This window comes from Eriocheir sinensis, unplaced genomic scaffold, assembly GCF_024679095.1.
Source record: "Eriocheir sinensis breed Jianghai 21 unplaced genomic scaffold, ASM2467909v1 Scaffold25, whole genome shotgun sequence".
NCBI classification, from domain to species: domain Eukaryota; kingdom Metazoa; phylum Arthropoda; class Malacostraca; order Decapoda; family Varunidae; genus Eriocheir; species Eriocheir sinensis.
Window position 1 is genome coordinate 489,066 of NW_026111554.1, and position 283,962 is coordinate 773,027.

A 283,962-nucleotide genomic window follows, 5' to 3' on the forward strand; every position below is an offset into this window, starting at 1 on the left:
ATTCGCAGAAAATGGATCTGAAAATATACAATTTTTGATTTCCCAACCTTGAAACCCACTCATTTTTCGAGAATTTCAAAGACCTTATTTAACAAATGCTTTAGCCCTGCCAATGTGCTTTCCAATATGATGCATAACATTTCCCTACTCCCAGTAGTGTCGTCGCTAGAGCTCGAAACGTAAACCCTTTTGAGAGCGATTTTGACGAACTCCAGACACTTTGCCGTTTTTGTCTAGTGTGACCTTGCTATTGCCTCTAGAAGGCTGCACTTTGGAATGTCGCCCCTCTTGGCAATGTAGTGTGACCAGCTCGAAGGATTTTGTGATACCTCGCCTCCAAGTTTGTCGTCGAGCCGTCACCAAATAGCCCGTTTTTCTGCCGTGATTTGGACACGTCCTAGTTTTTTGCTTATACCTTTTATTTATTTATTTAGTGCTTTCCAATGTTTTTTTCTGATTATTAATCTGTATTAATAGAGCTTTCATTTGCCACCAAGCACGCCTTCCCAGCTTCAGTAGTTTTCGCTCGAGCTTGACCAGAAGTCGCGACGAGCATTCGATGAATCAGACTCATTTCACTCGTCGAGACCAAATATATATATATATATATATATATATATATATATATATATATATATATATATATATATATATATATATATATATATATATATATACACACACACATACATACATATATACATACATATTTGGTATCAAAAGAAAGCAAATTAAATGTATTATTCATAAATGGGAAGAAATAGGGTTGAATACTAAATAAAATAAAATAAATAACATGTATAATAAGGCGCTTAATATAGGTTGATTTATATAGTGAAATGATTATATAAAAATAGTAACTTTTTATATAGATATCTTAAAATGATTTCAGTACAAGATAGTCAACATATTGAAGTGTTCATATATGAATAATTATGCAGATACATTAATTTTTGTGGCGTCAGGAAGGTTTTTCGTCTCGGCGCGTGAAATGAGACATTCGGCGAATGTTCGTCGCGACTTCTGGTCACGTTTCGAGCTCTAGCGACGAAACTATTGGGGGTAGGAAAATGTTATGCATCATATTGGAAAGCACATTGGTAGGGCTAAAATATTTGGTAAATAAGTTTTTTGAAATTCTCAAAAAATTAGTGAGTTTCAAGGTTGGGAACTCAAAAATGTTTTTTTTCAGAGCCGTTTTTTGCGAATTTATTCGTTTTGTTACCCTTTTGAGTAGGTTTTGGAGCCCGGTCGCTTATTTATAACTATAGCCCTATCATTTTGCCGTCGATTGATACCCAAAACATTTCTGTAGCCCCAGAAATAAGGGAGTTATGGCGATTCGCACCAAAGCGGTTGATTTTCCAAAATTCGCGTGTTAATGACAAGGCTGGGGCAAGTTTCCGGTCCATAGTGTAGGGTTCACTGGCTGGAGACTTGACCCTGCCTGAGGGGGAAGGCGGCCGCTGAGTTTCAATGATCTGTGTCTGCATCCTAGCTTTGAGTGGCGCCACATCCCCCGCTACAACCCAAGCACCTCTTCTCCCCGCAGCTTGGGGGCCGCCCTCCAAGGCTGCGGTGCCTCGGCCTCGGCCAGTCCCAGCCCTCCTCTTTGCCTCTCCGTTCTTGCCGGCATCTGGCCAGTAGCTGTCCCACGCTGCTTCTTGTCTGCTGCGTCCCTCACCAGGGCCTGCCTTGTGTTCAGAGCTTTAGTGACCTCAGCCACAGCCTTTTCCTGCCTTTCCCTCGGGTGTTCTAGAAGCTCCTGGAGGTTGGCAGTTTATGCTAACAGAAATTTGCCTTTCCAACCCTGTTGCTTTTCCTCAGTTTTGTTGGTTTTCCTTCTGTCTCTTTTTACTTCCTTTATTTACATTTGTGTGTGTGTGTGTGTGTGTGTGTGTGTGTGTGTGTGTGTGTGTGTGTGTATTTACCTAGTTGTAGTTTTCCAGGGCCTGGGCTTACGCTCGTGTGGTCCCGTCTCCATATCTGTATCTGTCCAGTTTTTCCTCAAAGTTTTGTTCCAAAGCTCTATGTTTCTTTGCGGGAAGCTATATTTCTTTATGTCTCTCAAGCATCTTCCTTTCCTCAATTTTTTACTGTGTCCTCGTGTGTTGCTGGTGTTTCTTCCTTCTCGTAGTAGTAACTCCTCATTGTCTACTTCTTCCATTTTGTCCCATAATTTGTATTAGGTCTCCCCTTTCTCTTCTTTGTTCCAGTGTTGGCAGGTCCATTTCCTTTAAGCTTTCTTCATATGACACTCCTCCGAACATGTTGTTCATCCCTCCAGCTCTGGAACCATTTTCGTTGCCAGCCTTTGTATTCTTTCTAGTTTTTTGGACGTGTTTCTTCTTATGGGGAGAGCACACAGTTTCCGCATATTCCAGTTTTGGTGTAATCATAGTGGTTATTATCTTTTTCATCATATCCTTATCCATGTAGTGGAATGCTAATCCTATATTTCTTACCATTCTATACGTATCACCGAATATCCTATTAACATGACTCTCAGACTGTTGATTATCTTGCATTGTCACTCCCAAATCTCTCTCTTCTTGAACTTTCAATATTTCTCCATCTCCCATTCTATATGTCCATTTTGGTCTCCCTTCACTCTTTCCATTACATGACATTTCTTCACATTGAACTCCATCTCCCATTTCAAACTCCAGTCCTAAATCTTATTTAGGTCCTCTTGCAGAATTTCACAGTCTTTACTGTTTCTTATATGTCTCATCAAGTTCGCATCGTCTGCAAACAGGCTCATGTAACTGCTTACTTTCTCCGGCATATCATTAATATGTACTAGGAAAAGTATTGGTGCCAATACCGATCCTTGAGGCACTCCACTATCTACAATTCTCCATTCCGATTTCATGTCCTTTACCACTGTTCTCATCTCTCTTCCCCTTAAGTAACTTTCCAGACAGTTTTGCATTTTCCCTTTCAATCCTCCTTTATTTTCCAGCTTCCATAGTAGTCTTGTAAGTGGAACTTTGTCAAAAGCCTTCTTCAGGTCCAGATACACGCAATCCATCCCTCTCCTGTGTTATGTCTGTGTGTGTGTGTTTGTGTGTGTGTGTGTGTGTGTGTGTGTGTGTGTGTCATACCTGTTGCGCGCACGTGTGTGTGTGTGTGTGTGTGTGTGTGTGTGTGTGTGTGTGTGTTTTACAACAAAGGAGGCAGCTCAAGGGCACACAAAAAAAGAAAACAATAATAAAAAAAAAGCCCGCTGCTCGCTGCTCCTAAAAAAGAAACAAAAGAGGTGGCCGAAAGGAAGATCAAATACGGGAGGAGAGGTGTCCTGATACCCTCCTCTTGAAAGAGTTCAAATCGTAGGCAGGAGGAAATACAGATGAAGGAAGATTGTTCCAGAGTTTACCAGCGTGAGGGATGAAAGAGTGAAGATGCTGGTTAACTCTTGCATAAGGGGTTTGGACAGTATAGGGATGAGCATGAGTAGAAAGTCGAGTGCAGCGGGGCCGCGGGAGGGGGGGAGGCATGCAGTTAGCAAGTTCAGAAGAGCAGTCAGCGTGGAAATATCGATAGAAGATAGAGAGGCAACATTGCGGCGGAATTTAAGAGGTAGAAGACTATCAGTATGAGGAGGAGAGCTGATGAAACGAAGAGCCTTAGCCTCCACTTTGTCCAGAAGAGCTGTGTGAGTGGAGCCCCCCCACACATGAGATGCATACTCCATACGAGGGCGGACAAGGCCCCTGTATATGGACAGCAACTGTGCAGGTGAGAAGAACTTGCGGAGACGGTACAGAACGCCCAGCCTCGAGGAAGCTGATTTAGTAAGAGATGAGATATGAAGTTTCCAGTTGAGATTTTGAGTTAAGGATAGACCGAGGATGTTTAGTGTTGAGGAAGGTGATAGCTGGGTGTTGTCAAAGAATAGGGATAGTTGTTTGGAAGATTGTGTCGAGTGGATGGGTGGAGAAACTGTGTTTTGAGGCGTTGAAGGACACCAGGTTCTTCTTGCCCCAATCGGAAATCATAGTAAGGTCTGAGGCTCAGCGTTCTGCAGTATCCAGCCTTGAGGCGGTAAGTTCGTGAAGGTGGGTCTTCTATTAAAAGAAGTTGAGTAATGCAGAGTGAAATCATCGGCGTAGGAATGGATAGGACAGTTCGTTTTGGAAGAAGATCATCAATGAACAACAGAAAAGAGTGGGAGATAGGACAGAACCCTGTGGGACACCACTGTTAATAGATTTAGGGAAGAACAGTGACCGTCTACCACGGAAGAAATATAATGTTAAGAAAGGAAACTGGAGATACAGGTCCAGAGAGAAGTATAGAAAACGTAGGAGGGTAGTATAGAAAGCAAAGATTTGTGAAAGAACCTATCAAAAGCTGTTGATATTTACAGCGCAATAGCAAAGTTTCACCGAAACGGCTAAGAGAGGATGACCAAGAGTCAGTTTAGAGAACAAGAAGATCGCCAGTAGAACGCCCATTGCGGAACCCATACTGGCGATCAGATAGAAAATCAGAAGTGAAAAGGTGCTTTTGAATTTTCCGGTTCAGGATTGATTCAAAAGCTTTTGATAGACAAGAAAGTAAAGCTATAGGACGGTAGTTTGAGGGATTGGAACGATCACCCTTCTTAGGCACAGGCTGTACGAAGGCGTACATCCAGAAGGAAGGAAAAGTAGATGTGATAGGCAGAGACGAAAGAGTTTGACCAGGCAGGGTGTCAGCACGGAAGCACAGTTTTTAAGGACAATAGGAGGCACTCCATCAGGTCCATAAGCCTTCTGAGGATTGAGGCCAGAGAGGGCGTAGAAAACATCATTTTGAAGAATCTTTATAACAGGCATAAAGGAGTCAGAGGGGTGATGAGTAGGAGGAATATGCCCAGAATCGTCCAGAGTGGAGTTTTTAGAAAAAGTTTGAGAGAAGAGTTCAGCCTTAGAGATAGATGAGACGGCAGTGTAGCCGTCAGAACTGATGAGTGGAGGGAAAGATGAAGAAGTGAAGTTGGAGGAGATGTTTTGGCTAGATGCCAGAAGTCACAGGAAGAGTTAGAAAGCAAGGTTTTGACATTTTCTATTAATGAAAGAATTTTTGGTTAGTCGGAGATTAGATTTGGCACGATTTCGGGCAGAAATGTAAAGTTCATAATTAGCATTAGTTTGAAGGCTCTGGTACCTTTTGTGAGCTACCTCTCTATCATTGACAGCACGAGAACAAGCGTGATTAAACCAAGGCTTTTTAGCGTGAGGAGTAGAAAGAACGAGAATGTATGCCTCCATTCCAGAGACAATCACCTCTGTGATGCCCTGAGCACACACAGAGGGGTCTCTATCCTGGAAGCAATAATCATTCCACGGGAAATCGGAAAAGTACATCCTCAGGTCGTCCCACCGAGCTGAAGCAAAATGCCAGAAGCATCGCCTCTTCGGTGGGTCCAGAGGGTGTACAGGAGCGATAGGACAGGATGCAGAAATAAGATTGTGATCGGAGGAGCCCAACGGAGAGAACAGTTTGACAGAATAAGCAGAAGGGTTTGAGGTAAGGAAGAGGTCTAGAATGTTGGGCCGATCTCCAAGACGGTCGGGAATGCGTGTAGGGTGCTGGACCAACTGCTCTAGGTCGTTGAGGATAGCAAAGTTGTAGGCTTGTTCACCAGGATGGTCAGTGAAAGAGGATGAAAGCCAAAGCTGGTGGTGAACATTGAAATCTCCTAGGATGGAGGTTTCAGCGAAGGGAGAGTGGGTCAAGATGTGCTCCACTTTAGAATTCAAATAGTCAAAGAATTTTACATAGTTGGTAGAGTTAGGTGAGAGATAAACAGCACAGATGTATTTAGTAATAGAATGACAGTGAAGTCTTAGCCAGATGGTGGAAAATTCAGAAGAGTCAAGGTCGTGGGCACGAGAGCAAGTGATGTCGTTGCGCACGTAGGCGCAACATCCAGCTTTGGATTGAAATTTAGGATAGAGATAGTAGGAGGGAGCAGAGTAGAGGTTGCTGTCAGTAGCCTCAGAAACCTGTGTTTCGGTAAGGAAGAGAAGGTGAGGTTTAGAGGAGGAGAGATGATGTTCCACAGAATGAAAATTAGAGCGAAGACCGCGAATGTTGCAGAAATTGAGAAGAAAGAGGTTCGAGGAGTTATCAAGACACCTCTCGGGTCGGAAGCCAGAAGGAGTCCTCCTGGGGAATTTGTGGTCCCCCAGGCGGGGACTCGAGGCTTGGTGTAGGTGCGCCATTTGAAATTTTAATTTTGGGAAAAAGGTATATGTTATGTGAATGTAGTGTGGTGTGGATAAAGGAGGATCTGTCTTTAGAGAGCATGCTGAACTACTCTCCGGTGTTGGTGAGACAATAGGAAACTCACCAGGAGTGGATTGCGCCCGTTCGGTAGGTGTCTTCCTACCTACTCCAGTGTGTGTGTAATCAACTGTTGTGTGTGTGTGTGTGTGTATTTACCTAGTTGTGACATACGGGAATAGAGCTACGCTGGCGCTGTCCTGTCTCCATATCCGCTCTTGTCCAACTTTTCCTTAAAATCATGAGTGTTTCTTGCACAAACCACCTCCTCCTCCAGTCCATTCCACAGCTTCTGTTTGGGAAGCTAAACTTTTTCACATCTCGCCTACACGTGGTCGCCCTCAACTTATTTCCATGTCCTCTCGTTTCTCTCTCGCTCCACACACACACACAGGTCCTCTCTGTCCAGATTCTCCACCCCGCTCGCCACCCTGTACACCGCTATCAGGTCTCCTCTCTCTCTTCTTCTCTCCAGGATTGTGAGCCCCATGCTAGTGAGTCTCTCCTCATAAGTCCGATCCCTAAGCTCCGGTACCATCTTAGTTGCCACTCTCTGCACTCTTTCCAGCTTCCTTATGTTCTTCTTTTCGTGAGGAGACCAGACCACTGCTGCATACTCCAACCTTGGCCTTATCATTGTAACTATTATTTTCTTCATCATCTCCTCGTCCAAATACACAAATGCCGTCCTTATGTTCCTCAGCAAATTCATAGTTTGTCCCGTTATCCTGTGTGTGTGTGTGTGTGTGTGTGTGTGTGTGTGTGTGTGTGTGTGTGTGTGTGTGTGTGTGTATCATCACCTGTTATGTGTGTGTGTGTGTGTGTGTGTGTGTGTGTGTGTGTGTGTGTGTGTGTGTATCATCACCTGTTGTGTGTGTGTGTGTGTGTGTGTGTGTGTGTGTGTGTGTGTGTGTGTATCAGCACCTGTTGTGTGTGTGTGTGTGTGTGTGTGTGTGTGTGTGTGTGTGTGTGTGTGTGTGTATCATCACCTGTTGTGTGTGTGTGTGTGTGTGTGTGTATCATCACCTGTTGTGTGTGTGTGTGTGTGTGTGTGTGTGTGTGTGTGTGTGTGTGTGTGTATCATCACCAGTTGGGTGTGTGAGTGTGGGTGTGGGTGTGTGTGTGTGTGTGTGTGTATCTATATATCTATATATATATATATATATATATTTATATCTATCTATATTTATATCTATATAGAGATTAAAGATTCGTTTTAGGTCCGTGCCAGTATCTCATTACCTACCTCATGAAACATCAGTATCTCTTCATATATAATCTTTTCTAAAACCTTCAACAGTCATGGAAACGCTTTGAAAATCCAATTCAAGGACTTTTTTTTTACTCTTGAAAATAGTGGAGAATGTTTACGGAAGCCTCCTCTGGCGACGGCGCAGCCGGTGTTGCGAGAAATACCTCCTTGCTGAAATAAGTCACGTATACATGTGGGGGGGTCCAGGGGGGGCCATGCCCCCCCTGGTTAGAAGGGGGGGTCGAGGGGGGCGCAGCCACCCCGTTAGTAGGTCGTAAAGTTCCGTTGGAGTAGTTTAAATATGCTTCCCGACCCTAAACCCACTGCGAGCTATTTTACGGCTGCGGCGGCTGCAGCATCGTCGCGCGTGTGTGTGTGTGTGTGTGTGTGTGTCACCACCTGTTGTGTCTGTGTACAGGTCAGCCAGGTCGTGCCGCCCTCCCCCCCCTGCACGGTGTTCCTGGACCTGTCCTGGCCGGGCCGTGCGCCGCGCCGGGTCCACATCCGTCTGAGCCCCGACACCCAGCGGGGCCGCCAGTTCCTGATGCTATGCACGGGGCAGCGCGGCCCCTCCTACCGCGGCACCAGGCTGTACGATGTGTGGTGGAAGGGGGAGCCGGGAGAGTATGTGTTTGGCGGGGACTACGAGAGTAATGATGGTGAGGGGGAATGTGTGCTGCTGCCTGGCCTTGAGGAGGGTGTGAAGGGGAGGCCATGGCGGGCAGGGGATGTGTGGGGGAGGGGGAGGCAGGGTATGTTTACCATCACCACCAGGGACGAGGAGGATGATGTGTGGCCTTGTTGTTGTGTCTTCGGTGAGGTGTTGGAGGGACTGCACGTGGTGGCCGAGGCAGCCCAACACAGCGACATTAAGGAGGTGACTGTGGTGGACTGTGGCGTGGTGCTGTAAGGGTATACTGGCCTGCACCACCACCACCACCACCACCACAACAACATTAAGGAGGTGACTGTGGTGGACTGTGGCGTGGTGCTGTAAGGGTATACTGGCCTGCACCACCACCACCACCACCACAACAACATTAAGGAGGTGACTGTGGTGGACTGTGGCGTGGTGCTGTAAGGGTATACTGGCCTGCACCACCACCACCACCACCACAACAACATTAAGGAGGTGACTGTGGTGGACTGTGGCGTGGTGCTGTAAGGGTATACTGGCCTGCACCACCACCACCACCACCACCACCACAACATTAAGGAGGTGACTGTGGTGGACTGTGGCGTGGTGCTGTAAGGGTATACTGGCCTGCACCACCACCACCACCACCACCACAACATTAAGGAGGTGACTGTGGTGGACTGTGGCGTTTTGCTGTAAGGGTATACAGGCCTGCACCACCACCACCACCTCCACAACATTATAGAGGAAATTGTGGTGGACTGTGTGTGGTGTTGAGGGTACTGGCCTGCACCACCACCACCACCACCACAACATTATAGAGGAAATTGTGGTGGACTGTGTGGTGTTGAGGGTACTGGCCTGCACCACCACCACAACATTATAGAGGAAATTGTGGTGGACTGTGTGTGGTGTTGAGGGTACTGGCCTGCACCACCACCACCACCACCACAACATTATAGAGGAAATTGTGGTGGACTGTGTGGTGTTGAGGGTACTGGCCTGCACCACCACCACCACCACCACCACAACATTATAGAGGAAATTGTGGTGGACTGTGTGTGGTGTTGAGGGTACTGGCCTGCACCACCACCACCACCACCACAACATTATAGAGGAGATTGTGGTTGTTTTCTTAATGTATTGTTGTTGTTTTTTATTTCCTGTAACCTCAAGTTCAGTATAATGTGTTGGTCAGTTTCTTGTACTATTGAGCATGATGTTTTGTACACTACAGTAATCCCTCCTTATACACGGAGGTCAGGTTTCAAATTAGACCGTGCATTAAGAAAAATCGTGTATAACTACATTAGACACTGGGAAAGGGCACAAAATTAATGTTTACCCTCTTTTACTCAAATTACTTAGTGTTCTTTGCTGTGAATTTCCTTTTCTAACACTTAATTTTGAACGAGAACATTCATTGTCCGTCATCCAAGGCTTCATTAAACCAGTGTTTCTCTACACACAAAGGAAACAGTGTCCGCGCTGGACCTGTTTGCTGCTTCGTGCTGTTAAGTGTGTGTGACCTTCACGGATGGAAAAAAATATCATTTATGCAATAAAAGGAATTGAAACTGGACTTTTAGAATTGATTTTTCCTTTTCCTTTTCCATATTCTTAATTACTACGAGAAAACAGTATTGGGGCAGGAAGGAGAAAAACTTAGCCATGCGCAAATAATAGTCTATATTTGACTCGACGTCAAGCAACCCTGTTACACAGTCATGCATGTCATTGTTAGAGGTATATTAAGCAGTAAATGGAGAAAATGCAACCTACAGGTCAATTACTGAGAGGGGTTGGCTACATGTTTTTAGGGAGAGAAATAGTTGTGGAGTGGTGGAGATGACCAGAGATGAAAAAAAGCCTTACAAGAGTGGAATAAATAATACAAGATAAGAGAGAGAGAGAGAGAGAGAGAGAGAGAGAGAGAGAGAGAGAGAGAGAGAGAGAGAGAGAGAGTACGTACTTACCATAATTTGGCACACACTCGCCTGGTAAGGTTAGATTAATTCTTGCGGGCCGCGGTGTTGTGGGCCCGGGCGTGGGAGGGATAGCGTACGACTCAATAATTTGGAACACACTCGCCTGGTAAGGTTAGATTAGTTCTACCCGTGGCTGTATATTTTAGTGAAGTTTAGCTTAAAGTTACTTCTACAGTTGTCGTAATCGTCAACATTTGGCACCCAAGCCTATTTTTGGCAATTAGGTCGGGGTCTCAAACATCGTCTCCCAAAACACCGTCCTTGTCCGACGCTTCGTTAAAATGTTATATTCGAAAAGCTGTGCGTCATGGCCCCTGGGACGCATAGTAGTGTCAGGAAGTAATTTCGGCCAGCACTGTGCACCGTGTTCCCGCCGCGTGATAACACTGAAGATAAGCTGATATATGGATGATGTTGGGAAATGGGTGAATTGTAAGCAACTGAAGCTGAATGGGATGAAACTGAATGCTTGATATTGTGGGGAAGAACAAGGATCTCAGGAGGCTGGATATTTCCACTCCTCGGATAAAAGATGTGAGTGTGAAAAAGTCAGTCCAAGATTTAGCCGTGATACTTGACTGCACTCCAAGAACACTCCAAGAACAGATCAATCCTGCACACACACAGAGCAATGATATAATATTCCCTCACCGCCAATATTACAGGAATGCAAAAATACAAATATGAAGTACCAAGAATATAAATACCTCAGGCTACTTTCATATACAAAATAATATAAGATTATATCCTTCTGTCTTAGTAATACTACACTAAAAATATATATATCTATATCATTTTGAGTTAATATATGTCACTTTACATACTCTAAATACTATTGACTTAATAGCACACTAAATATAGCTAAATGTATAGAATGTATATAGATATGTAATGAGATGATGCGATAACACATATACTGGCCGGCATTTCCTCGCCCATTACCACACCCCCCAAACAGTGAGAACAAACAAACTAACACACAAACGCACGTTTATAACATAATAGAAAAACTGTGAAAAAATCCAATCCTAAGGCATAGCTGTGATACGCATAGTTTCCATGTCATCATTAGGTCTTCAGCCTTTTTATAAATACAACTACTCTTTTATTAAATAACCTAGCTAGGTGCACACTCGCCTATACCAATTATTGGTGTTGTTTCTGACGCAACTATTTTGAGTGTATTGAAGTTCTATTTCTGTCCTTAACAGAGAAGGAAGAATAGTTGACATATATATGGAAGACTTCGGCTACACTCGTCGCTCCACACCAGGCCATAGAGTTTTTTGATAGCTAATAAATACTTTTAAAGTTAGTTAAGTTACTCTGTTGCCTTTGAAGGTGATAAATAAGTAATGGTTGTTAATGTGGATGTAAATACTGTTAGGCCCGCCGCCCTTCCTCCAGATGAGATCCCGTATAAGTTGTATAAAAATGGAGGTGCGGCTGTGATTGAGAGGATGACTGAGTTATTCAACCAGGTATGGGAAGAAGAGAGAGTGCCAAGTAAATGGAATGAATGTAGAGTGACTCTGATCCACAAGGGCGGGCATAATAGTAAGCAGGAATTAAAGAACTATAGGCCAATCTCTCTGGTAAACTCAATAGGAAAAATCTTTAGTGCTGTGTTGAATGAAAGGTTGTGTAAATGGATTGAGAGTGCCAGGGTGCTGGGTGAGGAGCAGAACGGGTTCCGAGTGGACAGGCGAGCGGAAGATAATATGTTTGTTGTAAATGAGCTGATTGAAAGGAAAAAGAGAGAGGGAGGAAGCTGTACTTAGGCTTCCTAGATAGAGAAAGCTTATGACAGGGTGAATAGAGATGTGTTATGCAGAGTGCTTGAAAAAGTTGGGCTGAGTGATAAGATTGTTAACATAATTAGAAGTATGTATGTAGGTACAAGAGCGAAGTATAGACTAGGTGATCTAGAGACAGGTTGGGTGAAGAGTGAAAGAGGAGTGAGACAAGGCTGTATATTATCACCAACATTATTTAGTCTTTTCACAGAGGAGTTAGCAGTCAGAATGAGGAGAACAAATGCAGGAGTGACAATTGGAGAGGATAAAGTATGTGTGTTGCTGTATGCGGATGATGTGGTGGTTATGAGTGAGTCTGCTGAAGAACTACAGAGTCTCCTAGATGTGGTAGGGGGTTATGGAAGGGATTTTGGGGTTAGGTTCAGCAGTGAGAAGAGCAAAGTAATGATAGTAAATAGGTCAGAGGATGAGAGAGAAACAACTTGGAGACTGGAAGGGGATGAGTTGGAACAGACGGAAGAATACAAGTATCTAGGGGTGTGGATGGAGGTAAATGGATGCGGCAGGGCCAAGAATGTAAAGATAAGTATGACAAACCAGTGGGTAGGCCGTTTAGGGAGTGCAGCCACAACCTGTAAAAATAAAAACAAACAAACAGTATCCATTACAAATCTTCCAATTCCCTATTTCTTTCACACCACATCTTTTCCAGAAAACTCTTCATGGCTTCTATAATTCTATCATTTGCTTCAGCACTCAGTCCTGGAGCAGCAGCATCATCCATTCCGTTCTTGCAATCCTCCCATTCACATCCCAGCCCATCTCACTCAGTGCCACCCTCATCATCTCCGTCCTTTCTCTCCGGTACCTCCCACACACCAGTATCGCATGCACGACAGTTTCATCCACACCCCTGTCACACATCTGACACACTTTGCTGCGGGACTCAGACCACCTGTAATTTCTTGCATTCACATTCATACACTGCGCTCGAGCTTGGAAGAGAAGATCACCACCCAGGCTTCCACCATACCAGCTGACACACTGCGGGGCTTCCTTTTCCTTGTACCACTCCAAAGTAGTCTTTCGCTCCATCGCATGCTTCCACCTCCTCAGACCGTCACCTTTCACTGCACTGTCTATCTCTCTCTTCCACTTTCTCACATCCCATTCTAGACCCTCACTATTCCTGTCAGTCACCTTCCATTCAAAGAAACGCCTCCCTTCCTCTCTGCTCACCCACCTGACTCGCATACCACTGTCACCAACCATTCTCATGCAGTTCTTAATCCATTTGCTCTCATGCACACTCCACAAGTAAACCTTCCGTGCCAGTCTCGCGTCATCCATTCGTTCCAATCTGACTTTGTATGTAATGGTAGCCTTCCTAAATCTTTCCCTAAAGGTACTCCACCCCATATCACCCCTCAAAGCTTCCACCGCTGCATACCTTGGTGCATTCAAAGCTAACCTACCGATCCTATTTTGGCCTACTTCCAATTTATCCATTTCCAACTCACTCCATGTAATCACCTCCATCCCATACATCACACTCGGCACTGCTACACTCTTCCACACCTCTCTCAGCACATCATACTTACATGCTCTCATTCTTGCCGCACTTCCCAGATGGTCCACCCATTGATTGACTAGGCTAATCTTCTCATTCTTTGTCCTTTCACATCCGCTCGGACTCATCCATACACCCAGGTACTTGTATGCATCTGTTTGCCCTAGCTCTGTGTCTCCTAGCCTCCAGGTCCTATTTATCTCATCTTCTGCCCCATTGACAACCATTATCTGACTTTTCTCACTACTATATTTTACTCCAAAATCTCTCCCATACTCATTCACCACATCTAATAGTTCCTGCAGTTCCTCCGCTGACTCACTCATGACTACCACATCATCTGCATACAGAAGCACACTTACCCTGTCTTCTCCCACTTTACTCCTGCATTCTTTCTCCTCATCCTGGCTGCCAACTCCTCAGTGTACAGACTGAAGAGAGTTGGAGACAGGATGCAGCCTTGCCTAACACGTACCTCTTTCACTCCTCACCCACTCTGTCTCTAATGCTCCTAGCCTATACCTGGCTCTCGTATCCACATACATACTCCTAATGATTCGCACTATCTTATCACTCAAACCTACTTTCTCCAGTACCTTGCACATCACCTCCCTGTTTACTCTATCATACGCTTTCTCAATATCAAGAAACCCAAGATACAACGGACTTCCATTCCTCCTTTTCCTCTCTATCATCTCATTTACCACATGCATATTGTCCTCTGCCCTCCTGTCTGTGCGAAAACTATTCTGCTCCTCACCCAGCACTCTCTCTCTTTCAATCCACTTACACAGCCTTTCATTCAACACAGCACAGAAAATCCTTCCCACCGTATTCGCCAGGGCTATCGGCCTATAATTCTTCAGCTCTTTCTTACTCCTATGTCCTCCCTTGTGTATCAGAGTCACTCTGCATTCGTTCCATTCGAGGCACTCTCTCATTCTCCCATACACTGTTGAACAGCTCAGTCATCCTGTCTATCACCACCTCACCTCCATTCTTATACTGTTGAAGTTAGTGAAGAAGTTATTTAAGTTTCCCATGAAAGTACAGTTTCTTTAATTGCTCCTCCACATATTTTTATAAATCCAGAAGTTTAAGCTGAAATTACTGAATCCATTATTTTCCTTTATTATAATTAATTTCATTTAGTTTCTGTAAATCAAGTTTTGTATTCTTAGTTGAACTGAGATAGGTATATATTTGCCTTTCTCGGGTTTTGTCTGTACAAGTTCCTGTCGTTGAAAATAAGCACGATTCAGCACGATTCAAACGCTGACGCTGACGGCGGCATGGCGGTTTGAAAACGTAAGCAATCACAACGGAGAAAAAACTAGAATTTAACGAAAACGACAGCACACAGTGGAGTGAAAGGAGAAGAAGTAAGTCACAAACATTCAGGGAGCAGGAGGAGGACGCGAGAAGCGGATAATAACGCCGGTAACAGTCACGAGGAGCACGAGACCATGCCGGAAAGACCTGGCAGCAGAGGGGAAGGGGCTAAGAAGAAGAAATGCTGCCAATGTGATTTCACAGGGAAGCTCAATCATGAAGGTATGTGCAAGCTGTGAGGAGGAGGCGAGGAGGAAGAAGGAGGTGTGCTGCATGTGAGAAAGTAAAAGAAGGAGACAAAGGCCTACAGTGTGATGGGTGTGAGAGCTGGGCCCATATTACATGTGAGGAGGTGAAAATGGAGTTATATGAAGGGCTTGAAAAATCTAAAGAGGAGCTATGGTTCTGTAGAAAATGCAAACCAGTGGTGAAAAGAAGTATAAATAAGGTGGGCCTACTTGAAGAGGAACTAGTGAGGAAAAAGAAAGAAATGGAACTGCAGACACAAGAATTGGAGGACATGAAGGAGTGGTTAAGAGCTTTAGAGGTAGAAAATAGAAGCATGGCAGAGCAGCTGAGAAACCTTGGGGGAGGAGGCGTGACCCAGGGACCTCGGGCACCTGAGATGCTGAAGATGCCAGATGTGGACAACAGAAAGGAGGCAACAGCGCAGCAGAAGAGGGAAACCAAGGTGGACTCTGGAGTGATGGGGGCTGCCGCTGTGGAGAAAGACTGTGTCGTGGAGAGTCAGTGTGAAGTGGTAGAGTCAAGTGTAGAGACAGAGGGTAAGGCTAGCAATGAAATTAATGCTAGCAAAGGGGAAAAAATGGGGGTAGAAGAAGCCAAAGGTGAAAAAAATAAAAGTGATCAGAAAGAAAAAGACTGAACAAGACCACACATACAACAAAGAAGAAGAAAAGAAACATCAGGAGAAGGACAAGCAGCCACGGAAGGACCAGATAACAGAAAAGCCACCAAGCAAACCAGTCGGAGGAGGAGGAATGGAAAGCAACAAAGAACATCAACCCCCAGCGATGATTGAAACCCAGCTGGAGGAGAGGCAACGAAAAAAAGGAGGACGAGACAACACAGGATGCTGTAACATGGACAGGGGTGGGGACCCAAGCATGGACGAAGGTGAAGCATTGGGAGCAGTTAAAGATGAAGAAATCTGGTAAGCTAGTGAAAAAACTTTGGTTGTTTGGAGACAGTGTACTGCAGGGAATTGGGAGGGAAATACATTTCCTGTCGGACGGTTACTACAAACTTATGGACAGAACCGAAAGAGGAGCCAGCATGGAGGCAATACGCACAACAGTGAGAGACCACCTGGAAGAGATTGGGCAGGAGGACTTAGTGGTGGTGGAAGGAGGGGGAAACAAACTGGAGGAAGTGGGCGAGTGGAGAACTCTAAGAATGATAAGAGAAGTGGTAGAAATGCTAAAAGAGAAAGTTATAAACAAGCCATTGATCATCGGCCTGACAAAGAGGTGGGGAAAGGAGAGAACAAGATACGAAGAACAGAGATAGTGGATAAACAAGAAACTGATAGAGAAACAAGAGGACTGGAGCTGTGATGGCCTACAACTGTGGGAGGGAATGCCTTGGGGAGAAGTGTGGGGAAGGGGCGGCATTCACTTCTCCTACCTGGGAAAAAGGTGGATGAGGTGGAACATTGTGGAATGGGCCCAGCAGAGGGAAGGAATAAGAGGAAAAGTGAGATAGGAGAAGGCGCAGAAAGGATAGATGCTATTGGCCTTCATTAATACAAGGGGTTGGAACGAAGGAAAATGGAGAACTGTATTGAAGGAAGGAGAGGAGTATGATGTCGTTGGAGTAAGAGAGACAGGTTGGCACAATAGCATCAAATGGGAAGAAGGAGGATGGACATGCATAGGAAAAGGAAGGAAGGTTGGAGAAAAGAAAGGTGGTGGCGCGGGAGTAATAATGAAGGAGAAAGAAGGCAGGAGTATGTCAGAAGTGCAGTTATGCAAAGAAATGGAAAACAGGCTGACCCATAGAAAAAGAGACATTATCACGGTAAAAATCAAGGATGTGAAAGAAGTGTGGTGGATCACAGTGGTGTATATGGGAGTGGAGGGACAAGAAAACTATGAAGAAATCAAGAAACTATTTGATCTAATGACAGAAATCGGCATGGAAATAGGCAAGGAGAAGTGGGTGATTATGGGAGATCTGAACGGACACATTGGGCTCAATAATGAGAGAACTAACATAAATGGGATGACGATCCTGGATTTTGCAGAAAATAGAAAATTAAGAATTAAAAACTGGGAACTGGAAAACACTATTACATGGAGAGACAGAGGTGCAGAGTCAGCCATAGATTACATTTTAGTGAATGAAGAAGTGATGAAAAAGAAGTGCTTGATCTGGAAAAATGAAGAAACTGACATCTCAGACCATGTGCTGATAGGGGTAACCTGTGGTGAAGGGAAGAGAGAAAGGGGAGAAAAAAAGACCCGATGGAGAGAAAAGTGGAATTTATCAGAAGCTGACTGGGAGACATATAGCAGGAGACTGGATGAACAAATGCAGGGATGCAGAGAGAAAGGGGAGGCAACAATAACCCAGTGGGAACAAAGAATAAAAAGAACAATACTAAAAGAAGCAAAGAAAAATGTTGGAAACAAAAGATTCAAAGAAGGGAAGACAAGGCTAAAAGGATGGTGGGACAAAGAGGTGGAAGAAGCTTGGAGCACCAGGAAAAAAGAGAACAGGAAGCAGAGAGACCTGAGCAAAATGATGACGAAGCATGGGGAACAGTACAGACAAAAATGGCAAGAGGCGTGGGACACCTATAAGAAGGAGAAAAAGAAAACACAGATACTGATGAGTAAGAAGATAGCAATATGGGAGGAGGAGCAGGCTCAGAAACTAAACGAGATGCCTCCAAGAGAAAGAGAGAAAGAGGGATGGAAAAGACTGCGGAGGAACCTGAGAGGTAGAGAAACGAGCCAGGATGTGAAGCTGAGGATAGAGGGAAAAGAAACCAGCAATGATGAAGAGATAAGAACGGCAATAGAGGGATACTGGAGGGGCATAGTGCAGACCAACACTGAGGAAGACCAAACGGGAGATCCAACAATATACAGTGACAAAAAAGAAATGGGAGGTGTTACAGTTGAACTGAAGGATGTGGAAAAAGCACTAAAAGGTATAAAGAATGGAAAAGCAGGCGGAGCGGATGGAGTGCTCGGTGAATTTATAAAATATGGAGGAGAAAGACTCAAACATATCCTGCATGAAATGTTCCAAATAATACTGGAGGAGGGTGAGATCCTAAAAGACTGGAAAAGAATCAGAGTAACACTGATTCACAAAGGAGGAGGGAAACCTAAGGAGGAAATAGAAAATTATAGGCCCATTTCAGTCATGAACATCATGGCAAAGATATTTGGAAAAATCTTGAATAAAAAGCTGAAAATGTGGGCAGAGGAATCCAAGGCGTGGGGAGAAGAACAAAGTGGATTCAGAGAAGGAAGAGGAGGGCTGGAAAATGTGTTGGTTCTTAAAGAAATAATAAACAGAAATAAGAAGCAAGGAAAAGAGCTGTACCTGATATTTATAGACATTGAAAAGGCATATGACACAGTGGACAGAAGCAAGCTAATGAAATTGTTAAAGCACATTGGAATAGATAGCAAAGTGGCAGAGGTGATAAAGGAGATGTACAATGAAAATATGGTAAAATTCACTTTGGGAGACACCACCACGGACTGGATGGAGAACAATGTTGGAGTGAGACAGGGATGTGTGATGTCACCAACATTGTTTAACTTTTATGTAGAAGAACTCCTTGTGAAAATAAGAAAATAAGAAAAAGGAGTAGGAGTAGGAGATAGAAAACTTGGGTGCTTAGCTTACGCAGATGACATTGTACTCATGGCAGAAAACAAGGCAGATATGGAGGAGCTACTGAGGATTACCAACGAGTATGGGAGGGAGTGGAAGATGAAATTCAGTGCCAGGAAATGTAAGGCCATAGAATTTAACAACAATGCCAATAGCCAGTGGGTCCTGGGAAACATCATAATAGAGGGAGTGGAGAAGTACACAAACTTGGGATTGGAAGTCAGCAAAGAAGGAGTAGGAGGAGAGAAACCAAGGAAAATAAATGAAGGAAAAGCCAGGAGGATGGTGGGCATGATCATGAACGTAGGCAGCAGGACTATTAATAAATACGAGGTAGGCAGGAGTATGTGGAAAGGGATAGCGGTGCCATACTGCCTGTACGGGTCAGAAATAACAGAGTACAGGGAAGGTGACCTGGCAAGATTAGAAAAGGTGCAGAACACCATGGGCAGATGGGGATTGGGTGCTCCTAGATGCACAGCAGTAGAGGCCTTAAGGGGAGAAATGGGATGGAGTACATTTAAGGAGAGAATTATAAAGGGCAAGATGGGATTTATGAAGAAAATCGAAGGACTAAGTGAAGAAAGATGGGTAAAAAAGGTAATAACAGAGGACAGAACAACATCCTCATGGAAAAAAGAAATAGCTAGATGGAAGAGGAGAGAAAATCTTGAAAATGAGTGGAACAGAATGAGGGTTAAGGACATCAAGAAATGCATTGCCACCAATGGCCTGGAAAAATGGCAAGCAGGAGCAGCAGAAAAGTCGACTTTAAAATGGTACAAGAGAAAACAAAAGCCTGAAAGAGAAAATTGGTACCGGGGAGACTGGGGGAGTAAGCTGCTGTTCAAGGCAAGGTCTGGAACTCTAGAAGTAAAGGGGAGAAGCAGAGACGAGCAGGACCAAAACTGTAGCTTGTGTATAGGGGAAAAGGAAACAATAGAGCACCTGATAGTGGCCTGTGACAGGTATGAAGAGGAGAGGCAAAGGTTATTGGCTTCAGTAGTGGAAATTATTGGGGAAGAGGAGTGGCATAGCAGATTGGAGGAGTAAGTACCGTGTTAGGACTATATGGCAGTAAGGAGGAAGCAGTGAAATTAATACCTCACACAAAAAAATTCTTGGCATGTGTTTGGAAAAAAAGATCTGAACAGTAAAAGTGGAGTGAAAAGTGTACTAGTGGAAAATAGCAAAGCACATAGGCAAATAAATCTGGAAAAGAAAAGGACAGAAAACCTAAGTTTCAGGATGAAGTGCTTAAGAAAGTGATGTATACTGAAAAGTGTGTAGAAGTGAAAAAGAAGAAAAGCGGAACGAAAGAAGGAGGACCTAAGAAGCGATACAAAGCGGCACAGGTCAAAAGAAGAAGAAGAAGAAGAAGAGCGAGACCAAGCCGCCACCAGCCCTTTCTCCGTTCTGTTAGAATGGGGGAAGGGAAGGAAGAGGCAACAAAGAAAAGGGCGGCTGCCCGAGGCTGGGTTACCAGACAGTCCACAGCCTTAAAGGACTTACTAGACAAACCCAGCATCAGTGAATTTGAGTTGAGAAGTGCCATAGAGACCTTTGACCGTAGATTAAGCACTTTAGATGAGAGACAGGCTGAACTTGAACTTCTAGTAGACGACGGTGACCTAGGTCAGTGCATAGATGAAGCAGACAGCTACAGACGTGCCAGTCAAGAGAATTGGCTACGTGCAAATGAGAAGTTACAAGAACTAATGAAGGCCAGTCAGATTGAATCAGGTTCTGTTGGGAGTACTTCTACAACTGGCAAGTCACCTGAAGTGAAGTTACCCAAACTTGAACTGCCAAAGTTTAAAGATGTTACAGAATGGCAGTCCTTCTGGGATCAGTTTAGCTCTCACATAGATGACACAGAGATTCCAGTTATAAGCAAGTTTACTTATCTGGTGTCTCTGTTAGAAGGAGAAGCTAAATCAGTAGTTCAAGGTCTCTCACATACTAGTGCTAATTACAGTATTGCTTGTGATCTACTGAAGGAGAGATATAACAGGCCTGAGAGAATTATATTTGCCCATGTACAGTCCCTTTTGAGTGGCCATGTCCCTGGGAAGGCCAAGGGCTCCTAGGCAAACTCGGCCCATCGCTGTCTCGGCCCATCGGCATCTCGGCCCATCGGCAACTCGGCCCATCGGCAACTCGGCCCGTTAGAATACAAACTCGGCCCATAAGATACCATCTCGGCCCATGTTGAAATTGCTATCATCGCTTTTTTCCATGATAAGAGCGTGGCAGAAACTGAATGAGCAGCGATACTAATATTTGTAAATATGAAACAAGTAAAAAAACAAGCAAAACGTAAAATACAACAACAAGATGGTATAAAAGCAGTCAAATAAAAAAATAAAAAAACTAATATGAATAGTTAAAAAGCAAAACTAAGTAAAAAGAAAAAGTTCTAAAATACATGCAATCAAAAGTTAAAAATTATGGATTAACTGCAATATGATGTGAGACAGCCCTTAGTAAGTTCTTGGCAGACCGCTGGCCATTACTGAATTCTTCCCAGAGGTTCACAAGCTGTCCATGTTGTTTCCGATACTTCTGTTTCTGGTACCTCAAAACTTTTCCATCCGACAAAAGCCTTACTTGAATGGAGACCAGCTTGGCTTCATCATGTAGAAGTTTTACTAACAGGTAAAAGTTTAGTTGGCCTTTCCTCGCCTTCAAATTTAGTCTGCAGTGCCAACCTTGAACATCGTTGTTTGTGCGTATACTTCGCTGAAATGCACACCAAGAAGTCGGAGGCCATATGCTTGAGGTAATCCACGTGGTCTTGACATAGTCTAGAGTTTTAGCAGCTGTGGCGATCCGTTGGCTTTCCTGTAAAATCGGATGAATAATTCTTCAATGTTCTCTGCTGGCACATATGGAAGAGAAAGTAGCTTTCTTAAGTACTTGTGCACATCTACGTCATTAGTATAAGGACTCTGAAGGCCAAGTTCTTGTATTTTCCTCCATACGGCCTGGCCCCAATGAAATACACATCCACGAATCTCAACCTCTGGGAAGATTTCAGGAATTGCGCGCCAAACGCTTGCCTCGAAATCAATTAAAATTTCCGTTAATTTAAAACTATCACCGAGGATTTCCTTTGTTTTAGCCAGAATTTTCTTATAGTCTCTCCTCCGTTTTCCAGACATTAAAGCAAATAAAAGAGGAACTTGTTTAAAATTTCCATCACGCTGCACAAATGCATGAATACTAAATAGCTGCGTGAAGGGCTGTCTCACAACTTTGAAAGTAGCGTCAGCATACCATCGTTTTGCCTTTGCAAGTAACTTCAGCTGATAATTAGTAGCAAAAATCAAATGGCGCCTTTCACCTACACGAACATCATATTGTAAAAGCTCTGATGGTATGTGATCCTCATTTAAATCAAAGTTCAGGTCAACTGGCTCGTCTGGTCTGTTTTTTTTTTTTTTTTTTTTTACAGCAAAGGAGACAGCTCAAGGGCACAAAAAAGTAAACATTAATAAAAAAAAAGCCCGCTACTCGCTGCTCCTAAAAAGAATCCAAAGAGGTGGCCGAAAGATAGGTCAGTTTCGGGAGGAGAGGTGTCCTGATACCCTCCTCTTGAAAGAGTTCAAGTCGTAGGCAAGAGGAAATACAGATGAAGGAAGATTGTTCCAGAGTTTACCAGCGTGAGGGATGAAAGAGTGAAGATGCTGGTTAACTCTTGCATAAGGGGTTTGGACAGTATAGGGATGAGCATGAGTAGAAAGTCGAGTGCAGCGGGGCTGCGGGAGGGGAGACATGCAGTTAGCAAGTTCAGAAGAGCAGTCAGCGTGGAAATATCGATAGAAGATAGAAAGAGAGGCAACATTGCGGCGGAATTTAAGAGGTAGAAGACTATCAGTATGAGGAGGAGAGCTGATGAGACGAAGAGCCTTTGCCTCCACTCTGTCCAGAAGAGCTGTGAGTGGAGCCCCCCCAAACATGAGATGCATACTCCATACGAGGGCGGACAAGGCCCCTGTATATGGACAGCAACTGTGCAGGGGAGAAGAACTGGCGGAGACGGTACAGAACGCCCAGCCTCGAGGAAGCTGATTTAGTAAGAGATGAGATATGAAGTTTCCAGTTGAGATTTTGAGTTAAGGATAGACCGAGGATGTTTCGTGTTGAGAGGAAGGTGATAGCTGGGTGTTGTCAAAGAATAGGGATAGTTGTTTGGAAGATTGTGTCGAGTGGATAGGTGGAGAAACTGAGTTTTGAGGCGTTGAAGGACACCAGGTTCTTCTTGCCCCAATCGGAAATAATAGTAAGGTCTGAGGCTAAGCGTTCTGCAGCCTCCAGCCTTGAGTCGTTAAGTTCCTGAAGGGTGGGTCTTCTATTAAAAGAAGTTGAATAATGCAGAGTGGAATCATCGGCGTAGGAATGGATAGGACAGTTCGTTTTGGAAAGAAGATCATCAATGAACAACAGAAAAGAGGGAGATAGGACAGAACCCTGTGGGACACCACTGTTAATAGATTTAGGGGAAGAACAGTGACCGTCTACCACGGCAGAAATAGAACGGTCAGAAAGGAAACTGGAGATAAAGGTACAGAGAGAAGGATAGAAACCGTAGGAGGGTAGTTTAGAAAGCAAAGATTTGTGCCAGACCCTATCAAAAGCTTTTGATATGTCCAGCGCAATAGCAAAAGTTTCACCGAAACGGCTAAGAGAGGATGACCAAGAGTCACGAGGGGAAGACGAGGTGGTGGACTGCTTTGGGAAACAGGTTAGATTTCGCCTGCACTTCGAGGAGGAAGGACTGGTCAGTCAATATGGAGAGTAACTGTTTGGTCTGCGGGAATACCGTGCGCCCTTTACAGGTAAAATGAAATCTAAGTGTATTCTTATAATGTGATAATGACATATTGGTACGTGGATGAAAAACTGTGTGTGCGTGTGTATGTGCATGTGTTTTCGGTTTCCTTGACGCACCAAGTTAATAGGAGCGGGAAGTGAAGTCAGAGGAACATTTTGGTCCACGTGTTCCCTTAGATTCTTAGAACCTCGTCTACTATGTCTGCTGCGGGGCGGAAGACATCTTCCATTGCCTTTCTCTTAACTATGGATGACACTTTTGTTGAGAGGGCAGGGCAGGCCTCGGGTGGATGGCAGTGGTCCATCTCTCCCCGAATATACTCATTATTATGTTCTTTTATTACCACTGGGCATGTTGTGTTTCTATTTCTTACAGAACAACGCCAATGTACACAAACGTTAGTTTTCCTTTTCACTGTGTATGAATACCCGAGACTATCTATAAGTTTATGTTGCCCTCTCTGTGTGGAAGAACAAATCTTTTCATATGTCACAATTTCACTGGGACTTTCTGTTTCAGAGTCCCCTGCTGCCACAGCACCATTGATAGGCGAGGAACATTCACCATTTTCTAGCACTGGGATTTCATTTGCTTGGGAGAAGCACAGGTGACACATCCAGTCAATTTCCCTCCCTTCTCTCACTGCTGCACGATATTCGTCCCTAGTTATTCCAGTTACACATTTGCGATGTTGCCACAAACTGCATCTATCGCATAACAACGCCTCCTGTAAAGAATATAAAAGTATCATTAATAAAGAGTCTTCAGGCTCTCTAAACACATGCACATACACACGCACACACAGTTTTTCATCCACGTACCAATATGTCATTATCACATTATAAGAATACACTTAGATTTCATTTTACCTGTAAAGGGCGCACGGTATTCCCGCAGACCAAACAGTTACTCTCCATATTGACTGACCAGTCCTTCCTCCTCGAAGTGCAGGCGAAATCTAACCTGTTTCCCAAAGCAGTCCACCACCTCGTCTTCCCCTCGTGAAACAACCTAATACCTCGCTTTTCAGTCCCGTCTTTCAATTGGTAAACTGCTGCTGCCTGGTAGTTGCATGAGAACTTACCAAACTGCTAACTGCTAACTACCGTCAACTGCCGTCAACTACTGTCACCTCCCTTTATTGATAACTAGAAATACATGTAAAAATCCCTACTTGTTAGACATCCACCAATATTTTAATGAAACTTATTGTTTCAGTACAAAATATTAATTTGCTGACTTTTAATGCTAAGTACTATAGAAATGTATTTAGGCCCAAAAATCACTACTTGTTATGCATTCAGCATTTTAATACAACTCATTTTCTTAGCTTGCTTACGAGGTCAGTTGTCATGGGAACGGTTTCGATACCTGAACGTTTCGCTCCTTAGTATGAATTTCGGTAGTTATATATTTTGTGTGCGTGTGTGTGAGGAAGGAGGGTGGGGTTGGAGGAAAGGAAAGAGGAGATAGCAGGGAGGGAGAAGGAAGGACTGGGAGGAGAGTCTGGGAGGAAGGAGGGAGGAGGATGGGATGGGAGATAAGGCGACAAGCGTGTGTGCAGTGTGTCTGGGTGTGGGTGGGTGTAATAATAATAGTAATACACACACAATAATATGTATGTAATAATAATAATAATAATGTATTATTATTATTATTATTATTATGTGTATTATTATGTGTGTGTGTGTGTGTGTGTGTGTGTGTGTGTGTATCTTTATCACTAAAAATTTTACATATCACTGCTAATTGCGATGGTAAGTGATTATTGGATTAAATTAGTTCACCCTTATGCAAAAAGTCTCTTAAAGACAATGGTGTATAGCTTGTACAGATGGTCCGAGTTGGTGGAGATAATGGTCCGACTTGGTCATATAAATGGGCCGAGTTGGCGTTTGAAATGGGCCGAGTTGGCCCGACACCGGGCCAGGGTGTGGACGGGCTACACTTGGGACAGGAAGGAGGGGAGGGCCAGGGTGTGGACGGGCTACACTTGGGACAGGAAGGAGCGGAGGGCCAGGGTGTGGACGGGCTACACTTGGGACAGGAAGGAACGGAGGGCCCTTGAGACAGGAAGGAGGGGAGGGCCAGGGTGTGGACGGGCTACACTTGGGACAGGAAGGAGCGGAGGGCCAGGGTGTGGACAGGCTACACTTGGGACAGGAAGGAACGGAGGGCCCTTGAGACAGGAAGGAGGGAGGGCCAGGGTGGGGACGGGCTACACTTGGGACAGGAAGGAGCGGAGGGCCAGGTTGTGGACGGGCTACACTTGGGACAGGAAGGAGGGGAGGGCCAGGGTGTGGACAGGCTACACTTGGGACAGGAAGGAGTGGAGGGCCAGGGTGTTGACGGGCTACACTTGGGACAGGAAGGAGGGGAGGGCCAGGGTGTGGACGGGCTTGACTTGGGACAGGAAGGAGCGGAGGGCCAGGGTGTGGACGGGCTACACTTGGGACAGGAAGGAGCGGAGGGCCAGGGTGTGGACAGGCTACACCTGGGACAGGAAGGAGGGAAGGCCAGGGTGTGGACGGGCTACACTTGGGACAGGAAGGAGGGGAGGGCCAGGGTGTGGACAGGCTACACTTGGGACAGGAAGGAGGGAGGGGCAGGGTGTGGACAGGCTACACTTGGGACAGGGAAGGAGGGAGGGCCAGGGTGTGGACGGGCTACACTTGGGACAGGAAGGAGCGGAGGGCCAGGGTGTGGACAGGCTACACTTGGGACAGGAAGGAGCGGATGGCCAGGGTGTGCACCGGCTACACTTGAGACAGGAAGGAGGGGAGGGCCAGGGTGTGGACGGGCTACACTTGGGACAGGAAGGAGCGGAGGGCCAGGTTGTGGACGGGCTACACTTGGGACAGGAAGGAGGGAGGGCCAGGGTGTGGACGGGCCACACCTGGGACAGGAAGGAGGGGAGGCCAGGGGTGTGGACAGGCTACACTTGGGACAGGAAGGAGGGAGGGCCAGGGTGTGGACAGGCTACACTTAGGACAGGAAGGAGGGAGGGCCAGGGTGTGGACGGGTACACTTGGGACAGGAAGGAGGGGAGGGCCAGGGTGTGGACGGGCTACACTTGGGACAGGAAGGAGGGAGGGCCAGGGTGTGGACAGGCTACACTTGGGACAGGAAGGAGGGAGGGCCAGGGTATGGACGGGCTACACTTGGGACAGGAGGAGGGGAGGCCAGGGTGTGGACAGGCTACACTTGGGACAGGAAGGAGGGAGGGCCAGGGTGTGGACGGGCTACACTTGGGACAGGAAGGAGGGGAGGGCCAGGGTGTGGACGGGCTACACTTGGGACAGGAAGGAGGGGAGGGCCAGGGTGTGGACGTGCTACACTTGGGACAGGAAGGAGCGGAGGGCCAGGTTGTGGACGGGCAACACTTGGGACAGGAAGGAGGGAGGGCCAGGGTGTGGACGGGCCACACTTAGGACAGGAAGGAGGGAGTGCCAGGTGTGGACAGGCTACACTTGGGACACGAAGGAGGGGAGGGCCAGGATGTGGACAGGCTACACTTGGGACAGGAAGGAGGGAGGGCCAGGGTGTGGACAGGCTACACTTGGGACAGGAAGGAGGGAGGCCAGGGTGTGGACAGGCCACTTGGGACAGGAAGGAGGGAGGGCCAGGGTGTGGACTGGCTTTACTTGGGACAGGAAGGAGGGGAGGGCCAGGTGTGGACAGGCTACACTTGGGACAGGAAGGAGGGGAGGGCCAGGGTGTGGATGGGCTGTACTTGGGACAGGAAGGAGCGGAGGGCCAGGGTGTGGACGGGCTGTACTTGGGACAGGAAGGAGGGGAGGGGCAGGGTGTGGATGGGCTGTACTTGGGACAGAAATGAGCGGAGGGCCAGGGTGTGGACGACAGGCTGTACTTGGGACAGGAAGGAGGGAGGGCCAGGGTGTGGATGGGCTGTACTTGGGACAGGAAGGAGCGAGAGGGCCAGGGGTGTGGATGGGCTGTACTTGGGACAGGAAGGAGTGGGCCAGGGTGTGGACGGGCTGTACTTGGGACAGGAATGAGAGGGAGGGGCAGGGGTGGATGGGCTACTTGGGACAGGAAGGAGCGGAGGCCAGGGTGTGGACAGGCCACGCGTGTGGGTTGCCACCCTTACCTCAGGAAAATACCAACATCTTACTCTCCAATACAGAACTAACTGTATTTTAAGTTATGGGTCTTGTCTTGTTGCAGTGTAGGTGATGTTCACTTTGGGCGACTTGGGAGTCCACCGCCCCAACACAGTGCCCTACTCCTAGGGCCGCTTTCACTTTATTTGTTTTGATCGTTACCAATGGCGGTGATCAACGCATAGTTTTCCACGTGAAACTGGCCTATGGGGTAGTGGTAGAGGAGGTGAGAGGTGTTGAGAGTGTGTGGTAAGGTGCGGGGCTGGGCTCACCCCGCAGCCGCCACTACCCCATAGGCCAGTTTTACGTGGAAATACTATAGCAGCAATCACCACCATTTGTAACGATAAAAACAAACAAAATGACTGTGAAAGCGGCCCCTAATGTGCCTCAGCTGGTCAGGGAGGGAGCTACTCTCTGCCCCCTTTGGAGTAGTCGCGTGTAGGACAGGGGGCTCATCAGGGATCCCCTGCAGAAACAGGTCAAATTTTCTCCTGAAGGTCTCCATGCTGCAGTTTGAGGTGTCCCTGATGTTCCTGGGCAGGCAGTTGAATAGTCTTGGTCCCTCGTTGGTAAAGCTGGCAGCATGTATGGACCTAAGACATTGACTGACTGTTTCAATGGATGTCCTGGGGCAGGTGCGGCCAAATTGGGGGGGTGTCTGGCGTGTTATTCCTCCTTCAGTTTGTGGTGATGGGTTAGGCACTTGCTTCTTCAGTGTTAATTATGTAGTACTATCTCTTCGTCTTTGGAGGGAGTAGAGTTGCAGAGTCTTGAGCCTGTCCCAGTAACTCAGATTTTTCATTGAGTTCAGCTTCCTTGTGAAGACCCTTTGTGTCTGTTTCAGTCGCTTGATATTGTACATTTTGTGTGGGGACCACAGATGGCACAGGTATTCCATTTTCGACAACACCAGGGACTTACAGAGCGGGAGGAGGTGTTCGGGTTCCCTCGTCTTGAAGGTGCAGAGTATCCATCCTGTCATCCTGCTGGCCGTCCTTGTGATGTCAATGTGCTCAGTGGGTGAAAAGTCATTACTAACTAGTACCCCCAGGTCTTGTACGGAGCTCTTCTCTGCAATTTCTTGACCTTTCACCTGGTACTGTGATCTTGAGGTGGCCATTTTCCCCATATCTTATTAATTCAAATTTATTTTTGTTCAAAGACATGTTGTTGTCCTAACCTAACCTAACCCAGCCCTAAAATTTCTGTTGCCTGCCATGACATTGCGTCGCCTTCTTTACACATACTTATTTTAAGACAACCCATAACAAATACATCATTTTTCTGTTGGTATCCAAGGCGGTGGCTGAGTGGTTAGCGTGCCGGTCCAATATTCACTGCGTCGTGGATGATTTGGGTTTGAATCCGCCGCTACCACCTGGGATTTTTCAGTCACCGCCGAGTGGCCCAAGACCACCCACATGCTGTCCTGAAGACCACCCATCAACGTGGACTCTAAAGGAACTGTCAAAGGGAAATCAAGAATGAGCTTCCGGGCGCAGCATGAGCCAAGAATAGACGGCGCCAGTATAAACACTTGCCTGCACCACGTCGGGCTTGGGCCAACCACCACTCTTCCTATGGCTATTTATTACCCACAAAAAATGGAAATGTGTACATTTCAGGATAAATAAAAGTACGATGAAAGAGAAGGTTTTTGCCTTAGGCCAGTATTTATATTATGACTACAGTACCCTCTCCAGTTTCGTGCTCGCTTCGTTCTGAAGGTGTAGCGCTAAACTCGAGGGTCGCGAAACTCAAGGTATTGAAAACACTGAAAAAGCGCTTATTTGTTCCGACCCGTGGATTTTTTTTTTTTTTTTTTTTTTTATGTGGCTTATGGCGCCGGTAAACTATCCATCTGAGCCTAATGGTCGGCCCCCAGCCTGTCATGGCGCAGGCAACTGTTTATAGTGGTGCCATTATAATTGGGTCATGCTGCCCCCCCCTTGTTATCTCAAAATACGTACCTTGGAAAATTGGCTGAGCTCTGAAAACACGCTTGTGATTCGCTGGGAGTCCAATGACGTCATCGCTGGCGCTTACCCAATCAGCGGGATCACTGCCTTATTAACCCGTAGGCCGTAGACCGTAGGGTTGTGCTATGCCACCACCGCCTACAATTAGCTCGAATTAGGCGTTTTATGGCGAGCCCTTTTTAGGGTCCACCGTACCACAGCCACGACTCGTGAAAGCCTAAAAAAGGGTCTGCCAACGTTCTCAGGAGTTAGAGGGCGCCAGGGGGTCCTCCTGGCACACAGTATGTCCTATGGCTTTGAAATTTTAGTATGTTGTTTGTTGGTGTAAGTGTATGACATTCTGTGAATTTTGTGAAATTTGGGTGAATGTGTAGAGGAGACTAAAACAAAGCATAAAATCTTATTTTTGTTTTACAGACTTTAGTTGAAAAAAATATACCATAGAAACTTTGTGTATAGATCTACATTTATCATTTTGTATTTTTTTTCATTTTTTGTTCTGGCTTAAAAAAATTGAAATTCATTTTCACTAATAATTTTCTCCACTAACTCTCCCGTTTTCTTTTTACATTTTAAAAAATGTACAAAATGAGAAAAATTGCCGTTTAGTTGTAGATTATATTGATACCTTACAAAAGACTGTCAGACGTTTTGTCGATTTTGTGAAATTTTTTGAAGTGTAAAAAACAAATTTTCAAGATTTTGGCTCCTTAAGATTTTTTTTTCCATTTCATGTGTCTTGCCATTTGTATTCATTTGATTGTCATCAAATGTTCACATATGATTGTTTATACCTTGTTCACTTACTGGGCCGCCAGTGTGCTGAGCAGATGTTTCACTTGTTGCATATTGGTTCATCTGTGGCCCGAATAGCCCTTTCTATAAACTTTTACAAACATGAGTATATAAACAATTTGTGGGTAAATTTGTATTTATTATGACTGCAGATGTGTTGCAATGGTACCAGGTAATAAGTTCAAAATGATAAGGTAATAAATATATAGCTATGTAAAGGCATCCAAAATACATTTAAAGTTTGGTGACATTTTGCTTCCAAATATAAGCATTTCATTATGTAACAGTAATCAACTGTAAAGGCAAATGCCCCTCATATCAAACAACGTAAAAAAAAAGAAGAAAAAAATCCTAATAAATGAAAATCTTGCTTTCATAACAGAAAAAATAATGCTCCAGATCACTACTTACTAGTACTTGGAATATTAGATTATCCCAATGTTTGATTTATTATAGTGTATTTTACTGAACTGTAGAGGGAAATACCACTCCGCAAATAATGTAAAAAAAAAAAATTCCTGATAAATTAAAATTTTGCTCATAACAGAGAAGAAAATAATGTTCCCCATCCTGCTCTTCATCTGTTTCTAACTCGTCACTTTCCTCGGAGAGCTCATCATCTGGGTCATCTGAACTGACAAAAAACCTGAATCATCTGAATCACCAGATGAAGTATCCGATCGCCCTCCTTAAAAGACGGTCGGGTTCATTTCTGTTGAAAAGGAAGGAAAAAAACATTATTAATAGTTTTTTTTATGTTCAGCTCATCAGAATGTAAGATATTGTATCGACACAAACTCGTATAATAATCATAAAAACTGCACCAAATAGCAGAACAAGACTATATCGTCAGTGCGTCGCGAACTGGTACATATATGCGCCAACCCATGCCTGGTACATTGGTGCACCAATACGTGGCAGAGGGAAAAAATATTAGTGGTCCGCGATTTGGTATATATTTGTACCGTGGATTTTTACACTATACTACAGGCTATCTCTCGCCCGAAAGCATTAGACTTTATAATGATGCCAGGCGACGAGTAAAAAGACTAGTAGGTCAGGCAAAGCGTAGATACGAAGAAAATATTGCAGCCAACTGACAACTGTAAAAATAATCCGAAATCTTTCTTCAGTTACATAAACAACAGAAAGGCGATCAAAAGTGGTATTGGACCTTTAACAAACAGCGACGGTGCACTAGTGACTGACAGCCAACACATTGCAAACCTATTAAACAATTACTTTTCCTCGGTGTTTAATACTAACAGTCTTCCTCTCGCTACCACCAACACCAGTACTATTGTAAATCTCGAGCATGCATTGCCTAATTTTGAAATAACAACCGATGAAGTCCTTAAAGCTCTCCATTCACTTAAAACAAATAAAAGTCCTGGACCTGACAAAGTATATCCAACTCTGCTGAAAGAAACAAAGAGCGAAATACTCTCCTCCCTCACAACCGTATTCAATATGTCCTTGCGACAAGGCATCGTCCCTTCAGATTGGAAAAAGGCTAACGTGACACCGATTTTCAAGAAAGGAGACAAAAAAGTACCAGGTAATTACAGGCCCATTAGTATAACTTCGGTTGTAGGTAAGCTACTTGAGGGCATAATTAGAGACAAAATTGTGAATTACCTTGAAAGCCACTCATTGATTGGGGACTCACAACATGGCTTCCGAAACAAAAGATCCTGCCTATCAAACCTATTAACCTTTTATAACGACCTCTTCACTGTTTATGACGTAACCAAATCACTGGACGTAGTCTATCTTGATTTCAGAAAGCGTTTGATAAAGTCCGCATCATAAATTACTTTACAAATTAAAGCAAATAGGTATTGACGGTCAAGTAAACCAATGGATCGCGAATTGGTTGAGCAACAGACAACAAAGAGTAGTGATCGACGGATTTAACTCAGAGTGGGCGCCTGTCACTAGTGGCGTCCTCAGGGCTCGGTCCTTGCCAGTGCTCTTCATTATTTACATCAACGAAGTGGATGTTGGACTCAATAACCGCATTAGTAAATTTGCAGACGACACAAAGATTGGCAACTCGGTTCTCACTGACGAAGACAGGCAAAGCCTCCAAGAGGATTTGCACAAAATTTCAGCTTGGTCGGATAGATGGGAGATGCCCTTTAACGTAGACAAGTGCCAGGTCCTTCAAGTTGGAACGAGGAATAAGAAGTTCGAATACGAAATGCGCGGCGTTAAACTCAAAAGCGTTCAATGCGTCAAAGACTTGGGGTCAAAATCGCGTCAAACCTCAAATTCTCACAGCAATGCATCGATGCAGCAAATAAAGCGAACAGAATGTTGGGCTTCATTAAAAGAAACTTTGTATTCAAGAATAAAGATGTAATACTCCCGCTCTACAACAGTTTAGTCAGACCCCACTTGGAATATGCGGTACAGTTTTGGTCTCCCCACCATGCAAAGGATATTGCTAAATTAGAAGGTGTTCAGCGTCGGGCAACGAAAATGATCCCTTCCTTGCGCAACAAATCCTACGAAGAAAGGCTTTCTACCCTTAACATGTTCTCTCTTGAGAAACGTCGCCTCCGAGGAAAACTGATCGAATGTTTTAAAATAATTAATGGTTTCACGAATGTAGACAGATCAACATTGTTTATGATCGATGACACTTTGCGCACGAGGAACAATGGCGTAAAACTCAGATGTAGACAAGTAAATTCAGACTGCACCAAATTTTTCTTCACCAACGTTGTAGTGCGAGAATGGAATAAGCTTCCACCGTCAGTGGTCCAGTGTAACACGATTGACTCCTTCAAAAATAAGCTCGACCGTCACTTCCTTGAACTTAATATCAACTAGAGTAGAAATGCAACGTTTTGGAGTCTTCTGATTAATGTAAAATCACTTAGGTTTAAGGACAGACCACCAAATCTGGACCATGGGGTCTGTGTGGTCTGATTTTCTATGTATGTAAATTATGTATATAATGATACATAACTCCTCTCTCTGCAAAAGTCCAACGGACACTGGCGTGGTGGGCGGGCGCCGTGAAAGTTCCGCGGAGCAAGCAAGAGCGCTGAGTTGCCAAACGCGATTAATGTGTTAACAGGCCTTAAAACTATCAAGCTTGCAGCTTTGGTCGCTGGATATTGTCCATTTACGTGTAGTTCTGTCTTAGTATTGTTACGAATATCGCTTCAGATTTATTTAGGTTAGTTCAAAAGACATATTTATCAATGAATATATTATTGCATTAGCTTATTATCAGTACACGCACTATTTGCCTGACCCGGTGACCTGTGGCTTGCCTTCGGTGCACCCACCGCCGCCCTGATCCCTCCCACCAACTTCAGTTTCCCCGTCCTAGGGCTCAATGCATTCAGGCTAAAAATTGGGCAAACAGAGTACTACTAGGTTTCATCTCAAGGACCGTGAGCAATAGGAGCGCTGAAGTCATCCTCAAACTTTACTTAGCATTAGTTAGACCTCATCTTGATTATGCAGTTCAGTTCTGGTCCCCCTATTATAGAATGGATATCAAGATGTTAGAATCTGTACAGAGGAGGATGACAAAGATGATTCAGGGGGTGAGAAACTTGCCTTATGAAGACAGGCTGAAGCAGTTAAATCTACACTCTCTAGAAAGGCGAAGGTTGCGAGGAGACTTGATCGAAGTTTATAAATGGATGAAGGGATTTAATAAAGGGGATGTCAATAAAATTTTGAGAGTGAAAGAGCCAGGTAGGACGCGTGGCAATGGTTTTAAGTTAGACAAATTCAGATTCAACAAAGACATAGGCAAGAATTGGTTCACCAATAGAGTGGTGGACAAATGGAACAGGCTTGGGAGCTATGTTGTGGGCGCCAATACCATAAATACATTCAAGAAGAGGTTAGATAAAGCCATGGATGGTGAGGTAAGGTGGGGTTGAGTGTACAGGAGCTGCCTTGTATAGGCCAACCGGCCTCTTGCAGACTCCTTACGTTCTTATGTTCTTATGTTCTTTTTTTTTCTTTTTTTTTTTTCAGCACATGACTTTGTGTCCCAATGTCCACCACTGGTGTTAGTGTTGAAGTGAGGCATCGAGACAGTTGCTGTGGTCAGTACTTGTTCCGTCCCTGCTGCCGCTGACTTCAGGACTCCGTGCATCCCTCACCTTGCCTGCTCAATTGGTCACTGAGTGTGGCTTTGAAGCAACCTCGCCGCCTTCTCCAGCATCTCTGAGGTTCCTCAAGGCCAGCCAACTCCTCACATCCAGAGTAGTGTTGCAGTGGAGGCTGCAAGGCGGGACAGCAGCTGGAGTGGCTGGGATCAGCAGGAGCAGACTGCTAATGGTGTGAGGTTCAGGAGTGATAAAAAACACCACCAACACAACCACCAACAACAACAACAACTGCTGGCCTCTTCATCCACAAAGGGGGAAGTTTGAATTTCAGATGTGTCAGAAGATCTGAGAATGAGAGCAAGTTTACTGACCAAAGCCAAGAGTGTGAGAAAAGACATGCAGGGAAGGATGACCTCAACAAATACACCCACACACTCTGGTGTAAGACCTCATAAAAGTCGGGAGTGTGGCAAAAGGTTTAGTAATAGGAGTAACCCCAAACATCACACCCTTACACACACTGGTGCAAGAAACCATGAGTGTGAAGTTTGTGGGAAATGTTTCAATCATAAGGGTCACCTCAACACACACACCCTTACACACACTGGTGCAAGAAATCATGAGTGTGAAGCTTGTGGGAAATGTTTCAGTCAGAAGGGTCACCTCAACACACACACCCTTACACACACTGGTGAAAGAAACCATGAGTGTGAAGTTTGTGGGAAATGTTTCAGTCAGAAGGGTCACCTCAACACACACACCCTTACACACACTGGTGAAAGAAATCATGAGTGTGAAGTTTGTGGAAAATGTTTCAATCATAAGGGTCACCTCAAATTACACACTCTTACACACACTGGTGAAAGAAATCATGAGTGTGAAGTTTGTGGGAAATGTTTCAATCATAAGGGTCACCTCAACACACACACCCTTACACACACTGGTGCAAGAAACCATGAGTGTGAAGTTTGTGAGAAATGTTTCAATCAGAAGGGTACCCTCAAATTACACACTCTTACACACACTGGTGAAAGAAATCATGAGTGTGAAGTTTGTGGAAAATGTTTCAGTCACAAGGGTACCCTCAAATTACACCTTGTTACACACACTGGTGAAAGAAATCATGAGTGTGAACTTTGTGGGAAATGTTTCAGTCTGAAGGGTACCCTCAAGAAACACACCCTTACACACACTGGTGCAAGAAATCATGAGTGTGAAGTTTGTGGGAAATGTTTCAGTCTGAAGGGTACCCTCAAATTACACACTCTTACACACACTGGTGCAAGAAATCATGAGTGTGAAGTTTGTGGAAAATGTTTCAGTCGGAAGGGTACCCTCAAGAAACACACCCTTACACACACTGGTGAAAGAAATCATGAGTGTGAAGTTTGTGGAAAATGTTTCAGTCGGAAGGGTACCCTCAAGAAACACACCCTTACACACACTGGTGAAAGAAATCATGAGTGTGAAGTTTGTGGGAAATGTTTCAGTCTGAAGGGTACCCTCAAGAAACACACCCTTACACACACTGGTGAAAGAAATCATGAGTGTGAAGTTTGTGGGAAATGTTTCAGTCTGAAGGGTACCCTCAAGAAACACACCCTTACACACACTGGCGAAAGAAATCATGAGTGTGAAGTTTGTGGGAAATGTTTCAGTCACAAGGGTACCCTCAAATTACACACTCTTACACACACTGGTGAAAGAAAGCATGAGTGTGAAGTTTGTGGGAAATGTTTCAGTCGGAAGAGTAGCCTCAAATTACACACTCTTACACACACTGGTGAAAGAAATCATGAGTGTGAAGTTTGTGGGAAATGTTTCAGTCACAAGGGTACCCTCAAATTACACACTCTTACACACACTGGTGAAAGAAATCATGAGTGTGAAGTTTGTGGAAAATGTTTCAGTCGGAAGGGTACCCTCAAATTACACACTCTTACACACACTGGTGAAAGAAAGCATGAGTGTGAAGTTTGTGGGAAATGTTTCAGTCACAAGGGTAACCTCAAATTACACACTCTTACACACACTGGTGAAAGAAAGCATGAGTGTGAAGTTTGTGGGAAATGTTTCATTCAGAAGGGTACCATCAAATTACACCTTGTTACACACACTGCTGCAAGAAGTCATGAGTGTGAAGTTTGTGGGAAAAGATTCAAACTGAAGAGGATATTGGACATGCACCTCTTCAGACACTCTGGTCATAAAGGGTTCAAGTGCGATGTTTGTGGGAAACGTTTCATGACTAAGGGTGAGATTGTCAGGCACATGAAGGTCCACTTCTCCTGAGGTGCTGTGCTGATTCAGTTCTGCTGTGTGTGTGAGTGCAAGTGTTTGTTGTGGTGGTGTTACAGGGCTGTGTGTAGCACAGAGAACAGAAAATATTCATCTGTTGGAACAAATGGTGACTGTGACGGCATGATCTGTTATTCACTTTCCACCCCAGGCTTCATGTGGTTGGTGGGTCCTGTGAAAGGTCTGATCTTTTTGGTGACTGTGCTGGGCTGGCTGTTGTGGCCTGGGCTTATTGGTCAAGTGTGTGTGTGTTAATAGTAATAATATAGTCTATTTGGTCTTACCAGCCGCTAAGCTAAAAATGTACACATTATAAACACATTTTAAAGAACAGTAGGTAGGGGTTCAGGGATCTAACACATCAGTGGGAGGTTGGAATGATAGTGGTGGGAGGGTTGAGTGCAGTGTGGTGGTGCCGGGAGGAGGACATCCTCTTCCAGATGGTGGCAAGGTGTTAGTCCCAAGGTGTGACATTCATGTAGGTGTGAAAGAGGGGTGACGATATGATTGAGCACATGCTACTTGAGTGATGTATGTATATAAGAGAGAAAAGGGGATTATGGTAACAGTTGTGACTGAATGGAATAGGATGTTGGAGAGGGATATAAAAAGGTTAAATGCATGCAATATTATTTCAGCTGAGGTCATTTTCAAAGCAGACAATTGTTGTCATTCAGTAGATCATGTCATTCTTAATCATCAGAAATCATTTTCAAGATTCAATTCAGACCTGTCACATTGCGTAGATCTTGTCATTCTTAGTCAGTTGAGGTCATCTTGAAGCCAACAATTCTTGTTTCATAGTTCAATTCTTGTCATTTTCCTCTTTTGTTCCTCAGATATATTTTTCAAATTAATATCATATTTATTTCCATTTATTTCATTTTGGGAGCAGGCATTAAGGCCAGGTTATGTTAGGTTACCTTATATTTAGTTTAATTAGGGCAGATCAGGTTAGGTTACATTTAATTTGATTAGGGTAGTTAGTTTTAATTGTGTTCAATGAATGTGTAATATGCTTCAGTTATATAATGTGTACTCGCCATTGCCAATGGAGCTTGGGAATAATAACACATGACTTAGTCATTCACTTTTTTTTATTGGATTAACCTGCAGTTTGAGTATTACAGCTTGATGTAGCACGTAACAGCTGATACAGCACAACAAATAAGTAATTACTGAGAAATCATCTATACAGGAAGGTAGTTGGTGTGGAAGAGAAATGGCTACTAACTCTGCCCTGTGCACAGGGGGTGATAAGTGGTGCCACAAAGAGATGCTCAGGGCTGAGAAATGTAAATCAAGTAGTGGTGCATTACAGGTGCCCAGTTTGTGAAAGACGGGACAGGAAACGGAGGAAATAGGTAACTGGAACTGTGTGGCAAAGCAGAAGGGAGGAAAGGACCTGCAGAAGCCACTGCCTCAACAGACTATTGGAAATGGTTTGACTATAGTAAGTCTGCTGGTCAACAGAAAAATATTCTTAATGTCGTGCCTGGCATGGGCACTCCTTAATAATGTTGGTTAATTATACCTCAAAGTAGAATTAATTGTTGATCACTTAAACCAGAGAGTAAAATTAGTGGGATTATCATCTGCCAAATAATATGGGTAGCGTGACTTTAACAATATTACTTAAGGTAAATATATTTGTTTAGAGATTCTGATGATGAACTAAGGGTCAAGGGACAGGATTCAGCCATACAAGACTAAATTGTCGCTCATAACACTTAGAACTTAGTCTAATTATAAACTAACATGTAAACACAAGAAACAAGTAGCACCAACACGAAGAAAACCTATTGTTATGCCGGACGTGTTACTTGGGTTCCGTGTCGCCGTCAGGAGACTCCGTGGGAGGGAGATATGGAAACACCTTGCACAGCTTCTGTAGTTTAATATTCTTCCTTAGTTGTACAATTCACTCTTGACTCTTCACTGACCACTAGCTTACTATGACTGGGACTAACTCCTCTCGCCCTCTTCTCCTATATATACCGAACAGTACAGTCTAGAACGTTACAGTATATATTAGATTATACAAGAACATGTAGCAAAAATATGTGCGAGTTGGCAACACTTCCCGCCTGGCGCCTGGCCGCGGGGCGCGGGCGGGGCCTTGCTCCCCGCCCCTCTACTCGCTCCTCCCGGAGCCTTCCGGAGTCCCATAGACCCCGGGGGAAGCTTCCAGCACAACACTATCAAGTGTTCCCACTAACATGTGGTAAAAAACCTGCTCACTCAGTCTAACATCACTCATCAACTTAATTAAGCCTTGACTACAACTACCAGTGTTTGCGCTCCACCGTGGTTACCCTGATAATGACACACACCATTTGTCCTTTACCCTCTTTCCTCCTCCCGCACACAACCCCCAGGGCATGCTGGCTTGGGTCCCGACAGCAGTCAGCCAGCCTACCATCAGACAGACTTACTTCGACACCTCTGTCTGGGGCGATACCTCGTATAGGAGTCCTTAAATATAATATTATAGCCTAGGTATATTGAACACTTCTATGTATGTGAGGCCAGTTATGCTATTCGAAGCAACAAGTTGAAGAGGATGACATGGAGCCAAGAGTGCAGAATGCTGAGATACATGGGCCATGTGAGATGGACAAGTAGGGTATCAAACTAGGTGATAAGAATGTGTGGTGTGGAGGTGGTGCCCCTCTTGAAGATCTGTTAGGCAGCGTGTTGGTAACCCTCCGCCACTTGTCAATGGTTGAAAACTCTCAACGTCTTGCAGTGGGAGTCAAGTCCTCTGGATCACCACGTTGTTTTGTTCTTATGCCTCCGACTGTAAGTTGTGCACATTTACATTTGAAAGTAATCTATTACTAACTGCAAGGTCTACATATATGCCTACCTGCTCTCAGGAAAAGAAGTTTCTAATAATTTCCTGCCTGACAACTTGACCAGGAATCTGTCTGTTGTTTCTCACAGGCTGAACTGGTACTTCTTCTGCAGCGATCCACTCAGTAGTTGTACAGGAGCATACAAGAAGTCGCAATCTTCATAGTCTTCTTGGGGTCATACTGCAAACTTCCTCCTGACTTATGTAGGCACCTGCACCTTGACTTGAGGATCCCAAAGGTCCGTTCGACAACGCATCTTGTCCTGCGAGGACTTGTTGTATCGTTCCTCCCCAGGTGTTGTCGGGCTTTTTTTTTTTTACAACAGAGGAGGCAGCTCAAGGGCACAAAAAAAGAAAACAATAATAAAAAAAGCCCGCTACTCGCTGCTCCCAAAAAAAAAAGAATTAAAAGAGGTGGCCGAAAGAAAGATCAATTTCGGGAGGAGAGGTGTCCTGATACCCTCCTCTTGAAAGAGTTCAAGTCGTAGGCAGGAGGAAATACAGATGAAGGAAGGTTGTTCCAGAGTTTACCAGCGTGAGGGATGACAGAGTGAAGATGCTGGTTAACTCTTGCATAAGGGGTTTGGACAGTGTAGGGATGAGCATGAACAGAAAGTCGTGTGCAGCGTGGCCGCGGGAGGGGGGGAGGCATGCAGTTAGCAAGTTCAGAAGAGCAGTCAGCGTGGAAATATCGATAGAAGATAGAAAGAGAGGCAACATCACGGCGGAGTTTAAGAGGTAGAAGGCTATCAGTAGGAGGAGGAGAGCTGATGAGACGAAGAGCCTTAGGAACAGAGAGAGGGATAGAATCCGAAAGAGGGCAAAATGGGTACTTCCAAAACTTTATTTGACAACAAAAATAACGTTACTGGAAACGCTGTGCCGAATGGCACACGGGGCACTCATACCAGAGAAGTGAGAAGGATCAGAGGACTGTGATAGCCTCTCCTCAACAGGGCACCCGACGCACTAATACATGCCCGTGAATGAGTTGAAAAATTCGGCCAAGGTTAACCACAGTGAGCGCGAGTTTCAAAAACCCCTTAATTTTTGTGCCAAACGGCAAACGGTTTCCATTCTAGGGTTAAGCAGTATAGGATATACGTTGTCAGGTCCGGGGCTTGTATTTGTTTTAAGGGACTGGAGAGCTTTAAGGACTTCATCGGTAGTTATTACAAAGTTAGGCAATGCCTGCTCAAGAGGAGGAAGAATCTTCCTCCAAGAGAGCGACCCGCTGAGGGCCACTCCATGTATTATTCCTCCAAGGATAAAACTAAGCGTAAGGAAAAGAAAATACAAGAAATAAAAGACCATAAATAAAATGCATAAAAAGACAACAACTTAGGGCATAAAAAGTCTCCAATTAGAAAGAAAAGAAGAAAAAATAGGGAAAATAGGCAAATCGGAAAATAGGAAAACCTGAATATAGTGTGAAGAGGAGAAAAAAGAAGCAGATCAGATCAAAAGAAGAAGAAAATACGGAAATAAAAGAAAAATGGGAAAAAATATGTACTAAATCAGAAGAGGAAAACAGGAAAATCTGAATCTAGGTGCACAAAAAAATAAAGAATCAAGAAGGACCTAAGAAGATGTGCAAAGAGGAGATTTGATTGATTGATAGTTTATTGTTGCAGATAAACAAGAGGAGAAGGGAAAAGAAGAAAACAGGGAAATAAAATAAAGAAATGGGAAAATAGGTCAATCGGAAAGGATAAAATAGGAAAGTCTGAATATAGGGAGACAGAAAAGTGAAACACTCAAGAAGGACCCAAGAAGCTATAAAGGAAGGAGAAGAAGAAGAGGAGGAGGAAGCAAACAAGTCCCCTGTGACATCAAGATCAAGGTCGAGGTCCGCCGCGTGCCCTGAAGTGCCTTGGCAGTGTTTCACGTGGAGGAGGAGGAGCCCCTCGGCGTGCAGGCCCCCAGGGTGAGTGTGCGGGTGGTGGAGGGCCAGGGTGTGGACGGGCTACACTTGGGACAGGAAGGAGGGGAGGGCCAGGGTGTGGACGGGCTACACTTGGGACAGGAAGAGGGGAGGGCCAGGGTGTGGACGGGCTACACTTGGGACAGGAAGGAGGGGAAGGCCAGGGTGTGGACGGGCTACACTTGGGACAGGAAGGAGGGGAAGGCCAGGGTGTGGACGGGCTACACTTGGGACAGGAAGGAGGGAGGGCCAGGGTGTGGACGGGCTACACTTGGGTCAGGACGGAGGGGAAGGCCAGGGTGTGGACGGGCTACACTTGGGACAGGAAGGAGGGGAAGGCCAGGGTGTGGACGGGCTACACTTGGGACAGGAAGGAGGGAAGGCCAGGGTGTGGACAGGCTACACTTGGGACAGGAAGGAGCGGAGGGCTAGGGTGTGGACAGGCTGTACTTGGGACAGGAAGGAGCGGAGGGCCAGGGTGTGGACAGGCTACACTTGGGACAGGAAGGAGGGAGGGCCAGGGTGTGGACGAGCTACACTTGGGACAGGAAGGTGGGGAGGGCCAGGGTGTGGACTGGCTACACTTGGGACAGGAAGGAGGGAGGGCCAGGGTGTGGACAGGCTACACTTGGGACAGGAAGGAGCGGGGGGCCAGGGTGTGGACCGGCTACACTTGGGACAGGAAGGAGCGGAGGGCCAGGGTGTGGAAGGGCTACACTTGGGACAGGAAGGAGGGGAGGGCCAGGGTGTGGAAGGGCTAAACTTGGGACAGGAAGGAGGGAGGGCCAGGGTGTGGACGGACTACACTTGGGACAGGAAGGAGGAGGAGGCCAGGGTGTGGACGGGCTACACTTGGGACAGGAAGGAGGGAGGGCCAGGGTGTGGACAGGCTACACTTGGGACAGGAAGGAGGGAGGGCCAGGGTGTGGACAGGCTACACTTGGGACAGGAAGGAGGGAGTGCCAGGGTGTGGACAGGCTACACTTGGGACAGGAAGGAGGGGAGGGCCAGGGTGTGGACGGGCTACACTTGGGACAGGAAGGAGTGGAGGGCCAGGGTGTGGATGGGCTACACTTAGGACAGGAAGGAGGGGAGGGCCAGGGTGTGGATGGGCTATACTTGGGACGGGAAGGAGGGGAGGGCCAGGGTGTGGACGGGCTACACTTGGGACAGGAAGGAGGGGAGGGCCAGGGTGTGGATGGGCTACACATGGGACAGGAAGGAGGGGAGGGCCAGGGTGTGGATGGGCTACACTTGGGACAGGAAGGAGTGGGGGGCCAGGGTGTGGACGGGCTACACTTGGGACATGAAGGAGGGTAGGGCCAGGGTGCGGATGGGCTACACTTGGGACAGGAAGGAGGGGAAGGCCAGGGTGTTGACGGGCTACACTTGGGACAGGAAGGAGGGGAAGGCCAGGGTGTGGACGGGCTACACTTGGGACAGGAAGGAGGGGAAGGCCTGGGTGTGGACGGGCTACACTTGGGACAGGAAGGAGCGGAGGGCTAGGGTGTGGACGGGCTGTACTTGGGACAGGAAGGAGCGGAGGGCCAGGGTGTGGACGAGCTACACTTGGGACAGGAAGGAGGGGAGGGCCAGGGTGTGGACGAGCTACACTTGGGACAGGAAGGTGGGGAGGGCCAGGGTGTGGACGGGCTACACTTGGGACAGGAAGGAGGGAGGGCCAGGGTGTGGACGGGCTACACTTGGGACAGGAAGGAGCGGAGGGCCAGGGTGTGGACGGGCTACACTTGGGACAGGAAGGAGCGGAGGGCCAGGGTGTGGACGGGCTACACTTGGGACAGGAAGGAGCGGAGGGCCAGGGTGTGGACGGGCTACACTTGGGACAGGAAGGAGGGGAGGTCCAGGGTGTGGACGGACTACACTTGGGACAGGAAGGAGGGAGGGCCTGGGTGTGGACGGGCTACACTTGGGACAGGAAGGAGGGGAGGGCCAGGGTGTGGACGGGCTTCACTTGGGACAGGAAGGAGGGGAGGGCCAGGGTGTGGACGTGCTACACTTGGGACAGGAAGGAGGGAGTGCCAGGGTGTGGACAGGCTACACTTGGGACAGGAAGGAGGGAGGGCCAGGTGTGGACAGGCAACACTTGGGACAGGAAGGAGTGGAGGGCCAGGGTGTGGAGGGCTACACTTAGGACAGGAAGGAGGGAGGGCCAGGGTGTGGACGGGCTACACTTGGGACAGGAAGGAGGGGAGGGCCAGGGTGTGGATGGGCTATACTTGGGACAGGAAGGAGGGGAGGGCCAGGGTGTGGACAGGCTACACTTGGGACAGGAAGGAGGGGAGGGCCAGGGTGTGGACAGGCTACACTTGGGACAGGAAGGAGGGAGGGCCAGGGTGTGGACAGGCTACACTTGGGACAGGAAGGAGGGGAGGGCCAGGGTGTGGACGGGCTACACTTAGGACAGGAAGGAGGGGAGGCCAGGGTGTGGACAGGCTACACTTGGGACAGGAAGGAGGGAGGGCCAGGGTGTGGACAGGCTACACTTGGGACAGGAAGGAGGGAGGGCCAGGGTGTGGATGGGCTACACTTGGGACAGGAAGGAGGGAGGGCCTGGGTGTGGATGGGCTATACTTGGGACAGGAATGAGGGAGGGCCAGGGTATGGACAGGCAACACTTGGGACAGGAAGGAGTGGAGGTCAGAGTGTGGATGGGCTACACTTGGGACAGGAAGGAGGGAGGGCCAGGGTGTGGATGGGCTATACTTGGGACAGGAAGGAGGGAGGGCCAGGGTGTGGACAGGCTACACTTGGGACAGGAAGGAGGGGAGGGCCAGGTTGTGGATGGGATACACATGGGACAGGAATGAGGGGAGGGCCAGGGTGTGGATGGGCTACACTTGTGACAGGAATTAGGGAGGGCCAGGGTGTGGACGGGCTACACTTGGGACAGGAAGGAGGGGAGGGCCAGGGTGTGGGCGGGCTACACTTGGGGGTATTATTCTAGTGTTTGCCCATACTCACCCCTCACAACCAAAATTGGCTAGATGGCCATTGAGACATCGGGGAATGCGGTGGTAAACGTGAAATGCTTTGCAAATGCATAGTTTTTGAGTTATGAGGGGTTGAAAAATACCCTAGATGTAGGGAAATTCCTTACAATTATTGAAATGTAGGGAAATTTCATACATTCCGGGTTTTTTTTACAACGTACGGAAACCACGCAAGGTAATTATTGAAAATCACTCCGCACCTCCATATTGTACTTAAGGGCATAGTATACATACGGACGATGTGTTTACATGGCGACGCCATTGCAATATGAGCAGCGTTGCCAACGATCCGGTTAGCAATGATACGCTATGTGAGACCAGGTCCACCACGCGTTGTTATTATTATTTTTTTGGTGCGAACACGCACATTTACCTAATACTATTTCTGATAATACGCTTGGTTAGCGATGGTACGCTTAGTTAGTCATTAGCCCACGCATGTGAGACCAGGTCCACCACGCGTGCTTATTTTTTTTTTAGAACACGCACCTTTACCTAATACTATTACCGATGGTACGCTTAGTTAGCCATTAGTCCACGCATGTGAGACTAGGTCCACCACGCGTGGTTATTTATTTTTTTTAGAACACGCATCTTTAAGAGTGGGGGGCCCTGGGGGGGGCACAGCCCCCCCCTTGGATAGCAGCGGGGTCGTTAGCAGGTCATAAAGTTCGGTTGGAGTAGTTTAAATATGATCCCCCACAAAAATACCCCGAGTTCACGCAGGTCCCCGAAGATCGTTAGGGGAAGGGGATTAATTCGACTTCTTTACTTTTAAGTACTTTTTTTTTTACTATGATATATGGAGGCGTATTATCGTATTCAGGAGGCGCGGAGTCAATATCCACAGTCACCTTGTATACTGGGAATACGAGCCCGTGAAGCAGATTCAAAATCCGGTCAGTAAGGATTCACGTGTTCGAACAGCTCGGGCAAGAGGTTCGAGAGCCTGCACTTCCTGCACAAGCCGCAGTAGTGTTAAAGGCGCGGTGTTGGATGGATCCCGGCTAGCCGGTGGTTTTACTTGTGTCAGTGATAAACAATGAAGATACACTGTGTTTGGTGCCACGGACTCTACTTGGAGGACAGAAACCTTGCGATGAGGTGACAACCTACTAGTGAGAGGGCATGAATGTGGTGGAGGTGGTTTATGTGAGCACAGATGGCCGCCAGTGCCACGCCAGATGGTGAGGTGAGCATCGTTTGGTGGGTTCACTACGCTTCTCTCCCAAAGCAAGCTTGGGGATCCACTGAGTGCGTGGTTTTCGTATGGGAAACACTAAATTCGTCACAAACGCTTATTTTAGTGGTGGTGGGAGGAAAAATTCCCTAAATTTAGGGAATTTCCCTAGATCTAGGGGTTTTTTTTATCCCCACCCCCCCCCCACTAATAAAAACGCGAATGCGACGGATTTCGTGTCCCCCACCCGAAACCCCGCATTCCCACCAGGTCCCCAGGCTTGTATGGGGGGGAGGGGGGAGTATGGGCAAACACTAGAATTTTACCCAGGAAGGAGGGGAGGGCCAGGGTGTGGACGGGCTACACTTGGGACAGGATGGAGGGGAGGGCCAGGGTGTGGACGGGCTACACTTGGGACAGGAAGGAGGCGAGGGGAGGGCCAGGGTGTGGACGGGCTGTACTTGGGACAGGAAGGCGCGTGGAGGGCCAGGGTGTGGACGGGCTGTAATTGGGACAGGAAGGAGGGGAGGGCCAGGGTGTGGACGGGCTGTAATTGGGACAGGAAGGAGCGGAAGGGCAGGGTGTGGATGGGTACACCTGGGACAGGAAGGAGGGGAGGGCCAGGGTGTGGACGGGTACACTTGGGACAGGAAGGAGGGTAGGGCCAGGGTGTGGACGGGCTGTAATTGGGACAGGAAGGAGGGGAGGGCCAGGGTGTGGGCGGGCTACACTTGGAACAGGAAGGAACGGAGGGCCAGGGTGTGGACGGGCTGTACTAGGGACAGGATGGAGGGGAGGGCCAGGGTGTGGACGGGTACACTTGGGACAGGAAGGAGCGGAGGGCCAGGGTGTGGACGGGCCACGTGTGTGTAGGGTTGCCACCCTGACCTTATTTGTTCCGACCCGTGGAGTTTTTTTAATTTTTTTATGTGGCTTATGGCGCCGGTAAACTATCCATCTGAGCCTAATGATCGGCCCCGAGCCTGTCATGGCGCAGGCAACTGTTTATAGTGTTGCCATTATAATTGGGTCATGCTGCCCCCCGGAGCTCACTTTTTTTCCTCCTTTACTCTCTTGTTATCTCAAAATACGTACCTTGGAAAAAGAAAGGAAACAGAAAGAGAGAATGGGTCATTTTAAAGCCACAGATGAATCCTTACGATTGGCTGAGCTCTGAAAACACGCTTGTGATTCGCTGGGAGTCCAATGACGTCATCGCCGGCGCTCACCCAATCAGCTGCCTCACTGCCTTATTAACCCGTAGGCTTCGGCTATGGGAAGGCCGAGAAGTGCCCGAGAAACGACAAAACTCTGCATTTTGAGACTAAAAAGAGCATGGAACGTACATCAGAGTACTCCTCTCATAACCATAAAACCGTTACAAATATTTACTTTTACTCAAACTCCATTCTTTTTGGGTGATGTTTGTTACAAAATAAACAGTCTCGTGATGCGTGGCATCTAGCCGAGAGTCGCTTGTTGTGTACTACAGAGAATTTGCCAAGTGATCACTGTATGGATAGCTAATTCAGTATGCCACGACCTTACAGCACCACCTATGACAAAAAAGCCCACCTCAAGATCACCCACCCACCACATTGACCTAGGGCATTCATGGTGAGTTGCGCTATGCCACCACCGCCTACAATTAGCTCGAATTAGGCGTTTCATGGCAGCCCTTTTTAGGGTCCACCGTACCACAGCCACGACTCGTGAAAGCCTAAAAAAGGGTCTGCCAACGTTCTTGGGTTAAGGAGGGCGCCCGGGGGGGGTCCCTTCTGGGCACACAGTACAAAGGAACACAAAGGAAGAACAAACAACAGCAGACCTGCTGGCCCTTACGAAGTTGTTTGTGACAAGCTACACTAACTATCTAATCAAAGGTGGAAGATGAAGGACAGCAAATGCGAAGGCTCCTCCCCACCCCCCATCCCTCCAGCCAAAGCTGTCAGGAAAGGAAAAAGAACCATGCTGCATAGAAAAACTGCATGGAATTTATGTAGGAAAGAAGAAAGAACTACCATTACTGCTACCACTAACCGGGCGATAAAAGTGGACAAGGACACCAGTATTCGAAAGAACTTAACGTTATTATGACAATGACTAATATCTTAGTTGCTGCTTGGATTCAAAACACTTGTCTAATCTATTCTTGAAGGCCGTAACTGTTGTACTATCAACGACATCACAAGGGTAGAGTTCCAAACATTAACAACTCGATTGAAGAAGAAGTGTTTAGCTTCGTGCGACGAATCTTTACCAATTATATTCAAATTGTGATTTCTTCTTGTTCTATTTGATCGATCAATTGTAAAGTAATCTTCCGCATTAATATCACTGAATCCTTTGAACATTTTAAACACTTCTATTAGATCGCCTCGCATTCTTCGTTTTGATAGGGTGAATAAATTTACTTCTTTAAGCCTTTGTTCATATGACAAATTTCTCAACCTAGGAATCATCTTTGTTACTCTTCGTTGGACCCGTTCCAACTTTTCTATGTCTTTTCTGTAGTAGGGAGACCAAAACTGTACACAGTACTCTAGACGGGGTCGAACCAACGAATTAAACAGTTTTAATATTACTTTTTCGGATTTATTATTAAAGACTCGTCCGATGAAGCCAACCAATTTGTTTGCAATTTTAACTACCTCTGAACAATGCTGACCGGGCTTTAAATCGCTTGATATAGTGATTCCAAGATCCTTTTCTTTACTTACTGCAGAAAGTTGTTGGCCATTCATTACGTACCGAACGCGATTGTTATTTTTTCCGATGTGCAACACTTTACATTTGTCAACGTTAAATTTCATTTGCCATTGATTGGCCCAACGTGCAAGTCGATCTAGATCTGATTGCAAAGCTTCTTCGTCGAGTGTCGCAGTTACTTTACTTGCAATTTTTGTGTCATCAGCAAATTTTGATACTTTGCAAGTGAGCCCATCATCGATATCATTAACATAAATTAAGAAGCGCATGGGGCCAAGCACTGATCCTTGAGGTACGCCGCTTTTGACATCGAGCCAGTTAGATGTAACACCGTTTAGAACTCTCTGTTTCCGCTCAGAGAGCCAGTCCGCAAGCCAATTGTGAATGTTACCCGAGATACCGTGCGCCAGTAGTTTGCTGAGCAATCGTTGGTGGGGGACCTTATCAAATGCCTTTTGAAAATCCAGATATATGATATCCAGTGATCTGCTTTCATCAAACACCTCAAAAATATAATGAAAACAATCAAGTAAGTTAGTCAAACACGAACGTTTACTGCGGAAGCCATGTTGCGAATTATTTATTATATTATTTTCTTTGAAGAATTTCACCATTTTGTCGCAAATGATAGTCTCCATTAACTTACAAACAATAGATGCCAGGCTAATTGGTCGATAGTTTCCTGGATGAGACCTGTCCCCCTTTTTGAAAATTGGTGTGACATTTGCAAGTTTCCAATCCGACGGAACTTTTCCAGCTGTTAAAGATTTATTGAATATGATGGAGAGCGGTTTACAAATTTGATGTTTGATTCCTTTTAAGACCCTAGGGGTAATTTTGTCTGGACCAGGCGCTTTGCTTACTTTAATCTTTTCAATTGTGCGTAAAATGTCACTTTCTACGATGAGCACGCCACTTAACATCTTTTCGGCCCTTCTAACCTCCGGTGGTTGAGGTGATAAACAATCTTCGTCAGTATGTCCTATGGCTTTGAAATTTTATTATGTTGTTAGTTGGTGTAAGTGTATGACATTCTGTGAATTTTGTGAAATTTGGGTGAACGTGTAGAGGAGACTCAAACAAAGCATAAAATCTTATTTTTGTTTCACAGAATTTAGCTGAAAAAAATATACCATAGAAACTTTGTGTATAGATCTACATTTATCATTTTGTAATTTTTTTCATTATTTGTTCTGGCTTGAAAAATTGAAATTCATTTTCACTAATAATTTTCTCCACTTTTTCTCCCGTTTTCTTTTTACATTTTTAAAAAATGTACAAAATGAGAAAAATTGCCGTTTAGTTGTAGATTATATTGATACCTTACAAAAGACTGTCAGACGTTTTGTCGATTTTGTGAAATTTTTTGAAGTGTAAAAAACAAATTTTCAAGATTTTGGCTCCTTAAGATTTTTTTTTCCATTTCATGTGTCTTGCCATTTGTATTCATTTGATTGTCATGAAATGTTCACATATGATTGTTTATACCTTGTTCACTTACTGGGCCGCCAGTGTGCTGAGCAGATGTTTCACTTGTTGCATATTGGTACATCTGTGGCCCGAATAGCCCTTTCTATAAACTTTTACAAACATGAGTATATAAACAATTTGTGGGTAAATTTGTATTTATTATGACTGCAGATGTGTTGCAATGGTACCAGGTAATAAGTTCAAAATGATAAGGTAATAAATATATAGCTATGTAAAGGCATCCAAAATACATTTAATGTTTGGTGACATTTTGCTTCCAAATAAAAGCATTTCATTATGTAACAGTAATCAACTGTAGAGGCAAATGCCCCTCATATCAAACAACGTAAAAAAAAAAAAAAAATCCTGGTAAATGAAAATCTTGCTTTCATAACAGAAAAAATAATGCTCCAGATCACTACTTACTAGTACTTGGAATATTAGATTATCCCAATGTTTGATTTATTATAGTGTATTTTACTGAACTGTAGAGGGAAATACCACTCCGCAAATAACGTAAAAAAAAATTCCTGATAAATCAAAATTTTGTTCATAACAGAGAAGAAAATAATGTTCCCCATCCTGCTCTTCATCTGTTTCTAACTCGTCACTTTCCTCGGAGAGCTCATCATCTGGGTCATCTGAACTGACAAAAAACCTGAATCATCTGAATCACCAGATGAAGTATCCGATCGCCCTCCTTAAAAGACGGTCGGGTTCATTTCTGTTGAAAAGGAGGGAAAAAAAACATTATTAATAGTTTTTTTATGTACAGCTCATCAGAATGTAAGATATTGTATCGACACTAACTCGTATAATAATTATAAAAACTACACCAAATAGCAGAACAAGACTATATCGTCAGTGCGTCGCGAACTGGTACATATATGCGCCAACCCATGCCTGGTACATTGGTGCACCAATACGCGGCAGAGGGAAAAAATATTAGTGGTCCGCGATTTGATATATATTTGTACCGTGGATTTTTACACTATACTACAGGCTATCCTCTCTTAATGATACATAACTCCTCTCTGCAAAAGTCCAACGGACACTGGCGTGGTGGGCGCTGTGAAAGTTCCATGGAGGCAAGAGCGCTGAGTTGCCAAACGCTATTGTAACAGTCCCAGGTTCGACCCTGGTCATAACAGGTTGAAAATAAAAAGGGAGGAAGAGGAAGAATAGTGACGCTATTATTCCTCAGCCTCACAGAGAGTGTACGGCTGGGTTCGATTCCTGCTGTTCTCTCTCTGTAAGCTGCCACCAGGAGGTTGTAATATGGCACAACCCCCAAAGCCTGTAAGCGAGGAACGGCAGTTCTATGAACCAGGTGGGACGGAACTAAACTAACTGGTTAGTCCCCAGACTCTCCCTGCCCTTGCAGGCCAGGTAACACTTGACCTTAACAACTGTCCCACCTGGTAGATAGTGTCCGTCACTCCCCAGCTTACTATGGGTTGTTCCTTGAGGTAGATGGTATCCTCAGTCCAAAGTTTGGTAGTGTGGGGTCGTGGTTACCTTCGGAGGTCGTGGTGGGGGAGATTGCGAGACTGCACCGTAGGCTAGGAAGGCTGTATGCATTAATACAGGACATAGGCAGAATACAATTTATTGGTTTGTTTCCCAAGTTCCCTTCCCCCTAACAATAATCCTCACTAGACGAGGGAAGTGTAGCATGTTTTGTTTATAACTGTGAAAACCTTTCTTCTTATCCCTAACATTCTTATGGATAAATGCTACACACGAGAGAGATGAACATATGTAGGTATATATCACAGGGCTACCGCCCGATTGGCTAGACAATCCGATATCAACTTCCTGCATCGGCGTGCACACACCAAAAAACACTCATAAAAAATAGGAAGAAAAGAGTTTAGTATGAGGGAAAGATCAGACTGTTACAGCTAACGGGGGGGGGGTGAGGTCACTGTTAGCCCCTCGTCCACACAGCGGGTGCCCCTTACCCATTTGACACAATTTCCTTGGCTGGTGGAGGCCTGAGAGCTACACAATATGCTGTCGTGCCTTGCCTACAGGGGGGGTTGTGGAGCCGTTTACTCCCATCACAAGCCTGCTGGTCTCCCGGGCGGCGGCAGGGACTGGAATGTCTCGCCCTTACCTTTGCTCAGTTCAGGCACTCATGACTGAGGGCATGACCCTTGTTAACCACTGGCGTCTGGGTCCATTCCCGACTCAATTGGGCGGCTTCAAGATGGCGGGCACTCGCCTTCCCTACCCCTGGACACCGGCCTTCAGCTGTCTCTCGCCACCTGCGCCGTGCGGGAAGATTAAGTCTAGAATGAATCACTAATGAACGTCGGCTAGGGCTATCTCTCACTCCCAGGCAGCCGTACGCTAGCGAGCTGTGAGCTTACCTCCGCCGTGCGGGAAGATTAAGTCTAGAATGGATCATGCCAGCCGGAGCGGTTGCCTCGCTACCTTTCCCTCTGACGTGGCCTTCCCCAGGTTCTTACACTTTTCCTTCTCGCCTTTCAGCTTGGTACATTAATCTATCCTTCCTCTGCCTTTCTGAGGTTGTCTTTTTGTGTGTTGATTCTAAACTTAATTTTCCCTTATTTTCTAAGACGTAACGTATAAATATATAAAAATATATGGTTAGAGTGGATTTATATCAGGGGTGCCAACTCAAGCTGTGGTTCGTATTTCTCGTTCTCTTCCCTTACCTACTTATAACATATTAACCGCTACGGGTATTGTTTTGGCTGAGGAGAAACTGGATCTGGTAAATAACCATGGCCAAGTACAAGGGGGTATTCCCAATTTTCCCAGCTGGCTTTTAACTGGCGTCCACGGTGTTGGTATGCTGGCGGGTATGTTACACTATTAATGTGTTAACAGGCCTTAAAACTATCAAGCTTGCAGCTTTGGTCGCTGGATATTGTCCATTTACGTGTAGTTCTGTCTTAGTATTGTTACAAATATCGCTTCAGATTTATTTAGGTTAGTTCAAAAGACATATTTATCAATGAATATATTATTGCATTAGTTTATTATCAGTACACGCACTATTTGCCTGACCCGGTGGCCTGTGGCTTGCCTTCGGTGCACCCACCACCGCCCTGATCCCTCCCACCAACTTCAGTTTCCTTACCAGTCTTTTTTTTTTTTTTAAGCACATGACTTTGTGTCCCAATGTCCACCACTGGTGTTAGTGTTGAAGTGAGGCATCGAGACAGTTGCTGTGGTCAGTACTTGTTCCGTCCCTGCTGCCGCTGACTTCAGGACTCCTTGGTGCATCCCTCGCCTTGCCTGCTCAATTGGTCACTGAGTGTGGCTTTGAAGCAACCTCGCCGCCTTCTCCAGCATCTCTGAGGTTCCTCAAGGCCAGCCAACTCCTCACATCCAGAGTAGTGTTGCAGTGGAGGCTGCAAGGCGGGACAGCAGCTGGAGTGGCTGGGATCAGCAGGAGCAGACTGCTACTGGTGTGAGGTTCAGGAGTGATAAAAAACACCACCAACACAACCACCACCAACGACAACAACTGCTGGCCTCTTCATCCACAAAGGGGGAAGTTTGAATTTCAGAAGTGTGAGAAGATCTGAGAATGAGAGCAAGTTTACTGACCAAAGCCAAGAGTGTGAGAAAAGACATGCAGGGAAGGATGACCTCAACAAATACACCCACACACTCTGGTGTAAGACCTCATGAAAGTCGGGAGTGTGGCAAAAGGTTTAGTAATAGGAGTAACCCCAAACACCACACCCTTACACACACTGGTGCAAGAAACCATGAGTGTGAAGTTTGTGGGAAATGTTTCAATCAGAAGGGTCACTTCAACACACACACCCTTACACACACCAGTGCAAGAAATCATGAGTGTGAAGTTTGTGGGAAATGTTTCAATCAGAAGGGTCACTTCAACACACACACCCTTACACACACTGGTGCAAGAAACCATGAGTGTGAAGTTTGTGGGAAATGTTTCAGTCTGAAGGGTAACCTCAAGAAACACACTCTTACACACACTGGTGAAAGAAATCATGAGTGTGAAGTTTGTGGGAAATGTTTCAGTCAGAAGGGTCACCTCAACACACACACCCTTACACACACTGGTGAAAGAAATCATGAGTGTGAAGTCTGCGGAAAATGTTTCACTGAGAAGGGTACCCTCAAGAAACACACTCTTACACACACTGGTGAAAGAAATTATAAGTGTGAAGTTTGTGGAAAATGTTTCAGTCAGAAGGGTAACCTCAAATTACACACTCTTACACACACTGGTGAAAGAAAGCATGAGTGTGAACTTTGTGGGAAATGTTTCAGTCAGAAGGGTACCCTCAAATTACACACTCTTACACACACTGATGCAAGAAGTCATGAGTGTGAAGTTTGTGGGAAATGTTTCAGTCGGAAGGATAACCTCAAAATACACCTTGTTACACACACTGATGCAAGAAATCATGAGTGTGAACTTTGTGGGAAATGTTTCAGTCAGAAGGGTAACCTCAAATTACACACTCTTACACACACTGGTGAAAGAAATCATGAGTGTGAAGTTTGTGGGAAATGTTTCAGTCAGAAGGGTACCCTCAAATTACACCTTGTTACACACACTGATGCAAGAAGTCATGAGTGTGAAGTTTGTGGGAAAAGGTTCAAACTGAAGAGTATATTGGACAGGCACATCTTCAGACACTCTGGTCATAAAGGGTTCAAGTGCGATGTTTGTGGGAAACGTTTCATGACTAAGTGTGATATTGTCAGGCACATGAAGGTCCACTTCTCCTGAGGTGCTGTGCTGATTCAGTTCTGCTGTGTGTGTGAGTGCAAGTGTTTGTTGTGGTGGTGTTACAGGGCTGTGTGTAGCACAGAGAACAGAAAATATTCATCTGTTGGAACAAATGGTGACTGTGACGGCATGATCTGTTATTCACTTTCCACCCCAGGCTTCATGTGGTTGGTGGGTCCTGTGAAAGGTCTGATCTTTTTGGTGACTGTGCTGGGCTGGCTGTTGTGGCCTGGGCTTATTGGTCAAGTGTGTGTGTGTTAATAGTAATAATATAGTGTATTTGGTCTTACCAGCCGCTAAGCTAAAAATGTACACATTATAAACACATTGTAAAGAACAGTAGGTAGGGGTTCAGGGATCTAACACATCAGTGGGAGGTTGGAATGATAGTGGTGGGAGGGTTGAGTGCAGTGTGGTGGTGCCGGGGAGGGGGAGGACATCCTCTTCCAGATGGTGGCAAGGTGTTAGTCCCAGGTCAGACGCTGATGGCGGGATTCAGGCAGAGCAGTGGGAGTTAACTCAGGCCACAGACTGAACACTTGTGCCATACCCTGGGCTGGTGGGACAAGAGAGGGGGGTGGCTGGGGGGACAAGGGCACAGCCTTGGCGGGGGTGGTGTACATTGTGCTCCACTCGAGTGACAAGGCTCCAACACAGCAGTCACCAAAGCAGAGCAGGCCTTTCCCGGCAGCAGGGTGGGCAGGATGACAGCACTGTAGGCAAACCACACCAAACTGGCAGTTGGGAGGGGTAACTGAGGTCTTATGGTGTTGTCACTTTCCTGTTTCCAACCTTGTGATGTCTCATCTCAACAAGCAAGTCAAATACCACGGCAGCCTTTTGGGGGGTGTGGGGTGGGGGGCACAACAGCAGTGGCACCACTTCCTTTGAGGGATGAGAGAAATAACGGAAACGGGAGAAAGGAATAAGGGTGAAGTTTGGTAATGCAAAGGCGAGTTATCAATTCTCCAGACACTCACGTCTTCTCATTCTGCCGTCCCCTACTTCTCTTGGGTGTTCTACCACCCTGCTCCCCCTCCCCCCCATCCCCTCTCTTCCCCCAATCAGAATTATAACAGGTTGCATTTACATGTGTCTTGTATGCCCTCAAATCTCAGTGTACCACTTGGGAATTTATGTAAAGATAAAAAAGCATTCCGAGAGATGAGTTTTATTATCATAAGAAAATAGCGTGTGTTCCTTAATTTCACTCTGGCAGCCAGTGAGTCCTCAATGTTGCAGGAAACATGTCACCGGGAACAAATGTAAAACACTCATTTTACGTGCACAGATTTGGCGGTACTGATATATCAATGTGAATATATGCAGCAACATACTGTAAATTTGAGTTAGCTACCTATCATTCCAATCCATGGCATTCATCACACAGCACACTGGAGTGCTTTGGACACAGGCCTACCGCAGTGAATGCAGTAAGTCCTGGGCCCGAATTTACAATTAATCTTAATCTTTAACTTAAGAGTTCCACTGAATCTCAAGTTTAACTTATAGCTGAGCTTAAATGAAAAAATAAGTTCAATTTCACTCAACAGCTGATCCAGTATGAAAATTTGTCCTGGCAAAAGATGTATTTTTTAAATTGCAGAATTTCAACACTTCAGTGATTGAATATGTAGTAATACTACTTTATCAATGTTATATGATGATATACTTCAGAAACATGGGCATAATAAGGTAGTATTTATAAAAGAAAGGTTACGTTTATCATCCGCGCAAGGTGATATTCTTTTTTTTTTCTCTTGAATGTAAACACGGACACGCGTTCCTGTTCGTCTTCCTCATTCCTGCATCACCCACCCTCTGACGAAGTAATCATGGAAAATATTGCCGCTTTCACTTCTCCCAAGAGGAAAAGGGGAGTGAATTGGAGAGACTGCCACACTCTACACATAGTAGAGGGAAGAGAGTCAACAGATACCGTCTGCAAGGGTAGCCACTGTCCCCTAATAGATGACATGAATCCGGTGGTATACGATGATCCTCAAACATGCGTTTGAGGCCACTCTCACGCCAAATACGAGCATCATGAGTGGACCCAGGCCAATTAGCTACAACATTAAGAATATTGTATTTGGCATCGAACACTAATTGTGTGTTTATGCTATAGAAATTCTTCCTGTTGACATAGTCTGCTTCATATTCCCTGGGGGCCAGTGTCCTGACATGCGTGCAATCTATTACACCAACAATGCCAGGGAAGTTTGCAATTTGCACAAATTCTTGTTGTTTCGGATTTCAGGGACGGTGCGAGGAAATCGAATGAATTGGACAAGTATGGCTGGTTGTGTAAGTGCCTTGAGGGTATCGGTGATCGCTTTGCTTACTGACGACTGTGATGGACCAAGATCATCACTGTTACACATCTGCATTTTCCCCGTTGCTAAGTAACGCAGTGTAATAATTACTTTCTTTTCGGGTGTCAATGCAAAACTCCTTGAAGTAGGGCTTTGCAGGGCCCCTCTCACCAAATCCGTTACGAACAGGACTCCTGCACGATCCAGTCTGTAGCGTTTCAATAGTTCTGCGTCACTCAAAGTATTCAGAACGTCTCTTCGCTTGAAAAGTCTTCTCTAGGCGCTGACGGGCTTGTTGACGTTCGGCCATCTTGGCGACTGAAGTTCGACTTAGGCTCCTTAAGACGGGTTTGGGCCCGCCAAAAATATCCCGTCAGCTAAGATCAACTTATTAGGGATAAGATGAAGAATAAAGTTAAACTCGCCCTAAAGTCATATTTATTTCCATTTATTTCATTTTGGGAGCAGGCATAAAGGCCAGGTTATGTTAGGTTACCTTATATTTAGTTTAATTAGGTCAGATGAGGTTAGGTTACATTTAATTTGATTAGGGTAGTTAGTTTTAATTGTGTTCAATGAATGTGTAATATGCTTCAGTTATATAATGTGTACTCGCCATTGCCAATGCAGTTTGAGTATTACAGCTTGATGTAGCACGTAACAGCTGATACAGCACAACAAATAAGTAATTACTGAGAAATCATCTATACAGGAAGGTAGTTGGTGTGGAAGAGAAATGGCTACTAACTCTGCCCTGTGCACAGGGGGTGATAAGTGGTGCCACAAAGAGATGCTCAGGGCTGAGAAATGTAAATCAAGTAGTGGTGCATTACAGGTGCCCAGTTTGTGAAAGACGGGACAGGAAACGGAGGAAATAGGTAACTGGAACTGTGTGGCAAAGCAGAAGGAGGAAAGGACCTGCAGAAGCCACTGCCTCAACAGACTATTGGAAATGGTTTGACTATAGTAAGTCTGCTGGTCAACAGAAAAATATTCTTAATGTCGTGCCTGGCATGGGCACTCCTTAATAATGTTGGTTAATTATACCTCAAAGTAGAATTAATTGTTGATCACTTAAACCAGAGAGTAAAATTAGTAGTTCATTTACCAAGTCTAATAAGGCACCGTTATCGCACACAGGATTATCATCTGCCAAATAATATGGGTAGCGTGACTTTAACAATATTACTTAAGGTAAATATATTTGTTTAGAGATTCTGATGATGAACTAAGGGTCAAGGGACAGGATTCAGCCATACAAGACTAAATTGTCGCTCATAACACTTAGAACTTAGTCTAATTATAAACTAACATGTAAACACAAGAAACAAGTAGCACCAACACACGAAGAAAACCTATTGTTATGCCGGACGTGTTACTTGGGTTCCGTGTCGCCGTCAGGAGACTCCGTGGGAGGGAGATATGGAAACACCTTGCACAGCTTCTGTAGTTTAATATTCTTCCTTAGTTGTACAATTCACTCTTGACTCTTCACTGACCACTAGCTTACTATGACTGGGACTAACTCCTCTCGCCCTCTTCTCCTGTATATACTGAACAGTACAGTCTAGAACGTTACAGTATATATTAGATTATACAAGAACATGTAGCAAAAATATGTGCGAGTTGGCAACACTTCCCGCCTGGCGCCTGGCCGCGGGGCGCGGGCGGGGCCTTGCTCCCCGCCCCTCTACTCGCTCCTCCCGGAGCCTTCCGGAGTCCCATAGACCCCGGGGGAAGCTTCCAGCACAACACTATCAAGTGTTCCCACTAACATGTGGTAAAAAACCTGCTCACTCAGTTTAACATCACTCATCAACTTAATTAAGCCTTGACTACAACTACCGAGTGTTTGCGCTCCACCGTGGTTACCCCTGATAATGACACACACACCATTTGTCCTTTACCCTCTTTCCTCCTCCCGCACACAACCCCCAGGGCATGCTGGCTTGGGTCCCGACAGCAGTCAGCCCAAGGCAAGTATAGAGAGGTATCGTCACTCTCATAGAACGTGAAGAACCAAATTTTGAAATGAGCTTTTTTATTAGGACCTCTCGGATGTTTTTAATGTTATAAACTACTACAATGAAATAAAATAAGATGTGGATTTTTTGTTACATATCCTATGAAGCAATTGTCGGTGAATAAAAAATATATATATAGAAATATTCGCGGCATCTCATCCTGGACGATGATTGGCTGGCATCTCGATAAGCTCCGCCCCTTCCTCGAGCCTAATTAAGCCCCGCCCCATTCTCGTTGTCTGCCCAAACCGACGGCTTCACACACCTCATTTCCACCCTGTTTCCTGACCCAAACATTATTTTTTGCGAAAACCTGAGACCACCATCATCTTCCTGAGAAAATTCTGCATCACACTAGCATAAAATTGTAACAATAATGTAAAATTACACATACGAAAATCAGAGTTAAGTGAAGTAGGGAATAAATATTTTCTTGCACTTATTTCCCTTCAACCCCTTAGTACTCAGCATAGCTGGGCACGATAACAGAAAACCTTATTCCCGATAACCGTTAACTGATAATGAAAAACCTTAACGGCGATAACCGATATTCGTTAACTAGAGACACAAATATAGGCGATAACCAATAACCGATACCCGATATAAATCCACAATTCCGATACTAGCTAGCGATAAGTCCGATAGATTGATTGATTGATTGATAGTTTATTGTTGCAGGTAAACAACAAGGGAGAAGGGAGGAACATGCCATCCCAACCCCCAGGCAGGACAGAGTGTGATTATACAACTATTAATACATGTGTAGGTAGCACCATGAAACTAAAAAGATACAATGGTAGGAAGGAAAGCACATCAAGGGAGGGGGCGGTACCTCCCCCTGGACAACAAAACAATAAAATGTGGGGACGGAGAACATTGCCCAAGCACTAGATGGGAATGAATACAGAGATAGAGTAAATACTATAGTCCTTAAAGTAAAATGGCGAAAACGATATTATATTGATATTTCAGATAGAACTCCATTGATCAATTCAAATTTTCTTTATCTGTATTTTAGGAAACTTACAAAACCTTAAAACCACACGTTGACACGTACATATGGACGTTAATACTAGAAATGCCTGAACCGGTGTTGTGTTATTTGGCGTCCCCACCGTCAAAAATTGTTTACAAACACTTGTCTCTCGTGAACGGTGCATGCTCAGACCAGCAAGCGTAGACCTGTACAGTCTCACAAAGCTTTTAAACCGTAAGTAAGAGTTGTTGGAAGGCTGAATCAGACATATAGTACAACTACCACCATCCTCGCTGTTTCTAGGACGACACTCTGTACGAGTTGTATTTATATGTACAGAGTGTAGGTACGTCGTTCTAGAAACAGCGAGGATGGTGGTACTGTATGTTTGATTCAGCTTTCCAGCAACTCTTAATGTGTTAAAAAGCATTGTGAGACTGTACAGGGCTACACTTAATGGTCTGAGCATGCGCAGTTCACGAGAGACCTGTGTTTGTACACAAAAGCGCCAGCTTTTGACGATGGGACACCAAATAACACAACACCGGGTGCCTTCAATACCATGACATGCTCACAAACGAATATGGAATATCAAATTTGAGGCAGTGAATAATCATTTTTGGGGCAAAGTTAAATGATTTTTCTCTATGATATATTGAATTTTGAGTAGCATAAAAAATAAAAACCTAGTGTTTTAATTTTCATGACCTAAGTATGAAATCTCATCACCGAAGATATTTCATACCGCGAAGTTTTTTCACACAACACCGGGCCACGCATGCGCAGTAAGGAGACAAAAAAGTTTTCCTGAGAGGCGGAAAAAAAGTAGCGATTATCGCTAGTTTGGTTACAAAAGTAACGAAGATACCGATATATATTTAAATAAGTAGCGGATGGTCGATAATCCGATTTTGTTATCAGCGATAAAGTATCGCGATAACTTATCGCGATAACGCCCAGCTATGGTACTCAGCTGGTTTTCGTCGCATCACTTTTATAAGCACAGATTCTAAATCTGCATGCTTTTCTGCTTCTGATGGTGTGTGGTATGTCCCGAGGTAAAAATATACAGAGGGTCAAAATCACCTCCGAACATAAGCCAAGCCGTGACGGAGTTCATTCGCTTCGGCATTTGTTTACCCAAGTCAGACTCGCCGCTCACCTCACTTGAGCGGCGAGTCTGACTTGAGTAAACAAATGCCGAGGCGAGAGAACACCTTCACGGTGTGGCTCATGTTCGGAGGTGATTTTGACCCTTTGTATATTTTTACCTCGGGACGTGCCCTACACCATCAGAAGCAGAAAAGCATGCAGATTTAGAATCTGTGCTTATAAAAGTGATGCGACGAAAACCAGCTGAGTACTAAGGAGTTGAAGGGAAATAAGTGCAAGACAATATTTATTCCCTACTTCATTTAACTCTGATTTTCGTATGTGTAATTTTACATTATTGTTACAATTTTATGCTAGTGTGATGTAGAATCTTCTCAGGAAGATGATGGTGGTCTCAGGTTTTCGTAAAAAATAATGTTGGGGTCAGGAAACAGGGTGGGAATGAGGTGTGTGAAGTCGTCGGTTTGGGCAGACAGCGAGGATGGGGCGTGGCACAGGGTGAAGGCTATAGGAGTTGCCAAAGAGTGATTTCCTCCCGCCTGTATGACGATACCTTCTCTATACTTGCCTTGAGTCAGCCAGCCTACCATCAGACAGACTTACTTCGACACCTCTGTCTGGGGCGATACCTCGTATAGGAGTCCTTAAATATAATATTATAGCCTTCGTATATTGAACACTTCTATGTATGTGAGGCCAGTTATGCTATTCGAAGCAACAAGTTGAAGAGGATGACATGGAGCCAAGAGTGCAGAATGCTGAGATACATGGGCCATGTGAGATGGACAAGTAGGGTATCAAACTAGGTGATAAGAATGTGTGGTGTGGAGGTGGTGCCCCTCTTGAAGATCTGTTAGGCAGCATGTTGGTAACCCTCTGCCACTTGTCAATGGTTGAAAACTCTTAACGTCTTGCAGTGGGAGTCAAGTCCTCTGGATCACCACGTTGTTTTGTTCTTATGCCTCCGACTGTAAGTTGTGCACATTTACATTTGAAAGTAATCTATTACTAACTGCAAGGTCTACATATATGCCTACCTATACTTAGGAAAAGAAGTTTCTAATAATTTCCTGCCTGACAACTTGACCAGGAATCTGTCTGTTGTTTCTCACAGGCTGAACTGGTACTTCTTCTGCAGCGATCCACTCAGTAGTTGTACAGGAGCATACAAGAAGTCGCAATCTTCATAGTCTTCTTGGGGTCATACTGCAAACTTCCTCCTGACTTATGTAGGCACCTGCACCTTGACTTGAGGATCCCAAAGGTCCGTTCGACAACGCATCTTGTCCTGCGAGGACTTGTTGTATCGTTCCTCCCCAGGTGTTGTCGGGCTTTTTTTTTTTTTACAACAGAGGAGGCAGCTCAAGGACACAAAAAAGAAAACAATAGTAAAAAAGCCCGCTACTCGCTGCTCCCAAAAAAGAATTAAAAGAGGTGGCCGAAAGAAAGATCAATTTCGGGAGGAGAGGTGTCCTGATACCCTCCTCTTGAAAGAGTTCAAGTCGTAGGCAGGAGGAAATACAGATGAAGGAAGGTTGTTCCAGAGTTTACCAGCGTGAGGGATGACAGAGTGAAGATGCTGGTTAACTCTTGCACAAGGGGTTTGGACAGTGTAGGGATGAGCATGAACAGAAAGTCGTGTGCAGCGTGGCCGCGGGAGGGGGGGAGGCATGCAGTTAGCAAGTTCAGAAGAGCAGTCAGCGTGGAAATATCGATAGAAGATAGAAAGAGAAGCAACATCGCGGCGGAATTTAAGAGGTAGAAGGCTATCAGTAGGAGGAGGAGAGCTGATGAGACGAAGAGCCTTAGGAACAGAGAGAGGGATAGAATCCGAAAGAGGGCAAAATGGGTACTTCCAAAACTTTATTTGACAACAAAAATAACGTTACTGGAAACGCTGTGCCGAATGGCACACGGGGCACTCATACCAGAGAAGTGAGAAGGAGCAGAGGACTGTGATACCCTCTCCTCAACAGGGCACCCGACGCACTAATACATGCCCGTGAATGAGTTGAAAAATTCGGCCAAGGTTAACCACAGTGAGCGCGAGTTTCAAAAACACCTTAATTTTTGTGCCAAACGGCAAACGGTTTCCATTCTAGGGTTAAGCAGTATAGGATATACGTTGTCAGGTCCGGGGCTTGTATTTGTTTTAAGGGACTGGAGAGCTTTAAGGACTTCATCGGTAGTTATTACAAAGTTAGGCAATGCCTGCTCAAGAGGAGGAAGAATCTTCCTCCAAGAGAGCGACCGCTGAGGGCCACTCCATGTATTATTCCTCCAAGGATAAAACTAAGCGTAAGGAAAAGAAAATACAAGAAATAAAAGACCATAAATAAAATGCATAAAAAGACAACAACTTAGGGCATAAAAAGTCTCCAATTAGAAAGAAAAGAAGAAAAATAGGAAAAATAGGCAAATCGGAAAATAGGACAACGTGAATGTAGTGTGAAGAAGAAAAGAAGCAGATCATCACAAAAGAAGAAGAAAATACGGAAATAAAAGAAAAATGGGAAAAAATATGTACTAAATCAGAAGAGGAAAACAGGAAAATCTGAATCTAGGTACACAGAAAAAATAAAGAATCAAGAAGGACCTAAGAAGATGTGCAAAGAGGAGATTTGATTGATTGATAGTTTATTGTTGCAGATAAACAAGAGGAGAAGGGAAAAGAAGAAAACAGGGAAATAAAATAAAGAAATGGGAAAATAGGTCAATCGGAAAGGATAAAATAGGAAAGTCTGAATATAGGGAGACAGAAAAGTGAAACACTCAAGAAGGACCCAAGAAGCTATAAAGGAAGGAGAAGAAGAAGAGGAGGAGGAAGCAAACAAGTCCCCTGTGACATCAAGATCAAGGTCGAGGTCCGCCGCGTGCCCTGAAGTGCCCTGGCAGTGTTTCTCGTGGAGGAGGAGGAGCCCCTCGGCGTGCAGGCCCCCAGGGTGAGTGTGCGGGTGGTGGAGGGCCAGGGTGTGGACGGGCTCTACTTGGGACAGGAAGGAGGGGAGGGCCAGGGTGTGGATGGGATGTACTTGGGACAGGAAGGAGGGGAGGGCCAGGGTGTGGACGGGCTGTACTTGGGACAGGAAGGACCCAGCAAACATGGTTATGCCGGGCCTGCACCTTGCCCATAGCTGGGCACGATAACAGAAAACGGTAAATTTGTAGCACTTCACCAGTCTCGCATTTCCGAACGAAACTAGTTTTTTTCGGTAGTTTTCGGCCTGTTTTGAATGAATATGCGTGTCATTTCTATCGCAAATCACGTGTTTTTTTTTTACCCCCCCCCTTCCAACCAAGAGACTAATGATTTGCGATAAAAAATTTAGAGCACATTCATTCAAAACAGACCGAAATCTACCAGAAAAAACTAGTTTCGTCCACACAGGTGCATTTAAACTAAACATAACCCTAACATAACCTAACCTAACCTAACCTAACCTAACCTAAAACTAACCTAACCTAACCTAACCTAACCTAACCTAACCTAAAACTAACCTAACCTAACCTAACCTAACCTAACCTAACCTAAAACTAACCTAACCTAACACTAACCTAACCTAACACTAACCTAACCTAAAACTAACCTAACCTAACAAACACAAGGCTGGGGCTGGGAGGCGGCGGTGGGTCGGCGGGCAGTAACCCATCAACCATCAGAGCGGTCGTGTGTCACGTCCTGGCCTTGACCGCCCTCCCTCCCTCCGTTATAAATGATTTCCGAGGGGTGTTTATGGGGATGAATTTACTCAGAATGCGGAGCTCTTTCTAATGGTCAGGGTAAGAAAAGCCATCTCTAGACTGGTGTACTCCTACAATAATACCCAGAAAACCTTATTACCGATAACTGATAATGAAAAACCTTAACGGCGATAACCAATATTCGTTAACTAGAGACACAAATATAGGCGATAACCGATAACCGATACCCGATATAAATCCACAATTCCGATACTAGCTAGCGATAAGTCCGATAGGCGAAAACGATACTATATTGATATTTCAGATAGAACAACATTGATGAATTCAAATTTTCATTATCTGTATTTTAGGAAACTTACAGAACCTTAAAACCACACGTTGACACGTACATATGGACGGTAGTACTAGAAATGCCTGAACCGGTGTTGTGTTATTTGGCGTCCCCACCGTCAAAAATTGTTTACAAACACTTGTCTCTCATCAACGGTGCATGCTCAGACCAGCAAGCGTAGACCTGTACAGTCTCACAAAGCTTTTAAACCGTAATAAAGAGTTGCTGGAAGGCTGAATCAGACATAAGGGGAGGCGGTGGCTGAGTCGTCAGAGTAACGGCTCCGTGTTCAGGAGGACGCGAGTTCAATCCCCGCCCGGTGCCACCAAGCTGGGATTTTTCAGCCGCTGCTGAGTGGCTTAAAACTACCCACATACTGTCCAGAAGACCACCTATCAACCTGGACTCTAGATTCTGGGATCAAAGATGAGCTCTGGGAGGGCAGCATGAGCCAATGCAAGATGGCGCCACTATAAACACTCGCCTGCGCCAGAACGGGCTGGGCCGACCATCAGAACCCACCGGAAAGAAGCCTTGGACCAACCATCAGGATCCACCGGGAAGAAGCCTACCGCTAATAGGCATAATGTAAAAAAAATATATATATATATATATATATATATATATATATATATATATATATATATATATATATATATATATATATATATATATATATATATATACCACTACCCGTCGCTGTTACTAGAACAGCACTCTGTACGAGTTGTATTTATATGTACAGAGTGTACGTCATTCTAGAAACAGCGAGGATGGTGGTACTGTATGTTTGATTCAGCTTTCCAGCAACTCTTAATGGGTTAAAAAAACATTGTGAGACTGTACAGGTCTAAACTTAATGGTCTGAGCATGCGCAGTTCACGAGATCTTGACCAGTGTTTGTAAACAAAAGCGCCAGCTTTTGACGATGGGACACCAAATAACACAACACCGGGTGCCTTCAATACCATGGCATGGTCACAAACAAATATGGAATATCAAATTTGAGGCAGTGAATAATCATTTTTGGGGCAAAGTTAAATGATTTTTCTCTATGATATATTGATTTTTGAGTAGCATAAAAAAATAACCTAGTGTTTTAATTTTCATGATCTAAGTATGAAACCTCATCACCGAAGATATTTCATACCCTGAAGTTTTTTCATACAACACCGGGCCACGCATGCGCAGTAGGGAGGAGACAACGTTTTTTTCTGAGAGGCGGAAAAAAAGTAGCGATTATCGCTAGTTTGGTTACAAAAGTAACGAAGATACCGATATATATTTAAATAAGTAGCGGATGGTCGATAATCCAATTTTGTTATCAGCGATAAAGTATCGCGATAACTTATCGCGATAACGCCCAGCTATGATCTTGCCAGTGCTGGCAAGTCATCATAAACCAAATCGGTTTTGAATCGGTAAGCCATCACGTAGTAATGGGCCCAACAGCGGGCCGTCTACTTGCCGATATATGTTTGCACCCCGGGCCTGAATCAGTTACGCTGCGGGCCAGAAACAGATCTATATTGCCATTCCGTAACCATACTGCAGCCAATACTGGGCCTATGCAGCCTTCTATTAATACCAATGCCGGGCCAATTCTGAGCCGGTTGCAGGCCAACATGGACCAACTGTTTCCATTACCACCCCGCTTTGCAGCTGTGATTTTCCTTTTGCCTTCTCAAAGCTTCATCTCATTGACTGTGTATGTCATCAGAAGAAGACCTTATGAAGTAACAGATGCTGTTCCTCCATAACGTTGTTTTCTAATGACATACACAGTCAATGACATGAAGCTTCAAGAAGGCAAAAGGAAAATCACACCTCCAAAGCGGGGTGGTATTGAGAACAGTTAAAATCACAATGAAATCCAGACAACAAATAACTGCAAACACAACACTGAAATGGGATTATCAAATCATATTATGCCAGTATTCTGGATTTTCAAGTGTTAGGGTTCTAACAGATGCTATAATTTGTCATCCATTTTCTTTGGATCATTTTAGATCTTTGATAATACAATAGTATCTTATTAAATAATGTGGCCAAAAAATGATTTATGTTGCATAGTAACTTTGACCACATTCAATAATGGTGGTTATATGACTGGACACATATTGCAAGCATCCATGAAAAATAAATGAATGCAAATTATAACATCCATGAACCCAAAGATTGTCAGACCTAAGGATCGACATGAAAAAATGCAACTCAAATACAAAAATGTAATTTTGCTGCTTCATATCAAGCACTCAACCTTTCAACTTTGCTTGACATGGTGCTGTTTGACCTTGATATGTCTTACACTGGCAAGATTTAAGATTGGCAAAGTGTGAGCTAATTTACTGCTAGAATGTGTCATATAAGTGCTATAAATAAGACGATAATCATTATATGATGCAAAATATATTCTTTCCATAAGAAATCAAAAGCAAATCACAGCATCATGGTGAGATACATCTCTCCCTCTATACCAGTGGTATTCATTGCGCGGCTCGCGAGCCGCTGGCGGCTCGCAATGACTCAATTCACGGCTCTCGAAAAATATATAAATTAATTAATAAAAAAAATACATAGAAAAATAATTTAATAATTTATCAAGAAAGATATATATTTTCATGAGGTGAGATGGAAGACAAAGTCACAGTAAGCGATAACATTCTAACATCCCTGCCCTAGTCGTACAGAAATCATACGTGTCTACTACGGGAAAACTGATCAGCGACACGTCTACGTAGTTCTAGGCCGCGCGAAATCATACGTGTCTAATACGGGAAACATCAGCGACACGTCTAGCTCTAGGCCGCGCAGTAGCTGCGGCTCTCTAAATCAATGTGTTTAACCAAAGTGGCTCTCTTGCAAAAATTAGTGAATAACACTGCTCTATACTATACAACAGACAAATCACAGCATCATGGTGTGATACATCTCTCCTTCTATACTATGAAACAGACAAATCACAGCATCATGGTGAGATACATCTCTCCCTCTATACTATACAACAGACAAATCACAGCATCATGGTGTGATACATCTCTCCCTCTATACTATGAAACAGACAAATCACAGCATCATGGTGAGATACATCTCTCCCTCTATACTATACAACAGACAAATCACAGCATCATGGTGAGATACATCTCTCCCTCTATACTATACAACAGACAAATCACAGCATCATGGTGAGATACATCTCTCCCTCTATACTATACAACAGACAAATCACAGCATCATGGTGAGATACATCTCTCCCTCTATACTATACAACAGACAAATCACAGCATCATGGTGAGATACATCTCTCCCCCTATACTATACAACAGACAAATCACAGCATCATGGTGAGATACATCTCTCCCTCTATACTATACAACAGACAAATCACAGCATCATGGTGAGATACATCTCTCCCTCTATACTATGAAACAGACAAATCACAGCATCATGGTGAGATACATCTCTCCCTCTACACACACACACACACACACACACACACACACACACACACACACAGGATATGGAGAAGATTGATAGAGAAGACCTAGTGACGAAGGACGTTAAGTGGTAGAAGAGGGCAGAGCAAGAAACTGAAAAAGACGACATTCAGAAAAGACAAAGAAACACACAGTTTTCCACATAGAAGTATAACAGCTTGAAATGAACTTCATGAGATTGTGTGTGCAAAAACAATACATGAATTTAAGACAAAGTTGGATAGAAAAAGAGACGGGATGACAGCATGAGGCTAAGTATGGCTCTTTTCCTTACAACTAGGTAAACACACACACAAACACACACATGGGAATCTCGCCCTAAATTCCGCATCCTTTTTATAGCGTAATTGATGCACTGTACTCCTGAAAAAAATATCTCCCTCAACTCATGCAGGAAAACATTATTTTTGATACTTTTCCTCAACTATTTCTTCATTTTGCCAAGAAAAATTGTCATTATCTGTGAAAAATTAATAAAACAGGAAACAGAATGAACCTAATGTCCTGTATCCTTTTCATAGCTCAAGGGACCATATTGGCTCTCTGTTGGTGACTCATAGACAAGTACTGTTTGGACTTAACTTGGATCCTCTTTTCTATTTCGGGAAAAAATAATACTGGCTGTCGTTTGGAGCCAAATGTCCAAACGTGGTACCTGCTGGTAGAAAAAAAATGTATTTACCCTTTGCTGGTAAGGTTTTAAGATTGCATCTGTGTGTGGTGTGTGTGACCACTGAGGGGCGAATGTGCCGGGGGCCGCAGTCTCCTGAGCGGCCCAAACAGACAAAATACTAGCTTGGAGGTTTTGTATTTTTTTGCCCAGGGCTTTATTTTGCTCTCCAGCAGCTTAAGAATGATTTAACTTGCTGTTAAACAATTGTTAGTAGCTATTTTGATATGGTATGGACCTAAGACATTGACTGACTGTTTCAATAGATGTCCTGGGGCAGGTGCGGCCAAATTGGGGGTGTGTCTGGCGTGTTATCCCTCCTTCAGTTTGTGGTGATGGGTTAGGCACTTGCTTCTTGAGTGTTAATTATGTAGTACTATCTCTTCGTCTTTGGAGGGAGTAGAGTTGCAGAGTCTTGAGCCTGTCCCAGTAACTCAGATTTTTGATTGAGTTCAGCTTCCTTGTGAAGACCCTTTGTGTCTGTTCCAGTCGCTTGATATTGTACATTTTGTGTGGGGACCACAGATGGCACAGGTATTCCATTTTCGACAACACCAGGGACTTACAGAGCGGGAGGAGGTGTTCGGGTTCCCTCGTCTTGAAGGTGCAGAGTATCCATCCTGTCATCCTGCTGGCCGTCCTTGTGATGTCAATGTGCTCAGTGGGTGAAAAGTCATTACTAACTAGTACCCCCAGGTCATGTACGGAGCTCTTCTCTGCAATTTCTTGACCTTTCACCTGGTACTGTGATCTTGAGGTGGCCATTTTCCCCATATCTTATTAATTCAAATTTATTTTTGTTCAAAGACATGTTGTTGTCCTAACCTAACCTAACCCAGCCCTAAAATTTCTGTGGCCTGCCATGACTGACAGCCGCTGCCCACTGCTGGTGGAGGAAGGGGGAGGGACATTGCGTCGCCTTCTTTACACATACGTATTTTAAGACAACCCATAACAAATACATCATTTTTCTGCTGGTATCCAAGGCGGTGGCTGAGTGGTTAGCGTGCCGGTCCAGTATTCACTGCGTCGTGGATGATTTGGGTTTGAATCCGCCGCTACCACCTGGGATTTTTCAGTCACCGCCGAGTGGCCCAAGACCACCCACATGCTGTCCTGAAGACCACCCATCAACGTGGACTCTAAAGGAACTGTCAAAGGGAAATCAAGAATGAGCTTCCGTGCGCAGCATGAGCCAAGAATAGACGGCGCCAGTATAAACACTTGCCTGCACCACGTCGGGCTTGGGCCAACCACCACTCTTCCTATGGCTATTTATTACCCACAAAAGATGGAAATGTGTACATTTCAGGATAAATAAAAGTACGATGAAAGACAAGGTTTTTGCCATAGGCCAGTATTTATGTTATGACTACAGTACCCTCTCGAGTTTCGTGCTCGCTCCGTTCCGAAGGTGTAGCGCTAAACTCGAGGGTCGCGAAACTCAAGGTATTGAAAACACTGAAAAAGCACTTATTTGTTCCGACCCGTGGAGGGTTTTTTTATTTTTTTTTTTTATTTTTTTATGTGGCTTATGGCGCCGGTAAACTATCCATCTGAGCCTAATGGTCGGCCCCGAGCCTGTCATGGCGCAGGCAACTGTTTATAGTGGTGCCATTATAATTGGGTCATGCTGCCCCCCGGAGCTCACTTTTTTTCCTCCTTTACTCTCTTGTTATCTCAAAATACGTACCTTGGAAAAAGAAAGGAAACAGAAAGAGAGAACGGGTCATTTTAAAGCCACAGATGAAGCCTTACGATTGGCTGAGCTCTGAAAACACGCTTGTGATTCGCTGGGAGTCCAATGACGTCATCGCCGGCGCTCACCCAATCAGCTGCCTCACTGCCTTATTAACCCGTAGGCCGTAGACCGTAGGGTTGCGCTATGCCACCACCGCCTACAATTAGCTCGAATTAGGGGTTTTATGGCGAGCCCTTTTTAGGGTCCACCGTACCACAGCCACGACTCTTGAAAGCCTAAAAAAGGGTCTGCCCACGTTCTCGGGTTAAGGAGGGCGCCCGGGGGGGCTCCTCCTGGGCACACAGTATATCCTATGGCTTTGAAATTTTAGTATGTTGTTTGTTGGTGTAAGTGTATGACATTCTGTGAAATTTGGGTGAATGTGTAGAGGAGACTCAAACAAAGCATAAAATCTTATTTTTGTTTAATAGACTTTAATTTGTAGTTAATTACTTTGAAAAAAAAATACCATAGAAACTTTGTGTATAGATCTACATTTCTCATTTTGTAATTTTTTTCATTTTTTGTTCTGGCTTAAAAAAATTGTAATTCATTTTCACTAATAATTTTCTCCACTTTTTCTCCCGTTTTCTTTTTACATTTTAAAAAAATGTACAAAATGAGAAAAATTGCCGTTTAGTTGTAGATTATATTGATACCTTACAAAAGACTGTCAGACGTTTTGTCGATTTTGTGAAATTTTTTGAAGTGTAAAAAACAAATTTTCAAGATTTTGTCTCCTTAAGATTTTTTTTTCCATTCCATGTGTCTTGCCATTTGTATTCATTTGATTGTCATGAAATGTTCACATATGATTGTTTATACCTTGTTCACTTACTGGGCCGCCAGTGTGCTGAGCAGATGTTTCACTTGTTGCATATTGGTACATCTGTGGCCCGAATAGCCCTTTCTATAAACTTTTACAAACATGAGTATATAAACAATTTGTGGGTAAATTTGTATTTATTATGACTGCAGATGTGTTGCAATGGTACCAGGTAATAAGTTCAAAATGATAAGGTAATAAAAATATAGCTATGTAAAGGCATCCAAAATACATTTAAAGTTTGGTGACATTTTGCTTCCAAATATAAGCATTTCATTATGTAACAGTAATCAACTGTAGAGGCAAATGCCCCTCATATTAAACAACGTAAAAAAAAAAAAATCCTAATAAATGAAAATTTTGCTTTCATAACAGAAAAAATAATGCTCCAGATCACTACTTACTAGTACTTGGAATATTAGATTATCCCAATGGATGATTTATTATAGTGTATTTTACTGAACTGTAGAGGGAAATACCACTCCGCAAATAACGTAAAAAAAAAAAATTCCTGATAAATTAAAATTTTGTTCATAACAGAGAAGAAAAAAATGTTCCCCATCCTGCTCTTCATCTGTTTCTAACTCGTCACTTTCCTCGGAGAGCTCATCATCTGGGTCATCTGAACTGACAAAAAACCTGAATCATCTGAATCACCAGGGCCCGGAGCCACAAAGGCTTAGTTCGTAGTTTTGGGCCCTTAGTGCGTAGTTTTGAGAACATCGAGATTCACAAAGCTAACTACCAACTAATCGATGACGTCACGGGTTAGCGCGCGGATCTACAAACGTTTACTGCGCTCTGTGTGACGTTAAATTTGTTGTTAAATAACTACTGCCTCGGAGCTGACGGTAACGCTAACAGTATTATCAGATTTACGTATAAATGCTTATTAGTCGCATTTTTCAACTTGAAATATAACTTTGCGAGTAGAGGAGGCCCATTTCTTTATAAAATGATGAGATATGCACCCTCTCATAATGATACATAACTCCTCTCTCTGCAAAAGTCCAACGGACTGGCGTGGTGGGCGCCGTGAAGGTTCCGCGGAGCAGGCAAGAGCGCTGAGTTGCCAAACGCGATTAATGTGTTAACAGGCCTTAAAACTATCAAGCTTGCAGCTTTGGTCGCTGGATATTGTCCATTTACGTGTAGTTCTGACTTAGTATTGTTACAAATATCGCTTCAGATTTATTTAGGTTAGTTCAAAAGACATATTTATCAATGAATATATTATTGCATTCGCTTATTATCAGTACATGCACTATTTGCCTGACCCGGTGGCCTGTGGCTTGCCTTCGGTGCACCCACCACCGCCCTGATCCCTCCCACCAACTTCAGTTTCCTTACCAGTCTTTTTTTTTTTCTTTTTTCAGCACATGACTTTGTGTCCCAATGTCCACCACTGGTGTTAGTGTTGAAGTGAGGCATCGAGACAGTTGCTGTGGTCAGTACTTGTTCCGTCCCTGCTGCCGCTGACTTCAGGACTCCTTGGTGCATCCCTCGCCTTGCCTGCTCAATTGGTCACTGAGTGTGGCTTTGAAGCAACCTCGCCGCCTTCTCCAGCATCTCTGAGGTTCCTCAAGGCCAGCCAACTCCTCACATCCAGAGTAGTGTTGCAGTGGAGGCTGCAAGGCGGGACAGCAGCTGGAGTGGCTGGGATCAGCAGGAGCAGACTGCTACTGGTGTGAGGTTCAGGAGTGATAAAAAACACCACCAACAACAACAACTGCTGGCCTCTTCATCCACAAAGGGGGAAGTTTGAATTTCAGAAGTGTGAGAAGATCTGAGAATGAGAGCAAGTTTACTGACCAAAGCCAAGAGTGTGAGAAAAGACATGCAGGGAAGGATGACCTCAACAAATACACCCACACACTCTGGTGTAAGACCTCATGAAAGTCGGGAGTGTGGCAAAAGGTTTAGTAATAGGAGTAACCCCAAACATCACACCCTTACACACACTGGTGCAAGAAACCATGAGTGTGAAGTTTGTGGGAAATGTTTCAATCAGAAGGGTCACTTCAACACACACACCCTTACACACACCAGTGCAAGAAATCATGAGTGTGAAGTTTGTGGGAAATGTTTCAATCATAAGGGTCACCTCAACACACACACCCTTACACACACTGGTGCAAGAAACCATGAGTGTGAAGTTTGTGGGAAATGTTTCAATCAGAAGGGTACCCTCAAATTACACACCCTTACACACACTGGTGAAAGAAATCATGAGTGTGAAGTTTGTGGAAAATGTTTCAGTCGGAAGGGTACCCTCAAATTACACCTTGTTACACATACTGGTGAAGGAAATCATGAGTGTGAAGTTTGTGGGAAATGTTTCAGTCTGAAGGGTATCCTCAAGAAACACACCCTTACACACACTGGTGAAAGAAATCATGAGTGTGAAGTCTGTGGGAAATGTTTCAGTCAGAAGGGTACCCTCAAATTACACACTCTTACACACACTGGTGAAAGAAATCATGAGTGTGAAGTTTGTGGGAAATGTTTCAGTCTGAAGGATACCCTCAAGAAACACACCCTTACACACACTGATGAAAGAAATCATGAGTGTGAAGTTTGTGGGAAATGTTTCAGTCTGAAGGGTACCCTCAAGAAACACACTCTTACACACACTGGTGAAAGAAATCATGAGTGTGAAGTTTGTGGGAAATGTTTCAGTCACAAGGGTACCCTCAAATTACACACTCTTACACACACTGGTGAAAGAAATCATGAGTGTGAAGTTTGTGGGAAATGTTTCAGTCTGAAGGGTAACCTCAAGAAACACACTCTTACACACACTGGTGAAAGAAATCATGAGTGTGAAGTTTGTGGGAAATGTTTCAGTCGGAAGGATAACCTCAAAATACACCTTGTTACACACACTGATGCAAGAAATCATGAGTGTGAAGTTTGTGGGAAATGTTTCAGTCAGAAGGGTACCCTCAAATTACACACTCTTACACACACTGGTGAAAGAAATCATGAGTGTGAAGTTTGTGGGAAATGTTTCAGTCAGAAGGGTACCCTCAAATTACACCTTGTTACACACACTGGTGAAAGAAATCATGAGTGTGAAGTTTGTGGGAAATGTTTCAGTCGGAAGGGTACCCTCAAATTACACCTTGTTACACACACTGATGCAAGAAGTCATGAGTGTGAAGTTTGTGGGAAAAGGTTCAAACTGAAGAGTATATTGGACAGGCACGTCTTCAGACACTCTGGTCATAAAGGGTTCAAGTGCGATGTTTGTGGGAAACGTTTCATGACTAAGTGTGATATTGTCAGGCACATGAAGGTCCACTTCTCCTGAGGTGCTGTGCTGATTCAGTTCTGCTGTGTGTGTGAGTGCAAGTGTTTGTTGTGGTGGTGTTACAGGGCTGTGTGTAGCACAGAGAACAGAAAATATTCATCTGTTGGAACAAATGGTGACTGTGACGGCATGATCTGTTATTCACTTTCCACCCCAGGCTTCATGTGGTTGGTGGGTCCTGTGAAAGGTCTGATCTTTTGGTGACTGTGCTGGGCTGGCTGTTGTGGCCTGGGCTTATTGGTCAAGTGTGTGTGTGTTAATAGTAATAATATAGTGTATTTGGTCTTACCAGCCGCTAAGCTAAAAATGTACACATTATAAACACATTGTAAAGAACAGTAGGTAGGGGTTCAGGGATCTAACACATCAGTGGGAGGTTGGAATGATAGTGGTGGGAGGGTTGAGTGCAGTGTGGTGGTGCCGGGGAGGGGGAGGACATCCTCTTCCAGATGGTGGCAAGGTGTTAGTCCCAAGGTGTGACATTCATGTAGGTGTGAAAGAGGGGTGACGATATGATTGAGCACATGCTACTTGAGTGATGTATGTATATAAGAGAGAAAAGGGGATTATGGTAACAGTTGTGACTGAATGGAATAGGATGTTGGAGAGGGATGTAAAAAGGTTAAATGCATGCAATATTATTTCAGCTGAGGTCATTTTCAAAGCAGACAATTGTTGTCATTCAGTAGATCATGTCATTCTTAATCATCAGAAATCATTTTCAAGACTCAATTCAGACCTGTCACATTGCGTAGATCTTGTCATTCTTAGTCAGTTGAGGTCATCTTGAAGCCAACAATTCTTGTTTCATAGTTCAATTCTTGTCATTTTCCCTCTTTTTGTTCCTCGGATATATTTTTCAAATTAATATCATTTATTTCCATTTATTTCATTTTGGGAGCAGGCATAAAGGCCAGGTTATGTTAGGTTACCTTATATTTAGTTTAATTAGGTCAGATCAGGTTAGGTTACGTTTAATTTGATTAGGGTAGTTAGTTTTAATTGTGTTCACTGAATGTGTAATATGCTTCAGTTATATAATGTGTACTCGCCATTGCCAATGGAGCTTGGGAATAATAACACATGACTTAGTCATTCACTTTTTTTATTGGATTAACCTGCAGTTTGAGTATTACAGCTTGATGTAGCACGTAACAGCTGATACAGCACAACAAATAAGTAATTACTGAGAAATCATCTATACAGGAAGGTAGTTGGTGTGGAAGAGAAATGGCTACTAACTCTGCCCTGTGCACAGGGGGTGATAAGTGGTGCCACAAAGAGATGCTCAGGGCTGAGAAATGTAAATCAAGTAGTGGTGCATTACAGGTGCCCAGTTTGTGAAAGACGGGACAGGAAACGGAGGAAATAGGTAACTGGAACTGTGTGGCAAAGCAGAAGGGAGGAAAGGACCTGCAGAAGCCACTGCCTCAACAGACTATTGGAAATGGTTTGACTATAGTAAGTCTGCTGGTCAACAGAAAAATATTCTTAATGTCGTGCCTGGCATGGGCACTCCTTAATAATGTTGGTTAATTATACCTCAAAGTAGAATTAATTGTTGATCACTTAAACCAGAGAGTAAAATTAGTAGTTCATTTACCAAGTCTAATAAGGCACCGTTATCGCACACAGGATTATCATCTGCCAAATAATATGGGTAGCGTGACTTTAACAATATTACTTAACCCTAGAACACTAACCTGGGTAGGATTTCCGCCCCGCTCAGTGCGGGTCAAATGGCCCGCTCCTTTCTTTATCATACCCACAATGCATGCATTGTTTTGGCAACCATTTGCTTTCCAGTCTGAGCTCTATGCTAATCGGTGGTGGGCGTGTGGTGGTAGTAAGTGACATTATTAGCGTTGTTCGTGATTTATGGGCTATGCTGGGTGGAAAAGCACCCATGGTTATAAATAGTGTTCCATATAGACTAAACACGTACATCACGTAATGAACATGTTTGTGTGTGTGTTGTACGAAATAACATAATGTGTTGTGCTCTATAGTGTTGTCGAGAGTTGAACCGTGTTGTTATGTTGTGATACTCGCGTTTCTCTATATGTGTATATTATTTTCACGATATTTCCTACGACAGGTATTGCTTTTCACGTGTAACGTGGACAGTTGCTGGTAATTCAGGAGCAGGGGAGCAGTGCTGGTGGTGAGGAGCTAGGTGGACACTCCTGGCACCGGTGCTAGCTTTCTCCAGGGTTGCAGGTAGGCCTAAAAGTGACGCCAGGCCTGCTCTATAGTGGTGTCGAGAGTTTTCATTGTTCCAGGTCAGACTGAGGAATGCATCTTGGTGGAATGCTGTGGGCAGGAATAACTGCAGCAACTCTCCAACTAATAGATATAAGTAGTCATTAAGCTGGAATTTTTATTTTTTATTTTTTTTTTGAATATTTTTTGAAGCAACATGAAATTTTGAGATTTATTTTTATACATTTTCTAGAATAAAAACTATGGCATATTTCTCTTTAAACTTTGTTTCACTGTCTTCCTAAATCCCTATTCTTAACACTACAAACCACCAAGTATTAAAAAAAAAGATAGAAATATTTTATTTTATTTTTTTCTTGACGGGGTTCTTTTTTACCCATGGTTAGGTTTACTGTGATAACTTAACAAGGTTAGTGTTCTAGGGTTAAGGTAAATATATTTGTTTAGAGATTCTGATGATGAACTAAGGGTCAAGGGACAGGATTCAGCCATACAAGACTAAATTGTCGCTCATAACACTTAGAACTTAGTCTAATTATAAACTAACATGTAAACACAAGAAACAAGTAGCACCAACACACGAAGAAAACCTATTGTTATGCCGGACGTGTTACTTGGGTTCCGTGTCGCCGTCAGGAGACTCCGTGGGAGGGAGATATGGAAACACCTTGCACAGCTTCTGTAGTTTAATATTCTTCCTTAGTTGTACAATTCACTCTTGACTCTTCACTGACCACTAGCTTACTATGACTGGGACTAACTCCTCTCGCCCTCTTCTCCTATATATACCGAACAGTACAGTCTAGAACGTTACAGTATATATTAGATTATACAAGAACATGTAGCAAAAATATGTGCGAGTTGGCAACACTTCCCGCCTGGCGCCTGGCCGCGGGGCGCGGGCGGGGCCTTGCTCCCCGCCCCTCTACTCGCTCCTCCCGGAGCCTTCCGGAGTCCCATAGACCCCGGGGGAAGCTTCCAGCACAACACTATCAAGTGTTCCCACTAACATGTGGTAAAAAACCTAACATCACTCATCAACTTAATTAAGCCTTGACTACAACTACCGAGTGTTTGCGCTCCACCGTGGTTACCCCTGATAATGACACACACACCATTTGTCCTTTACCCTCTTTCCTCCTCCCGCACACAACCCCCAGGGCATGCTGGCTTGGGTCCCGACAGCAGTCAGCCAGCCTACCATCAGACAGACTTACTTCGACACCTCTGTCTGGGGCGATACCTCGTATAGGAGTCCTTAAATATAATATTATAGCCTAGGTATATTGAACACTTCTATGTATGTGAGGCCAGTTATGCTATTCGAAGCAACAAGTTGAAGAGGATGACATGGAGCCAAGAGTGCAGAATGCTGAGATACATGGGCCATGTGAGATGGACAAGTAGGTTATCAAACTACTATACATTTCAGCGGCGGACAAACGCTGTTTTTCGCAAATATCTCCTAAACGAATCATTGGATCAGTATGATATTTCAACACACTGCCTTTAGCACCCGGACCTAATTTATGGCTAATATACCATGTTGCAATATGTGTTATGTTAGGAGCTTACTGAGTGATATTGCTAAATCCAGTCATCATATCTAAGGTGTTAAACAGAATCGGACAGAGTTAGCCCCTCCACCAACGCCCCGAACAACCCAAAGACCACTCCTTCCCTACTCCAATATATCCACTATCCTCTCCCTCTTCCCCCCTACTCACACCATCCCCCTCCCAGCCCAGGCTATGACTTAAGCAGACTACACTATCAATTATATATATATATATATATATATATATATATATATATATATATATATATATATATATATATATATATATATATATATATATATATACATACTTTTTCATGTATGTAATCTAATAATAATGTATATATATATATATATATATATATATATATATATATATATATATATATATATATATATATATATATATATATATATATATATATATATATATATATATTACCATGTATAGATGGAGAAAAAAATATATTTATAATTTTGGCAAAATAGAAATATGAAAGACAAGTCAACAAAATAACATTATATGATGAATATGTTGACACAGTATGTAATAACAGTACACAGAATGTAATAACAGTACCACAGGTAATGCCAGTACAGGCCATAGGACTGCAAACATGGACCTTCTACATACTATATGTATGTAAACATGCTGTTGTACAGTAATTATCAACGTGAAATCTTGCCTCCATGGAACTGTACCATGCTCTTAGTTAATAATCATACTATCTATACATATACACGTACATAACATTCTAATATATAATACAGTGATGGAGAAATAGGGAGGGACACAAGAGTGATGAGGGCGCGAGAAGTTAGGGGAGAAGAGGAGAGAGCGAGAAGGGGAGTAGTTGTGGCTAGGAATAGTTTGGGAGGGTGCTGGGGCACACTTTCTCGAATGCGTCAACATGACTCGTCGGGTTTGTGTTATTTCACAAGTAAACTCGTCACATAAGACATATAGTAATGTGGTAGGTTAGCCATAAATTAGGTCCGGGTATTAGGTAGTGTGCTGAAATATCATACTGATCCAAAGATTCGTTTAAATATATACTGATAAACAGCGTTTGTCTGCCGTTGAAATGTATAGTAGGTGATAAGAATGTGTGGTGTGGAGGTGGTGCCCCTCTTGAAGATCTGTTAGGCAGCATGTTGGTAACCCTCCGCCACTTGTCAATGGTTGAAAACTCTCAACGTTTTGCAGTGGGAGTCAAGTCCTCTGGATCACCACGTTGTTTTGTTCTTATGCCTCCGACTGTAAGTTGTGCACATTTACATTTGAAAGTAATCTATTACTAACTGCAAGGTCTACATATATGCCTACCTGTACTCAGGAAAATAAGTTTCTAATAATTTCCTGCCTGACAACTTGACCAGGAATCTGTCTGTTGTTTCTCACAGGCTGAACTGGTACTTCTTCTGCAGCGATCCACTCAGTAGTTGTACAGGAGCATACAAGAAGTCGCAATCTTCATAGTCTTCTTGGGGTCATACTGCAAACTTCCTCCTGACTTATGTAGGCACCTGCACCTTGACTTGAGGATCCCAAAGGTCCGTTCGACAACGCATCTTGTCCTGCGAGGACTTGTTGTATCGTTCCTCCCCAGGTGTTGTCGGGCTTTTTTTTTTTTTTTTTTTACAACAGAGGAGGCAGCTCAAGGGCACAAAAAAAGAAAACAATAATAAAAAAGCCCGCTACTCGCTGCTCCCAAAAAAGAATTAAAAGAGGTGGCCGAAAGGTAGATCAATTTCGGGAGTAGAGGTGTCCTGATACCCTCCTCTTGAAAGAGTTCAAGTCGTAGGCAGGAGGAAATACAGATGAAGGAAGGTTGTTCCAGAGTCTACCAGCGTGAGGGATGACAGAGTGAAGATGCTGGTTAACTCTTGCATAAGGGGTTTGGACAGTGTAGGGATGAGCATGAACAGAAAGTCGTGTGCAGCGTGGCCGTGGGAGGGGGGGAGGCATGCAGTTAGCAAGTTCAGAAGAGCAGTCAGCGTGGAAATATCGATAGAAGATAGAAAGAGAAGCAACATCGCGGCGGAATTTAAGAGGTAGAAGGCTATCAGTAGGAGGAGGAGAGCTGATGAGACGAAGAGCCTTAGGAACAGAGAGAGGGATAGAATCCAAAAGAGGGCAAAATGGCCACTTCCAAAACTTTATTTGACAACAAAAATAACGTTACTGGAAACGCTGTGCCGAATGGTACACGGGCACTCATACCAGAGAAGTGAGAAGGAGCAGAGGACTGTGATACCCTCTCCTCAACAGGGCACCCGACGCACTAATACATGCCCGTGAATGAGTTGAAAAATTCGGCCAAGGTTAACCACAGTGAGCGCGAGTTTCAAAAACACCTTAATTTTTGTGCCAAACGGCAAACGGTTTCCATTCTAGGGTTAAGCAGTATAGGATATACGTTGTCAGGTCCGGGGCTTGTATTTGTTTTAAGGGACTGGAGAGCTTTAAGGACTTCATCGGTAGTTATTACAAAGTTAGGCAATGCCTGCTCAAGAGGAGGAAGAATCTTCCTCCAAGAGAGCGACCCGCTGAGGGCCACTCCATGTATTATTCCTCCAAGGATAAAACTAAGCGTAAGGAAAAGAAAATACAAGAAATAAAAGATCATAAATAAAATGCATAAAAAGACAACAACTTAGGGCATAAAATCAAGAAGGACCTAAGAAGATGTGCAAAGAGGAGATTTGATTGATTGATAGTTTATTGTTGCAGATAAACAAGAGGAGAAGGGAAAAGAAGAAAACAGGGAAATAAAATAAAGAAATGGGAAAATAGGTCAATCGGAAAGGATAAAATAGGAAAGTCTGAATATAGGGAGACAGAAAAGTGAAACACTCAAGAAGGACCCAAGAAGCTATAAAGGAAGGAGAAGAAGAAGAGGAGGAGGAAGCAAACAAGTCCCCTGTGACATCAAGATCAAGGTCGAGGTCCGCCGCGTGCCCTGAAGTGCCCTGGCAGTGTTTCTCGTGGAGGAGGAGGAGCCCCTCGGCGTGCAGGCCCCCAGGGTGAGTGTGCGGGTGGTGGAGGGCCAGGGTGTGGACTGGCTACACTTGGGACAGGAAGGAGGGAGGGCCAGGGTGTGGACAGGCTACACTTGGGACAGGCCAGGGTGTGGACAGGCTACACTTGGGACAGGAAGGAGGGGAGGGCCAGGGTGTGGACGGGCTACACTTGGGACAGGAAGGACGGGAGGGCCAGGGTGTGGACGGGCTACACTTGGGACAGGAAGGAGGGGAGGGCCAGGGTGTGGACGGGCTACACTTGGGACAGGAAGGAGGGGAGGGCCAGGGTGTGGACGGGCTACACTTGGGACAGGAAGGAGGGGAGGGCCAGGGTGTGGACGGGTACACTTGGGACAGGAAGGAGGGTAGGGCCAGGGTGTGGACAGGCTACACTTGGGACAGGAAGGAGGGAGGGCCAGGGTGTGGATGGGCTACACTTGGGACAGGAAGGAGGGAGGGCCAGGGTGTGGACGGGCTACACTTGGGACAGGAAGGAGGGAGGCCAGGGTGTGGATGGGCTACACTTGGGACAGGAAGGAGGGAGGGCCAGGGTGTGGACGGGCTACACTTGGGACAGGAAGGAGGGAGGGCCAGGGTGTGGACGGCTACACTTGGGACAGGAAGGAGGGAGGGCCAGGGTGTGGATGGGCTACACTTGGGACAGGAAGGAGGGAGGGCCAGGGTGTGGACGGCTACACTTGGGACAGGAAGGAGGGAGGGCCAGGGTGTGGATGGGCTACACTTGGGACAGGAAGGAGGGAGGGCCAGGGTGTGGACGGGCTACACTTGGGACAGGAAGGAGGGAGGGCCAGGGTGTGGATGGGCTACACTTGGGACAGGAAGGAGGGAGGGCCAGGGTGTGGACGGGCTACACTTGGGACAGGAAGGAGGGAGGGCCAGGGTGTGGACAGGCTACACTTGGGACAGGAAGGAGGGAGGGCCAGGGTGTGGACGGGCAACACTTGGGACAGGAAGGAGGGAGGGCCAGGGTGTGGACGGGCTACACTTGGGACAGGAAGGAGGGGAGGGCCAGGGTGTGGACGGGCTACACATGGGACAGGAAGGAGGGGAGGGCCAGGGTGTGGAAGGGCAACACTTGGGACAGGAAGGAGTGGAGGGTCAGGGTGTGGATGGGCTACACTTGGGACAGGAAGGAAGGAGGGGAGGGCCAGGGTGTGGATGGGCTACACATGGGACAGGAAGGAGGGGAGGGCCAGGGTGTGGATGGGCTACACTTGGGACAGGAAGGAGGGGAGGGCCAGGGTGTGGATGGGCTACACTTGGGACAGGAAGGAGGGGAGGGCCAGGGTGTGGATGGGCTACACTTGGGACAGGAAGGAGTGGAGGGTCAGGGTGTGGATGGGCTACACTTGGGACAGGAAGGAGGGGAGGGCCAGGGTGTGGATGGGCTACACTTGGGACAGGAAGGAGGGGAGGGCCAGGGTGTGGACGGGCTACACTTGGGACAGGAAGGAGGGGAGGGCCAGGGTGTGGGCGGGCTACACTTGGGGGTATTATTCTAGTGTTTGCCCATACTCACCCCTCACAACCAAAATTGGCTAGATGGCCATTGAGACATCGGGGAATGCGGTGGTAAACGTGAAATGCTTTGCAAATGCATAGTTTTTGAGTTATGAGGGGTTGAAAAATACCCTAGATGTAGGGAAATTCCTTACAATTATTGAAATGTAGGGAAATTTCATACATTCCGGGTTTTTTTTACAACGTACGGAAACCACGCAAGGTAATTATTGAAAATCACTCCGCACCTCCATATTGTACTTAAGGGCATATTATACATACGGACGATGTGTTTACATGGCGACGCCATTGCAATATGAGCAGCGTTATAGCGATCCGGTTAGCAATGATACGCTATGTGAGACCAGGTCCACCACGTTGTTATTTTTTTTTTTTGGAACACGCACCTTTACCTAATACTATTTCCGATAATACGCTTGGTTAGCGATGGTACGCTTAGTTAGTCATTAGCCCACGCATGTGAGACCAGGTCCACCACGCATGGTTATTTTTTTTTAGAACACGCACCTTTACCTAATACTATTACCGATGGTACGCTTAGTTAGCCATTAGTCCACGCATGTGAGAATAGGTCCACCACGCGTGGTTATTTTTTTTTTTAGAACACGCATCTTTAAGAGTGGGGGGCCCTGGGGGGGGCACAGCCCCCCCCTTGGATAGCAGCGGGGTCGTTAGCAGGTCATAAAGTTCGGTTGGAGTAGTTTAAATATGATCCCCCACAAAAATACCCCGAGTTCACGCAGGTCCCCGAAGATCGTTAGGGGAAGGGGATTAATTCGACTTCTTTACTTTTAAGTACTTTTTTTTTTACTATGATATATGGAGGCGTATTATCGTATTCAGGAGGCGCGGAGTCAATATCCACAGTCACCTTGTATACTGGGAATACGAGCCCGTGAAGCAGATTCAAAATCCGGTCAGTAAGGATTCACGTGTTCGAACAGCTCGGTCAAGAGGTTCGAGAGCCTGCACTTCCTGCACAAGCCGCAGTAGTGTTAAAGGCGCGGTGTTGGATGGATCCCGGCTAGCCGGTGGTTTTACTTGTGTCAGTGATAAACAATGAAGATACACTGTGTTTGGTGCCACGGACTCTACTTGGAGGACAGAAACCTTGCGATGAGGTGACAACCTACTAGTGAGAGGGCATGAATGTGGTGGAGGTGGTTTATGTGAGCACAGATGGCCGCCAGTGCCACGCCAGATGGTGAGGTGAGCATCGTTTGGTGGGTTCACTACGCTTCTCTCCCAAAGCAAGCTTGGGGATCCACTGAGTGCGTGGTTTTCGTATGGGAAACACTAAATTCGTCACAAACGCTTATTTTAGTGGTGGTGGGAGGAAAAATTCCCTAAATTTAGGGAATTTCCCTAGATCTAGGGTTTTTTTTATCCCCCCCCCCCCACTAATAAAAACGCGAATGCGACGGATTTCGTGTCCCCCACCCGAAACCCTGCATTCCCACCAGGTCCCCAGGCTTGTATGGGGGGGAGGGGGGAGTATGGGCAAACACTAGAATTTTACCCAGGAAGGAGGGGAGGGCCAGGGTGTGGATGGGCTACACTTGGGACAGGAAGGAGCGAGGGCCAGGGTGTGGACGGGTACACTTGGGACTGGAAGGTGGGGAGGGCCCGGGTGTGGACGGGCTACTCTTGGGACAGGAAGGAGGCGAGGGGAGGGCCAGGGTGTGGACGGGCTGTACTTGGGACAGGAAGGAGGGGAGGGCCAGGGTGTGGACGGGCTGTAATTGGGACAGGAAGGAGGGGAGGGCCAGGGTGTGGACGGGCTGTAATTGGGACAGGAAGGAGCGGAAGGGCAGGGTGTGGATGGGTACACCTGGGACAGGAAGGAGGGGAGGGCCAGGGTGTGGACGGGTACACTTGGGACAGGAAGGAGGGGAGGGCCAGGGTGTGGATGGGCTGTAATTGGGACAGGAAGGAGGGGAGGGCCAGGGTGTGGGCGGGCTACACTTGGAACAGGAAGGAACGGAGGGCCAGGGTGTGGACGGGCTGTACTAGGGACAGGATGGAGGGGAGGGCCAGGGTGTGGACGGGCTGTACTAGGGACAGGATGGAGGGGAGGGCCAGGGTGTGGACGGGTACACTTGGGACAGGAAGGAGCGGAGGGCCAGGGTGTGGACGGGCCACGTGTGTGTAGGGTTGCCACCCTGACCTTATTTGTTCCGACCCGTGGAGTTTTTTTAATTTTTTTATGTGGCTTATGGCGCCGGTAAACTATCCATCTGAGCCTAATGATCGGCCCCGAGCCTGTCATGGCGCAGGCAACTGTTTATAGTGTTGCCATTATAATTGGGTCATGCTGCCCCCCGGAGCTCACTTTTTTTCCTCCTTTACTCCCTTGTTATCTCAAAATACAAACTCGTATAATAATCATAAAAACTACACCAAATAGCAGAACAAGACTATATCGTCAGTGCTTCGCGAACTGGTACATATATGCGCCAACCCATGCCTGGTACATTGGTGCACCAATACGCGGCAGAGGGAAAAAATATTAGTGGTCCGCGATTTGATATATATTTGTACCGTGGATTTTTACACTATACTACAGGCTATTGTATGGAAGCTCGTTCAGGACTGAATGTGTGAGCTGTGTCACGAGTGGGTGTTGGCGAACGACTGCTCGGGAGAACCTGCCTCGCGCTCCTTCGTCTCAGAATAGGAATCGCCTGAGCGCGGATGAGCTATCCCGAACTAGTAATTATGATAGCAGTCGCTGGGTTATTCACACCCAATCGTTAAACAAGCTCGTTAAATACTTAAATTCTAACACACTCCCCAGAACAGATTGCAAATGGAAGTGAGCAATACTAATAATCATTCTGGGAGTATGATCCAAGTTGTCCTCACCTTCATTATATAAGGTGTAGCATTTTATAATTATTTGAAGATAGTACCTCAAATATCCTTAAAGTAACATGAAATAATAAGGCACAATACCTGAACCCCAAATACAATTTTCTTATTTTTTATCCTCACCTCTGAAAGAGGTGTAGCAATTATTTTTATCCCTGTAATACTAACTTATACTAAGTACTGTACAGTTACAGATTATCCAGATTATCCCTAAGCATCCTTTCGAACCTCTGGGTCGCTTTTCTTTTGGACGGAGGAAACCAGCTGAGGGGCTACACTAGAGGCTGCATCTTCAGTGTTATTATCAACTGGGGCAGCAGTATCCCTACCCGCATGAGTTACTGACACTTCAAGCGGGTAAAGGTTGCATATAGAATGATACTCTAGGGCTCCATTTCCCTGCTTTACCTTTACTGTCCTTACTTTATTATCACGACCCATTATGAGTTCTATAACTTTACCCAACATCCAATAAGGTCTGGGCTTATTGATGGCTTTAATAATAACTACATCACCTACTTTTATTCTATTTTCCCAGCTACTTTGATATAAGTTTTTGCTGTGTTCTCTTAAACTGAGTAAATAGTCATTATACCACAGCTTTTTAAACTTATCAAGTAATTCTTCCTGAACCACCAATGTGTTTTCAAGGGTTTCCTGGTCATCAACCCATACCTCTGCATTATCCCTTAATATTAGAGAAGAATTTCCATGAAATTTGAGGAAGGAATTAGGTGTTATTGGTTCAAGTTCATCTGAACTGGACCTGTATGTTAATGGTCTTGAATTCATTGCAAGCTGTATATTCGACAACGATGTCAAGAGTTCATGATATGTCAGCTTGGATCTGCCTACCACTTTATACAGACAATTCTTCATGGTACGAATAAGTCGTTCCCATGCAGAACCTATCCAGGCAGAGTAAACAGGTATTCTTATGTGTTTGATGTTACACTTTTCCAGTTCAGCCACAAACTCCATTGACTGCAGGGCATTTTCTAGGACTGAGCCTCCCTTTATAAATGATTTGGCATTGTCAGAGTATAAATATTCTGGGATAGAGTAGGTATTACAAAATCTTTGAAAAGCCAGCAAAAAATTCTTAGTGGACATATCTGTTAACAGCTCAAAATGCACAGCCCTAATATTGAGACAGGTGAATACTAGTACATAAACTTTAATTGCTCTGGCTGTGTCATTATCCTGAACCCAAAAATGTCCAGTAAAGTCCACACCTACATGTTGGAATGGCTTTACTAAATTCATATGATGCTTAGGCATATCTGTCAATTTAGGGTATTTATAGGCTAATGCATTGTATCTTTTGCACACCATGCAGGTACTCAGAGCACTTTTGACTGCCATTCTACCTTTGGGTATCCAATATCCTTGTTCCCTTATATAATTTAAGGTAGTGCCAATTCCTAAGTGCTGTCTCTTATAATGGCTATCCAATATTACTAAGAGAGTGAACCTGCTATCCCTAGAAAGGAGTATAGGGTTGTGTACGTTATAATTATAGTACAAGCATTTGCTAATCCTACCTCTGGTTCTAAGTATCCCTTTAGGGTCTATAAATAAATTAAGATGTGAAACCAGAGGAGGTGCCTTACTGTCTTTATCTTTTTGTCTCAGAAAGGAGATCTCTTCATGATAATGCTCCTCCTGAGTTGTTCTTATCCAATAATTCCATGCTTCTACCACGGGATCACAGACCTTCACCTTACTCAGAAACTTATATAGATAACTGGTGCACTTAATCAGCCGGTTTAAACAGGAGAATTTATTTAAATTTATTATCCCCGTATTAACTTTATGAGGCTGATTACTGCTATTATTGCAGAATGTGCCCAGGACTGTTTGCTGAGTAGGTGATACACTGAGCAATGGATATTCAGGCCACTGCTTAAATTCATTACTGAGCCAGTGAGGACCCTCAAGCCAAAATTGCAGTTTATTTACAAACTGGTTATATGATAGGCCTTTGGTTACCAGGTCCGCTGGGTTATGGTCTGTGTTTACATAATGGTAGGAAATAGGAATATTGAATTTTGACTAGCTCGTCCTTTAAACAGACTGCATCTAATACTCTGTTGCGGAGGAATTTTGACTTGACTTTAGTCTCCTTATTTAATAGCCAACTCAGGACTACCTGTGCATCTACACATAAGTTTAGAAACTGAATTTGCATGCCCTTATAGGACTCTAACAGAGATGGCAAGCATTTAAAAGCCAAAATGACACCCAGTAATTCTAAAGTGGGAATACTGTACTCATTTTCTTCCAAATGTACTAATTTGGACTTGGCATACAGGAATGTTCTTTCATTATTCTCATCTACTGCATAGGCTACAAATCCATAGGCTTCTGCAGAGCTATCACAGAATATGTGCAAGCCATAATTTCTATTTTCATTTAAGGCTTGCCTTTGAAAGGGTATATCAGGTACCTGTTCTAAGTCCTTACTTAATTTCCTCATTTCATTGCATAAGTCTTGAGGTAAAACTTCATCCCAACCTGTTTCTAATTTCCATATCTTCCTCATCAATATTTTCCCTTTGATGGTTATTGGTAGAGCAAAATTTATGGGATCAAATAATTTAGAGGTTTGGGACAATACTTGGCGCTTGGTGTTAGCTGAAGCATTTATCTTGCAAGGGGCGACACTTAACGTATCTTCTTGGTAGTTATATCTATATCCCAGAACTTTTCCTCCTTGCAAGTGTGCTCAACTAACTTTTCATCATGAGCCATTTTATCTCTTAACTCAAGTGAGTTAGAGTTCCAAGATCTTAATGTGAATCCTCCGGATTTCATCCTGTTATATGTTTCTTGGTATGTATTGTGCAAGTCACTAAGGTCATTTCCTGTTACTATTAGGTTATCCACATAAAATTATCTGATAGTATTTGACTTATTTTATCATCAGGAAAGGTGTTGGCATGATGTTGCATCACATAATGAAGTATGAAGGGGGAGGAGGTGAATCCAAATACTATACTTTTAAATCTATAAGTGATTAACTTATCTCCTCTCTTCCAAAAGAAGCAAAACCTATTTTGATCTTCTTCTTTCTTTAATTTAATCATCAAAAGGCTTGTTTAACATCACTGGTCATGACATTATCATTAGATCTAAATAGGAACTACATATTAAGGATGTTGTTCATCATGTCAATACCTGTATAAGCTGCTTCATTTAGAGAAGGCGTTTCCTTTTCAGTTTTAAGGAACAATTAAACACAGGTCTGATCTTAGTGGTTACTTGTTCTTCCATCTTAACGATGGGTCTGTGTGGAATCCAAGTTTTGTTCTTGTATTCAGATGGATCTACTTTAATTTCTTCAATGATTCCATCAGCCAACTGTTGATCAAAAACAGCTTCATATTTATCCAATAAGTTCTTATTTTTAAGGTGACTGACTGTTCTATCTAATACCTTGAGGGCAACATTATAATTTGATGGCACGTCATCTACCTTTTCTGGGTACCAAGGCAGCTCTACATGGTAGTGCCCATCTTTAAATTTTATTCCCTCCTTGAACTTATCTACTTGTTCTTTGTCTATAGAAACAAGTTCTTGGTCGTCGGTTTTTATCCCCAAAGATTCTAGGCTAAAAAGATTTTCCAAGCCATTATCAACTTCTGAATCGGTCAATATATTTTCCAGGGGATTAAAATAAGACTTTAATGGATCCATCACAGCATTAACCATTGTTCTGGTTTTATTATCCACTTGCTCTACTTTAGTTTTGAGTGATGCTCTTACAGCTCCTTTTTGTTCTTCTTCTAAAAATCTAAAGATATTACCAATAGGAGCATATTTTCCTTCCATGAATATGCAAGTGCCCCCTAATTTCTCAGTAGAGTAATGATGAATATGTTGCAACACATCAATGCCCAATAACATGTCCACATTTACAATATCAGAGTCGGTGTTGTGGTAATATGTTTCATCAAGTAATTTTATATTATTTTGTTTAAATCTGTTGATTACAGCACTTAACCCTGGTACTTCATAGGTTAGTTTAAAGGTGCTGTCAATCAATAATGGTATAAACACCAACTTCTGGCCAATCTTAATGCCTGTGGACATTTGTTTGAACTCCTTAGTGTCCTCTCCAAGATAGGTATTCACATCACAACTCAGTTTATAGAGGTTGCGTGTGTCAGGACGAATCAACTTTGTGCAGGATTCTGATATATAGGACCTCTGACTTCCACTATCCATCAGACATCTTACTTTTCTTGTTCTAGATCCACATTTTATTGTGATGGTTCTAGTGGGAAGCATCTGACAGGAGTCTATGTTTCTTTGAGCCAAGCACAAGCTTATATTTGTTTTCACATTCTTTTTCTCCGTGACATTTTGAGGGCAAAGTGCAGTAAAATGATCTTTTGTGCCACACAGTTTACAAGGGTATTTCAACTTCCCTTGGTTTCCATAGCACTGCTGTGTCTCATGCCCTGAACCACCACAACGAGTACACATTGACAGTTCCTTCAACCTCGCCACCCTACTATCATAAAACTTGAAATTAGGACAATGACCCATGTTATGACTATGAGAGCAACAAAGCTTACATTCTAATTTATTCTCCTGATTGTTAGGAGTTACTTCCTTGCTGTTGGTGTTCTTATAGTTCTGTAGGGTACTCTTGTTTGTTGGAGGAGGTTTATTAGTAGTTTTCAATTGTTTAGGCCTCCGACGTTTGTTGTTGGTTACTTTTAAATGTCTTTGGCCTAACTGACTTGGTGCTGGTACAATTCAAAACTGCTAATACACCTCCTCCAACAAACAAGAGTACAAGGAAGACGTTTTAAGTTAACCTTACAACTACGTAGAAGTAATCACCGTGGATCACTGCTTCCACGCCCCTCAATATCCACCTATTGAAAAGGAACATCACAGCTAAGTTGTAATATGTAGTAGCGTTTGGCCAAAAGTTGTATTATTATAACTAGCTGTGTGGGTGAGCGTTATTATTATTACGACGTGGAGGTGAGTTACGCCTCGGTGATCTGCTTTTCTACCCTTAAGTTTCAGTTGTATAAATTACCTAAAGTATATTGTACGCTACTGAGCGTGTGAAACCGATCCCAGAGAGGCGGTTTTCAATATACCTTTATAAGTCAAAATAATAACATTATTTATAACAATCATTTACATTACTTTATAACATAAATTTAATAGTTTCTAATATAATTTCAATAGCAGTAATAAGTTTATATCACAGTTTCAATAGTATTGGGTTATTGCAACTACACTCAACCCTCGATTTGCCGGACTAAAAGGGGGGAAGGCTTGTCCGGGAATGGCAAATGTCCGGCAATGGAAAATGTCCGGGGGTCTACCCCCTTGCCGGACTTTACCCTATATATGTCCGGGAAACACAACCCACCCCCGGACTACACCTCGCATAGCTGTCCTATACTGTCCTGTAATATAATATATTACCTTCTACAACATGCACAGGTTTAGCTGTACGCTTGGTTACTTTCTTTGGTGGGTTTTTGGGTGGCATCGTTGTGAAGAAGAGGTGTATCCACGACAAGCACGTAAGCACAACACTCGTGTGACGCGGCAGACTTGTGTACAGTCCAGTACTAGACGTGTTTGTCCGCCCGCGCTGCCATCTAGTGCCCGATTTGCGAAATTTGTCTGGGGCGGTTTTTTTAAATCGACTTGTCCCGGCCTTTTTTTTTTTTTTTGTTTGTACCCCACGGACTCTTGTCCGGCAAATCCAAAATCCGGCAAATGGAGGTCCGGCAAATCGAGGGTTGAGTGTACTTGTTGCCAAGATAATTTCAACAAGTGATTAATTGCCACTTGTTGGATAAATAATTATCCATACGTCTTAATATAACTTTTAGTAAATTGGTTTATAACCTTCAATAAGATGTAAGGAATTAATATAACTTCTTTAAATTAGGTTGTTAGTAGCTGTTTGATGAATGACCTTGAGTTCCATTATTTAGCCTGGAGGCCAGGTACATGATCACTCGTTGGCTAGTAGTACGTTAACCATCAATACCTCTCATCGGGCCTTAGCCTGATTTCATCTGAAAACCGGTTAAGTCCAGGTGAGATTGTAAAATGAAAGTGTTGGTTTACGGGCACAGTTACGTTAGAGAACTTGAACAAAAGTGCGATTGGCTGAGTCATTAACCGTAAATGACCAAGAACTAGATGTGCTCTTTACATTTAGGTATTTTCCTGGAAAGAACTACCAATTCCTGGTAGAAAGGCCTCAGGAATTTGAGATATTGGAAGAGTTGAACCCGGATTACATGATTATCATTCTGGGAGGTAATTCAATAGTTGATACTTGGTCCAACGGGGAGGTCAAAGCTCTGGCAAATGAATTTTATGAGAAACTCAATGAGAGCCTGCCTGACACTGTTAAAATAGCAGTGCAAATAGAACCTCGCTATTATGAAGAGGACAATCCATTGGGAGCCCCCACAGCAGACGATTTTAACCGGCGGCGCCAAATTATAAATAATTTTGTGAACAAACAACTCAAAAGGCGCGGGCTGGTTGACCATATGGCATTGTTGGGACCGGCATCAATGTACGGCCCAGACTCCTTCAGAGATGGGGTGCACCTGAATGATGAGGCTCTCCAAGAATATCAGGGTAACTTAATTAACACTCTGGTTTGTGCCATGGAAAATTGAGTGTTTTCATTTGAAAGCACCTCAATTCTAGTGATCCCTGGGCATCCTTTTAATTCTGTGGTCTACTGGAATTCAATTATAATAACAAGTATTTTATTTTTTAGTAATACTTTAGAATCATAACTGTTTGGTTTGATTTCTAGTTTTATAGCAATTAAGATTTTAAGTTAAGCAAGCAAGATGACTGACCTTGATCCTAAGCAAATCACCGAGGCAGAGGAAGAAATTAAATCATTAAGAAAGTTAAGAGCTACATAAAGGAAAATTACCCTCAAACTAAAAACATTAAATAAACAACGTGAAGATAATATACTGGATGCTTCTCTTTATAAATCCCAGTTGAAGGGTATTCAAGAAGAGAGAGACAGTATTAAGAAGTATGATGAAAGAATTACCCTAATTATGTGTAAGCTTGATCAGGAGAGTACAGCCCCTGAATCGTTTGAACAGGAACTTGAAGAACAAGTCAATTATGACTCGCAGATAGATGTTCAGTTAAATGAATATAAAGATTTGCTTCTAGGAGAAGGACAGCCTTCAGATAAGTCCTTAGCCGAACTGGCAGTCCTAATGAGATTCAGTGAGACTAAACCACCACCTCTTGAATGTGGAACGTTCACTGGCCAGGAGAAGGACAAGTTTGCTTTTAACACTTTTATAAATCAGTTTAACACAGTCATTGGCAATAAGAAAAGTTTGTCTAACGCCAGTAAGTTAGCGTACTTAGTGGGCTACCTCAGAGATTATGCCCTGACTGTGGTCAAACATCTGTCAATAACAGATGATAATTATGAGGAAGCCGTGAAATTGCTAAAAAAGGAATTTCTAAATAAGTCTTTTATCATTGATGAGACTATTAAAAACATCATGAATGCCACTCCAAGTTATAGTAATGACCCTGACTTCATTTCAGTTAAAAGGTACCTCAATGAAGTAAGAGCTTATGTTTATGAATTAAAGGCACAAGGATTAGATTTTCTGGAACCCAGAGTGCAGGTTTAACCATGATTAGCCACGTAGTGTTTCAGAAACTGCCCAATCAGATTAAGAGTGAATTTATTCATTTATTAGGAAAGACCTACCCTAATTTAAATGAGATATTTGACAAAAGTCAAGAAGTATTAGCAGTGTTAACTTAAAACGTCTTCCTTGTATGGAAGCTCGTTCAGGACTGAATGTGTGAGCTGTGTCACGAGTGGGTGTTGGCGAACGACTGCTCGGGAGAACCTGCCTCGCGCTCCTTCGTCTCAGAATAGGACTCGCCTGAGCGCGGATGAGCTATCCCGAACTAGTAATTATGATAGCAGTCGCTGGGTTATTCACACCCAATCGTTAAACAAGCTCGTTAAATACTTAAATTCTAACATCGTCAGTGCGTCGCGAACTGGTACATATATGCGCCAACCCATGCCTGGTACATTGGTGCACCAATATGCGGCAGAGGGAAAAAATATTAGTGGTCCACGATTTGGTATATATTTGTACCGTGGATTTTTACACTATACTACAGGCTATCCTCTCATAATGATACATAACTCCTCTCTCTGCAAAAGTCCAACGGACACTGGCGTGGTGGGCGCCGTGAAAGTTCCGCGGAGCAGGCAAGAGCGCTGAGTTGCCAAACGCGATTAATGTGTTAACAGACCTTAAAACTATCAAGCTTGCAGCTTTGGTCGCTGGATATTGTCCATTTACGTGTAGTTCTGTCTTAGTATTGTTTCGAATATCGCTTCAGATTTATTTAGGTTAGTTCAAAAGACATATTTATCAATGAATATATTATTGCATTAGCTTATTATCAGTACACGCACTATATGCCTGACCCGGTGGCCTGTGGCTTGCCTTCGGTGCACCCACCACCGCCCTGATCCCTCCCACCAACTTCAGTTTCCCCGTCCTAGGGCTCAATGCATTCAGGCTAAAAATCGGGCAAACAGAGTACTAGGTTTCATCTCAAGGAGCGTGAGCAATAGGAGCGCTGAAGTCGTCATCAAACTTTACTTAGCACTAGTTAGACCTCATCTTCATTATGCAGTTCAGTTCTGGTCCCCCTATTACAGAATGGATATCAAGATGTTAGAATCTGTACAGAGGAGGATGACAAAGATGATTCAGGGGGTGAGAAACTTGCCTTATGAAGAAAGGCTGAAGCAGTTAAATCTACACTCTCTAGAAAGGCGAAGGTTGCGAGGAGACTTGATCGAAGTTTATAAATGGATGAAGGGATTTAATAAAGGGGATGTCAATAAAATTTTGAGAGTGAAAGAGCCAGGTAGGACGTGTGGCAATGGTTTTAAGTTATACAAATTCAGATTCAACAAAGACCTAGGCAAGAATTGGTTCACCAATAGAATGGTGGACGAATGGAACAGGCTTGGGAGCCATGTTGTGGGTGCCAATACCATAGATACATTCAAGAAGAGGTTAGATAAAGCCATGGATGGTGAGGTAAGGTGGGGTTGAGTGTACAGGAGCTGCCTTGTATAGGCCAACCGGCCTCTTGCAGACTCCTTACGTTCTTATGTTCTTATGTTCTTTTTTTTTTTTCTTTCTTTTTTTTTCAGTACATGACTTTGTGTCCCAATGTCCACCACTGGTGTTAGTGTTGAAGTGAGGCATCGAGACAGTTGCTGTGGTCAGTACTTGTTCCGTCCCTGCTGCCGCTGACTTCAGGACTCGTTGGTGCATCCCTCGCCTTGCCTGCTCAATTGGTCACTGAGTGTGGCTTTGAAGCAACCTCGCCGCCTTCTCCAGCATCTCTGAGGTTCCTCAAGGCCAGCCAACTCCTCACATCCAGAGTAGTGTTGCAGTGGAGGGTTCAAGGCGGGACGGCAGCTGGAGTGGCTGGGATCAGCAGGAGCAGACTGCTACTGGTGTGAGGTTCAGGAGTGATAAAAAACACCACCAACACAACCACCAACAACAACAACAACTGCTGGCCTCTTCATCCACAAAGGGGGAAGTTTGAATTTCAGAAGTGTGAGAAGATCTGAGAATGAGAGCAAGTTTACTGACCAAAGCCAAGAGTGTGAGAAAAGACATGCAGGGAAGGATGACCTCAACAAATACACCCACACACTCTGGTGTAAGACCTCATAAAAGTCGGGAGTGTGGCAAAAGGTTTAGTAATAGGAGTAACCCCAAACATCACACCCTTACACACACTGGTGCAAGAAACCATGAGTGTGAAGTTTGTGGGAAATGTTTCAGTCAGAAGAGTAACCTCAAGAAACACACTCTTACACACACTGGTGAAAGAAATCATGAGTGTGAAGTTTGTGGGAAATGTTTCAATCAGAAGGGTCACTTCAACACACACACCCTTACACACACTGGTGCAAGAAACCATGAGTGTGAAGTTTGTGGGAAATGTTTCAATCAGAAGGGTCACTTCAACACACACACTCTTACACACACTGGTGCAAGAAACCATGAGTGTGAAGTTTGTGGGAAATGTTTCAGTCAGAAGGGTCACCTCAACACACACACCCTTACACACACCAGTGCAAGAAATCATGAGTGTGAAGTTTGTGGGAAATGTTTCAATCATAAGGGTCACCTCAACACACACACCCTTACACACACTGGTGCAAGAAACCATGAGTGTGAAGTTTGTGGGAAATGTTTCAATCATAAGGGTCACCTCAACACACACACCCTTACACACACTGGTGCAAGAAACCATGAGTGTGAAGTTTGTGGGAAATGTTTCAATCAGAAGGGTCACCTCAAATTACACACTCTTACACACACTGGTGAAAGAAATCATGAGTGTGAAGTTTGTGGAAAATGTTTCAGTCAGAAGGGTACCCTCAAATTACACCTTGTTACACACACTGGTGAAAGAAATCATGAGTGTGAACTTTGTGGGAAATGTTTCAGTCTGAAGGGTACCCTCAAGAAACACACCCTTACACACACTGGTGAAAGAAATCATGAGTGTGAAGTTTGTGGGAAATGTTTCAGTCAGAAGGGTACCCTCAAATTACACACTCTTACACACACTGGTGAAAGAAATCATGAGTGTGAAATCTGTGGAAAATGTTTCAGTCAGAAGGGTAACCTCAAATTACACACTCTTACACACACTGGTGAAAGAAATCATGAGTGTGAAATCTGTGGAAAATGTTTCACTGAGAAGGGTACCCTCAAGAAACACACCCTTACACACACTGGTGAAAGAAATCATGAGTGTGAAGTTTGTGGAAAATGTTTCAGTCAGAAGGGTACCCTCAAATTACACACTCTTACACACACTGGCGAAAGAAATCATGAGTGTGAAGTTTGTGGGAAATGTTTCAGTCACAAGGGTACCCTCAAATTACACACTCTTACACACACTGGTGAAAGAAAGCATGAGTGTGAAGTTTGTGGGAAATGTTTCAGTCGGAAGAGTAGCCTCAAATTACACACTGGTGAAAGAAATCATGAGTGTGAAGTTTGTGGGAAATGTTTCAGTCACAAGGGTACCCTCAAATTACACACTCTTACACACACTGGTGAAAGAAAGCATGAGTGTGAAGTTTGTGGGAAATGTTTCAGTCACAAGGGTAACCTCAAATTACACACTCTTACACACACTGGTGAAAGAAAGCATGAGTGTGAAGTTTGTGGGAAATGTTTCATTCAGAAGGGTACCCTCAAATTACACCTTGTTACACACACTGCTGCAAGAAGTCATGAGTGTGAAGTTTGTGGGAAAAGATTCAAACTGAAGAGGATATTGGACAGGCACGTCTTCAGACACTCTGGTCATAAAGGGTTCAAGTGCGATGTTTGTGGGAAACGTTTCATGACTAAGGGTGAGATTGTCAGCCACATGAAGGTCCACTTCTCCTGAGGTGCTGTGCTGATTCAGTTCTGCTGTGTGTGTGAGTGCAAGTGTTTGTTGTGGTGGTGTTACAGGGCTGTGTGTAGCACAGAGAACAGAAAATATTCATCTGTTGGAACAAATGGTGACTGTGACGGCATGATCTGTTATTCACTTTCCACCCCAGGCTTCATGTGGTTGGTGGGTCCTGTGAAAGGTCTGATCTTTTTGGTGACTGTGCTGGGCTGGCTGTTGTGGCCTGGGCTTATTGCTCAAGTGTGTGTGTGTTAATAGCAGAGCTGGGCACTTCATATTCTCTGTCCGCACTCCTCTCCCTCGACCTGGACCTTTAAACGAGGTGCGGAGGTCCGACCGAAGGAAAAGTTTTTCAGTAGTGCGGAAGTAGGTGAAGAACGAGGGTATTTTAAGTCCGTACCTCCGCACTTGTAAACTTGTGAATCATTTTTATACCTAGTCATTTGTGAAAGATACATATAGTAAACTGAATCAGCAACATATCTTTCCTTATTCCCATATCGTCTCTTCCTCTTTTGAATGATATTAACCGGAATTTTCTGTGTTGCATGTGTACTGAGGTATGATAATTATGATGAGTGTAAAAGTAGTTACTTTACTTCAGGTGGTGGAGATTCTATGCGTTAAAATGACAATAATGATAACAAAAATAATGGTAATAATAATAATAATAATAATGATAATAATAATGCTGCAGTATTGCTTGTATTTCTTTTTTTAAGGTACGGACTAGATTTTTCAGGCGCGCTTTAATAGTTTTGGGTACGGTGCGGAGGTGCGGAGGTGCGGGCAGTGAAAATAAGTAGCGGAAGTACAGGTACGGACTATATGTGTTTCGAGGTGCGGAGGAGCGGTACCGGACTACCCGATATCCAGTAACGCGCCCAGCTCTGGTTAATAGTAATAATATAGTGTATTTGGTCTTACCAGCCGCTAAGCTAAAAATGTACACATTATAAACACATTGTAAAGAACAGTAGGTAGGGGTTCAGGGATCTAACACATCAGTGGGAGGTTGGAATGATAGTGGTGGGAGGGTTGAGTGCAGTGTGGTGGTGCCGGGGAGGGGGAGGACATCCTCTTCCAGATGGTGGCAAGGTGTTAGTCCCAAGGTGTGACATTCATGTAGGTGTGAAAGAGGGGTGACGATATGATTGAGCACATGCTACTTGAGTGACGTATGTATATAAGAGAGAAAAGGGGATTATGGTAACAGTTGTGACTGAATGGAATAGGATGTTGGAGAGGGATGTAAAGGTTAAATGCATGCAATATTATTTCAGCTGAGGTCATTTTCAAAGCAGACAATTGTTGTCATTCAGTAGATCATGTCATTCTTAATCATCAGAAATCATTTTCAAGACTCAATTCTGACCTGTCACATTGCGTAGATCTTGTCATTCTTAGTCAGTTGAGGTCATCTTGAAGCCAACAATTCTTGTTTCATAGTTCAATTCTTGTCATTTTCCCTCTTTTTGTTCCTCGGATATATTTTTCAAATTAATATCATTTATTTCCATTTATTTCATTTTGGGAGCAGGCATTAAGGCCAGGTTATGTTAGGTTACCTTATATTTAGTTTAATTAGGTCAGATGAGGTTAGGTTACATTTAATTTGATTAGGGTAGTTAGTTTTAATTGTGTTCAATGAATGTGTAATATGCTTCAGTTATATAATGTGTACTCGCCATTGCCAATGGAGCTTGGGAATAATAACACATGACTTAGTCATTCACTTTTTTTTTATTGGATTAACCTGCAGTTTGAGTATTACAGCTTGATGTAGCACGTAACAGCTGATACAGCACAACAAATAAGTAATTACTGAGAAATCATCTATACAGGAAGGTAGTTGGTGTGGAAGAGAAATGGCTACTAACTCTGCCCTGTGCACAGGGGGTGATAAGTGGTGCCACAAAGAGATGCTCAGGGCTGAGAAATGTAAATCAAGTAGTGGTGCATTACAGGTGCCCAGTTTGTGAAAGACGGGACAGGAAACGGAGGAAATAGGTAACTGGAACTGTGTGGCAAAGCAGAAGGGAGGAAAGGACCTGCAGAAGCCACTGCCTCAACAGACTATTGGAAATGGTTTGACTATAGTAAGTCTGCTGGTCAACAGCAAAATATTCTTAATGTCGTGCCTGGCATGGGCACTCCTTAATAATGTTGGTTAATTATACCTCAAAGTAGAATTATTTGTTGATCACTTAAACCAGAGAGTAAAATTAGTAGTTCATTTACCAAGTCTAATAAGGCACCGTTATCGCACACAGGATTATCATCTGCCAAATAATATGGGTAGCGTGACTTTAACACTATTACTTAAGGTAAATATATTTGTTTAGAGATTCTGATGATGAACTAAGGGTCAAGGGACAGGATTCAGCCATACAAGACTAAATTGTCGCTCATAACACTTAGAACTTAGTCTAATTATAAACTAACATGTAAACACAAGAAACAAGTAGCACCAACACACGAAGAAAACCTATTGTTATGCCGGACGTGTTACTTGGGTTCCGTGTCGCCGTCAGGAGACTCCGTGGGAGGGAGATATGGAAACACCTTGCACAGCTTCTGTAGTTTAATATTCTTCCTTAGTTGTACAATTCACTCTTGACTCTTCACTGACCACTAGCTTACTATGACTGGGACTAACTCCTCTCGCCCTCTTCTCCTGTATATACCGAACAGCTGTGGCTGCCCCCAAGGACACCCTGGAGGACAGGGGAGTCCAGACAACAGCTGTGGCTGCCCCCAAGGACACCCTGGAGGACAGGGGAGTCCAGACAACAGCTGTGGCTGCCCCCAAGGAGGACCATGTGGAGAGAGAGGTTCAGACTGCTGAGACCCTCAAGGAAAGACCAGACCAAGCGACAGAAACAGCAAGACCTAGACGGACAACAGAATTGAAGGTGAAGAGGGCCCCCATCCGTATCATTGGAGACAGTATGATGAAGAATGCGCACTGGCACGTTAAGTGCAACATGGACGGCAGTGGCTGCACCAGCATGAGTGGTGCCCAGATCAGGAACATCAAGAAAAGAGTGCAGCATGATGCGGCCGACTTGAAAGACGGACTGCTGATCGTCCAGGGTGGTGGGAACGCCCTGGAGTACGTCGGACAAGAAGAAACAGTGAAGGACGTAGTAGACTCTGTGAAGGCAGTGGAAGGAAAAGGAATGAAGGTTGCAGTTGTGGGAATTATGAGACGCCCAAGGGAAGGACCACAGTACGAGAGACTGCGCCGATCTACAAACAAGAGGATCCAAGAAGAAATGATGAAGATGAAGATTGAATGGACGCGAGGGAAGAAGGGCGACGTCAGCTTCATCGACATGGACGGAGTCCTGAGGGGAGATGCAGCGTTCGACGTGGATGGCGTGCACCTGAGCGGCAACGGGAACAGGAGGATGGGGGAGCGCCTGCGTGAATGGGTGCGGATGAAGTCACTGTATGCAGTGGGGACAGTTTGAACGGGTATAAATGACCTAGCACGGAGGAGTGGATACACAACCCAGGCAAGTGAAAGTATGAAGATTGGATGTTTGAATGTGAGAGGTTGGGGTGTGGGCAAACTTGAGGACATGAGTAAGGAACTGGATGAATGGAAGTATGATATAATAGGCTTGACTGAGACACACCTGAGAGGTGACGTGCAGACTGAGGGGAGTGAGTATGTGATGATTGGGAAGGGGCGAAAGAAACAGGAGACTATGGGAGGAGGCGTAGCCTTCCTCCACCGCAAAATAGAGAATCTGAAGGTGGAAGAGCTAGATGTAGGTAACAGTGCTAGCAGTGAAGATGTATTGGCCGTGAGTGTGGAATGCAAGAATAAAAAGGGCAGACTAGAAAGAGTAGTTATGGTTGTTGTGTATATGACTGTAGAAGGTGAAAGAGCAGTAAGGGAAAACAGGGGAAAGTACAATATTCTTAGAAAAGTTGTGAGAGAGCATGCAGGAGAGAGAGTGATTGTTATGGGTGATATGAATGCACATACAGGTATGTTAGGTGAACGTATAAATCGGAATGGAGAAATGCTAGCTGAGTTTGAAAGTGAAATGAACTTAGAGAACCTGAATGAAACTCTGGCTGAGGGACGTGTGACCTGGAGTGCAAGAAATCAGGAGTCTGCGATTGATTATGTACTGGTAAATGGGAGAATGCGCGAATGTGTGTCTCGTATGTGGATAGATGAAGAGGGAATGATTGATATTGTGTCTGACCATAATATGTTGACCGTGGAGTGCGGGCTGAAAGGTAGAAATGAAATGAAAGAAAAGGACAGGAAGAAGAAGTGGAGACTGAGAGATGTAGGGTGGGAAAATTTTCAGGTAGACTTGAGTGAAAGAAATTGGGAGCCGGGTAGTTTGAATGATGTGGACGCTTTGAATGAAAGGCTCGTAGAGAATGTGAGAGGAGCTGCAGTCCAACATGTAGGGTATGTGAGAACGAATGGTAGAAAGCGTGTAAGGAAACCGTGGTGGAACGATGATATTGGGACAGCTAGGAAAGAACGAAAGAGACTAAATAGACTGTGTAGACGAATGAGGAGAAGGAGGCAAGAAAGCGAAGAAGCTGAGGGTGAATACCAGAATGCATGGGAAAGCTACGTGAGACACCAACGACTGACAAAGCGGAAGATCATGAGTGCAAAGGTTCAGTGTGAAAGAAGTGTGATTCAGACCCTGAGAGAGAAAGGGCTTGAGGGAGGTCGTGAGTGGTATAGATTCCTGAGAGGTGAGAGGATGAGTGACAGTGAGAATGTGGAAAGTCTGAAGGTGAATGGTGAAAAAATTACAGATAAGGAGAAAATGAGGGAGTCAATTAGGAATTTTGGGAAGATATAGGAGGAGTAGGGTAAGTATTTGGTGTGAGAGAAGGATGTGTAACTATGGAGAGGAAAGATGCAAATGAGCTGAATGAAAGGATCAGTAGGGAGGAGGTTGAGAGATGTGTGAAAAGACAGAAGAATGGTAAGGCTGCAGGACCAGATGAGATCCCGTATGAGTTGTATAAAAATGGAGGTGAGGCTGTGATTGAGAGGATGACTGAGTTATTCAACCAGGTATGGGAAGAAGAGAGTGCCAAGTAAATGGAATGAATGTAGAGTGACTCTGATCCAAGGGCGGGCATAAGAGTAAGCAGGAATTAAAGAACTATAGGCCAATCTCTCTGGTAAACTCAATAGGAAAAATCTTTAGTGCTGTGTTGAATGAAAGGTTGTGTAAATGGATTGAGAGTGCCAGGGTGCTGGGTGAGGAGCAGAACGGATTCCAGTGGACAGGCGAGCGGAAAATAATATTTTTGTTGTAAATGAGCTGATTGAAAGGAAAAAGAGAGGGAGGGAAACTGTACTTAGGCTTCCTAGATATAGAGAAAGCTTATGACAGGGTGAATAGAGATGTGTTATGCAGAGTGCTTGAAAAGTTGGGCTGAGTGATAAGATTGTTAACATAATTAGTAGTATGTAGGTACAAGAGCAAAGTATAGACTAGGTGATCTAGAGACAGGTTGGGTGAAGAGTGAAAGAGGTGAGACAAGGCTGTATATTATCACCAACATTATTAGTCTTTTCACAGAGGAATTAGCAGTCAGAATGAGGAGAATGAATGCAGGAGTGAGAATTGGAGAGGATAAAGTATGTGTGTTGTTGTATGCGGATGATGTGGTGGTTATGAGTGAGTCTGCTGAAGAACTACAGAGTCTCCTAGATGTGGTAGGGGGTTATGGAAGGGATTTTGGGGTTAGGTTCAGTAGTGAGAAGAGCAAAGTAATGATAGTGAATAGGTCAGAGGATGAGAGAGAAACAACTTGGAGACTGGAAGGGGATGAGTTGGAACAGACGGAAGAATACAAGTATCTAGGGGTGTGGATGGAGGTAAATGGATGCGGCAGGGCCAAGAATGTAAAGATAAGTATGGCAAACCAGTGGGTAGGCCGTTTAGGGAGTGCAGCGAGGATGAGAGCGAGCAAGTATGATGTCATCCGTGAGGTTTGGAAGAGTGTGGCTGTCCCGAGCATTATGTATGGAATGGATGTGATGACATGGAATGACAGTGAGATAGAAAAATTGGAAGTGGGGCAGAATAGGGTAGCAAGAATGGCACTGAATGCTCCAAGGTTTGCAGCAGTAGAGGCTCTTAGGGGGGACATGGGATGGAGCACGTTTAGGGAAAGACTAGTAAAGGCAACCTTGAGATATAAAGTGAGACTGGAACAAATGGAGGATGCAAGATTAGCAAGGAAAGTATACTTGTGGAGTATAAGAGATGGCAAATGGGCGAATAAATGTGGGCGAATGATAGACAGGAATGTTATGCTAAGTAGGTGGGTGTACCGACCCTTTGAAGATAGACAGAATGTGTTTGAATGGAGAATAACAAACAGAAATGGAGAGGGGTTTGAGTGGGATGTAAGAAAGTGGAAGAATGTGATAGATATGGCAGTTAAAGATGAGGGATTGAGCAAGTGGAAGAATGAGATGGAAAGAAAGGAAACTCTCGACTGGTATAGGGAGAAAGAGGCCCCAAAGTGTGAGGTGTGGTATGAGGGAAGCCTGGGAGGTGATCTTCTTTTCCGTGCTAGAGCGCAGTGTCTGGATGTGAATGCAAGGAACTATAGATGGTCTGAGTCCCGCAGCAAAGTATGCCAGATGTGTGACAGGGGTGTGGACGAGACTGTGCAGCATGTAGTGCTGGAATGCAAGAAGTATGACAGGGAGAGAACGAAGATGATGCATGTGTTTTTGAGCGAGATGGGACGTGATGTAAACGGGAGGACTGGAAGGGAGTGGATGGTGCTGCTGCTGGGGCTCAGTGGAGAGACGAGTGGACGAGTGATTGAGGCAGTGAAAGAGTTCTTGGAGGGCATGTGGCGTGCAAGATGTAGGGAATGATATCTTGCCCCGAGAACATTGACTTCCCGCATGTTTTGTTTTCTCTTCACAGGAACTGCCGATATAAAGGCCTGGCTGGGGAGAAATCCCGAGCCACCTGTGACATCAAGATCAAGATCAAGATCCCTGAAGTGCCCTGGCAGTGTTTCTCGTGGAGGAGGAGGAGCCCCTCGGCGTGCAGGCCCCCAGGGTGAGTGTGCGGGTGGTGGAGGGCCAGGGTGTGGACGGGCTACACTTGGGACAGGAAGGAGGGGAGGGCCAGGGTGTGGACGGGCTACACTTGGGACACGAAGGAGGGGAGGGCCAGGGTGTGGACGGGCTACATTTGGGACAGGAAGGAGGGGAGGGCCAGGGTGTGGACGGGCTACACTTGGGACAGGAAGGAGGGGAGGGCCAGGGTGTGGACGGGCTGTACTTGGGACAGGAAGGAGGGGAAGGCCAGGGTGTGGACGGGCTACACTTGGGACAGGAAGGAGCGGAGGGCTAGGGTGTGGACGGGCTGTACTTGGGACAGGAAGGAGCGGAGGGCCAGGGTGTGGACGGGCTACACTTGGGACAGGAAGGAGGGGAGGGCCAGGGTGTGGACGGACTACACTTGGGACAGGAAGGAGCGGAGGGCCAGGGTGTGGACAGGCTACACTTGGGACATGAAGGAGCTGAGGGCCAGGGTGTGGACGGGCTACACTTGGGACAGGAAGGAGCGGAGGCCAGGGTGTGGACAGGCCACACTTGGGACAGGAAGGAGCGGAGGGCCAGGGTGTGGACGGGCTACACTTGGGACAGGAAGGAGGGGAGGGCCAGGGTGTGGACGGACTACACTTGGGACAGGAAGGAGTGAGAGGCCAGGGTGTGGACGGGCTACACTTGGGACAGGAAGGAGGGGAGGGCCAGGGTGTGGACAGGCTACACTTGGGACAGGAAGGAGGGGAGGGCCAGGGTGTGGACGGGCTACACTTGGGACAGGAAGGAGGGGAGTGCCAGGGTGTGGACGGGCTACACTTGGGACAGGAAGGAGGGAGGGCCAGGGTGTGGACGGGCAACACTTGGGACAGGAAGGAGTGGAGGGCCAGGGTGTGGATGGGCTACACTTAGGACAGGAAGGAGGGGAGGGCCAGGTGTGGATGGGCTACACTTGGGACAGGAAGGAGGGGAGGGCCAGGGTGTGGAGGGGCTACACTTGGGACAGGAAGGAGGGGAGGGCCAGGGTTAGGAAGGGCAACACATCGGACAGGAAGTAGTGGAGGGCCAGGGTGTGGAGGGGCTACACTTGGGACAGGAAGGAGGGGAGGGCCAGGGTGTGGACGGGCTACACTTGGGACAGGAAGGAGGGGAGGGCCAGGGTGGGGACGGGCTCACCTGGGGACAGGAAGGCGGGGCGGGCCAGGGTGTGGACGGGCTACACTTGGGACAGGAAGGAGGGGAGGGCCAGGGTGTGGACGGGCTACACTTTGGACAGGAAGGAGGGAGGGCCAGGGTGTGGACGGGCTACACTTGGGACAGGAAGGAGGAGTGCCAGGGTGTGGACGGGCTACACTTGGGACAGGAAGGAGGGAGGGCCAGGGTATGGACGGGCAACACTTGGGACAGGAAGGAGTGGAGGGTCAGGGTGTGGATGGGCTACACTTGGGACAGGAAGGAGGGGAGGGCCAGGGTGTGGATGGGCTATACTTGGGACAGGAAGGAGGGGAGGGCCAGGGTGTGGACGGGCTACACTTGGGACAGGAAGGAGGGAGGGCCAGGTGTGGATGGGCTACACATGGGACAGGAAGGAGGGAGGGCCAGGGTGTGGATGGGCCACACTTGGGACAGGAAGGAGGGAGGGCCAGGGTGTGGACGGGTACACTTGGGACAGGAAGGAGGGAGGGCCAGGGTGTGGACAGGCCACACTTGGGACAGGAAGGAGCGGAGGGCCAGGGTGTGGACGGGCTACACTTGGGACAGGAAGGAGCGGAGGGCCAGGGTGTGGACAGGCTACACTTGGGACAGGAAGGAGCGGAGGGCCAGGGTGTGGACGGGCTACACTTGGGACAGGAAGGAGCGCAGGGCCAGGGTGTGGACGCGCTACACTAGGGAATGGAAGGAGGGGAGGGCCAGGTGTGGACGGCTACACTTGGGACAGGAAGTAGCGGAGGGCCAGGGTGTGGACGGGCTACACTTGGGACAGGAAGGAGCGGAGGGCCAGGGTGTGGACGGGCTACACTTGGGACAGGAAGGATGGGAGGGCCAGGGTGTGGACGGGCTACACTTGGGACAGGAAGGAGGGGAGGGCCAGGGTGTGGACGGGCTACACTTGGGACAGGAAGGAGGGAGGGCCAGGGTGTGGACGGGCTACACTTGGGACAGGAAGGAGGGGAGGGCCAGGGTGTGGACGGGCTACACTTGGGACAGGAAGGAAGGGAGGGCCAGGGTGTGGACGGGCTACACTTGGGACAGGAAGGAGGGGAGGGCCAAGGTGTGGATGGGCTACACATGGGACAGGAAGGAGGGAGGCCAGGGTGGGGACGGGCAACACTTGGGACAGGAAGGAGTGGAGGGCCAGGGTGTGGATGGGCTACACTTGGGACAGGAAGGAGGGGAGGGCCAGGGTGTGGATGGGCTACACTTGGGACAGGAAGGAGGGGAGGGCCAGGGTGTGGACAGGCTACACTTGGGACAAGAAGGAGGGAGGGCCAGGGTGTGGATGGCTACACTTGGGACAGGAAGGAGGGGAGGCCAGGGTGTGGACGGCTACACTTGGGACAGGAAGGAGGGAGGGCCAGGGTGTGGACGGGCTACACTTGGGACAGGAAGGAGGGAGGGCCAGGGTATGGACAGGCTACACTTGGGACAGGAAGGAGGGAGGGTCAGGGTGTGGACAGGCTACACTTGGGACAGGAAGGAGGGAGGGGTGTGGATGGGCTATACTTGGGACAGGAAGGAGGGGAGGGCCAGGGTGTGGACGGGCTACACTTGGGACAGGAAGGAGGGGAGGGCCAGGGTGTGGATGGGCTACACATGGGACAGGAAGGAGGGGAGGGCCAGGGTGTGGATGGGCTACACTTGGGACAGGAAGGAGGGGAGGGCCAGGGTGTGGACGGGCTACACTTGGGACAGGAAGGATGGGAGGGCCAGGGTGTGGATGGGCTACACTTGGGACAGGAAGGAGGGGAGGGCCAGGGTGTGGATGGGCTACACTTGGGACAGGAAGGAGGGGAGGGCCAGGGTGTGGACGGGCTACACTTGGGACAGGAAGGAGGGGAGGGCCAGGGTGTGGACGGGCTACACTTGGGGGTATTATTCTAGTGTTTGCCCATACTCACCCCTCACAACCAAAATTGGCTAGGGGGCCATTGAGACATCGGGGAATGCGGTGGTAAACGTGAAATGCGTTGCAAATGCATAGTTTTTGAGTTATGAGGGGTTGAAAAATACCCTAGATGTAGGGAAATTCCTTACAATTATTGAAATGTAGGGAAATTTCATACATTCCGGGTTTTTTTTACAACGTACGGAAACCACGCAAGGTAATTATTGAAAATCACTCCGCACCTCCATATTGTACTTAAGGGCATAGTATACATACGGACGATGTGTTTACATGGCGACGCCATTGCAATATGAGCAGCGTTGCCAACGATCCGGTTAGCAATGATACGCTATGTGAGACCAGGTCCACCACGCGTTGTTATTATTATTTTTTTGGTGCGAACACGCACATTTACCCAATACTATTTCTGATAATACGCTTGGTTAGCGATGGTACGCTTAGTTAGTCATTAGCCCACGCATGTGAGACCAGGTCCACCACGCGTGCTTATTTTTTTTTTAGAACACGCACCTTTACCTAATACTATTACCGATGGTACGCTTAGTTAGCCATTAGTCCACGCATGTGAGACTAGGTCCACCACGCGTGGTATTTTTTTTTTTTAGAACACGCATCTTTAAGAGGGGGGGGCCCTGGGGGGGGCACAGCCCCCCCCTTGGATAGCAGCGGGGTCGTTAGCAGGTCATAAAGTTCGGTTGGAGTAGTTTAAATATGATCCCCCACAAAAATACCCCGAGTTCACGCAGGTCCCCGAAGTCGTTAGGGGAAGGGGATTAATTCGACTTCTTTACTTTTAAGTACTTTTTTTTTTACTATGATATATGGAGGCGTATTATCGTATTCAGGAGGCGCGGAGTCAATATCCACAGTCACCTTGTATACTGGGAATACGAGCCCGTGAAGCAGATTCAAAATCCGGTCAGTAAGGATTCACGTGTTCGAACAGCTCGGGCAAGAGGTTCGAGAGCCTGCACTTCCTGCACAAGCCGCAGTAGTGTTAAAGGCGGTGTTGATGGATCCTGCCAGCCGGTGGTTTTACTTGTGTCAGTGATAAGCAATGAAGATACACTGTGTTTGGTGCCACGGACTCTACTTGGAGGACAGAAACCTTGCGATGAGGTGACAACCTACTAGAGAGAGGGCATGAGTGTGGTGAAGGTGGTTTATGTGAGCACAGATGGCCGCCAGTGCCACGCCAGATGGTGAGGTGAGCATCGTTTGGTGGGTTCACTACGCTTCTCTCCCAAAGCAAGCTTGGGGATCCACTGAGTGCGTGGTTTTCGTATGGGAAACACTAAATTCGTCACAAACGCTTATTTTAGTGGTGGTGGGAGGAAAAATTCCCTAAATTTAGGGAATTTCCTAGATCTAGGGTTTTTATCCCCCACTAATAAAAACGCGAATGCGACGGATTTTGTGTCCCCCACCCGAAACCCCGCATTCCCACCAGGTCCTCAGGCTTGTATGGGGGGGAGGGGGGAGTATGGGCAAACACTAGAATTTTACCCAGGAAGGAGGGGAGGGCCAGGGTGTGGATGGGCTACACTTCGGACAGGAAGGAACGGAGGGCCAGGTGTGGACGGGCAACACTTGGGACAGGAAGGAGGGGCGGGCCAGGGTGTGGACGGGCTACACTTGGGACAGGAAGGAGGCGAGGGGAGGGCCAGGGTGTGAACGGGCTGTACTTGGGACAGGAAGGCGTGGAGGGCCAGGGTGTGGACGGCTGTAATTGGGACAGGAAGGAGGGAGGGCCAGGGTGTGGACGGGCTGTACTGGGACAGGAAGGAGCGGAAGGGCAGGGTGTGGATGGGTACACCTGGGACAGGAAGGAGGGAGGGCCAGGGTGTGGACGGGTACACTTGGGACAGGAAGGAGGGGATGGCCAGGGTGTGGACGGGCTGTAATTGGGACAGGAAGGAGGGGAGGGCCAGGGTGTGGGCGGGCTACACTTGGAACAGGAAGGAACGGAGGGCCAGGGTGTGGACGGGCTGTACTAGGGACAGGATGGAGGGGAGGGCCAGGGTGTGGACGGGTACACTTGGGACAGGAAGGAGCGGAGGGCCAGGGTGTGGACGGGCCACGTGTGTGTAGGGTTGCCACCCTGACCTTATTTGTTCCGACCCGTGGAGTTTTTTTAATTTTTTTATGTGGCTTATGGCGCCGGTAAACTATCCATCTGAGCCTAATGATCGGCCCCGAGCCTGTCATGGCGCAGGCAACTGTTTATAGTGTTGCCATTATAATTGGGTCATGCTGCCCCCCGGAGCTCACTTTTTTTCCTCCTTTACTCTCTTGTTATCTCAAAATACGTACCTTGGAAAAAGAAAGGAAACAGAAAGAGAGAATGGGTCATTTTAAAGCCACAGATGAATCCTTACGATTGGCTGAGCTCTGAAAACACGCTTGTGATTCGCTGGGAGTCCAATGACGTCATCGCCGGCGCTCACCCAATCAGCTGCCTCACTGCCTTATTAACCCGTAGGCTTCGGCTATGGGAAGGCCGAGAAGTGCCCGAGAAACGACAAAACTACTCTGCATTTTGAGACTAAAAAAGAGCATGGAACGTACATCAGAGTACTCCTCTCATAACCATAAAACCGTTACAAATATTTACTTTTACTCAAACTCCATTCTTTTTGGGTGATGTTTGTTACAAAATAAACAGTCTCGTGATGCGTGGCATCTAGCCGAGAGTCGCTTGTTGTGTACTACAGAGAATTTGCCAAGTGATCACTGTATGGATAGCTAATTCAGTATGCCATGACCTTACAGCACCACCTATGACAAAAAAGCCCACCTCAAGATCACCCACCCACCACATTGACCTAGGGCATTCATGGTGAGTTGCGCTATGCCACCACCGCCTACAATTAGCTCGAATTAGGCGTTTCATGGCAGCCCTTTTTAGGGTCCACCGTACCACAGCCACGACTCGTGAAAGCCTAAAAAAGGGTCTGCCAACGTTCTTGGGTTAAGGAGGGCGCCCGGGGGGGTCCCTCCTAGGCACACAGTACAAAGGAACACAAAGGAAGAACAAACAACAGCAGACCTGCTGGCCCTTACGAAGTTGTTTGTGACAAGCTACACTAACTATCTAATCAAAGGTGGAAGATGAAGGACAGCAAATGCGAAGGCTCCTCCCCACCCCCCCCATCCCTCCAGCCAAAGCTGTCAGGAAAGGAAAAAGAACCATGCTGCATAGAAAAACTGCATGGAATTTATGTAGGAAAGAAGAAAGAACTACCATTACTGCTACCACTAACCGGGCGATAAAAGTGGACAAAGACACCAGTATTCGAAAGAACTTAACGTTATTATGACAATGAGTAATATCTTAGTTGCTGCTTGGATTCAAAACACTTGTCTAATCTATTCTTGAAGGCCGTAACTGTTGTACTATCAACGACATCACAAGGTAGAGAGTTCCAAACATTAACAACTCGATTGAAGAAGAAGTGTTTAGCTTCGTGCGACGAGAATCTTTTACCACTTGTCTTCAAATTGTGATTTCTTCTTGTTCTATTTGATCGATCAATTGTAAAGTAATCTTCCGCATTAATATCACTGAATCCTTTGAACATTTTAAACACTTCTATTAGATCGCCTCGCATTCTTCGTTTTGATAGGGTGAATAAATTTACTTCTTTAAGCCTTTGTTCATATGACAAATTTCTCAACCTAGGAATCATCTTTGCTACTCTTCGTTGGACCCGTTCCAACTTTTCTATGTCTTTTCTGTAGTAGGGAGACCAAAACTGTACACAGTACTCTAGACGGGGTCGAACCAACGAATTAAACAGTTTTAATATTACTTTTTCGGATTTATTATTAAAGACTCGTCCGATGAAGCCAACCAATTTGTTTGCAATTTTAACTACCTCTGAACAATGCTGACCGGGCTTTAAATCTCTTGATATAGTGATTCCAAGATCCTTTTCTTTACTTACTGCAGAAAGTTGTTGGCCATTCATTACGTACCGAACGCGATTGTTATTTTTTCCGATGTGCAACACTTTACATTTGTCAACGTTAAATTTCATTTGCCATTGATTGGCCCAACGTGCAAGTCGATCTAGATCTGATTGCAAAGCTTCTTCGTCGAGTGTCGCAGTTACTTTACTTGCAATTTTTGTGTCATCAGCAAATTTTGATACTTTGCAAGTGAGCCCATCATCGATATCATTAACATAAATTAAGAAGAGCATGGGGCCAAGCACTGATCCTTGAGGTACGCCGCTTTTGACATCGAGCCAGTTAGATGTAACACCGTTTAGAACTACTCTCTGTTTCCGCTCAGAGAGCCAGTCCATAAGCCAATTGTGAATGTTACCCGAGATACCGTGCGCCAGTAGTTTGCTGAGCAATCGTTGGTGGGGGACCTTATCAAATGCCTTTTGAAAATCCAGATATATGATATCCACTGATCTGCTTTCATCAAACACCTCAAAAATATAATGAAAACAATCAAGTAAGTTAGTCAAACACGAACGTTTACTGCGGAAGCCATGTTGCGAATTATTTATTATATTATTTTCTTTGAAGAATTTCACCATTTTGTCGCAAATGATAGTCTCCATTAACTTACAAACAATAGATGCCAGGCTAATTGGTCGATAGTTTCCTGGATGAGACCTGTCCCCCTTTTTGAAAATTGGTGTGACATTTGCAAGTTTCCAATCCGACGGAACTTTTCCAGCTGTTAAAGATTTATTGAATATGATGGAGAGCGGTGTTATAGTAGGATATCAATGTATTATTATTATTTAATATCACCACGAATTAGGCATACAATTGTCAATGGAAAAACCCCACGACAGATAGATCACGCCACCTTATAGGAATGTCGTCCGTCAGTGTTTACCGTCTCAGTTTTGTATACTTAGCACTCCGATGGTGCGTGGAGGTCACCTTGACATACGTGACCAATTGTAACCATTATTTTCCAACCTGTAACTCGCCACTCCTTCACGAGAGTCCGACTGACACACAACGACAGTCGCTCTCGCTCCGTCGCTTCTTGTACATAAAGGCTACGAATATAATTCGCCTTAAGGAAGCTGAAGTCTTAATCAACACCCTTTAAACGCCCCCCGACAAGCCCGTTACATTTGGTTGGCAGCGGTCACCCCGCGCCTGTGCCTTCGCTACCTCGTTCTCCTCCAAGCCACGAGAACTCACCAACAAACTCCGGGGACAGGCGTACAAGGGAAGAAGGAGTCAACGCACCTGCCGTCCGCGGCAACGCACCAGCCGTCCGCGGCAACGCACCTGCCGTCCGCGGCAACGCACCTGCCGTCCGCGGCAACGCACCTGCCGTCCGCGGCAACGCACCTGCCGTCCGCGGCAACGCACCAGCCGTCCGCGGCAACGCACCTGCCGTCCGCGGCAACGCACCTGCCGTCCGCGGCAACGCACCAGCCGTCCGCGGCAACGCACCTGCCGTCCGCGGCAACGCACCTGCCGTCCGCGGCAACGCACCTGCCGTCCGCGGCAACGCACAAGGCGCCAGCTACAAGCATCTCACAAGTCGCCACCTACGTGCAACTCACAAGGCGCCAGCTACAAGCATCTCCCAAGTCGCCACCTACGTGCAACTCACAAGGCGCCAGCTACAAGCATCTCCCAAGTCGCCACCTACGTGCAACTCACAAGGCGCCAGCTACAAGCATCTCCCAAGTCGCCACCTACGTGCAACTCACAAGGCGCCAGCTACAAGCATCTCACAAGTCGCCACCTACGTGCAACTCACAAGGCGCCTGCTCCAAGCATCTCCAAAGTCTCCACCTACGTGCAACTCACATGGCGCCAGCTACAAGCATCTGACAAGTCGCCACCTACGTGCAACTCACACGGCGCCAGCTACAAGCATCTCACAAGTCGCCACCTACGTGCAACTCACAAGGCGCCATCTACAAGCCTCGAGCACACCAGCTATAAGCAACTCTACAGGCGTCCAGCCTACAAGCCTCGAGCACACCAGCTACAAGCCTACAGGCTCTACAGCCTACAAGCCTCGAGCACACCAGCTTCAAGCAACTCTACAGGCGTCAAGCCTACAAGCCCCGAGCACACCCACAGGCCTCCGCAGCCGATAGCGAGGGCCACAATCTACAAGCCGCTCCCCCGCTTCAAGCCAGCACTGCTACGTACCCTGCAAGCCACTCCACGATACGGCAGAGGTATTCACACCTGCAACGAGGAGGCACGCCCATGACCTTGGGACACCCGCGTGCCCCTCGCTCCACAGCTGGCGGCACCACCGCCGCTGCCAGCATCGGCCCAAACCTCTTCCGGCAAACAGTCAGCAAGGGTACCCGCGGACATCTCCCGGTGACTGCAAGCTGTTCCCACTACCGTTTCTTGCAAGGCGTCTTCTCAAGAGGTTACATACCCAAGTCGTCTTCTCTGCCACAGCCGCCCATCTCTTACTATAACAAGGACGACGCGGCTATCATACGTCTGGCGGCAGTGTACCGGTCCCGCACCGCGGCCGCTCATTTTGCTGGGTCAGCAGTTTTTCAACCTCCATTGCGAGTCCTCCGATGTCAGCCCATCCCTCACCTCTCACCGCCGCTGTGGCCGCCGAGGTTTCCTGACGCGCCTACAACGACTGCACGTCACCCAGGGCATCACAAGCCGTCGCCCTCTCCACTACATCAGCTGATTAATCTTGGTATTTGTGGATATTCCATTCTTGTCCAAATTTGCCGACTCGGCTCATTTTCATTATTATCTGTGCAGAGGCACGATTTTTTTATTTCTGTGTTCCTAACACTGTTAATCAGTCATAATTGTGAGAGTAACGTTCATTCGCATACGATATTGATTCTTTCTTGTTGTTTGCTAGCGAGTCTATTGAGTATAATGTGATTTCCCTGATCAAAGTTAATCTTCATCAGTGTGCCCTGCCTCCGTTTTCTTTTCACCGCTCGAGAGAAAACGTGAGCTTCAATGGTATACTCACTTAACATACCACTTTGTTTATATCGTTATTCTTTCTATATATACCCATATCATTAGGGCATTCCATTATAGCCTTAACTTCTATTACGTCTAAACAGGCACCTTGCTATCCATTCTTTCTTGCCTTTTTAGGGTTTCAACGCAAACTATTCATTCATACACGTTCCGTTTATTGGTTCATATTTACAGCTATCAACATATGCTCCTATTTTGTAAATGATTTACACCATAGTATGAACAAAGACACTCTCGCTAAACTCGGCGACACCTTTAACCAGTTGGCTCGTCCTTCAAGTGAAGAGGGACTGGAACACGATACCACAACCGGTGAATTTACTAGGGTAATCTTATGTTCAGGCACTCATTATTTATCAATTACAGGCCGCAGAATTCGTTCACCCCCGGGTTCGTCTGCATACTTACAACCCACTCAAGGTTCAAGGACACCCTCACCAGCATCCCCTCGCACCAGCCGCAGTATTACAGGCTCAAAGTAAGGTCTCTCTCACCTGTAGTTTTTGCAAGCAATCAGGACATTCTGAACATTCTTGCTTCGCGAAACGTAGGGAATCAACACCTTCAAGACAGGACTCAGATAGGAGGTCAGGAGGTTACAGGGGCGGGCATCATTCATCACACAGGAACCCTAGGCCTAACCATCAGCGGAAGGCTGCCTTTTGCCATATCCACGGGAATTGTTTTCATGGTTCAGACAGTTGTTCTGCAATACAAAAGGCCAATGAGGAACAGAAGTACAAGTCCTCAGCGGACAGTAAACCACACTCCTCTTCTCAGAATAAAAAGACATGACTTCGTGACAGCCCCGAGGCGTACATCCAAGTGTCCCTTAAGGAAAATACTAATTGGGAGCAACTTGACTCCGTCATTGCCGCCTTGGGACGGACAAGCATACTTGCCCTCCCTTGCAAGGTGGGCAACACTTCACTCACCTTAGCGGTTGACACAGGTGCCACAGTCAATGTCATATCCGACTCCGCTTACAGGTCACTGACACGACAAGCGAGTGGGGAAAATTGGCCGCTCCAAGAGAACGACCTGAATGTGGTTGGCGTGACGGGCACCACTTTGGGAATCCTTGGGCGAGTACCACTAACAGTCAGCTTACATGAAAAAGTATGTCCCTTTCGAGATTTCTTTTATGTCTCTCGCAGGTTTGCTTTACCTGTGGATGGGTTCTTAGGATTAAACGCCATGACAGACCTGCACATAACCATAAACCCTAAAAGCAACGCGATCGTGTATCAAGGCCGACGCATACAGGGGATGGTAAATCCATCGCCTCTGTCAACTGTATTCTCACCCTCAGAGGTGGAAAATGACCAACCCACCACAGACTCAGGGACTGCCACCGCCCGAGTGTCACCTCTAACGGTCAAACCACACGAAACCATTGCAGACTTGTGGCGGACAGTAACGGCAGTCGTAGAAGGTCCTCATATAGTTCCGGATCGTGCTGCAAAATTTGTTAAAATCCGTTTGCCTAACGCCCCTCCGGCGGGCAGTGATGTGTGTATCGACGGAGTTCCTCACGTACACCGCGTGACGGTGGAGGTAACTCTTGCAACAGTCAAGGAGGGAGGTTTTGCAGAGGCATTGGTAATAAACACGTCTGGATCCCCTGTATCCTTAAAACACGGTGTTCGATTATGCCAGTGTCTAGTGTATGGGAGAAATGTCGCCCCAGAACCAGCTGAATACCCTTCAGCCCAAGTTTCAGGCATATCCTCGGCGTGTCAGGCTTCTCCCGAACAAGACACAGCTAATTTAGAGGCGTTCCTAAAAGTTGCACACTATTCCGAAATTAAGCCAACCTTAGTCCAGCTTCTGGAGCATTATCGGGGGGCGCTTGCTCTACCAGGCGAGCCGCTTGGAGTTACGCAGTGTGCTGAACACCACATTAAGTTAAAACCCAATACAAATCCTGTATATATCAATGCGTACAAGCTCCCCCACAGTCAGAGGGAGGTGGTGCAACAACTTATCTCTGAAATGTTAGAACAAGGTGTCATCAAAGAATCGAATTCCCCGTGGAATTCGCCCTTGTTCCTGGTTCCAAAGAAAGACGGTTCTTATCGTCCTGTGATTGATTTCCGGCGTGTGAACACCGCGACCGTGGATGATCATTTTCCGCTTCCCGTTCTTAGAGATCTTCTGATGTGTCTCGGTAGAGGAAATAAAGTCTTTACGAGTCTTGATCTGGTCAGTGGCTACTGGCAACTGCCCATGGCCCCCGAGTCACGTGAAATAACGGCTTTCAGCACGCCTCATGGCCACTATGAGTGGACAAGGATGCCGTTCGGGCTCAAAGGAGCTCCCTTGACTTTCCAAAGGACAATGAACAGTATTTTTGGTGACTTGCTGGGCAACTCTGTCTATGTGTATTTAGACGACATCATCATAGCAAGTAAAGACGTGCATGCACAATTGGAAACACTAAAAGCAGTCCTACACAGACTTCAAGAGGTCGGATTAAAGCTCAAAATCACCAAATGTGAATTTTTAAAGCCTCGGATCAAGTTCTTGGGGCATGTCGTGGACGAATTCGGCATCCACACAGTGGACGACAAAATAAAGGCTATTGCCGAGTTCCCTCAGCCAACGTCTGCGGACAAGGTACGGTCTTTCTTGGGTGTCGCAGGTTATTACAGGCCTTTCATTAAGGACTTCGCAGCTCGCGCGAGTCCCCTAACCCATCTTTTAAAGAAAGACGTACCATTTCAGTGGCTCCCAGCTCAACAAACGAGTTTTGAGGATTTAAAGAAAGCGCTTACACGGGCTCCGGTCCTTGTCTTTCCGGATTTCAAGGACCCCTTTCAGCTTTGTACCGACGCTCGGCTAGTGGAGTAGGAGCCGCGCTGATGCAAACAGATATGTCCGGCAAAAAGCATGTGATAGCGTTCGCCAGTCGAGTACTTACAGCTCCGGAAAAGAACTATTCTGTTACCCACCTAGAGGCTCTTGCCATTGTGTGGGCTCTGAAGCATTTTCGTGACATTGTGATGGGGTACAAAATTGTGGTGTTTACGGACCACGCGGCCATAACTGATCTTTTCAAGGGAAAAAACCTACACGGTCGTCTGGCAAGATGGTTCTTAACGATCCAAGCATACAATCCGGAGATAAAATACATCACCGGGAAAACAAATGTGGTCGCAGATGCCTTATCTCGGAATGTTCCGATAGGCGCGATTACCACCCCAGAGGTCATCCACAACTTCACTTCACCTGAGCTACACACTGCTCAGCGTGACCACCCTGTGTGGAAGAGGTTAATTTACGCCCTCGAGTCGGGAGATGAATCAAACCTTCCGAATTGCCAGTTCCCTTTTCACAATTCTTCCTATCAGAGGACAACCTCCTTTGTAGGTCATGGCCAACCAAACCGGTACCTATAGACCAACTGGTCATCCCAGACAAATGCGTCCCCGTGACGCTTAAGCTGGTCCATAACACACCCATTGCGGGTCACCCAGGAAGAGACACGACGCTGTCTGTCACCAGACGAAAATTCTACTGGCCCACATTACGGGTTGATGTAGACAAAACATGTCGCACAGTGCGTCGTTTGTGCTAAGCACTAGGGGTCAGTCTATGGGACAGCACCTATGTTGCTTTAACCAGTACCAGAGGCGCCATGGGATGTTGTTAATATAGACTTACTACAGCTCCCCCAGAGCCAACATGGCTCGCGCTACTTATTGGTGTGCGTCGACCAGTTCTCTAGGTTTCTAGTTCTAGCGCCTCTCAAGGACAAGACAGCCACCCGCGTGGCCCATGCCCTCGTGACTCACGTGTTGTGTCCACATTCGTCTCCTCGAATTCTTCTGAGTGACAATGGCACCGAGTTTAGGAACTCAGTATTGAGCGAAATATGCGCTCAGTTTAACATCACGCAATCCTTCATCACAGCTACCACCCAGCTGCTAATGGGTTGGCGGAGAGGGCTAATAGGAAAATCTTACAGGTCCTCAGGCCTATCGTGAACGATCTCCACGATAACTGGGAGGATTGGCTATCGCATATAGCCGCTTCCATAAATACGTCGGTAAACGACTCTACGGGGAAGTCTCCCTACTACATCTTATATGGGGTGGAGAAACGTCTTCCGTACGACTTCCTAACAACCCCACAGCAACCTCTCTACAACATTGATAGGTACGCACAACAGCAGATGCATATGTTTTCCAAGATACACTCAGAAGTTAGGTGTACGTTAATAGCTACGAAGGTTGAAATGATGTCAAAACAACACAAACAGGCCGTCCCGGTGAATTTCAAAGAGGGTGACACAGTCATGATTAAGCAAGCGGAAAGGAGTTCGAAACTGGGGCTAAATTTGTGGGTCCTTACCGAGTTGTTCGAATGTCAGGGGAAATAGGTTCGAGGTTCTCGAGTCGAATAGTGGAGTCAGTCTAGAAGTTCACAGTGATCGTCTGAAAGTAATTCCCTCACCTTTGGACCTTGATATTGGTACTTCCCCCTCAGAGTCAAATGTTCAACAGGTTAATCCCACCACCCATCGCTATAACTTGAGACCACGGGTTTAAATACTTCATTCCCACCACTTTCAGATCATGATGTTGCGTTTTCTGATCATCTTGTTGTCCCTCGGCTCCCTGCTTGCAACAACACCCATCCATCTGAAGCCTGGTGCCCTCACGGCACACATAGGAGAGGTCTTCCTCATAGAAGATGTGCTCCTCGTAAAATATCCATATACTTCCTTGACCAACACCACGGACACAATCAGGATAGTCTCAGAAACACTACTCGGCATGGCAGACGCCATCCGGGCTACCAAGACTAGGGAATCAAAGGCACCTTCTGGTACCAACTCTCTGACTCTTTTTCAACTACTGGAGGATAGGATTCTGTTCTTACGGGGAAAAGTTGATGAGGTAAACATGGATTATAGTTTTCACTCAGTTCACTCTCGGGTAAAGAGGGGGTTGCTCAACATCGTGGGGTCCGCCTCAAAGTTCCTTTTCGGTACGGCTACCGACGAGGACGTTCGCGATTTGCGGGACCACTACGCTCATGTACTTTCCTTTGCTGCTCGAAATCGCAGGGTGATCAACGCCAATTGTAGAAAACTTGCGCAATTGCATACTAACATTGAGGAACTGCTAGAGCAGACAAATAAGATGGTAGAGGTTATCAACATAGTTGTCAAACAGATCGACCAGGTGAATCAGTTTCTCCTCCTAGATCAGGCCTTGCATGTATTGGAAAACGTCATTAGCTCCGTCGCAACGGCAAATCAGCAGGTTATTAGCAACATGGTTGATGCAGCGCACGGTAGAGTCACACCTGCCTTGTTCCCCCTACACGATTTGAGAACGACTGTCCAGATCGGGTATCAAAATTATAGCCTAACACCTTTATTCACCCCAGACATGAGTCAATATTTTTACCCCTTGATTGAGTCCAGCCTCACCCCTGATGCCATAATCATTCATGTTCCCTTTCAGACGGCGGACGTGTTTGAGGCACACGAAATTGTCCCGTTCCCTTTTTCGGCAAAGGACAGTGTGTTGGCCCTGGACACGTCCCCGTCTCTTGTTCTAATCGCGAAGGATTTCGCTCTGTATTCAACGGGTAGCTACTCACTCTTGCAGTATTGCAAGGAGACGGTCTTCAGGCGATTCTATTGCTCTGCGTCTCTCTTTGCCTTCCTTCCAGTTCGGGGAGGGGTATGCGAGATCGCCCTCACCCGCGTGAACGCGTCTGACGCTCTTTCCCTGTGCCCTTACAAGCAGCTAACACCAACGCCTGTTTTCCATAAGAACTTTCAGGGTCTGCATTATTTTATTTCCTCAGTCCTTCTATGTATCGGTCATCTGCCCGGAGGGTACCACTTATCAACGGGTTACTGGTCACTATGCCATAGCGGAAGCATGCTATATCCGCTCCACTAACATAACAACGTACCCGTCCCGGATTCGTCTGGTTTTCACGGCCAATATTTCCCATCGAGTGTTTCCTCTACGGTCTCTCGATGACATTCATTTCTCCAGCATCTCGTATGTGACTAATTCCTTAATTCATTGTCTTTCGCGAACAAAACAGAGTTTATGGAAACCCTGGAGGAAACGCTGCCTGATTATTTGCATCTCCCCTACCTGTACCCTGGATTTTTTGTACCAATGTTTCTGATGTTCGTCAGTCTCGTCGTCATGTGCTACCTTATTAGGAGAAACTCTGTCCTGCACGATTATTTGGTTGTGCAGACGCGGCGATTGGATGCAGGGAGGCCACTGGCAAGGTAGTTTTCCTTTTCTCAGACAAGTCAGGGGACAGAAACCTGGCTGCTCCTATACTTAACATTGTGCTGTGTTTCACTACTGTATTTTTTTTTTAGGAGCTAGATCAACGTTTCATTGTCTGTAACTATGCCAGTTGATAGTTTCTTATACATGTGTCCTTATATTTCTCTTTTGAGAGGTTTCTTATGTTTCATGTCACACACGTTGTGGTTTCCCTCTCCCTATTTATATTATAATTCCACATCTGTTCTTACATAGCCAGTGTTTTAATATAATTGTATCATAGGCAGTCTGCTTGACAAACTCCCACTATGTATGTTCATGGTACCTGGACTGCTATTTCGATTTTTATATATCGCGAGGTCGCGATCACTGGTAGGTGACCGAGCAGTGTTATAGTAGGATATCAATGTATTATTATTTAATATCACCACGAATTAGGCATACAATTGTCAATGGAAAAACCCCACGACAGATAGATCACGCCACCTTATAGGAATGTCGTCCGTCAGTGTTTACCGTCTCAGTTTTGTATACTTAGCACTCCGATGGTGCGTGGAGGTCACCTTGACATACGTGACCAATTGTAACCATTATTTTCCAACCTGTAACTCGCCACTCCTTCACGAGAGTCCGACTGACACACAACGACAGTCGCTCTCGCTCCGTCGCTTCTTGTACATAAAGGCTACGAATATAATTCGCCTTAAGGAAGCTGAAGTCTTAATCAACACCCTTTAAACGCCCCCCGACAAGCCCGTTACAGCGGTTTACAAATTTGATGTTTGATTCCTTTTAAGGCCCTAGGGGTAATTTTGTCTGGACCAGGAGCTTTGCTTACTTTAATCTTTTCAATTGTGCGTAAAATGTCACTTTCTACGATGAGCACGCCACTTAACATCTTTTCGGACCTTCTAACCTCCGGTGGTTGAGGTGATAAACAATCTTCGTCAGTATGTCCTATGGCTTTGAAATTTTATTATGTTGTTTGTTGGTGTAAGTGTATGACATTCTGTGAATTTTGTGAAATTTGGGTGAACGTGTAGAGGAGACTCAAACAAAGCATAAAATCTTATTTTTGTTTCACAGAATTTAGCTGAAAAAAATATACCATAGAAACTTTGTGTATAGATCTACATTTATCATTTTGTAATTTTTTTCATTATTTGTTCTGGCTTGAAAAATTGAAATTCATTTTCACTAATAATTTTCTCCACTTTTTCTCCCGTTTTCTTTTTACATTTTAAAAAATGTACAAAATGAGAAAAATTGCCGTTTAGTTGTAGATTATATTGATACCTTACAAAAGACTGTCAGACGTTTTGTCGATTTTGTGAAATTTTTTGAAGTGTAAAAAACAAATTTTCAAGATTTTGGCTCCTTCAGATTTTTTTTTCCATTTCATGTGTCTTGCCATTTGTATTCATTTGATTGTCATGAAATGTTCACATATGATTGTTTATACCTTGTTCACTTACTGGGCCGCCAGTGTGCTGAGCAGATGTTTCACTTGTTGCATATTGGTACATCTGTGGCCCGAATAGCCCTTTCTATAAACTTTTACAAACATGAGTATATAAACAATTTGTGGGTAAATTTGTATTTATTATGACTGCAGATGTGTTGCAATGGTACCAGGTAATAAGTTGAAAATGATAAGGTAATAAATATATAGCTATGTAAAGGCATCCAAAATACATTTAAAGTTTGGTGACATTTTGCTTCCAAATATAAGCATTTAATTTTGTAACAGTAATCAACTGTAGAGGCAAATGCCCCTCATATCAAACAACGTAAAAAAAAAAAAAAAAAAAAAAAATCCTAATGAAAATTTTGCTTTCATAACAAAAAATAATGCTCCAGATCACTACTTACTAGTACTTGGAATATTAGATTATCCCAATGTTTGATTTATTATAGTGTATTTTACTGAACTGTAGAGGGAAATACCACTCCGCAAATAACGTAAAAAAAAAAATTCCTGATAAATTAAAATTTTGTTCATAACAGAGAAGAAAATAATGTTCCCCATCCTGCTCTTCATCTGTTTCTAACTCGTCACTTTCCTCGGAGAGCTCATCATCTGGGTCATCTGAACTGACAAAAAACCTGAATCATCTGAATCACCAGATGAAGTATCCGATCGCCCTCCTTAAAAGACGGTCGGGTTCATTTCTGTTGAAAAGGAGGGAAAAAAAACATTATTAATAGTTTTTTTATGTACAGCTCATCAAAATGTAAGATATTGTATCGACACAAACTCGTATAATAATCATAAAAACTACACCAAATAGCAGAACAAGACTATATCGTCAGTGCGTCGCGAACTGGTACATATATGCGCCAACCCATGCCTGGTACATTGGTGCACCAATACGCGGCAGAGGGAAAAAATATTAGTGGTCCGCGATTTGATATATATTTGTACCGTGGATTTTTACACTATACTACAGGCTATCCTCTCATAATGGTACATAACTCCTCTCTCTGCAAAAGTCCAACGGACACTGGCGTGGTGGGCGCCGTGAAAGTTCCGCGGAGCAGGCAAGAGCGCTGAGTTGCCAAACGCTATTGTAACAGTCCCAGGTTCGACCCCTGGTCATAACAGGTTGAAAAATAAAAAAAGGGGAGGAAGAGGAAGAATAGTGACGCTATTATTCCTCAGCCTCACAGAGAGTGTACTGGGTTCGATTCCTGCTGTTCCCTCTCTGTAGCTGCCACCAGGAGGTTGTAATATGGCACAACCCCCAAAGCCTGTAAGCGAGGAACGGCAGTTCTATGAACCAGGTGGGACGGAACTAAACTAACTGGTTAGTCCTCAGACTCTCCCTGCCCTTGCAGGCCAGGTAACACTTGACCTTAACAACTGTCCCACCTGGTAGATAGTGTCCATCACTCCCCAGCTTACTATGGGTTGTTCCTTGAGGTAGATGGTATCCTCGGTCCAAAATTTGGTAGTGTGGTGTCGTGGTTACCTTCGGAGGTCGTGGTGGGGGAGATTGCGAGACTGCACCGTAGGCTAGGAAGGCTGTATGCATTAATACAGGACATAGGCAGAATACAATTTATTGGTTTGTTTCCCAAGTTCCCTTCCCCCTAACAATAATCCTCACTAGACGAGGGAAGTGTAGCATGTTTTGTTTATAACTGTGAAAACCTTTCTTCTTATCCCTAACATTCTTATGGATAAATGCTACACACGAGAGAGATGAACATATGTAGGTATATATCACAGGGCTACCGCCTGATTGGCTAGACAATCCGATATCAACTTCCTGCATCGGCGTGCACACACAAATAAAAACACTCATAAAAAAATAAGAAGAAAAGAGTTAGTATGAGGGAAAGATCAGACTGTTACAGCTAAAGGGGGGTGAGGTCACTGTTAGCCCCTCGTCCACACAGCGGGTGCCCCTTACCCATTTGACACAATTTCCTTGGCGGGTGGAGGTCTGAGAGCTACACAATATGCTGTTGTGCCGTGCCTAAAGGGGGTGTTTTGGAGCCGTTTACTCCCATCACAAGCCTGCTGGTCTCCGGGCGGCAGGGACTGGAGTGTCTCGCCCTTACCTTTGCTCAGTTCAGGCACTCATGACTGAGGGCATGACCCTTGTTAACCACTGGCGTCTGGGTCCATTCCCGACTCTCAATTGGGCGGCTTCAAGATGGCGGGCACTCAGCTGTCTCTCGCCACCTGCCGTGCGGGAAGGTTAAGTCCAGAATGAATCACTAATGAACGTCGGCTAGGGCTATCTCTCACTCCCAGGCCGCCGTACTCTAGCGAGCTGTGAGCTTACCTGCCGTGCGGGAAGGTTATGTCTAGAATGAATCTTGCCAGCTGGAGCGGTTGCCTGGTTACCTTTCCCTCTGACGTGGCCTTCACCAGGTTCCAACACTCTCCCTTCTCGCCTTTCAGCTTGGTACATTAATCTATCCTCCCTCTGCCTTTCTGAGGTTGTGTTTTTGTGTATTAATTCTAAACTTAATTCTTCCTTATTTTCCAAGACGTAACGTATAATATATATAAAAATATACATGCGTGCGAGTGGTTTTATATCAGGGGTGCCAACCCAAGCTGTGGTTCGTATTTCTCGGTCTCTTCCCTTACCTACTTATAACATATTAACCGCTACGGGTATTGTTTTGGCTGAGGAGAAACTGGATCTGGTAAATAACCATGGCCAAGTGCAAGGGGGTATTCCCAATTTTCCCAGCTGGCTTTTAACTGGCGTCCACGGTGTTGGTATGCTGGCGGGTATGTTACACTATTAATGTGTTAGCAGGCCTTAAAACTATCAAACTTGCAGCTTTGGTCGCTGGATATTGTCCATTTACGTGTAGTTCTGTCTTAGTATTGTTACGAATATCGCTTCAGATTTATTTAGGTTAGTTCAAAAGACATATTTATCAATGAATATATTATTGCATTAGTTTATTATCAGTACACGCACTATTTGCCTGACCCGGTGGCCTGTGGCTTGCCTTCGGTGCACCCACCACCGCCCTGATCCCTCCCACCAACTTCAGTTTCCTTACCAGTCTTTTTTTTTTTTTTTTTTCAGCACATGACTTTGTGTCCCAATGTCCACCACTGGTGTTAGTGTTGAAGTGAGGCATCGAGACAGTTGCTGTGGTCAGTACTTGTTCCGTCCCTGCTGCCGCTGACTTCAGGACTCCTTGGTGCATCCCTCGCCTTGCCTGCTCAATTGGTCACTGAGTGTGGCTTTGAAGCAACCTCGCCGCCTTCTCCAGCATCTCTGAGGTTCCTCAAGGCCAGCCAACTCCTCACATCCAGAGTAGTGTTGCAGTGGAGGCTGCAAGGCGGGACAGCAGCTGGAGTGGCTGGGATCAGCAGGAGCAGACTGCTACTGGTGTGAGGTTCAGGAGTGATAAAAAACACCACCAACACAACCACCACCAACAACAACAACTGCTGGCCTCTTCATCCACAAAGGGGGAAGTTTGAATTTCAGAAGTGTGAGAAGATCTGAGAATGAGAGCAAGTTTACTGACCAAAGCCAAGAGTGTGAGAAAAGACATGCAGGGAAGGATGACCTCAACAAATACACCCACACACTCTGGTGTAAGACCTCATGAAAGTCAGGAGTGTGGCAAAAGGTTTAGTAATAGGAGTAACCCCAAACATCACACCCTTACACACACTGGTGCAAGAAACCATGAGTGTGAAGTTTGTGGGAAATGTTTCAATCAGAAGGGTCATCTCAAGAAACACACTCTTACACACACTGGTGAAAGAAATCATGAGTGTGAAGTTTGTGGGAAATGTTTCAGTCAGAAGGGTCACCTCAACACACACCCTTACACACACTGGTGAAAGAAATCATGAGTGTGAAGTCTGCGGAAAATGTTTCACTGAGAAGGGTACCCTCAAGAAACACACTCTTACACACACTGGTGAAAGAAATTATAAGTGTGAAGTTTGTGGAAAATGTTTCAGTCAGAAGGGTAACCTCAAATTACACACTCTTACACACACTGGTGATAGAAAGCATGAGTGTGTTTAGGGAAATGTTTCATTCAGAAGGGTACCCTCAAATTACACCTTGTTACACACACTGATGCAAGAAGTCATGAGTGTGAAGTTTGTGGGAAAAGGTTCAAACTGAAGAGTATATTGGACAGGCACGTCTTCAGACACTCTGGTCATAAAGGGTTCAAGTGCGATGTTTGTGGGAAACGTTTCATGACTAAGGGTGAGATTGTCAGGCACATGAAGGTCCACTTCTCCTGAGGTGCTGTGCTGATTCAGTTCTGCTGTGTGTGAGTGCAAGTGTTTGTTGTGGTGGTGTTACAGGGCTGTGTGTAGCACAGAGAACAGAAAATATTCATCTGTTGGAACAAATGGTGACTGTGACGGCATGATCTGTTATTCACTTTCCACCCCAGGCTTCATGTGGTTGGTGGGTCCTGTGAAAGGTCTGATCTTTTTGGTGACTGTGCTGGGCTGGCTGTTGTGGCCTGGGCTTATTGGTCAAGTGTGTGTGTGTTAATAGTAATAATATAGTGTATTTGGTCTTACCAGCCGCTAAGCTAAAAATGTACACATTATAAACACATTGTAAAGAACAGTAGGTAGGGGTTCAGGGATCTAACACATCAGTGGGAGGTTGGAATGATAGTGGTGGGAGGGTTGAGTGCAGTGTGGTGGTGCCGGGGAGGGGGAGGACATCCTCTTCCAGATGGTGGCAAGGTGTTAGTCCCAGGTCATCCTTAGGTCAGACGCTGATGGCGGGATTCAGGCAGAGCAGTGGGAGTTAACTCAGGCCACAGACTGAACACTTGTGCCATACCCTGGGCTGGTGGGACAAGAGAGGGGGGTGGCTGGGGGGACAAGGGCACAGCCTTGGCGGGGGTGGTGTACATTGTGCTCCACTCGAGTGACAAGGCTCCAACACAGCAGTCACCAAAGCAGAGCAGGCCTTTCCCGGCAGCAGGGTGTGCAGGATGACGGCACTGTAGGCAAACCACACCAAACTGGCAGTTGGGAGGGGTAACTGAGGTCTTATGGTGTTGTCACTTTCCTGTTTCCAACCTTGTGATGTTTCATCTCAACAAGCAAGTCAAATACCACGGCAGCCTTTTGAGGGGTGTGGGGTGGGGGGCACAACAGCAGTGGCACCACTTCCTTTGAGGGATGAGAGAAATAACGGAAACGGGAGAAAGGAATAAGGGTGAAGTTTGGTAATGCAAAGGCGAGTTATCAATTCTCTCCATACACTCCCGTCTTCTCATTCTTCCCTCCCCTACTTCTCTTGGGTGTTCTACCACCCTGCTCCCCTCCCCCATCCCCTCTCTTCCCCCAATCAGAATTATAACAGGTTGCATTTACATGTGTCTTGTATGCCCTCAAATCTCAGTGTACCACTTGGGAATTTATGTAAAGATAAAAAAGCATTCCGAGAGATGAGTTTTATTATCATAAGAAAATAGCGTGTGTTCCTTAATTTCACTCTGGCAGCCAGTGAGTCCTCAATGTTGCAGGAAACATGTCACTGGAACAAATGTAAAACACTCATTTTACGTGCACAGATTTGGCGGTACTGATATATCAATGTGAATATATGCAGCAACATACTGTAAATTTGAGTTAGCTACCTATCATTCCAATCCATGGCATTCATCACACAGCACACTGGAGTGCTTTGGACACAGGCCTACCGCAGTGAATGCAGTAAGTCCTGGGCCCGAATTTACAATTAATCTTAATCTTTAACTTAAGAGTTCCACTGAATCTCAAGTTTAACTTATAGCTGAGCTTAAATGAAAAAATAAGTTCAACTTCACTCAACAGCTGATCCAGTATGAAAATTTGTCCTGGCAAAAGATGTATTTTTTAAATTGCAGAATTTCAACACTTCAGTGATTGAATATGTAGTAATACTACTTTATCAATGTTATATGATGATATACTTCAGAAACATGGGCATAATAAGGTAGTATTTATAAAAGAAAGGTTACGTTTATCATCCGCGCAAGGTGATATTCTTTTTTTTTTCTCTTGAATGTAAACACGGACACGCGTTCCTGTTCGTCTTCCTCATTCCTGCATCACCCACCCTCTGACGAAGTAATCATGGAAAATATTGCCGCTTTCACTTCTCCCAAGAGGAAAAGGGGAGTGAATTGGAGAGACTGCCACACTCTACACATAGTAGAGGGAAGAGAGTCAACAGATACCGTCTGCAAGGGTAGCCACTGTCCCCTAATAGATGACATGAATCCGGTTGTATACGATGATCCTCAAACATGCGTTTGAGGCCACTCTCACGCCAAATACGAGCATCATGAGTGGACCCAGGCCAATTAGCTACAACATTAAGAATATTGTATTTGGCATCGAACACTAATTGTGTGTTTATGCTATAGAAATTCTTCCTGTTGACATAGTCTGTTTCATATTCCCTGGGGGCCAGTGTCCTGACATGCGTGCAATCTATTACACCAACAATGCCAGGGAAGTTTGCAATTTGCACAAATTCTTGTTGTTTCTCTCGGATTTCAGGGACGGTGCGAGGAAATCGAATGAATTGGACAAGTATGGCTGGTTGTGTAAGTGCCTTGAGGGTATCGGTGATCGCTTTGCTTACTGACGACTGTGATGGACCAAGATCATCACTGTTACACATCTGCATTTTCCCCGTTGCTAAGTAACGCAGTGTAATAATTACTTTCTTTTCGGGTGTCAATGCAAAACTCCTTGAAGTAGGGCTTTGCAGGGCCCCTCTCACCAAATCCGTTACGAACAGGACTCCTGCACGATCCAGTCTGTAGCGTTTCAATAGTTCTGCGTCACTCAAAGTATTCAGAACGTCTCTTCGCTTGAAAAGTCTTCTCTAGGCGCTGACGGGCTTGTTGACGTTCGGCCATCTTGGCGACTGAAGTTCAACTTAGGCTCCTTAAGACGGGTTTGGGCCCGCCAAAAATATCCCGTCAGCTAAGATCAACTTATTAGGGATAAGATGAAGAATAAAGTTAAACTCGCCCTAAAGTCATATTTATTTCCATTTATTTCATTTTGGGAGCAGGCATTAGTTTAGTTTAATTAGGTCAGATGAGGTTAGGTTACATTTAATTTGATTAGGGTAGTTAGTTTTAATTGTGTTCAATGAATGTGTAATATGCTTCAGTTATATAATGTGTACTCGCCATTGCCAATGCAGTTTGAGTATTACAGCTTGATGTAGCACGTAACAGCTGATTCAGCACAACAAATAAGTAATTACTGAGAAATCATCTATACAGGAAGGTAGTTGGTGTGGAAGAGAAATGGCTACTAACTCTGCCCTGTGCACAGGGGGTGATAAGTGGTGCCACAAAGAGATGCTCAGGGCTGAGAAATGTAAATCAAGTAGTGGTGCATTACAGGTGCCCAGTTTGTGAAAGACGGGACAGGAAACGGAGGAAATAGGTAACTGGAACTGTGTGGCAAAGCAGAAGGGAGGAAAGGACCTGCAGAAGCCACTGCCTCAACAGACTATTGGAAATGGTTTGACTATAGTAAGTCTGCTGGTCAACAGAAAAATATTCTTAATGTCGTGCCTGGCATGGGCACTCCTTAATAATGTTGGTTAATTATACCTCAAAGTAGAATTAATTGTTGATCACTTAAACCAGAGAGTAAAATTAGTAGTTCATTTACCAAGTCTAATAAGGCACCGTTATCGCACACAGGATTATCATCTGCCAAATAATATGGGTAGCGTGACTTTAACACTATTACTTAAGGTAAATATATTTGTTTAGAGATTCTGATGATGAACTAAGGGTCAAGGGACAGGATTCAGCCATACAAGACTAAATTGTCGCTCATAACACTTAGAACTTAGTCTAATTATAAACTAACATGTAAACACAAGAAACAAGTAGCACCAACACACGAAGAAAACCTATTGTTATGCCGGACGTGTTACTTGGGTTCCGTGTCGCCGTCAGGAGACTCCGTGGGAGGGAGATATGGAAACACCTTGCACAGCTTCTGTAGTTTAATATTCTTCCTTAGTTGTACAATTCACTCTTGACTCTTCACTGACCACTAGCTTACTATGACTGGGACTAACTCCTCTCGCCCTCTTCTCCTATATATACCGAACAGTACAGTCTAGAACGTTACAGTATATATTAGATTATACAAGAACATGTAGCAAAAATATGTGCGAGTTGGCAACACTTCCCGCCTGGCCGCGGGCGCAGGCGCAGGCGGGTTGCTCCCGCCCTCTACTCGCTCCTCCCGGTGCCTTCCGGAGTCCCATAGACCCTGGGGGAAGCTTCCAGCACAACACTATCAAGTGTTCCCACTAACATGTGGTAAAAAACCTGCTCACTCAGTCTAACATCACTCATCAACTTAATTAAGCCTTGACTACAACTACCGAGTGTTTGCGCTCCACCGCGGTTACCCCTGATAATGACACACACACCATTTGTCCTTTACCCTCTTTCCTCCTCCCGCACACAACCCCCAGGGCATGCTGGCTTGGGTCCCGACAGCAGTCAGCCCAAGGCAAGTATAGAGAGGTATCGTCACTCTCATAGAACGTGAAGAACCAAATTTTGAAATGAGCTTTTTTATTAGGACCTCTCGGATGTTTTTAATGTTATAAACTACTACAATGAAATAAAATAAGATGTGGATTTTTTGTTACATATCCTATGAAGCAATTGTCGGTGAATAAAAAATATATATATAAAAATATTCGCGGCATCTCATCCTGGACGATGATTGGCTGGCATCTCGATAAGCTCCGCCCCTTCCTCGATCCTAATTAAGCCCCGCCCCATCCTCGTTGTCTGCCCAAACCGACGGCTTCACACACCTCATTTCCACCCTGTTTCCTGACCCAAACATTATTTTTTGCGAAAACCTGAGACCACCATCATCTTCCTGAGAAAATTCTGCATCACACTAGCATAAAATTGTAACAATAATGTAAAATTACACATACGAAAATCAGAGTTAAGTGAAGTAGGGAATAAATATTTTCTTGCACTTATTTCCCTTCAACCCCTTAGTACTCAGCATAGCTGGGCACGATAACAGAAAACCTTATTCCCGATAACCGTTAACTGATAATGAAAAACCTTAACGGCGATAACCGATATTCGTTAACTAGAGACACAAATATAGGCGATAACCAATAACCGATACCCGATATAAATCCACAATTCCGATACTAGCTAGCGATAAGTCCGATAGATTGATTGATTGATTGATAGTTTATTGTTGCAGGTAAACAACAAGGGAGAAGGGAGGAACATGCCATCCCAACCCCCAGGCAGGACAGAGTGTGATTATACAACTATTAATACATGTGTAGGTAGCACCATGAAACTAAAAAGATACAATGGTAGGAAGGAAAGCACATCAAGGGAGGGGGCGGTACCTCCCCCTGGACAATAAAACAATAAAATGTGGGGACGGAGAACATTGCCCAAGCACTAGATGGGAATGAATACACAGATAGAGTAAATACTATAGTCCTTAAAGTAAAATGGCGGAAACGATATTATATTGATATTTCAGATAGAACTCCATTGATCAATTCAAATTTTCTTTATCTGTATTTTAGGAAACTTACAAAACCTTAAAACCACACGTTGACACGTACATATGGACGTTAATACTAGAAATGCCTGAACCGGTGTTGTGTTATTTGGCGTCCCCACCGTCAAAAATTGTTTACAAACTTGTCTCGTGAACGGTGCATGCTCAGACCAGCAAGCGTAGACCTGTACAGTCTCACAAAGCTTTTAAACCGTAAGTAAGAGTTGTTGGAAGGCTGAATCAGACATATAGTACAACTACCACCATCCTCGCTGTTTCTAGGACGACACTCTGTACGAGTTGTATTTATATGTACAGAGTGTACGTCGTTCTAGAAACAGCGAGGATGGTGGTACTGTATGTTTGATTCAGCTTTCCAGCAACTCTTAATGTGTTAAAAAAGCATTGTGAGATTGTACAGGGCTACACTTAATGGTCTGAGCATGCGCAGTTCACGAGAGACCAGTGTTTGTACACAAAAGCGCCAGCTGTTGACGATGGGACACCAAATAACACAACACCGGGTGCCTTCAATACCATGGCATGCTCACAAACGAATATGGAATATCAAATTTGAGGCAGTGAATAATCATTTTTGAGGCAAAGTTAAATGATTTTTCCTTATGATATATTGATTTTTGAGTAGCATAAAAAAAAAATTACCTAGTGTTTTAATTTTCATGACCTAAGTATGAAATCTCACCACCGAAGATATTTCATACCGCGAAGTTTTTTCATACACCGGGCCACGCATGCGCAGTAAGGAGACAAAAAAAATTTCCTGAGAGGCAGAAAAAAAGTAGCGATTATCGCTAGTTTGGTTACAAAAGTAACGAAGATACCGATATATATTTAAATAAGTAGCGGATGGTCGATAATCCGATTTTGTTATCAGCGATAAAGTATCGCGATAACTTATCGCGATAACGCCCAGCTATGGTACTCAGCTGGTTTTCGTCGCATCACTTTTATAAGCACAGATTCTAAATCTGCATGCTTTTCTGCTTCTGATGGTGTGTGGTATGTCCCGAGGTAAAAATATACAGAGGGTCAAAATCACCTCCGAACATAAGCCAAGCCGTGACGGAGTTCATTCGCTTCGGCATTTGTTTACCCAAGTCAGACTCGCCGCTCACCTCACTTGAGCGGCGAGTCTGACTTGAGTAAACAAATGCCGAGGCGAGAGAACACCTTCACGGTGTGGCTCATGTTCGGAGGTGATTTTGACCCTTTGTATATTTTTACCTCGGGACGTGCCCTACACCATCAGAAGCAGAAAAGCATGCAGATTTAGAATCTGTGCTTATAAAAGTGATGCGACGAAAACCAGCTGAGTACTAAGGAGTTGAAGGGAAATAAGTGCAAGACAATATTTATTCCCTACTTCATTTAACTCTGATTTTCGTATGTGTAATTTTACATTATTGTTACAATTTTATGCTAGTGTGATGTAGAATCTTCTCAGGAAGATGATGGTGGTCTCAGGTTTTCGTAAAAAATAATGTTGGGGTCAGGAAACAGGGTGGGAATGAGGTGTGTGAAGTCGTCGGTTTGGGCAGACAGCGAGGATGGGGCGTGGCCAAGGGTGAAGGCTATAGGAGTTGCCAAAGTGATTTCCTCCCGCCTGTATGACGATACCTTCTCTATACTTGCCTTGAGTCAGCCGGCTTACCATCAGACAGGCTTACTTCGACACCTCTGTCTGGGGCGATACCTCGTATAAGAGTCCTTAAATATAATATTATAGCCTTCGTATATTGAACACTTTTATGTATGTGAGGCCAGTTATGCTATTCGAAGCAACAAGTTGAAGAGGATGACATGGAGCCAAGAGTGCAGAATGCTGAGATACATGGGCCATGTGAGATGGACAAGTAGGGTATCAAACTAGGTGATAAGAATGTGTGGTGTGGAGGTGGTGCCCCTCTTGATCAAAGACACTGAAGATCTGTTAGGCAGCATGTTGGTAACCCTCCGCCACTTGTCAATGGTTGAAAACTCTCAACGTCTTGCAGTGGGAGTCAAGTCCTCTGGATCACCACGTTGTTTTGTTCTTACGCCTCCGACTGTAAGTTGTGCACATTTACATTTGAAAGTAATCTATTACTAACTGCAAGGTCTACATATATGCCTACCTATACTTAGGAAAAGAAGTTTCTAATAATTTCCTGCCTGACAACTTGACCAGGAATCTGTCTGTTGTTTCTCACAGGCTGAACTGGTACTTCTTCTGCAGCGATCCACTCAGTAGTTGTACAGGAGCATACAAGAAGTCGCAATCTTCATAGTCTTCTTGGGGTCATACTGCAAACTTCCTCCTGACTTATGTAGGCACCTGCACCTTGACTTGAGGATCCCAAAGGTCCGTTCGACAACGCATCTTGTCCTGCGAGGACTTGTTGTATCGTTCCTCCCCAGGTGTTGTCGGGCTTTTTTTTTTTTTTTTTACAACAAAGGAGGCAGCTCAAGGGCACAAAAAAAGAAAACAATAATAAAAAAGCCCGCTACTCGCTGCTCCCAAAAAAGAATTAAAAGAGGTGGCCGAAAGAAAGATCAATTTCGGGAGGAGAGGTGTCCTGATAGCCTCCTTTTGAAAGAGTTCAAGTCGTAGGCAGGAGGAAATACAGATGAAGGGAGGTTGTTCCAGAGTTTACCAGCGTGAGGGATGACAGAGTGAAGATGCTGGTTAACTCTTGCATAAGGGGTTTGGACAGTGTAGGGATGAGCATGAACAGAAAGTCGTGTGCAGCGTGGCCGCGGGAGGGGGGGAGGCATGCAGTTAGCAAGTTCAGAAGAGCAGTCAGCGTGGAAATATCGATAGAAGATAGAAAGAGAAGCAACATCGCGGCGGAATTTAAGAGGTAGAAGGCTATCAGTAGGAGGAGGAGAGCTGATGAGACGAAGAGCCTTAGGAACAGAGAGAGGGATAGAATCCGAAAGAGGGCAAAATGGGTACTTCCAAAACTTTATTTGACAACAAAAATAACGTTACTGGAAACGCTGTGCCGAATGGCACACGGGGCACTCATACCAGAGAAGTGAGAAGGAGCAGAGGACTGTGATACCCTCTCCTCAACAGGGCACCCGACGCACTAATACATGCCCGTGAATGAGTTGAAAATTTCGGCCAAGGTTAACCACAGTGAGCGCGAGTTTCAAAAACCCCTTAATTTTTGTGCCAAACGGCAAACGGTTTCCATTCTAGGGTTAAGCCGTTGTCAGGTCCGGGGCTTGTATTTGTTTTAAGGGACTGGAGAGCTTTAAGGACTTCATCGGTAGTTATTACAAAGTTAGGCAATGCCTGCTCAAGAGGAGGAAGAATCTTCCTCCAAGAGAGCGACCCGCTGAGGGCCACTCCATGTATTATTCCTCCAAGGATAAAACTAAGCGTAAGGAAAAGAAAATACAAGAAATAAAAGACCATAAATAAAATGCATAAAAAGACAACAACTTAGGGCATAAAAAGTCTCCAATTAGAAAGAAAAGAAGAAAAAATAGGGAAAATAGGCAAATCGGAAAATAGGAAAACCTGAATATAGTGTGAAGAAGAGAAAAAAGAAGCAGATCATCACAAAAGAAGAAGAAAATACGGAAATAAAAGAAAAATGGGAAAAAATATGTACTAAATCAGAAGAGGAAAACAGGAAAATCTGAATCTAGGTACACAGAAAAAATAAAGAATCAAGAAGATGTGCAAAGAGGAGATTTGATTGATTGATAGTTTATTGTTGCAGATAAACAAGAGGAGAAGGGAAAAGAAGAAAACAGGGAAATAAAATAAAGAAATGGGAAAATAGGTCAATCGGAAAGGATAAAATAGGAAAGTCTGAATATAGGGAGACAGAAAAGTGAAACACTCAAGAAGGACCCAAGAAGCTATAAAGGAAGGAGAAGAAGAAGAGGAGGAGGAAGCAAACAAGTCCCCTGTGACATCAAGATCAAGGTCGAGGTCCGCCGCGTGCCCTGAAGTGCCCTGGCAGTGTTTCTCGTGGAGGAGGAGGAGCCCCTCGGCGTGCAGGCCCCCAGGGTGAGTGTGCGGGTGGTGGAGGGCCAGGGTGTGGACGGGCTACACTTGGGACAGGAAGGAGGGGAGGGCCAGGGTTGGACGGGCTACACTTGGGACAGGAAGGAGAGGAGGGCCAGGGTGTGGACGGGCTACACTTGGGACAGGAAGGAGGAGGGCCAGGTGTGGACGGGCTACACTTGGGACAGGAAGGAGGGAGGGCCAGGTGTGGACGGGCTACACTTGGGACAGGAAGGAGGAGGGCCAGGGTGGACGGGCTACACTTGGGACAGGAAGGAGGGAGGCCAGGTGTGGACAGGCTACACTTGGGACAGGAAGGAGGGAGGGCCAGGGTGTGGACAGGCTACACTTGGGACAGGAAGGAGGGGAGGCCAGGTGTGGACGGGCTACACTTGGGACAGGAAGGAGGGAGGGCCAGGATGTGGACAGGCTACACTTGGGACAGGAAGGAGGGGAGGGCCAGGGTGTGGACGGGCTACACTTGGGACAGGAAGGAGGGAGGGCCAGGTGTGGACGGCCACTTGGGACAGGAAGGAGGAGGCCAGGTGGATGGGATACACTTGGGACATGAAGGAGGGAGGGCCAGGTGTGGACGGGCTACACTTGGGACAGGAAGGAGGGAGGGCCAGGGTGTGGATGGGCTACACTTGGGACAGGAAGGAGGAGGGCCAGGTGTGGACGGGCTACACTTGGGACAGGAAGGAGGGAGGCCAGGGTGTGGACAGGCTACACTTGGGACAGGAAGGAGGGAGGGCCAGGGTGTGGACGGGCTACACTTGGGACAGGAAGGAGGGGAGGGCCAGGGTGTGGACAGGCTACTTGGGACAGGAAGGAGGGGAGGGCCAGGGTGTGGACGGGCTACACTTGGGACAGGAAGGAGGGGAGGCCAGGGTGTGGACGGCTACACTTGGGACAGGAAGGAGGGGAGGCCAGGGTGGACGGGCTACACTTGGGACAGGAAGGAGGGAGGGCCAGGGTGGACAGGCTACACTTGGGACAGGAAGGAGGGAGGCCAGGGTGTGGACAGGCTGTACTTGGGACAGGAAGGAGGGAGGGCCAGGGTGTGGATGTGCACTTGGGACAGGAAGGAGGGAGGCCAGGGTGTGGACGGCTGTACTTGGGACAGGAAGGAGGGGAGGCCAGGTGTGGATGGGATGTACTTGGGACAGGAAGGACGGGAGGCCAGGGTGTGGGCTTTACTTGGGACAGGAAGGAGGGGAGGGCCAGGGTGTGGATGGGATGTACTTGGGACATGAAGGAGGGGAGGGCCAGGGTGTGGACGGGCTTAACTTGGGACAGGAAGGAGGGGAGGGCCAGGGTGTGGACGGCTACACTTGGGACAGGAAGGAGGGGAGGCCCAGGGTGTGGACGGGCTACTTGGGACAGGAAGGAGGGGAGGCCAGGTGTGGACGGGCTGTACTTGGGACAGGAAGGAGGGGAGGGCCAGGGTGTGGACGGGCTGTACTTGGGACAGGAAGGACCCAGCAAACATGGTTATGCCGGGCCTGCATCTTGCCCATAGCTGGGCACGATAACAGAAAACCTTATTCCCGATAACCGATAACTGATAATGAAAAACCTTAACGGCGATAACCGATATTCGTTAACTAGAGACACAAATATAGGCGATAACCGATAACCGATACCCGATATAAATCCACAATTCCGATACTAGCTAGCGATAAGTCCGATAGGCGAAAACGATACTATATTGATATTTCAGATAGAACATTGATGAATTCAAATTTTCATTATCTGTATTTTAGGAAACTTACAGAACCTTAAAACCACACGTTGACACGTACATATGGACGGTAGTACTAGAAATGCCTGAACCGGTGTTGTGTTATTTGGCGTCCCCACCGTCAAAAATTGTTTACAAACACTTGTCTCTCATGAACGGTGCATGCTCAGACCAGCAAGCGTAGACCTGTACAGTCTCACAAAGCTTTTAAACCGTAATAAAGAGTTGCTGGAAGGCTGAATCAGACATAAGGGGAGGCGGTGGCTGAGTCGTCAGAGTAACGGCTCCGTGTTCAGGAGGACGCGAGTTCAATCCCTGCCCGGTGCCACCAAGCTGGGATTTTTCAGCCGCTGCCGAGTGGCTTAAAACTACCCACATACTGTCCAGAAGACCACCTATCAACCTGGACTCTAGATTCTGGGATCAAAGATGAGCTCTGGGAGGGCAGCATGAGCCAATGCAAGATGGCGCCACTATAAACACTCGCCTGCGCCAGAACGGGTTGGGCCGACCATCAGGACCCACCGGAAGGAAGCCTTGGACCAACCATCAGGATCCACCAGGAAGAAGCCTACCGGCGCAATAGGCCGCAATGTAAAAATATATATATATATATATATATATATATATATATATATATATATATATATATATATATATATATATATATATATATATATATACATTAAAACCCCGTTTATCCGAAAGCGGATTATCCGAAAAACCGGATTATCCGAAATTGATCTGGATAATGCAATTAAAAATTTTTTTTTTCTATACTAAAACTTTATAAAACATCAAAAATAAATAAAAGTAACTACATATGTACTATATTAACACATTTAAAATTGATAAGAACAGTTAAAATGAATATGCTTTCTAATACGTATTGCCGAAATAGCTTGTAACGAATAGATCAATGTATTAGACAAAAAACATTAAACAAACTATCAACAACACCACGTCCGCACCTTCGCCCCGGCAAGGACGTAGGTGCGGCGAACGAACAAACTACTGCACGACTACTCTCACACCGTACTCTCAAGACAACGACACAAACACGACTCCCCTCTCCACTCCATGCCACATTCCCCTTCCAACATACGAGTTGCGCGATAATATGAGTCATCATACTGTGTCTCCACCTGCACGATGCATCAAGGTCACACTTGCAAGCTTGCACAACCATTCACAATCACACTCTGCAACATTCACAATTCAGATCTGCAACGCTCACAAGTATCAACATACACTGGTCCAGACAAGGAGACACACAGACAAACATACAATAAAACATTTACATCACATGTTTTAAGCGTACTACTTTGTTTAGCGTAGCGTGTGTTTGTTTGGTTTCATTGTTTACATCGTCAGTAGGCGGCAGCGACAGCATCCTCATCCATCCTGGCTAATGGTCCGTCCATACTAGCTACATGTGTTCTAATGAGAAAATAAGAACCAAGGTGCAAGATCAAAGTGATATTCATCCAAACGAGAAAGCAAGACACAATGCCGACGATCAAACTGGCGGCGATCAAAATGGCGGCCATAAATCCGATTATCCGAAAATCAGCTTATCCGAAAGAGCTTCCCCCTTCCATTTCGGATAATCGGGTTTTACTCTATATATATATATATATATATATATATATATATATATATATATATATATATATATATATATATATATATATATATATATATTACCACTACCACCGTCCTCGCTGTTACTAGAACGGCACTCTGTACGAGTTGTATTTATATGTACAGAGTGTACGTCATTCTAGAAACAGCGAGGATGGTGGTACTGTATGTTTGATTCAGCTTTCCAGCAACTCTTAATGGGTTAAAAAAACATTGTGAGACTGTACAGGTCTAAACTTAATGGTCTGAGCATGCGCAGTTCACGAGATCTCGACCAGTGTTTGTAAACAAAAGCGCCAGCTTTTGACGATGGGACACCAAATAACACAACACCGGGTGCCTTCAATACCATGGCATGGTCACAAACGAATATGGAATATCAAATTTGAGGCAGTGAATAATCATTTTTGGGGCAAAGTTAAATGATTTTTCTCTATGATATATTGATTTTTGAGTAGCATAAAAAAATAACCTAGTGTTTTAATTTTCATGATCTAAGTATGAAACCTCATCACCGAAGATATTTCATACCCCGAAGTTTTTTCATACAACACCGGGCCACGCATGCGCAGTAGGGAGGAGACAACGTTTTTTTCTGAGAGGCGGAAAAAAAGTAGCGATTATCGCTAGTTTGGTTACAAAAGTAACGAAGATACCGATATATATTTAAATAAGTAGCGGATGGTCGATAATCCAATTTTGTTATCAGCGATAAAGTATCGCGATAACTTATCGCGATAACGCCCAGCTATGATCTTGCCAGTGCTGGCAAGTCATCATAAACCAAATCGGTTTTGAATCGGTAAGCCATCACGTAGTAATGGGCCCAACAGCGGGCCATTTACTTGCCGATATATGTTTGCACCCCGGGCCTGAATCGGTTACGCTGCGGGCCAGAAACAGATCTATATTGCCATTCCGTAACCATACTGCAGCCAATACTGGGCCTATGCAGCCTTCTATTAATACCAATGCCGGCCCAATTCTGAGCTGGTTGCAGGCCAACATGGACCAACTGTTTCCATTACCACCCCGCTTTGCAGCTGTGATTTTCCTTTTGCCTTCTCAAAGCTTCATCTCATTGACTGTGTATGTCATCAGAAGAAGACCTTATGAAGTAACAGACGCTGTTCCTCCATAACGTTGTTTTCTAATGACATACACAGTCAATGACATGAAGCTTCAAGAAGGCAAAAGGAAAATCACAGCTCCAAAGCGGGGTGGTATTGAGAACAGTTAAAATCACAATGAAATCCAGACAACAAATAACTGCAAACACAACACTGAAATGGGATTATCAAATCATATTATGCCAGTATTCTGGATTTTCAAGTGTTAGGGTTCTAACAGATGCTATAATTTGTCATCCATTTTCTTTGGATCATTTTAGATCTTTGATAATACAATAGTATCTTATTAAATAATGAGGCCAAAAAATGATCTATGTTGCATAGTAACTTTGACCACATTCAATAATGGTGGTTATATGACTGGACACATATTGCAAGCATCCATGAAAAATAAATGAATGCAAATTATAACATCCATGAACCCAAAGATTGTCAGACCTAAGGATCGACATGAAAAAATGCAACTCAAATACAAAAATGTAATTTTGCTGCTTCATATCAAGCACTCAACCTTTCAACTTTGCTTGACATGGTGCTGTTTGACCTTGATATGTCTTACACTGGCAAGATTTAAGATTGGCAAAGTGTGAGCTAATTTACTGCTAGAATGTGTCATATAAGTGCTATAAATAAGACGATAATCATTATATGATGCAAAATATATTCTTTCCATAAGAAATCAAAAGCAAATCACAGCATCATGGTGAGATACATCTCTCCCTCTATACTATACAACAGACAAATCACAGCATCATGGTGAGATACATCTCAACCACTATAATATAAAACAGACAAATCACAGCATCATGGTGAGATACATCTCTCCCTCTATACTATACAACAGACAAATCACAGCATCATGGTGAGATACATCTCTCCCTCTATACTATACAACAGACAAATCACAGCATCATGGTGAGATACATCTCTCCCTCTATACTATACAACAGACAAATCACAGCATCATGGTGAGATACATCTCTCCCTCTACGTATACACACACACACACACACACACACACACACACACACACACACAGGATATGGAGAAGATTGATAGAGAAGACCTAGTGATGAAGGACGTTAAGTGGTAGAAGAGGGCATAGCAAGAAACTGAAAAAGACGACATTCAGAAAAGACAAAGAAACACACAGTTTTCCACATAGAAGTATAACAGCTTGAAATGAACTTCATGAGATTGTGTGTGCAAAAACAATACATGAATTTAAGACAAAGTTGGATAGAAAAAGATATAGACGGGATGACAGCATGAGGCTAAGTATGGCTCTTTTCCTTACAACTAGGTAAACACACACACACACACACACACACATGGGAATCTCGCCCTAAATTCCGCATCCTTTTTATAGCGTAATTGATGCACTGTACTCCTGAAAAAAATATCTCCCTCAACTCATGCAGGAAAACATTATTTTTGATACTTTTCCTCAACTATTTCTTCATTTTGCCAAGAAAAATTGTCATTATCTGTGAAAAATTAATAAAACAGGAAACAGAATGAACCTAATGTCCTGTATTCTTTTCATAGCTCAAGGGACCATATTGGCTCTCTGGCGGTGACTCAGAGACAAGTACTGTTTGGACTTAACTCGGATCCTCTTTTCTATTTCGGGAAAAAATAATACTGGCTGTCGTTTGGAGCCAAATGTCCAAACGTGGTACCTGCTGGTAGAAAAAAATGTATTTACCCTTTGCTGGTAAGGTTTTAAGGTTTGCATCTGTGTGTGGTGTGTGTGACCACTGAGGGGCGAATGTGCCGGGGGCCGCAGTCTCCTGAGCGGCCCAAACAGACAAAATACTAGCTTGGAGGTTTTGTATTTTTTTGCCCAGGGCTTTATTTTGCTCTCCAGCAGCTTAAGAATGATTTAACTTGCTGTTAAACAATTGTTAGTAGCTATTTTGATATGGTATGGACCTAAGACATTGACTGACTGTTTCAATAGATGTCCTGGGGCAGGTGCGGCCAAATTGGGGGTGTGTCTGGCGTGTTATCCCTCCTTCAGTTTGTGGTGATGGGTTAGGCACTTGCTTCTTCAGTGTTAATTATGTAGTACTATCTCTTCGTCTTTGGAGGGAGTAGAGTTGCAGAGTCTTGAGCCTGTCCCAGTAACTCAGATTTTTGATTGAGTTCAGCTTCCTTGTGAAGACCCTTTGTGTCTGTTCCAGTCGCTTGATATTGTACATTTTGTGTGGGGACCACAGATGGCACAGGTATTCCATTTTCGACAACACCAGGGACTTACAGAGCGGGAGGAGGTGTTCGGGTTCCCTCGTCTTGAAGGTGCAGAGTATCCATCCTGTCATCCTGCTGGCCGTCCTTGTGATGTCAATGTGCTCAGTGGGTGAAAAGTCATTACTAACTAGTACCCCCAGGTCATGTACGGAGCTCTTCTCTGCAATTTCTTGACCTTTCACCTGGTACTGTGATCTTGAGGTGGCCATTTTCCCCATATCTTATTAATTCAACTTTATTTTTGTTCAAAGACATGTTGTTGTCCTAACCTAACCTAACCCAGCCCTAAAATTTCTGTGGCCTGCCATGACTGACAGCCGCTGCCCACTGCTGGTGGAGGAAGGGGGAGGGACATTGCGTCGCCTTCTTTACACATACGTATTTTAAGACAACCCATAACAAATACATCATTTTCTGTTGGTATCCAAGGCGGTGGCTGAGTGGTTAGCGTGCCGGTCCAGTATTCACTGCGTCGTGGATGATTTGGGTTTGAATCCGCCGCTACCACCTGGGATTTTTCAGTCACCGAGTGGCCCAAGACCACCCACATGCTGTCCTGAAGACCACCCATCAACGTGGACTCTAAAGGAACTGTCAAAGGGAAATCAAGAATGAGCTTCCGGGCGCAGCATGAGCCAAGAATAGACGGCGCCAGTATAAACACTTGCCTGCACCACGTCGGGCTTGGGCCAACCACCACTCTTCCTATGGCTATTTATTACCCACAAAAAATGGAAATGTGTACATTTCAGGATAAATAAAAGTACGATGAAAGAGAAGGTTTTTGCCTTAGGCCAGTATTTATGTTATGACTACAGTACCCTCTCCAGTTTCGTGCTCGCTTCGTTCCGAAGGTGTAGCGCTAAACTCGAGGGTCGTGAAACTCAAGGTATTGAAAACACTGAAAAAGCGCTTATTTGTTCCGACCCGTGGAGTTTTTTTTATTTTTTTATGTGGCTTATGGCGCCGGTAAACTATCCATCTGAGCCTAATGGTCGGCCCCGAGCCTGTCATGGCGCAGGCAACTGTTTATAGTGGTGCCATTATAATTGGGTCATGCTGCCCCTTGGAGCTCACTTTTTTTCCTCCTTTACTCCCTTGTTATCTCAAAATACGTACCTTGGAAAAAGAAAGGAAACAGAAAGAGAGAACGGGTCATTTTAAAGCCACAGATGAAGCCTTACGATTGGCTGAGCTCTGAAAACACGCTTGTGATTCGCTGGGAGTCCAATGACGTCATCGCTGGCGCTCACCCAATCAGCGGCCTCACTGCCTTATAAACCTGTAGGCCGTAGACCGTAGGGTTGCGCTATGCCACCACCGCCTACAATTAGCTCGAATTAGGCGTTTTATGGCGAGCCCTTTTTAGGGTCCACCGTACCACAGCCACGACTCGTGAAAGCCTAAAAAAGGGTCTGCCCACGTTCTCGGGTTAAGGAGGGCGCCCGGGGGGGTCCCTCCTGGGCACACAGTATGTCCTATGGCTTTGAAATTTTAGTATGTTGTTTGTTGGTGTAAGTGTATGACATTCTGTGAATTTTGTGAAATTTGGGTGAATGTGTAGAGGAGACTCAAACAAAGCATAAAATCTTATTTTTGTTTCACAGACTTTAGTTTTTAGTTAATTACTTGAAAAGTATACCATAGAAACTTTGTGTATAGATCTACATTTATCATTTTGTAATTTTTTTCATTTTTTGTTCTGGCTTAAAAAAATTGAAATTCATTTTCACTAATAATTTTCTCCACTTTTTCTCCCGTTTTCTTTTTACATTTAAAAAAAATGTACAAAATGAGAAAAATTGCCGTTTAGTTGTAGATTATATTGATACCTTACAAAAGACTGTCAGACGTTTTGTCGATTTTGTGAAATTTTTTTTGTGTAAAAAACAAATTTTCAAGATTTTGGCTCCTTAAGATTTTTTTTTCCATTTCATGTGTCTTGCCATTTGTATTCATTTGATTGTCATGAAATGTTCACATATGATTGTTTATACCTTGTTCACTTACTGGGCCGCCAGTGTGCTGAGCAGATGTTTCACTTGTTGCATATTGGTACCTCTGTGGCCCGAATAGCACTTTCTATAAACTTTTACAAACATGAGTATATAAACAATTTGTGGGTAAATTTGTATTTATTATGACTGCAGATGTGTTGCAATGGTACCAGGTAATAAGTTCAAAATGATAAGGTAATAAATATATAGCTATGTAAAGGCATCCAAAATACATTTAAAGTTTGGTGACATTTTGCTTCCAAATATAAGCATTTCATTATGTAACAGTAATCAACTGTAGAGGCAAATGCCCCTCATATCAAACAACGTAAAAAAAAAAAAAATCCTAATAAATGAAAATCTTGCTTTCATAACAGAAAAAATAATGCTCCAGATCAGTACTTACTAGTACTTGGAATATTAGATTATCCCAATGGTTGATTTATTATAGTGTATTTTACTGAACTGTAGAGGGAAATACCACTCCGCAAATAACGTAAAAAAAAAAAATTCCTGATAAATTAAAATTTTGCTCATAACAGAGAAAAAATGTTCCCCATCCTGCTCTTCATCTGTTTCTAACTCGTCACTTTCCTCGGAGAGCTCATCATCTGGGTCATCTGAACTGACAAAAACCTGAATCATCTGAATCACCAGATGAGGTATCCGGAGCCTCCTAAAGGCTTAGTTCGTAGTTTTGGGTAAAACATTAGTGCGTAGTTTTGAGAACATCAGAATGTAAGATATTGTATCGACACAAAGCTAACTATAATAATCGATGACGTCACCAAATAGCAGAACAAACGTTTACTGCGTTCTGTGTGACGTTAAATTTGTTGTTAAATGCGCCAACTACTGCCTGGTAGCTTGGTGCAACAGTATTATCAGATTTACGTAAAAATGCTTATTAGTCGCGATTTGGTATATATTTGTACCGTGGATTTTTTATAAAATGATGAGATATGCACCCTCTCATCATGATACATAACTCCTCTCTGCAAAAGTCCAACGGACTGGCGTGGTGGGCGCCGTGAAGGTTCCGCGGAGCAGGCAAGAGCGCTGAGTTGCCAAACGCGATTAATGTGTTAACAGGCCTTAAAACTATCAAGCTTGCAGCTTTGGTCGCTGGATATTGTCCATTTACGTGTAGTTCTGACTGAGTATTGTTACAAATATCGCTTCAGATTTATTTAGGTTAGTTCAAAAGACATATTTATCAATGAATATATTATTGCATTAGCTTATTATCAGTACATGCACTATTTGCCTGACCCGGTGGCCTGTGGCTTGCCTTCGGTGCACCCACCACCGCCCTGATCCCTCCCACCAACTTCAGTTTCCTTACCAGTCTTTTTTTTTCTTCTTTTTTCAGCACATGACTTTGTGTCCCAATGTCCACCACTGGTGTTAGTGTTGAAGTGAGGCATCGAGACAGTTGCTGTGGTCAGTACTTGTTCCGTCCCTGCTGCCGCTGACTTCAGGACTCCTTGGTGCATCCCTCGCCTTGCCTGCTCAATTGGTCACTGAGTGTGGCTTTGAAGCAACCTTGCCGCCTTCTCCAGCATCTCTGAGGTTCCTCAAGGCCAGCCAACTCCTCACATCCAGAGTAGTGTTGCAGTGGAGGCTGCAAGGCGGGACAGCAGCTGGAGTGGCTGGGATCAGCAGGAGCAGACTGCTACTGGTGTGAGGTTCAGGAGTGATAAAAAACACCACCAACACAACCACCAACAACAACAACAACTGCTGGCCTCTTCATCCACAAAGGGGGAAGTTTGAATTTCAGAAGTGTGAGAAGATCTGAGAATGAGAGCAAGTTTACTGACCAAAGCCAAGAGTGTGAGAAAAGACATGCAGGGAAGGATGACCTCAACAAATACACCCACACACTCTGGTGTAAGACCTCATGAAAGTCGGGAGTGTGGCAAAAGGTTTAGTAATAGGAGTAACCCCAAACATTACACCCTTACACACACTGGTGCAAGAAACCATGAGTGTGAAGTTTGTGGGAAATGTTTCAATCAGAAGGGTCACCTCAACACACACACCCTTACACACACCAGTGCAAGAAATCATGAGTGTGAAGTTTGTGGGAAATGTTTCAATCATAAGGGTCACCTCAACACACACACCCTTACACACACTGGTGCAAGAAACCATGAGTGTGAAGTTTGTGGGAAATGTTTCAATCAGAAGGGTCACCTCAACACACACACCCTTACACACACCAGTGCAAGAAATCATGAGTGTGAAGTTTGTGGGAAATGTTTCAATCATAAGGTCACCTCAACACACACACCCTTACACACACTGGTGCAAGAAACCATGAGTGTGAAGTTTGTGGGAAATGTTTCAATCAGAAGGGTCACCTCAACACACACACCCTTACACACACTGGTGCAAAAAATCATGAGTGTGAAGTTTGTGGGAAATGTTTCAGTCAGAAGGATACCCTCAAATTACACACTCTTACACACACTGGTGAAAGAAATCATGAGTGTGAAGTTTGTGGAAAATGTTTCAGTCAGAAGGGTACCCTCAAATTACACACTCTTACACACACTGGTGAAAGAAATCATGAGTGTGAAGTTTGTGGGAAATGTTTCAGTCAGAAGGGTACCCTCAAATTACACACTCTTACACACGCTGGTGAAAGAAATCATGAGTGTGAAGTTTGTGGAAAATGTTTCAGTCAGAAGGGTAACCTCAAATTACACACTCTTACACACACTAGTGAAAGAAATCATGAGTGTGAAGTTTGTGGGAAATGTTTCAGTCTGAAGGGTAACCTCAAGAAACACACCCTTACACACACTGGTGAAAGAAATCATGAGTGTGAAGTTTGTGGGAAATGTTTCAGTCAGAAGGGTACCCTCAAATTACACACTCTTACACACACTGGTGAAAGAAATCAAGAGTGTGAAATCTGTGGAAAATGTTTCACTGAGAAGGGTACCCTCAAGAAACACACCCTTACACACACTGGTGAAAAAAATTATAAGTGTGAAGTTTGTGGAAAATGTTTCAGTCAGAAGGGTAACCTCAAATTACACACTCTTACACACACTGGTGAAAGAAATCATGAGTGTGAAGTTTGTGGGAAATGTTTCAGTCGGAAGGGTACCCTCAAATTACACCTTGTTACACACACTGATGCAAGAAGTCATGAGTGTGAAGTTTGTGGGAAAAGGTTCAAACTGAAGAGTATATTGGACATGCACGTCTTCAGACACTCTGGTCATAAAGGGTTCAAGTGCGATGTTTGTGGGAAACGTTTCATGACTAAGGGTGAGATTGTCAGGCACATGAAGGTCCACTTCTCCTGAGGTGCTGTGCTGATTCAGTTCTGCTGTGTGTGTGAGTGCAAGTGTTTGTTGTGGTGGTGTTACAGGGCTGTGTGTAGCACAGAGAACAGAAAATATTCATCTGTTGGAACAAATGGTGACTGTGACGGCATGATCTGTTATTCACTTTCCACCCCAGGCTTCATGTGGTTGGTGGGTCCTGTGAAAGGTCTGATCTTTTTGGTGACTGCTGGGCTGGCTGTTGTGGCCTGGGCTTATTGGTCAAGTGTGTGTGTGTTAATAGTAATAATATAGTGTATTTGGTCTTACCAGCCGCTAAGCTAAAAATGTACACATTATAAACACATTGTAAAGAACAGTAGGTAGGGGTTCAGGGATCTAACACATCAGTGGGAGGTTGGAATGATAGTGGTTGGAGGTGTGAGTGCAGTGTGGTGGTGCCGGGGGAGGACATCCTCTTCCAGATGGTGGCAAGGTGTTAGTCCCAAGGTGTGACATTCATGTAGGTGTGAAAGAGGGGTGACGATATGATTGAGCACATGCTACTTGAGTGATGTATGTATATAAGAGAGAAAAGGGGATTATGGTAACAGTTGTGACTGAATGGAATAGGATGTTGGAGAGGGATGTAAAAGGTTAAATGCATGCAATATTATTTCAGCTGAGGTCATTTTCAAAGCAGACAATTGTTGTCATTCAGTAGATCATGTCATTCTTAATCATCAGAAATCATTTTCAAGACTCAATTCTGACCTGTCACATTGCGTAGATCTTGTCATTCTTAGTCAGTTGAGGTCATCTTGAAGCCAACAATTCTTGTTTCATAGTTCAATTCTTGTCATTTTCCCTCTTTTTGTTCCTCAGATATATTTTTCAAATTAATATCATTTATTTCCATTTATTTCATTTTGAGAGCAGGCATTAAGGCCAGGTTATGTTAGGTTACCTTATATTTAGTTTAATTAGGTCAGATGAGGTTAGGTTACATTTAATTTGATTAGGGTAGTTAGTTTTAATTGTGCTCAATGAATGTGTAATATGCTTCAGTTATATAATGTGTACTCGCCATTGCCAATGGAGCTTGGGAATAATAACACATGACTTAGTCATTCACTTTTTTTATTGGATTAACCTGCAGTTTGAGTATTACAGCTTGATGTAGCACGTAACAGCTGATACAGCACAACAAATAAGTAATTACTGAGAAATCATCTATGGAAGAGAAATGGCTACTAACTCTGCCCTGTGCACAGGGGGTGATAAGTGGTGCCACAAAGAGATGCTCAGGGCTGAGAAATGTAAATCAAGTAGTGGTGCATTACAGGTGCCCAGTTTGTGAAAGACGGGACAGGAAACGGAGGAAATAGGTAACTGGAACTGTGTGGCAAAGCAGAAGGGAGGAAAGGACCTGCAGAAGCCACTGCCTCAACAGACTATTGGAAATGGTTTGACTATAGTAAGTCTGCTGGTCAACAGAAAAATATTCTTAATGTCGTGCCTGGCATGGGCACTCCTTAATAATGTTGGTTAATTATACCTCAAAGTAGAATTAATTGTTAATCACTTAAACCAGAGAGTAAAATTAATAGTTCATTTACCAAGTCTAATAAGGCACCGTTATCGCACACAGGATTATCATCTGCCAAATAATATGGGTAGCGTGACTTTAACAATATTACTTAAGGTAAATATATTTGTTTAGAGATTCTGATGATGAACTAAGGGTCAAGGGACAGGATTCAGCCATACAAGACTAAATTGTCGCTCATAACACTTAGAACTTAGTCTAATTATAAACTAACATGTAAACACAAGAAACAAGTAGCACCAACACACGAAGAAAACCTATTGTTATGCCGGACGTGTTACTTGGGTTCCGTGTCGCCGTCAGGAGACTCCGTGGGAGGGAGATATGGAAACACCTTGCACAGCTTCTGTAGTTTAATATTCTTCCTTAGTTGTACAATTCACTCTTGACTCTTCACTGACCACTAGCTTACTATGACTGGGACTAACTCCTCTCGCCCTCTTCTCCTATATATACCGAACAGTACAGTCTAGAACGTTACAGTATATATTAGATTATACAAGAACATGTAGCAAAAATATGTGCGAGTTGGCAACACTTCCCGCCTGGCGCCTGGCCGCGGGGCGCGGGCGGGGCCTTGCTCCCCGCCCCTCTACTCGCTCCTCCCGGAGCCTTCCGGAGTCCCATAGACCCCGGGGGAAGCTTCCAGCACAACACTATCAAGTGTTCCCACTAACATGTGGTAAAAAACCTGCTCACTCAGTCTAACGTCACTCATCAACTTAATTAAGCCTTGACTACAACTACCGAGTGTTTGCGCTCCACCGTGGTTACCCCTGATAATGACACACACACCATTTGTCCTTTACCCTCTTTCCTCCTCCCGCACACAACCCCCAGGGCATGCTGGCTTGGGTCCCGACAGCAGTCAGCCAGCATACCATCAGGCAGACTTCAACACCTCTGTCTGGGGCGATACCTCGTATAGGAGTCCTTAAATATAATGTTGTGCTGGAAGCCTCCCCCGGCGACCATAGGCCTCTAGAAGGCTCCCGGAGGAACGAGCAAAGGGGCGGGGAGCAAGGCGAGCCGTCCGCGCCCCACGGGGCGCGGCCAGGCGCCAGGCGGGAAGTGTTGCCAACTCGCATATATTTTTGCTACATGTTCTTGTATGATCTGAAATATACTGTAATATTCTAGACTGTACTGTTCTGGATATATATAGGAGAAGAGGGCGAGAGAGGGTCAGTCCCAGTCATAGTAAGCTAGTGGTAAGTGAAGAGTCCGAGTGAAGTGTACTACTAAAGAAGAATATTAAACTACAGAAGCTGTGCAAAGTGTTTACATATCTCCCTCCCACGGAGTCTCCTGACGGCGACACGGAACCCAAGTAACACGTCCGGCATAACACTGGTGTCAGGAGTGTAGGCATTTGTTTTTCGCCATGGAGACTCGTTCCCAAGCTGCCCAGAAGGACGACATGTTGACTGAACTTTTGGAAGCCTTGAGACTACAGGGGGAGAAACAAGAAAGAGCACTCCAAGAACTCAAAGAACAACAAGAAAGAGCACAGCAACAACAAGAAGGAACACTCCAAGAACTCAAAGAACAACAAGAAAGAGCACAGCAACAACAAGAAAGAGCACAGCAACAACAAGAAGGAACACTCCAAGAACTCAAAGAACAGCTAGAAGATCGCTTCACAGGATTACAGCTACAGCTTAAAGCAGTACAAGATGGAAGTGAGTCAGTGCGAAGAGAAATGACTGATGTAACCACGAACTTGGGACAACGCCTGATAGAAGTGGAGAAAGAACACACAAATCTTCAACAAGAGATGGAGGTGGTACGGGAGACGACACACAAAGAAATATTAGAAGTAAGTGACAGAGTGAAGGCCCTTGAAGACTGCTTGGCTGGAAACGGACAGCCAGTGCCTGCAGGGGCTAGTTGTACCCAAGATGCTTCTCCTACGCAAGTCCGGGGTAGTTTGAGCCCTGTTTCGCCTGAGTTTATCCCCGCAAGAAGTTCCGCCAGCCCCATGGGTCTGCTGGGTTCGCCTGTTAGAAAGAAGCCTCAGGAGTTTGATGGCAAGGTCTCCTGGGAGGCTTACCGCGCTCAGTTTGAGCTGTTGGCAGCTCGGAACGGATGGGATGACCAAGAGTGCGCGGTACAGCTGGCCACTAGCCTGAAAGGGGCGGCGCTGGAGGTCCTTGCTCAGCTCGACAATGCGACAAAGGGCAGCTACAGCGGGCTGGCACAGGCGCTGGAGCATACCCAGGTGCCACCCCTGACCTGCTGACGGTTTTGCTGCGTGATCAATTCATCGATGCCCTGGACAGCCCTCAGCTGAAGATACAAGTGAACCAAGCTAAGCCAACATCAATGCAGGAAGCTCTAGCACGTGCCATGGAGTTTGAGTCCTTTGTTAGGTCTAGCTTGTCAAGCTTCAGGGACAACTCGACTTCTGGCTTTAGGGCACGAAAGGGCGCTGTCAGCGACACAGACAGGTTCCAAGGAAAGTGCTGGTACTGCGAGAAGGTTGGGCACAAGGAGAACGAATGCTTTAAGAGGAAGAAGGAATATGAAGGTGCCGCTAAGAAGAAGCCCAGGGAAGGACCCAAGTGCTGGACCTGTGGAGAAAAGGGGCACTGGAAGAATGAGTGTCGGAAAAAATGTGCCCCCAACGAGGGACCACCACTCGGGAAACTAAGAAGGACTGGTTCACGGGGGCAACGACCAGTCTGTCCTGTACATGCCCCGAAGATATCAGTGTGCAGGAGAACCACCATGACAAGCTGCCAAGTGGAGGGCAAGGTTGACGGAGTGTTGTGGCCTGTGGTCGTCGACACAGGCTCGGAACGCACATTGGTGCGGCCTGACGTGGTGAGTCATCGTCGGCTTCCTAAGACGCCGCATCGACTGTGCGGAGTCACAGGACACTACGCAGAGCTCAGAGGCCCAGTGGACGTGAAGTTTGAGCTCGGAGGAAAGGAAGAGTTCCTCTCTGTGTACGTGGCCGACATGGATGACCCCTGCATCCTAGGTATGGATTATCTTGTCTCCCACAGGTGCGAGCTGGACTTCCGCGCTAAGCAGCTGACTGTAAGAGGAAGGAGGTGCCACTGACGACTGTGAACAAGGAAGACCTGCCAGTGACGGTCAAGCGCACCACCATTATTCCTCCGAGGTCGGAGATGCTGTTACCCTGTCAAATTACTGTGGCCCCCCCGGCTAGCCTGTGTGTGGTAGAGTGGAAGTCGATGCCCGGTAGAAAACGGGGTGATTGTAGGCAGTACTTTGGTAGACCCTGCTGCAGCGGAAGTGCCTGTCGTCGTGGCCAATGTCTCCTTCAGCCCAAAGAAAATAAAACAAGGGACCATGGTGGGGTTGTGCCAAGAGATCGACCAGAAACCAAGAACCTGTGTCTGCAGGAGAACCCTGACGAAGCCCCAGGAGGAGCTGCCTGACTACCTGTGCGACCTGTTTGACAGGAGCTCCAAGTGTCTAGAGGAACCCCAAGTGGAACAGCTCAGGGAGCTTCTCGTGAGAAATGCAGATGTGTTTTCCACAGGAGACCTGGACTTGGGGTGTACGGACCTGGTAGAGCACCACATCGACACAGGTAGCCACCGCCCAGTGAAGCAAGCTCCTCGAAGGATGGCACCAGCCCGTCGCAAGGAGATGGATGAGGTAATGGATGATCTCCGGCAACAAGGGTTAATCGAGCGGTCCAGCAGCCCGTGGGCGTCTGCTGTAGTGCTCGTCAGGAAAAGGACGGTTCCCTCAGGTGCTGCGTGGACTACCGAGCCCTAAACGATCTCACCATCAAGGATTCATACCCACCCCACGGATCGACGACACGCTCGACGCCTTGGTGGGCTCCAAGTGGTTTTCAACACTGAATATGAAGTCTGGGTATCACCAAGTCAAAATGGCGGAACAGGACAAAGAAAACAGCCTTCTCCTACGGTCAAGGCCTGTGGCAGTTTAAGGTCATGCCCTTTGGCCTGTGCAACGCGCCGGCCACGTTTGAGCGGCTGATGGAGAGGGTGCTGGAGGGACTTCACTGGAAGACGGCACTCATCTACCTCGACGACGTGATTGTCTTTGGCCAGACCTTCGAGCAGGAGATGGAAAGGCTATCAGAGGTTTTCGCCCGGTTTAGAGTTGCACACCTTAAGCTCAGCCCGAAGAAATGCTGTCTGTTCCAAAAGGAGGTCCAATACTTGGGACACATCGTGAGCGAGTCTGGAGTACGCACTGATCCTGAGAAGGTGGCTGCGGTAAGGGACTGGCCGACACCCACCAACGTGAAGGAGCTGCGGAGCTTCCTCGGGTTGTGCTCATACTACCGCAGGTTTGTGAAAGGCTTCGCTACGATTGCTGCACCACTGCACCTCCTGACGAAGAAGGGGCGCAAGTTTGAGTGGACAGCGGAAACTCAGGTTGCCTTTGAGAAGCTCAAGGAGGCCCTCATCAGCTCGCCTGTACTCACCTACCCGCCTTTTATACTGGATTGTGATGCCAGTGATGAGGGGATTGGTGGAGTGCTATCTCAGGCATGTGCCGACATGGAACGGGTTGTGGCCTACTTCAGCAAGAAGCTCACCCCAGCCGAGAAAAACTATTGCGTGACCCGGAAAGAACTCCTGGCAGTAGTCAAGAGCCTTGACTTTTTCCATGCTTACCTGTACGGTGCAACTTTCACCATCCGCACGGATCACGCTGCATTGCGGTGGCTGAAGTCACTGAAAAACCCTGAGGGCCAGCTTGCTCGCTGGATAGGTAAACTAGAGCAGCATCACTACACTATTGTGCACCGATCTGGACTAACACACGGTAACGCGGACAGCTTGAGCCGGCGCCCATGCCTACCGGAGTGTCAACATTGCCTCCAGAGGGAAAGCGTCCAGAATATGTGCCGCCGCACTACAGTGGAACAGACAGCGGAGGTGCCATGGGAAGACTTGGGAAAACTGCAGTGGGAGGACCGAGATCTGAGACCAATTATGGAGTGGCTGAGTCAGTCGTCAACGCGACCTGGGTGGGAAGTAATCTCGAGAGAAAGCCCTACCACCAAGAATTACTGGACTCAGTGGGACACTCTTCGGATAGACGACGGGGTGTTGCAGCGACGCTGGGTCTCTCATGATGGTCTTGACCACTACTGGTCCACGGTGTTACCTGTGAAGTCCCGAAAGAAATGCACGACAGCATCACCAGCGGACACCTAGGGGTAAAGAAGACACTGAGTCGCCTGCGCCAAAGGTTCTACTGGGTTGGCATGAGGAAGGACGTGGAAGAATGGTGTCACGCGTGTGAGGTGTGCTGTGCAAAGAAGGGCCCCAAGAAGCGTCACCGTGCCCCACTGCAACTATACCAGGTTGGAGCCCCCATGGAACGGGTGGCAGTGGATATAGCAGGACCCTTGCCTCTGACGACGAACGGAAATAGGTACATCTGTGTCACAATGGATTACTTCACCAAGTGGCCGGAAGCCTACGCCATCCCTGACCAGGAAGCCACTACCATCGCCAAGGTTTTGGTGGAGGAGTTCTTCTGTCGCTTCGGTGTGCCTAACGAGCTCCATTCCGACCAGGGAAGGAATTTTGAGTCAACAGTCCTTGCTGAGTGCTGCAAGCTTCTGGGTATCAAGAAGACCCGGACCACCCCTCTGCACCCACAGTCAGATGGAATGGTGGAGAGGTTTAATTGGACGCTGGGCCAGGAGTTGGCCAAGCAGTGCAACAATGATCAGTCTTCATGGGATCAGAAGCTGCCTGCGATTCTCATGGCCTACAGGTCTGCCGCCCACGAGACTACGGGGTATTCACCGGCAAAGCTGATGTTTGGACGTGAGCTGCGATTGCCGGTGGACCTACTGACTGGAAGGCCTCCTGGGGAAAGCCTTCCAAGGGACGCCTCCAGTTTTGCCCGTCAACTAGAGGAACGGCTGGAAGAGGTGCACCATCAAGTCCGAGGTGCCTTGAAGTTCTCCGGGAGGCCATGAAGCGCGGTTACAATATGAGGGCAAGCCACGTTGACTTCAAGGAAGGAGACCGAGTCTGGCTTTACAACCCGCAGAGGAAGAAAGGACAGTCTCCGAAGTTACAGAGCCCCTGGGAAGGCCCTTACACTGTGCTAGAACGCCTCTCCGACGTGACTTACCGAATCCGGAGAACGGAAAAGACCAAGCCGAAAGTTGTCCACGTCAACCGCCTATGGAGGTACCACGGTCCGGGAAACTACACCTGGAACAACTACAGACACCCAGCAGCCGACGAAAACGCAAGGGACGTCCAGGACCGAGAGGAGGTCGACGACGACGTAGGCCTCCTGGCCCTTTCAGCCGAGGGAGATAACCTCCCGGCTTCGGCAGATGTTCCAGGGACACCCCAAGAAGCGGACGACGACGAGGCGCACCAGGAGACAGACGCGCAGGAGGCAACGAACAGAAGACAGAGACAACGCAGGCGTCCACAGCGATACGACGATTATTATGTTTTGATTAATTCTCTTATGTTTGTACATAGTTAAGTGTGTGATCGGGACGATCACAATTAAGAGGGGGGGATAGTGTTGTGCTGGAAGCTTCCCCCGGCGACCATAGGCCTCTAGAAGGCTCCCGGAGGAACGAGCAAAGGGGCGGGGAGCAAGGCGAGCCGTCCGCGCCCCACGGGGCGCGGCCAGGCGCCAGGCGGGAAGTGTTGCCAACTCGCATATATTTTTGCTACATGTTCTTGTATGATCTGAAATATACTGTAATATTCTAGATTGTACTGTTCTGGATATATATAGGAGAAGAGGGCGAGAGAGGGCCAGTCCCAGTCATAGTAAGCTAGTGGTAAGTGAAGAGTCCGAGTGAAGTGTACTACTAAAGAAGAATATTAAACTACAGAAGCTGTGCAAAGTGTTTACATATCTCCCTCCCACGGAGTCTCCTGACGGCGACACGGAACCCAAGTAACACGTCCGGCATAACAATAATATTATAGCCTAGGTATATTGAACACTTCTATGTATGTGAGGCCAGTTATGCTATTCGAAGCAACAAGTTGAAGAGGATGACATGGAGCCAAGAGTGCAGAATGCTGAGATACATGGGCCATGTGAGATGGACAAGTAGGGTATCAAACTAGGTGATAAGAATGTGTGGTGTGGAGGTGGTGCCCCTCTTGAAGATCTGTTAGGCAGCATGTTGGTAACCCTCCGCCACTTGTCAATGGTTGAAAACTCTCAACGTCTTGCAGTGGGAGTCAAGTCCTCTGGATCACCACGTTGTTTTGTTCTTACGCCTCCGACTGTAAGTTGTGCACATTTACATTTGAAAGTAATCTATTACTAACTGCAAGGTCTACATATATGCCTACCTGTACTCAGGAAAAGAAGTTTCTAATAATTTCCTGCCTGACAACTTGACCAGGAATCTGTCTGTTGTTTCTCACAGGCTGAACTGGTACTTCTTCTGCAGCGATCCACTCAGTAGTTGTACAGGAGCATACAAGAAGTCGCAATCTTCATAGTCTTCTTGGGGTCATACTGCAAACTTCCTCCTGACTTATGTAGGCACCTGCACCTTGACTTGAGGATCCCAAAGGTCCGTTCGACAACGCATCTTGTCCTGCGAGGACTTGTTGTATCGTTCCTCCCCAGGTGTTGTCGGGCTTTTTTTTTTTTTTACAACAGAGGAGGCAGCTCAAGGGCACAAAAAAAGAAAACAATAATAAAAAAAGCCCGCTACTCGCTGCTCCCCCAAAAAAAAAGAATTAAAAGGGGTGGCCGAAAGAAAGATCAATTTCGGGAGGAGAGGTGTCCTGATACCCTCCTCTTGAAAGAGTTCAAGTCGTAGGCAGGAGGAAATACAGATGAAGGAAGGTTGTTCCAGAGTTTACCAGCGTGAGGGATGACAGAGTGAAGATGCTGGTTAACTCTTGCATAAGGGGTTTGGACAGTGTAGGGATGAGCATGAACAGAAAGTCGTGTGCAGCGTGGCCGCGGGAGGGGGGGAGGCATGCATTTAGCAAGTTCAGAAGAGCAGTCAGCGTGGAAATATCGATAGAAGATAGAAAGAGAGGCAACATCGCGGCGGAATTTAAGAGGTAGAAGGCTATCAGTAGGAGGAGGAGAGCTGATGAGACGAAGAGCCTTAGGAACAGAGAGAGGGATAGAATCCGAAAGAGGGCAAAATGGGTACTTCCAAAACTTTATTTGACAACAAAAATAACGTTACTGGAAACGCTGTGCCGAATGGCACACGGGGCACTCATACCAGAGAAGTGAGAAGGAGCAGAGGACTGTGATACCCTCTCCTCAACAGGGCACCCGACGCACTGATACATGCCCGTGAATGAGTTGAAAAATTCGGCCAAGGTTAACCACAGTGAGCGCGAGTTTCAAAAACCCCTTAATTTTTGTGCCAAACGGCAAACGGTTTCCATTCTAGGGTTAAGCAGTATAGGATATACGTTGTCAGGTCCGGGGCTTGTATTTGTTTTAAGGGACTGGAGAGCTTTAAGGACTTCATCGGTAGTTATTACAAAGTTAGGCAATGCCTGCTCAAGAGGAGGAAGAATTTTCCTCCAAGAGAGCGACCCGCTGAGGGCCACTCCATGTATTATTCCTCCAAGGATAAAACTAAGCGTAAGGAAAAGAAAATACAAGAAATAAAAGACCATAAATAAAATGCATAAAAAGACAACAACTTAGGGCATAAAAAGTCTCCAATTAGAAAGAAAAGAAGAAAAAATAGGGAAAATAGGAAAACCTGAATATAGTGTGAAGAAGAGAAAAAAGAAGCAGATCATCACAAAAGAAGAAGAAAATACGGAAATAAAAGAAAAATGGGAAAAAATATGTACTAAATCAGAAGAGGAAAACAGGAAAATCTGAATCTAGGTACACAGAAAAAATAAAGAATCAAGAAGGACCTAAGAAGATGTGCAAAGAGGAGATTTGATTGATTGATAGTTTATTGTTGCAGATAAACAAGAGGAGAAGGGAAAAGAAGAAAACAGGGAAATAAAATAAAGAAATGGGAAAATAGGTCAATCGGAAAGGATAAAATAGGAAAGTCTGAATATAGGGAGACAGAAAAGTGAAACACTCAAGAAGGAGCCAAGAAGCTATAAAGGAAGGAGAAGAAGAAGAGGAGGAGGAAGCAAACAAGTCCCCTGTGACATCAAGATCAAGGTCGAGGTCCGCCGCGTGCCCTGAAGTGCTTACCTATGAATGCTTACCTATGAAATGGTAGTGGGGAAATAAGAAGAGAACTTCTTGTAGTGATCCCCACCTCTATGTCAAGTCAGCCAGTGTTAGGGTCTGTTTATGTGTCTGTCATATCGTGCTTTAAAAGTGGCTATCGTGGGGGCTGTTACTACGCTCTCAGGGAGGGCGTTCCAGTGGTCGATGGTTCTAATCGCAAACCAATTTCCCTTGGTGGTGGTTGTCCAGTGGTCGGGTCTCACTAATTTAAGGCTGTGTCCCCTGAGGTTATTGGTGTTAAGGTGGAAGAATTTGGTGTAGGGGACATCTTCAAAGCCGTGCAGGAGCTTATAGGTCTCTATCATGTCCCCCCGCGTTCTTCTGTCCTTGAGTGTCTGGATACCGAGTTGGCTGCACCTTTCTTCATATGGAAGGTGGGACAGTTCCGGGACCAGCTTTGTCGCCCTCCTCTGCACCTTTTCTAGGGTCTGAATGTCTCCTATCTGGTGTGGGGACCACACTTGGGCGCCGTAATCAAGGATCGGGCGGACCAGGGCTAGGTAGAGTGGGAGGAGGATCTTTCTGCTGAGAACCACAATGTTCCTGTTGATGACGCCAAGGCGGCTGTTTGCTTTGGCCGCTATAGTGGCTATGTGAGTGGCTGGTTTGAGGTCGTTGGAAATTGTGACTCCGAGATCTTTTTCTTTGGATGACTTTTGAAGGGTCTTGTTGCCGAGCTGGTAGTGTTGTTGAGGATTGAGTCGGCCAACGTGCATTGTTTTGCATTTCTCGGAGTTAAAAGTTAACAGCCACTTTGCGCTCCAATCATCCAGCCGTGCCATGTCCCTCTGCAGAATTGCAAGGTCCTCAGGTGTCTGGATGGTGCGGTATATCTTGGCGTCATCAGCAAAGAGGCTCACGCTGGATTCCAGATGACTGGTCAGGTCATTGATGTACACGATGAACAGCACTGGGCCCAGAACTGTCCCTTGGGGAACGCCGCTGTGCACAGGAAGCCATTCAGAGTGGAAGGTCCTGATAGTGACCCTGTGGTACCGTCCTGACAGGAAGCTCTTGATCCATTTCAGGAGAAGCCCATCGACACCCATTGCCTTAAGTTTAGTGCCAAGTCTCTCATGGGGAACTCTGTCAAATGCCTTCTCGCAGTCCAGGTAGTTGACATCGACACAGTCTCCTCTGTCCACAGCATTGACGAGGTCGTCGACGTAGCAGAGGAGGTTGGTGAGGCAGCTTCTATTTTCCGGAAGCCGTGTTGGCTGTCCGTTATAAGGTCGTGAGTGGCCAAATAGTGTACTAAACCCTCACGGATCACCTTCTAAGACCTTGGACACAACACTTGTAAGGGACACAGGGCGGTAATTGAGTGGGTCAGTCTTCGATCCTTTTTGTAAATAGGAGAGATGTTGGCCTTTCTCCAATCCTCCGGGACTTCCCCAGTGCTCAAGGATGATCTAAAGATGTCAAGGAGGGGGTCACATAAAATGTCGGCACATTCCTTCAGCACAAGGGGGGAAATTCCGTCAGGACCTGGGGCTTTGGAGGCATTGAGTGCTGACAGCCTTGACTTTAATTACCCTCTAGTCATATATACAGTAGATATCTTGTGGCCCTGGTGAACATTATCTGGGGTGGTATAGGAATACCCATGTTCTCCCTAATAAACACTGTATTGAAGGCTCGGTTCATGACTTGCGCTGTTTCTTTGTCGTTTTCTGTTAGTTTCCCGGTGTCATCCTTTAGTGCTGTAAGTTTTTCTTTGGTTCCAGTCTTAGAACGAACATAGGCCCAGAAGTGCTTTGGGTTCTCTGTAGAATCTAGAGCCACCTGTCTCTCGTAGTTCCACTTGGCTGTCCTCACCTCTCTCGTCACTATGTTTCTGTGTCTGATGTACTGTTCTCTGTGGGTGTCGGTCCTCCTTGTTCTGTATTGCTGCCATGCTTCTTCCTTCTTGGCTATAAGTGCCTGTAACCTTCTGGTCATCCATTTGGGCCTGGTGGTTCCTTGGCTTCTTTTATAGTGTGGGACACAAGCCTGAACAGTCTTGGCGTAGTGTTTCATAAAAATCTCCCATTTTTCACTCACTGGCTCGGCAGCAAACAGGCTCTCGCCCAGTCGGTCTTGGCAAATTCCTCCGCAATTTAGGTATGTCAGCTTTGTGATAGTTCAGCTTCCATTCATTTCCATCAGGTTCATTTACTTTGTGGTCTGTTGTGAGGTAAAAGTTAAAACTGCATGTTTACTCAAGCCGATGGGTGGTAGGAAGCATAGGTCATGGATTTCAGTGTCGGTTTTTGTAAATACTAGGTCTAGTCGGAAGGGTTATCTGTATCCCGCATATGGGTCCAGTCGTCCACATTTTGGGTCCAAAAGTTGTCATTCACAGCATCCAGGAATTTACAGGCTTGGCCATAACCCTGAGTGCCACTCACTGTACGGTTCTCTTCCCAGACGATGTTTCCAAAGTTGAAGTCGCCACAGACTAGTATTTGCTTTTCCTTAGAATAAGATTCACTTAATCTAATCAGGTCACAGATGAGATCATTGTTGTCATGACTGGATGACGGAGTCCTATAAATAGTGCCTATAATTAAATCCCTCCCTGCCCTCTGACACTTAACCTCACACCAGACTGACTCTTGGCCTTGGTGGTCATTCAGGCAACCGACAGAATCCTCATTCGCGATGAGTCCATTGTTCACCAATAAGGCTACTCCTCCTCCGGTGCATTCTGTACAGGTCTGTCCCTTCTTATGACAGTGTATTTCTTGGTGTTGAAGATATTGGAACTCAGGGTGTCCCTATTGCACTTGGTTTCTGTAAGAAAGACTAGGTCTGGTTGTTCTTTGTCGAGGAGAGCGTCTAGTTCAGCGGTTTTGTTACTGAGGCCATCGATGTTAGTGTACAAGCATTTAAGTGTCTGGTGTGAGGGGGTAGTCTTATCTCTAGCGATACTTTCTCTGCCGAAAGGATCGCGCTGATTGGGTCTCCTTTGGCACTCTGATGACATCCATGTTTTTGTAGTCCACTACCCACTTGAATTCCTGGTCATTTTCTTCCTGTGTTTTGGTCACAGCCAGAGTTATTAATTTCTGTCTCTTCTCCCGTTCCGCTTTTGACCTGTCTCTGAAGATCCTAATCTTCTTCATCGCTGGGTCAGGGACGGCACTCAGTTCTGGTGTTGCTCTTGCCACTCGGTCAACCATGTAAGGAGCCTCAAATCTAACCCTAAGTAGTCTGGCATTGTTATCTGCATCTCTCTTGCTGTGTAGCCTGTTGGTGTCTACTACTTTGTAGTTTTCTGGCCCGACCTTCATGCTTGTAAAGAGTTTGGTGACGTACTCTAGGTCAGCAGCTTTGCCCACATCCAGGTCATCAGTGTCAGGTTCAGGTACACTCCCCTGGCAGTGTTTCTCGTGGAGGAGGAGGAGCCCCTCGGCGTGCAGGCCCCCAGGGTGAGTGTGCGGGTGGTGGAGGGCCAGGGTGTGGACGGGCTACACTTGGGACAGGAAGGAGGGGAGGGCCAGGGTGTGGACGGGCTACACTTGGGACAGGAAGGAGGGGAAGGCCAGGGTGTGGACGGGCTACACTTGGGACAGGAAGGAGGGGAGGGCCAGGGTGTGGACGGGCTTCACTTGGGACAGGAAGGTGGGGAGGGCCAGGGTGTGGACGGGCTACACTTGGGACAGGAAGGAGGGGAAGGCCAGGGTGTGGACGGGCTACACTTGGGACAGGAAGGAGGGGAAGGCCAGGGTGTGGACGGGCTACACTTGGGACAGGAAGGAGCGGAGGGCCAGGGTGTGGACAGGCCACACTTGGGACAGGAAGGAGGGAGGTCAGGGTGCACGGGCTACACTTGGGACCGGAAGGCGGGGATGCCCCGGGTGTGGACGGGCTACACTTGGGACAGGAAGGAGGGGAAGGCCAGGGTGTGGACGGGCTACACTTGGGACAGGAAGGAGGGTACGGCCATGGTGAGGACGGGCTACACTTGGGACAGGAAGGAGGGAGGGTCAGGGTGTGGACAGTACACTTGGGACAGGAAGGAGGGAAGGCCAGGTGTGGACGGGCTACACTTGGGACAGGAAGGAGCGGAGGGCTAGGGTGTGGACGGGCTGTACTTGGGACAGGAAGGAGCGGAGGGCCAGGGTGTGGATGGGCTACACTTGGGACAGGAAGGAGGGGTGGGCCAGGGTGTGGACGAGCTACACTTGGGACAGGAAGGAGCGGAGGGCCAGGGTGTGGACGGGCTACACTTGGGACAGGAAGGAGGGGAGGGCCAGGGTGTGGACGGGCTACACTTGGGACAGGAAGGAGGGTAGTGCCAGGGTGTGGACGGGCTACACTTGGGACAGGAAGGAGGGGAGGGCCAGGGTATGGACGGGCAACACTTGGGACAGGAAGGAGTGGAGGGTCAGGGTGTGGATGGGCTACACTTGGGACAGGAAGGAGGGGAGGGCCAGGGTGTGGACGGGCTACACTTGGGACAGGAAGGAGGGGAGGGCCAGGGTGTGGACGGGCTACACTTGGGACAGGAAGGAGGGGAGGGTCAGGGTGTGGACGGGCTACACTTGGGACAGGAAGGAGGGGACGGCCAGGGTGTGGACGGGCTACACTTGGGACAGGAAGGAGCGGAGGGCTAGGGTGTGGACGGGCTGTACTTGGGACAGGAAGGAGCGGAGGGCCAGGGTGTGGACGGGCTACACTTGGGACAGGAAGGAGGGGAGGGCCAGGGTGTGGACGAGCTACACTTGGGACAGGAAGGAGCGGAGGGCCAGGGTGTGGACGGGCTACACTTGGGACAGGAAGGAGGGGAGGCCAGGGTGTGGACGGGCTACACTTGGGACAGGAAGGAGCGGAGGGCCAGGGTGTGGACGGGCTACACTTGGGACAGGAAGGAGCGGAGGGCCAGGGTGTGGACAGGCTACACTTGGGACAGAGGAAGGAGCGGAGGGCCAGGGTGTGGACGGGCTACTTGGGACAGGAAGGAGGGGAGGGCCAGGGTGTGGACGGACTACACTTGGGACAGGAAGGAGGGGAGGGCCAGGGTGTGGATGGGCTACACTTGGGACAGGAAGGAGGGAGGCCAGGGGTGTGGACGGGCTACACTTGGGACAGGAAGGAGGGGAGGGCCAGGGTGTGGACGGGCTACACTTGGGACAGGAAGGAGGGAAGTGCCAGGGTGTGGACGGGCTACACTTGGGACAGGAAGGAGGGGAGGGCCAGGGTATGGACGGGCAACACTTGGGACAGGAAGGAGTGGAGGGTCAGGGTGTGGATGGGCTACACTTGGGACAGGAATGCGGGGAGGGCCAGGGTGTGGATGGGCTAAACTTGGGACAGGAAGGAGGGGAGGGCCAGGGTGTGGACGGGCTACACTTGGGACAGGAAGGAGGGGAGGGCCAGGGTGTGGATGGGCTACACATGGGACAGGAAGGAGGGGGGGGCCAGGGTGTGGATGGGCTACACTTGGGACAGGGAGGAGGGGAGGGCCAGGGTGTGGACGGGCTACACTTGGGACAGGAAGGAGGGGAGGGCCAGGGTGTGGATGGGCTACACTTGGGACAGGAAGGAGGGGAGGGCCAGGGTGTGGATGGGCTACACTTGGGACAGGAAGGAGGGGAGTGCCAGGGTGTGGACGGGCTACTTGGGACAGGAGGGGAGGGCCAGGGTGTGGACGGGCTACACTTGGGACAGGAAGGAGGGGAGGGCCAGGGTGTGGACGGGCTACACTTGGGGGTATTATTCTAGTGTTTGCCCATACTCACCCCTCACAACCAAAATTGGCTAGGGGGCCATTGAGACATCGGGGAATGCGGTGGTAAACGTGAAATGCGTTGCAAATGCATAGTTTTTGAGTTATGAGGGGTTGAAAAATACCCTAGATGTAGGGAAATTCCTTACAATTATTGAAATGTAGGGAAATTTTTTTTACAACGTACGGAAACTACGCAAGGTAATTATTGAAAATCACTCGGCACCTCCATATTGTACTTAAGGGCATATTATACATACGGACGATGTGTTTACATGGCGACGCCATTGCAATATGAGCAGCGTTGCCAACGATCCGGTTAGCAATGATACGCTATGTGAGACCAGGTCCACCACGCGTTGTTATTATTATTTTTTTGGTGTGAACACGCACATTTACCTAATACTATTTCTGATAATACGCTTGGTTAGCGATGGTACGCTTAGTTAGCCATTAGCCCACGCATGAGAGACCAGGTCCACCACGCGTGCTTATTTTTTTTTTAGAACACGCACCTTTACCTAATACTATTACCGATGGTACGCTTAGTTAGCCATTAGTCCACGCATGTGAGACTAGGTCCACCACGCGTGGTTATTTTTTTTTTTAGAACACGCATCTTTAAGAGGGGGGGGCCCTGGGGGGGGCGCAGCCCCCCCCTTGGATAGCAGCGGGGTCGTTAGCAGGTCATAAAGTTCGGTTGGAGTAGTTTAAATATGATCCCCCACAAAAATACCCCGAGTTCACGCAGGTCCCCGAAGATCGTTAGGGGAAGGGGATTAATTCGACTTCTTTACTTTTAAGTACTTTTTTTTTTACTATGATATATGGAGGCGTATTATCGTATTCAGGAGGCGCGGAGTCAATATCCACAGTCACCTTGTATACTGGGAATACGAGCCCGTGAAGCAGATTCAAAATCCGGTCAGTAAGGATTCACGTGTTCGAACAGCTCGGGCAAGAGGTTCGAGAGCCTGCACTTCCTGCACAAGCCGCAGTAGTGTTAAAGGCGCGGTGTTGGATGGATCCCGGCTAGCCGGTGGTTTTACTTGTGTCAGTGATAAGCAATGAAGATACACTGTGTTTGGTGCCACGGACTCTACTTGGAGGACAGAAACCTTGCGATGAGGTGACAACCTACTAGAGAGAGGGCATGAGTGTGGTGAAGGTGGTTTATGTGAGCACAGATGGCCGCCAGTGCCACGCCAGATGGTGAGGTGAGCATCGTTTGGTGGGTTCACTACGCTTCTCTCCCAAAGCAAGCTTGGGGATCCACTGAGTGCGTGGTTTTCGTATGGGAAACACTAAATTCGTCACAAACGCTTATTTTAGTGGTGGTGGGAGGAAAAATTCATTAAATTTAGGGAATTTCCCTAGATCTAGGGTTTTTTTTATCCCCCCCCCCCCCACTAATAAAAACGCGAATGCGACGGATTTTGTGTCCCCCACCCGAAACCCCGCATTCCCACCAGGTCCCCAGGCTTGTATGGGGGGGAGGGGGGAGTATGGGCAAACACTAGAATTTTACCCAGGAAGGAGGGGAGGGCCAGGGTGTGGATGGGCTACACTTGGGACAGGAAGGAGGGGAGGGCCAGGGTGTGGACGGGCTACACTTGGGACAGGAAGGAGGGGAGGGCCAGGGTGTGGACGGGCTACACTTGGGACAGGAAGGAGGCGAGGGGAGGGCCAGGGTGTGGACGGGCTGTACTTGGGACAGGAAGGCGCGTGGAGGGCCAGGGTGTGGACGGGCTGTAATTGGGACAGGAAGGAGGGGAGGGCCAGGGTGTGGACGGGCTGTAATTGGGACAGGAAGGAGCGGAAGGGCAGGGTGTGGATGGGTACACCTGGGACAGGAAGGAGGGGAGGGCCAGGGTGTGGACGGGTACACTTGGGACAGGAAGGAGGGGAGGGCCAGGGTGTGGACGGGCTGTAATTGGGACAGGAAGGAGGGGAGGGCCAGGGTGTGGGCGGGCTACACTTGGAACAGGAAGGAACGGAGGGCCAGGGTGTGGACGGGCTGTACTAGGGACAGGATGGAGGGGAGGGCCAGGGTGTGGACGGGTACACTTGGGACAGGAAGGAGCGGAGGGCCAGGGTGTGGACGGGCCACGTGTGTGTAGGGTTGCCACCCTGACCTTATTTGTTCCGACCCGTGGAGTTTTTTTAATTTTTTTATGTGGCTTATGGCGCCGGTAAACTATCCATCTGAGCCTAATGGTCGGCCCCGAGCCTGTCATGGCGCAGGCAACTGTTTATAGTGTTGCCATTATAATTGGGTCATGCTGCCCCCCGGAGCTCACTTTTTTTCCTCCTTTACTCTCTTGCTATCTCAAAATACGTACCTTGGAAAAAGAAAGGAAACAGAAAGAGAGAATGGGTCATTTTAAAGCCACAGATGAAGCCTTACGATTGGCTGAGCTCTGAAAACACGCTTGTGATTCGCTGGGAGTCCAATGACGTCATCGCCGGCGCTCACCCAATCAGCTGCCTCACTGCCTTATTAACCCGTAGGCTTCGGCTATGGGAAGGCCGAGAAGTGCCCGAGAAACGACAAAACTACTCTGCATTTTGAGACTAAAAAAGAGCATGGAACGTACATCAGAGTACTCCTCTCATAACCATAAAACCGTTACAAATATTTACTTTTACTCAAACTCCATTCTTTTTGGGTGATGTTTGTTACAAAATAAACAGTCTCGTGATGCGTGGCATCTAGCCGAGAGTCGCTTGTTGTGTACTACAGAGAATTTGCCAAGTGATCACTGTATGGATAGCTAATTCAGTATGCCATGACCTTACAGCACCACCTATGACAAAAAAGCCCACCTCAAGATCACCCACCCACCACATTGACCTAGGGTATTCATGGTGAGTTGCGCTATGCCACCACCGCCTACAATTAGCTCGAATTAGGCGTTTCATGGCAGCCCTTTTTAGGGTCCACCGTACCACAGCCACGACTCGTGAAAGCCTAAAAAAGGGTCTGCCAACGTTCTTGGGTTAAGGAGGGCGCCCGGGGGGGTCCCTCCTGGGCACACAGTACAAAGAAACACAAAGGAAGAACAAACAACAGCAGACCTGCTGGCCCTTACGAAGTTGTTTGTGACAAGCTACACTAACTATCTAATCAAAGGTGGAAGATGAAGGACAGCAAATGCGAAGGCTCCTCCCCACCCCCCCCATCCCTCCAGCCAAAGCTGTCAGGAAAGGAAAAAGAACCATGCTGCATAGAAAAACTGCATGGAATTTATGTAGGAAAGAAGAAAGAACTACCATTACTGCTACCACTAACCGGGCGATAAAAGTGGACAATGACACCAGTATTCGAAAGAACTTAACGTTATTATGACAATGAGTAATATCTTAGTTGCTGCTTGGATTCAAAACTCTTGTCTAATCTATTCTTGAAGGCCGTAACTGTTGTACTATCAACGACATCACAAGGTAGAGAGTTCCAAACATTAACAACTCGATTGAAGAAGAAGTGTTTAGCTTCGTGCGACGAGAATCTTTTACCACTTATCTTCAAATTGTGATTTCTTCTTGTTCTATTTGATCGATCAATTGTAAAGTAATCTTCCGCATTAATATCACTGAATCCTTTGAACATTTTAAACACTTCTATTAGATCGCCTCGCATTCTTCGTTTTGATAGGGTGAATAAATTTACTTCTTTAAGCCTTTGTTCATATGACAAATTTCTCAACCTAGGAATCATCTTTGTTACTCTTCGTTGGACCCGTTCCAACTTTTCTATGTCTTTTCTGTAGTAGGGAGACCAAAACTGTACACAGTACTCTAGACGGGGTCGAACCAACGAATTAAACAGTTTTAATATTACTTTTTCGGATTTATTATTAAAGACTCGTCCGATGAAGCCAACCAATTTGTTTGCAATTTTAACTACCTCTGAACAATGCTGACCGGGCTTTAAATCGCTTGATATAGTGATTCCAAGATCCTTTTCTTTACTTACTGCAGAAAGTTGTTGGCCACTCATTACGTACCGAACGCGATTGTTATTTTTTCCGATGTGCAACACTTTACATTTGTCAACGTTAAATTTCATTTGCCATTGATTGGCCCAACGTGCAAGTCGATCTAGATCTGATTGCAAAGCTTCTTCGTCGAGTGTCGCAGTTACTTTACTTGCAATTTTTGTGTCATCAGCAAATTTTGATACTTTGCAAGTGAGCCCATCATCGATATCATTAACATAAATTAAGAAGAGCATGGGGCCAAGCACTGATCCTTGAGGTACGCCGCTTTTGACATCGAGCCAGTTAGATGTAACACCGTTTAGAACTACTCTCTGTTTCCGCTCAGAGAGCCAGTCCGCAAGCCAATTGTGAATGTTACCCGAGATACCGTGCGCCAGTAGTTTGCTGAGCAATCGTTGGTGGGGGACCTTATCAAATGCCTTTTGAAAATCCAGATATATGATATCCACTGATCTGCTTTCATCAAACACCTCAAAAATATAATGAAAACAATCAAGTAAGTTAGTCAAACACGAACGTTTACTGCGGAAGCCATGTTGCGAATTATTTATTATATTATTTTCTTTGAAGAATTTCACCATTTTGTCGCAAATGATAGTCTCCATTAACTTACAAACAATAGATGCCAGGCTAATTGGTCGATAGTTTCCTGGATGAGACCTGTCCCCCTTTTTGAAAATTGGTGTGACATTTGCAAGTTTCCAATCCGACGGAACTTTTCCAGCTGTTAAAGATTTATTGAATATGATGGAGAGCGGTTTACAAATTTGATGTTTGATTCCTTTTAAGACCCTAGGGGTAATTTTGTCTGGACCAGGAGCTTTGCTTACTTTAATCTTTTCAATTGTGCGTAAAATGTCACTTTCTACGATGAGCACGCCACTTAACATCTTTTCGGCCCTTCTAACCTCCGGTGGTTGAGGTGATAAACAATCTTCGTCAGTATGTCCTATGGCTTTGAAATTTTATTATGTTGTTTGTTGGTGTAAGTGTATGACATTCTGTGAATTTTGTGAAATTTGGGTGAACGTGTAGAGGAGACTCAAACAAAGCATAAAATCTTATTTTTGTTTCACAGAATTTAGCAGGAAAAATATACCATGGAAACTTTGTGTATAGATCTACATTTATCATTTTGTAATTTTTTTCATTATTTGTTCTGGCTTGAAAAATTGAAATTCATTTTCACTAATAATTTTCTCCACTTTTTCTCCCGTTTTCTTTTTACATTTTTAAAAAATGTACAAAATGAGAAAAATTGCCGTTTAGTTGTAGATTATATTGATACCTTACAAAAGACTGTCAGACGTTTTGTCGATTTTGTGAAATTTTTTGAAGTGTAAATAACAAATTTTCAAGATTTTGGCTCCTTAAGATTTTTTTTTTCCATTTCATGTGTCTTGCCATTTGTATTCATTTGATTGTCATGAAATGTTCACATATGATTGTTTATACCTTGTTCACTTACTGGGCCGCCAGTGTGCTGAGCAGATGTTTCACTTGTTGCATATTGGTACATCTGTGGCCCGAATAGCCCTTTCTATAAACTTTTACAAACATGAGTATATAAACAATTTGTGGGTAAATTTGTATTTATTATGACTGCAGATGTGTTGCAATGGTACCAGGTAATAAGTTGAAAATGATAAGGTAATAAATATATAGCTATGTAAAGCCATCCAAAATACATTTAATGTTTGGTGACATTTTGCTTCCAAATATAAGCATTTCATTATGTAACAGTAATCAACTGTAGAGGCAAATGCCCCTCATATCAAACAACGTAAAAAAAAAAAAAAATCCTGGTAAATGAAAATCTTGCTTTCATAACAGAAAAAATAATGCTCCAGATCAGTACTTACTAGTACTTGGAATATTAGATTATCCCAATGTTTGATTTATTATAGTGTATTTTACTGAACTGTAGAGGGAAATATCACTCCGCAAATAACGTAAAAAAAAATTCCTGATAAATTAAAATTTTGCTCATAACAGAGAAGAAAATAATGTTCCCCATCCTGCTCTTCATCTGTTTCTAACTCGTCACTTTCCTCGGAGAGCTCATCATCTGGGTCATCTGAACTGACAAAAAACCTGAATCATCTGAATCACCAGATGAAGTATCCGATCGCCCTCCTTAAAAGACGGTCGGGTTCATTTCTGTTGAAAAGGAGGGTAAAAAAACATTATTAATAGTTTTTTTATGTACAGCTCATCAGAATGTAAGATATTGTATCGACACTAACTCGTATAATAATTATAAAAACTACACCAAATAGTAGAACAAGACTATATCGTCAGTGCGTCGCGAACTGGTACATATATGCGCCAACCCATGCCTGGTACATTGGTGCACCAATACGCGGGAGAGGGAAAAAATATTAGTGGTCCGCGATTTGATATATATTTGTACCGTGGATTTTTACACTATACTACAGGCTATCCTCTCTTAATGATACATAACTCCTCTCTCTGCAAAAGTCCAACGGACACTGGCGTGGTGGGCGCTGTGAAAGTTCCGCGGAGCAGGCAAGAGCGCTGAGTTGCCAAACGCTATTGTAACAGTCCCAGGTTCGACCCCTGGTCATAACAGGTTGAAAAATAAAAAAAGGGGAGGAAGAGGAAGAATAGTGACGCTATTATTCCTCAGCCTCACAGAGAGTGTACGGCTGGGTTCGATTCCCTGCTGTTCTCTCTCTGTAAGCTGCCACCAGGAGGTTGTAATATGGCACAACCCCCAAAGCCTGTAAGCGAGGAACGGCAGTTCTATGAACCAGGTGGGACGGAACTAAACTAACTGGTTAGTCCCCAGACTCTCCCTGCCCTTGCAGGCCAGGTAACACTTGACCTTAACAACTGTCCCACCTGGTAGATAGTGTCCGTCACTCCCCAGCTTACTATGGGTTGTTCCTTGAGGTAGATGGTATCCTCAGTCCAAAGTTTGGTAGTGTGGGGTCGTGGTTACCTTCGGAGGTCGTGGTGGGGGAGATTGCGAGACTGCACCGTAGGCTAGGAAGGCTGTATGCATTAATACAGGACATAGGCAGAATACAATTTATTGGTTTGTTTCCCAAGTTCCCTTCCCCCTAACAATAATCCTCACTAGACGAGGGAAGTGTAGCATGTTTTGTTTATAACTGTGAAAACCTTTCTTTTTATCCCTAACATTCTTATGGATAAATGCTACACACGAGAGAGATGAACATATGTAGGTATATATCACAGGGCTACCGCCCGATTGGCTAGACAATCCGATATCAACTTCCTGCATCGGCGTGCACACACACCAAAAAACACTCATAAAAAATAGGAAGAAAAGAGTTTAGTATGAGGGAAAGATCAGACTGTTACAGCTAACGGGGGGGGGTGAGGTCACTGTTAGCCCCTCGTCCACACAGCGGGTGCCCCTTACCCATTTGACACAATTTCCTTGGCTGGTGGAGGCCTGAGAGCTACACAATATGCTGTCGTGCCTTGCCTACAGGGGGGGTTGTGGAGCCGTTTACTCCCATCACAAGCCTGCTGGTCTCCCGGGCGGCGGCAGGGACTGGAGTGTCTCGCCCTTACCTTTGCTCAGTTCAGGCACTCATGACTGAGGGCATGACCCTTGTTAACCACTGGCGTCTGGGTCCATTCCCGACTCAATTGGGCGGCTTCAAGATGGCGGGCACTCAGCTGTCTCTCGCCACCTGCGCCGTGCGGGAAGATTAAGTCTAGAATGAATCACTAATGAACGTCGGCTAGGGCTATCTCTCACTCCCAGGCAGCCGTACGCTAGCGAGCTGTGAGCTTACCTCCGCCGTGCGGGAAGATTAAGTCTAGAATGAATCATGCCAGCCGGAGCGGTTGCCTTGCTACCTTTCCCTCTGACGTGGCCTTCCCCAGGTTCTAACACTTTTCCTTCTCGCCTTTCAGCTTGGTACATTAATCTATCCTTCCTCTGCCTTTCTGAGGTTGTCTTTTTGTGTGTTGATTCTAAACTTAATTTTCCCTTATTTTCTAAGACGTAACGTATAAATATATAAAAATATATGGTTAGAGTGAATTTATATCAGGGGTGCCAACTCAAGCTGTGGTTCGTATTTCTCGTTCTCTTCCCTTACCTACTTATAACATATTAACCGCTACGGGTATTGTTTTGGCTGAGGAGAAACTGGATCTGGTAAATAACCATGGCCAAGTGCAAGGGGGTATTCCCAATTTTCCCAGCTGGCTTTTAACTGGCGTCCACGGTGTTGGTATGCTGGCGGGTATGTTACACTATTAATGTGTTAGCAGGCCTTAAAACTATCAAACTTGCAGCTTTGGTCGCTGGATATTGTCCATTTACGTGTAGTTCTGTCTTAGTATTGTTACGAATATCGCTTCAGATTTATTTAGGTTAGTTCAAAAGACATATTTATCAATGAATATATTATTGCATTAGTTTATTATCAGTACATGCACTATTTGCCTGACCCGGTGGCCTGTGGCTTGCCTTCGGTGCACCCACCACCGCCCTGATCCCTCCCACCAACTTCAGTTTCCTTACCAGTCTTTTTTTTTTTTTTCAGCACATGACTTTGTGTCCCAATGTCCACCACTGGTGTTAGTGTTGAAGTGAGGCATCGAGACAGTTGCTGTGGTCAGTACTTGTTCCGTCCCTGCTGCCGCTGACTTCAGGACTCCTTGGTGCATCCCTCGCCTTGCCTGCTCAATTGGTCACTGAGTGTGGCTTTGAAGCAACCTCGCCGCCTTCTCCAGCATCTCTGAGGTTCCTCAAGGCCAGCCAACTCCTCACATCCAGAGTAGTGTTGCAGTGGAGGCTGCAAGGCGGGACAGCAGCTGGAGTGGCTGGGATCAGCAGGAGCAGACTGCTACTGGTGTGAGGTTCAGGAGTGATAAAAAACACCACCAACACAACCACCACCAACAACAACAACTGCTGGCCTCTTCATCCACAAAGGGGGAAGTTTGAATTTCAGAAGTGTGAGAAGATCTGAGAATGAGAGCAAGTTTACTGACCAAAGCCAAGAGTGTGAGAAAAGACATGCAGGGAAGGATGACCTCAACAAATACACCCACACACTCTGGTGTAAGACCTCATGAAAGTCGGGAGTGTGGCAAAAGGTTTAGTAATAGGAGTAACCCCAAACATCACACCCTTACACACACTGGTGCAAGAAACCATGAGTGTGAAGTTTGTGGGAAATGTTTCAATCAGAAGGGTCACTTCAACACACACACCCTTACACACACCAGTGCAAGAAACCATGAGTGTGAAGTTTGTGGGAAATGTTTCAATCAGAAGGGTCACCTCAACACACACACCCTTACACACACTGGTGCAAGAAACCATGAGTGTGAAGTTTGTGGGAAATGTTTCAATCAGAAGGGTCACCTCAACACACACACCCTTACACACACCAGTGCAAGAAATCATGAGTGTGAAGTTTGTGGGAAATGTTTCAATCAGAAGGGTCACTTCAACGCACACACCCTTACACACACCAGTGCAAGAAACCATGAGTGTGAAGTTTGTGGGAAATGTTTCAATCAGAAGGGTCACTTCAACGCACACACCCTTACACACACTGGTGCAAGAAACCATGAGTGTGAAGTTTGTGGGAAATGTTTCAGTCTGAAGGGTAACCTCAAGAAACACACTCTTACACACACTGGTGAAAGAAATCATGAGTGTGAAGTTTGTGGGAAATGTTTCAGTCGGAAGGGTACCCTCAAATTACACCTTGTTACACATACTGGTGAAGGAAATCATGAGTGTGAAGTTTGTGGGAAATGTTTCAGTCTGAAGGGTACCCTCAAATTACACTCTCTTACACACACTGGTGAAAGAAATCATGAGTGTGAAGTTTGTGGGAAATGTTTCAGTCTGAAGGGTACCCTCAAGAAACACACCCTTACACACACTGGTGAAAGAAATCATGAGTGTGAAGTTTGTGGGAAATGGTTCAGTCAGAAGGGTACCCTCAAATTACACACTCTTACACACACTGGTGAAAGAAATCATGAGTGTGAAGTTTGTGGGAAATGTTTCAGTCTGAAGGGTACCCTCAAGAAACACACTCTTACACACACTGGTGAAAGAAATCATGAGTGTGAAGTTTGTGGGAAATGTTTCAGTCGGAAGGATAACCTCAAAATACACCTTGTTACACACACTGATGCAAGAAATCATGAGTGTGAAGTTTGTGGGAAATGTTTCAGTCAGAAGGGTACCCTCAAATTACACCTTGTTACACACACTGGTGAAAGAAATCATGAGTGTGAAGTTTGTGGGAAATGTTTCAGTCGGAAGGGTACCCTCAAATTACACCTTGTTACACACACTGATGCAAGAAGTCATGAGTGTGAAGTTTGTGGGAAAAGGTTCAAACTGAAGAGTATATTGGACAGGCACGTCTTCAGACACTCTGGTCATAAAGGGTTCAAGTGCGATGTTTGTGGGAAACGTTTCATGACTAAGTGTGATATTGTCAGGCACATGAAGGTCCACTTCTCCTGAGGTGCTGTGCTGATTCAGTTCTGCTGTGTGTGTGAGTGCAAGTGTTTGTTGTGGTGGCGTTACAGGGCTGTGTGTAGCACAGAGAACAGAAAATATTCATCTGTTGGAACAAATGATGACTGTGACGGCATGATCTGTTATTCACTTTCCACCCCAGGCTTCATGTGGTTGGTGGGTCCTGTGAAAGGTCTGATCTTTTTGGTGACTGTGCTGGGCTGGCTGTTGTGGCCTGGGCTTATTGGTCAAGTGTGTGTGTGTTAATAGTAATAATATAGTGTATTTGGTCTTACCAGCCGCTAAGCTAAAAATGTACACATTATAAACACATTGTAAAGAACAGTAGGTAGGGGTTCAGGGATCTAACACATCAGTGGGAGGTTGGAATGATAGTGGTGGGAGGGTTGAGTGCAGTGTGGTGGTGCCGGGGAGGGGGAGGACATCCTCTTCCAGATGGTGGCAAGGTGTTAGTCCCAAGGTGTGACATTCATGTAGGTGTGAAAGAGGGGTGACGATATGATTGAGCACATGCTACTTGAGTGACGTATGTATATAAGAGAGAAAAGGGGATTATGGTAACAGTTGTGACTGAATGGAATAGGATGTTGGAGAGGGATGTAAAAAGGTTAAATGCATGCAATATTATTTCAGCTGAGGTCATTTTCAAAGCAGACAATTGTTGTCATTCAGTAGATCATGTCATTCTTAATCATCAGAAATCATTTTCAAGACTCAATTCAGACCTGTCACATTGCGTAGATCTTGTCATTCTTAGTCAGTTGAGGTCATCTTGAAGCCAACCATTCTTGTTTCATAGTTCAATTCTTGTCATTTTCCCTCTTTTTGTTCCTCGGATATATTTTTCAAATTAATATCATTTATTTCCATTTATTTCATTTTGGGAGCAGGCATAAAGGCCAGGTTATGTTAGGTTACCTTATATTTAGTTTAATTAGGTCAGATCAGGTTAGGTTACGTTTAATTTGATTAGGGTAGTTAGTTTTAATTGTGTTCACTGAATGTGTAATATGCTTCAGTTATATAATGTGTACTCGCCATTGCCAATGGAGCTTGGGAATAATAACACATGACTTAGTCATTCACTTTTTTTATTGGATTAACCTGCAGTTTGAGTATTACAGCTTGATGTAGCACGTAACAGCTGATACAGCACAACAAATAAGTAATTACTGAGAAATCATCTATACAGGAAGGTAGTTGGTGTGGAAGAGAAATGGCTACTAACTCTGCCCTGTGCACAGGGGGTGATAAGTGGTGCCACAAAGAGATGCTCAGGGCTGAGAAATGTAAATCAAGTAGTGGTGCATTACAGGTGCCCAGTTTGTGAAAGACTGGACAGGAAACGGAGGAAATAGGTAACTGGAACTGTGTGGCAAAGCAGAAGGGAGGAAAGGACCTGCAGAAGCCACTGCCTCAACAGACTATTGGAAATGGTTTGACTATAGTAAGTCTGCTGGTCAACAGAAAAATATTCTTAATGTCGTGCCTGGCATGGGCACTCCTTAATAATGTTGGTTAATTATACCTCAAAGTAGAATTAATTGTTGATCACTTAAACCAGAGAGTAAAATTAGTAGTTCATTTACCAAGTCTAATAAGGCACCGTTATCGCACACAGGATTATCATCTGCCAAATAATATGGGTAGCGTGACTTTAACAATATTACTTAAGGTAAATATATTTGTTTAGAGATTCTGATGATGAACTAAGGGTCAAGGGACAGGATTCAGCCATACAAGACTAAATTGTCGCTCATAACACTTAGAACTTAGTCTAATTATAAACTAACATGTAAACACAAGAAACAAGTAGCACCAACACACGAAGAAAACCTATTGTTATGCCGGACGTGTTACTTGGGTTCCGTGTCGCCGTCAGGAGACTCCGTGGTATGGATATATGGAAACACCTTGCACAGCTTCTGTAGTTTAATATTCTTCCTTAGTTGTACAATTCACTCTTGACTCTTCACTGACCACTAGCTTACTATGACTGGGACTAACTCCTCTCGCCCTCTTCTCCTATATATACCGAACAGTACAGTCTAGAACGTTACAGTATATATTAGATTATACAAGAACATGTAGCAAAAATATGTGCGAGTTGGCACCACTTCCCGCCAGGCGCCTGGCCGCAGGGCGCAGGCAGGCCTTGCTCCCCGCCCTCTACTCGCTCCTCCCAGCCTTCCGGAGTCCCATAGACCCCGGGGGAAGCTTCAAGCACAACACTATCAAGTGTTCCCACTAACATGTGGTAAAAAACCTGCTCACTCAGTCTAACATCACTCATCAACTTAATTAAGCCTTGACTACAACTACCGAGTGTTTGCGCTCCACCGTGGTTACCCCTGATAATGACACACACCATTTGTCCTTTACCCTCTTTCCTCCTCCCGCACACAACCCCCAGGGCATGCTGGCTTGGGTCCCGACAGCAGTCAGCCAGCCTACCATCAGACAGACTTACTTCGACACCTCTGTCTGGGGCGATACCTCGTATAGGAGTCCTTAAATATAATATTATAGCCTAGGTATATTGAACACTTCTATGTATGTGAGGCCAGTTATGCTATTCGAAGCAACAAGTTGAAGAGGATGACATGGAGCCAAGAGTGCAGAATGCTGAGATACATGGGACATGTGAGATGGACAAGTAGGGTATCAAACTAGGTGATAAGAATGTGTGGTGTGGAGGTGGTGCCCCTCTTGAAGATCTGTTAGGCAGCATGTTGGTAACCCTCCGCCACTTGTCAATGGTTGAAAACTCTCAACGTCTTGCAGTGGGAGTCAAGTCCTCTGGATCACCACGTTGTTTTGTTCTTACGCCTCCGACTGTAAGTTGTGCACATTTACATTTGAAAGTAATCTATTACTAACTGCAAGGTCTACATATATGCCTACCTGTACTCAGGAAAATAAGTTTCTAATAATTTCCTGCCTGACAACTTGACCAGGAATCTGTCTGTTGTTTCTCACAGGCTGAACTGGTACTTCTTCTGCAGCGATCCACTCAGTAGTTGTACAGGAGCATACAAGAAGTCGCAATCTTCATAGTCTTCTTGGGGTCATACTGCAAACTTCCTCCTGACTTATGTAGGCACCTGCACCTTGACTTGAGGATCCCAAAGGTCCGTTCGACAACGCATCTTGTCCTGCGAGGACTTGTTGTATCGTTCCTCCCCAGGTGTTGTCGGGCTTTTTTTTTTTTTTTTTTACAACAGAGGAGGCAGCTCAAGGGCACAAAAAAAGAAAACAATAATAAAAAAGCCCGCTACTCGCTGCTCCCAAAAAAGAATTAAAAGAGGTGGCCGAAAGAGAGATCAATTTCGGGAGTAGAGGTGTCCTGATACCCTCCTCTTGAAAGAGTTCAAGTCGTAGGCAGGAGGAAATACAGATGAAGGAAGGTTGTTCCAGAGTTTACCAGCGTGAGGGATGACAGAGTGAAGATGCTGGTTAACTCTTGCATAAGGGGTTTGGACAGTGTAGGGATGAGCATGAACAGAAAGTCGTGTGCAGCGTGGCCGCGGTAGGGGGGGAGGCATGCAGTTAGCAAGTTCAGAAGAGCAGTCAGCGTGGAAATATCGATAGAAGATAGAAAGAGAAGCAACATCGCGGCGGAATTTAAGAGGTAGAAGGCTATCAGTAGGAGGAGGAGAGCTGATGAGACGAAGAGCCTTAGGAACAGAGAGAGGGATAGAATCCAAAAGAGGGCAAAATGGGTACTTCCAAAACTTTATTTGACAACAAAAATAACGTTACTGGAAACGCTGTGCCGAATGGCACACGGGGCACTCATACCAGAGAAGTGAGAAGGAGCAGAGGACTGTGATACCCTCTCCTCAACAGGGCACCCGACGCACTAATACATGCCCGTGAATGAGTTGAAAAATTCGGCCAAGGTTAACCACAGTGAGCGCGAGTTTCAAAAACCCTTAATTTTGTGCCAAACGGCAAACGGTTTCCATTCTAGGGTTAAGCAGTATAGGATATACGTTGTCAGGTCCGGGGCTTGTATTTGTTTTAAGGGACTGGAGAGCTTTAAGGACTTCATCGGTAGTTATTACAAAGTTAGGCAATGCCTGCTCAAGAGGAGGAAGAATCTTCCTCCAAGAGAGCGACCCGCTGAGGGCCACTCCATGTATTATTCCTCCAAGGATAAAACTAAGCGTAAGGAAAAGAAAATACAAGAAATAAAAGATCATAAATAAAATGCATAAAAAGACAACAACTTAGGGCATAAAATCAAGAAGGACCTAAGAAGATGTGCAAAGAGGAGATTTGATTGATTGATAGTTTATTGTTGCAGATAAACAAGAGGAGAAGGGAAAAGAAGAAAACAGGGAAATAAAATAAAGAAATGGGAAAATAGGTCAATCGGAAAGGATAAAATAGGAAAGTCTGAATATAGGGAGACAGAAAAGTGAAACACTCAAGAAGGACCCAAGAAGCTATAAAGGAAGGAGAAGAAGAAGAGGAGGAGGAAGCAAACAAGTCCCCTGTGACATCAAGATCAAGGTCGAGGTCCGCCGCGTGCCCTGAAGTGCCCTGGCAGTGTTTCTCGTGGAGGAGGAGGAGCCCCTCGGCGTGCAGGCCCCCAGGGTGAGTGTGCGGGTGGTGGAGGGCCAGGGTGTGGACGGGCTACACTTGGGACAGGAAGGAGGGGAGGGCCAGGGTGTGGACGGGCTACACTTGGGACAGGAAGGAGCGGAGGGCCAGGGTGTGGACGGGCTACACTTGGGACAGGAAGGAGCGGAGGGCCAGGTTGTGGACAGGCTACGCTTGTGACAGGAAGGAGGGAGGGCCAGGGTGTGGACAGGCTACACTTGGGACAGGAAGGAGGGAGGGCCAGGGTGTGGACGGGCACACTTGGGACAGGAAGGAGGGAGGGCCAGGGTGTGGACGGGCCACACTTGGGACAGGAAGGTGCGGAGGGCCAGGGTGTGGACGGGCTACACTTGGGACAGGACGGCGGGGAGGGCCAGGGTGTGGACGGGCTACACTTGGGACAGGAAGGAGCGGAGGGCCAGGGTGTGGACGGGCTACACTTGGGACAGGAAGGAGGGGAGGGCCAGGGTGTGGAGGGGCTACACTTGGGACAGGAAGGAGGGGAGGGCCAGGGTGTGGACGGGCTACACTTGGGACAGGAAGGAGGGGAGTGCCAGGGTGTGGACGGGCTACACTTGGGACAGGAAGGAGGGGAGGGCCAGGGTGTGGACGGGCAACACTTGGGACAGGAAGGAGTGGAGGGCCAGGGTGTGGATGGGCTACACTTAGGACAGGAAGGAGGGGAGGGCCAGGGTGTGGACGGGCTACACTTGGGACAGGAAGGAGGGGAGGGCCAGGGTGTGGATGGGCTACACATGGGACAGGAAGGAGGGGAGGGCCAGGGTGTGGATGGGCTACACTTGGGACAGGAAGGAGGGGAGGGCCAGGGTGTGGACGGGCTACCCTTGGGACAGGAAGGCGGGGAGGGCCAGGGTGTGGATGGGATACACTTGGGACAGGAAGGAGGGGAGGGCCAGGGTGTGGACGGGCTACACTTGGGACAGGAAGGAGGAGGGCCAGGGTGTGGACGGGCTACACTTGGGACAGGAAGGAGGGAGGGCCAGGGTGTGGATGGGCTACACTTGGGACAGGAAGGAGGGAAGTGCCAGGGTGTGGACGGGCTACACTTGGGACAGGAAGGAGGGGAGGGCCAGGGTATGGACGGGCAACACTTGGGACAGGAAGGAGTGGAGGGCCAGGGTGTGGACGAGCTACACTTGGGACAGGAAGGAGGGAGGCCAGGGTGTGGACGGGCTACACTTGGGACAGGAAGGAGGGAGGGCCAGGGTATGGACGGGCAACACTTGGGACAGGAAGGAGTGGAGGGTCAGGGGTGTGGATGGGCTACACTTGGGACAGGAAGGAGGGAGGCCAGGGTGTGGATGGGCTACACATGGGACAGGAAGGAGGGAGGGCCAGGGTGTGGATGGGCTACACTTGGGACAGGAAGGAGGGAGGGCCAGGGTGTGGACAGGCTACACTTAGGACAGGAAGGAGGGAGGGCCAGGGTGTGGATGGGCTACACTTGGGACAGGAAGGAGGGAGGGCCAGGGTGTGGATGGGCTACACTTGGGACAGGAAGGAGGGAGGGCCAGGGTGTGGATGGGCTACACTTGGGACAGGAAGGAGGGAGGGCCAGGGTGTGGACAGGCTACACTTGGGACAGGAAGGAGGGAGGGCCAGGGTGTGGGCGGCTACACTTGGGGGTATTATTCTAGTGTTTGCCCATACTCACCACTCACAACCAAAATTGGCTAGATGGCCATTGAGACATCGGGGAATGCGGTGGTAAACGTGAAATGCTTTGCAAATGCATAGTTTTTGAGTTATGAGGTGTTGAAAAATACCTAGATGTAGGGAAATTCCTTACAATTATTGAAATGTAGGAAATTTCATACATTCCGGTTTTTACAACGTCTGAAACCACGCAAGGTAATTATTGAAAATCACTCCGCACCTCCATATTGTACTTAAGGGCATAGTATACATACGACGATGTGTTTACATGGCGCCATTGCAATATGAGCAGCGTTAACGATCCGTTAGCAATGATACGCTATGTGAGACCAGGTCCACCACGTTGTTATTATTATTTTTTAGTGCGAACACGCACATTTACCTAATACTATTTCTGATAATACGCTTGGTTAGCGATAGACGCTTAGTTAGTCATTAGCCCACGCATGTGAGACCAGGTCCACCACGTGCTTATTTTTTTAGAACACGCACCTTTACCTAATACTATTACCGATGGTACGCTTAGTTAGCCATTAGTCCACGCATGTGAGACTAGGTCCACCACGCGGGGTTATTTATTTTTTTTAGAACACGCATCTTTAAGAGTGGGGGGCCCTGGGGGGGGCACAGCCCCCCCCTTGGATAGCAGCGGGGTTGTTAGCAGGTCATAAAGTTCGGTTGGAGTAGTTTAAATATGATCCCCCACAAAAATACCCCGAGTTCACGCAGGTCCCCGAAGATCGGTAGGGGAAGGGATTAATTCGACTTTTTACTTTTAAGTACTTTTTTTTTTTTTTTACTATGATATGCGTATTATCGTATTCAGGAGGCGCGGAGTCAATATCCACAGTCACCTTGTATACTGGGAATACGAGCCCGTGAAGCAGATTCAAAATCCGGTCAGTAAGGATTCACGTGTTCGAACAGCTCGGGCAAGAGGTTCGAGAGCCTGCACTTCCTGCACAAGCCGCAGTAGTGTTAAAGGCGCAGTGTTGGATGGATCCCGGCTAGCCGGTGGTTTTACTTGTGTCAGTGATAAACAATGAAGAGACACTGTGTTTGGTGCCACGGACTCTACTTGGAGGACAGAAACCTTGCGATGAGGTGACAACCTACTAGTGAGAGGGCATGAATGTGGTGGAGGTGGTTTATGTGAGCACAGATGGCCGCCAGTGCCACGCCAGATGGTGAGGTGAGCATCGTTTGGTGGGTTCACTACGCTTCTCTCCCAAAGCAAGCTTGGGGATCCACTGAGTGCGTGGTTTTCGTATGGGAAACACTAAATTCGTCACAAACGCTTATTTTAGTGGTGGTGGGAGGAAAAATTCCCTAAATTATGGGAATTTCCCTAGATCTAGGGGTTTTTTTTATCCCCACCCCCCCCCCACTAATAAAACGAACGAATTTCGATTGTCCCCGTGTCCCCACCCGAAACCCTGCATTCCCACAGATCCCCAGGCTTGTATGGGGGAGGAGGGGGGGGCAAGGCAAACACTAGAATATGACCCAGGACGGAGGCGAGGGCCAGGGTGTGGATGGGCTACACTTGGGACAGGAAGGAGGGGAGGGCCAGGGTGTGGACGGGCTACACTTGGGACAGGAAGGAGGGGAGGGCCAGGGTGTGGACGGGCTACACTTGGGACAGGAAGGAGGCGAGGGGAGGGCCAGGGTGTGAACGGGCTGTACTTGGGACAGGAAGGCGCGTGGAGGGCCAGGGTGTGGACGGGCTGTAATTGGGACAGGAAGGAGGGGAGGGCCAGGGTGTGGACGGGCTGTAATTGGGACAGGAAGGAGCGGAGGGCCAGGGTGTGGATGGGTACACTAGGGACAGGAAGGAGGGGAGGGCCAGGGTGTGGACGGGTACACTTGGGACAGGAAGGAGGGGAGGGCCAGGGTGTGGTTGGGCTGTAATTGGGACAGGAAGGCGGGGCGGGCCAGGGTGTGGGCGGGCTTCACTAGGCACAGGAAGGAACGGAGGGCCAGGGTGTGGACGGGCTGTACTAGGGACAGGATGGAGGGGAGGGCCAGGGTGTGGACGGGCTGTACTAGGGACAGGATGGAGGGGAGGGCCAGGGTGTGGACGGGTACACTTGGGACAGGAAGGAGCGGAGGGCCAGGGTGTGGACGGGCCACGTGTGTGTAGGGTTGCCACCCTGACCTTATTTGTTCCGACCCGTGGAGATTTTTTTTTTATTTTTTTTTATGTGGCTTATGGCGCCGGTAAACTATCCATCTGAGCCTAATGATCGGCCCCGAGCCTGTCATGGCGCAGGCAACTGTTTATAGTGTTGCCATTATAATTGGGTCATGCTGCCCCCCGGAGCTCACTTTTTTTCCTCCTTTACTCTCTTGTTATCTCAAAATACGTACCTTGGAAAAAGAAAGGAAACAGAAAGAGAGAATGGGTCATTTTAAAGCCACAGATGAAGCCTTACGATTGGCTGAGCTCTGAAAACACGCTTGTGATTCGCTGGGAGTCCAATGACGTCATCGCCGGCGCTCACCCAATCAGCTGCCTCACTGCCTTATTAACCCGTAGGCTTCGGCTATGGGAAGGCCGAGAAGTGCCCGAGAAACGACAAAACTACTCTGCATTTTGAGACTAAAAAAGAGCATGGAACGTACATCAGAGTACTCCTCTCATAACCATAAAACCGTTACAAATATTTACTTTTACTCAAACTCCATTCTTTTTGGGTGATGTTTGTTACAAAATAAACAGTCTCGTGATGCGTGGCATCTAGCCGAGAGTCGCTTGTTGTGTACTACAGAGAATTTGCCAAGTGATCACTGTATGGATAGCTAATTCAGTATGCCATGACCTTACAGCACCACCTATGACAAAAAAGCCCACCTCAAGATCACCCACCCACCACATTGACCTAGGGCATTCATGGTGGGTTGCGCTATGCCACCACCGCCTACAATTAGCTCGAATTAGGCGTTTCATGGCAGCCCTTTTTAGGGTCCACCGTACCACAGCCACGACTCGTGAAAGCCTAAAAAAGGGTCTGCCAACGTTCTTGGGTTAAGGAGGGCGCCCGGGGGGGGTCCCTCCTGGGCACACAGTACAAAGGAACACAAAGGAAGAACAAACAACAGCAGACCTGCTGGCCCTTACGAAGTTGTTTGTGACAAGCTACACTAACTATCTAATCAAAGGTGGAAGATGAAGGACAGCAAATGCGAAGGCTCCTCCCCACCCCCCCCATCCCTCCAGCCAAAGCTGTCAGGAAAGGAAAAAGAACCATGCTGCATAGAAAAACTGCATGGAATTTATGTAGGAAAGAAGAAAGAACTACCATTACTGCTACCACTAACCGGGCGATAAAAGTGGACAAGGACACCAGTATTCGAAAGAACTTAACGTTATTATGACAATGAGTAATATCTTAGTTGCTGCTTGGATTCAAAACACTTGTCTAATCTATTCTTGAAGGCCGTAACTGTTGTACTATCAACGACATCACAAGGTAGAGAGTTCCAAACATTAACAACTCGATTGAAGAAGAAGTGTTTAGCTTCGTGCGACGAGAATCTTTTACCACTTATCTTCAAATTGTGATTTCTTCTTGTTCTATTTGATCGATCAATTGTAAAGTAATCTTCCGCATTAATATCACTGAATCCTTTGAACATTTTAAACACTTCTATTAGATCGCCTCGCATTCTTCGTTTTGATAGGGTGAATAAATTTACTTCTTTAAGCCTTTGTTCATATGACAAATTTCTCAACCTAGGAATCATCTTTGTTACTCTTCGTTGGACCCATTCCAACTTTTCTATGTCTTTTCTGTAGTAGGGAGACCAAAACTGTACACAGTACTCTAGACGGGGTCGAACCAACGAATTAAACAGTTTTAATATTACTTTTTCGGATTTATTATTAAAGACTCGTCCGATGAAGCCAACCAATTTGTTTGCAATTTTAACTACCTCTGAACAATGCTGACCGGGCTTTAAATCGCTTGATATAGTGATTCCAAGATCCTTTTCTTTACTTACTGCAGAAAGTTGTTGGCCATTCATTACGCATCAACGCGATTGTTATTTTTTCCGATGTGCAACACTTTACATTTGTCAACGTTAAATTTCATTTGCCATTGATTGGCCCAACGTGCAAGTCGATCTAGATCTGATTGCAAAGCTTCTTCGTCGAAGTGTCGCAGTTACTTTACTTGCAATTTTGTGTCATCAGCAAATTTTGATACTTTGCAAGTGAGCCCATCATCGATATCATTAACATAAATTAAGAAGAGCATGGGGCCAAGCACTGATCCTTGAGGTACCGCTTTTGACATCGAGCCAGTTAGATGTAACACCGTTTAGAACTACTCTCTGTTTCCGCTCAGAGAGCCAGTCCATAAGCCAATTGTGAATGTTACCCGAGATACCGTCGCCAGTAGTTTGCTGAGCAATCGTTGGTGGGGACCTTATCAAATGCCTTTGAAAATCCAGATATATGATATCCACTGATCTGCTTTCATCAAACACCTCAAAAATATAATGAAAACAATCAAGTAAGTTAGTCAAACACGAACGTTTACATGGAAGCCATGTTGCAATTATTTATTATATTATTTTCTTTGAAGAATTTCACCATTTTGTCGTAAATGATAGTCTCCATTAACTTACAAACAATAGATGCCAGGCTAATTGGTCGATAGTTTCCTGGATGATACCTGTCCCCCTTTTTTAAAATTGGTGTGACATTTGCAAGTTTCAATCCGACGAACTTTTCCAGCTGTTAAAGATTTATTGAATATGATGGAGAGCGGTTTACAAATTTGATGTTTGATTCCTTTTAAGACCCTAGGGTAATTTTGTCTGGACCAGGAGCTTTGCTTACTTTAATCTTTTCAATTGCGTAAAATGTCACTTTCTACGATGAGCACGCCACTTAACATCTTTTCGGCCCTTCTAACCTCCGGTGGTTGAGGTGATAAACAATCTTCGTCAGTATGTCCTATGGCTTTGAAATTTTATTATGTTGTTTGTTGGTGTAAGTGTATGACATTCTGTGAATTTTGTGAAATTTGGGTGAACGTGTAGAGGAGACTCAAACAAAGCATAAAATCTTATTTTTGTTTCACAGAATTTAGCTGAAAAAAATATACCATAGAAACTTTGTGTATAGATCTACATTTATCATTTTGTAATTTTTTTCATTATTTGTTCTGGCTTGAAAAATTGAAATTCATTTTCACTAATAATTTTCTCCACTTTTTCTCCCGTTTTCTTTTTACATTTAAAAAAATGTACAAAATGAGAAAAATTGCCGTTTAGTTGTAGATTATATTGATACCTTACAAAAGACTGTCAGACGTTTTGTCGATTTTGTGAAATTTTTTTTGTGTAAAAAACAAATTTTCAAGATTTTGGTTCCTTAAGATTTTTTTTTCCATTTCATGTGTCTTGCCATTTGTATTCATTTGATTGTCATGAAATGTTCACATATGATTGTTTATACCTTGTTCACTTACTGGGCCGCCAGTGTGCTGAGCAGATGTTTCACTTGTTGCATATTGGTACATCTGTGGCCCGAATAGCCCTTTCTATAAACTTTTACAAACATGAGTATATAAACAATTTGTGGGTAAATTTGTATTTATTATGACTGCAGATGTGTTGCAATGGTACCAGGTAATAAGTTCAAAATGATAAGGTAATAAATATATAGCTATGTAAAGGCATCCAAAATACATTTAAAGTTTGGTGACATTTTGCTTCCAAATATAAGCATTTCATTATGTAACAGTAATCAACTGTAGAGGCAAATGCCCCTCATATCAAACAACGTAAAAAAAAAAAAAAAATCCTGGTAAATGAAAATCTTGCTTTCATAACAGAAAAAATAATGCTCCAGATCACTACTTACTAGTACTTGGAATATTAGATTATCCCAATGTTTGATTTATTATAGTGTATTTTACTGAACTGTAGAGGGAAATACCACTCCGCAAATAACGTAAAAAAAAATTCCTGATAAATTAAAATTTTGTTCATAACACAGAAGAAAATAATGTTCCCCATCCTGCTCTTCATCTGTTTCTAACTCGTCACTTTCCTCGGAGAGCTCATCATCTGGGTCATCTGAACTGACAAAAAACCTGAATCATCTGAATCACCAGATGAAGTATCCGATCGCCCTCCTTAAAAGACGGTCGGGTTCATTTCTGTTGAAAAGGAGGGAAAAAAAAACATTATTAATAGTTTTTTTATGTACAGCTCATCAGAATGTAAGATATTGTATCGACACAAACTCGTATAATAATCATAAAAACTACACCAAATAGCAGAACAAGACTATATCGTCAGTGCTTCGCGAACTGGTACATATATGCGCCAACCCATGCCTGGTACATTGGTGCACCAATACGCGGCAGAGGGAAAAAATATTAGTGGTCCGCGATTTGATATATATTTGTACCGTGGATTTTTACACTATACTACAGGCTATTGTATGGAAGCTCGTTCAGGACTGAATGTGTGAGCTGTGTCACGAGTGGGTGTTGGCGAACGACTGCTCGGGAGAACCTGCCTCGCGCTCCTTCGTCTCAGAATAGGAATCGCCTGAGCGCGGATGAGCTATCCCGAACTAGTAATTATGATAGCAGTCGCTGGGTTATTCACACCCAATCGTTAAACAAGCTCGTTAAATACTTAAATTCTAACACACTCCCCAGAACAGATTGCAAATGGAAGTGAGCAATACTAATAATCATTCTGGGAGTATGATCCAAGTTGTCCTCACCTTCATTATATAAGGTGTAGCATTTTATAATTATTTGAAGATAGTACCTCAAATATCCTTAAAGTAACATGAAATAATAAGGCACAATACCTGAACCCCAAATACAATTTTCTTATTTTTATCCTCACCTCTGAAAGAGGTGTAGCAATTATTTTTATCCCTGTAATACTAACTTATACTAAGTACTGTACAGTTACAGATTATCCAGATTATCCTAAGCATCCTTTCGAACCTCTGGGTCGCTTTTCTTTTGGACGGAGGAAACCAGCTGAGGGGCTACACTAGAGGCTGCATCTTCAGTGTTATTATCAACTGGGCAGCAGTATCCCTACCGCATGAGTTACTGACACTTCAAGCGGGTAAAGGTTGCATATAGAATGATACTCTAGGGCTCCATTTCCCTGCTTTACCTTTACTGTCCTTACTTTATTATCACGACCCATTATGAGTTCTATAACTTTACCCAACATCCAATAAGGTCTGGGCTTATTGATGGCTTTAATAATAACTACATCACCTACTTTTATTCTATTTTCCCAGCTACTTTGATATAAGTTTTTGCTGTGTTCTCTTAAACTGAGTAAATAGTCATTATACCACAGCTTTTTAAACTTATCAAGTAATTCTTCCTGAACCACCAATGTGTTTTCAAGGGTTTCCTGGTCATCAACCCATACCTCTGCATTATCCCTTAATATTAGAGAAGAATTTCCATGAAATTTGAGGAAGGAATTAGGTGTTATTGGTTCAAGTTCATCTGAACTGGACCTGTATGTTAATGGTCTTGAATTCATTGCAAGCTGTATATTCGACAACGATGTCAAGAGTTCATGATATGTCAGCTTGGATCTGCCTACCACTTTATACAGACAATTCTTCATGGTACAAATAAGTCGTTCCCATGCAGAACCTATCCAGGCAGAGTAAACAGGTATTCTTATGTGTTTGATGTTACACTTTTCCAGTTCAGCCACAAACTCCATTGACTGCAGGGCATTTTCTAGGACTGAGCCTCCCTTTATAAATGATTTGGCATTGTCAGAGTATAAATATTCTGGGATAGAGTAGGTATTACAAAATCTTTGAAAAGCCAGCAAAAAATTCTTAGTGGACATATCTGTTAACAGCTCAAAATGCACAGCCCTAATATTGAGACAGGTGAATACTAGTACATAAACTTTAATTGCTCTGGCTGTGTCATTATCCTGAACCCAAAAATGTCCAGTAAAGTCCACACCTACATGTTGGAATGGCTTTACTAAATTCATATGATGCTTAGGCATATCTGTCAATTTAGGGTATTTATAGGCTAATGCATTGTATCTTTTGCACACCATGCAGGTACTCAGAGCACTTTTGACTGCCATTCTACCTTTGGGTATCCAATATCCTTGTTCCCTTATATAATTTAAGGTAGTGCCAATTCCTAAGTGCTGTCTCTTATAATGGCTATCCAATATTACTAAGAGAGTGAACCTGCTATCCCTAGAAAGGAGTATAGGGTTGTGTACGTTATAATTATAGTACAAGCATTTGCTAATCCTACCTCTGGTTCTAAGTATCCCTTTAGGGTCTATAAATAAATTAAGATGTGAAACCAGAGGAGGTGCCTTACTGTCTTTATCTTTTTGTCTCAGAAAGGAGATCTCTTCATGATAATGCTCCTCCTGAGTTGTTCTTATCCAATAATTCCATGCTTCTACCACGGGATCACAGACCTTCACCTTACTCAGAAACTTATATAGATAACTGGTGCACTTAATCAGCCGGTTTAAACAGGAGAATTTATTTAAATATATTATCCCGTATTAACTTTATGAGGCTGATTACTGCTATTATTGCAGAATGTGCCCAGGACTGTTTGCTGAGTAGGTGATACACTGAGCAATGGATATTCAGGCCACTGCTTAAATTCATTACTGAGCCAGTGAGGACCCTCAAGCCAAAATTGCAGTTTATTTACAAACTGGTTATATGATAGGCCTTTGGTTACCAGGTCCGCTGGGTTATGGTCTGTGTTTACATAATGGTAGGAAATAGGAATATTGAATTTTGACTAGCTCGTCCTTTAAACAGACTGCATCTAATACTCTGTTGCGGAGGAATTTTGACTTGACTTTAGTCTCCTTATTTAATAGCCAACTCAGGACTACCTGTGCATCTACACATAAGTTTAGAAACTGAATTTGCATGCCCTTATAGGACTCTAACAGAGATGGCAAGCATTTAAAAGCCAAAATGACACCCAGTAATTCTAAAGTGGGAATACTGTACTCATTTTCTTCCTAAAGGTACTAATTTGGACTTGGCATACAGGAATGTTCTTTCATTATTCTCATCTACTGCATAGGCTACAAATCCATAGGCTTCTGCAGAGCTATCACAGAATATGTGCAAGCCATAATTTCTATTTTCATTTAAGGCTTGCCTTTGAAAGGGTATATCAGGTACCTGTTCTAAGTCCTTACTTAATTTCCTCATTTCATTGCATAAGTCTTGAGGTAAAACTTCATCCCAACCTGTTTCTAATTTCCATATCTTCCTCATCAATATTTTCCCTTTGATGGTTATTGGTAGAGCAAAATTTATGGGATCAAATAATTTAGAGGTTTGGGACAATACTTGGCGCTTGGTGTTAGCTGAAGCATTTATCTTGCAAGGGGCGACACTTAACGTATCTTCTTGGTAGTTATATCTATATCCCAGAACTTTTTCTGGGATATAGATATAACTACCAACTAACTTTTCATCATGAGCCATTTTATCTCTTAACTCAAGTGAGTTAGAGTTCCAAGATCTTAATGTGAATCCTCCGGATTTCATCCTGTTATATGTTTCTTGGTATGTATTGTGCAAGTCACTAAGGTCATTTCCTGTTACTATTAGGTTATCCACATAAAAATTATCTGATAGTATTTGACTTATTTTATCATCAGGAAAGGTGTTGGCATGATGTTGCATCACATAATGAAGTATGAAGGGGGAGGAGGTGAATCCAAATACTATACTTTTAAATCTATAAGTGATTAACTTATCTCCTCTCTTCCAAAAGAAGCAAAACCTATTTTGATCTTCTTCTTTCTTTAATTTAATCATCAAAAAGGCTTGTTTAACATCACTGGTCATTACATAATCATTAGATCTAAATAGGAACAACATATTAAGGATGTTGTTCATCATGTCAATACCTGTATAAGCTGCTTCATTTAGAGAAGGCGTTTCCTTTTCAGTTTTTAAGGAACAATTAAACACAGGTCTGATCTTAGTGGTTACTTGTTCTTCCATCTTAACGATGGGTCTGTGTGGAATCCAAGTTTTGTTCTTGTATTCAGATGGATCTACTTTAATTTCTTCAATGATTCCATCAGCCAACTGTTGATCAAAAACAGCTTCATATTTATCCAATAAGTTCTTATTTTAAGGTGACTGACTGTTCTATCTAATACCTTGAGGGCAACATTATAATTTGATGGCACGTCATCTACCTTTTCTGGGTACCAAGGCAGCTCTACATGGTAGTGCCCATCTTTAAATTTTATTCCCTCCTTGAACTTATCTACTTGTTCTTTGTCTATAGAAACAAGTTCTTGGTCGTCGGTTTTTATCCCCAAAGATTCTAGGCTAAAAAGATTTTCCAAGCCATTATCAACTTCTGAATCGGTCAATATATTTTCCAGGGGATTAAAATAAGACTTTAATGGATCCATCACAGCATTAACCATTGTTCTGGTTTTATTATCCACTTGCTCTACTTTAGTTTTGAGTGATGCTCTTACAGCTCCTTTTTGTTCTTCTTCTAAAAATCTAAAGATATTACCAATAGGAGCATATTTTCCTTCCATGAATATGCAAGTGCCCCCTAATTTCTCAGTAGAGTAATGATGAATATGTTGCAACACATCAATGCCCAATAACATGTCCACATTTACAATATCAGAGTCGGTGTTGTGGTAATATGTTTCATCAAGTAATTTTATATTATTTTGTTTAAATCTGTTGATTACAGCACTTAACCCTGGTACTTCATAGGTTAGTTTAAAGGTGCTGTCAATCAATAATGGTATAAACACCAACTTCTGGCCAATCTTAATGCCTGTGGACATTTGTTTGAACTCCTTAGTGTCCTCTCCAAGATAGGTATTCACATCACAACTCAGTTTATAGAGGTTGCGTGTGTCAGGACGAATCAACTTTGTGCAGGATTCTGATATATAGGACCTCTGACTTCCACTATCCATCAGACATCTTACTTTTCTTGTTCTAGATCCACATTTTATTGTGATGGTTCTAGTGGGAAGCATCTGACAGGAGTCTATGTTTCTTTGAGCCAAGCACAAGCTTATATTTGTTTTCACATTCTTTTTCTCCGTGACATTTTGAGGGCAAAGTGCAGTAAAATGATCTTTTGTGCCACACAGTTTACAAGGGTATTTCAACTTCCCTTGGTTTCCATAGCACTGCTGTGTCTCATGCCCTGAACCACCACAACGAGTACACATTGACAGTTCCTTCAACCTCGCCACCCTACTATCATAAAACTTGAAATTAGGACAATGACCCATGTTATGACTATGAGAGCAACAAAGCTTACATTCTAATTTATTCTCCTGATTGTTAGGAGTTACTTCCTTGCTGTTGGTGTTCTTATAGTTCTGTAGGGTACTCTTGTTTGTTGGAGGAGGTTTATTAGTAGTTTTCAATTGTTTAGGCCTCTCCGACGTTTGTTGTTGGTTACTTTTAAATGTCTTTGGCCTAACTGACTTGGTGCTGGTACAATTCAAAACTGCTAATACACCTCCTCCAACAAACAAGAGTACAAGGAAGACGTTTTAAGTTAACCTTACAACTACGTAGAAGTAATCACCGTGGATCACTGCTTCCACGCCCCTCAATATCCACCTATTGAAAAGGAACATCACAGCTAAGTTGTAATATGTAGTAGCGTTTGGCCAAAAGTTGTATTATTATAACTAGCTGTGTGGGTGAGCGTTATTATTATTACGACGTGGAGGTGAGTTACGCCTCGGTGATCTGCTTTTCTACCCTTAAGTTTCAGTTGTATAAATTACCTAAAGTATATTGTACGCTACTGAGCGTGTGAAACCGATCCCAGAGAGGCGGTTTTCAATATACCTTTATAAGTCAACATAATAACATTATTTATAACAATCATTTACATTACTTTATAACATAAATTTAATAGTTTCTAATATAATTTCAATAGCAGTAATAAGTTTATATCACAGTTTCAATAGTATTGGGTTATTGCAACTACACTCAACCCTCGATTTGCCGGACTAAAAGGGGGGAAGGCTTGTCCGGGAATGGCAAATGTCCGGCAATGGAAAATGTCCGGGGGTCTACCCCCTTGCCGGACTTTACCCTATATATGTCCGGGAAACACAACCCACCCCCGGACTACACCTCGCATAGCTGTCCTATACTGTCCTGTAATATAATATATTACCTTCTACAACATGCACAGGTTTAGCTGTACGCTTGGTTACTTTCTTTGGTGGGTTTTTGGGTGGCATCGTTGTGAAGAAGAGGTGTATCCACGACAAGCACGTAAGCACAACACTCATGTGACGCGGCAGACTTGTGTACAGTCCAGTACTAGACGTGTATGTCCGCCTGCGCTGCCATCTAGTGCCCGATTTGCGAACTTTGTCTGGCGCGGTAGTTTGAAATCGACTTGTCCCGGACTTTTTTTTTTTTTTTTTACCCCACGGACTCTTGTCCGGCAAATCCAAAATCCGGCAAATGGAGGTCCGGCAAATCGAGGGTTGAGTGTACTTGTTGCCAAGATAATTTCAACAAGTGATTAATTGCCACTTGTTGGATAAATAATTATCCATACGTCTTAATATAACTTTTAGTAAATTGGTTTATAACCTTCAATAAGATGTAAGGAATTAATATAACTTCTTTAAATTAGGTTGTTAGTAGCTGTTTGATGAATGACCTTGAGTTCCATTATTTAGCCTGGAGGCCAGGTACGTGATCACTCGTTGGCTAGTAGTACGTTAACCATCAATACCTCTCATCGGGCCTTAGCCTGATTTCATCTGAAAACCGGTTAAGTCCAGGTGAGATTGTAAAATGAAAGTGTTGGTTTACGGGCACAGTTACGTTAGAGAACTTGAACAAAAGTGCGATTGGCCTGATCATTAACCGTAAATGACCAAGAACTAGATGTGCTCTTTACATTTAGGTATTTTCCTGGAAAGAACTACCAATTCCTGGTAGAAAGGCCTCAGGAATTTGAGATATTGGAAGAGTTGAACCCGGATTACATGATTATCATTCTGGGAGGTAATTCAATAGTTGATACTTGGTCCAACTGGTAGGTCAATGCTATTGCAAATGAATTTTATGAGAAACTCAATGAGAGCCTACCTGACACTGTTACAATAGCAGTGCAAATAGAACCTCGCTATTATGAAGAGGACAATCCATTTGGAGCCCCCACAGCAGACGATTTTAACCGGCGCCAAATTATAAATAATTTTGTGAACAAACAACTCAAAAGGCGGGCTGGTTGACCATATGGCATTGTTGGGACCGGCATCAATGTACGGCCCAGACTCCTTCAGAGATGGGGTGCACCTGAATGATGAGGCTCTCCAAGAATATCAGGGTAACTTAATTAACACTCTGGTTTGTGCCATGGAAAATTGAGTGTTTTCATTTGAAAGCACCTCAATTCTAGTGATCCCTGGGCATCCTTTTAATTCTGTGGTCTACTGGAATTCAATTATAATAACAAGTATTTTATTTTTTAGTAATACTTTAGAATCATAACTGTTTGGTTTGATTTCTAGTTTTATAGCAATTAAGATTTTAAGTTAAGCAAGCAAGATGACTGACCTTGATCCTAAGCAAATCACCGAGGCAGAGGAAGAAATTAAATCATTAAGAAAGTTAAGAGCTACATAAAAGGAAAATTACCTCAAACTAAAAACATTAAATAAACAACGTGAAGATAATATACTGGATGCTTCTCTTTATAAATCCCAGTTGAAGGGTATTCAAGAAGAGAGAGACAGTATTAAGAAGTATGATGAAAGAATTACCCTAATTATGTGTAAGCTTGATCAGGAGAGTACAGCCCCTGAATCGTTTGAACAGGAACTTGAAGAACAAGTCAATTATGACTCGCAGATAGATGTTCAGTTAAATGAATATAAAGATTTGCTTCTAGGAGAAGGACAGCCTTCAGATAAGTCCTTAGCCGAACTGGCAGTCCTAATGAGATTCAGTGAGACTAAACCACCACCTCTTGAATGTGGAACGTTCACTGGCCAGGAGAAGGACAAGTTTGCTTTTAACACTTTTATAAATCAGTTTAACACAGTCATTGGCAATAAGAAAAGTTTGTCTAACGCCAGTAAGTTAGCGTGCCTTAGTGGGCTACCTCAGAGATTATGCCCTGACTGTGGTCAAACATCTGTCAATAACAGATGATAATTATGAGGAAGCCGTGAAATTGCTAAAAAGGAATTTCTAAATAAGTCTTTATCATTGATGAGACTATTAAAAACATCATGAATGCCACTCCAAGTTATAGTAATGACCCTGACTTCATTTCAGTTAAAAGGTACCTCAATGAAGTAAGAGCTTATGTTTATGAATTAAAGGCACAAGGATTAGATTTTCTGGAACCCAGAGTGCAGGTTTAACCATGATTAGCCACGTAGTGTTTCAGAAACTGCCCAATCAGATTAAGAGTGAATTTATTCATTTATTAGGAAAGACCTACCCTAATTTAAATGAGATATTTGACAAAAGTCAAGAAGTATTAGCAGTGTTAACTTAAAACGTCTTCCTTGTATGGAAGCTCGTTCAGGACTGAATGTGAGCTGTGTCACGAGTGGGTGTTGGCGAACGACTGCTCGGGAGAACCTGCCTCGCGCTCCTTCGTCTCAGAATAGGACTCGCCTGAGCGCGGATGAGCTATCCCGAACTAGTAATTATGATAGCAGTCGCTGGGTTATTCACACCCAATCGTTAAACAAGCTCGTTAAATACGTACTTAAATTCTAACATCGTCAGTGCGTCGCGAACTGGTACATATATGCGCCAACCCATGCCTGGTACATTGGTGCACCAATATGCGGCAGAGGGAAAAAATATTAGTGGTCCGCGATTTGGTATATATTTGTACCGTGGATTTTTACACTATACTACAGGCTATCCTCTCATAATGATACATAACTCCTCTCTCTGCAAAAGTCCAACGGACACTGGCGTGGTGGGCGCCGTGAAAGTTCCGCGGAGCAGGCAAGAGCGCTGAGTTGCCAAACGCGATTAATGTGTTAACAGACCTTAAAACTATCAAGCTTGCAGCTTTGGTCGCTGGATATTGTCCATTTACGTGTAGTTCTGTCTTAGTATTGTTTTGAATATCGCTTCAGATTTATTTAGGTTAGTTCAAAAGACATATTTATCAATGAATATATTATTGCATTAGTTTATTATCAGTACACGCACTATTTGCCTGACCCGGTGGCCTGTGGCTTGCCTTCGGTGCACCCACCACCGCCCTGATCCCTCCCACCAACTTCAGTTTCCCCGTCCTAGGGCTCAATGCATTCAGGCTAAAAATCGGGCAAACAGAGTACTAGGTTTCATCTCAAGGAGCGTGAGCAATAGGAGCGCTGAAGTCGTCATCAAACTTTACTTAGCACTAGTTAGACCTCATCTTCATTATGCAGTTCAGTTCTGGTCCCCCTATTATAGAATGGATATCAAGATGTTAGAATCTGTACAGAGGAGGATGACAAAGATGATTCAGGGGGTGAGAAACTTGCCTTATGAAGAAAGGCTGAAGCAGTTAAATCTACACTCTCTTGAAAGGCGAAGGTTGCGAGGAGAATTGATCGAAGTTTATAAATGGATGAAGGGATTTAATAAAGGGGATGTCAATAAAATTTTGAGAGTGAAAGAGCCAGGTAGGACGTGGCCATGGTTTAAGTTAGACAAATTCAGATTCAACAAAGACATAGGCAAGAATTGGTTCACCAATAGAATGGTGGACGAATGGAACAGGCTTGGGAGCCATGTTGTGGGTGCCAATACCATAGATACATTCAAGAAGAGGTTAGATAAAGCCATGGATGGTGAGGTAAGGTGGGGTTGAGTGTACAGGAGCTGCCTTGTATAGGCCAACCGGCCTCTTGCAGACTCCTTACGTTCTTATGTTCTTATGTTCTTTTTATTTATTTTTTTTTTTTCAGCACATGACTTTGTGTCCCAATGTCCACCACTGGTGTTAGTGTTGAAGTGAGGCATCGAGACAGTTGCTGTGGTCAGTACTTGTTCCGTCCCTGCTGCCGCTGACTTCAGGACTCCTTGGTGCATCCCTCGCCTTGCCTGCTCAATTGGTCACTGAGTGTGGCTTTGAAGCAACCTCGCCGCCTTCTCCAGCATCTCTGAGGTTCCTCAAGGCCAGCCAACTCCTCACATCCAGAGTAGTGTTGCAGTGGAGGCTGCAAGGCGGGACAGCAGCTGGAGTGGCTGGGATCAGCAGGAGCAGACTGCTACTGGTGTGAGGTTCAGGAGTGATAAAAAACACCACCAACACAACCACCAACAACAACAACAACTGCTGGCCTCTTCATCCACAAAGGGGGAAGTTTGAATTTCAGAAGTGTGAGAAGATCTGAGAATGAGAGCAAGTTTACTGACCAAAGCCAAGAGTGTGAGAAAAGACATGCAGGGAAGGATGACCTCAACAAATACACCCACACACTCTGGTGTAAGACCTCATGAAAGTCGGGAGTGTGGCAAAAGGTTTAGTAATAGGAGTAACCCCAAACATCACACCCTTACACACACTGGTGCAAGAAACCATGAGTGTGAAGTTTGTGGGAAATGTTTCAATCATAAGGGTCACCTCAACACACACACCCTTACACACACTGGTGCAAGAAACCATGAGTGTGAAGTTTGTGGGAAATGTTTCAATCAGAAGGGTCACCTCAAGAAACACACTCTTACACACACTGGTGAAAGAAATTATAAGTGTGAAGTTTGTGGAAAATGTTTCAGTCAGAAGGGTAACCTCAAATTACACACTCTTACACACACTGGTGAAAGAAAGCATGAGTGTGAAGTTTGTGGGAAATGTTTCAGTCAGAAGGGTACCCTCAAATTACACCTTGTTACACACACTGATGCAAGAAGTCATGAGTGTGAAGTTTGTGGGAAAAGGTTCAAACTGAAGAGTATATTGGACATGCACGTCTTCAGACACTCTGGTCATAAAGGGTTCAAGTGCGATGTTTGTGGGAAACGTTTCATGACTAAGGGTGAGATTGTCAGGCACATGAAGGTCCACTTCTCCTGAGGTGCTGTGCTGATTCAGTTCTGCTGTGTGTGTGAGTGCAAGTGTTTGTTGTGGTGGTGTTACAGGGCTGTGTGTAGCACAGAGAACAGAAAATATTCATCTGTTGGAACAAATGGTGACTGTGACGGCATGATCTGTTATTCACTTTCCACCCCAGGCTTCATGTGGTTGGTGGGTCCTGTGAAAGGTCTGATCTTTTTGGTGACTGTGCTGGGCTGGCTGTTGTGGCCTGGGCTTATTGGTCAAGTGTGTGTGTGTTAATAGTAATAATATAGTGTATTTGGTCTTACCAGCCGCTAAGCTAAAAATGTACACATTATAAACACATTGTAAAGAACAGTAGGTAGGGGTTCAGGGATCTAACACATCAGTGGGAGGTTGTAATGATATTGGTGGGAGTGTTTAGTGCAGTGTGGTGGTGCCTTTGAGTGGGATGAAATCCTCTTCCAGATGGTGGCAAGGTGTTAGTCCCAGGTCATCCTTAGGTCAGACGCTGATGGCGGGATTCAGGCAGAGCAGTGGGAGTTAACTCAGGCCACAGACTGAACACTTGTGCCATACCCCGGGCTGGTGGGACAAGAGAGGGGGGTGGCTGGGGACAAGGGCACAGCCTTGGTGGGGTGGTGTACATTGTGCTCCACTCGAGTGACAAGGCTCCAACACAGCAGTCACCAAAGCAGAGCAGGCCTTTCCCGGCAGCAGGGTGTGCAGGATGACGGCACTGTAGGCAAACCACACCAAACTGGCAGTTGGGAGGGGTAACTGAGGTCTTATGGTGTTGTCACTTTCCTGTTTCCAACCTTGTGATGTCTCATCTCAACAAGCAAGTCAAATACCACGGCAGCCTTTTGGGGGGGTGGGGTGGGGGGCACAACAGCAGTGGCACCACTTCCTTTGAGGGATGAGAGAAATAACGGAAACGGGAGAAAGGAATAAGGGTGAAGTTTGGTAATGCAAAGGCGAGTTATCAATTCTCTCCGTACACTCCCGTCTTCTCATTCTTCCCTCCCCTACTTCTCTTGGGTGTTCTACCACCCTGCTCCCCCTCCCCCCCATCCCCTCTCTTCCCCCAATCAGAATTATAACAGGTTGCATTTACATGTGTCTTGTATGCCCTCAAATCTCAGTGTACCACTTGGGAATTTATGTAAAGATAAAAAAGCATTCCGAGAGATGAGTTTTATTATCACAAGAAAATAGCGTGTGTTCCTTAATTTCACTCTGGCAGCCAGTGAGTCCTCAATGTTGCAGGAAACATGTCACCGGGAACAAATGTAAAACACTCATTTTACGTGCACAGATTTGGCGGTACTGATATATCAATGTGAATATATGCAGCAACATACTGTAAATTTGAGTTAGTTACCCATCATTCCAATCCATGGCATTCATCACACAGCACACGGAGTGCTTTGGACACAGGCCTACCGCAGTGAATGCAGTAAGTCCTGGTCTGGCTGGCTCCTTTTGCTCAGGAGAGGCAAGTCCTGGGGGCCGGCCTGGCAAGGGAGAGGCAGGTGGGAGCACGGGTGCCTGATGGGGGGAAGCAAGGTGTGACATTCATGTAGGTGTGAAAGAGGGGTAACGATATGACTGAGCACATGCTACTTGAGTGATGTATGTATATAAGAGAGAAAAGGGCACCTTGCACAGCTTCTGTAGTTTAATATTCTTCCTTAGTTGTACAATTCACTCTTGACTCTTCACTGACCACTAGCTTACTATGACTGGGACTAACTCCTCTCGCCCTCTTCTCCTGTATATACCGAACAGTACAGTCTAGAACGTTACAGTATATATTAGATTATACAAGAACATGTAGCAAAAATATGTGCGAGTTGGCAACACTTCCCGCCTGGCGCCTGGCCGCGGGGCGCGGGCGGGGCCTTGCTCCCCGCCCCTCTACTCGCTCCTCCCGGAGCCTTCCGGAGTCCCATAGACCCCGGGGGAAGCTTCCAGCACAACACTATCAAGTGTTCCCACTAACATGTGGTAAAAAACCTGCTCACACAGTCTAACATCACTCATCAACTTAATTAAGCCTTGACTACAACTACCGAGTGTTTGCGCTCCACCGTGGTTACCCCTGATAATGACACACACACCATTTGTCCTTTACCCTCTTTCCTCCTCCCGCACACAACCCCCAGGGCATGCTGGCTTGGGTCCCGACAGCAGTCAGCCAGCCTACCATCAGACACACTTACTTCGACACCTCTGTCTGGGGCGATACCTCGTATAAAAGTCCTTAAATATAATATTATAGCATAATATATATGCGTAGATCTTTTTGACAATATGTATGAAGAGTATTTATTTTTCATCATTCATTATGCATTATATGATTATTATTTGCTATCTTTCATCAGTGGTGGGTGGTATAGCCACAAAGACCATAGTTCATGAAGTGTAATTTTCTACACACACACACACACACACACACAGCTATTTACTAGAATAATTAGTGTATTTTGGACAAAGAAACAATGATATAAAGGTGCAGTTCAGTTGTATTTGTCTAGAAAATTATATACAAGAAATCTTTGCTGGCATGTACAGTAGATATATGGCACGCATTGTGCATTATAGAAAATGCATGAACACAGACACACGAGCAAAAGAAATATGAGAAAGAAATATTGGTGTCATAATTATACACAAAGTAAAGAAAGACAATAGGGCAGTAATGCAATGGAATAATCTCAAGAATACAGGAATAAGAATAATAAAGAAAATTACACATATAACAAATAGACAAGTACAGTCACTTAGAAAAGTTGCATAATACCAGGCCATATAAATTGGTTTATACCTTTCATACACAAGGACATAACTTAAAGAAGAAGAGTAAAGCAAACATGTATGACAAGCAGAACTTATAGATTATCTGAAGTACACAGTGCAGCAGGCGGTGCTCATTGGTCTCCTCGACGGTCCTGCACCAGGGGCCGTGACTCCTTGGGCAGTGAGGGTCGGGGGCCAGGCGCAGGCGGTGGAGGTGAGCGCTGAGTCGTGTGTGGCCCAGGCGGAGGCGTGTCAGGTACTCCACGTGTCAAAGATAAACGAACACTCTTGCTCCTGCTGTACAGCTGACCCGTTGGAGAGCTTCGCATCGGCACACCCTGTAAAAATAAAAACAAACAAGCAGTATCCATTACAAATCTTCCAATTCCCTATTTCTTGCACACCACATCTTTTCCAGAAAACTCTTCATGGCTTCTATAATTCTATCATTTGCTTCAGCACTCAGTCCCAGCAGCAGCAGCATCCACTCCCTCTCCGTTCTTGCAATCCTCCCATTCACATCCCAGCCCATCTCACTCAGTGCCACCCTCATCATCTCCGTCCTTTCTCTCCGGTACCTCCCACACACCAGTATCACATGCACGACAGTTTCATCCACACCCCTGTCACACATCTGACACACTTTGCTGCGGGACTCAGACCACCTGTAGTTTCTTGCATTCACATTCATACACTGCGCTCGAGCTTGGAAGAGAAGATCACCACCCAGGCTTCCATCATACCAGCTGACACACTGCGGGGCTTCCTTTTCCTTGTACCACTCCAAAGTAGTCTTTCGCTCCATCGCATGCTTCCACCTCCTCAGACCGTCACCTTTCACTGCACTGTCTATCTCTCTCTTCCACTTTCTCACATCCCATTCTAGACCCTCACTATTCCTGTCAGTCACCTTCCATTCAAAGAAACGCCTCCCTTCCTCTCTGCTCACCCACCTGACTCGCATACCACTGTCACCAACCATTCTCATCCAGTTCTTAATCCATTTGCTCTCATGCACACTCCACAAGTGAACCTTCCGTGCCAGTCTCGCGTCATCCATTCGTTCCAATCTGACTTTGTATCCACCCCATATCACCCCTCAAAGCTTCCACCACTGCATACCTTGGTGCATTCAAAGCTAACCTACCGATCCTATTTTGGCCTACTTCCAATTTATCCATTTCCAACTCACTCCATGTAATCACCTCCATCCCATACATCACACTCGGCACTGCTACACTCTTCCACACCTCTCTCAGCACATCATACTTACATGCTCTCATTCTTGCCGCACTTCCCAGACGGCCCACCCATTGATTGACTAGGCTAATCTTCTCATTCTTTGTCCTTTCACACCCGCTCGGACTCATCCATACACCCAGGTACTTGTATGCATCTGTTTGCCCTAGCTCTGTGTCTCCTAGCCTCCAGGTCCTATTTATCTCATCTTCTGCCCCATTGACAACCATTATCTGACTTTTCTCACTACTATATTTTACTCCAAAATCTCTCCCATACTCATTCACCACATCTAATAGTTCCTGCAGTTCCTCCGCTGACTCACTCATGACTACCACATCATCTGCATACAGAAGCACACTTACCCTGTCTTCTCCCACTTTACTCCTGCATTCTTTCTCCTCATCCTGGCTGCCAACTCCTCAGTGTACAGACTGAAGAGAGTTGGAGACAGGATGCAGCCCTGCCTAACACCTCTTTCACTCCTCACCCACTCTGTCTCTAATGCTCCTAACCTATACCTGGCTCTCGTATCCACATACATACTCCTAATGATTCGCACTATCTTATCACTCAAACCTACTTTCTCCAGTACCTTGCACATCACCTCCCTGTTTACTCTATCATACGCTTTCTCAATATCAAGAAACCCAAGATACAACGGACTTCCATTCCTCTTTTTCCTCTCTATTGTTATGCCGGACGTGTTACTTGGGTTCCGTGTCGCCGTCAGGAGACTCCGTGGGAGGGAGATATGGAAACACTTTGCACAGCTTCTGTAGTTTAATATTCTTCCTTAGTAGTAGGTCTTCACTAACCACTAGCTTACTATGACTGGGACTGGCCCTCTCTCGCCCTCTTCTCCTATATATATCCAGAACAGTACAGTCTAGAATGTTACAGTATATTTTAGATCATACAAGAACATGTAGCAAAAATATATGCGAGTTGGCAACACTTCCCGCCTGGCGCCTGGCCGCGCCCCGCGGGGCGCGGACGGCTCGCCTTGCTCCCCGCCCCCTTGCTCGTTTCTCCGGGAGCCTTCTAGAGGCCTATGGTCGCCGGGGGAAGCTTCCAGCACAACACTATCCCCCCCTCTAAATTGTGATCGTCCCGATCACACACTTAACTATATACAAACGTAAGAGAATTAATCAAAAACATAATAATCGTCGTATCGCTGTGGACGCCTGCGTTGTCTCTGTCTTCTGCTCGGTGCCTCCTGCACGTCTGTCTCCTGGTGCGCCTCGTCGTCGTCTGCTTCTTGGGGTGTCCCTGGAACATCTGCCGAAGCCGGGAGGTTATCTCCCTCGGCTGAAAGGTCCAGAAGGCTTATGTCGTCGTCGACCTCCTCTCGGTCCTGGTCGTCCCTTGCGTTTCCGTCGGCTGCTGGGTGTCTGTAGTTGTTCCAGGTGTAGTTTCCCGGACCGTGGTACCTCCATAGGCAGTTGACGTGGACAATTTTCGGCTTGGTCTTTTCCGTTCTCCGGATTCGGTAAGTCACGTCGGAGAGGCGTTCTAGCACAGTGTAAGGGCCTTCCCAGGGGCTCTGTAACATCGGAGACTGTCCTTTCTTCCTCTGCGGGTTGTAAAGGCAGACTTGGTCTCCTTCCTTGAAGTCAACGTGGCTTGCCCTCATATTGTAACCGCGCTTCATGGCCTCCCCGGAGAACTTCAAGGCACCTCGGACTTGATGGTGCACCTCTTCCAGCCGTTCCTCTAGTTGACGGGCAAAACTGGAGGCGTCCCTTGGAAGGCTTTCCCCAGGAGGCCTTCCTGTCAGTAGGTCCACCGGCAATCGCAGCTCACGTCCAAACATCAGCTTTGCCGGTGAATACCCCGTAGTTTCGTGGGCGGCAGACCTGTAGGCCATGAGAAGCGCAGGCAGCTTCTGATCCCATGAAGACTGATCATTGTTGCACTGCTTGGCCAACTCCTGGCCCAACGTCCAATTAAACCTCTCCACCATTCCATCTGACTGTGGGTGCAGAGGGGTGGTCCGGGTCTTCTTGATACCCAGGAGCTTGCAGCACTCAGCAAGGACTGTTGACTCAAAATTCCTTCCCTGGTCGGAATGGAGCTCGTTAGGCACACCGAAGCGACAGAAGAACTCCTCCACCAAAACCTTGGCGATGGTAGTGGCTTCCTGGTCAGGGATGGCGTAGGCTTCCGGCCACTTGGTGAAGTAATCCATTGTGACGCAGATGTACCTATTTCCGTTCGTCGTCAGAGGCAAGGGTCCTGCTATATCCACTGCCACCCGTTCCATGGGGGCTCCAACCTGGTATTGTTGCAATGGGGCACGGTGACGCTTCTTGGGGCCCTTCTTTGCACAGCACACCTCACACGCGTGACACCATTCTTCCACGTCCTTCCTCATACCAACCCAGTAGAACCTTTGGCGCAGGCGACTCAGTGTCTTTTTTACCCCAAGGTGTCCGCTGGTGATGCTGTCGTGCATTTCTTTCAAGACGCCTTCCCGGTACTTCACAGGTAGCACCGTGGACCAGTAGTGGTCAAGACCATCATGAGAGACCCAGCGTCGCTGCAACACCCCGTCGTCCATCCGAAGAGTGTCCCACTGAGTCCAGTAATTCTTGGTGGTAGGGCTTTCTCTCGAGATTACTTCCCACCCAGCAGGTCGCGTTGACGACTGACTCAGCCACTCCATAATTGGTCTCAGATCTCGGTCCTCCCGCTGCAGTTTTACCAAGTCTTCCCATGACACCTCCGCTGGGATAATCATATCCCCAGTGATGTTATATATCTAGACTTTCAAAAAGCCTTTGACAAAGTGCCACATGAAAGACTCCTCAAGAAATTTAAGTCGGCGGGATTAGGCGACGATCTGACAGCGTGGATCAAAGACTGGCTCACTGAAAGAAAACAACGAGTTGTACTCAACGGACAGGCCTCCGAGTGGCTCCCGGTCACAAGTGGAGTGCCACAGGGGTCAGTGCTGGGACCCATACTTTTCATCATATATATCAACGACCTAGAACTAGGATTAAAATCCAATCTTTCAAAATTTGCCGACGACACAAAGGTGGGTGGGAAGGCCCTCACGACGGCAGACTGCGAAATTATCCAGAGAGACCTGGACCTGATCACTCGGTGGTCGGAAAAATGGCAGATGTCCTTCAACACTACCAAATGTAAAGTAATGCATATCGGATCCAGAAACAGCAACCACATATACCACATGGGTGGCGAACCACTACATGTTGTGCAAGAGGAAAGAGACCTCGGGGTCACCATCAGCAGTGACTTGAAACAAACAAAACACTGCAAGTCCGCCTGTAAGAAAGCCAATACAATGCTTGGGTTCATATCGATGAACTTCGAATACAAGACACCGGGAGTTATGTTATCCTTGTATAATTCGCTGGTAAGGCCCCACCTGGAATACGCCGTGCAATTCTGGTCTCCTAATTACAGGAAAGACATTGAATTACTTGAGAGAGTACAGCGCCGCGCCACGAAGATGATACCATCATTGAGGACGAAACCCTATGAAGAACGACTCGAGCGACTCAACCTCTTCACGTTGGAAAAGAGACGACTGCGGGTAGACATGATACAAGTCTTTAAGTACCTGAACAAGCTCAGCAACGTTGATCACTCCAAACTCTCCACGCTACAAACTAACCTGAGAACAAGAAACAACGGAAAAACAATTCAAGCAAAGCGATGCAATACCGACATTGGCAGGAGTTATTTCTCAAATAGAGTTGTTCGCCACTGGAACAGCCTTCCTGCAGAAGTGGTTAGCGCAGAGACCATCAACTCCTTCAAGAAACGCATTGATCGCCACTTTGCTGCAACGGGTGTGAACTGAACGTTCCCAAGAGTAGGTACACAAGTGCTTTAATCCTTCCCTGCAAGCCACTCCTATGGCAAACGGATTGATTAAATGGCTGAACGCAGGCAACCTAGTAATGAGCCAACAGGCTTTCTGCTGCCTGCTAGTCCATGTTTCCATGTTTCCATGTCTGTTCCACTGTAGTGCGGCGGCACATATTCTGGACGCTTTCCCTCTGGAGGCAATGTTGACACTCAGGTAGGCAGGGGCGCCGGCTCAAGCTGTCCGCGTTACCGTGTGTTAGCCCAGATCGGTGCACAATAGTGTAGTGATGCTGCTCTAGTTTACCTATCCAGCGAGCAAGCTGGCCCTCAGGGTTTTTCAGTGACTTCAACCACCGCAATGCAGCGTGATCCGTGCGGATGGTGAAAGTTGCACCGTACAGGTAAGCATGGAAAAAGTCAAGGCTCTTGACTACTGCCAGGAGTTCTTTCCGGGTCACGCAATAGTTTTTCTCGGCTGGGGTGAGCTTCTTGCTGAAGTAGGCCACAACCCGTTCCATGTCGGCACATGCCTGGGACAGCACTCCACCAATCCCCTCATCACTGGCATCACAATCCAGTATAAAAGGCTTAGAGGGGTCTGGGTAGGTGAGTACGGGCGAGCTGATGAGGGCCTCCTTGAGTTTCTCAAAGGCAACCTGAGTTTCCGCTGTCCACTCAAACTTGCGCCCCTTCTTCGTCAGGAGGTGCAGTGGTGCAGCAATCATGAAGCCTTTCACAAACCTGCGGTAGTATGAGCACAACCCGAGGAAGCTCCGCAGCTCTTTCACGTTGGTGGGTGTTGGCCAGTCCCTTACCGCAGCCACCTTCTCAGGATCAGTGCGTACTCCAGCCTCGCTCACGATGTGTCCCAAGTATTGGACCTCCTTTTGGAAGAGGCAGCATTTCTTCGGGCTGAGCTTAAGGTGTGCAGCTCTAAGCCGGGCGAAAACCTCTGATAGCCTTTCCATCTCCTGTTCGAAGGTCTGGCCAAAGACAATCACGTCGTCGAGGTAGATGAGTGCCGTCTTCCAGTGAAGTCCCTCCAGCACCCTCTCCATCAGCCGCTCGAACGTGGCCGGCGCGTTGCACAGGCCAAAGGGCATGACCTTAAACTGCCACAGGCCTTGACCGTAGGAGAAGGCTGTTTTCTCTTTGTCCTGCTCCGCCATTTTGACTTGGTGATACCCAGACTTCATATCCAGTGTTGAAAACCACTTGGAGCCCACCAAAGCATCGAGCGTGTCGTCGATCCGTGGGAGTGGGTATGAATCCTTGATGGTGAGATCGTTGAGGGCTCGGTAGTCCACGCAGCACCTGAGGGAACCGTCCTTTTTCCTGACGAGCACTACAGCAGACGCCCACGGGCTGCTGGACCGCTCAATTAACCCCTGTTGCCGGAGATCATCCATTACCTCATCCATCTCCTTGCGACGGGCTGGTGCCATCCTTCGAGGAGCTTGCTTCACTGGGCGGTGGCTACCTGTGTCGATGTGGTGTTCTACCAGGTCCGTACACCCTAAGTCCAGGTCTCCTGTGGAAAACACATCTGCATTCCTCACGAGAAGCTCCCTGAGCTGTTCCACTTGGGGCTCCTCTAGACACTTGGAGCTCCTGTTAAACAGGTCGTGCAGGTAGTCGGGCAGCTCCTCCTGGGGCTTCGTCAGGGTTCTCCTGCAGACACAGGTTCTTGGTTCCTGGTCGATCTCTTGGCACAACCCCACCATGGTCCCTTGTTCTATTTCCTTTGGACTGAAGGAGACATTGGCCACAACGACAGGCACTTCCGCTGCAGCAGGGTCTACCAAAGTACTGCCTTCAATCACCCCGTTTTCTACCGGGCATCGACTTCCACTCTCTACCACACACAGGCTAGCCGGGGGGGCACCCGTAATTTGACAGGGTAACAGCATCTCCGACCTCGGAGGAATAATGGTGGTGCGCTTGACCGTCACTGGCAGGTCTTCCTTGTTCACAGTCGTCAGTAGCACCCTCCTGCCTCCTACAGTCAGCTGCTTAGCTCGGAAGTCCAGCTCGCACCTGTGGGAGACAAGATAATCCATACCTAGGATGCAGGGGTCATCCATGTCAGCCACGTACACAGAGAGAAACTCTTCCTTTCCTCCGAGTTCAAACTTCACGTCCACTGGGCCTCTGAGCTCTGCATAGTGTCCAGTGACTCCGCACAGTCGATGCGACGTCTTAGGAAGCCGACGATGACTCACCACGTCAGGCCGCACCAATGTGCGTTCCGAGCCTGTGTCGACGACCACAGGCCACAACACTCCGTCAACCTTGCCCTCCACTTGGCAGCTCGTTATGGTGGTTCTCCTGCACGTTGATATCTTCGGGGCATGTACAGGACAGACTGGTCGTTGCCCCCGTGAACCAGTCCTTCTTAGTTTCCCGAGTGGTGGTCCCTCGTTGGGGGCACATTTTTCCGACACTCATTCTTCCAGTGCCCCTTTTCTCCACAGGTCCAGCACTTGGGTCCTTTTCTGGGCTTCTTCTTAGCGCCACCTTCATATTCCTTCTTCCTCTTATAGCATTCGTTCTCCTTGTGCCCAACCTTCTCGCAGTACCAGCACGCTTCTTGGAACCTGTCTGTGTCGCTGACAGCGCCCTTTCGTGCCCTAAAGCCAGAAGTCGAGTCGTCCCTGAAGCTTGACAAGCTAGACCTAACAAAGGACTCAAACTCCATGGCACGTGCCAGAGCTTCCTGCATTAATGTTGGCTTAGCTTGGTTCACTTGTATCTTCAGCTGAGGGCTGTCCAGGGCATCGATGAATTGATCACGCAGCAAAACCGTCAGCAGGTCAGGGGTGGCACCTAGATATGCCTTGTGCGCCATGCTCTGAAGGTCCTGAGCGAGTTCCTGTTGCGCCTCCTGTTGCGGGTTCTGAGCCTAACCCTGAAGTGCTCGTTCTGGTGCTTGGTCCCATATCGTTGCTCCAGCGCCTGTGCCAGCCCGCTGTAGCTGCCCTTTGTCGCATTATCGAGCTGAGCAAGGACCCAAGGACCTCCAGCGCCGCCCCTTTCAGGCTAGTGGCCAGCTGTACCGCGCACTCTTGGTCATCCCATCCGTTCCGAGCTGCCAACAGCTCAAACTGAGCGCGGTAAGCCTCCCAGGAGACCTTGCCATCAAACTTCTGAGGCTTCTTTCTAACAGGCGAACCCAGCAGACTCATGGGTCTGGCGGAGCTTCTTGCGGGGATAAACTCAGGCGAAACAGGGCTCAAACTACCCCGGACTTGCGTAGGAGAAGCATCTTGGGTACAACTAGCCCCTGCAGGCACTGGCTGTCCGTTTCCAGCCAAGCAGTCTTCAAGGACCTTCACTCTGTCACTTACGTCACAAACTGCCTGTTCAGTACGGTTCACCTTTCCCTGCACTTCTAATATTTCTTTGTGTGTCGTCTCCCGTACCACTTCCATCTCTTGTTGAAGATTTGTGTGTTCTTTCTCCACTTCTATCAGGCGTTGTCCCAAGTTCGTGGTCACATCAGTCATTTCTCTTCGCACTGACTCACTTCCATCTTGTACTGCTCGTAGCTGTTGCTGTAATCCCGTGAAGCGATCTTCTAGCTGTTCTTTGAGTTCTTGGAGTGTTCCTTCTTGTTGTTGCTGTGCTCTTTCTTGTTGTTCTTTGAGTTCTTGGAGTGCTCTTTCTTGTTGTTGCTGTGCTCTTTCTTGTTGTTCTCTGAGTTCTTGGTGTGCTCTTTCTTGTTTCTCCCCCTGTAGTCTCAAAGCTTCCAAGAGCTCAGTCAACACGTCGTCCCTCTGGGCAGCTTGGGAACGAGTCTCCATGGAGAAAAAAAACAAATGGCTACACTCCTGACGCCAATGTTATGCCGGACGTGTTACTTGGGTTCCGTGTCGCCGTCAGGAGACTCCGTGGGAGGGAGATATGGAAACACTTTGCACAGCTTCTGTAGTTTAATATTCTTCCTTAGTAGTACACTTCACTTTGACTCTTCACTGACCACTAGCTTACTATGACTGGGACTGGCCCTCTCTCGCCCTCTTCTCCTATATATATCCAGAACAGTACAGTCTAGAATGTTACAGTATATTTTAGATCATACAAGAACATGTAGCAAAAAATATATGCGAGTTGGCAACACTTCCTGCCTGAGCCTGGCCGCCTGGGGCGCGGACGGCTCGCCTTGCTCCCCGCCCCCTTGCTCCTTTCTCCGGGAGCCTTCTAGAGGCCTATGGTCGCCGGGGGAAGCTTCCAGCACAACACTATCATCTCATTTACCACACACATATTGTCCTCTGCCCTCCTGTCTGTGCGAAAACCATTCTGCTCCTCACCCAGCACTCTCTCTCTTTCAATCCACTTACACAGCCTTTCATTCAACACAGCACAGAAAATCTTTCCCACCGTATTCGCCAGGGCTATCGGCCTATAATTCTTCAGCTCTTTCTTACTCCTATGTCCTCCCTTGTGTATCAGAGTCACTCTGCATTCGTTCCATTCCCGAGGCACTCTCTCATTCTCCCATACACAGTTGAACAGCTCAGTCATCCTGTCTATCACCACCTCACCTCCATTCTTATACAATTCATACGGGATCTCATCCAACCCTGCTGCCTTGCAATTCTTCTGCTTCTTCAAACATACCTCGACTTCCTCTCTGCTAATTCTCTCATTCAGCTCATCCGCATCCTTCCTCTCAAGCGTTACACATCCCTCTCTCACCTCAAAAACTTCACCCAACCCTCCAATCTCTTCCCAGAAACCTTTTATACACTCTTTCTTTCTAGCTGTGTCCCTGATATCCTCACCATTTACTTTCAGGCAGGAAAATCTGAATCTAGGTACACAGAAAAAATAAAGAATCAAGAAGGACCTAAGAAGATGTGCAAAGAGGAGATTTGATTGATTGATAGTTTATTGTTGCAGATAAACAAGAGGAGAAGAGAAAAGAAGAAAACAGGGAAATAAAATAAAGAAATGGGAAAATAGGTCAATCGGAAAGGATAAAATAGGAAAGTCTGAATATAGGGAGACAGAAAAGTGAAACACTCAAGAAGGACCCAAGAAGCTATAAAGGAAGGAGAAGAAGAAGAGGAGGATGATGCATCAAGTCCCCTGTGACATCAAGATCAAGGTCGAGGTCCGCCGCGTGCCCTGAAGTGCCCTGGCAGTGTTTCTCGTGGAGGAGGAGGAGCCCCTCGGCGTGCAGGCCCCCAGGGTGAGTGTGCGGGTGGTGGAGGGCCAGGGTATGGACGGGCTACACTTGGGACAGGAAGGAGGGGAGGGCCAGGGTGTGGACGGGCTACACTTGGGACAGGAAGGAGGGGAGGGCCAGGGTGTGGACGGGCTACACTTGGGACTGGAAGGAGGGGTGGGCCAGGTGTGGACGGGCTACACTTGGGACAGGAAGGAGGGGAGGGCCAGGGTGTGGACAGGCCACACTTGGGACAAGAAGGAGGGAGGGCCAGGGTGTGGACAGGCTGTACTTGGGACAGGGAAGGAGTGGAGGGCAGGGTGTGGACAGGCTGTACTTGGGACAGGAAGGAGGGAGGCCAGGGTGTGGACAGGCTACACTTGGGACAGGAAGGAGGGAGGGCCAGGGTGTGGACGGGCTACACTTGGGACAAGAAGGAGGGGAGGGCCAGGGTGTGGACGGGCTGAACTTGGGACAGGAAGGAGGGGAGGGCCAGGGTGTGGACGGGCTACACTTGGGACAGGAAGGAGGGGAGGGCCAGGGTGTAGACGGGCTGCACTTGGGACAGGAAGGAGGGGAGGGCCAGGGTGTGGACAGGCTACACTTGGGACAGGAAGGAGGGGAGGGCCAGGGTGTGGACGGGCTACACTTGGGACAGGAAGGAGGGGAGGGCCAGGGTGTGGACGGGCTGTACTTGGGACAGGAAGGAGGGGAGGGCCAGGGTGTGGACGGGCTACACTTGGGGGTATTATTCAAGTGTTTGCCCATACTCACCCCTCGCAACCAAAATTGGCTAGGGGGCCATTGAGACATCGGGGAATGCGGTGGTAAACGTGAAATGCGTTGCAAATGCATAGTTTTTGAGTTATGAGGGGTTGAAAAATACCCTAGATGTAGGGAAATTCCTTACAATTACTAAGATGTAGGGAAATTTCATACATTCCGGTTTTTTTTTACAACGTACGGAAACCACTCAAGATATTTATTGAAAATCATTCCGCACCTCGAAAATACGATATTATGCCTCCATATTGTACTTAAGGGCATATTATACATACGGACGATGTGTTTACATGGCGACGTCATTGCAATATGAGCAGCGTTGCCAACGATCCGGTTAGCAATGATACGCTAGGTTTGACCAGGTCCACCACGCGTGGTTATTTATTTTTATTTTTTTTGGAACACGCACCTTTACCTAACACTATTTCCGAAGGTACGCTAGGTTAGCGATGGGACGCTTAGTTAGCCATTAGCCCACGCATGTGAGACCAGGTCCACCACGCGTGGTTATTTTTTTTTAGAACACGCACCTTTACCTAACACTATTACCGATGGTACGCTTTGTTAGCCATTAGCCCATGCATGTGAGACTAGGTCCACCACGCGTGTTTTTTTTTTTTTTCAGAACACGCACCTTTAAGAGGCGGGGGTCCAGGGGGGTGAAGCCCCCTCGTTAGCAGGTCATAAAGTTCGGTTGGAGTAGTTTAAATATGATCCCCCACAAAAATACCCCGAGTTCACGCAGGTCCCCGAAGATCGTTGGAGGAAGGGGATTAATTCGGCTTCTTTACTTTTAAGTACTTTTTTTTTACTATGATATATGGAGGCGTATTATCGTATTCTGGAGGCGCGGAGTCAATATCCACAATCACCTTGTATACTGGGAATACAAGCCCGTGAAGCAGATTCAAAATCCGATCAGTAAGGATTCACGTGTTTGAACAGCTCGGGCAAGAGGTTCGAGAGCCTGCACTTCCTGCACAAGCCGCAGTAGTGTTAAAGGCGCGGTGTTGGATGGATCCTGGCTAGCCGGTGGTTTTACTTGTGTCAGTGATAAACAATGAAGATACACTGTGTTTGGTGCCACGGACTCTACTTGGAGGACAGAAACCTTGTGATGAGGTGACAATCTACTAGAGAGAGGGCATGAGTGTGGTGAAGGCGGTTTATGTGAGCACAGATGGCCGCCGGTGCCACGCCAGATGGTGAAGTGAGCATCGTTTGGTGGGTTCACGACGCTTCTCTCCCAAAGCAAGCTTGGGGATCCACTGAGTGCGTGGTTTTCGTATGGGAAACACTAAATTTGTCGCAAACGCTTATTTTAGTGGTGGTGGGAGGAAAAATTCCCTAAATTTAGGGAATTTCCCTAGTTTTAGGGGTTTTTTTATCCCCCCACCCCTCACTAAAAAAATACACGAATGCGACAGATTTCGAGTCCCCCACCCGAAACCCCGCATTCCCACCAGGTCCCCAGGCTTTTATGGGGGGGAGGGGGGAGTATGTACAAACACTAGAATTTTACCCACTTGGGACAGGAAGGAGCGGAGGGCCAGGGTGTGGATGGGCTGTAATTAGGACAGGAAGGAGTGGTGGGCCAGGGTGTGGACGGGCTGTACTTGGGACAGGAAGGAGGGGAGGGCCAGGGTGTGGACGGGCTGTACTTGGGACAGGAAGGAGGGGAGGGCCAGGGTGTGGACGGGCTGTACTTGGGACAGGAAGGAGGGGAGGGCCAGGGTGTGGACGGGCTACACTTGGGACAGGAAGGAGCGGAGGGCCAGGGTATGGTCGGGCTACACTTGGGACAGGAAGGAGTGGAGGGCCAGGGTGTGGACTGGCTGTACTTGGGACAGGAAGGAGGGGAGGGCCAGGGTGTGGACGGGCTGTACTTGGGACAGGAAGGAGCGGAGGGCCAGGGTGTGGACGGCCTACACTTGGGACAGGAAGGAGCAGAGGGCCAGGGTGTGGACGGGCTACACTTGGGACAGGAAGGAGCGGAGGGCCAGGTGTGGACGGGCCACACTTGGGACAGGAAGGAGCGGAGGGCCAGGGTGTGGACGGCCCACACTTGGGACAGGAAGGAGGAGGGCCAGGTGTGGACGGCCCACACTTGGGACAGGAAGGAGCGGAGGGCCAGGGTGTGGACGGCCTACACTTGGGACAGGAAGGAGCGGAGGGCCAGGGTGTGGACGGCCTACACTTGGGACAGGAAGGAGCGGAGGGCCAGGGTGTGGACGGGCTACACTTGGGACAGGAAGGAGCAGAGGGCCAGGGTGTGGACGGGCTACACTTGGGACAGGAAGGAGCGGAGGGCCAGGGTGTGGACGGGCTACACTTGGGACAGGAAGGAGCGGAGGGCCAGGGTGTGGACAGGCTACACTTGGGACAGGAAGGAGCGGAGGGCCAGGGTGTGGACGGGCTGTATTTGGGACAGGAAGGAGGGGAGGGCCAGGGTGTGGACGGGCTGTACTTGGGACAGGAAGGACCCAGCAAACATGGTTATGCCGGGCCTGCATCTTGCCACTGCTGGCAAGTCATCATAAACCAAATCGGTTTTGAATCGGTAAGCCATCACGTAGTAATGGGCCCAACAGCGGGCCATTTACTTGCCGATATATGTTTGCACCCCGGGCCTGAATCAGTTAAGCTGCATGCCAGAAACAGATCTATATTGGCATTCCGTAACCATACTGCAGCCAATACTGGTCCTATGCAGCCTTCTAGTATTAATACCAATGCCGGGCCAATTCTGAGCCGGTTGCAGGCCAACATGGACCAACTGTTTTCATTACCACCCCGCTTTGCAGCTGTGATTTTCGTTTTGCCTTCTCAAAGCTTCATCTCATTGACTGTGTATGTCATCAGAAGAAGACCTTATGAAGTAACAGACGCTGAAAATAACAAATCCAGTAATCTTTTCCTTGGAGAATCTTTTGTAATGCATGAGATGAAATTCCTTCCATTACTTTCCCAGTAAAAAAGAACCGTATACAAATACTTAAACCATACTCTGACATGGCTATTGTGATCAATCACCTAATTAAGATCTAGCTATCTATGTCTGACAAAACACCATCTTGTGATGAATGCTGAATCATTTGACTGGGATTTCAACCTTTGTGCTCTACCTCCACAACGATCGCTGGAACAACGGAGATATTTCATAATTGTTTGACCAATCTCCTTCTCATCTGTAGAAAATTGTGGCTTCATGAGCAGCACTCCTGTCAAAAAATAATGTGATGTAAATATATTAACTATACATTATTAATTCTGTAAAATCTAATGGCCACTGAAAGGCTGCTGTTCCCCTACTCTAGACCTTCTCATCACCTCCTCATTAGTCACCCTGTCATCCCAGTCAGGTGTTACTTAAATAGGGAAGGTTACAGTTGCGTAGCTACTGTTGGGTGGGAAGCCAATAACCCCAGGTGCCTAACCACTGGCCAGTGGGCACAGCTGCTATACGGCAAGGAACGGTGTTCCACCATGTAGGACTGAAGAAGCATGCAGAACATTATTAATAATTTCTACTCATGAATTACTCTCGAACTCAAGTACAATAAATATTTTTCCTCTGCTTGAAAGAAAGTATAAGATTTATCAAACTATCTCTGATGCCTCACTCCATTCAGGAACGTCTAACAAAGAGGTGGCCACAGCAGAAGAGCTTCCAATTTTTCTTTATTCACCTGGAGGATAGTTTCTTTGAATTGTTTATGGAAGAAAACAATATATTCAATGTTTATGATAACCAACATAGCAGTCTTCTAATACCAACATCAAGTATTATTTAGCATTTCTGTTGGACTGTTCTAATTACATGATTCATTTATACTTGAAATTGTACTCACCACACACCAGTTGACAAAGCTTTGTTGACTTGAATCCTATCTTGGTGAAATTCTCCTTTGTTTTCCAACACTTCTTGCCCTCCCAATTGAATTTCTGTTGCAGTCGATTTGACATGACAGTATCCAAATTGACTTTACTGCAACTCTCAATGTAGTTCCTCCCAAAACCTTCAGTTGTAAAATGCTAAAACATATAATATGTTCTTTGTTATTTTTTATCATGCATTTGAAGTATTTTCCCAACATACAGTTCGTTTGATTTAACTACGACTAGAGTGTGATCAACTAGTTTTGCAACTCAAACTAAAAGAACCTGACTGCGTCTTTCACACACAGTTAGCTAAAATATGTAAAACATTATTCCAGTTTATTTTGTTATCATTCATTGTTACACAACCTTGGTAATCATTACCAAGGGCCTCTAGATGCATAAACACAATCAAAAATAAATAAAGGGATCACTTAACCCTTGACTGCCAGAGCCACCCGGTGGGTTGTCTAGTTCACTGCTGCAAGCAAAGCCATGGCGGCTTTGGCACAATATTTACATAATTGTTCTTTCAAGACGCATCAGCTAGCCATCGTCAAAGGAAGGCTGCTCACGGGCTAACTTTTTTTTTTTTTTTTTTAGTTGCTCAAGTATTGTTTCTACACTGTGTGGAGGGCACTAATAGTAGTCGTAGTAATTAATATTTTATTATTACTAGTAGTTATAATAATGATAATAATATTATTATTATTATTGTTATTATTATTATTATTATTATTATTATTATTATTATTATTATTATTATTATTATTATTATTATTATAAGGTGTAATAGTAGCAGTAGTAGTAGTAGTAGTAGTAGTATCGTAAAAAAAAATGTCATAGTTGTTCAACTATGGTTTCAACACAGGAGGACGGTAGTAGTAGTAATAAATTATTGTTATTAGTAATTATTATTATTATTATTATTTATTACTATTTATGATTATTATTATTATTATTATTATTATTATTATTATTATTATTATTATTATTATTATTATTATTATTATTATTATCAGGAGTGGTAGTGGTAGTAGTAGCAGTAGTACTAGTAATAGTAGTAGAAGTAGTAGCTGTAGTAGCCTAATATTTTTTTTTTTTTCTTAAAAGGACCCAAGTATTGATTCAACTGAACGGATATCAGTAGTAGTAGTAGTAGCAGTGGTAGTAGTAGTAGTAGTAGTAGTAATAGGGTAGATATTTTTTTATAGTTGCTCAAGTATTGTTTCAACATTGGGTGAAGGATAGTTTTTATCAATAAAATTATTATAAGTGGTAGTAATAATCATCATTATTATTAGTATTAGTTATTGGAGTTGTAGTAGATATAATTATCAGCAGCAGTAGCATCAGTAGCACCAGCAGAAGCAGCAGCAGTAATATTAGTATAGTAATATCACCAACTATAATTTATATTTCTATGTTTATCTTTGTTCTTATATGTGTTTCTATGAGAATGTGCCTGTCTATCGATATGCGTCTTATCTGATTTTTGTCATATATCTATATATTCTAGTGTCACACTTTCCAAGCAGGTTTTCCTGTTTTCTCGTCAGTTATATTATAAGGATAAAAATAGTGTAATCTATCTCCTTCCTTTGGTTTTAATTTCTACTATATACAGGTGCACACTACCATTTGCTAATAACATAAATAATCACAAAATTCATATATATATATATATATATATATATATATATATATATATATATATATATATATATATATATATATATATATATATATATATATATATATATATATATATATATATATAATACTGTGAACAAAACAGTTATTCAAAATAGTCAGAGGAAATAATGTCCTGAAAAAGCAATACAGTTGTCATAAGTGTCTGGTTTCTTTATATTTGTTTTTACATGATTATTTTCTCTGCCATGAAAAATCATCATAGCAGGTCACACACAGGCCTACGTTACATTTCTTACATATATAGTTAGATCAGATTGACGATCATGACCTGCAACACAGTCTCTCAATTTCTTCTGGGAAGCTTTTCAAGTCTGTGTTCAAGTGTGTTCATCTGTAGGACAGCAAGAGGCTGCCGCTGACCTCCTCACTTTCTTCTCTCGCCCTACGCTGTTGTCTCGTTCATTTGTAGGAGAGCAAGAGGCTGCCGCTGACCCTCCTCTATTTCTTCTCTCGCCTCTACGCTGTGCTGTCTCGCTCATTTCAGGAGAGCAAGAGGCTGCTGACCCTCCTCTATTTCTTCTCTCGCCCTATGCTGTGTTGTCTGTGGATTGTAGTGTCGGACAAGGTCGCCAATTATTGACAACATAAAATCTAGCCTTGACATTACTGCGCTTCTTGTGTGTTTTTGTATATTATGTATGAGTTCAGCACAGCTGTTCCAAACAAGTACATTGCTACCTTTGTTGTCCACTTCAATGCGGCGTTCACTTAGGTAAGCTGTAGAGTTTTTGAATCTTTCAGATCACACCGCCCATGATCCTGTTGTACTCGTTCACTATGTTGGGTCTTGTGACTCTTTCATTTCTTCTTTTTTGTTACGTGTGTGAATCCACCACTACATTTTGTTGATATTAGATGGACAGGGTTCCTTGTCCCATCTCTGTACTTGACACAGAGCATATTACCTTGGCCCACTCAGCCACTTCATTGTTGAGGACTCTGGTATCTTGCATGTCAGGTGGCAGTCCTTGTCGATTGTTCTCACTGTGCCTGTTGCTGTGGTGTTACGCTCGTAGAGATCTTGGAACAACGCTGGGGAAGAAGTTGTCGAAGCCGACATTGTGACCTAAATTAAGTAATCTTGCTTGGTTGAGAGCCGATTACTGTTCTGTGAGTGACGTTGAAGGTCCCACGCATACGGCTCTCGGGTCTTTCCTCCGTATATTTCAAAAGTACACGGTACCCTGAGTTGACATCACATACACACCACATCTTGACTCAAATTTAGCATGGAGCTTGTTACGATGAACTGCTGAAGATGGAGTCAATCCTTGAAGGCAATCAAACTTTCATCAAGGAAAGGTCTCTACCTGGATGAAAATATTCAATGAATTTTTCTTGATGCTCTATTATTGGCTTGATTTTATAAAGAGCATGATCTGGATTACCTTCATTATACAATGAGTTAGTCTTTGCCGTAAAAAAATCTCCTTCCTTCAGTTCCTTTTCTTTAATGTTGGCAAAAGTTTCATTGAAAATGAACAAGGCGAGGAGTGAACAGTAACTCTTCAGGTGTCGCTAATCATTGGCAACAATAGAACTTTCTGTAGATCCACAGCATAAACTCTGGTCGTTGAGCCTCCATCTTTTGTTTTGTCTTTGTTGTAGGTATCTGAGCTTTCTCGCACCCTCAGCAATGCGGGATTTGTTTGTGAACTGGACTACACTATTCAAATTTCATTCTGCATTTAGGTTTTAACACAGTACACAATACATCGCACATGTCTTCCTTGAAATACTCACCAAACCCAATGTACTTGCTTTTTAAACACTGTGCATAGTATGTATCAGTGTGCATTTATAAAGGCTGGGACTATGACTTTGAAGTCTTCTAAAACATGTTTTTCAAGTTTGTTTCTGAGGTAATGTATCTTTCTGTTTGGGGCGTGCCCTCCTGTAATGTGGGACACTTGTGGGTTGTACTTTTCTTAAATATGCTTTAAAATAAAATAGAGTGATTCTTTCTTATTTGCTGGAATGTGTCGGCCCTTTTGTCAGATTACTTTGTTCATCTCAACAGACTCTTCTGGAATTCTTCAGCAGTTCCAATAATTATCCTATTACTTGCCATAGTAACCAAGAGTTTGAATAAAGAATGTCTGGCAACCTCTTTATCTCATTTGCTGAGCATTGAGAAAGTTGCATATACAAGGGAGCACAATTTTTCCTGGGTACTCCTGCCAATGTTGATATCCTTTTTTTGGACAGGATTTACAAATCCTAGCGAGTAACCATATTGCTCCTTGTAGTGTCATGATGCATATCTCCAAAATTCATCATGGATTTTGTATCTTCCTCCTTCTGTGAATAGGAGTTCTGCACTTTTTCTGTAATTTTCAGCACAAGAAGGATAAGGAGGGTGCTTTTACCTCTCTTGCTGATCAGCCTCTCTTCACTTGTTCGAGGTCTTTCTGAAGATTTCTTTCCTTGACAGGAATTTCGTTGGTTTCAGGCTATCCTCTTGTCTGTCTTCTTTCATTGTGCATCATGATTTTCTTCACTACATTATCGTCAGTCAGAACCTTTTAGCATAATTCTGCTTTTCATCCGTGACATATCTGTGATGATGGATACCGGCCCTTCAAGAACACTGTTGCAACCTTTTAGTTTCATCTTCAAGAGGTGGATAATGCCACTGTAAAAGACGAAACATGATACTATAAGTGTCAAAGTTTCAAATTTCAACAGAACTTTTTGATAATTCTTATATTCAATAAATTTAAGCACTCCACAAGAAATGCAAAGAGATAGTTCAACCAATAACTCAATGAAAGTTCGTAAAGCCTTGATTTCTGCAAATCTCCCTTTATCACGTTGAAATTATATATATATATATATATATATATATATATATATATATATATATATATATATATATATATATATATATATATACATATATATGGAGGGAGAGAGAGTAATAAATATGCCGAATAATTATACAGGAGATGATTGATAAACTGAGAAATATATAGTAATAAGTATAAGGTGAGTTTTACTCTCTATAAATAATTCATACCTTTCCTTAAAGCATTTGAAGACTTTGTGCACTAGCAAACATGGTGGAACCTGCTCCTCAGGAGCAATCAGTACACGTCTATTCCTGGAGACAGGCTTTAACAACAAATGATTTAAAAAGTGTGAAGCTGTAGACTCTGAAGCACATGCTAGCTGCTCAGAAGCCGCTTGCATGGGCAAGATTGAACTTGTATACAGGGCAGCGGGTCAAGGTGGCTCACCTTCAAGTTCATTCATGTTGCTCTATGTGTACATAACGACAAGTCCATAATGTAAAGCACCGATCTCTATAATCTTCCCCCTTTTCTTCAAGGCAAAGTGCATCAAGTCCACAACAATATGTAGTTAATGCGTTTTGCTGTGTAAGAATGGCCATGATGCGTTATGCTCAAACAGCGAAAACCAGTGGAGTTGATGCATTTAAGGTTTGTAACTTGCTTGGGGGGCAATGAGAGGCGTATCTACCTATTCTGGATATGATTGGCCTCTTCTGATTCCATTGATATGGAAATCTCGCAAAAATCGGGATTTCTGAGTTAACGCGTTCTGCCTTTTGAGGGCAGATTACTTGACGGGCTGGGATATATGTTTGGCACCCTGGCCTGAATCATAAGGCATGCTAGAAACAGATCTATATTGGCATTCTGTATACCATACTGTAGCCAATACTGGGCCTATGCAGCCTTCTTATTATCACTCAATGCCGGCCCAATTCTGGAGAGCGTTTGTCAGGTCAATATGGACTCAACTGTTTATTCTAAAGCTTAGGTAGATTTTCTTTGTTTCAAAGTATGTCTGTTGACTGTGATCGTATGTCATCAGAATATATTCATGAAGCAAATAGACGCTGTCTTCCATAACCGCGTATGTTTCTAATGACATGAAGCTTCAATGAAAGATGAAGCTTCAAGAATAGCAAAAGGAAAATCATAGCTCCAAAGCGGGTGGTATTGAGAACAGTTAAAATCACAATGAAACTAGACAACAAAATAACTGCAAAACACAACACTGAAATGTGGGATTATCAAATCATATTATGCCAGTATTCCTGGATTTTCAAGTGTTAGGGTTCTTGCAGATGCTATAACTTTGTCATCCATTTTCTTTGGATCATTTTAGATCTTGATAATACAATAGTATCTTATTAAATAACGAGGCCAAAAAATGATCTATGTTGCATAGTAATCTCTTGACCACATTCAATAATGGTGGTTATATGACTGGACACATATTGCAAGTATCCACATGAAAAATAAAATGAATGCAAATTATAACATCCGGTGAACCTCCAAAGATTACGACCTAAGGATCGCATATGAAAAATGCAATCATAATACAAAATGTAATTTTGTTGCCTCACATCAAGCACTCCAACCTTTCAACTTTGCTTGACATGGTGCTACTTGACCTTGATATGTCTATACACTGGCAAGATTTCTAAGATTGGCAAAAGTGTGAGCTAATTTATTGCCAGAATGTGTCATATAAGTGCTATAAATAAGACGATAACTGCATTATATGATGCAAAAATATATTCTTTCCATAAGAAATCAAAAGCAAATCACAGCATCATGGTGAGATGCTGTATATCTCCCTCTATACTAAGGCTACAACAGACAAATCAGCAGCACTAGAGATACATTCTCCCTCTATACTATGGCTAACAGACAAATCACAGCATCATGTGGTGAGATACATCTCCTCTATACTATACAACAGACAAATCACAGCATCATGGTGAGATACATCTCCCCACACACACACACACACACACACACACACACACACACACACACACACACACACAGGATATGGAGAAGATTGATAGGAGAAGACCTTAGTGACCTAAGGACGCAAGTGGTAGAAGAGGGCAAGGAAAAGAAACTTGAAAAGACTATATTCAGAAAAGACAAAGAAACACACAGTTTTCCACATAGAAGTATAACAGCTTGAAATGAACTTCATGAGATTAAAGTGTGTAAAAACAATACATATGAAATTTAAGACAAAGTTGGATAGAAAAGATATAGACGGGATGACAGCATGAGGCTTTGGAGGTTTTGTATTTTTTGTCTAGTGCTTTTATTTTGTTTCCAAGAAGCTTAAGAATGATTTTAACTTGTTGTTAAATAATTGTTAGCTTAAGAACCTATAGCTATTTTGTGGACTTCCTGGTCTTTAGTTAAAGGTGTAAAATATGTAAACATTATTCCAGTTTATTTTGTTATCATTCATTTTGTTACACACAACCTTTGTTAATCATTACCAAGGGGCTTCCTAGATGCATAAACACAATCAAAAAATAAATAAAAGTGACTACTTAAGTAAACTAAAACAAGGGACAAGAAAGGAAAAAAAGGAAAACTTGAAATGGTTTCTTAATTTAATAACAAAAGAAATTATATTAATACAACAAAATGAAAGTGAAATATTTACAAGTTCCAAAAGATAAGTCCAGTTACTACTTTAAGATAAAATAAGCACAACAGTAAAGCACGGTAAATAAATAAAATCACAAATATGAAGACACAAATAAATCCTACAACATAACACCTAACCATGAGACACACACACACACTAAGTTACTGGGAAATTACATTATGTTGTACTTACACAAGACTAGAGAGGAGCAGTAGGGGAAGGAGGACCAAGGCACCTGGAATGCTGAAGTGAAGTGAAGGCAAGAGAAGGACTTTTATACAATTCAAAGAGGGAGGAAAGAAACACAAAGGGGTGGAACAAAACCTTATTTTACATAATTTAGGGCAGGATTGGTCACAATTAGTGGGCGGAGAAGTGAGTGGACACGATAACAGGGTATGGGCAGTGTATGGAGGTCATTGTAGGTCACACCCAAACATGGATAGTTTTCTGTGAGTGGCTCAGGAGAAGGGTATGGGAGGAGCAGGAAAAAGCAAAACAAACAAACATTTTTCTATGAACGGGGTGAGGGGAGGGAGACTGGGATGGACAGAGCAGCTGCAGGACACGTGTTGTTGACATGATGCCAGGGCTAAAGGCACAACAAGACACAAGTTGAGACATAAATAGACGGAAACAAGATACTGGACACACAATGATATAGTTGTAGGACATACATACACACAGACAGACACAAGTAAATATCATAAAATAGCATGGATCGCTACACGTAACATCATTCAAATAAAGTGTTAATAAATTATTAATTTTACTTACCATAAGTCTTTAAATTCTTGATCAGATGTCAGTCTTCCTTCAAGAGCATCAAATCCCTGAAGTGTTTCAATTGGTAGTACATCATCAACAGCAGTAAAGTCATATTCCTGTGATGATGATGATACCGACTGCATTGTCAACAGCTGGTGTAGCATATCCTTCTGCTGCCATTAGTTGTTGAAGCAGTTTAGTTTGATCTTCCGTGCGTTCTCACATCTTGCTAAAGCAAGTAGAATAGTCTTCAATTCTCAAAGAAAAAGTTGCCATAGAAATTTCAGATTCAGATTTCTAAGTCACTAGAACAAGCAGAATAGTATGTAGAATAGTATGTAATGAAATATCACACAGTGATTTTGTTGTTAGTCAGCCTTTAACTCCAGACCATACCTTACCATGGTGGCTTAGTCCACATTGGTGCCCATGTATCTTGTGTAAAGTGCATGTTAAGGTTACTGTAGCGTTAGAATGGCTATAGATATAAGTGTAATCTGTAACCAGTGTGACCTATGTCCATCAGGTGCCTTAGGATATACTTGTGTACATGCCAGACTGTGATGTTAACATTACTGTAGTGCTGGAATGGCCGTGTGTAGATTTGATTTGTGACCAGTGTGATAAATTCAACTATGTCCATCAGTTCCTGGAATAGATTTGCATGCAATCATTCTGGTCTACAGGTACTCTGATTAGAGTGTATAGGTTCAGTAAGTCTTTTAAACAATGATGTCATGTATGAAGCTTGAAAAAATTCCAGTTTCACTACTATTTCACGAGAATTTTTTTTCATGAGGTATACTAATTGAATATCTAAATTACTTATATGAAACATGATAAACAATGTATACAAATTAAGCTTTTATCAATATTGCAAAAAAGTTAAAAGATAAATGTAAGATATTACAGTTACACCCAAAATGTTTATGCAAAGTTAGCAGCATCACTTACGGTCAGAATGCGTGTCTCTGTCAACCTTAGGGATGCAAAAAGCATTACTTTGAAGAGATGGGAAACCAGAAACACGAGGGGTTCTGGAATTGTGCTTGGCTTGGCTGCATAGTTGATGTATCTCCAGATGAGTCAGAGCAGTCTGTGTCTTCATAAAGTGTTTTACGCTTCAATCTGTAATGATAAATCCTGAATAATAATTTCAACACCTTTGAATTAACATCCTATCAAAGGTGCAACTTCAAAGATTAACTAACTGCAGTCCCCAACTTGTCTGTGATTGAATGTGTACCATAGGAAATCAGGGGACAGTATGAGCCTACATGAGGCCAAATAATACCTCAACAGGAAGAAAAATACTCACCCTAAAAGCCAAGTACTCACACTGGATAGGTAGGCCAACTTTCCCAGGCATGACTTGGTCCTTGATAGCCTTTTGAGTTTTCTGGGAGTCTCTGTATGGAGGCCATCTACATTTTCTTTCATTTTTTGAAAGCCAAATGTGTTTCAACAAACACAACTACACAAAACTCTTTGGAAGTCATGCTGATTGATTGAATCACTGTGGCTGAAGGCTGTGAACAAGTGGAAAAGCAGCAAATGAATTTTGTGATAATTGTATCAGCAAATATTTTCTTTGATTGCCATGTAAGAAGATATCTTCAAATCTTTTGCAGTGTTTTAACTTTGTAAATTCCTAAATTTGCAGATGATAATGGGTAATGAAAAACAATTTCCTTAACCTGATATACTTGATATATTATACTTATATTATTAGGCTCACATTTATTTGAAATAATATTTTGAATGCATCCAATTTCATTGTTAATCATTACTCCTTGATCAGCAGGTGTGACTTTAAAACAGTATTTTTCCAAGTATAATTCCTTGTACTGCTGGCATACCATTTCATCAACTAAAGGGCCTTGTGCGTGAATCTTTTTCAGGACAGGATAGATATGTTCTTCCACATCCATACTTATATTTCTTTCTGAAATCCTATTGATAACTTGAGATAAAGGGAAGTTGGGTTTCCTCAAGAGATTTTATGACTCCTAAAAGTTTTCAAATTCAAATGAAAAACTATCAAGAGTACCATGTTTTGCGACATCATCAGGTAGATGCCACAAATTACGAACATTGTAAACAGCATATCTTTTCCCATATATCTGGATAAAGTGCTCAGTGAACTTGAGTAAATAGTCTTTTGCATACTCAACAGAATTTGGAATATCTTTTCTGGACAAGAGACTGACTGCACTGAACAGCAACATGAAATTGTTATATATGTTGATGTCAGTGGTATCTTCAAACCACAGGGCCTGTATATAGAAGAAAACTTTGACTCATTTGCTTTGAATCTATCAAGTTCATCTAGCGACCTTGGTTTACGGTTGAATTCCGCAGGCATGAATTTTGCTACATTGACCAGGTTTTTAGATATTAAGTTTTTCTTGTGAGAGCCTATCCTTACATTTAAGGGTCCTTTGAGCCAAAGATTGAGAAGTTTTCTCATAACACCCAAATACACTAAGTGCATAGGATCCTATACAAATTTTGACACTAAACAATTTGTCATATTCAGCTTTGCAAGAGGGGATATACCTCGGTGGTGATTACTGTCACTTTGAGCAAGAAAATTTTCATCTGATCGTGGTAGAGAATTCAATTCTGGAAATACCACAGTTCCAGCCTCATATTCCCCCACCTGTTGACACCTCTCACATCCTGAGTAACCATTGTGAGATGTGATTCTTTTAAAGAACTGTCGTGCTGGGGCATCACAAATAAAGGAGGCTGTGTGGACTGGGATAAGATGCTCACCAAGCTTATACCAATTAGATACATGTTTCAATTCATCAATGAAATCTTTCAAAAATTCATCAACATCATTAGGTTTTGACTTGCCATAAAATATTCGTACAACTTCTGGAGAACAGTTGGGTTTAAGTCCTTCACACTGAAAATTAATCAGTATTGTCCAAAATTGTGCTCTAGAGCTCCGATGTAATGGTATGCCATCACAGTTTATTTTCAAAGACAAACCATTGTGTACAAGTAGCTGAATGGACTCTTTAGATGTATGTCTTGTTTCATATTTATCAATAGTTTTGAGCAAACCAAAATGGTAATACTGGCCTCCACATTTTTGTGTAATAAGTGATGTTTGGTTGACTGGAGTTTTGAGCAGTGTCAGCCTCTGAAGGAAGGGACGCATCATAATTTAGTTTTAGAATGGTTAACAATGAATTAATAGCTGTGAGTTATTTGATTATCAACAGCCCATTGTAGCAGCTGGCTTTGTGCATTTTCTGACACAACTGGAGGTACTTTGGATGAATTGTGATTTCACAGTCACTATCAAATACTTTTACTTCATTACTAAGTGAAGAACAAATTTCAGTTTGCTTTCTTTTGTGATCATCTGTATTTAACACCTGCTGAGCTCCACAATCTACATCCTGCTTCCCTTCACATGACAATATCACATCATCATCACCATCACCCAGAGTCAGTAGTAGTGTGTGCAAGATTGACACATTGACGAGGGATAGATCGTTGGGCGTGTTTGGGTTGGCTTGTATATGGATACTGACAACATTTTCTCTTAGCTTTTTGGGCTAATGTCCACTTTGAAGACTTCATCGTTAAAAGATTTATAAAAGATAACTCACCACTTGTGTGTAGAGTGGTAAATTGTTCAACGATGACGGGACGGCTTCTTGGATGAGCCGTTTTACAACGTAAACAATATTTAAGCGGGAAAAGTTGAACTTGATCTTGAACGTTCGCTGCCTGTAATCCCGATCGGAAAACGGATAATCCATTTTTTTGTATGTTTGCATAAATGCAGTGTTATACATTAGCTCATGATTGAGGCAAATATGAGGCAAACTGTATCGGGCCAATTTGGTTTTAGTATTAATTGGTTCAATTAACATTTACTGATGTAAGGCCGACACCGCTAACGAAGCGGTTTGCTGCAACAGTCACTCAGCCGCCGCTGCCGACACGACCCCGACAGTAGCCGATGCTGGCCCAATAAGCCCATGTTTGCTGGGGAGCGGAGGGCCAGGGTGTGGACGGGCTGTAATTGGGATAGGAAGGAGGAGAGGGCCAGGGTGTGGACGGGCTGTAATTGGGACAGGAAGGAGCATAGGGCCAGGGTGTGGACGGGTACACTTGGGACAGGAAGGAGGGGAGGGCCAGGGTGTGGACGGGCTGTAATTGGGACAGGAAGGAGCATAGGGCCAGGGTGTGGACGGGTACACTTGGGATAGGAAGGAGGGGAGGGCCAGGGTGTGGACGGGCTACACTTGGGACAGGAAGGAGGGTAGGGCCAGGGTGTGGACGGGTACACTTGGGATAGGAAGGAGGGGAGGGCCAGGGTGTGGACGGGTACACTTGGGATAGGAAGGAGGAGGAGGGCCAGGTGGACGGGCTGTAATTGGGACAGGAAGGAGCATAGGCCAGGTGTGGACGGGCACACTTGGGACAGGAAGGAGCGGAGGGCCAGGGTGTGGACGGGCACACTTGGGAGAGGAAGGAGGGAGGGCCAGGGTGTGGACGGGTACACTTGGGACAGGAAGGAGCGGAGGGCCAGGGTGTGGACGGGCACACTTGGGAGAGGAAGGAGGGAGGCCAGGGTGTGGACGGGCTGTACTTGGTACAGGAAGGAGCATAGGGCCAGAGTGTGGACAGGTACACTTGGGACAGGAAGGAGCGGAGGGCCAGGGGTGTGGACGGGCACACTTGGGACAGGAAGGAGGGAGGGCCAGGTGTGGACGGGCACACTTGGGACAGGAAGGAGCGGAGGGCCAGGTGTGGACGGCCACACTTGGGAGAGGAAGGAGCGGAGGGCCAGGGTGTGGATGGGCTACACTTGGGACAGGAAGGAGTGGAGGGCCAGGGTGTGGACGGGCTACACTTGGGACAGGAAGGAGGTGAGGGCCAAGGTGTGGACAGGTACACTTGGGACAGGAAGGAGCGGAGGGCCAGGGTGTGGACGGGTACACTTGGGACAGGAAGGAGTGGAGGGCCAGGGTGGACGGTACACTTGGGACAGGAAGGAGGTGAGGGCCAAGGTGTGGACAGGTACACTTGGGACAGGAAGGAGGGAGGCCAGGTGTGGACGGGTACACTTGGGACAGGAAGGAGGGGAGGGCCAGGGTGTGGACAGGTACACTTGGGACAGGAAGGAGGGGAGGGCCAGGGTGTGGACAGGTACACTTGGGACAGGAAGGAGCGGAGGGCCAGGGTGTGGACGGGTACACTTGGGACAGGAAGGAGGTGAGGGCCAAGGTGTGGACAGGTACACTTGGGACAGGAAGGAGCGGAGGGCCAAGGTGTGGACAGGTACACTTGGGACAGGAAGGAGCGGAGGGCCAGGGAGCGGAGGGCCAGGGTGTGGACGGGCCACGCGTGTGTAGGGTTGCCACCCCGACCTCAGGAAAATACCAACATCTTACTCTCCAATAAATAAAAGTACGATGAAAGAGAAGGTTTTTGCCTTAGGCCAGTATTTATGTTGTGACTACAGTACCCTCTCGAGTTTCGTGCTCGCTTTGTTCCGAAGGTGTAGCGCTAAACTCGAGGGTCGCGAAACTCAAGGTATTGAAAACACTGAAAAAGCGCTTATTTGTTCCGATCCGTGGAGTTTTTTTTTTTATGTGGCTTATGGCGCCGGTAAACTATCCATCTGAGCCTAATGGTCAGCTCGAGTTTCGTGCTCGCTTCGTTCCGAAGGTGTAGCGCTAAACTCGAGGGTCGCGAAACTCAAGGTATTGAAAACACTGAAAAAGCGCTTATTTGTTCCGATCCGTGGAGATTTTTTTTATTTTTTTTTTTATGTGGCTTATGGCGCCGGTAAACTATCCATCTGAGCCTAATGGTCAGCCCCGAGCCTGTCATGGCGCAGGCAACTGTTTATAGTGGTGCCATTATAATTGGGTCATGCTGCCCCCCCCTTGTTATCTCGAAATATGTACCTTGGGAAATTGGCTGAGCTCTGAAAACACGCTTGTGATTCGCTGGGAGTCCAATGACGTCATCGCTGGCGCTCACCCAATCAGCGGCCTCACTGCCTTATTAACCCGTAGGCCGTAGACCGTAGGGTTGCGCTATGCCACCACCGCCTACAATTAGCTCGAATTAGGGGTTTTATGGCGAGCCCTTTTTAGGGTCCACCGTACCACAGCCACGACTCGTGAAAGCCTAAAAAAGGGTCTGCCCACGTTCTCGGGTTAAGGAGGGCGCCCGGGGGGGTCCCTCCTGGGCACACAGTATGTCCTTTGGCTTTGAAATTTTAGTATGTTGTTTGTTGGTGTAAGTGTATGACATTCTGTGATTTTTGTGATATTTGGGTGAATGTGTAGAGGAGACTCAAACAAAGCATTAAATCTTATTTTTGTTTCACAGACTTTAGTTTTTAGTTAATTGTTTTGAAAAAAAAAATACCATAGAAACTTTGTGCATATATCTACATTTCTCATTTTGTAATTCTTTTCATTTTTTGTTCTAGCCTAAAAAAAATTGAAATTTATTTTCACTAATAATTTTCTCCACTTTTTCTCCCGTTTTCTTTTTACATTTAAAAAAAATGTACAGAATGAGAAAAATTGCCGTTTAGTTGTAGATTATATTGATACCTTACAAAAGACTGTCAGACGTTTTGTCGATTTTGTGAATTTTTTTTTTGTGTAAAAAACAAATTTTCAAGATTTTGGCTCCTTAAGATTTTTTTTTCCATTTCATGTGTCTTGCCATTTGTATTCATTTGATTGTCATGAAATGTTCACATATGATTGTTTATACCTTGTTCACTTACTGGGCCGCCAGTGTGCTGAGCAGATGTTTCACTTGTTGCATATTGGTACATCTGTGGCCCGAATAGCCCTTTCTATAAACTTTTACAAACATGAGTATATAAACAATTTGTGGGTAAATTTGTATTTATTATGACTGCAGATGTGTTGCAATGGTACCAGGTAATAAGTTGAAAATGATAAGGTAATAAATATATAGCTATGTAAAGGCATCCAAAATACATTTAAAGTTTGGTGACATTTTGCTTCAAAATATAAGCATTTCATTATGTAACAGTAATCAACTGTAGAGGCAAATGCCCCTCATATCAAACAACGTAAAAAAAAAAAATAAAAAAAAAATCCTAATACATGAAAATCTTGCTTTCATAACAGAAAAAATAATGCTCCAGATCACTACTTACTAGTACTTGGAATATTAGATTATCCCAATGTTTGATTTATTATAGTGTATTTTACTGAACTGTAGAGGGAAATACCACTCCGCAAATAACGTAAAAAAAAAATCCTGATAAATTAAAAATTTTTTCATAACAGAGAAGAAAATAATGTTCCCCATCCTGCTCTTCATCTGTTTCTAACTCGTCACTTTCCTCGGAGAGCTCATCATCTGGGTCATCTGAACTGACAAAAAACCTGAATCATCTGAATCACCAGATGAAGCATCCGATCGCCCTCCTTAAAAGACGGTCGGGTTCATTTCTGTTGAAAAGGAGGGAAAAAAAAACATTATTAATAGTTTTTTTATGTACAGCTCATCAAAATGTAAGATATTGTATCGACACAAACTCGTATAATAATCATAAAAACTACACCAAATAGCAGAACAAGACTATATCGTCAGTGCGTCGCGAACTGGTACATATATGCGCCAACCCATGCCTGGTACATTGGTGCACCAATATGCGGCAGAGGGAAAAAATATTAGTGGTCCGCGATTTGATATATATTTGTACCGTGGATTTTTACACTATACTACAGGCTATCCTCTCATAATGATACATAACTCCTCTCTCTGCAAAAGTCCAACGGACACTGGCGTGGTGGGCGCCGTGAAAGTTCCGCGGAGCAGGCAAGAGCGCTGAGTTGCCAAACGCAATTAATGTGTTAACAGACCTTAAAACTATCAAGCTTGCAGCTTTGGTCGCTGGATATTGTCCATTTACGCGTAGTTCTGTCTTAGTATTGTTACGAATATCGCTTCAGATTTATTTAGGTTAGTTCAAAAGACATATTTATCAATGAATATATTATTGCATTAGCTTATTATCAGTACACGCACTATTTGCCTGACCCGGTGGCCTGTGGCTTGCCTTCGGTGCACCCACCACCGCCCTGATCCCTCCCACCAACTTCAGTTTCCCCGTCCTAGGGCTCAATGCATTCAGGCTAAAAATCGGGCAAACAGAGTACTAGGTTTCATCTCAAGGAGCGTGAACAATAGGAGCGCTGAAGTCGTTCTCAAACTTTACTTAGCACTAGTTAGACCTCATCTTGATTATGCAGTTCAGTTCTGGTCCCCCTATTATAGAATGGATATCAAGATGTTAGAATCTGTACAGAGGAGGATGACAAAGATGATTCAGGGGGTGAGAAACTTGCCTTATGAAGACAGGCTGAAGCAGTTAAATCTACACTTTCTAGATAGGCGAAGGTTGCGAGGAGACTTGATCGAAGTTTATAAATGGATGAAGGGATTTAATAAAGGGGATGTCAATAAAATTTTGAGAGTGAAAGAGCCAGGTAGGATGCGTGGCAATGGTTTTAAGTTAGACAAATTCAGATTCAACAAAGACATAGGCAAGAATTGGCTCACCAATAGAGTGGTGGACGAATGGAACAGGCTTGGGAGCCATGTTGTGGGTGCCAATACCATAGATACATTCAAGAAGAGGTTAGATAAAGCCATGGATGGTGAGGTAAGGTGGGGTTGAGTGTACAGGAGCTGCCTTGTATAGGCCAACCGGCCTCTCCTTACGTTCTTATGTTCTTATGTTCTTTTTTTTTTCTTTTCTTTTTTTCAGCACATGACTTTGTGTCCCAATGTCCACCACTGGTGTTAGTGTTGAAGTGAGGCATCAAGACAGTTGCTGTGGTCAGTACTTGTTCCGTCCCTGCTGCCGCTGACTTCAGGACTCCTTGGTGCATCCCTCGCCTTGCCTGCTCAATTGGTCACTGAGTGTGGCTTTGAAGCAACCTCGCCGCCTTCTCCAGCATCTCTGAGGTTCCTCAAGGCCAGCCAACTCCTCACATCCAGAGTAGTGTTGCAGTGGAGGCTGCAAGGCGGGACAGCAGCTGGAGTGGCTGGGATCAGCAGGAGCAGACTGCTACTGGTGTGAGGTTCAGGAGTGATAAAAAACACCACCAACACAACCACCACCAACAACAACAACTGCTGGCCTCTTCATCCACAAAGGGGGAAGTTTGAATTTCAGAAGTGTGAGAAGATCTGAGAATGAGAGCAAGTTTACTGACCAAAGCCAAGAGTGTGAGAAAAGACATGCAGGGAAGGATGACCTCAACAAATACACCCACACACTCTGGTGTAAGACCTCATGAAAGTCGGGAGTGTGGCAAAAGGTTTAGTAATAGGAGTAACCCCAAACATCACACCCTTACACACACTGGTGCAAGAAACCATGAGGGTGAAGTTTGTGGGAAATGTTTCAATCATAAGGGTACCCTCAACACACACACCCTTACACACACTGGTGCAAGAAACCATGAGTGTGAAGTTTGTGGGAAATGTTTCAGTCAGAAGGGTCACCTGAACACACACACCCTTACACACACTGGTGCAAGAAACCATGAGTGTGAAGTTTGTGGGAAATGTTTCAATCAGAAGGGTCACCTCAACACACACACCCTTACACACACTGGTGAAAGAAATCATGAGTGTGAAGTTTGTGGGAAATGTTTCAGTCAGAAGGGTACCCTCAAATTACACACTCTTACACACACTAGTGAAAGAAATCATGAGTGTGAAGTTTGTGGAAAATGTTTCAGTCAGAAGGGTACCCTCAAATTACACACTCTTACACACACTAGTGAAAGAAATCATGAGTGTGAAGTTTGTGGGAAATGTTTCAGTCTGAAGGGTAACCTGAAGAAACACACCCTTACACACACTGGTGAAAGAAATCATGAGTGTGAAATCTGTGGAAAATGTTTCAGTCAGAAGAGTAACCTCAAATTACACACTCTTACACACACTGGTGAAAGAAATCATGAGTGTGAAATCTGTGGAAAATGTTTCACTGAGAAGGGTACCCTCAAGAAACACACCCTTACACACACTGGTGAAAAAAATTATAAGTGTGAAGTTTGTCGGAAATGTTTCAGTCTGAAGAGTATCCTCAAGAGACACACCCTTACACACACTGGTGAAAGAAAGCATGAGTGTGAAGTTTGTGGAAAATGTTTCAGTCACAAGGGTACCCTCAAATTACACACTCTTACACACACTGGCGAAAGAAATCATGAGTGTGAAGTTTGTGGAAAATGTTTCAGTCAGAAGGGTACCCTCAAATTACACACTCTTACACACACTGGTGAAAGAAATCATGAGTGTGAAGTTTGTGGGAAATGTTTCAGTCGGAAGGGTGACCTCAAATTACACACTCTTACACACACTAGTGAAAGAAAGCATGAGTGTGAAGTTTGTGGGAAATGTTTCAGTCGGAAGGGTACCCTCAAATTACACTTTGTTACACACACTGATGCAAGAAGTCATGAGTGTGAAGTTTGTGGGAAAAGGTTCAAAGTGAAGAGTATATTGGACAGGCATGTCTTCAGACACTCTGGTCATAAAGGGTTCAAGTGCGATGTTTGTGGGAAACGTTTCATGACTAAGGGTGAGATTGTCAGGCACATGAAGGTCCACTTCTCCTGAGGTGCTGTGCTGATTCAGTTCTGCTGTGTGTGTGAGTGCAAGTGTTTGTTGTGGTGGTGTTACAGGGCTGTGTGTAGCACAGAGAACAGAAAATATTCATCTGTTGGAACAAATGGTGACTGTGACGGCATGATCTGTTATTCACTTTCCACCCCAGGCTTCATGTGGTTGGTGGGTCCTGTGAAAGGTCTGATCTTTTTGGTGACTGTGCTGGGCTGGCTGTTGTGGCCTGGGCTTATTGGTCAAGTGTGTGTGTGTTAATAGTAATAATATAGTGTATTTGGTCTTACCAGCCGCTAAGCTAAAAATGTACACATTATAAACACATTGTAAAGAACAGTAGGTAGGGGTTCAGGGATCTAACACATCAGTGGGAGGTTGGAATGATAGTGGTGGGAGGGTTGAGTGCAGTGTGGTGGTGCCGGGAGGAGGACATCCTCTTCCAGATGGTGGCAAGGTGTTAGTCCCAGGTCATCCTTAGGTCAGACGCTGATGGCGGGATTCAGGCAGAGCAGTGGGAGTTAACTCAGGCCACAGACTGAACACTTGTGCCATACCCAGGCTGGTGGGACAAGAGAGGGGGTGGCTGGGGGGACAAGGGCACAGCCTTGGCGGGGGTGGTGTACATTGTGCTCCACTCGAGTGACAAGGCTCCAACACAGCAGTCACCAAAGCAGAGCAGGCCTTTCCCGGCAGCAGGGTGGGCAGGATGACAGCACTGTAGGCAAACCACACCAAACTGGCAGTTGGGAGGGGTAACTGAGGTCTTATGGTGTTGTCACTTTCCTGTTTCCAACCTTGTGATGTCTCATCTCAACAAGCAAGTCAAATACCACGGCAGCCTTTTGGGGGGGTGGGGTGGGGGGCACAACAGCAGTGGCACCACTTCCTTTGAGGGATGAGAGAAATAACGGAAACGGGAGAAAGGAATAAGGGTGAAGTTTGGTAATGCAAAGGCGAGTTATCAATTCTCTCCATACACTCCCGTCTTCTCATTCTTCCCTCCCCTACTTCTCTTGGGTGTTCTACCACCCTGCTCCCCCTCCCCCCCATCCCCTCTCTTCCCCCAATCAGAATTATAACAGGTTGCATTTACATGTGTCTTGTATGCCCTCAAATCTCAGTGTACCACTTGGGAATTTATGTAAAGATAAAAAAGCATTCCGAGAGATGAGTTTTATTATCATAAGAAAATAGCCATATATCCTTAATTTCACTCTGGCAGCCAGTGAGTCCTCAATGTTGCAGGAAACATGTCACCGGGAACAAATGTAAAACACTCATTTTACGTGCACAGATTTGGCGGTACTGATATATCAATGTGAATATATGCAGCAACATACTGTAAATTTGAGTTAGCTACCTATCATTCCAATCCATGGCATTCATCACACAGCACACTGGAGTGCTTTGGACACAGGCCTACCGCAGTGAATGCAGTAAGTCCTGGGCCCGAATTTACAATTAATCTTAATCTTTAACTTAAGAGTTCCACTGAATCTCAAGTTTAACTTATAGCTGAGCTTAAATGAAAAAATAAGTTCAACTTCACTCAACAGCTGATCCAGTATGAAAATTTGTCCTGGCAAAAGATGTATTTTTTAAATTGCAGAATTTCAACACTTCAGTGATTGAATATGTAGTAATACTACTTTATCAATGTTATATGATGATATACTTCAGAAACATGGGCATAATAAGGTAGTATTTATAAAAGAAAGGTTACGTTTATCATCCGCAAGGTGATATTCTTTTTTTTTTCTCTTGAATGTAAACACGGACACGCGTTCCTGTTCGTCTTCCTCATTCCTGCATCACCCACCCTCTGACGAAGTAATCATGGAAAATATTGCCGCTTTCACTTCTCCCAAGAGGAAAAGGGGAGTGAATTGGAGAGACTGCCACACTCTACACATAGTAGAGGGAAGGGAGTCAACAGATACCGTCTGCAAGGGTAGCCACTGTCCCCTAATAGATGACATGAATCCGGTGGTATACGATGATCCTCAAACATGCGTTTGAGGCCACTCTCACGCCAAATACGAGCATCAAGAGTGGACCCAGGCCAATTAGCTACAACATTAAGAATATTGTATTTGGCATCGAACACTAATTGTGTGTTTATGCTATAGAAATTCTTCCTGTTGACATAGTCTGTTTCATATTCCCTGGGGGCCAGTGTCCTGACATGCAATCTATTACACCAACAATGCCAGGGAAGTTTGCAATTTGCACAAATTCTTGTTGTTTCGGATTTCAGGGACGGTGCGAGGAAATCGAATGAATTGGACAAGTATGGCTGGTTGTGTAAGTGCCTTGAGGGTATCGGTGATCACTTTGCTTACTGACGACTGTGATGGACCAAGATCATCACTGTTACACATCTGCATTTTCCCCGTTGCTAAGTAACGCAGTGTAATAATTACTTTCTTTTCGGGTGTCAATGCAAAACTCCTTGAAGTAGGGCTTTGCAGGGCCCCTCTCACCAAATCCGTTACGAACAGGACTCCTGCACGATCCAGTCTGTAGCGTTTCAATAGTTCTGCGTCACTCAAAGTATTCAGAACGTCTCTTCGCTTGAAAAGTCTTCTCTAGGCGCTGACGGGCTTGTTGACGTTCGGCCATCTTGGCGACTGAAGTTCGACTTAGGCTCCTTAAGACGGGTTTGGGCCCGCCAAAAATATCCCGTCAGCTAAGATCAACTTATTAGGGATAAGATGAAGAATAAAGTTAAACTCGCCCTAAAGTCATATTTATTTCCATTTATTTCATTTTGGGAGCAGGCATAAAGGCCAGGTTATGTTAGGTTACCTTATATTTAGTTTAATTAGGTCAGATGAGGTTAGGTTACATTTAATTTGATTAGGGTAGTTAGTTTTAATTGTGTTCAATGAATGTGTAATATGCTTCAGTTATATAATGTGTACTCGCCATTGCCAATGCAGTTTGAGTATTACAGCTTGATGTAGCACGTAACAGCTGATACAGCACAACAAATAAGTAATTACTGAGAAATCATCTATACAGGAAGGTAGTTGGTGTGGAAGAGAAATGGCTACTAACTCTGCCCTGTGCACAGGGGGTGATAAGTGGTGCCACAAAGAGATGCTCAGGGCTGAGAAATGTAAATCAAGTAGTGGTGCATTACAGGTGCCCAGTTTGTGAAAGACGGGACAGGAAACGGAGGAAATAGGTAACTGGAACTGTGTGGCAAAGCAGAAGGGAGGAAAGGACCTGCAGAAGCCACTGCCTCAACAGACTATTGGAAATGGTTTGACTATAGTAAGTCTGCTGGTCAACAGAAAAATATTCTTAATGTCGTGCCTGGCATGGGCACTCCTTAATAATGTTGGTTAATTATACCTCAAAGTAGAATTAATTGTTGATCACTTAAACCAGAGAGTAAAATTAGTAGTTCATTTACCAAGTCTAATAAGGCACCGTTATCGCACACAGGATTATCATCTGCCAAATAATATGGGTAGCGTGACTTTAACAATATTACTTAAGGTAAATATATTTGTTTAGAGATTCTGATGATGAACTAAGGGTCAAGGGACAGAATTCAGCCATACAAGACTAAATTGTCGCTCATAACACTTAGAACTTAGTCTAATTATAAACTAACATGTAAACACAAGAAACAAGTAGCACCAACACACGAAGAAAACCTATCAAGTGTTCCCACTAACATGTGGTAAAAAACCTGCTCACTCAGTCTAACGTCACTCATCAACTTAATTAAGCCTTGACTACAACTACCGAGTGTTTGCGCTCCACCGTGGTTACCCCTGATAATGACACACACGCCATTTGTCCTTTACCCTCTTTCCTCCTCCCGCACACAACCCCCAGGGCATGCTGGCTTGGGTCCCGACAGCAGTCAGCCAGCCTACCATCAGACAGACTTACTTCGACACCTCTGTCTGGCGCGATACCTCGTATAGGAGTCCTTAAATATAATATTATAGCCTAGGTATATTGAACACTTCTATGTATGTGAGGCCAGTTATGCTATTCGAAGCAACAAGTTGAAGAGGATGACATGGAGCCAAGAGTGCAGAATGCTGAGATACATGGGCCATGTGAGATGGACAAGTAGGGTATCAAACCAGGTGATATGAATGTGTGGTGTGGAGGTGGTGCCCCTCTTGAAGATCTGTTAGGCAGCATGTTGGTAACCCTCCGTCACTTGTCAATGGTTGAAAACTCTCAGAGTCTTGCAGTGGGAGTCGAGTCCTCTGGATCACCACGTACACACGCTGACCACTCCCACCGGTGCACCATACGCAATCTGCAGGTGTAAGCTGATATTAATTACATATTAATAATAATCGCCATATAAATTAAGATCAAGAATGCCGAACATGTGGCCATTATGATTTGTTTTGTTCTTACGCCTCCGACTGTGAGTTGTGCACATTTACATTTGAAAGTAATCTATTACTAACTGCAAGGTCTACATATATGCCTACCTGTACTCAGGAAAAGAAGTTTCTAATAATTTCCTGCCTGACAACTTGACCAGGAATCTGTCTGTTGTTTCTCACAGGCTGAACTGGTACTTCTTCTGCAGCGATCCACTCAGTAGTTGTACAGGAGCATACAAGAAGTCGCAATCTTCATAGTCTTCTTGGGGTCATACTGCAAACTTCCTCCTGACTTATGTAGGCACCTGCACCTTGACTTGAGGATCCCAAAGGTCCGTTCGACAACGCATCTTGTCCTGCGAGGACTTGTTGTATCGTTCCTCCCCAGGTGTTGTCGGGCGTGCAACTGGGGTCATCAGGAATGGCTCCAGAGGATATGCACTGTCTCCTGTGAAGTTGAAAATTCATTAATCCATTATTTATCATTATGAAATGCATGAAAACTATCTTAAAAATTCTATTATATCTATTGCTGTGGTTGACATCTTTATCTCATGACTGGCCTTTTCACAAAGTACCTGAGTTACTTTATCAATGGCCCTTGATTGGTCCATTCCAACACCGTTTCCAATAACACCTTGAAAGCTGCCACTCGCAAAAACCTTAATGCAGCCAGAACCTGGGTGTGTGTTGGGAGTGCATGTGCCCTCCTGGTTCTCCTTTCCAGGTGGGGGCGCAGCTCATCGCAGAGCCTGATGATTTCCTGACGGGGAAATCTATACACCTGCAACAGGTGTTCATCACTGACATGTAGTGGGTTGACTGGGTCACAATATCTCCTTTCCCTGCACAGTCTGCGATTGAAAATGTATGCCGCAACAAGCTCCATCTGTGGAACACAGAAATAACTACATTACTACAGAGGACTAGAACATACGGTAATTATTTAAGACGCATAATTGTAAGTTAATTAAATGGCCCTTAAAAGGAAAAAAAATATCAATGTTGCTGTTATCTAAAAATAAATTGAGGACCTAAAGCAAATAACAATAATAATAAAGAAAGGAACATGTTTAAAAAATATGAGTACAGCTACTCGAGCCAAAGCCTTCTTGGCTACACCTAAATCTCCACAATTAATGCACAAACCATCCATGGGTGACGTTTTAGTGGCCCCTGCCCATGGCTGGGCACGATAACAGAAAACCTTATTCCCTATAACCGATAACTGTAAATGGAAAACCATATCGGTGATAATCGATATTCGTTAACTGGAGACACAAAATAGGCGATAACCGATACCCGATACAAATCCACAATTCCGATACTAGCTAGCGGTAAGTCCGATAGCCGAAAACGATACTATATTGATATTTCAAATAAAAAAACATATATGAATTCAAATTTTTATTATCTGCATTTTAGAAAACTTACAAAACCTGAAAACCACACGTTGACACGTACTACATATGGACGGTAATTCTAGAAACGCCTGAACCGGTGTTGTGTTATTTGGCGTCCCCACCGTCAAAAATTGTTTACAAACACTGGTCTCTCGTGAACGGTGCATGCTCAGACCAGCAAGCGTAGACCTGTACAGTCTCACAAAGCTTTTTAACCGTAATTAAGAGCTGCTGGAAGGCTGAATCAGACATACAGTACCACTACCACCATCCTCGCTGTTTCTAGAACGACACTCTGTACCAGTTGTATTTATATGTACAGAGTGTCGTTCTAAAAACAGCGAGGATGGTGGTACAGTATGCATGTCTGATTCAGACTTCCAACAAGTCTTTATGCGTTAAAAAGCTTTGTGAGACTGTACAGGTCTACGCTTACTGGTATGAGCATGCGCAGTTTACGAGAGACCAGTGTTTGTTAACAAAAGCGCCAGCTTTTGACGATGGGACACCAAATAACACGACACCGGGTCACCCCACTGACTCTCCTCGTGACGACGGGGACGCGGCCGCCATCACTACTTATTCAGTTATTCTTACTTATTACCATTGACACTTTACCAGTCACTTCAGTAAAGAAGTACTGAAGCACTGAGAACCGTAACACTGGCACTCACTCTGTTACTCGAGACGCAGCTGAGAGGCCACGCGGCACGCCGCCACATGTTAACACAAGCCGTTGGTCTCTGTTTGCGCTCTTTACAACGGGATCACAAATTTCAGGCAGTGAATAATCATTTTGGGGGCAAAGTTAAATGATTTTTCTCTTTGATGTAGTGATTTTTTAGTCTAACATAAAAAAATAACCTAATGTTTTAATGTTGATCTAAGTATGAAATCTCTTCACCGAAGATATTTCATACCCCGCAGTTTGTTCATACAACACCGTATGAACGCATGCACAGTAGGGAGGAGACAACGGTTTTTTTTTCTGAGAGGCGGAAAAAAGTAGCGATTATCGCTAGTTTGGTTACAAAAGTAACGAATATAGCGATATATACATAAATAAGTAGCGGATAGCCGATAAACCAATTTTGTTATCAGCGATAAAGTATCGCGATAACTTATCGCGATAACGCCCAGCTATGCCCCTGACACGTTGAAATAGAGCTATACACATGTATGAAGGCTATTACAGGTGCATGGGATAAGAAATATTAATCCAAGCCACCTGAGCCAAAGCCTTATTGGCTACACCTAAATCTCCACAACTAATGCACACATCATGCGTGAAAGACGTTCATGTGAACCTTGCCACGTTGAAATGAAGCTATACACATGTATGGAGGCTATAAGAGCTTCATGAGATTAAAAAAATATTGAAGTATGCCAACCAAGCCACCGCCTAAATCGGCTACACTTAAATCTCCACAACTAACCCACACATCATGCGTAAAAGGCGTTCCTGTGACTCTTGCCACCTTAATGTAAAGCTATACGTAAGTAGGAGTGCAAACACGTACCTTATATTGTGTATAGAGGTGGAGATGTGGATGAGGCGGAAATACTCCTTTAATGGCGACGGGTTAGGACGGAACTGGTCGGATCTAGCCCCGCTTCCGAGCAGTCAGGCTGAGGGGCGACCTGACGTCACAAGATGGCGCCTAGGACGTTTTTTGAACATCGCACAGGGCAGAACTTGCAACCACAATGGCGGATTTAGGACCAAATGTTGAGATACGACCGGTTGAGCATCCGGCGCCAGGGTCCTCCGTTGATGGTGGTGGAGTGCTCCCTGGGCCGAGGTCAAGGTTGGGCCGGTCTCCAGGACGCCGGCCCACATCCAGGGGGTGCGGAAGAGGAGGCACTCTTGGCGCCGACTTGGACTGCTCCACAACAGCCTGGACCATAGCTTGGTAGTCGGGGTGCCTCCTCTAGCCCTTGATGACATCCAGGGTACGGTGGAGCAGCACCTCCCTCTGGATAGCTTGATTCATGGCAGGATGACCTAGGTGGGACTTCTCAAAGCTGGCCATCAACTCCAGCTCCTCAGGGTCTCACCGTGCCTTGGGACGAGAATCAAGCCTCTCGACCTCAGCAGCGTGAAACACGGTCGGGTGCATACGTCTCTCGTGGACGCGGCGCCCACGAAGAGAGGCGAACCGTCGTCCACATACAGGGCAGGTGGCGCCGTCTGCATCGGGACGTCCATCTCCAGCACAGGCAGAGCACTCAGGAAATCCTTGTTGCTAGTATTCCGCAGGTGGTGGCTGAATAGTTAGCGTGACGGCCCCGCGCTCAGGAGCTCCAGGAGGGACCCGGGTTCGAATCCTGGCCGCCGCACAGCTGAGGTTTTTCAGTCACCGCCGAGTGGCCTAAGACTACCCACATGCTGGCCTGAAGACCACCCATCAACCCGGGCTCTAGATAACCTCTCCAAAGAGAGGCTCAAAGATGAGTTCCGGGGGGGCAGCATGAGCCAGCACAAGATGGCGCCACTATAAACACTCGCCTGCGCCAGAACGGGCTGGGCCGACTATCAGGCCCCACCGGGAAGAAGCCTTGGGCCGACCATCGGGCCTCACTGGGAAGAAGCCTTGAGTTACCGGAGCGGTGTAGCTACCGGAGCGGTGTGTGTGTGTGTGTGTGTGTGTGTAAAATTACAGAATAAAGCTTCCTCTTATTTTTTTCTTATTTTGAAAATATAATAATAATAATAATAATAATAATAATAATAATAATAATAGCTCTATTTCGCCAAGCGGCATATATATAACAAATAACAAAAAAAACAGGACAAATAATCGAACGAGATCAACCGAGATTCATACACGCTTTAATAATTGACAGCTATATATGCGTGTGCACGGCACACGTACGCACAATCTACACGTACAGAAGGCCCAGCCACTCCCGCCGCATGGATCCACATACATAGGCCGAGCTCTGTCTGACGGAGGTGATGATGGAGTTCCCAGATTGTTCCACTCTACTCCTCACACGGTACGCGGCGTGGCGACGCAGCACAGCCAGCAGCTCATCCCGTGCCCGGTGAAGGCCAGGGATGAGCTAGTCCATTTAGGAAGCCCCAGAAGCCGCTCACAGCCGTTACAAAATTTTCAGTCAGATCACGGTTGATCACTTCACAGTGAATGCATGATTTCGCAAGCCCATCCAATCTCTCCTCACCCATAGTTAACCGTCTGAATGATTTTATATGTTCAAGTGTAGAAAAACTTTGTTCTGCTATAGCAGATGAAATGGGCAAAGTGGCATAAATAAGTAATCATTTCTTTGTAACAGGATTTAGAGCACTGCTCAAATGTATTAAGTCCAGTATTTAGCACGGAGCTTTTAGGTACAGAAGACCAATGCCGTCTCCACACTCTGAATTCAGTGACAGAATCAGGCAAATCATCCAGGCCCAGAACTGGATCATTTATCAAGAGGTAGTCTTTGTACATCAATAGCGACCAGCCGCAGCTCGATCTCTGAGCCTCTTTCTCCCCCTTGTTCAGTACCCGCTCGACATAATAAGCGTACTGACATGTCAGAGGCGAACCATGCAGAGCGTGAATATACTGTAGTGTAGCTGTAGACACTTGTTCTGGGGGAGTGTTTCACTATTTTTTTTAGCTTTAAAACATGCTAACGCGAACCAGTAGATAACATTCCTTTATACATTTTAATAATAATAATAATAATAATAATAATAATAATAATAATACACACACACACACACACACACACACACACATAATAATAATAATAATAATAATATTGTTATTATTATTATTATTATTATTATTATTATTATTATTATTATCATTATTATTACTACTACTACTACTACTACTACTACTACTACTAATAATAATAATAATAATAATAATAATAATAATAATAATAATAAGATAATTCCGTTATCAAAATTATAATATTTGCTTTTTGGGGGGCACGTGACCAGGTGCCCCTCCCCTGGATCCGTCACTGTGTGTGTGTGTGTGTGTGTGTGTGTGTGTGTGTGTGTGTGTGTGTGTGTGTGTCACCATCAACACCACCACCAAAATCGTCATCATCCTTTTCTCACTTTCAAATCGACCCCCAAAAAATGAGAAAGCAGAATTATAAAAAAAAAAAAAAGGCAACAGAAGAGAAGGGAAGAGGAGGAGGAGGAGGAGGAGGAGGAGGAGGTACTAATAAGGGAACTAGGAAAATAAGAGTACAAATGGGAAGAGAATGAAGAAGGAAGAGAGAAAGAATGAATAGGCGAAAGAGTTGATAACGGGAGGAGGAGGAGGAAGAGGAGGAGGAGGGGGAGGAGGAGAAATGATAGTTACACAGTTTCATAATGGGCCTGTCACACCTTAACGTTTTAGAGAACGCATGGCTAGCGTATGGAAAACGGTGGCACACGCTCAGCATACGCTTGAATAAGTTATGGGTACGCTGCTCCATCGTTAGGGTACGTTGAAGTACGGTGGCGTACGGTGCCGTACGTCGTCGTACGCAGGGACAGCGAGAAGTTTTTGAGCATGCACAAAATTCTCGACGTATGCCAGCGTGTGGCCAGTACGTTATGCATACGCTGGGGATAAGTTAAAGGCACGTTAGGCGATCGTTATCATTCGTTCTCTGATCGTTCCTCACGCGTTGTATTCATTAGTATAATTAGTATAATTAGTATAATCCTCACGCGCTGAGTACGTTCCCCGATCGTTGTCTTATACGCTCTGCATACGTCGACAACGCGCCGAAAAACGAAGAGTTCAGCGTACGCCACCGTTTAACATGTTTACCATACGCTAGCCATACGTTCTCTAAAACGTTAAGGTGTGACAGGCCCATAAGGAGGAGGTGGAAGAGAAGACGGAGGAAGAAGAAGAGGAGGAGGAGGAGAAGGAAGAGGTGTCATAATTTCACGGTTAAAAAAGGAAAAAAAGAATGGAGGGAGGAGGAGTATAGAGGAGAAAGAGGAGGAGGAGGAGGAGGAGGAGCAAGATGTGATTAAGCCATAGTTCCACGGTTAAAAAAAAAAAAAGATGGAGGGGAGGAGTACAAGGGAGGAGAAGGAGGAGGAATCTATGAGTGGGTTAGTATACGAGGAAACGCTGAAGGAGGAAGACGACTGCTGAAGAGGAAGACGAAGAGGAGGAGGAAGGAGAGGAGGAAGAGGAGTTGATGGACCTGTAAGTGTGGTAGTAATTTAGCGTTGATCTTGTTACTACTAAGCGCTTCAGAAGCCGTGATCGAGGCAAAGTTTTTCGCAGGTGTCTTCTAAACAAACAGCTGGAGCAGTATGGTACTCTGGCACAGCTTTTTTCACACCCTGCCCAAATTTTCGGCAAGAATTATAGTTCGGTGCATAACACGCATATTTGTGTTGGCTGTTGGGGGGACGGGGGAGCCGAGTGTGCAGGGGAGGGGAGTGAATCAAGTGTCATTGTTAGTGTTGGTGTGTTGTGGTGACAAGTGAGTGCGTATTTGTTTTCTGAATGAGTCTATTGTACCACACTCTAAAATCTGTTGAGGGAGGCTGTTCCAGTCACGTATGGTGCGTGGAAAGTATGAGTGCTTGTATGCGTCAGTGTTAGTGTGATATGTTTGGTATTTATGGATGTGTGTGTTACGAGTGCGTTGATTGTTTGCGTTGTGTAGGTATGTTTGTGGATCAATGTCAATGTGAGTGTTTGTGATCTTGTACATAAGTGTAAGTCTGTGGGTTGTCTGCGTATGTGAAGAGGGTCCATGTTTATCTGTTGTTTGATTCGTGTTGTGATTCCAGGCGTTCGAGTGTAATTGTTTGTAATGAACCTAGCCACCTTGGTGTGGATTTGTTCTAACCTATCAATGTTTCAGTGTGTGTAAGGATCCCACACCGTGGAGCACTACTCCAGTGTTGGTCTCACAAGTGTGTCATTAGCTATGTGTTTAATGTCAGGTGTGCAGTTATGTAAATTCCTCCTCAGGTACCCCAGGGTTCGGTTGGCTGTGGCACTGATGTGGTCTATGTCAGTGTTGAACTTTAGGTTAGTGGAGAGGTGGACACCAAGATACTTGTGTGTGTGGACTGATTCAAGGTCTGAATAATGGAGAGTGTAAGTGTGATGGATGGGGTTGTGAGCTCTGGTGAATCTTAACAGTTTGCATTTGTCTGGTCGGAACTGCATCTGCCAGGTGCGCTCCCACCGCTGGAGGGCGTCCAAGTCTTTTTGTAGCAGTCTGCAGTCGTCAGTAGTCTTCATTGCTCGAAACAGCAAACTATCGTCGGCAAATAGTCTAGTGGAACAGTTACTATCCATATCAGATCCTATAACATACCGTTTTTCGCAAATATCTTTTAAAACGAAGACTCGGATCAGCATGGCGCTTTGGCATAGATTGTTTCATACACTCCACTAATTTTTGACGCTATTTTGCATTGCCAAATGCGGTTAATTATGGCGTTTACTCTTGATGGTGATTCCAAAAACCTGCGTGAGTCACTTACACATTCGAACAGGTGAGGCGTGACGTATTTGTGACGTGTATCCACCAACTACCTCCGCCTCTGGCTTCCCCTACTACCATCCCTCCCTTTCCCTCCCTCCTCCTTCTCCCCCGCACTCTCTCTCTCTCTCTCTCTCTCTCTCTCTCTCTCTCTCTCTCTCTCTCTCTCTCTCTCTCGGTGCACTTGCGATGTGAGGCTTTGCACGCATATGACTTGTCTATAATGGTGGATAACTCGAAAGTATATGCCAAGTATGGTCTGGTGTTTTATGCACACGACCCTGATTCCTGTTCCAGCGTAACTGGATGTTGCTTAAGTGTTGTGTGAGGTTTGTTTGGCAATTATACAACCATTGAAAGTTGTACGAGTATATGACCTCCTTCCCACAGGTTACGTTGAGCGTGTGATGGGATGAAGCACGTAGCTGACGCTTGATCATTTATAGAAAATCGCAAGAGACGGAAAGGAATAAGGATGGAATTGAAGCGGGAATTCATTGCAGAGTAAAAACGTGAAACGAAATTGGAGAAATATATGAAAATTTTCTTCTGATATTAGGAAAAGACTGCCATACGACATGTGTTCATGTAGATAGCTATGTTAAAAAAGTCATAGCAAACAAAAATAGACAGCGAGTATATGATAGGTGGATTAATAATGTAAATAACTGACCACATATATATATGTTAATTCAAAATTCATCACCATCGACAAACAGGTCATCCTCGTCATCACTGTTGATGCTGATGCAGACTTCATATAATTTATATTTATCTGCCATTAATTCAAGTCATACCTGTGCATGTATTCATATCTCGTGTACATCGCAAGTGAGAGAGAGAGAGAGAGAGAGAGAGAGAGAGAGAGAGAGAGAGAGAGAGAGAGAGAGAGAGAGAGAGAGAGAGAGAGAGAGAGAGAGAGAGAGAGAGAGAGAGATTTACATAGAAAATCAGACCACACAGACCCCATGGTCCAGACTAGGTGGTCTGTCCTTAAACCTAAGTGATTTTACATTAATCAGATGGCTCCAAAACGTTGCTTTTCTACTCTAGTGAATATTAAGTTCAAGGAAGTGACGGTCGAGCTTGTTTTTAAAGTGGTCAATCGAGTTACACTGGACCACTGATGGTGGGAGCTTATTCCATTCTCGCACTACAACGTTGGTGAAGAAAAATTTGGTGCAGTCTGAATTTACTTGTCTACATTTGAGTTTTGTGCCATTGTTCCTCGTTCGCAAAGTGTCATCGATCATAAACAATTTTGTTCTGTCTACATTCGTGAAACCATTAAGTATTTTAAAACATTCGATCAGTTTTCCTCGGAGGCGAGAGAGAGAGAGAGAGAGAGAGAGAGAGAGAGAGAGAGAGAGAGAGAGAGAGAGAGAGAGAGAGAGAGAGGTGGGGAGGGGCAGGTATGGGGGAGAAAGAGGGCGGGGGGAGAGAGCGCGGGGAGAAGGAGGAGGGTAGGAGATAGGGGAAAGGGAGGGGTGGGAGTAGGGGAAGCCAGGGGTGGAGGTAGGCGGTGGATACACGTCACAAATACGTCACGCCTCACCTGTTCGAATGTGTAAGTGGCTCACGCAGGTTTTGCCATCACAGTCACGAGTAAACGCCATAATTAACTGCATCTGGCATTGCACAATAGCGTCAAAAATTAGCGGAGTGTGTGAAGCAATCTGTGCCAAGGCCCCATGCGGATCCGAGTCTTCGTTTGAAAGATATTTGCGAAAAACGGTATGTCATAGGGTCTGATATGGATAGTAGGTGTTTACCGTTTACCGTAGATGAGGTTTCAGGCCCTGCTCCGCCGCTGCTGCAGCGCTCTCGAGGGCCGTCAACAATTACAACGTTAGCCTCAGTAATAGTCTTCAATGCACTTATTCTCAAACATATCGGTGTGAGTGAGTGTCTTAATTGCTTTCACGAATAATATCACAAATATCCATTGGTTCAGTTTTCATGTCTGATACTTCTTGATCTTGATATTTAATGCGCAGGGCACCCATTCAGCATAACACGCATATTTGTGTTGGCTGTTGGGGGGACGGGGGAGCCGGGTGTGCAGGGGAGGGGAGTGAATCAAGTGTCATTGTTCGTGTTGGTGTGTTGTGGTGACAATTTAATGACGAGATTTTCTATTCTCTTTTTTCTATTACTCTCTCGGTCCCACACGTCCTCTGCGTGTATCGAAACACACGAGAAATTAATCAAGATCAGGGTATTCGGCGGCTGCCTGGGATTGAACCCGCGACCAGCGTGACGGGAGAGCCACTCCTTACCGAGTCGGCCAAAGAGGTACCACACTGGCTAAGTGGGTTATGGGAGGCTCGTTCATCAGGCCGTCGCCGCACTACAACAAGTGAGTGTGTATTTGTTTTCTGAATGAGTCTATTGTACCGCACTCTAAAATCTGTTGAGGGAGGCTGTTCCAGTCACGTATGGTGCGTGGAAAGTATGAGTGCTTGTTTGCGTTGTGTAGGTATGTTTGTGGATCAATGTCAATGTGAGTGTTTGTGATCTTGTACATAAGTGTAAGTCTGTGGCTTGTCTGCGTATGTGAAGAGGGTCCATGTTTATCTGTTGTTTGATCCGTGTTGTGATTCCAGGCGTTCGAGTGTAATTGTTTGTAATGAACCTAGCCGCCTTGGTGTTGATTTGTTCTAACCTATCAATGTTTATGTGTGTGTAAGGATCCCACACCGTGGAGCAGTATTCAAGTGTTGGTCTCACAAGTGTCATAAGCAATGTGTTTAGTGTCAGGTGTGCAGTTATGTAAATTCCTCCTCAGGTACCCCAGGGTTCGGTTGGCTGTGGCACTGATATGGTCTATGTGGGTGTTGAACTTAAGGTTAATGAATAGGTGGACACCAAGATACTTGTATGTGTGGACTGATTCAAGGTCTGAATAATGGAGAGTGTAAATGTGATGGATGGGGTTGTGAGCTCTGGTGAATCATAACCGTTTCCATTTGTCTGGTCGGAAGTGCATTTGCCAGGTGCGCTCCCACCGCTGGAGGGCGTCCAAGTCTTTTGTAGTAGTCTGCAGTCGTCGGCAGAAAATAATAGTACCAAACCTCACATATGCAACTGAAACGTGGGCCTGGAATGAAAGTCAGAGGTCTAGAGTGCAGGCAGTGGAAACGAGTTATTTGAGGAGTGCTTGTAGTGTGAGTAGAATGGATGGAATGAGTAATGAAAGTGTGTACGAGCGTTTTGGAATGTGTCACAGGGGTGAAGGGAAGAAGTGTGGAGTGGTGGAAGAAGTGAAGCGACAGACTTTAAAGTGGTTTGGCCACATGGAGCGAATGGAGGAGAGTAAGATGACCAGAAGGGTGTACGTGAGTGAGATAGAGGGAGGGAATGCTAGAGGACGACCTCCAGTGAAATGGAGAGATAGGGTGCAAGAGTACGTTAGGGAGAGGGGGGAAAGATCTTTGAGGGACTTTGAGCAGGCAAGGAGGGAGTGTCTGGATAGAGAAAGTTGGAAGCTCTTCTGCCGTGGCCATCCCCTGGTGGGAGCTCCTAGGAGCAGGCGTCGATGAAATGATGATGATGATGATGCAGTCGTCGGTAGTCTTTACTGCCCTAAACAGCAAACTATCGTCGGCAAATAGTCTAGTGGAAGAGTTAGGCGTTGAGAGTGGGAGATGGTAAACGTACAGGAGGAAAAGAAGGGGGCCTTGTGGGGCACTTGAAGAAACAGGGACAGTGCCAGATGAAGATCCGTCAAGAACGCGTTGAGTCCGGTTAGTAAGAAATGCAGTGATCCAGTGTAGAATAGGTCCTGAAATACCGTAGTATTTCAATTTTAATGTCAGTCTTTTGTGTGGGACTTTGTCGAAGGGTTTGGCAAAATCTAAAATAATAGCGTTAACTTGTGTGATGTCACGTCGGTCAAGTAGCCTTGTAATGTCATGAAATGTAGTAATGAGTTGCGATTCACATGAGCGTTTGGGTCGAAAGCCGCGTTGTGAGTCAGTAAAGATGTTGTTTGTGTCAAGGTGATTCATTATGTGTTTGTGTATTATGTGTTCGAAAATTTTGTGAGTGAGATGGGGCGATAATTGGCAGGGTCAGTCCGGTCACCTGTCATTAGCAATGGATTAATGTTTGCCAAAAGCCAGTCAGAGGGTAATGAGGTGGATGATTGGGACTGGGTGAATATGGCCACATCCAACGATCATTTTCACCACACTGAACATTCATCACACACAATTTATCTTTGAGTACAAGCACTAATTAATAGCCATGATCGGTCATGTTACGAATTCTCTCAATTTCAGTCTGGAGAACTACACAACATTGGTCATTCGCCGAGTGGTTGATTTCAGGCTTCTTGAACCTCACACAATTTATGCATTTCTTCTCAGCCATGGTGCACTCCTGTGATTTATGATTGCCAGCGCATTTGAAACAGTTTGGGGCGTCTCCATTGGTCTTGGCAGTACAGTTGGCTTAAGAAGGCCATATCTCTGACAATGATAACATATAATTGCATGGTATCTGTCTCTCACTGTGTATATTCCCCATTCTAATTTTAACTTGTCATGATTCTTGTGAATCAGCTCTCTTACAGTTGGGTCACACCTCATTATGTAGTGCATCGTACCGCCAGCCGCAGGCTTACTAAAAATTAGCTCAATCTTATTCTCAACATAATCAATTGAGTGTAAGAACTCACTGCGGTCTAAGATGGTCTCCTTTATTTTTTCCTTGGTCTTCTCTTTATGCACATTGCATATCATGATCTTTGGTTTCATCTTTCCAACACTCTTGGTACTAATTTGCTCAACAGACTCCAGTTTTTTTTGCAGCCTCAGCCCTTGTGTTCTCATTTTCAAAGTTCATGACAATGTTACCTCTATTTGTAAATCTTGAATCAGTTATTTGAATGCCATTCAATGCCTGGGAGACTTCTTAATGGTTTCACGAATGTAGACAGATCAACATTATTTATGATCGATGACACTTTGCGTACGAGGAACAATGGCGGAAAACTCAAATGTAGACAAGTAAATTCAGACTGCACCAAATTTTTCTTCACCAACGTTGTAGTGCGAGAATGGAATAAGCTCCCACCGTCAGTGGTCCAGTGTAACACGATTGACTCCTTCAAAAACAAGCTCGACCGTCACTTCCTTCAACTTAATATTAACTAGAGTTGAAATGCAACGTTTTGGAGCCATCTGATTAATGTTGAATCACTTAGGTTTAAGGACAGACCACCTAGTCTGGACCATGGGGTTTGTGTGGTCTGATTTTCTATGTAAATATGTAAATGTCTGTCGCCTTCTTTTCCTGTGTAGAAGCTTTTACAACTAAGAGATTCTTCTTGACCTTCTTGCCTCTCTTTGCCACCTCAGCCCAACTGGATTCAGCATGCTCAGCACATTTAAGCGTGTCAACAACTGATCCCAGCTCCTCCTGCACCTTCACAGCCCTTGATTCAACCTCATCCTTAACCACAGATATTTCCTTAGATAATTCTTGCTTGAATTCATCCAATTTTTCCACACTGCTGGTAGCCAGAGACGCTTTATGGAGGCATGGGGTGCATATCCAATTTATTTTAGGTATATTATCCAGGTTGATCCCAGACAAATTAGCACACTTCACATGACACCCCCTAGTGCACAAACAGCAACCAGTCAACTTCTCGCCCGTGAATTTTGCACAAACATAACACAAATCCCCCAGTCCCTTGGCCCTAACAGCGGCCATGTCGACACTTTCTGTGCGGAGCTAGGCGCAACACCTCCGCTCAGCACCACGGTCACTCACTCTGTTGAGAGTGGAAGATCGTTAATGTACAGAAGGAAAAGAAGGGGGCCTTGAGCGGTGCCTTGTGGGACACCTGAAGAAACAGGGACAGTGTCAGATGAAGATCCGTCAAGAAGAACGCGTTGAGTCCGGTTAGTAAGAAATGCAGTGATCCAGTGAAGAATAGGTCCTGAAATACCGTAGTATTTCAATTTTAATGTCAGTCTTTTGTGCGGGTCTTTGTCAAAGGCTTTGGCAAAATCTAAAACAATAGCGTCAACTTGTTTAATGTCACGTCGGTCAAGTAGCCTCGTCATGTCATGAAATGTAGTAATGAGTTGCGATTCACATGAGCGTTTGGGTCGAAAACCGTGTTGTGAGTCAGTAAGGATGTTGTTTGTGTCAAGGTGACGCATTATGTGTTTATGTATTATGTGTTCAAAATTTTACATGGAATCGATGTTAGTGAGATGGGGCGATAATTGGCTGGGTCAGTCCGGTCACCTGTCATTAGCAATGGATTAATGTTTGCCAAAAGCCAGTCAGAGGGTAATGAGGTGGATGATAGGGATTGGGTGTATATGTGTAGTGCGGCAACTATGCCTGATGAACGAGCCTCCCATAACCCACTTAGCCAGCGGGGTACCTCTTTGGCCGACTCGGTAAGGAGTGGTTCTTCCGTCACGCTGGTCGCGGGTTCAATCCTAGGCAGCCGGGGAATACCCTCTCCTTGTTGTGATTAATTTCTCGTGTGTTTCGATACACGCAGAGGACGTGTGGGACCGAGAGAATAATGGAGAAAGAGAATAGAAAATCTCGTCATTGAATATGGCCTGCAGGATGGGGGCAAGGATGGGGGCAAAGGATTTTAGGATGAAGGCGGGAATGTTGTCGAGGCCAGTGGATTTAGTTGTGTCGAGTCCTTCCAGTAATTTCTGTATTCCGTTAGTCGTAATGTCAAGGGGGGCTATCGGGAGGAAGGGGCTGTGTGGCATGTTTGGTGTCAGGTTGTGTTCTTGTGTGTATACCGATTGGAAGTGTGTGTTGAGTATTTGTGCTTTGTGTTGTGGGCTGGTTACTAATGTGTTAGTGTTGTCTTTCAGTGATGTAATCGTGTTAGTGTCGTGTTTGCGCGTTTTAAGGAATTTAAAAAAAAGTTTATTTTGTTATTTCTTACGTTGTCTGCGAGGTAAGTTGCGATGTGTTTGCGTTCCGCTAATTTTATGCTTTTGGCAAATGTCTTTTGGTGGCTTTTGTAGGCGGTCCAATTATCTGTTGTGTTGTATGTCTGCGCGCGTCTGTAGAGTCTTTGTTTCTTGCGATGTTGTCTGCGTAGATCCCTGGAAAACAAGGGGAGTGTGTACCTACTAGAAATTGTATTTTTGTGGTATGTGTCTGTTCATAAGAGTCGTGTATGGTGTGTTTCAGGTTGTTCCAGTTGGTGGACAGAAGTCTTGAGTGTGTGTGTGTGTGTGGTATGTGTCTGTTCATTGAGGCGTGTATGGTGTGCTTCAGGTTGTTCCAGTTGGTGGACAGAAGTCTTGTGTGTGTGTGTGTGTGTGTGTGTGGTATGTGTCTGTTCATTGAGGCGTGTATGGTGTGCTTCAGGTTGTTCCAGTTGGTGGACAGAAGTCTTGTGTGTGGGTCTGTCGCAAAAAAGTCAGTGCTGAAAGCAGTAGGTCTTGTTTGATCATGTCTAAGTCAGCCCTTGAATAAAGGAATATCTGTCTGGGTCTCTGTTTATGTCTAATCGGTCGGAGGTCAGCGTCAATGATTAGTATGTCATGGTCACTAAGTCCGCCTCCGTGGTCTAGTGGTCAGCGTGCAGCTCACCCAGCTGTTCATCCTCCCTTTTGGGTTGGTCGATAAATGGGTACGTGGGGAAACCCGGGGAAGGTAAACTGTGGTAACCCGGATGTCACACTGGCCCCGTGTACCGGGGTAATGGGCCCCCTCCCACCACAGGCTCAAGGGCCAATGTTACGGAGATGAGCACCGAGGCCACGCGCTGCTACAGCGTATGCACCCAACTTTACCTTACTAAGTCCTGGAACAACCTGAGTGTTTGCTATGTTAAGAATGTTGTTGGTGAGAAAAAGGTCAAGTGTGTGTGCTGTGGTCAAAGGGCCACCGTGGCCAGTGGGGCGCGTTACCGTATGTGTTCGTGTTGGCTGGAGTACTGTTTGTGAGAGTGAAAATGTATTTATGATGTCAACGAATGTGTCGTGTAGCTGGCGTCTGTTTGTGTGGGGAATAACGGGGTTGGGGCGTCAGCATCGGGAGGATCAAATGGGGATATTGCAGTCCAGTCAATGTCGGGGAGGTTGAAATCACCTGTGATCCAGATGTGTTTGTCTGCCTGTATGCGTGAAAGAGAAATTTGAAGGTTGTGTAAATAGTCTGCATTAGTAGAAGGCGGTCTGTAAAAAGCAGCAATAAGAAGAGATTTACAGTTGAAGGTTTGTAACTGGACCCAGGGGATTTCGCAGTCTGTGTCAAGGGCAGGCCTGTGCTGTCTGTCGGGCGGTCCTTACGAAAAGCGGTCATATACTAAAGGGGGGAGGGAAAAGCTCCCTACTGTCACCGCAGGAGTCAACCAAGTCTCACTCAGTCCCTACTATTATGTCGGGGTTATGTGTGGTGATTAGGTGGTGTAATTGGGCTATTTTGTTTTTGATACTACGGAAATTAATTGTCAATAGTCGGAGGGAAGTGTGGCTATGACGTGATGGTTGTTGACGTAAAGGGAGAGGTGAAGATGGTGATGATGAAATAGAAGAAACAGAAGGGAGTGAAGAAGTAGAGGAGGGAGGTGAAACGGGAGGCGATGAGCGAAGGGAGGAAAAGGAAAAAGGGACTCTCTCTCTCTCTCTCTCTCTCTCTCTCTCTCTCTCTCTCTCTCTCTCTCTCTCTCTCTCTCTCTCTCTCATAATTGGAAAGTATATGCTGGGTATGGCAGGACTGATTGATAGTTTGTTGTTGGAGGTGTGCAGCAAAGGAGAAGGGAGGAGCCTGCCATCACAACCCCCAGGAAATACATACTATGGGTCGTATTTTAAAACATTTCGCCGCCCAAGTTCACATATTTGACAAGGCTTTCGTATGATTTGACGGCATTTCCATCAGTAGTTTCATGACCCTGGTGGTAGTTTGATCCTTCCTCAGTAGCATGAACTTCAAAGAAACACTCATTAGGACCCGATTCATCCATTCTTTGACCTTTAGAAATAGTCAATGTGAGAAGCGAAGGTGCCTTGTGATACCGCCCTATATAGTGTGATGGTACAACTATTAACATGCTTTGTGCTAACGACCGGCATGGCTTCCGTTTTGAGGTGTCCGCGGGTGTACGCCAGCAGCATCATGTCCACCCATCATATCTCTACTTACCATCGTTGTCTGCACTGACCTTTTAATACATCCCACAACCTCCCTCTCCGTATTCCTGTCGCCCCTCCCCTGTGATTTATTTATTTATATATTGTTTACTTGCATTTTCTTTTACCTACTTGCCCTACTTGGATCGTGACCCCCACCCTTACCCCTTTCCGACCCCTGCCACCCCTGTAAATGACCACGCCTCATGAACAGCGATGACGGTCGTTACCACAAACCGCCCTGCCATACTTAGCATATACTTTCTATCATCTGGCACTGTAGAAACGCAACATGTGCATGGCTGAATTTTAAATACTCAAATTCCCTTCCTTTCCACTCAAATTCCCTTCCTTTCCTCCACTCAAATTCCCTTCCTTTCCACTCAAATTCCCTTCCTTTCCTCCACTCAAATTCCCTTCCTTTCCACTCAAATTCCCTTCCTTTCCTCCACTCAAATTCCCTTCCTTTCCACTCAAATTCCCTTCCTTTCCACTCAAATTCCCTTCCTTTCCTCCACTCAAATTCCCTTCCTTTCCTCCACTCAAATTCCCTTCCTTTCCACTCAAATTCCATTCCATTCCACTCAAATCCCATTCCTTTCCACTCAAATTCCCTTCCTTTCCACTCAAATTCCCTTCCTTTCCTCCACTCAAATTCCCTTCCTTTCCACTCAAATTCCCTCCCTATCCACTCAAATTCCCTTCCTTTCCTCCACTCAAATTCCCTTCCTTTCCACTCAAATTCCCTTCCTTTCCTCCACTCAAATTCCCTTCCTCCACTCAAATTCCCTTCCTTTCCTCCACTCAAATTCCCTTCCTTTCCACTCAAATTCCCTTCCTTTCCACTCAAATTCCCTTCCTTTCCTCCACTCAAATTCCCTTCCTTTCCACTCAAATTCCCTTCCTTTCCACTCAAATTCCCTTCCTTTCCTCACATCTTAGTCGCTTTCCCTCCACTCAAATTCCCTTCCTTTCCACTCAAATTCCCTTCTTTTCCACTCAAATTCCCTTCCTTTCCTCCACTCAAATTCCCTTCCTTTCCACTCAAATTCCCTCCCTATCCACTTAAATTCCCTTCCTTACCTCCACTCAAATTCCCTTCCTTTCCTCCACTCAAATTCCCTTCCTTTCCTCCACTCAAATTCCCTTCCTTTCCTCCACTCAAATTCCATTCCTTTCCACTCAAATTCCATTCCATTCCACTCAAATCCCATTCCTTTCCACTCAAATTCCCTTCCTTTCCTCCACTCAAATTCCCTCCCTTTCCACTCAAATTCCCTTCCACTCAAATTCCCTCCCTTTCCACTCAAATTCCCTTCCTTTCCACTGAAATTCTCTTCCTTTCCTCCACTCAAATTCCCTTCCTTTCCACTCAAATTCCCTTCCTTTCCACTCAAATTCTCTTCCTTTCCACTCAAATTCCCTTCCTTTCCACTCAAATTCTCTTCCTTTCCACTCAAATTCCCTTCCTTTCCACTCAAATTCCTTCCTTTCCACTCAAATTCCTTCCTTTCCACTCAAATTCCTTCCTTTCCACTCAAATTCCTTCCTTTCCTCAAATTCCTTCCTTTCCACCCAAATTCTTTCATTTCCACTCAAATTCCTTCCTTTCACCCAAATTCCTTCCTTTCCACTCAAATTCCTTCCTTTCCACTCAAATTCCCTTCCTTTCCTCAAATTCCTTCCTTTCCTCAAATTCCCTTCCTTTCCACTCAAATTCCTTCCTTTCCACTCAAATTCCCTTCCTTTCCACTCAAATTCCATGCCTTTCCACTCAAATTCCTTCCTTTCCACTCAAATTCCTTCCTTTCCTCTAATTCCTTCCTTTCCTCAAATTCCTTCCTTTCCACTCAAATTCCTTCCTTTCCACTCAAATTCCTTCCTTCCTTCACTCAAATTCCTTCCTTTCACTCAAATTCCTTCCTTTCCTCAAATTCCTTCCTTTCCTCTAATTCCTTCCTTTCCACTCAAATTCCTTCCTTTCCTCAAATTCCTTCCTTTCCTCCACTCAAATTCCCTTCCTTTCCTCCATTCAAATTCCCTTCCTTTCCACTCAAATTCCCTTCCTTTCCACTCAAATTCCCTTCCTTTCCTCCACTCAAATTCCCTCCCTTTCCACTCAAATTCCCTTCCTTTCCACTCAAATTCCCTCCCTTTCCACTCAAATTCATTTCCATTCCACTCAGACTCCCTTCCATTCCTGCACACAAATTCCCTTCCTTTCCACTCAAATTCCCTTCCTTTCCACTCAAATTCCCTTCCTTTCCACTCAAATTCCCTTCCTTTCCACTCACATTCCCTCCCTTTCCACTCAAATTCCCTTCCTTTCCCCTTTTTCCACTTCTCTTCCACCTCTCCACATATTCCTCTTCCACTTCTATCATTGCCGACTACTCTTCCACCTTTCCAGTTGCTTATCTTCTCCAGTTCAATCTTCTCAAAACTCCACTTACCAATCTGTCCCTCTCCACTCATTCCACATACCATCACTCCACCTCCACCCTTCTATATGCCACTTGCTCCACCTCCCTACTGTAATTTCTAGCTGTTCTCTTCCCTTTACCCCCAATACTCCACATAGACCACTTCCTCCACACTCCACTCCTCCACGTCCGCCTGCTCCACCTTGTTACAGTCACATTTTTTCTTTAACATGTACGTAAAGTTTCTAGCTGCGGTTTATTTCACAAGTCTAGTTTCTTTCAAGTGCCGTCTACTCCACCTAGTCCGCCTACTCCACTATTTCTCTTCGTTTCCACTTTCAATCTGCACCACTTCTCCACTCAACTTCTCATCTTACTCCACTTCTCACTCCACTCTTGTTGCATCATATTATACTTACTCTCCGCTTTCTCTAATCTACTCTTTCTCTCCACTTTCAATCTACTCCACTTCACTCTACATTTTTTTTCAATCCACTCTTCCTCCAGCATAGCTTGTTCACCACTTTCTCTAATCATTCTTTCTTTCCAGTTGCAATCTGCACCGCTGTTCCACTTGTTCCGCCCTCCAACTATCCCTCCTACTATCTCTATCCTAAATTTCAATCCAAAGCTGGATTGACGTGACGTGATGTCGTTGAGCACATAGACGCAACGCCTACGTGCGCAACGACATCACTTGCTCTCGTGCCCACAACCTTGACTCTTCTGAATTTTCCACCATCTGGCTAAGACTTCATTGTCATTCTATTACTAAATACATCTGTGCTGTTTATCTCTCACCTAACTCTACCAACTATGTAAAATTCTTTGACTATTTGAATTCTAAAGTGGAGCACATCTTGACCACTCTCCCTTCGCTGAAATCTCCATCCTAGGAGATTTCAATGTTCACCACCAGCTTTGGCTTTCATCCTCTTTCACTGACCATCCTGGTGAACAAGCCTACAACTTTGCTATCCTCAACGACCTAGAGCAGTTGGTCCAGCACCCCACGTATTCCTGACTAGAGCAGTTGGTCCAGCACCCTACACTTTTCTGACGTCTTGGAGACCGGCCCAACATTCTAGACCTCTTCCTTACCTCAAACCCTTCTGCTTATTCTGTCAAACTGTTCTCTCCGTTGGGCTCCTCCGATCACAATCTTATTTCTGCATCCTGTCCTATCGCTCCTGTACACCCTCTGGACCCACCGAAGAGGCGATGCTTCTGGCATTTTGCTTCAGCTCGGTGGGACGACCTGAGGATGTACTTTTCCGATTTCCCGTGGAATGATTATTGCTTCCAGGATAGAGACCCCTCTGTGTGTGCTCAGCGCATCACAGAGGTGATTGTCTCTGGAATGGAGGCATACATTCCTCGTTCTTTCTCTACTCCTCACGCTAAAAAGCCTTGGTTTAATCACGCTTGTTCTCGTGCAGTCATGATAGAGAGGCAGCTCACAAAAGATACCAGAGCCTTCAAACTAATGCTAACTACGAACTTTACATTTCTGCCCGAAATCGTGCCAAATCTATTCTCCGACTAACCAAAAATTCTTTCATTAATAGAAAATCCCAGAACCTTGCTTTCTCTAACTCTTCCCGTGACTTCTGGCATCTAGCCAAAAACATCTCCTCCAACTTCACTTCTTCATCTTTCCCTCCACTCCTCAGTCCTGACTCATCTATCTCTAAGGCTGAACTCTTCTCTCAAACTTTTTCTAAAAACTCCACTCTGGACGATTCTGGGCATATTCCTCCTACTCATCCCCCCTCTGACTCCTTTATGCCTGTTATAAAGATTCTTCAAAATGATGTTTTCTATGCCCTCTCTGGCCTCAATCCTCAGAAGGCTTATGGACCTGATGGAGTGCCTCCTATTGTCCTTAAAAACTGTGCCTCCGTGCTGTCACCCTGCCTGGTCAAACTCTCGCCTCTGCCTGTCAACATCTACCTTTCCTTCCTGCTGGAAGTATGCCTTCATACAGCCTGTGCCTAAGAAGGGTGATCGCTCCAATCCCTCAAACTACCGTCCTATAGCTTTACTTTCTTGTCTATCTAAAGCTTTTGAATCAATCCTTAACCGGAAGATTCAAAAGCACCTTTCCGCTTCTGACCTTCTATCTGATCGCCAGTATGGGTTCCGCAAGGGGCGTTCTACTGGTGATTTCCTTGCCTTCCTAACTGACTCTTGGTCATCCTCTCTTAGCCGTTTCGGTGAAACTTTTGCTATTGCGCTGGACATATCAAAAGCTTTTGATAGGATCTAGCACAAATCTTTGCTTTCCAAACTACCCTCCTACGGTTTCTATCCTTCTCTCTGTACCTTTATCTCCAGTTTCCTTTCTGACCGTTCTATTTCTGCCGTGGTAGACGGTCACTGTTCTTCCCCTAAATCTATTAACAGTGGTGTCCCACAGGGTTCTGTCCTATCTCCCACTCTTTTTCTATTGTTCATTGATGATCTTTCCAAAACGAACTGTCCTATCCATTCCTACGCCGATGATTCCACTCTGCATTACTCAACTTCTTTTAATAGAAGACCCACCCTACAGGAACTTAACGACTCAAGGCTGGAGGCTGCAGAACGCTTAGCCTCAGACCTTACTATTATTTCCGATTGGGGCAAGAAGAACCTGGTGTCCTTCAACGCCTCAAAAACACAGTTTCTCCACCTATCCACTCGACACAATCTTCCAAACAACTATCCCCTATTCTTTGACAACACCCAGCTATCACCTTCCTCAACACTAAACATCCTCGGTCTATCCTTAACTCAAAATCTCAACTGGAAACTTCATATCTCATCTCTTACTAAATCAGCTTCCTCGAGGCTGGGCGTTCTGTACCGTCTCCGCCAGTTCTTCTCCCCTGCACAGTTGCTGTCCATATACAGGGGCCTTGTCCGCCCTCGTATGGAGTATGCATCTCGTGTGGGGGGGCTCCACTCACACAGCTCTTCTGGACAGAGTGGAGGCTAAGGCTCTTCGTCTCATCAGCTCTCCTCCTCATACTGATAGTCTTCCACCTCTTAAATTCCGCCGCCATGTTGCCTCTCTTTCTGTCTTCTATCGATATTTCCACGCTGACTGCTCTTCTGAACTTGCTAACTGCATGCCTCCCCCCCTCCCGCGGCCCCGCTGCACTCGACTTTCTACTCATGCTCATCCCTATATTGTCCAAACCCCTTATGCAAGAGTTAACCAGCATCTTCACTCTGTCATCCCTCACGCTGGTAAACTCTGGAACAACCTTCCTTCATCTGTATTTCCTCCTGCCTACGACTTGAACTCTTTCAAGAGGAGGGTATCAGGACACCTCTCCTCCCGTATTTGATCTTCCTTTCGGCCACCTCTTTTGTTTCCTTTTTAGGAGCAGCGAGTAGCGGGCTTTTTTTTTATTATTGTTTTCTTTTTTTGTGTGCCTTTGAGCTGCCTCCTTTGTTGTAAAAAAAAAAAAAAAAAAAAATACTCCTTCCTACCTTCGTGGTGCAGTGGTTAACACACTCGGCTCACAACTGAGAGCCCGGGTTCAATTCCCGGGAGGAGTTGAAAAATTTGGGCGGCTTTTCCGATACCCTACGCCCCTGTCCACCCAGCAGTGAATGGGTACCAGGTATTAATCGGGGGTTGTGTCCCGTCTCCTGGAGTCTGTTCCCTTCTCCTATAATTCCTTCCCCTTCTGTCTCTCTCCGGCATATGACCACAGATGTTGCGCCGACTAAACCAAACTTTCCTTCCTACCTCTCCACCCTGCCGACTCTTGTTCCATCATCTCCAGGCTACAGTGCACATAGAATACCAGGAAAGTGCCTTGTGTAGTGATTGGCATTGACATAAAAAGGAGGAAATTTTAGGTAACCACATGGGAAGTCTCTATAGTATCCGGCACTTGAGTGGAAGTAACGGATCATTGTGGAGAAAGTAGATTGGTTCGGGCAATTGCAATAACTCTGTGGTGGACTGGCGAACCGGCTCCTGATGTTGGTGGTCATTGAGCGCCACTTCAGTACCCTGCTTCTGGTTTTAGTCCTGGTCCTCATATTAGGCAGGAAGGTCAACTATTTGGGCTCTAGGACCATGGTATTAACCCAGTAGCTGCGGGGATCATGTTTCTTAACCCAGTAGCAGCGACGGGCCAAATTTGTGGCTTTAACGTGTAGCAGCGACGGGCCAAGTTTGTGCCATGATATAAACCCCCCAAAATAGATGATACATACTCTGATCACAAATGCTTTGATATATATTATGAAATGGTTTGTGTGAGGGTGATTTTTTCTTATTTTTTTTGATTGGAGGGACCATTAACCCCCATGGCGTCGGAACATTTCCCACCCGTGACCCCCCCCAGCGTTGGCACTTTTCAAAAATTTTTTTTCTCCCATTATGTCAGAAATGCTGAAAAAACATAGGTTTAAGTCATGAAAAGTGTCAAAAATGACATCTGAGTCACGGTGTGTGTCGTAAATTGTCGCGTCGTATATGTAGTACGACGCCGACGCTGGGAAGGTGACTCAGCCTGTGTAGTACATGTATGACGCCGATGCTGTGAGGGTTAAGAAACATGATCCCCGCTGTTACCGGGTTAAAGGCCCCTCTAAGCAAGAAAAATTAGAAAAAATCATCACTCACGCAAAGCATTTCATAAAATATATCAACGCATTTGGGCTCAGTTTATGCATCATCTATTTTTTTGGGCTTATATCATGGCAAAAATTTGGCCCGTCGCTGGTACACAGTAAAGCCACAAATTTGGCCCGTCGCTGGTACACAGTAAAGCCACAAATTTGGCCCGTCGCTGGTACACAGTAAAGCCACAAATTTGGCCCGTCGCTGGTACACAGTAAAGCCACAAATTTGGCCCGTCGCTGGTACACAGTAAAGCCACAAATTTGGCCCGTCGCTGGTACACAGTAAAGCCACAAATTTGGCCCGTCGCTGGTACACAGTAAAGCCACAAATTTGGCCCGTCGCTGGTACACGGTAAAGCCACAAATTTGGCCCGTCGCTGCTACCGGGTTAAATGTCTCTAGCTCCCATTACGACCGTTTCCGGAGGCCACAGAGATGATCAGCTTGGCTCTCATAGGTGTTCTTCCCATTCAAGGTGCAGGGGTTGTGTGAGACTATCACTAGGATCACGAAACTCTCCATGAAAGTCCCAGCAACTTCCATTAGAGGCTTTTCAAAGAGGCAAACTGAGGAGCTGCGAAGATGGGCCTCGATCTCTGCCCGTCTTCACTCGCTGGACTCCCCAAGCACGCAGACTTTGTGACCTACTTGACAGGACTTCCCCTGATGCAGATTCTTGTCTTCGTCCTGTCCTCAGTGGCTCCTGGTGCAATATACCCCACTGCTTCACTCTATCCACTCGTGACCTGTAACCATTGATATTTAGTCCACTTGTACTCTTTAACCCCTTGAATGCAAACCTCCTACAAGAAGACACCACCAAGCTACAGGAATGGAACAAAAAGTGGCTGCTACCATTCAATGAAGAAAATGTACAGTCCTGTACCTTGGGAGAGGATATCCAGCATACCAGTACCACATGGGAAACACTGCACTATCCACCACAGAGGCAGAGAAAGATTTGGGACTATATGTTACCAGGCTACCAGTGAAGGCGAAATCTGTGCCAACCGCAGTGAATGGGTTAACTGTTCTACCTTCCACCTACACCACTACCTCCACTCACTCCACATAACCCACCAATAAGATGCTTCCCTCTAAGACTCTGCGGTTGATAAGTGTCGTTGTTCTGAGTGCCTCGTCCCAGCCCAGTGACCCCACAACTTAGTGAAAGGGTTTAGAATTTTCCTTTTTTTTGGGGGGGGGAAGAAGGGGAGAATGTATTGTCTTGCTCTCCAGTCTTGGAAGTATTGCTCTGTCTATTTTCTTTCTTATGCATAAAATAAGTATATATTCCCAAGTATCTTCTAGTTCCCTATGCATTTATATATCTTGTTCCCTGTGTGAACTTGTATTGGTTTCCTTTTTGGTTCATTTCAGGCCTTCTCAGGGACAACCAGGAGAAGACGAAGATGAAATTACAAAACCCAGAAGGCTGAAAGAGGAAGTCAGTCAGTCAGTCTACAGTCATTACAAAACCCTGAAGACAAGACTGGAGGAATTCAGTCTAGTGTCATCCCAAGAGGAGGCGGCCTGAGGTGCCAGGTACGCCAGAAGACAGTGGGTACTTCATTTATACAAAGCTAGAGGCAGGTTTGTCCTCTGGTTTCATTGATAGGCTTGGTAGTTCTAGTGACTGATCATCTGGGAAGGAGTGTTACTGACATATAAGGTTTACATATGTAGTTTGGTCTTCATTAATCTGGAAGGTTTCTCTTGGATTCATGGTGTTGGCCAGACTGTGCTGTCAGTGGTAGGTCCTCTGCAGTGTGGGAGTGAATGAGGTGTTTGAGTTCAGTGGTCAGGTATAGGTCGTGTGGAAAAGGAAAGAAAGGGAGTGTGTGATGGACGGATGAGATGAGAGGCAGTTGAGAACAGAAGGAACTACAAGAAAATGTTAGAGAGAAATATGATGGAGGAGGCGAGAGGGATGGGAGAGGAAGTACAGGGAGAGCAAGAAGTTGGTTAGGGAAGTAAAGAGAGTGGATGAGGATTTGGGAAGGAAAATATCACCAAAATACCAGAACAAAAAACTTTGCTGGAAAGAAGATAAAAGTGAAATAGGGGAGGAAAGAGTGACATTTGTAGCATGAAGAGGAGAGATGGGTGCTTGTGAGGGGAATAAGGAGATAAGGGAGGTGTGGAAAGAGGAAACTGTAATGAATAAGAGTGTGGGAGGGAGAGCGGAAGTGAGCAGTGTAGGAATAAAGATCAGTGTAGGGCGGCCAGATCCACAGGGGAGGCTGGAGAGGTGAGATAGAGGAGGCAAAGAAGAAGTTAAAGGTAGGAAAGGCCCCTGGAGCTGATGGCATAACAGACTATTATTATTATTATTTTTTAACAACTTCGCCTCTAGCACCGGTTGGCTTTCTTCAGGGGCCTAGTGGTCGGCCCAAGCCCATCATGGCACAGGCAATTTTTATAGTGGCGCCATTTATTCCTCACTCATGCTGTGCCCCGGAACTCATTCTTGATTCACTTAGACGGTTTCTTCTAGAGTCCGGGTCTTCAGGACAGCGTGTGGGTAGTCTTGGGCCACTCGGCTGAAGTATGGAGGAGGTGTAGTTGTGGAATGGATATTATGGATATGTAACAGGAACAGGAACAGGGTGAGGTGCCTGAGGATTGAAGAAAGGCTAGTGTTGTGCTGCTGTACAAAGGGAAAGGAAGCAGAGGTGACTAATAGTTACAGGGGAATAAGTCTACTCAGAGTGGCAGGAAAAGTGTATGGCAGGGTTTTAAATGAGAGGATGAAGAAAGTAACTGTACATGGGCGGTTCTGTGAGAGAAATGAAAGCCAGAGTGGGGGAACTTGGTACAAGGCAGAAAGTGAGAGGTACAGAGGAGTCATTGGTGGCGGACCTGTTTTCAGATGATACAGTACTGTTGGCAGAGAATGAGGGGACACTACAGAGGATAGTGGATGCATTTGACAGGGTGTGTAAGAGGAGGAAGCTGAGTGAATGCTGGAAAGCGCAAGGTTATGGTATTTGAGAGGGCGAGAGAACAGGTCATTGATTTTGCAAAGCCATACAGAGTTAGAGCAGAGAGCACAACGAAGTGTAGGATAAGGTTAGGGGAGGAGAGAGTGGAGGAGGTGACTGAGGTGAAATATTTAGGGACAATTGTATGTAAGCATGGAAGGTGAGGTGAGGGAAAGAGCAGTGAAGGGCAGACAGGTGGTGGGTGCATTGGGGAGAGTTGTGAGAGGAAGAAGTGTGAGCATGGCGGTAAAGAGGGGAACAAGGAACAGTATTATCCTGCCAACTCTGTCGCATGCATCAGAGACGTGGACATGGAGTGCAGCGCAGCAATCAAGAATACGTGCAGTGGAAATGAGTTGTACAAGAGGTGCGTGTGGTGTGTCAGGATGGCATGGAGGAAGTAATGGAAGTGTGTGTGAGGGGTTTGGTATGGGTGTGATAGTGAAGGGAGTGGAGTGTGGAGTGTGGAGTGTGGAGTGGTGGAGTGGGTGGTGCGCTGAGATGGTTTGGACACATGATGAGAATGGGGGAGAATGAATTTGTGAAGAGTGTACGAGGCAAGGAAGGCCATGGGGGCGCCCGCAGAGGAAGTCGATGGTTCCTTCCAGGAGGTACTTGGGATGAGAAGGGGGCCTGCATGAGACTCGCCCAGAGGGACCCCTGGGCTCTGCGCCGTAGGGTGGGCGAGGCGATGCACCCCCCGGCGTATGCCCCCATTGATATTGATTTTGTAGCTCACTTATGTAATGCAGTATTTAGTTTCTTCATCAGTTAATAATAGCATAAAAGTGAATTATGAATGTATTAAAAAAATCATTAGCAAGCAAACATGACATGCTGAGAGCTGCACCTACAAGTTGTTTTTTAAATGTGCACAATTCCCTTCCCTCCCAATGAATTCAAAGTCTGGTGATGCCACCGTGTTCAGAACATCTCTGTAACCTGCAAGTTTATTTTTGCACTACCTTAACAATCTGATGAAAAATAGGAATATAAAGCACTAGAAACATTTATATAAGAGACAGACTTCAAATAGTGTCTTATTTTGTAGTTAAAAATTTGTTTTTTCAAGCCATCCACAGTCCACTCTTATTCTCCCGTCCACTGAAGAAGGCACCAAGTAAGAGTTGCAAGGCAGAAGTGTGAGCTACAGAAAAAAGTGGCAAGATGCAGTGTGGAGGGCCAGTTTCTCAAGATGAGCCGGAGCAAGGCTGCCTCAAGCTGCTGTCCAATCAGCGAAGAGATCACCTCGGCAGCCCGGCAGGCCACAATGGCAATGTTCAGACTACAACAGCGTTCAGGGAAAACAAAACTACACACATTTCGCGGCAGCCATGGAGTCATTATTGAAACTGAATTATTAGCATTAGAGTTTTACTATGGAGATATACATATATTACCACTGTAGTGAAAGACAGAGTATGGAAGGAAAATCACCAAAATTTCTAGAAGTTTAGTAAAATAAATGTTTGCAATATACAAAAAATCTACAAAAGGTGAAAATGACATCCTGAAACTAAGGTGAAGATATGAAAGCAAAATACCTTGCCTGAAAAGGTGTGTAGAAACTTGCCTGGGTACACAAGTGCCTGAAAAGGTGTGTAAAAACCTGCCTGGGTACACGAGTGCCTGAAAAGGTGTGTAAAAACCTGCCTGGGTACACGAGTGCCTGAAAAGGTGTGTAAAAACCTGCCTGGGTACACAAGTGCCTGAAAAGGTGTGTAAAAACCTGCCTGGGTACACGAGTGCCTGAAAAGGTGTGTAAAAACCTGCCTGGGTACACAAGTGCCTGAAAAGGTGTGTAAAAACCTGCCTGGGTACACCAGTGCCTGAAAAGGTGTGTAAAAACCTGCCTGGGTACACAAGTGCCTGAAAAGGTGTGTAAAAACCTGCCTGGGTACACGAGTGCAGAGTAACAGCCACACCCTGCAACACTCAGGATGCAAGTAACTGCTGCACCAATAAATGCTCCCGACAACACTACGTAACACTATAGTATAACCGTAAGCCTTAGGAAATATAAAGGCGTAAATCCATAAGCCTTAGAAAAGATAAAGTCCGGAAGTAAGAACTGAATCCCCATTGATCCTCAGCCTGGTATCCTCTGAAGCCTTGGCCCGCCTGAGGACTGGAGTCACTCTGCAGACCTAAACTCCTCCACACACTTGGTGGCCTCAGTGAGGGCAGACATCAGCTCAACGTTGCCTTCCTCCATCTGTAAGGAAACAGACATTGATACAAGGTGACTTGCTGCCACTTTTGACTATATTCACCTACTAAGAAATCCCAACACACCCTTGTTTTGGGAGCAGCTGTGTGGTACAGATGGGGCACCAGCCCATACACCCAGGCCAGGGGTAACCTTTAACCTTTAGAGCATAGGTCCCCAACCCGCAGCCCACGAGCACCCTTGGTGCGGCCCGCGGGACTTTACATCATTCAACATTAGGTGCGGCCTGCCGAAGGGCTCCAGGATCGTTTCTGTGGCCCGCGGTGCAGACTGTGGGCACATGACCGGTTTACAACTTTTTAAATTTCTGCAGTGCTGAGAGAGCCAATGAGCGTGCGCTGTTAAGCCGGCCAATCAGCGTCCACTATGGCGCACTTTTCGGCTTTATAAGGGGGCTTCAGCCATTCAGTTTTCAGTGTCTCTCCCCTGCTCTAGACTGCTGAAAGACTTGGCATGTGCTCAAGACTATGCAGTGACAGTCTCAAACAGTTCAATGTGCTCGGCTCCCTTGAGAACCCTGTAGAACTGTGGGATACCTTCAAATGCGACTCTTCGAGCTGCCAAGGAGTGTACTGGAAAGCGCCCGAGATCTAGGAGTGGGTTTGCCTCGGAGGAGATGCTGGAGAATATTGAGGAGAGACGCGCTGCCAGACACTTGCTGGGAATCGGGACCATGACAGGGCTCTGTCACGTAGGACCAGAGCTCTCCTGAGGAGAGGCAAGGAGAGGTATGTCAGGGGTCTTGCTGAGGAAGTCAAGGGACACTTAAATGAGAATGACTTCCAACCTGCTTACCGAGCCCTGAAGAAGCCCTGCTTCAACTCTCCCTCCCAGGTGAGCGCTATCCAAACAGCTGATGGCTGCCTCGTGTCGGACATGGAAGGGCAGAGGGCTCGTTGGGCTGAGTACTTTGAGCAGCTGTACATGGCAGACCCTCCAACTGGGCAGCTTCCAGCTACTGGGTTGCAGGTGGCGGATGCCGATCCACCCATTGACGAAAGCCCACTCTCTCTTGACGAGGTCAGAGAGGCTGTGGCAAAGTTGAGGGGTGGAAAGGTACCTGGCACCTGTAACATTGCTGAGGAGCTGCTCAAAGCTGGATGTGAGGCCATGATCCACGGGTTGAATGCAGTCTTGACTGCTGTATGGCTATCTGGCACTACTACTCCTGACTGGAAGAGTGGACTCTTAGGGGCTATCGCTGGAATGACTATCTGGAAAGGGAAAGGGGACCACCAAGACTGCAACAACTACTGTGGTATTACACTGCTCAGTGTGCCAGGCAAGGTGCTTGCCCACCTATTGCTAATGCGAATTCGCAGCCAGCTGCTGAAGATGCAGAGACCTGAACAGTTTGGGTTCACGCCTGTTAAGGCAACAACTGACCGCATCCTAGTGCTTCACGTACTGGTGGAGCACCGACATGAGTTTCAACAGGGGATGCTTGCAGCCTATGTCGATCTCAAGAAGGCGTTTGACTCGGTGCATTGCGAGGCACTCTGGGATCTTCTGTGACTCCGTGGGATTCCTGCAAAGACTGTTGGTTTGCTGACTGGCCTGTATTCTGGGACTGAGAGTGCTGTGAAGTGTGGAGGGGGTGCTTGTCCAGCTTCTTCCCCGTGGATGAGGGAGTGAGGCAGGGCTGTCCTTGCCCCATCGCTTTTCAACACTAGTATGGACTGGGTACTGGGCAGAGCTGTGGACCAGAGTCATTGCAGAGCATCCACTGGCAATACCAGGGTCACTGACCTTGTTTTTTACTATGATCCAGTAGCCCAGTATCCAGTATGGGGAGGCGGTGGCTGAGTGGTTAGCGTGCCGGCCTCACGTCTGGTGCATTGTCCATGATGTGGGTTCAAATCCGCACTAACCACTTGGGATTTTTCAGTCACCACCGAGTGGCCTAAGACTACCCACATGCTGTCCTGAAGACCACCTGTCAACCCGGACTCTAGAAGAAGCTGTACAGCACAAGTGAAATCAAGAATGAGCTCCGGGGGCAGCATGAGACAATAATAATGGCGCCACTATAAACAATTGCCTGCGCCATGACGGGCTCGGGCGAACCATCAGGCCCATATGAATTAGCCCACCGGTGCTGTAGGCCACAGGTAAAAAAATAAAAATAAATAAAATCCTGGCAAAGTCGCTGGAGGTTTCGGTGATGGCTCTCGAGGCACTACACGAGAAGGCAAAGCCCTTGGGACTTGAGGTCTCCTGGGCTAAGACCAAGGTACAGGTGTTTGGAGGCTTGCTGGATGGAACAGCACAGTCTGTACATGCATGTGGCGAGGACATTGAGATCTCGGAAAATATTACTAACCTTGGTGGTGTAGTTAAAATAACCGGTGAATCTCGCCATGAAGTCTTACGGTGGATTGGCTTGGCCCACGGTGTTATGGACTCGCTCAACACGAGTATGTGGCGTTGTCAATACCTGTGCAGAAGGACAAAGATCCGGATCTTCCAGTCCCTTGTGCTCCCTGTCTTACTCTGTGGCTGTGAGACATGGACACTAAATGGAGACTTGGAGAGGCGGATTGATGCCTTTGGTAATAAGTGTCTACGCAGAATCATGGGATATCGCTGGAATGACTTTGTGTTGAACCGTTGACTGCTCCGTGAGACTGATTGGACATATATTACCTGCATAGTCCGTCAACGCCAACTCCGGCTATACGGGCACGTGGCACGTTACCCTGAAGCTGATCCTGCTCATCAGGTTGTCTCTGTGAGAGACAATCCTGAGTGGAGGAGGCCAAGGGACACCCATGGAGTTTATGGCTTGAGCAAGTCAATACATCCTGCCGGGAGGTACTCAGGATGGGAAGAGGGTTGGCATGGAGACTCGCCCGGAGGGACCCTCGGACTTGTAGGGTGGATGAGGCGATGCACCCCCCAGCGTATGCCCCCACTGATTGATTGATTGAATGTATGAGAATGAGTAAGTTGGGGACACAGGTGTGGAGGCGTGTTCTTGGCACTATCTAGTCTCAAGAAGAGTGCCGGCGATGTTCAATTCACAAAGTTACGAGTGCCACATCAGAACAAAGATTCACAGACGCTCAAAACCTCTGCCCTGCAGTCTTAATCCTACTGTGGTATTGAATTACCACTTGTTCCCTACTTCATAATTGAACCTCAGTTAATCAGCAATAATAATAATATACTACATACAAACTGGAAGAATTTCCACAATAACTAACTAATGAGGAGCACAAGCCAGGAGACATCACTTCACTTCACTCCTGCGTTGCCTCCACCCCCGGCGGAAGCCTCCACACATCCTCACTTCTCATTTCATGCCCCTCCAGATCGATCAACTCAACCCAGCCATGAATTACTTGGGTGACCTCCCCTCAAGGTTTTCTTCTGCTAAAAAAATACTAAGCAGGATGACATCCGGGAGGCATGCCACGTGGCCATGTAGCCAGAGATGGCGTTCATGGACTAAGCTGGTAACGGCCTTGATTCAGTTTCATCGCTTAGTTGCTGGTTTGACAAAAAGCATTCCAGCAATGCCCCATAATCCTGTGATGGCACTTGGTACCAAAGGCACCAACATGCTTCTCCAAATCTCTATTCAGTCTCCAAGTCTCAGGGCCATACAGTAAGACAGGGAGCAAAGATTCAAATCTTTGTCTGCCTGCACAGGTATCAACACCACCATATCAACACTCACATTGAGCGAGCCCAGAACACCGTGGGCCAGGCCAATCTGTGGCGTGACTTCCTGGTAAGAACCACCATTGTTATGCACTACAATACCAAGGCATGTGAGGCTTTTGGTGACTTCAACATCCTCACCACATGCATGGGGAGGCAGTGGCTCTGGATCTGGGAGATCCAGGAGGGACGCAGGTTTGAATCCTGGCCGCCACACAGCTGGGATTTTTCAGTCACCGCCAAGTGGCCTAAGACTACCCACATGCTGCCCTGAAGACCACCTATCAACCCAGACTCTAGGTTACCTCTCCAAAGAAAGGCTCAAAGACAAGCTCCGGGGGACAGTATGAGCCAAAACAAGATGGCACCACAATAAATATTCTCCTGCGCCACAACGGGCTGGGCCGAACATCAGCCCCCACCATTGAAAAAGCCTAATGGTGCAATAGGACGCAAAAAAAGACTTAACTGTGTCACCCAGCAAGCCTCCAAATGGCTGAACTTTGGTCTTGGCCCAGGAGGCCTTCAGTCCCAGAGGCTTCACCTCCTCATGCAGCACTTTGAGAGCCGTCACCAGGACCTCCAGCAACTCTGCAAGGAGTGCAGGATCGTCAGCAAAATCAAGATCAGTGACCTTGATGTCACCTACAGATGCTCTACAATGATTTTGATCAACAACTTTGGCCTAATACTCAGTCAATGCAAGTGTTGAAAAGTGATGGAGCAAGGATACAGCCCTGCCTCACTCCTGGAATAACAGGGAAGAAGCCAGAGACATCTCCCCCACACACATCACAGCACTCTCAGTCCCAGGGTAAAGGCCAGTCATCAGGTCAGTAATCCATGTAGGAATCCCATGCATCCGTACATGTCCCAGAGTGCCTCACAATGTACTGGCTCAAAAGATTTCTCGAGACAGATATGGGCTGCAAGCACCCCGTCAAAATTCACATCAGTGTTCCACAATGACGCAAAGTGTTGTGATCCACTCAAAAGTTGACTTGCTGGGCATGAACCTGGATTGCTCAGGTCTCTCAAACTTGAGCAGATGAGATCAAATTCGCATCTGCAGCAGATGAGCGAGCACCTTACCCGGCACACCAAACCACGGTGATTGTTGCAGTCCTGTTGGTCCCCTTTCCAGATAGGGACAACCAACCCCCTTTGTCAGTCAAGAGGAATGGCACTGGACTGCCCACACAGCACACAGCACCACATGCAACCCATGGCTCATGGCTTCACCCCCAGCTTTCAACTTCTCTGCGCTGATGTTGCAGATCCCAGCTGCCTTTACACCCTTCAACTTTTCACAGCCTCTCTCACTTTTGCAGGAGAGGCTGGCGTTTTGTCTACTGGTGGATCAGCAGTGGCCATCTGCAACCCAGCCAGAGGGACCTGTACACTTGGGTACTCTGCTGTGTACGACTGCCAAAAGTACTCGGCCCAATGAGCCCGGTACACATCTGCATCTGATGTTATCTGCCCATCAGCTGCTCAGACAGTACTCATCTGAGATGTGAATTAGGAGCAGAGGTTCTTCAGAGCTGGAGAGGCAGGTCTAAGGTCGTCTGCATTTTGACAACCCTCAACATCCTTAGCAAGATTAGAGAAACTGCAATAACACACTGAATAGATCATTGGGCTATTTGGTATGCTGCCTGGCTTCTGCTAGGAAGGCTCGGGTTCGATTCCCGGCACTCAGTGGTGTTCATTACGGATCCTTAGCAAGACCTCTGACATACCTCTCCTCAGAAGGGTTCCAGTTCTCCTGTACTGCTCTCAAGTCCCTGGCCAACTTGGCAGCATGACTCTCCTCCATACACTCAAGGCAATGCCACTCCTAGTCCTTGGATGCTCTCCAATGCACCCCTCGGCAACTCTGAGTTTCACATTTAAAGGTATCCCACAACCCTCCAGGATCTCTCAGAGCACCCACTTCAAACCAATTTGAGACTGCCACTGCATACCCTGAGCACACACCTGGTCCCTGAGCTTCTCAAGATAAGGCTGCAGAGAGTTGCATCTCAAGAATTTCATGGACCTGAAGCATATCCTCAATTTTGTAACAAGAAGTCTGTGGTCAACTGTAATGAACTCAGCAGTGTAAAACCCTACATTTCTGGAGGATCCTCTAACAAGTACTAGCAAGGATGTGATCAATCTCCTTTGCCACACCACTAGTATTGCTGCTCCAAGACCAGCGGCAAGGCTCGCATCTCAGGAACCAGTAATCCTCAGCCTTCTGGGTTTTGCAAAGCTCAGAAGGAGTGAAATGTTGATGTTTCTGGTACAAGAGCCGTGGGGACCAACACATATCACACAGCCATCTCTCTCTGTGCCAGTAACTGCATTAAAGTCACGCACGACAATGAGTGTGTTGTGTCGGGGGCACTGGTCAACTACAGAGTCAAGCTTGGCGTAGAACATCTCTTTCTCCTAAAGTCCACACATCTCAGTAGGGGTGTACACTGCAATAAGAGATATGAAGGCCAGGGAGTGCTTCAACATCACCAGCATCACACACTCATAATCCCCAACAACAGAGGACTGCAGTCAGCGAGAAATGGCCACAGCTACTCTCTTGAGACAGGCACCATCGCTGTGGCCCACTACTGATCTCTCCCTCACCAGGTCTCCTCATCTCAGAGCCCCACTATGTTCACTCTCAGCCTCCCGAGTTGTGTTCCACCCAAAATTGACGTCTCTTCTGGGTTCTCGTTCTGTTTTCCTTGGATGGAGCGGTGTCTAGCCTAGTCTATCTTTTTGTTTATTTTAATTTTTGCCCTTCCTTGAGCTTCCTCCGTTGCTGTAAAAAAATAATATAGACAAGCTGACAAATGAGGCTGTCGCTGATCCTTCGGGGGGCTCAGGATGTTCCAGGCACCCACGCAGAGAGTCCGACGGAGATCAACATTTTTTGAAGTTTCAGATGCCTGTCTTATGGGATTACAGCTGTGGCATAAGAGGGACAAAACCAATTATATGTAGTTTGAACAAGGAAAGACATGCTAAGCTTCTGTCTTGGGGGGTATCACTGAGGCACTTGAAGGACAAAGCCAATTCTATCTAGTTTGCACAAGGAAAGACAGGCTACACTTCTGTCTTGGGGGTTACAGCTGTGGTGTTAGAAGGACAAAGCCAATTCTATCTAGTTTGAACAAGGAATGACAGGCTACACTTGTCTTGGGGGGTATCACTGAGGCACTTGAAGGACAGAGCCAATTATATCTAGTTTGCACAAGGAAAGGCAGGCTATGTTTCTGTCTTGGGGGTTACAGCTGCAGCATTAGGGGGACAAAGACAGTTCTATCTAGTCTGCACAAGGAGAGGCAGGCTATGTTTCTGTCTTGGGGGTTACAGCTGCAGCATTAGGGGGACAAAGACAGTTCTATCTAGTCTGCACAAGGAGAGGCAGGCTACACTTGTCTTGGGGGGTATCACTGAGGCGCTTGAAGGACAGAGCCAATTTTCCTAGTTTGAACAAGGAGAGGCAGGCTATGTTTCTGTCTTGGGGTTACAGCTGCAGCATAGGGGGGGGTTCTATGAGAAAAGGTAGGCTATGTTTCTGTCTTGGGTTATCACTGAGGCGCTGGGAGGACAAAGACAGTTCTATCTAGTCTGCACGAGGAGAGGCAGGCTACACTTGTCTTGGGGGGTATCACTGAGGCGCTTGAAGGACAGAGCCAATTTTTCCTAGTTTGTATGAGAAAAGGTAGGCTACGCATTATCACTGAGGCGCTGGGAGGACAAAGACAGTTCTATCTAGTCTGCACGAGGAGAGGCAAGGCTACACATCTCAGGCAGAACAAGATACAAGTTGCGAAGGAAAACTCATCCTTGGCACACCACATACTAGGTCACTTTTCCCTTGCATTATATTTCTTGTTCATCCTGTGGTGTGTATCTTGACTTTCCCAGTGCAAACTAGAGCAAAGTTGACTCTGTCCCTTACACCACATACTAGGTCACTTTTCCCTTGCATTATATTTCTTGTTCATCCTGTGGTGTGTATCTTGACTTTCCCAGTGCAAACTAGAGCAAAGTTGACTCTGTCCCTTACGCCTCCATTCCTTGTTTGCATAAAGCACGACAATGAATTTCCTGACCAGTGGAATTTGAGTTAATGTATTAATAAGTAAAATGGTACATACAGCATCGAGGATAAGCTTGTAGTTGTTCTTTATCATGATGTTGGTGTTCCGGATCTCCTCCATGGACTGTCTGATCTGCCCGTCCAGGTCAGCCACGTCATCACTCACTTCCTTGCACACAATGTCCTGCTCCGTCTGGTTGCGCTCCAGGTCCTCGAGAACCCTGCAGAGAAAAGACTTGCCTCACCTTATGCAACAGTGAGTGGGTGCTGGACACCCGACATCCGTGGTGCCTCAGTATGATCAGCGGGCCATCGTGAGAAATATGTCAGTAAGTTTGCAGATGATACCAGGATCGGTAGAGTAATTGAGTCGGATCAGGACGCTAGTATTCTCCAGGGTGAACTAAACAGATTGTATGACTGGGCGAATAAATGGCAGATGGAGTTCAATGTAGGGAAGTGCAGTATTCTGAGTGTAGGTAGGAACAACCCCTCATAACTATTGCTTAAATGACAATCTTATGTTCTTTCTTAACACTTGCTACACCTTACACAGACATGAGTGAATAACGGGATCACCGGGCCATGACGAGGAATAAAATGGTGCAATTCTTCATCGCTCTTTGCTTTTGGCAGGAAGGTGAAACCTATCTGGAGGACAAAATGCTCCTCTGGAAAAAGTTGTGAGAGGAACAACTGATACTTGTACAGCAAGGGGAGCAACGGAGCACTTCTCAACCCCTTGACTGTGGACTTCCTGCCAGAAGACATCACCAGGATACAGAAATGGAACAAAGAGTGGCTGCTACAATTTAATATAGAAGAATGTATTCCTGCACCTTGGGAGGGGATATCCAGCACACCGATACCACATGGGAAACACTCCACTATCCACCACAGAGGCAGGGAAAGACCTGGGAGTATGGGTTACCAGGCTACCAGTGAAAGCCAAATCCGTGCCAATCGCAGCGGACGTGTTAAAGGGATTGAAGAGACAAAGGAGGTAAGGAAAAGGCATCTCAATTCATGAGGAAAGAGAAGTGACCAGTATGGAAGTAAAGATTCAAGTGGAACAACCGCATCATACCTACAAGGGGAAGTGTAGAGGAGATAGACATGGCAATAGAAAAGTTAAGAGAGAGAGAGAGAGTGAGTTGGTTGGTTGGCAAAAGATATGTGCGGTGAGAGGGCCTGCCAAGACGAGGAAGCCTGGAGGAGCCTCTTCTGCCACGGCGCTCCATTCAGGGGTGGCTGTGTGAGGGGACAGTGTCAGAGAAATAGATGCAAAAGGAAAATGGTTTGTATACTGAAAACTTCATAAAGGCTTACTGTTTCTGCTCCTTGATCTCTTTGTTGAGGCTGTCCTGCTTGAGGTCCCACGCCTGGTGGATGTGTTGCAGCTTGGTTTCTGAGGCTGTGAGCTGCTGAGTTAATTGCAGATTACTCTGTTCTTGGTCCTTGATCTCCTCCTGAAGTTCGGTGACTTGGGAGACCCTCTTCTGGATGGCTGCCTGGATGTCCCTGCCAGGGTACACTGAGGTAAATATTTACACACGCTTCATCTTATTCTTACTGGGCCTGTCACAAGGCTGATCAAAAACATGACTGTGGGAGGCTAAGGATAATAAAGTTGGGAGCATCAGCTGTGCATGGCCACGGTTCTCATCTCTGTACAAGTGGCCCTTGAGCCTGAGGTGGGTGAGAACACAAACAGAAGACACAGGGTCAGCATGACATACAAGTTTACAGTTTACCTTCCCCAGGTTTCCCCAGGTACCCATTTATCCACCAGCCCGAAAGAGAGAATGAACAGCTGGGTGCCTTGTGTGCCTGCCATTTGAACCCTGGCCCACAGATTCATAGTTAGGCACAGTAACCACTGCACCACGGAGATGTTAAAATGAAGCACCTAATTCAAAGAAAGCTGTTTCAAACCAATCGCTGCCATCGGTGGCCCACATCCACGAATTTATCCAATCTTGTTCTGGTACTTTCAACCATGTTTTAACTAAATGAATCGCTGTAATGTCTGTTCCAATTACCCGGCTATTTCCAACCCATTCCTGTCATCTGTGGCCCCTGCCCATAAACTTATCTAACCTGGTCCTGGAACTTTCAATCACATTTACTCAATAAATGGCTGTAAAATCTGTAAAAGTCTCCTTGAATTGAAATTCTTGTTTTATCTCCTTCCTTTCTTGCTACTGGTTATTCATGCCCACTGCCAAGATGGTGCTGACCTGCTATTTACCAAAACACTTACTTGTGGTAAGCCCCTTCATCAAGTCTCCCTGTGGTGTGGCTGGCATGCCAGCTACAGCTCCACTAGCTTAAGGCCCGTCCAGACGAGGGGCAGTTGTCCGCCGTGCAAACAGTTACCACATCATACTAAGCAGCGGGATGACGTCATAAGCACATAAATGAGGAAACAGATCTGGCAACAAACAGTGCTACCAGATGTTGCTGTGTGCCACAGTCCCTACTCCGTTCACCGGGCAAAAACTGGCGGGCAAACTTGTGTCCACGAGGGGCAGTTGCCCGGCTGCCGGCACTGCCCGATATTCTATTCGCTTGTTTAGAAGGGTTACCAGGTCGAACAGTTGGTGGTTGGTTTTGGTTTTACTACCAGGCACACATAGCAGACCGGGCAGTCCAGGGCAGGCAGCGGCTGATAGCACGACCGGACTGAGAGTAGCACAACATGGGCTACAGCAAGGGGTGCTTTATAGAGGTCATTGCACAGTGGCTTCCCTTGACCACACCTGTTCTTCTTTGCCACACAGGACAGACATGTTCTCCCGTGCACGTACGGTCTGGAAATCTGAAACTGACTGCAAGGGAGTTCCGCAGGTTAACTTTGTGTGTCTGGCAACATGTGCTCTTTATACCAACCATTAAACCAGCAGGCATTGCCTCGCCCACGAGCAAGGGCACTGCACTTGATGATTTGCCCGTTTTTCCGTCATCATCTTCGCCCCACCATCAAAACAGTTGAAGCAGTATGATATCTGGTAATAGTGTTTTTGCACGCTGCCCCTCGTCTGACAGGGCTTCAGGTGTGACCCTGGCCAGGGCAGCCACTGCACAGCCCACCAAAAAATTATCCTTATTTTCAAGATGGCTGATAAACTGGCAGTGTCTGAGGAGCCTGGAGAAGATACTGTGATGATCTGAAAGTCCCGGCGGCACTGACTCCTGGGATGGAAATGGGCACCGACACAGAGAAATCAAAACACGCTTTTCTTTGCAGTTTCCAAACGGGTGTTCAGTTATGAGCAGTGAGTCGAAGTGGCTTGGAAAGTCAAGGGTAAAGTAACACCTTGTGCAGCCTTTCAGGTGTTTGGTGCACGATGACCTTTACCTCGCCAAACTTGGGGCTCAGTCATTCTCTTCTGTCCTTCACCGTTTGGTCTGTCTGGTGATTTTTTTTTTTTTTTTTTTAAATAAGAAAATATATATTTTTTATTCAAATGAGATTTTTTCTAATTCACACAAATTAATATACAGAAGCCCCCCACCATTCACGGCCTCACCATTCACGGATTCGCTTATACGCGGGTGGGGTATTTGCAACACCCCCGCCGAACACGGGTGAAAACTCACATACACGCAGTCTGTAGCGCTCAGCTCAAACATTGCAAGCGAGCGACCTACCCGCACTGTTTACCCACACTAAGGTCTCACACGCACCGACAAGCGGGCGAGCGAGCTACCCCCGCCGATTACCCGCCACACGGTGCGTGCCTCGTCCAGGGCTCACGAGGCAAAGCAAGCCATTAGGTGCTGGCGCGTTACCCCCGCTGTTTGCCCGCCACACGATTCATGACTGAGGGCCTCATCCAACGCTCAACTGAAGAGGCAAAGTGAACCATTAAGGGCGAGCGAGCTACCCCTGCCGTTTACTCAACACGGTGTATGCCTCGCCCAGCAGTCACCAGGCAAAGCGAGCCATGAAGGCCGTTTACCCATGCCACACGGTGCATGCGTGCATGCATGTCTCGTCCAGTGCTCGCTCATGCACGAGGCAAAGCAAACCATTAACCCTTTTGTTGCTAAACGATCGCTGCGAGCTCCAGTCGCACTCAAATTTCCCGCGTATGAGTGTGTTCCAACACCATTTCTCACCCCACAGCATTGCCTATTCAGTGGGTTTTCTACGAAATTTGGTGGAAAATCATATCAGCCTAGCGCAGAAAAAGCACGCAAAATCAATGGATGAGCAACTGGTGGATGTTGTTGACCAATACAGCGACATTTTTGCATAGCTTCACCTATCACATGACTGATATTTTGACCAAATAGTTGTAAATTTTGCAGTTGGCAATACTGCCCTGCCAGCACCCCATCACCAAGAGATCTACTCAGTAGTTGCCTTACGGCTGACCGTCGCGCACGTATAAATGTTTGTCTTCACAGGCAACACCCCCGGAACGTGCCTGTACTTTCACAGGAGAGGCTTACATTACTGAATCGTATAGAGCTTGGCCTCCTCTTTCCAATGGTGTTTTTGTTTTTTTAACTGTGATGAATAGTTTTTGAGATACAAAGGTTAAAAGAGCGAGCACTAGCGTCACTTGCTGGTGGTGCTGAAAGCTCCCTCCGAGCACCAGTCACACTCACAGCAAAAAACACCCCTTGAACATGCCTGTACATTTGCAGGAGAGGCTAACATAACCGAATCTTATAGATTTTGGCCTCCTCTTTCCAATGGTGTTTTTGTTTTGTAGCTGTGATGAATAGTTTTTGAGATACAGCAATTAAAAGAGATCCCCTTCCCCCGAGTGTGCCTGGGGGGATAGTCTCGTTGCAAGTGCTTAGCGAGGATAGGGTTAAGGGCGAGCGACCTACCCGAGCCATTAACCCACAACCAACCAGTGTTAAATTATTAGTCCATATTTAATTTGTGATTTATGTGTATGTAAAACTATATAACAATGCTTAGAAATGCCTTAGAAATCCTTTTTTTTATTCAATCGAGATAAAATTTGATATTTGATTATAGTCCCGTCGATCGCGGATTCACGGATCACGGGAATCTCGCAGAACCAAATACCCGTGAACGGCGGGGGTCTTCTGTAATTATATGAATATGCAGCTTTATATTCACTATACAATAGTTTGAAATATGTTAGAGTATGAAGTACATGTTAAAGCTCCATCATATTCCATCATCCAATCCATCCTGGTTGTCTGTCTGAGCCAGTCCCAGGAGTGACCTGCTGCAGCCAGCCAGCTCTGCACCATAGCTCTGTCTAAGCCTCTAACAGTCTTGCCTGGGCAGGTCATAGTGTTCCTATTTCTAGTGCTGCTTCCAGTATAGTTTAGTCAGCATACCATTTGCTTCCTCTGTACATCCTTCATCCTCATCATGTAGATTCTGAAATTTATTCTGAATTTATAAACACAATTCTCCTCCCTGACTGCAAGGACATTAGGGAGGTTCATTTTCATAACCTTTTCTGCCTCTTTTCCTCCCCTCCCCTGCATAAACAACTAGGAGTAAAAGTCTGGAAGCCATGAGTGAATGACTATTAGTTTAATGGTTTTACTCTGATTCTGAATGAGTTTGTTGTGGTGAGAGGAGACAAGGAGGCTACAACAAGGGCAGGAAGCAGCTGTTGAGGGAAGAGGATGGCTGGGCACAGCACAGCAGACGCAAGGACTTCAGAGGAGGTACAAGGAATGAGAGCAGCAAAGGGCAATGCATTGGACACAACTACCGGGAGAAGGTTCATAAATGCCATCGACCTCAATCCAGGGAGGCGATCAAAGAAAAAGAGAAGGACGACTCCATTCTTCCCATTCTGGCAGAGAAGGGAAATCTGAAAACAAAGCAAATGAAACAAACAATTGTAAATATAGACCTCACTTACTTCTCCTTTGACTTTTCCTGCTGGATCTCTTGCAGCATTGCTATGAGCTTGTCCAGTTTCTCCTTGGTTGTATTGATGAAGCTGGCTCTCTGCTGCAGCTGGGCCAGATGATCCTTCTTCTTCTGGTTGTCCTCCTTGAGCACTGCCAACTTCTCGTCCCTCTTCTTGATCTCCTGTTCCTCGCTGGCCTGGATCACAAGGCCCTCCAGCCTCTGCTTCTCACTGCCAGCCTGGTGAACAAGGGACATCATGCCTTGGGGACAAATTTCTGGCTTATGGTAAATTGAGTGGTTGATGGGTGAAGCAAGGCATTCTGAGATGGTTGAGATGCCTGGTGTGACTGAAAGAGGATGACTTTGTCAAGTGTGTATATGGAGAGGACATCAAGGGTGCAATGGATCAATGGACAAGTAATGGAGGGAGAGAGTTGACAGAGCTGGAGACATTTTCTCTGTGGCCAACCCCTTGGAGGAAGTTCCCACAAGGCAGACAGACACACAGATCACCGGGAAAAAGGGAGAAAGTGGTAGCAAGAAGTGAGTGGTTCACATGACAAAGAGATGGTGGGACAGGAAGGTGGGAGGTGTGTCTGTCTCATAGTGAAGTAAGATCACTGGTGGTACAGTCTGCAGTATTCTCGTTAATAGTCTAATACTGTGGATAATACAGGAGGCACATGCATGACACAAACACAGAACAGTGCCACAACTCACTGGAACCTTCAGAACCACAACCAACAAGGTGCAATTAACCCGGTAGCAGCGACGGGACAAATTTGTGCCATGATATAAACCCCAAAAATAATGATACATAATCTGATCACAAAGGCTTTGATATATATTATGAAATGGTTTGTGTGAGGGTGATTTTTTCTCATTTTTCTCGCTTAGAGGGACCATTAAGAAACATGATCCCCGCTGATACCGGGTTAAAAAGAGAAATCCATTTTCTTGTGTACAGCATGGGAGGCTGCTCAAGGGCAAAGAACAACAACAAAAGCCTGCTGGGCACTGCTCCAGTAAAAGGAAAAGAATGAGGGGCCAGAAAATGTCAAGTATGGCTGGTGTCTTGATACTCTCCTCTTGAAAGAGTACAAGTCACAGACAGGATGAAACACAGACAATGGAAGGCTGTTCCAGTTTATCAGCAAATGAAAGAATGAAGATGCTCATTAACTCTTGCATGAGGAATTTGGATGAAATAGGGATAAGTGTAGCTGGGCCATGGGAGAGGGGGGGGGGAGGCATGCAGTTAGCAGTCAGAATGAAAATATTGGTGGAGACGATACAGAACGCCCAACCTCGAGGAAGCTGATTTAGCTAGAGGAGATATGAAGTTTCCAGTTAAATCTTAAGTTTAAGCCCTTAATAACGATGATGCC

General features: G+C 45.4%; 5 protein-coding genes and 4 long non-coding RNA genes across 31 annotated transcripts in view; 6 read left to right on the top strand and 3 right to left on the bottom strand.

Annotated features, from left to right (window-relative positions):
- The window catches only part of LOC126991187 (uncharacterized), a 23,830-nt gene extending 14,326 nt beyond the window's left edge, over positions 1-9,504 (top strand). Inside the window, exons 5-7 of one of the 15 annotated variants that reach the window (XR_007745235.1) lie at positions 7,947-8,405; positions 8,493-8,576; positions 8,748-9,504. Coding sequence is in view for 5 of the 15 variants with exons in the window: in XM_050849955.1 (XP_050705912.1) it covers positions 7,947-8,405; positions 8,493-8,525 (492 nt within the window). In the remaining 10 variants the exon portion in view is untranslated. The other 14 variants (XR_007745234.1, XR_007745241.1, XR_007745236.1 and 11 more) reach the window with 14 other exon arrangements.
- A 24,275-nt stretch (positions 9,505-33,779) lies between these two features.
- On the bottom strand, positions 33,780-37,184 carry LOC126991182 (uncharacterized). The gene is made up of 3 exons (XR_007745231.1): positions 36,195-37,184; positions 35,175-35,606; positions 33,780-35,090 (listed from the first exon to the last, which is right to left on the bottom strand). It is a non-coding gene; the product is annotated as an uncharacterized LOC126991182 (long non-coding RNA).
- A 16,341-nt stretch (positions 37,185-53,525) lies between these two features.
- Positions 53,526-176,906, top strand: LOC126991180 (zinc finger protein 182-like). Of its 2 annotated transcripts, XR_007745228.1 has the most exons (3): positions 53,526-55,171; positions 149,049-149,549; positions 176,548-176,906. XR_007745228.1 is itself a non-coding variant. In XM_050849951.1 (2 exons), exons 1-2 carry the CDS (start codon positions 53,526-53,528, stop codon positions 97,954-97,956), a joined length of 1,185 nt encoding a protein of 394 aa, XP_050705908.1. In that variant the 3' UTR covers positions 97,957-97,968. The 2 variants fall into 2 exon arrangements, 1 of the variants encoding a protein (XP_050705908.1); XM_050849951.1 differs by lacking the exons at positions 149,049-149,549; positions 176,548-176,906 and adding an exon at positions 97,821-97,968 and having other exon boundaries at positions 53,526-54,574.
- Positions 54,394-97,827, bottom strand: LOC126991181 (uncharacterized). Of its 2 annotated transcripts, none has more exons than XR_007745230.1 (4): positions 97,672-97,827; positions 96,844-97,095; positions 74,358-75,017; positions 54,394-54,521 (listed from the first exon to the last, which is right to left on the bottom strand). It is a non-coding gene; the product is annotated as an uncharacterized LOC126991181 (long non-coding RNA). The 2 variants fall into 2 exon arrangements; XR_007745229.1 differs by having other exon boundaries at positions 96,844-97,179.
- Positions 63,602-99,697, top strand: LOC126991178 (zinc finger protein OZF-like). Of its 3 annotated transcripts, none has more exons than XR_007745227.1 (3): positions 63,602-64,080; positions 73,282-76,180; positions 99,561-99,697. XR_007745227.1 is itself a non-coding variant. In XM_050849944.1 (2 exons), the coding sequence occupies exon 2, from the start codon at positions 73,698-73,700 to the stop codon at positions 75,216-75,218; it is 1,521 nt and encodes a 506-aa protein (XP_050705901.1). In that variant the 5' UTR covers positions 63,602-64,080; positions 73,282-73,697; the 3' UTR covers positions 75,219-76,688. The 3 variants fall into 3 exon arrangements, 1 of the variants encoding a protein (XP_050705901.1); XR_007745226.1 differs by having other exon boundaries at positions 73,282-76,135; positions 99,516-99,697; XM_050849944.1 differs by lacking the exon at positions 99,561-99,697 and having other exon boundaries at positions 73,282-76,688.
- On the top strand, positions 103,536-238,578 carry LOC126991179 (uncharacterized). 5 transcript variants are annotated; one of them, XM_050849947.1, is made up of 4 exons: positions 103,536-105,050; positions 146,644-147,548; positions 175,042-176,547; positions 238,129-238,578. In XM_050849947.1, exon 1 carries the CDS (start codon positions 103,562-103,564, stop codon positions 104,858-104,860), a length of 1,299 nt encoding a protein of 432 aa, XP_050705904.1. In that variant the 5' UTR covers positions 103,536-103,561; the 3' UTR covers positions 104,861-105,050; positions 146,644-147,548; positions 175,042-176,547; positions 238,129-238,578. The 5 variants fall into 5 exon arrangements, with proteins under 5 accessions (XP_050705904.1, XP_050705903.1, XP_050705907.1 ...); XM_050849946.1 differs by having other exon boundaries at positions 175,042-176,502; positions 238,084-238,578; XM_050849950.1 differs by lacking the exons at positions 146,644-147,548; positions 175,042-176,547; positions 238,129-238,578 and adding an exon at positions 197,878-199,364.
- Positions 238,579-265,238: 26,660 nt separating this feature from the next.
- LOC126991185 (uncharacterized) lies at positions 265,239-268,435 on the top strand. The gene is made up of 3 exons (XR_007745232.1): positions 265,239-265,280; positions 267,792-268,276; positions 268,317-268,435. It is a non-coding gene; the product is annotated as an uncharacterized LOC126991185 (long non-coding RNA).
- Positions 268,436-268,577: 142 nt separating this feature from the next.
- Positions 268,578-282,844, bottom strand: LOC126991184 (uncharacterized). The gene is made up of 4 exons (XM_050849952.1): positions 282,582-282,844; positions 278,038-278,229; positions 276,767-276,929; positions 268,578-268,934 (listed from the first exon to the last, which is right to left on the bottom strand). The coding sequence occupies exons 1-4, from the start codon at positions 282,830-282,832 to the stop codon at positions 268,854-268,856; spliced, it is 687 nt and encodes a 228-aa protein (XP_050705909.1). The 5' UTR covers positions 282,833-282,844; the 3' UTR covers positions 268,578-268,853.
- On the top strand, positions 276,892-278,048 carry LOC126991186 (uncharacterized). The gene is made up of 2 exons (XR_007745233.1): positions 276,892-277,037; positions 277,345-278,048. It is a non-coding gene; the product is annotated as an uncharacterized LOC126991186 (long non-coding RNA).
- Positions 282,845-283,962: the final 1,118 nt, after the last annotated feature.

What these genes read in the sequence shown, in the direction of transcription:
- LOC126991180 (XM_050849951.1), top strand. Translation starts at nt 53,526, where the DNA reads ATGAGAGCAAGTTTACTGACCAAAGCCAAGAGTGTGAGAAAAGACATG. An exon ending in TGTGAAGTTTGTGGGAAAAG is followed by an intron (nt 54,575 to 97,820) that starts GTTCAAACTGAA and finishes TTGTGGGAAAAG; the next exon opens with ATTCAAACTGAAGAGGATAT.
- LOC126991178 (XM_050849944.1), top strand. Translation starts at nt 73,698, where the DNA reads ATGAGAGCAAGTTTACTGACCAAAGCCAAGAGTGTGAGAAAAGACATG.
- LOC126991179 (XM_050849947.1), top strand. Translation starts at nt 103,562, where the DNA reads ATGAGGAGAATGAATGCAGGAGTGAGAATTGGAGAGGATAAAGTATGT.
- LOC126991184 (XM_050849952.1), bottom strand. Translation starts at nt 282,832, where the DNA reads ATGATGTCCCTTGTTCACCAGGCTGGCAGTGAGAAGCAGAGGCTGGAG. An exon ending in GAGATCAAGGAGCAGAAACA is followed by an intron (nt 276,930 to 278,037) that starts GTAAGCCTTTAT and finishes TTTTCTCTGCAG; the next exon opens with GGTTCTCGAGGACCTGGAGC. An exon ending in ACAAGCTTATCCTCGATGCT is followed by an intron (nt 268,935 to 276,766) that starts GTATGTACCATT and finishes GTTTCCTTACAG; the next exon opens with ATGGAGGAAGGCAACGTTGA.